This window comes from Lontra canadensis, unplaced genomic scaffold (genome assembly GCF_010015895.1).
Source record: "Lontra canadensis isolate GAN:19392208 unplaced genomic scaffold, GSC_riverotter_1.0 scaffold150, whole genome shotgun sequence".
NCBI lineage: Eukaryota > Metazoa > Chordata > Mammalia > Carnivora > Mustelidae > Lontra > Lontra canadensis.
Window position 1 is genome coordinate 1,461,420 of NW_022631144.1, and position 288,358 is coordinate 1,749,777.

At 37.3% G+C, this 288,358-nt stretch overlaps 4 protein-coding genes across 13 annotated transcripts in view; 2 read left to right on the forward strand and 2 right to left on the reverse strand.

The window, feature by feature from the left end:
- The first annotated feature begins 9,041 nt into the window (after positions 1-9,041).
- DRAM1 (DNA damage regulated autophagy modulator 1) lies at positions 9,042-47,147 on the forward strand. Of its 2 annotated transcripts, XR_004381106.1 has the most exons (8): positions 9,042-9,372; positions 25,204-25,271; positions 26,671-26,813; positions 33,415-33,592; positions 38,584-38,642; positions 43,407-43,499; positions 44,095-44,302; positions 46,828-47,147. XR_004381106.1 is itself a non-coding variant. In XM_032844269.1 (7 exons), the coding sequence occupies exons 1-7, from the start codon at positions 9,242-9,244 to the stop codon at positions 44,137-44,139; spliced, it is 717 nt and encodes a 238-aa protein (XP_032700160.1). In that variant the 5' UTR covers positions 9,042-9,241; the 3' UTR covers positions 44,140-45,721. The 2 variants fall into 2 exon arrangements, 1 of the variants encoding a protein (XP_032700160.1); XM_032844269.1 differs by lacking the exon at positions 46,828-47,147 and having other exon boundaries at positions 44,095-45,721.
- A 17,872-nt stretch (positions 47,148-65,019) lies between these two features.
- Positions 65,020-190,021, reverse strand: WASHC3 (WASH complex subunit 3). Of its 6 annotated transcripts, XR_004381112.1 has the most exons (10): positions 189,857-190,021; positions 189,157-189,255; positions 179,980-180,045; positions 177,740-177,847; positions 174,146-174,256; positions 155,698-155,762; positions 68,704-68,855; positions 67,639-67,722; positions 66,900-66,938; positions 65,020-65,490 (listed from the first exon to the last, which is right to left on the reverse strand). XR_004381112.1 is itself a non-coding variant. In XM_032844329.1 (7 exons), exons 1-7 carry the CDS (start codon positions 189,905-189,907, stop codon positions 137,635-137,637), a joined length of 582 nt encoding a protein of 193 aa, XP_032700220.1. In that variant the 5' UTR covers positions 189,908-190,020; the 3' UTR covers positions 137,480-137,634. The 6 variants fall into 6 exon arrangements, 3 of the variants coding, with proteins under 3 accessions (XP_032700220.1, XP_032700219.1, XP_032700221.1); XR_004381110.1 differs by having other exon boundaries at positions 67,639-68,855; XR_004381111.1 differs by lacking the exon at positions 66,900-66,938 and having other exon boundaries at positions 67,639-68,855.
- Positions 190,022-202,115: 12,094 nt separating this feature from the next.
- Positions 202,116-245,452, reverse strand: NUP37 (nucleoporin 37). 4 transcript variants are annotated; one of them, XM_032844271.1, is made up of 10 exons: positions 245,387-245,452; positions 243,938-244,158; positions 235,627-235,751; positions 231,742-231,814; positions 229,861-229,955; positions 212,862-212,952; positions 205,275-205,456; positions 204,727-204,777; positions 202,779-202,872; positions 202,116-202,382 (listed from the first exon to the last, which is right to left on the reverse strand). In XM_032844271.1, exons 2-10 carry the CDS (start codon positions 244,091-244,093, stop codon positions 202,269-202,271), a joined length of 981 nt encoding a protein of 326 aa, XP_032700162.1. In that variant the 5' UTR covers positions 244,094-244,158; positions 245,387-245,452; the 3' UTR covers positions 202,116-202,268. The 4 variants fall into 4 exon arrangements, with proteins under 4 accessions (XP_032700162.1, XP_032700164.1, XP_032700165.1 ...); XM_032844273.1 differs by lacking the exon at positions 245,387-245,452 and adding an exon at positions 244,779-244,803; XM_032844274.1 differs by lacking the exons at positions 243,938-244,158; positions 245,387-245,452 and adding an exon at positions 240,654-242,697.
- Positions 245,453-256,986: 11,534 nt separating this feature from the next.
- Positions 256,987-288,358, forward strand: part of PARPBP (PARP1 binding protein) — a 50,264-nt gene continuing 18,892 nt past the window's right edge. Inside the window, exons 1-5 of the mRNA XM_032844312.1 lie at positions 256,987-257,158; positions 261,859-261,966; positions 270,780-270,944; positions 272,343-272,497; positions 285,320-285,503. Coding sequence (XP_032700203.1) covers positions 257,081-257,158; positions 261,859-261,966; positions 270,780-270,944; positions 272,343-272,497; positions 285,320-285,503 — 690 coding nt within the window. The 5' untranslated portion in view covers positions 256,987-257,080. The remainder of the gene's footprint in view (positions 257,159-261,858; positions 261,967-270,779; positions 270,945-272,342; positions 272,498-285,319; positions 285,504-288,358) is intronic.

The window sequence follows — 288,358 nt, forward strand, 5'->3', positions numbered from 1 at the left end:
ATTTTTTTTAAATATTTTTATTTATTTATTTGACAGAAAGAGATCACAAGTAGACAGAGAGGCAGGCAGAGAGAGAGAGAGGGAAGCAGGCTCCCTGCTGAGCAGAGAGCCCGATGCGGAACTCGATCCCAGGACCCTGAGATCATGACCTGAGCCGAAGGCAGCGGCTTAACCCACTGAGCCACCCAGGTGCCCCTATTCTAGCCTTTTTAAATCTTGTCTAATTTATGTTAGACTGTCAAGAGAAGAACAGCTGACAAAACCTTCCCCACCCTTCTGTAATATCTTTACTGTGTAGAGAAATGAATTCATGAGATCATTGTAAACATGAACATCAGACCTCAGTTTTTCCATAGATAATGGTCACTAGAGTATGAAATGCACCTCATAATAAACCCCTACATAGTACTGTTGACACAAATAGAGATTTAAGATTAGTTAAACTGAGAAAACCAGATCATATGAGTTCCTATATTTGCAAGTTCATTTAGAAAGTATCGTAAGGGGAAGGGGAAAAAAAAAAACCTCTTAAAATTTACAAGAAATTCTCACTCTCATTGTCAGAATGGAAATTCCCAAATTTCTCAAATGTATTCTCTCTTCTTTATCTCTGGTAGCATAAAAACATCTGCCAGAAAATAGTACGAAACTGAAGAAGTATCTGGTAACATTGCCCAAATGTGTAGTAACTTGTCCTGATCAGTTTATCTTCACAAACAGGTATCACTACCACAAAGGGTTCTGGTTTCTCTCTCATCGAGTAATAAAAATTTTTAAACCTTTGCTGCATCTTTGACTTCTGTACTCAGTAATACAGGATTAATAGGCTTCTTAAGAGATGTGAATATGCTGTTGGTCTGTACCATTGTATAAAGAAAAGATTCTCTAGGTAATATTATTAAACAAGTAGAAAGCATTTATCTGCATATTTTTTCAGTAAACATTTATTAAGCATTTATTTTGTGCCAGTGCTTGGCATGGGAGATGCCAATATGGGAGATTTATTTCCTGCTCATAAAGTTGAGAATCTAGTGGGTAAGCTGACAAGTTAAAATTGTGAACACAAAATAGAATATATAATAGAAGTAACCCAGGATGCTTTGGGATGTACAAGAGTGACACAGAGGTCAGACATTGGGAATATTAGGGAAGACATCCAGAAGCAGGTCATTGCTGAGGTGAATACATTAATCAGATATTCATTAAGCTACCTGTGTCAAACACTGCTCCAGGCCTGGGAATATAGCCGTGAAAAAAGCAGGAAGTCCTGTCCTTGTAGAATTTACATTTTAGGAGAATACCCTGAAGGAACTTTGCCAGATGAACAATCTAAAGAGAAAATGAACAATATATCTTTAAAGGATAATTATGTACAAGTGAGTATAGTTTAAGCACCAGAAAAATCTAGCTCACTTTGTAATCTCGGTTGTGTTGAGAACATGTTGAAATTTCCTGCCTTTGTATACAGAGAGGTAACTGCTTTCCACACGCGGGAACAAGGCCCCAAATCCATTCACCACTCAGGAGTCCCTGCCATAATAAAGACACACACACACAGGGGTGCCTGGGTGGCTCAGTGGGTTAAAGCCTCTGCCTTCCGCTCAGGTCATGATCCCACGTGTCGGGTTCTCTGCTTGCAGGGAGCCTGCTTCCTGCTTTCTCTCTGCCTGCCTCTCTACCCACTTGTGATCTCTGTCTGTCAAATAAATAAAAAAAATATATATATAAAAGACACACACACACACACACACACACACACACACACACACACACACAGGGTGGGCCATTCATACAATGACCAACAACACTCTGTATCATGACATCCCCATGTTGACAATGTCCCTTTGCCAGAAGCAGCAATACAGGGAAGGGATTCTACTTAACCCTTCCCCCAAGAGCGTATTTTAAATTTCTTCCTGATCGTAGAAAGGAGAGAACTTACATATAAGTGCTTTTAAAAGAGGTAGTACACATTAGTATGTATGTCCTTTTTTTCAGAGCTATGATAACATTCACTCAGATAAATTTACTTGACTTTTTCAAAGGACTCTTGGAAGAAGAATGGTGACATGCCACTTGGGTGGAAAGATCCCTGTGACCCTGCCATTCACTGAAAAATATACTATTTTAATTCTAAATGTATTGAATTGTAATAATCTTTATTCACTTTTCTCTTGCGTTTGTTGTTCATACCAATGTTTGTTAATCTCTTACTGCGTCTCTCTGTGAGTCTGGAAATTACATGTAACGTCAACCTGATTTAGTTAGGGAAGGCAAGAGATTCAAGTGAAGTAGATCTACATTCTCGTTAAGGTAATGTGAACTGCTGTAGCAGAAAGATCCAGAAATCATAAATGTTTCAGTTTCTCATCTATATAAAGACCCAAAGGAGAGTTTCTTAACGGTGGTGGTGGAGGGAGAGGTTGGGTGGAGTGCATTGTTTCACAAAGATATTCAGGAACCTAGGTTGATGGTCTCCATTCATAACAAATGGCTTCCAACGTCATCATGGGCACTGGCATCCAGCCAGCTGATGGGGGAAGAGAAAAAGTAGAGAAGACATAGTGGCTTTTTCACCACCTGCACTGGAGAGTGACTCACGTCTTCCACTGGCAAGAACCAGTATGATCCCACCAGGAGGAAATGAAGTCCCTGTCTGGGAAATTCCATCCCAGCAAGACCTCACAATGAAAAAGGAGCAGGAACTTTCATTCTAGGTGAATATCTAATCATTTCAATAATATCATTTATTGCTTTTTAAAAGATTTTATGTATTTATTCGTCAGAGAGAGCAGGAGAGCCAGCAAGCGAGGGAGCACAGGCAGGGGGAGGAGCAGCCTGAGGGAGAAGCAGGCTCCCCGCTGAGCAAGGAGCACTATGCAGGACTTAATCCCAGGACCCTGGGATCGTGACCTGAGCTGAAGGCAGGTGCTTAACTGACCGAGCCACTAAGGCACTCTAAATTACTCTAACTTTAAAAAGCAAATTTATTTTGGAATAATTTGATTTATAGAAAAGTTGCAAAGATGTCATGAATTGGAGATACATGCCCCTGTTGTCCCTAATGGTAATATCTTGCATTAGCATCAGTTAAACTACAGGCTTTGTCCAGACATCCCGTTTTTCCACTAGGTTTCCACTGAGGTTTTCTGTTCTAGGATCCAGTTTGGGATACCGTATTGCATTTAGTCATCACGTCTCCTCTGTCCTCTCTAATGTGTCGGCAGTTTTTCAATCTTTTATTATTTTTCATAACCTTGACACTTCGAAGATACTAATCAGGTATTTTATAGATTGGCCTTTAATTCGTTTTCTTATGATTAGACCACACTGCAGGTATGGGTTTTGGGGGGAAATACCACACAGGTGATGTACCTTCTCATCATATCCTATTATTGTATCTTATTTTATGAATATATAGAGTATCAATTTATTATGGTGATATTAACCTTGATCATCTGATTAACATGGTATCTGCCAGATTTCTCCTCTGTAGAGATACTTTCCCTTCCATACTCTGGGCTTCAAAAGCACATCACTAAGTTCAGTCCACATTCAAGGAGAGGGGATACTGCAACTTTTAGGATGGAGAAATAATTCAAGTTTTTAACTGCCTGTGGATAAAAATACATACAGTAAGCAAAGACATGATGAGAGAAATGGAATAACCAGTGCTAATGTTTATACTCTTTAATCTAGTATTAAAGAGCTGAACAATGACAAGTGACCAAACTGCTGAATTGTGACTTTTTTTTAAGTTGCTTTCACAAGAAATATAGCATATTCCTAGTAAAATAAATGGCCTTAATGTGGTGCCCCAGCTTCTGCTTCAAATAATGATGGACTAGGAAATTCAGACAAATGAAAAGTGTAGGGAAGTATAAAAACATCTTCTTAAAAGCATCAAAGATTTAACCAAATTAGGAGTTTTGGGGCCAAGATCCCCTCAAAGAATAGAAATCCAGAGGAGGGAGCCCAGTTCTGGGATTGTGCTTGCTTAGGGACTTTTGTTAAGTCAGGAGAGGCCACAGAGCAGGGCTTTTAATTACCTTATAGGTTATGGTCAGGACAATGAGTCTTGGAAGTTTGTGGGGCCGAAGGAAGGGTGAACAAGTAACAACCAGTCCTCACACACACCGCAAGTCTGGCTTCAAGGTATCTGGGTGGATAGAAAACCTCAAGCCCTAAGATGGGGTTCAGATAATGCTGAGTAGGAAGTTTCCCTGGTGCGGGCAAGAAGTAAACAAAATACTCCCTGGAGAAAACCGGTATCATTCAAGACCTAAAATAATTTCTAAAAATAACTTTACAAAAAATATATCTAATATTCAACCAGGACAACATATTATAGTGCCTTAAGAACTCCAGGGATGTAAAAACACACTTTAAGAAGGAAACAGAAAGACTGCAGTTTGAGTTTGTAAATTATCATTACCTGGTAGAAGAAATAAGCAAGCCTCTTAAGCAAATTTAGCATATGCAAATCCAGGTTTACAAAAGGGATACATTGTGGGGTAATTTACAAGAGGATTCATTCTAGTATTCCGAAGGTGGTGTATAGAAAAATGAATTTATACTCCGTTTTCTAGGAATATGGTCCATCAAACAACTGGGTACCCAAGATTTAGAGACATCATAAAGGGGATGTGATAACCAATATAGGAAGTATTAGTTGTGGCTACCTATAAGAGAAAACTCCCAAATAATAGTGATTAAGTAAGATGGAAGTTTATTTCTCTTTCACATAAAAGCAGTGCAGAGCTAGACCTTCCAGGGTCACACCTCCACAGCTCCATAATGTCAGGAGACGATGGCATCCATCTTCTGCTCCACTGTTTTCACAGACCTCTCTTCAAGGTCCATGACTGCATATTCCATGATGGCTGCTGGAGTCCAGCCATCCCATTATGTTGCAAGTCAGCTTCCTTTATAAGCATCCTTCTTATACCACATAACATTTATTACATACCATTGGACAGGGTCAAGTCACATGGCCACCCCTGGCTGCAAGGGAAGCTGAGAAATCTAATCCCTTTGTGTAGGGCAGAATGTGTCCATTTCAAAGTGAGGGTTCATTACTAAGGAGAAAAGAAAAAATGGATGCTGCCCTGGGTAGCTAGTGGTCTCTATCATAGTGAAATAAGGGATTGATAACTTTAAAAGGAAGTATGCTAAAATCTCAAGTAGTATTTTCAGAGCTTTTATAGAACATTAAAAATACACAGAGGGGCATCTGGCTGGCTCAGTTGGTAGAGCATGTGACTCTTGATCTTGGGGTCATGAGTTCAAGCCCCACATTGGGCCTAGAGATTATTTATAAATAAACAAATAAATATCTTAAAAAATACATAGAGGTGATATATAATGAAACTGAAACACAGTTTATTAGAAGCAATGAAACTGATACAATACTTTCAAATAATTTAGGATGTTTATGGAATTTAAAATGTTCATATTGGGGGCGCCTGGGTGGCTCAGTAGGTTAAGCCTCTGCCTTCGGTTCAGGTCATGATCTCAGGGACCTGGGATCGAGCCCCACATTGGGCTCTCTGCTCAGCAGGAAGCCTGCTTCCTCCTCTCTCTCTGCCTGCTGCTCTGCCTACTTGTGATCTCTCTCTGTCAAATAAATAAATAAAATCTGAAAAAAAATTAAATGAGGGGCGCCTGGGTGGCTCAGTGGGTTAAGCCGCTGCCTTCGGCTCAGGTCATGATCTCAGGGTTCTGGGATCGAGTCCTGCATGGGGCTCTCTGCTCAGTAGGGAGCCTGCTTCCCTCTCTCTCTCTCTGCCTGCCTCTGTCTACTGTGATCTCTCTCTGTTAAATAAATAAATAAAATCTTAAAAAAATAAAATAAAATAAAAAAATAAAATGTCCATATTGCCCTTTGGCACAGCAATCCCACTCATGGAAATTTACCTAAAGGAAAAAGAAAACACATAAACAACTGAGATGTTAGTAGAATGTTACTTAAAATAGGGCAGTATCTGGACTAACATAACTGTTCAGCACTGGGGGCAGTGAGGTAAATCATAGTTCATTAATTCAATGGATGAATATAGGGTAATGAAAAGCAGTAACTCAAAGATTATAACAACATGGGCTAGATATTTAATACATAAAATAATAAAGAGGGGTGCCTAGGTGGCTCAGTGGGTTAAGTGTCTAACTCCTGATTTTGTTTCAGGTCATGATTTTGGGATCCTGGGATAGAGCTCTGAGTCAGGCCCCAAGCTCTGCTTGTCCCTATGCTCCTGCTCTCTCTCGAATATATTTCAAAAATCTTTTAAAAAATAATAAAGCTACAAATTTGTAATCACAATTTGGTTTTGAATATTTCTATGAGTAAGACTCAAGTGGAAATTAGGAAATTGAGAAAGCTGACTTGTAGGCAGAGAATTATAGATGCTTCTCTATTGTTTTTATATTTAGATAATATTGTTCAATTTTTTGAAAATTTTCATATCCTAATGTATTCATAAATACATAAAAATAAAAGATAACTGCATATATTTTAAGGCCCTTCCTTCTGAAATTCTGGAGTTCTGGAATCCAAAGAGTGAGACAGTTCCTCACAACAGTTAGGGTTACAGGCTTTTGAACCACATAGACCTGGATTCAAACTCTGCATCTTCATTTATTCATTTATGAACCTTATTTCCTCAGCCATAAAAAGGAGATGATACCTAAGCACTGGCATGAACTTTATTTGGATTAGGAAGCATACTGCCTTTAAGTACATGGTGGGCACCAAGGAAGAATGCCTCATCTTCAAAAGGGCAGCCCAACCAGACCCTTATGTTGAGTCAGTGTGGCTTTGACAGAGAAAATCAGGAACTAATTCAAGGGGGGAAGCACAACATAATTCTATGTCAACGAGGCATATTTTGAAGTGACATATTCACGGGTAAGTTTCCTTCACAGGTAAGGTTGTTTTCTAGGACTTCTGCTTTTCTTACCATCATGAACTTTACTGTTCCACAGAGAGGACATTATGTGATCTATGGTATGCAAGGCTTTTAGGAGGGAAAGCATTATGCTTCTCAGTGCTGCTTCACCCCATATGTAGTATACATGGTTAGTTACAGCTATAGAACTATTTTAGTTTTTTAAAAATTTATGTATTTATTTGACAGAGATACAGCGAGAGAGGGAACACAGGCAGGGGGAATGGGAGAGGAAGAAGCAGGCTTCCCGCCGAGCACACAGCCAGATATGGGGCTCGAGATGAGGCTCAATCCCTGGACCCTGAGATCATGACCTGAGCAGACGATTAACGACTGAGCCACCCAGCCACCCTATAGAACTATTTTAAGTACATACATGTGTACAAACTTATTTTAAACAACGAAATACCTATTACCATTATAGCCAGACAACTCCTATTGTGTTTGTGTTAACAGTTATAAGCCAATTGGGTTGCTTAAGGGAATTACATAAGCAACAAAAGGATATGGTAATCAGGTGAGCTCCATTCGATGTTATAATTTCTCTGCTTGGGAAGGTTTTTGAAAACAGATGAATCAGTAGAAGGAAAAAATCAAGAAGGGCATAGGGAAAGGGAAGGAAGACCAGGGAAAAGAGTGGTTTTCAGAATGCAGAAACCAAGGTACAGATGTAAGGTGGATCACCATGGATGACAGCTCTTCTCATTTTTTAAAACCCTTAATATAAAGCCTCTGTTGTATTCCCTATGGAGGTCAGTTGCCACCCCCCACCCCGGTCATAATGATCTATTTGAAATACATATCTGTCCATAGTCCTATAATTCCCTCACTACCAAAAAACAAACAAACAAAAAAAAGTGAACTGAAAAAAATTACCAGGGCTCCTGTTAGATGTCCTCTTTGCCCACCTCTCTATTCTCTACCTTACACTTGAGTGATTTTTCTTGTTCCAGAAACCAAGCAACTCCAGGGTCTGTGCATTTTCTCCCGCTTTTTCCTTGGCCTGGAATACTTGTCTCCCCTTTCTTTGCCTGGTTAGCAATCATTTACTTTCAAAATCTCAAATATCATCTGTCAGGAAAACTTCCTTGATCCTTTTCCTGAGCACTGCCACACCCCCCCCCCCCCCCCCCCCGCCTGCCAACACTTTCACTTTTTAAATTTCTATCTAATATTCCATATAATTTTATTTAATTTTGATATGTCAGTCTTCTGGCCCCATGGTACTATTTAATCTTTGTATCCTGTCCCCTAGCAGGGTTTGCCCACATTCGGTCACCGATGACCCAGTGACTTCCAACACATACCTTGGGCTCAGAAGCTATAACCCATCCCTCAAACTCACCATACTCACAAGCGCCTACAGAACACAAATCCTTTTTGCTGCGTTTGAAATGTATGAGGTTACCGTTACTCCTCTTACGTCACAGTTTCCAGCATGGGCGAACCCTCATCCCTGAGAGGAGAAAGGGAAATCTAATTTCTAGGAAATAACTCGAGGTCTGCTCTAGTGAAAAGCAGAACTGTGAGGCACAAAGGGCCACTGGGCTGGGCTGCAACTCCGTCCCATCTCGACTCCCACCGGCTCCTACACACAGTAGGTTTTCTCGTGGGCATCATCGAGGTGGGTGCCCCGTCCGTGGCCCATGAGTTGGCGAACGTCACCATACACTTCTGTCCGGATCCGTGCAGCAGCAGCGGGATGGGCTGGATGTCGCCACGCCGTGGCCACACTCTCAATCCGCGACGGGCAGCCGGTGGGACCACGGAAGGGAAGCCCCCCGGGGTTCGAGGCCCCATACCCCGGAAACCCACAGGGAAGAAGGAGGGCCCGGGAGGAGCTGTTCGTTTCTCCGGAGTTGCGCAAGAGCCGGGGCGGCCGGGCAGGCTGGGACGCCCCCGGGCACCCCCGCCCGCCCGTGCAGACCCCTGCCGAGTCCGAACCAAAAGCGAAAGGAGCCAGGCGCCGCGTCCCCGCCGCCCCCACTTCGCGTCCGCGGGGAGGTTGCCGCGCGCCTCCAAGCCCGCGGGCCCGCCGCTTTGTGACTTCACTGGTTTCGCAACAAGCCCGGGCGGCCCGCGCCCCACCCACCCCCGGCCGCCAGCCCGCCTGCCTGCCTCGCCTCCCGCCGCCTCGCTCCGCTCTCCGCGCTTCCTTCGGTCCGGGGCCGGGCCTGCCCAGCCGTCGCGGAGCCTCCGGTCCGGCCGCCGCCTGCGGGCCAGCACGTGCGCGACTCCCGCGCCCCGCGTCCCGCGCCCGGGCCCGCAGAGCGTAGCGCCCTCCCGGCGGCCGCGCGATGCTGTGCTTCCTGAGGGGAATGGCCTTCGTGCCCTTCCTCCTGGTGACCTGGTCGTCCGCCGCCTTCATCATCTCCTACGTGGTCGCGGTGCTCTCTGGGCATGTCAACCCCTTCCTCCCCTACATCAGGTGAGGCCCGGCCCGGCAGAGGGGCCTGGGGGCAGAGCTGCCCGCGGGGAGGGAAGGGCCCAGACCCGGTGGCGGGGCTTGTCTTGCAGGGAGAGTCACATCTGACGACGAGGGGAGCGCCCTCCCGCCTGCCAGGACCCATAGGGAGGCAGCGGGTGCAGAGCCAAGAGCGGTTCTGACTTCACCCTGAGCATTGAACACTGAACCCAGTGCCAGCGGGAGGGGCTCAGGATAGACAGTAGAACTTCAGACGGACGGTGGGACAGAATCCTTGGAAGATGCTTCTTGGGCGGTACTGAAACAAGAATGGGGCCTGATGGATGCCATTTTTTGAGTATGTAAGAGGCAGATCCTGGTGTATGCTAAAGCTGCTCACATACTTCGCTTCCACTTCCCAACATCCTCGTGATGGATGTCCGGCTTATTTTTCATGCAAGGAAACGAAGTATGAGGAGTCGTTGAAATTTCATCAGTGTGACACTGATGTCACGGATAATAATGGTGGAAGCAGAATTCACACCCAGTTCCATCCAACCCAAAAGGACACTGTGTCACCTCCAGGTCTTTGGGAGTTAAGCTTAAGCTCTTCTGGAGGGAGATTCCCAGGATCCCTTTGGGTACAGTGCCCTCAGTCAGAGCCCTCAAATTGTCAGTAACTTATGACATATCTTGTGTTGTCATTACACCATTTCTTTTTTCATAAATTTTGGCCTCACCATTCCTGAGGGGTCACTTCATCGGTGCCCAGGAGGTCTCAGTCCTTTTCTAATGGCTTCCAGCTCAGTGACTAGCCCCATGGCAACGGGTGTTCTTTAACCATTAGAACCATCCATCCTTATCCAAGTGCTGTGACCTGCACTGGTTGGTGAGGAAATAATAAAGTTGGTGACAACCAAGGTTTTGTTACCACTTTATGATTATTGAGATTGTAGGGCTTCTCCGTCCTGCAGCCATGCTGAGTGGTGAGCAATGTCCTGTAGTTTGTGGGCAGGGAAGGGGAAAGGAAGCTGAGGCAAGAAGAGACCAGAGTTTGAAGCAAGGAAGAGAGCAGTGCGAAGAACGCAGAGAACCAGTTAATGGTGGTGTTGGTTTTGCCCACTCAAGAGTTGTTCCAGGCATCACGGAGACTTTCCCATCAGACCTTGTGCCCTGCCGAAACCTAGACTTGGTTTCTAGTGGCTCACCTCAGTCTGACATGGGGTTGTCTCGCTTCTTTTGATTCTGAAGCTAATAGATCCTCTTAGATTTGTATAAAAGGGAGAAGTTTCTTTCCCTACAATGCTTTTTATTGAGAAAATAATAGCTGTCCCAGATCTAAAGGTCAGGAACACACGATATTTGATACTCATTGGTAGCGGGAGAGGGTAGAAAGTGTCAGAGGCAGGAGGGCTTGAATTTTTGTGGAGAGGTCTGATGTAGTTGTGATTAATAGCACCACAGGGCGAACTTGAAATGGAAGACACTCAGAAATGGGGAAATGAGCTGAGATGAACCACTGGTGAGATGCTCAAATCACAGAGAGTCCAAAGAATAGGTATTAAATTTAACAAGGAAAGGAAGCCTTTAGGAAAAGCAGAAGTTAAGGAGAAAAAGGCTGGAGATTGTCACCTTCTTGCCAGGAGCCAGCAGCCTATAAACAACACATGTTTTGCTTGCCCACATGTGCTGGGGACTTTTAGGTTGTTTGCTCTCTCTGCCTACTTGAGGAGCTGGAGGATTCCACTGTCTCCGCCCCGCGTAGAAAACCAAGTCACTGAAGCAAAGGAAAGATTTAGATTAAGAACAAGATACCGGGAAGTGATGGTAGTAATGCAAGATTTATCCGTTTGGCCCCAGAAATGTTTGACCTTATCTCCTATAACTCATGTCTGTTGTCATGGCCTCCCCTTCTCCCTTACCACCACTCCCTCCGCTTTCCTCTGACTGCACTGGCCGCCTTCCTGTGTCTTGAGCCTGTCAGAAACACTACCTCCTCATGACCTCTGCCCTGGCTATTCCTCTGCCAGAATGCTCTTCCTCCAGAAATTGTCAGGCTTTCTCCCTGACCACCTCCTCTGTTCAGATATTGGTGAGGCCTGTTGCCCTATTTAAAACTGCTGGCGAGGGCGCCTGGGTGGCTCAGTGGGTTAAGCCGCTGCCTTCGGCTCAGGTCATGATCTCAGGTTCCTGGGATCGAGTCCCGCATCGGGCTCTCTGCTCAGCAGGGAGCCTGCTTCCCTCTCTCTCTCTCTCCCTGCCTCTCTCTCTATTTGTGTTTTCTCTCTCTCAAAAAAAAAAAAAAAAAATTTAAAAAAAAAAAAAAAAAAAAAAAAAAAAAACCTGCTGGCGAGTGCTCTTGATCCCCCGTATCTAGTCTAATTATTCTAATTACTTACCATAGCATCTTCTAACAAATTATATACTTTATCTGTCTTCCTTCACTGGAATATAAGATCCATGAGGGCTTTCAGTATTTATTGAATTAATATTTCTTGGGCACTCATTTTCAATATAGTTATTTTTCCCCCTAGGGCCACATCCTTTGAGGGAAGGCTTGATAAGATCATTGGTCACTGATCAGTGATTTGGATGTATTCAGGATGCTTCCCTTTTTTTTTTTTTAAGATTTTATTTATTTATTTGACAGGCAGAGATCACAAGTAGGCAGAGGCAGGCAGAGAGAGGAAGGGAAGCAGGCTCCCTGCTGTGCAGAGAGCCCAATGCGGGGCTCGATCCCAGGACCCTGGGATCATGACCTGAGCTGAAGGCAGCGGCTTAACCCACTGAGCCACCCAGGCGCCCCAGGATGCTTCCCTTTTATGTGATGACCTTGTTCAACCAATCTGATATTCTGACATTTCTTAATGTTAAACCCTTTATTGTTTTTTTTTTTTAAAACAACGTTGAACACTTTATTTTTTAAAGATTTATTTATTTGGGAGAGAGTGAGAGCACTCACGTGGAAATGGTGGGGTGGGGCACAGGGAGAGAGAATTCCCAAGCAGACTCCCTGCTGAGCAGGGAGCCTCCTCGGCGCTCAGTCCTAGGATTGTGACTTGAGCCAGAATCAAGAGTCAGCCACTTAACCAACTGAGCCACCCAGGTGCCTCCCAAATGTGAACACTTCAAATAAGAGCCACTGCGTTTTATAAGAACCATAATCCTTGGAGGACCTCTTTCCAATGTGACATTCAAACTCAGCTTCCTCATCACATATCTTCTTCAGGATAACATTGTTATCCTGTAGCATATTGACTGACTTCCTATCAAAAATTAAATTAGAGACATGCGATTCAAGCAGCCACTAGATTTAACAAGCTGGAATAGCATAGTGCAATGTTTCTGTATTAGGAAACCATTAATGCCCGTGAGGTTTTCAAAATGAATGACAAGTAAAAGTTAACCTGAAAGGATTATTTTAAGTTTTACAAGGCCACGCCCCCATTCTTGAGTATAATCATAGTTAATTTGTTATAGTTTCTTATAGTCCCTCTGTGACCAAATCTCTGAGGCTATCTTGAATCAGCTTTACTTATCAACTCCTCCCGGCTGATAAGCCACTCCTTTTATATCTTCTTCTTTGGCCTGTGTCTCATGCTTCCAGTATATTCAATGGCCCTTTATTTTTAAAGTTTTGTCAGTTCTGCATCCTGATTGCTTTTTATTAACCTAGTCTCATTTTTTGTGCAAATACTGTTTGCTGGGTAGATTGTGATCTTTGGCCACTCCCATTGTTCCTCCTCATGGCCACAAACCTGCTCAGTGGTTGGTGACAAAAAACTCGGTCACCTAGAATTAAGCCACCTTACAATGGAGACCAAAATGGCGTAGTAAACAAATAAAAGAGGCTGGGTCTTTAACTCCAGAAGTGAATATAAAAATGAGGGAAATAATTTTATCTTTCATTTGGTAAACAAGCATAAAATTTAGGTTAGAATCACAATTAAGTGCTAGTTCCAACCTTGAACAAAATTCATTATAACGAACACATCTTGTAATGAAAAGCAAAATGAAAATACAAAATTCTTACGATAAACAAAAATCTTAAGATCATTCAGGTGTGGATTTTTTAAGGGAAGGAACTTTCCAAGACAGTTTTATGATTGTGTGAAGTCCTTGATTTCACATTTGTCTTGTGAAGGGAGATACGAAGAGGCTCATTTTTGCAGAAATATTATGACTTCACTTTTCCCAATGATCATTCCTAATCTGTGTGTAAGGATATTGATCTTGATTATTGTCTGTTTCTTTCTTTTTTTTTTTTTAAAGATTTTATTTATTTACTTGACAGGGAGAGATCACAAGTAGACAGAGAGGCAGGCAGAGAGAGAGAGAGAGAGAGAGAGAGGGAAGCAGGCTCCCTGCCGAGCAGAGAGCCCGATGCGGGACTCGATCCCAGGACCCTGAGATCATGACCTGAGCCGAAGGCAGCGGCCTAACCCACTGAGCCACCCAGGCGCCCTATTGTCTGTTTCTCACAGAGAATATAAGTTTCATGAGGGTAGAGATTTAGGGTGTGTTCACTGCTGCATCCCTTGCATTTATGACGGTGCCAGACATGTAGTAGTTGCTTAGTAAATATTGGTTGAATGCTAAGATAGTTTATGCCTGATGGGCCTGCTTTCGTTACGTGTTCTGTTAATCTTGTCAGGTTCCCTTCGGTTATTAACTGATTCTGCCAGGGCTCACTGTTCATTAACTTGGGCTGCCATTCCAGCTGTTTTCCAACACCACCTGTCAGCTTCATGAAATTCTGCATGTTTTATGAGATTTGCAGCCTCACTGTGTAGTCTATTCGACTTACATTGTTGGATATTTACATTCTTTGATTATCCATCGTGGTGAATAAAGGAACAACTTTGGAGCAGGTAACTTTGGTTAGAATACAATTCCACCGAGTGCCCTCGCTGTAGGACCTTGGGCAGGTTACTTATTTCTGCTTTTCTATGGGTCAGTGATAGCACATCCCTCAGGAATTATCGTGCGAACTCACTTAGAACTCATTCACACCCTGGTGCAAGAACATAAGTTCTCTGTAAGCATTTGTATTATCAAAGGACCAGTCCACCTTGGTCTGTATAGCTTATATAAGCTAGGCTTAAGTAGGAAAAGATGTTTGGTTGAGGGCTAATTTCATAAGTAATCAGTTTATTTGTGATTATAGCACAAGTTTTCTTTTTAATTTTATTTTTTAAGTAATCTTTACGCCCAAAATGGGACTTGAATTCACAACCCCAAGATCAAGAGTTTCATGCTCTATCCACTGAGCCAGTCAGGTGCCCCATAGTAGAAGTTTTCTTAACCAATCTCAGTCAACTTGCTGGGTTAACTGCTAACCTCATTCTCTCAAAAATACACTGACTGAAGCCCGTGGTCCCTGACAGCCTCTCCCAGCACTGGCCACTCTGGGCTGCTTGCCGTCTTCTCTCACCTGTTTCTTTGTACGCTTATCCAGTGTCAGCTGTGTTTGTTCCCAAATGTGTTTATGCCAGTTGTATTTTTTTTAATTATAATTACGTGATTTAACTCACTGTACATAAACTGTGGGTCTGTGAATGCAAAAAAAGAACTGTAATTTTAAAGAAAACTCTGTTGAATGCTTTGAGAAGATTCAAAAGAGACAGTTGTCAAAAATTGCAGTGTTTATGACAAATGTAAAGACTAACAAAAAGCAATTAAAAAAACTAGAAGGATTCTGCACTCAGATTGCTTCAAAAGTATCTTTAATATTCACTTCCACTTTAAAGAACCCAAAACTCAAAATGAGATCTTTCAAAGTAGATGTGGTTTATATACCAGGGAGACACACAGTGGACTGGTACTGACATAACAGCCTTGGCCCCGTCAACAGGTAGGCAAATGAATGTGCATACATTTATTTGCTTGTTGGTGTATGTAGCCACATAATTTTTCTTTGTATTCACATAATTTTTGATGACTTCTGCCTTAACCAACTTTTTTGATTACTAACTACATTGCATTTCAGGCAATTGTGATTTTTGCTTCCATTTCAACCATAATAGTGGGGTCCAGATATTTATAGCAGCATTGTCAACAATACCCAAACTATGGAAGCAGCCCAAATGTGCATCGACTGATGAATGGATAAAGGAGATGCAGTATATCTACACAATGGAAAATTACTCAGCCATCAAAAAGAATGAAATCTTGCCATTTGCAATGACATAGATGGAGCTGGAGTATATTATGCCAAGTGAAATAAGTCAGTCAGAGAAAGACAAATATACCATATGATCTCACTCATATGTGGCATTTAAGAAAGAAAGCAAATGAATATATGGGAAGGGGAAAAAGAAAAAAAGGAGAGAGGGAAACAAGCCATAAGAAAGTTTTTTTTTTTTAGAAAATGAAGAACTATATTGTAGAAATAAATGGTAAACTTGAACCCAACATCCTAGGAATCCTAGGAATTTCTGATTTCTTTACATGTTCATACAAATTTTACATGTTTATATACTAATACATTTCTACATTTGTATTTACATATATTTTTTATAAAATTGGGTTCACTCCTACATAATATTTTAAGTTTATTTATTTATTTATTGAGGTGTTATGTTAGTTTCAGCTGTATAATATAGTCATTCAATAATTCTGCATATTACTCCCGTGTTCATCAGGTAAGTGTAGTCATCATCTGTCACCAAACATTATTACAATATTATTGACTCTATTCCCTGTGCTGTACTTTTCATGTCTGTGACTTATTTATTTTGTAATTGGAACTTTGTATCTCTTGATCCCCTTATCTATTTTGGATCATACCTTTTTCACTTCTGTTCTGTTACAAATATGCAGTTTTCCAGTAACAATAACTTGTGAAGGTATATTTTATAATTTTAAAATAAAAATAATAATCATAGAGAAAAGGTCAGAAATACAGAAACAGAAAATGCATATTTCAAATCTCAACTTTCTAGAACTATATCCAGTATTATTGGCTTGATTTGCTTAGTTTTGGACTCTATTTACGTACAGTCACTCAATTATATCTAATATATATGAGCAGGGATACAAAGTGCCCAGGGTTCATCAGTACAATCCATATAATACCTCATCCCTCATATAATACCTATCACCTCATATAAGGTATATTCAAGTTTATATGTGAGCATTTTGATAAACATTTTTTATACAATTAAGACCATGTCACATACAGTGTTGATGCTTGCATTTCATCATTTACCCCCATATTATGACAATGTCCCACCATAAGAAACTCTTAATGATAGAGAACAAACTGAGGGTTCGTGGTGGGAGGTTGGGGGGAGAGGGGCTGGATGGGGGATGGGTATAAGGAGGGCACTTGTTCTGATGAGTACTGAGAGTTGTATGTAAGTGATGAATCACTGAATTCTACTCCAGAAGACAGTAATATTGCACTGTATGTTAACCACCTAAAATTAAAGAACACAAACAACCAAAAAACTGTGGGGTCCAGAATAATAACAGATAATGGGGTCTGTGTGTATAAATTCACATATTCTGACATGATGTTAATGACACCTCAGTCTTTACAATGGGTTGATTATTACTTCATAGTATCTCTAAACCACTGTGTCATAAGGATGAAAAGGTGGGCTTTGCCGTCAAAAACTTTTAGCTAGAAAAGTATCATCCTTGAAATGAAAATTTAGAGTTTCCCATTTTCTTCAAAAAAAAAATTATCCCAATTAGTTATCCTAAGAAATGCATAATAAGAAAATTGAAGATCCCAAACTTTCACAGCTCAAAAATTAATTGAGGTGACAGATGCAGTGTTATTTGGTTTCTGAGTCAACTATAAATGTGTGTAATTTCTCTGTTTAAATTTTCTGTTGTCATTGGATTACATAAATTTTTTTTTCAAGAAAAATAAAATTGAGAACGTTTTTCTTCAGTTATTCCTACTTCTAAAAAGACAGAGTATTGCTCAAAAGTCTGACTGTTGCAAGACTGACAGTTTTTAAATATAAGGTCTTAATTTCAACTTAAAAAAAAAAAAAGAGTGCTCTACTCAACAGTCCTCCTTACCTGACAGTAATTGCATTTCAGTCCCTCCGGTATCTGTGTTGTAGACAGAGTTCTTGCCACGGACATCTTACTATGGTTCCAGACGCGAACATGGCTGTAGTTACATAGCACTTCAAACTCACATGGAAATAATATGTTTTCATAAAAAGAAATGTAAAATAGCACAGCAGGGAAGAGTTTCTAAGTTGTGTCCCTTGAAATCAGACAACTCTAGATGGGTTGGCTTTCCCATGTACTATCCCTGTGGCCTTGAGCAAATTACTTTTCTACAACTCCATTTCTTCATCTTTAGGATGAAGATACACTAAGTACTTGCCTTACAAAGTTGTGAAGACCAAGTAAGATGTGCCTGGCTGAGCGTAAGGGCTGAGGAAATGTTAATTTAAAATTTTTTTTTGTAATATTAGCAGTCGCAAGTCCAAGCGGGGTTGGTTTTCTAGAGACCCCTCTCAGAAAACTTTCTAAATCTGCCCTCTTATCACCTCTGGCTTCATTACCACCGTGGCCCCAGCTGCTGTCATCTCTTGACAAACTACTGAAATAGCTTCCTAACGGTCTCTCGTTGGTCCACGCTTGCCTTTCTACAGCCTTTTCACAACATTCTGTAAAAACATCAATCAACTTCGTATCACTTCCCAATGCTTAGCGCTCAACGGCTTCCTATCATCTCAGAATGATATTCAGAGTCCTCACCATGACCCCGGGGCTCCCCTGAACTCCTCTCCCCATCTGTGCGCATATGCGCGTGCACATACACACACAGACACACACTCTCTCTCTATCTTGCTCACTCCTCTCCAGCCACACCTGCTTCCTTACAGTTCCTCTGATATGTTGCCACCTTAAGGCCTTTGACTTTGCTGTTCCTCTGCTTGTAAATTTCCTGGTCCAAATGTTCCTCCTCATCCAGATGTCTGTTCAAGTCCGCTTCCCAGAGTACCCTGTCTCAAGTAGGTGGCTCACCCTTCTCTGAGTCCTGTATCCAACTTACCTTTTCTTCACAGCATTTGTCACGCTGGATTCTTTTTTTATATTGCCCTCCACAGATTAGAAGGTCCATGAAGGAGGGGCTTTTTCAGTGTTACCTGTCGCTACATTCGCCATGCCTAGGTTGTGTTGAAGGCAGTCAGTAACTATGTATTGAGTCAACAGGTCCTTGAATTTTGTGTTAGATATTAAGCTTCTTGAAGACTAGTGAGTTGTCTTTTTGTCTTTGTGTCCCCATCACCTGGCACAGTTTCCAACACTTAACAATTAAGAAAAAAAGTTGTGGGACACCTGGGCAGCTCAGTCAGTTAAGCACCTGACTCTTGATTTTGGCTTGGGTCATGACCTCAGGGTTGGACCTAGCCTGGCATCGGACTCCCTGCTGGGTGTGGAGGCTGCTTGAGATTCTCTCTCTTACTCTGCCCACCAACATGCCACCCCCACCAATTTTTTTTTTCTTTTTGTGAACAAAGAAGGAACTTGGACTAATTGAAAGGGGGGCAATTTGCATATGGGTGGGGTGAGAATGGAGTGAGTTGTTTGCATTTATGAGTAGGGAATTATTTAAGTTTTAAAAAGGTTGATCGGGGCGCCTGGGTGGCTCAGTGGGTTAGGGCCTCTGCCTTCCGCTCAGGTCATGATCCCAGGGTCCTGGGATCGAGCCCCGCATCGGGCTCTCTGCTCCACAGGGAGCCTGCTTCCTCCTCTCTCTCTGCCTGCCTCTCTGCCTACTTGTGATCTCTGTCTGTCAAATAAATAAATAAAATCTTAAAAAAAATAAAAAAGGTTGATATAGCTATATATATGGTGCCTCCCACTTCAGGAGAGTCATCAGCAAATGGAGCTGCCAAAAACTTAGCCCTAATTAAAAGTATCTAATAAAGTATAATGACTTTTTATTATCATACTTCTTCCCTTCAGTTTATTATATGTAAATATTGTGAAGATAAAGGAAATAACAGTCTCCTTTATTTTGGTGCATTTAGTGTCTTCAGGTTCTAATTCCTGATTAATTTTTCCAAGCAATGGGTCCAGGATTTTAGGACAATCCAAAAAAACCTCAGTCTGGGCAAGCAGATAATTTTGCATACTGTCAGCTTGTCAGACCCACCCTCCCCCATAAGCCATGACTCCAGGCTTTGGAATGATGGAATTACTTATATCTAGTGATTTAGAGAACAGCATTCCATCAAGCTTATATTATCATGTAGGTCTTCTTTGCATTGTTTTCATTCCTTTGAGCATCAAATGATTATGCACTGGTGTAAAATCATAAATTAGTATGGAGAAGGATGTTAGACAACTTGGAATTTTCCATGATGAACTTAATTTGTAGAGATGTAAATGCAGGAAATACAGATGTAATTTGATTTCCTAGACCCAATCCAACCCTAGAAACAACTGTCTATGAACAACAGCCTCAACAGCTTCTGAGACACATGCAAATGAAAAATTACTTTCTATCTCTGTTGCAGTTTCCAAGAAGTGTGTTATTTATGAGGAGGCAAGTGACGAGGTAGTGGGGGGGGGGGGGGGGGAGGGGGCGGGGCCAGAACCACGTTTAAGCCATATGGTACAGAATCATGTGGTGGGAGTTGGATGGGGAGACTCTTTTGCAAGGCTGGGAAGCAATTAGTTTCACCTCTTACTCATTCTCCAGTTTCCTGAATAAGCACCCAAGTATAGCTATGCCAACCAAATACTACTACCTCTGCCTTTGCACAATGAGATCATTTAGTTTGAGCTTAAAAAAATAAAAATAAAAAGAATCTATCCACAGCTTCTCTTGGTAGCCCCTGGGTGTTGTGCTCATCTGGAATCCAATGTCAGGCAGAAGATATGATGTGATATTTATTAATGATGTAACATATTAGCTCAGAGACTGAAAGACTTAAAAGAACATTTTAAGGTAAAAGAGCCTTTTCATTTTTATTGATGATAATGGGCAACCACTGCTATTCTTTTTTTTAAAAATTAAAGTATAATTAACATACAGTGTCATACTAGTTTCGGGTGTACAGTATAGCGACTCAACAACTCTTTTTTTTTTTTTAAAGATTTTATTTATTTATTTGACAGAGAGAGATCACAAGTAGGTAGAGAGGCAGGCAGAGAGAGAGAGGGAAGCAGGCTCCCCGTTGAGCAGAGAGCCTGATGCGGGGCTCGATCCCAGGACCCTGAGATCATGACCTGAGCCGAAGGCAGAGGCTTAACCCACTGAGCCACCCAGGCACCCCAGTGACTCAACAATTCTATACATTACTCAGTGCTTATCAAAGAAGTGTACTCTTAATCTATTTCACCCATCCCCCCACTTACCTCCCTTCTGGCAACCACCAATTTCTTCTCTGTATTTAGGAGTCTGGTTTTTTGGTTTGGTTTGTCTCTTTTCTTTATTTGCTTTGTTTCTTAAATTCCACATATGAATGAAATCATATGGAATGTGTCTTTCTATGTCTTATTTATGTCACTTAGCATTATACCTTCTAGGTCCATCTGTGTTGTTGCAAATGGCAAGCTCTCATTCTTTTTAATGGCCGAGTAATATTCACCTGTGTGTGTGTGTGTGTGTGTGTGTGTGTGTGTGTGTGTGTAGCCCATATCTTGTTTATCTGATCAGTAGACACTTGGGTTGCTTCCATATCTTGGCTATTGTAAATAATGCTGCAACAAACATAGGGTGCATATATTTTTTCAAATTAGTGTTTTTGTTTTCTTTGGGTAAGTACCCAGTAATGAAATTACTGGATTGTATGGTAATTCTATTTGTAAGTTTTTGAGGAACCTCCATATTGTTTTCCACAGTGGCTGTACCAGTTTACATTCCCACCAACAGTGCAAGAGGGTTTCCTTTTTTCACTTCCTTACCAACACTTATTTCTTGTCTTTTTAATTCTAGTCATTCTGACAGGTGTGAAGTGATACCTCATTGTAGTTTTGATTTACATTTCCCTGATGATGAGTGATGTTGAATATCTTTTCATGTGTCTATTGGCCATTTGTATGTCTTCCTTGGGAAGCTGTCTATTCATGTCTTCTGCCCATTTTTAATTAGACTATTTTTTTTCTTGGTGTTGAGTTATATAATCTCTCTCTCTCTCTACACACACACACACACACACACATATATATTTGTATTTGTGTTTATATTTATTCTTTATATATTTTGAATTATTAACTACTTATGGGATATATCCCATTCAGTAGGTGGTTTATTGATGTTTTCCTTTCCTGTGCAAAAGCTTTTTATTTGGGAGTAGTCTCAAATGGTTTAATTTTGCTGTGTAAGAACTTCTAAGAAGTGTCACATTTTTATTTGCTGCTTGGAAAATTTTCTTAAATATCCTTGTGCAAGGGGTGCCTGGGTGGCTCAGTCAGTTAGTTAAACATCTGCCTTCAGCTCAGGTCGTGATTCCAGGGTCCTGGTATCCAGCCCCACATTGGGCTTCCTACTCAGCAGTAGGTAACTCTTAAATATTTTGTTGATGGGCAGATAAATTTCATGGTATTTGTGGAGCCAAATAAAAAAAATTTTTAAAAGATGGTTGCATTGAATCCAACAATTGGTTATGAATGCAGTACAGTAATATTTCCCCAAATTTTTGTAGTATAGTCACTGCTTATGTTATAGCCAAGTATAGGAATGTAGGCCCATTGGTACTCATGCACTGAGGGTAGGTGTTGTAGTCTCTAAGCCTGAAAGAAAATCAGATTTATTACAATCATCAGTATTTGTCAAAAATATTTTATAATTCAGTTATGGCATTTGAGGAGTTATGAGGTCTTGCCTGGTTTACACTTTCCTGGTATACCAGAAAGGCATGCTGATCTCTTTTCATTACTGTTGTGGTTCATTGCCATGGTGAGCTGGAGCCAGCTGATAAGTGCGGCTGAGAGACAACTGTGTACATTTCTTCCCAATTCAATGTTCAGCGACATACATGTTGGCAGCTTGAACTTTGACATGTTGGGAGCATTTACACCATGGAAATTGGCCTGTTCTACCAATCAGGCTCCCTCCAGAGCTAGTTGTTAAACATTTAGCAGCCCATCAGTGTTCATTCTCTGCCCCTACCCACAGTCATTCCAACTGCTCTGTTCCTTGCCTTCTTTAGTGCGCACCAGAGGCAGGGAGGCCAGGGAGTCAGATATCTGGAGTATGTTAACTTTTTAAATAACATTTTTATTAGCTTTATTCATGGATTCATGAATTGGGCAGCATCCAGTCTGACAGAAAGGAGCTCTGAGGAACTGTACAAAATGAAAGACTTTTATAGGCAGAAGGGAGCAGGGACAAGGAAGTTGTACTCAGCAAAAAGCCCACTGATTACTGCAAGCTTACTTTCCCTACAGAGGGCAGGGTCCTGTCAGACAGATTACATAACTAATGCTGATCAGATGATTCCTGAATGACTGGTTAAAGGTTCCATTTCCAGGAGAGCTGAAACTGTCGTTAAGTCTCAGTTTGGTGACTTTCCGTTTAGCTTAAGCAACTGCATTTTGGGACTGTTGATTCATCTCTTTAATAATCCCATGACCTTGAACAAATTATGTAACCTCTCTAATACCACTCCCTTCCTTATTAAAATGGGGTTGCAATAAGACCTCAAGGTTGTGAGAGTAAAATGAAATGATGTATGGTAACCACCTAACAGTGTCTGGTATGTAGTAAATGCTCAATAACTGATATTACTAGGTTTGCTAGTACCGAGTCATTCAACAAATACATATGGAATGGCTATTTACAAAGTACTTTTGATTCTGCTTGCATGGTTTTATTTTTATTTTTTATTATTATGTTTTAAGATTTTATTTATTTATTTGAGAGAGAGAGGGAGAGGGAGACAGACAGCCTTAGCAGGGGGAGGGGTAGAGGGAGAAGGACAAGCAGACTCCCGGCTGTGCAGAGGAACCTGAACTGAGTCTAGATCCTGGACCCTGAGACCATGACCTGAGTGGAAGTCAGATGCTTACCAGCCTGAGGCAACCAGGCGCCCTGTATGGTTTTAAGTGTACACATAAAGAAGAATAAAGCACGACCTGAAATTCTGAGCTTGCAGATCACATGTTTGATGTCATGGGACTGTACCTCTGGGCCCTTGACATATGTCCTGCTTTGCTGTCCATGGGCAGATAGTTACAGAGTCTGGTCAACTTATTTCCTGTCAGGGCATCTTCTTCCCTCCAACTACCTACCTATTCCCGTTCCCATAAATATCCTCACCCTTCCATTTCCTTCCTTTATCCACAAATAAGCAAACAATCTCCCTGGCATGTGGCAGGTGCTCTCGGGCCTGTGATCACAAGTACTCTTGCATGACTCACCTGGAAGCTGCCTTTTTATATCCCGAGGCGAAGAACGGAAGGCTTGATTTCTATGTAAGATTTAATCTTTGGGCAAAATTCCTCCCGCGGGTAAAAGCTGTCTCTGCCTTTCTCTTTTTCTGGTTCCTGTCCCCTCCTCTTACCCACATTGTGTTCAGAAAGACATCCCACACATTGTGCAGCCTTTTCCACCTCAACACTTCTTTGGGGAGAAAAATGGTTATTTGTAGGAGAAATGATAACGTGAAATTCGAAGCCCTTCAGATTCTTACAGGTGCAAATGCCACTGACTGAAATAGGAATAGAAGTGTTTGCTGTAAGGGGGAGCCTTAATAACTCTTTATACTCTTCAAATATTAAGTGTGCACAAAGCCAAAAGACTCCTGTTGTGTTCTGCACAATGGGCTTCTCATGGAATTCCTGAGATCATTTGAAGTATGCCTCTTCAACATGATCAGTGTTTCAATACTTAAATTTCAGAGCTGTTTTAAAATGGGGAAACACTTAAGACGGGTATGAATTGTTTCATGTTGAGAACTCTTTGGCCATCAGCTTTAAACTATTGCTTTATGGGAGCAGTGTGATTATGTAAAAATGTAAACCTTGGTATGAATGAGTAGAAAACAGAACACATCAAACACTACTTTCTCATTTAATTAATTTTTTCCCAGCTCATTTAACTAATGAATTGATTAACTGCAACAGAAACATGTCTTGTAGAAACTATTTCTTGTTAAAATACTTTATCACAGTTAATATATCCTTGATAACCTATTGCTTCCATAAAGTTCTACTAGGCATCAACGGTATTGCTCAACTCCCTACCATCCTATTGTCAGCAGTGGAAACTCTTGTGGATAAATCAAATTATTAAAAAAATTAAATTATGTGTCTATGTATATTTAAAATCCAAATAGTTGCTTTTTCAAACTTGATTTTAGACTCTCCCCCCCCCCATAAAATAGTCACATTCAATTCTTTTTCTTTCTTTTAAGGTTTTATTTATTTATTTGACAGAGAGAGAGACACAGTGAGAGAACGAACACAAGCACAGGGGAGTGGGAGAGGGAGAAGCAGGCTTCCCCCATCAGGGAGCCGGATGCAGGGTTGGATCCCAGCACCCTGGGATCATGACCCGAGCCAAAGGCAGAGGCTTTAATCCACTGAGCCACCCAGGCGCCCCCCCATCACACTGAATTCTTAATGAGAATAAACACATCAAGTTTATCGGGCTCTGTCATTTGAGAAACACCACAATCATTCACTTTAAATATTTCCTAGCTTTTTACAATGGAAAGATTTAAATGTAATTTCTCATGGTAGAAAAATGAGTTTAAGATTTTTCAGAGTCAAAATGAAAGTATGTTAGAGCAAAATCAGACCGTCTTTGGAATTCAGAGTGGCTAAACACCCAGAAGAACCATCATATTAAAATTGCCAGATATATGCCTCCCAGGGGTCTGAACAGAATTCCCTTTTAATAATTTGGACATTTCTCTTTGCCAGTGATACAGGAACAACACCTCCAGAGAGTGGGATTTTTGGATTTATGATAAACTTCTCTGCATTTCTTGGTAAGTACACAATAATTATTATAAATAAATGAAAAATTCATAGTCTAAAGTGAAGCAAAATGTGTTGTTTACAGTTTGTATATAATTTTTTGTTATTTTTTTTAGCAGACTTTATTTTTCAAAACAGTTTTATGTTCACAGCAAAATTGAGCAAAAGGTAGAGATCTCTCATATATGCCCTGCCCCCTACCCAGTGTCCCCCCCCCCCCTCAACTATCGTCATCACCCACCAGAGTTGTACATTTGTTACAGCTGATAAGCCTACGCTGACATGTCATCATCACCCAAAGTCCATAGTTTACATTAGGGTTCGCTCTTGGGATGTATAATTTTTTTTAAAGATTTATTTATTTTTTAGAGAGAGAGTGTGTGTGAGCGTGCAGGCACACGAGTGGGAGGAGGGGCAGAGGGATAAACTTACACAAAACCCAGAAGCTAAACAGTAAGGAATTGACAGATTTAGTAGATTAAAAAAATTGAAAACTTCTAAATGATGAAACATGCAAAAACAAAGCTGAAGATGGACCAGAAGAAAATTTGTAATATTTCTAGCAGACAGTAGACAAATGTGAATTATGTGTAAACAAACAACTGCAAATTAAAAACAAATAGACAAACTCAGGAGAGAAATCAGAAAAAAATTAAATGCAGCTTTCAGAAGAAGAAATGCAGATGACCAGCAGACATACTGAAAGTTGCTCAGTCTCACTAACGACCAGAGAAATGCAAATTAAGCCAACAGGTTGCCATTTCTCATTCATTGGATTAGCAATAATTAAAGAGGCAAGGGCATTCAGCAGTTGCTTTCAAACTCTGCTGTGAGAGCATAAATGCTACAATACAGTGTTGGAACAATTTGTAGATACTTCTTGGCATTTTGATTGTGCATAGTTTTTGCTCCAGTAATATTACTTCTAGGAATTTGTCTTCCAGAAGCATTCTGAAAGCGTGCCAAGGACTTGTGTACTCATCATTGAACATTGTTTGTAATAGTAAAAACATAGAGACAGTGTAGGAGTCCAATATTAGGGAAAGGATGAAATGTATACCATGAAGAGACCCCTAAAAACAATGAAGTAGACTTATTTATACTGACATGGTAAGATCTCCATGGTGATTTCCTTTATGTGAAAAAAAGCAAGTCACAGAATACATGCACAGTAGGATTTATGTGAAAAGGATAAAAGGGCAAGTTGGAGTGTGTGTGTGTATGTGTTTGTGTCCATCACAATGAGAAGAGAGTAAGAAGGAGTGAGGAAGGACTGGGTGGGTGAGTGGGAGACTTTGGCAGTTAGGAAATTGAAATACAGACTTTAAAAAAGCAAAGCAAAACTTTCCCTGTGTTTTCGTTCTAAAAGGTCAAATAATAAAAATTCATCAAAGTCCCTTTCTTTTTCAGGGGCAGCCACAATGTACACAAGATACAAAATAGTAGAGAAGCAAAACCAAACCAGCTATTTCAGCACACCTGTTTTTAACTTGGTGTCACTAGTTCTTGGATTGGTGGGATGTATTGGAATGGGCATTGTAGCCAATTTCCAGGTATGTCCTGAGGTGATTTGCGTTCTTGGGGATGATGGAATATGTGTGTCTGGAGGAGAGAAGCAAGAACACAAGAGGAATGCTTGTGCCAGTATCAAGTAGTTGATGCATTTATAAAAGTTGGGATAGTTTGCTTCTTAGAAACAAATCTTTCTCATTTGTAAGTCAGTGCTTACTGGGAGAGGTAGGGTGCATGTTTGCATGGTTATGAGAAAGTGTATTTTGCTCCATGTTCTGGGCTCTGCATTGTTCCATGTTTATTAACATGGTTGATGGGTTGAGAGAGCGACTTCAGTCATTGTTTCATTAAAAGTGTGAAAATATTTGGGGCACCTGTGTGGCTCAGAGGTTTGAGCCTCTGACTCTGGATTTCGGCTCGGGGCATGATCTCAGAGTCCTGAGACTGAGCCTCCATTGGGCTCCATGCTCAGCTCAGTCTCTGTCCCTCTCCCTCTGCTCCTCTCTCCACTTGAGCGCGTGCTCTCTCTCTCTCAGATAAATAAATAAAATTCTTAAAAAAAAAAAAAGTGTGAAAATATTTGTGTGTATGAGCATGTGTGTTTACCAACTCCCAAAACGGCATCGGATCTCTTCCTTTGGCAGGTGAGGATATAGGTAATGGGGGTGAAATTGTTTACTCAGGGTTACCCAACTCATTCATTACAGAGACAAAATAGGGCCCCAGTGGAGCAAATTAGCTTATAAGGTAACTCCTGTGGAATCTGCCAGATAAATTCTTACTGTGTGGTTTTACTTACTGTGTGGTTTTACTTACTGTGCTTATTTTATTCTAACTCGTATTTTATTCTAAATGTGGACACCTGTTCATCCCGAGGTCTCTTTCAGGAAGGCATGGGAATTGTCTTTGGAGAGATTATTCAATATTTTTAAAAATATTTATTGCATTTCACATTTGTACTAGTTATAATAGTCCTTCCCTCCTAGCGCTATTGTGAGGATTCCAGGAGCTGATGCACAGTAACCATCACTAACTGACATACGTGACAGCCACCGTGGCTGTCACCATTACAGGCTAACATTGCGCTGGTCTTGCTCTCTCTACCACTATGGTTTTGTTTCTTTGTTTTTGTTTTTGCTTATTTGTTTTTTAAAGATTTTATTTATTTGTCAGAGAGAGAGAGAACACACAAGCAGTGGGGAGGAGCAGGGGCAGAAGCAGTCTCCCTGCTGAGCAAGGAGCTCACCCGGGACTCGATCCGAGGACCCTGACATTCTGACCCGAGCGGAAGGCCGACGTGACCAGCCGAGCCACTAGGCGTCTCTCTCTCTGCCACTGGTTTTTTTTGTTTGTTTGTTTGTTTGTTTGTTTTTGTGGTAGCACAAAGGGAGTTCCAGCAGGAGGACTTTGGGTTCAGCCCAGGAGGACCCCTGCAACTTTTTTCCCCACCGGAAGCAGGCTGATCTTATGTGTTGCTTATTTTCACAAAAAGGTGTCCGACTTGGCCGCCAGCCAGCTGCTAGAGCATAGGTACTCCGGGTGAAGCCGCAGCTCGGGCACTGCACTTGGTATTGATCCGCGAGGGTAATTACCTTGGGCCTCCACCAGTATCTTCTGCTTTCCATCCAGCTGCTAGTGCTCCTGCCGGTCTGAAGCCTCCTGCATGAAGTCAGGAGAGTCACTGTCAGAAGGGTCTGTCCCACCTGCACATGTGCCCTCATAGAATCGCCTTTTCTGGGGGGCTGCCATCTGTCCCCAGGGGACATAGTACAGGGCTCTGGGAAACTCCGTGCCGTGTTGTGTGGGGTGGCGTGGCAGACACCGTTCCTTAAACTTCACCATTTCTCCAGGACCACCCACAGGGCAGGGATGGTCTCTTGGGTCTCTGCGCTAACGAGTTTTCTTTTTTCTTTTCTCTTTTTTCTTCTTTTCTTTTCTTCAGGGAGAGAGATTGAGTGCAAGCGTGCGGGTGGTGCAAAGGGAGAGGGAGAGAGAAAATCTCAAGCGGGCTCCACGCAAGGCTCAATCCCACGACCCTGAGATCATGACCTGGGCCCAAATCAAGAGTCCCACGCTTAACCAACTGAGCCACCGAGGCACCCCACGAGTTTTAATTTTTGAATGTTATAAGTCCACAATTACTGTCTCCTTGTTAACACTGAAAGGTAGAAAGGGGGAGAGGCAGGTTTGTAGCCTCCCTGGAGCAAGTATACAGAGCTTCAGGGAGGGCACTATGAGAATAGATTTGCTTCTGGCTCCATTCCACTTTCCTACCCTCATTGTGCCTTTATGGTGAAATAAGACAAAGGCTGTAACACATGGGTGCAGGTGACATCGGTCACATGCCAGAGACTCTATATTTTATGATTGCATGCATTTGGTTTTTCATGACAACCAATTTATTGAAAATTTCCTATGGGGCAGAAATTATGAAAACATTTAATGCTTTAACTTCTGTCATCCCAGTAATGACCTTAGAAGTCAGATGATAGTATTTTCCTCATTTGCCAGTGGAGAAATGGAGGCCCAGAGGGCTTCATACTTGCCCAAAATTGCATGAGCACAGAAAGGCAGAAGTGAACTTTGAATCGAAGCCATCTGTCTAGAACCTGTGGGAAAGAGTTAATTTCAATGCCAGAATGGGGAAACCTCTGAAAGAAAAAAATCAAGTACACAATTCACAGTTCTAATACCGGAAAGCATGATGGGAAGGAAAATGGAATTGGAGAGCAAGGGGAAGACGTGGAACGATATAATCGTTAGTAGATGGTGGATATGAATTATTCAGTGGGTAAGAATATATGGTATATGATATCCTCTCACCTTATTCTCCAAATAACTCACAGGATGAGCAGAACAGCTGTCAGCTTTTAAACCAGAAAAGGCAGATGTTATAAAGAACACTTGGAAGTCAGATTCATCAAACTTGTGGTTCTCTTTAAGGATTCTATGAAGTGATTACATCTTAACAAAAACCAGAAATAGGATCTTAAACTTTCCTGAGAGCACAGTGTTTGCCTTGTCATTGTTCCCATAAATAAATCTTTACAACTTCCTTGTTTGATATCCTGTAATTCCTTTTCAGCATGCCCTGAGCAAACCAACTCTGAGCTGTTCTTTTCCCAGGAATTGGATGTGTGCGGCCAAGACCGCTCTGGCTGTCTTGGGGTGGGGAGGGGTGAGAGAGGAGTGGGGGGAAGGGGTGTGAGGGATTGGGGGGGCGGGGGTGGTTCTTGAGTAGGACCAAATTACACTCATCAGATGTTCCAGGAGCTGTCCGTCCTGAGCTGGTTGGGTGGGATGGCTACTTTTTGGTGTGTCCCCACCAACCTTTCTCAATGCTTTACTTTCCTTCAAGAAGTTTTCCAAAGTTTAACCCTTGCAGTACTCTAGGTTTCTTTTTACTATCTTTTAAATTAACAAGAGACTTTTGAAAAAGAGATCCAAAAAGGGTGCTGGGTTTTCATTTCTATCCTCTATCCAAAATTCATGTCTGATCTAAGAATCATTTCCTTTCGAAAAGACATCTATGATGAGAGAGCATGTACAGGGGAAAAGCACAGGCAAATACAACTCCTGCTGACTCAAGAACCTTCTGATCCAATAATGTCAGGGTTAATGTGGGGGCAGTGAATTTGCAGATGGAGATACTAAAGGATATGTTGGATCAGAGGAGATTGAGGAAGCAAATTCCCTGATTGTGCATTTGGAGGAAACAGAGTATATAAATTCAGGATGTTAATTTGCTTAGCATAAAAGAAAAATAGCCTGTGGAAAGCATCAAGAATCTCAGAACGTTATTCCTGAAAATGACTCATTAGCAGAGGAAGCCTTGCCTTTTGTTCCTTTTCCCTTGCCCAAATGTGCCTAACATTCAAAGGGGGGAAAAAGATCTGTGTTTTCATTCTTTTATTTTATTGGTTTAACATTGGTTTTATATTTGGTTTAATGCTGTTGGCTTAGTATTTTTTCCCCCATTTTGCTGAGGTGTCTTTGATATATAAACTTGTGTTAGTCTAAGGTATGTAACATAGTGATTTGATACATGTAGATATTGCAAAATGATCAAAATAAGCTCATTAACGTATATCACCTCTCATAGTTACAGTTTTTTTTTTTCCTGTGATGACAACTTTTAAGATTTACTCTCTTACCAAGTTTCAAATATAAAATATGGCATTGTTAACTGTGGTCACCACACTCTATGTTACATCCTCAGACCTTCTATCTGGAAGCTCAGTCTTTTGATCTTTCCCACATTCTCCATCCCCACCCCTACCTCTCACCTCTGACAACCACTGATCTGTTTTCTGTATCAATAAGTTCAGTTTTTCTTTTTTTTTTTAAGATTCCACATCTAAGTGAGATCATACAGTGTTTGTCTTTTTCTGTCTGACTCACTTCACTTAGCATAATGCCCTCAGCATCCACCTATGTTGTCACAAATGGCAAGATTTTTTTCTTTTTCATGGGTGAATAATAATCTGTGAGTGTGTTTCACATTTTCATTATCCGGTCATCCTTTGACAGAAACTCAGGTTGTTTCTATATCTTACCTATTGTAAATAATGCTGTAGTGAACATGGGGGTGTAGTTGTCTTTCTGAGATAGTGATTTCATTTCCTTTGAATTATTGCTATTTTTCATTGTAGTAAAGTACATATATAACATAAAATTGACATTCTGAGGGGTGCCTGGGGGCTCAGTTGGTTAAGCATCTACCTTCGGCTCAGGGTCCTGGGATCGAGCCCTGTGTGGGCCTCCCTGCTCAGCAGGGATCCTGCTTCTTACCCTTTTCCCTCCCACCCTCAGGCTTACTCTGTCTTGCTCTCTCTCTCTCTCTCTCCAATAAATAAATAATATCTTTTTAATAAATTGGCCATCTTAACCATTTTTAAGTGTACAGTTCAGTGGTTTTTTTTTTTTAACTCCTTAAGTACTTAAAGACATACAAATATTTTAAAGGGCATAGAATGTATTTTATTTCTCATATGTAATTTTCCTAAATCTATATGCCCATGTTAAGTATCCTAGGAATACAGAATCTATACCTAATAAGTGAGCAATTGATATTACATGTTATAGAATGTTAATACAGCCTTATTTTATTATAAATCAAGCAGTGGATTTTCCCCATTGTTGCGAGGTTTGATTCCAGAAATAATTTCCTTAGAAAATAAGTTTGACAGCTTAACAATAACCCATAACCCTCGTGATCTCAGGGTCCTGGGATTGAGCCCCACATCGGGCTCCCTGCTTGGCAGGAGGCCTGCTTCTCTCTCTCCCACTTCCCCTGCTTGTTTCCCTCTCTCGCTCTGTCTGTCTCTGTCAAATAAATAAAATAAGTAAAATCATTAAAAAAAAGAGAAAAGAAGTTTGACCCAGGGTCCTGGGATCAAGCTGGGTGTCTCAGTCAGTTAAGCGTCTGCCTTCAGCTCAGGTCATGATCCGTGGTCCTGGTATTAAGCCCTGCCTCAGGCTCCTTGCTCAGTGGGGACCCTGCTTCTCCCTCTGCCTGCTGCTCCCCCTGTTTGTGTTCTCTTTTCTCTCTCTCTGTCAGATGAATAAGTAAAATCTTACAAAAAAAAAAAAAGAAAAGAAAAGTTTGAAAGGTTGTTTTTTTTTTTTTAATCTTCCTTTCCATGTGGACATTAAAGATTTGATATTTGTGAGCAGATGGAGAACACCTTGGTTCTGGGCAAGCCTGGGTGGCTCAGGTCAAAGAAAATCTGGGAGGGATGGGGTGTGGATAGTGAGTTGGGTTCAGTAAGGGTCTGGGGCCCAAACCAGCGTCTCTTGGACAATACTTTAACTTGTCCCCTTGCAAAGCTCACATTTTCAAGTTCAGGCAGAGACTCCATTGTTCAGTCCAACATCACTGTTACACCAGAAGGTAGGTGTCCATTGCACATTTGGAAGGAGCCTAAAGTGAGCTCTTTGAATGGTCCATCATGAGCATAATTGTGAGCAATACCAGATTCTGAGCCTAGAAGGGGTGGGGTGTAGGGGTGCCTTCTGGTTGAAATGGCTGGTTAGAGGATAGGGGGAACAGGGCGTTGACTTGAATCTGCCTTTGCATGGCAAGAGCAGTGTGTTTACTTAGATTTGTGTGTGCATGTGGGCTGCCTGGGGGAAGACAAAGAGATTATTGAGGAGCAAGGAGCCTGAAAACTCTAAGCCACACTCGGCATGTTCATGGAACCAGTTGTATACTTTCAAATGAAATTCATCATACAATCTTCAGTGCAAAACTGCAAGGCAGAAATTATTATGCCCATTTTACAGGTACAGAAATTGAAGTGATAAACTAAGGTCACAGAGCCCAGTGGCAGAGTGGAAATTTTTTATCCAGTTCTGCCAGACTCCAAAGCCCACGATGCTCAGTTCTCCCACCTCTGAGGCAGACGTCGCTCTGTCCCTGTCCAGTGTGCCCACATTTGCTGTGGAACAACTAAGAGCATTTACTTTAGGGTCTGGAAGGCATTTCTCTTGGTAGTCTTCTGCAGGCAACCACATTTTCCAAGGACAGGTGGGTGCATCTGTGATGACTGGGGCGTTGAGTAGCCCAGCGTGGGTGGGGACGTAGGTCTTGCTGTGTGCAGACTCGTGCAGAGTAACAGCTGTTTGTGACTCTCTCTCCAGGAGTTAGCTGTCCCCGTGGTCCACGATGGCGGCGCCCTTTTGGCTTTTGTCTGCGGTGTGGTCTACACGCTCCTGCAGTCCATCATCTCTTACAAATCATGTCCCCAGTGGAACAGCCTGTCCACGTGCCACGTGCGGTTGGCCATCTCTGCCATTTCCTGTGCAGCCGTGGTCCCCAGTATCCTTTGCATATATGTCAGTGTCTTCACAAGCTTAACCCTCCTCCCACTCCCCCGGAAGATCATGAAAAAAAAAAAGCAAAGGTTAACAGGCGGGTGTCCACATGCTTCAGAAGAACAATTGGGAGAAAAGTATACATTGTTAAGGAAATACCTCAACATTATCTGGTTAGATCAAAACAATCTTTGGGGGGAATGTGTGCGCCAGAAGGATGGAAACTTACTGCAATACTTTAGTCTGTTTACTTTCTTTCCAACAGGGAAAGTTTCATGAGCCATGTGGAAATATTTATTTTTCTTTGTAGTGCTTAGTCAAAGACACCAAATATTGATATTGTACTTAAAGTAACCACCCTGTGAAGTTCCAAGAGCCGGTACTCTGCCCTCATCTGTACGCTGGCGATTCATTAGGTAGTTCAGTTTACTCGTCTGTGTTAAGAGGTTTTAAAAAACTCTATCATTTATTTCTAAGTCATTTGAAATACATTTAGGCTTCTCTTGTTATCACTGATTCCAGTTTCAAAATGAAATCTCATTCCATCTTCTAATTCAACAATGTGAAAATAAAATTTCAATTTTTTGGCTAGGGCGTTTTTGTTTGAAGGAAATGAAAGCTTGATCTTTCTTTCTTTCTAGAGGTATTTAACAGGAAAAAAAAAAAGCTGTGTCTTCAAGATGTGGAAAATTCCCCATCTTTCGCAATACCATCTGCAGTCCTATCAGAGAAAAACTGCAGAGCCATCAAAAGATGGTGATTCCTGTCAGACTGTAGGAAAATAGCAACTATTTTATTAGCAGCAACTTTGTTAGTCTGGATTGGGTTGTGGTATGAAGTGGGCAAGCTTGAGTGAAAATGCACCATGTGCTTCTAAATAGTAAGTTTTGTATTTCTCTTTTAAAACAGAAGCTATACAAAATGTGAAGTCTAAGAATGGTTGTGGGTTTTTTTTTTTTTTCGTCTTAAGGAAGGAAATTTTTAGTTAGAAAATTTCTAAGCGCAGAGGAAGCAAATCCTACTGTTGAGAAATTTAAACAAATATGCGCTCCTTACAAAGATAGTTCATTTGCAGTTTCCTTCTTTATGGTTTGAAAACATTCATGTTTCTCTCCAAATATATCTACTTGAAACTTTGAGCTTGTGTTAGTTGCAAGATTTATAGTATCATTGTTTGAAGTGTTAAAGCCAGTTTCTTGGTGTAGGAAACCTTTTTTTGCTTCCAACTTGAGAGGCACATCTCTAGATGTTAAAATCAGAGGGAATTTTTAGCGAGAATAAGCATTTTAGACCTCAAGTGTTTAACATATAAATAGTTCCCATCTCTAGGCGGTTCTAAGGAGCCACACCAAGGGATAGCTTTCCCAAACAGAAATAGGTCATGTCCCTGTATTAAATTAACTCAAGGGGCCCCTTCGACTCAGGTCATGATCCCAGAATCCGGGGATCGAGCCCCACATCAGGTTCCCTGCTCAGTAGGAGGTCTGCCTCTCCCTCTTCCACTCCTCCTCCTGTGTTCCTCTCTTGTTGTTTTTCTGTCAAATAAATAAATAAATAAATAAGTCTTTAAAAAATAAATAAATTAATTAATTAATCAAACGAATTCATCCACATGAAAAGGTCTTTTGTCCTAAGCATTAGTGTGGTATTTATGCCTCTTTACAAAGATTTCTTAATATCTTTAAACTGCCTTTGTCTCTGCTTACTGCCATAGTTCTATGAAACATTGTCACTTGACTCATGAAGAAACTGAAGCACAGATGAGGTTAGGATCTTGCTTCTAAGCCTTCCCTGTGAGCCTATCCATCTTGCACCTGGCTTCCAAAGCTTTCACAAGCCTTCACAAAATCACTCTCAGCATAAAGCCCAGGTTCCTTTGCTTGAGACACATAGTCTGAGCCTGCCTATTGAGTATTTTTTTAAAAGATTTTATTGATTTACTTATTTTAGAGAGAGAGAGATAATCTAAAGCGGACCCCTTGCTGTGCTTGGAGCCCCATGTGGGACTTGACCTCACGACCCTGAGTTCATGACCTGAGCTGAAACCCAGCTGAACCACCTGAGCCACCCAGGTGCCCCATGAGGCAGCCTATTTTTCTGACCTTATTCTAACATGTTCTCCCCTGGACTTGACCATTTCCTGTTCTCTGCCTTGGCCCATTCTCTTCTACCTGGCTGGATTATCCTCCTCCACCTGGCTTTCCAGAGCTGAGCTGTCCAATACAGTGGCCGCCAGCCACACGAGGCTACTGAACGCCTGAAATGTGGCTGGTCCCCATGGAGATGGGCAGTTAAGTGCAAAAACCACACCGATTTCAAAGATGTAATAAGAAAAGGAGAATGTAGACTATCTCATTACTAGTTCTTTATATTAGTACATGTTGAAATGATAATATTTTTGATATATTGGGTTAGATAAGATATATTCTTTCTTTTCCTTCCTTCCTTCCTTCCTTCCTTTCTTTATTAACCCATAATGTATTATTTGCCCCAGGGGTACAGGTGTGTGAATCATCAGTCTTACACAATTCACAGCACTCACCATAGCACATATCCTCCCCAATGTCCATAACTCAGCCACCCTAACCTTACGCCCCCACCCCCCAGCAACCCTCAGTTTATTTCTTGAGAAATAAAGAGTGTCTTAGATAAGATATATTATTAAAATTAATTTCATTTGGTTCTATTTATTTATTTTTAAGATTTTATTTTATTTATTTATTTATTTAAAGATTTTATTTATTTATTTGACAGCCTGAGTGAGAGTGACAGAGAGCAAGCACAAGCAGGGGGAATGGGCAGGCAGGGGAGAAGCAGGTTTCCTGCTGAGCAAGGAGCAATGCGGGGCTGGATCCCAGGACCCTGAGATCATAACCTGAGTTGAAGGCAGCCGTTTAACCAACTGAGCCACCCAGGTGCCTCAAGATTTTATTTTATTTTTTTTAAAGATTTTTTTTTTTAGGGGCACCTGGGTGGCTCAGTGGCTTTAACCTCTGCCTTCGGCTCAGGTCATGATCTCAGGGTCCTGGGATCGAGCCCCACATGGGGCTCCCTGCTCAGCGGGGATCCTGCTTCCTCCTCTCTCTCTGCCTATCTCTCTGCCTGCTTCTGATCTCTTTCTGTCAAATAAATAATAAGTAAAAATCTAAAAAAAATAGATTTAAAAAAATTATTTATTTGACAGAGAGATCACAAGTAGGCACAGACAGGTGGGGTGGGGGGGGGGGAGGGGACGGGGAAGCAGGCTCCCGGACAAGCAGAGAGCCTGATGTGGGGCTTGATTCCAGGACCCTGAGATCATGACCTGAGCCGAAGGCAGAGGTTAAAGCCACTGAGCCACCCAGGCGCCCCAAGATTTTAAGTAATCTCTACACCCAACATGTGGCCTAACCTGACAACTCTGAGATCAAGTCACACGTTCTACCGACTGTGCCAACCAGGAACCCCTCATTTGGTTCTTTTTAGATTTTCTTTAGTATAACTACTGTAGTAGTTTTTTTTTTTTTTAGAACTTTATTGAATACACCCCAAGGGAGAAGCGGGTAGGGCAGCAGAGGAGAAGCTGTCTGCCTATAGTAGAATATTTTACATTACTCACATGGCTGGCATTAATTTCTGGGGGGACACTGCTCTAGAGAGCTCCTCAAACCTCAGCTTACATTAGGCTCAACTCAGTGAAGCCTCCCTCAAAGCCCATTCCACTCTGAAGTCACGATTTTCCCTGGTCGTCGTCTTGCCCTCCCCCCCGCAGCACGGTATCTGATGCGCAGAAGACAGGACTCTAGAACAAAGAATTAGAGGATTTTAAACTATTAGAAACAGAAATATGGTAATGACACGACCAGAGAATATCTTCTTTTGAGAAACCAAGAAGTGTTAAGAATTGCAAAATATTGGGGGGTACGGAGGGCAGGGAGAAGAGGTGCTGACTCTGAATTCAGAGGAAGTTCTGAACTTGGCACTGACTCAAAGCTTTGAATTCGTAACTGTTTGCAAAAGCATTTTAAAAGCATCTCATCTCTAGCTTTCTCTTTTGCCTTTATAAGCTCCATCAGAATGTCTGTGCAGACAGCACATGGAAGCTTTAGCCTTAGTCCCTGGCACCGTTTGACTGGCCTCTCTGGGTACCCCCTAAGGTCAGAGGTAGGGTGTAGCTCTTTGATTTGTAAACTCTGGGCTGGGAAGGAAGGACTCTGGCTTACACCCAGTGGCTTGATGGAATAAGTCTGTTTTTTAAAGAAAGTAGTTTGAATCTGTAGCTTGTTTTTGTAGAAGAACCTTGGTAGTTTGTGATGCTTTGGTACTTTGAAATGTTAATTTTTCCTTAAAGCTGATGCCTTGAAGATAGGATTCTTAGGGCAAGAGTATTTTTTTCCCCCCAAAACTTTTGTTTAGGGAAAAGAGTATTTTAGGAGAAAAGTCCTCAAAAAGTACCCATCTGTCATTTTGTTTTTTGTTTTTGTTCTTTTTTAAATTAAGATTTTATTTATTTATTAGAGAGAGAGAGACACAGCAAGAAAGGGAACACAAACAGAGGGAGTGGGAGAGGGAGAAGCAGGTTTCCTGGCCAAGCAGGGAGCCTGCCTGATGCAGGGCTCCATCTCAGGAACCTGGGATCATGATCCTAGCCAAAGGCAGACACTTAACAGCTGAGCCACCCGGGCACAACCCCTCCCCCCCCCATCTGTCATTTGGACCAAATTTAACAAGCACAGTGGAGCAAAATGTAGCCACAGATGAAAATTTGGCTATACATAGCTGAAAAGGTATTGATAAGGAATGACTGTATGTCCATATTATAATTTAAATGCTGTCACAATCGAACTTAAGGTTTGAGATTATGAAAAGCCGATGTAACTGGTCTGATTGCAGAAATGTTGGTATTAACATTTTAACACTGTGATGATGATTAGAATAGTCTTAACATTAAAAGACCTGGGTTTTTGTTTTTGCTTTTGTTTTTTTGGACCTTCCTTAACAATTGCCCTTTTTTAGTGATTGCCTGTGCTTCACTAATTTCTATAACAAAGCTGGAGTGGAATCCAAAAGAAAAGGTAAAATTTAACTCATCTTCAATATGATTGTTGAACCTGGTTCCTGGGGATTATTCTCAAAATTATTTTCAAAATTTTGAATTCCTAATTGAATTTCCTCATCAAAAGAGGTCAGACACTTAATAGAAGGGGGCCGATGTGAATTAAAGTGTATGGAGGTCTGAGGAAGCAGTGAGTGTTAAACAGAAAGGGTGAGACCTGCTCCAGCACAGAGGGCACTTTGTTTTAGAATGAACCGGAGAATAAACGTGGTCAGGTCTATCTTCGTGGGCAGGGAGTTTGTGCAAAGTTTTAAGAGGTAGGCAGAGAGGATCCTACTTGATGTAGGTGACCAGGATAAGCTTCTTGAAGGCTTTACACAGGCAAGTATTGAAAAAATATTAGCAGGTAGCTATTAGCAGCAGTGCTGGGATAAAGGGCTGAGGAGAGAGCCTGGAGTTAGGGTGGCAGGGAGAAGGCAGTTTTCTAGTTTAGATTTCAAATCAAGATTCTCCTAGGGGGGTTCAACATCACTTATCATCAGGGAAATGCAGATCAAAACCACAATGAGATAGCACCTCACACCTGTCAGAATGGCTAAAATCAACAACACAAGAAACAAGTGTTGGTGAGGATGTGGAGAAAGGGGACCCTTGTGCACTGTTGGTGGGAATGCAAACTGGTACAGCCACTGTGGAAAACAGTATGGAGGTTCTTCAAAAAGTTAAAAATAGAACTATACGATCCAGTAATCACAGTACTGGGTATTTACCCCCCAAATACAAAAACATTAACTCAAAGAGATACATGCACCCCTATGTTTATTGCAGCATTATTTACAATAGTCAAATGATGGAAGCTGCGCAAGTGTCCATCAGTAGACGAATGGTTAACAATGTGGTATATATATACAATGGCATATTATTCAGCCATAAAATGAATGAAATCTTGCCATTTGCAACAACATGGTTGGAGCTAATGAGTATAATGCTAAGCGAATAAGTCAGAGAAAGACAAAAAATGTATGATTTCATATATATATATATATATATATATAATTTAAGAAACAAAACAAATGGACAAAGGAAAAAGTGAGAAAGAGAGATAGACAAACCAAGAAATAGACTTGTAATTTTATAGAGAACAAACTGATGGTTACCAGAAGGGGCGGTGAGAGAGGAGGTGGGTGAAACAGGTAAAGGGGATGAAGGCGTGCACTTGCTGTGATGAGGGTGATGTATGCAAGTGTTGAATCACTGTATTGTACACCTGAAACTAACATTACACTGTATGTTAATTATACATACATACATACACACTGTATGTTAACTATACATAAACTAATATTACACTCTATGTTAACTATACAGAAATTAAAATAGAAAACTTTAAGAAGAATAAGTAAAAAAAAGATTAGCCTAGGGTGGAAGTAAGAAGGGGAAATATTTAATGGGTGCTGGCAAGTGACAGACACGAGAATGGAAGGACATGAATCAAAGAGGACTTCCAAATTTTATCTTGGGGGAAGCCAAGAATCTGTCCCCATGAGCAGATAGAAGCAGGGTCCCAAACAGGAATAAATGATTCCGTGCAGGGAAGGGGCGTGGGTTTGGTTTTAGAATTGTTGACTCCAAGGCTGTAGTGAAACATGAAGGAGAATGGCCCAGTTGCTTGTGGAACTAGACCAGTGAGGGGATTGGGAACCATCAGAGCACAGGGTAAAGTAGTAATTTCAGCCCTAACGTCAGAACTCCTGGAACTGAATGTTTGGAATTGAGATGGACTCATGCCATGAGGTATGCCCAGTGGTGGCACTTCCAAATGCCATATGGGAAAGGAATGTTGCCCAGGAGAGGAGAGTTGGTGGAAGAACACCAGTTGGTTTTTCAAGGGGCCAGGGTGTCACTGATGTTTTTCAGAAAGCAGTTTCAGTAAAGTATTGGCTTTAGAAGACAATTGCAGGAGGGTAAAGAAATGGTGAGGGGGTGGTTCGTTCATTTAGCTATCAGTGAATGTTTGGAGGTGAGAGGAGGAGGAGATATACCATGGTGGCTAGAGGGCCAGTGGGATCAGGGGATTTTTCACAGCAGGATTCTGGCAAGTGATGGAAGCCTGTGGAAGACTACGGAGAGGGGCACCTGGGTGATCAGTTGGTGGAGACCTGTCTTCAGCTCAAGTCATGATCTCAGGGTCCTGGGATCCAGCCCTGCTTTGGGCTCCCTGCTCAGCGGGGAGTTTGATTCTCTCTCCGCCTCCTCGCCCCTGCTCATGCTCATGCTCTGTCTCTCTGTTTCAAGTAAAACAATAAAATCTTTAAAGAGAGAGAGAGACAGACAGATTCTGAAGAGACTGAAGATGGTGAGAGAGAGAATGATCCAGGCAGAAGTTTTTTAAAAATCGGACAGGGAGACAAACCATGAGAGACTGTGGACTCAGAAACAAACTGAGGGTTTTGGAGGGGACGGGGATGGGGGTTTGGGTGAGCCTGGTCATGGGTATTAAAGAGGGCACGGATTGCACGGAGCACTGGGTGTGGTGCATAAACAATGAATTTTGGAACACTGAAAATAAAACAAAATAAAATGAAAAAAAAAAAAAAGTCCTTTCTGAAAGCAAGACTTCACAGCAGGGCGGCTTTGGGTGTACTTTACAAGTTCAGCCACTGGAGGGAGATCTTCCACCACAAATCAAACCAACCAGGGGCTGGAAAGGATTCCTTGAAGTATATGCCCCAGCCAATTAAAAAATGTTTTCCATTTCATTTTCGACCTTAAAAATGTAAAAAGTACCTCATTTTCTGCTCACTCCATAAATCACCATGCTGCTCGTGTATTATTTTCTTTTCTCAGTGTCAGTGAATGCACATAAAACCCTTTACATTAATTCACTGAATGGAACAAAGGCTTAGGTACTGCCCCAGACTTCTGTGGCATGTTTGGGAGCTTGTGTGGCACATTCCTGTGCATTAACTTACTTGGTAGCGATGGTGAGAATTTTAATATCATTGTCTCATTTCACATAGCAATTTGCGGCATTGCCACAAGTGTAGCAGAAGGGTCTGCACTCCAAGTTCAGTGTGCTTTCATTAAATATGCTCAAGAAATCCTCCCCCAATTCTGTTTCCATTTTTATAAGCCATCTTCACTGTCCAAGGGCAATAAAGGATGAGGTGGATCTCCTGGTAAGGTCACCAAAAGGAGGTAGGGGCCTCGGTTCTCTACCCCCAGTGTAGGCTGGTGTTCTCCCCAGTGTGCATTGGATGAGGGCCGGGACGGATGTAGACACGCAGGAGGAGAGCGAGGAGCAGTGTCTGTGAGAGTTTGATGCACCACAATGAAATGTTCATGGACGAAAACTGGATCAGAGGAAGCACTCGTCACCGTGGAACCAACCTGCAACCTAGCATATTTGCATATTCATGCATGTAACCTATAGCAGAGCAAAAAGTGAAGTAGGAAAAAAATAGGTCACTGTTTGAAATCAGAGAACTGATGACAGTCCACAGGCCTAATCTGGCAGGTGGGCTCAAGTCAGAATGCAGACATGCAGTTTGTACTCAGACAGTTTTATTTTATTGTAGTTGAGGATGTTCCACAGGTGGAACTCACAACTGGGGCTTGAACTCTCAACCCTGAGATCAAGACCTGAGCTGAGATCAAGAGTTGAACACTTAACCGACGGAGCCACCCAGGCGACCTTTGGATGGTGTTTAAAAATGTTTTTTTTTTTTTTTTTAAAGATTTTATTTATTTGTCAGAGAGGGAGAGAGAGCGAGCACAGGCAGGCAGAGGCAGAGGGAGAAGCAGGCTCCCTGCAGAGCAAGGAGCCCGATGCGGGACTCGATCCCAGGACGCTGGGATCATGACCTGAGCCGAAGGCAGCTGCTTAACCAACTGAGCCACCCAGGCGTCCCTAAAAATGCTTTTGAAGTAATTTACCGCCTTTAAAAATCATGCACACGCACAGACTCTTTTTTTTTAATGTCTCAAAGCAACACCAGGGTCATATTTTCCCATTTGGTAAAAATGAAACTGAACTGATGACTGGGTTTGCCATTCTTCCTCTTTCTGCAACTGTCAGTCCATTTATTTTTATTAATTCTCTGGCCTCCATAGGAGGAACCTCCAATTAAAGCCTTCCACTCTTGCTCTGCATTTTCTCATCTTTGCCCCCAATAAGACAGATACCATGTCGATGTCTCCTTAGCCTCTGCTCTGTGGCTGTAAGCAGAACAGTGTTCCGGTAAGACATTTTCTGTAGTAACAGAGAAACACAACAGCCAGTGGTGACAGCCACTCTTCTCTGGGTGCGAGCACTCATTTTAATAAGGCCCCAAAAGCTGACTTGATGTTTTGTTGTTGTTTTGTTTTGTTTTTTGACTTGATGTTTTTTAAGCATGCATTTCAACTTTGGGATTCCTAGCAGTGGGAGAGCAAGTCACGCCTTGAATAGAACATTTTTTCTTCTCTTGAGTCCAAATTTGCCTCCCCATCTCAGCCTTTTTGTGGCCCTTATTCTGCCTTTTTGAAGTGTATAGACTAAGTCTTAAAACCAGAGCGTAAGAGAGCCTCAAGAACGTTTTGGATAATTGTGCTCATGTTCTCATTGGGCAGGTGCCCTGATGTTCCTCCACCTGGCCTGCCTCACTGTGTTTTCTCAAGGGGTTGATTTATGCCCACCCAACGACTTTCCTCTCTGTTCTGACCAGCTTCTTGTTTCAGTACACGCATTACAGGGAATACAGTGTATTTTGGCTAAATTCTGTTTCTTTATTGTTGCTTTTAGGATTACATATATCACGTAGTGAGTGCAATCTGTGAATGGACAGTGGCCTTTGGTTTCATTTTCTACTTCCTAACATTCATCCACGATTTCCAGGTAGGTATTTATCATTCATAGGTTATAAATTAGGGTTAAGAGCATGCCATAGAACGTTAGTTTATTCCCTAAGAAAAGCATCTCTAACTGCTCTCCCAAACAATGAAATTTTCATATGTTCTCTGCCCCCTGGATGAATGATCATAGTCCTATATCCTGGTTATGAGCTTTCTGAGGTGGCCTCGTTTCCTAGTTCCAAATAATAGGAAATACGTCCTCTGAATAAACAAAGTTTATTGTTGAAAACAAAGTTCGTTGTTGAAAAATGTTCTCAAGGCAGAGAGAATGTGGGACCTTATCAGGTTTGACAACAAAGAAAATCATACGTTTTGAAACAAATGAATTTTTAGCAAAAAGTATATAGAAAACCAAGAAAATTCTGTCAGACCCAATTCAAACTCTGCCGAAACCATAGTGAGGGCACATCTGAAGGGTGGGGAGCTCTGTTGCTGGCACCGGTTTACCACCTCCTTCTTCTTTTTTAAAAAATTGTTAGTCATCATGTAGTACATCATTAGTTTTTGATGTGGTATTTGAAGATTCATTGTTTGCATATAAAACCTTCTTTGAAAGCTTTTTCTTCTGTTTTTAATAGAGTGTCACCCTAAGAATATCCACAGAAATCAATGATGATGTTTGAAGAAAGAAGAATGATACCTCACTCAGTGAGAGTCGCAGACAATTTCTGGAAGTGGTAGGGAGGACAGACAGGGTTTCCATGTTGCCCTGAGTGGAATGTATCTGCGGCACGTCCACGACTTGAATTTCTTTAAGAATTCCCAATAGTTGTACTATTTCCGAAGGTATGTTTTCTAGAGAATGTAGAGCATTTATGACATTGTAGCAATGTTTTTATAATTTTCCAAGTAGACACTTTTTTTACATGAACAAATTCATTACGGAAAAGAGAAGGTGTTACAGAAAATGGAGAGCTCTTATTTTTGCACAGATTCTGTTTTGTGTTTTCTTTGTGTGAAAGTGATTTGTGGGAATACACTAAATGAGGAATTCAATAACAAGTAAAATCAGGGCATAGTCATTTTTAAATTTTATTTTTAGAGAATGAACGGTCTAATTTTATATCATGATAGCATTTATAAAGTTTGATTGATAATGATCATAAAGATTTAGTTAACAAATGAACACTAACAAGGATACTCTGATTTTTAAGTGAACTAAGCAAAGTGCTTCTATCAAACGGCCTTACTCTCTCTATGCACATTAACTCTAAGTGAACACAGAAGACCTCAGTTTTTAAATTCCGTCCCCCGTGGGCCTCCCTGCTCACAGTGCCAAAGCCTTTACCCTTGCTGCTAACCTAACTGGCATTCCATAGTGGGCCCAGTTCCAGGTGGGATGAATTCATCAAGACAGATTAGAAAAGCCTTAGAACAACAATAAAATGGAGGCGAGCCCCTGACAAGGAAAACCTCACTGGATTCTGGATTGTTGTCTTTGGTGGATAAGCAAGGAGGGGAAGTATCTCAGGGACCATTTATGGAAGGTAGGATTATGGGAAGGAGAACTTTGGTTAATACTAAACCTCCACAAAAGCCAATCTGTGAAAAGCATTAAAAAGACCATTTGTAAAACCACCCTTTATTGTTACCGGCATAAAATGCTATCTATACATGCAGTCTGACTCAGGAGCTGAAACTCACGTCTCGAGTTCATTACTTGCCACTAAGCCTGTGGAAGAGAACACAGGTCTGAGACAGAGGAGAAAGAGAGGGTGCAGGGTGCAGGCTATTTGCTCCTTCTTTCAATGTGGGTGGCTGGATGTTTGCACACTGTACGAGACAAGAGTCCTTTGTTAAGCAAGACCTACAGACTCCACCTTCTCACCCAAAGCACCCATGACAAAGGAAAAGCTAATGGTTCCAGAGCAAGAAGTGGGCCTTGACATGTTAAGGCTTAGATTTGAAAGCCGAAGAGAAGGCCTTCCTTCGAAGACCCTCCAGACCACAAATCTGCATCCAGCTGAGTAGGTCCAGACCTTGAGGATGAATGCCAAGGGCAGAGCAGCCCACCTAGACAGGCTGGGAGGGACTCTGAGAGTGGTGAGCACATCGTGGCTCCTCAGTAATGGTCTTGAGGGAATGAAGCAGTCAGCCAGCTCTGCAAAGACCAACCGTGTCCCCTGCGTGTTCAGCGGTGAGATCCCCATAACCATGTCTGAGTTTGTTGCAACTTGTAATGCTGTGTCTCCCCATGGTAACACCGGAAGTGAAACGATGTCAAGCATTCCTTATTCTGAAGATGGGGGAGAAGTGTCATTAGCTGTGCTAAGGAACCTGAAGGAGAGTGGATCCACGCTTGGGACTCAGTTCGAACAGACTTTCCCTACCTGTGCTTCTCATGATGCATTGTCATTCCTCATTTCCTTATCTCTCTGCGAGATAGATTCGGAGCTCCTTGAGGACAGAGTATGGGCCTTAATCTTTAACTTTGTAACTCCAGCGTTTACCAGGGCACCTTCTGGTCCATCCCTACTAGAATGAATGAACGAGTCAGTGAACAAAGGAAGGCATGACTAGGGATATTTGTAGTGCTGTAAAATGAGATTTACACTGGTACACTATTTACCAGTTAAGTGATAAATGAATAGTCTGTATCACCCAGTAATGCTGACTTGCTTTGCTTTGTGGACTGTGAACATTTCAGTTGTTTGGGTTTCACCACTCTGTGACAACTCTCCTCAACCTGGACAGTTACCACCGAAATTCTTAGATGGGCTAGACAAAATGGTACACCTGGCTTGGCAAACTGAGAGCGCCAAAAATCACTGCAGACAATCACATTCTGCTGACTCCATGAAACCTCTAAAGCTGGTCTTATCCATATTTCGGTATTATTTCTAATTTCCATGAGCTTGCATTTCCTTGGACCTCATGGCTGACAGTAAAATAAAATGAAGTATTTCTTTATTTTCGTAATTTGTGTCTCAGTTCAATTACAACATGTCGACTAGGTACTACTATGAAGTCTATATATCCAGGAAACAATTCTAGCTCCGCTTGGACCCCATCAAGATAGAGTGTAAATCTTGTTTTCTTCATTCTTGTAGTTCTGCATGTGGGTGCAGTGGTTCATGTTTGTGTAGAGACTCAAACATTAGGGTCAGAAGTTTGCATCAGTCTAGACCCTTAGAGGTGAAGGCACCAGAAATCCACCTTAAAGTGTCAAAGAAGAAAGGGGCCATCTATTGACTCAAGTCCAGGGGTGGAGCTGGCTTCAGGGATAACTGGATCCAAAAGTGGTACCAGAACTTCACTTATTCTCTCCTTCTCCTAGCTCTACTTTCTCTTTCTGTTGGCATCATTCGCAGGCAGGTTTCCCCCAGATGGGCGAGAGATGGCTTCTAGAAGCCCGAGGGCAACAACCTGTCCAGTGGAAAGAGGGGACCTCTGCAGAGTTCGCACAAAAGCCCGTGAGTTGAAGCTCATTGTCTCTGATTGGCTGGCTTGGGTCACGTGCCCATGCTCAGGGAGGTCTGATGCTCTTAGTCAGCCCTGTGTCACGTGTCCCCCTCTGGACCAGGGAGGGGCCAGCGGTGTCTGAAATGCTGGGCTGGTGGTGGGTGAAGTTGTTCCTCAGAAGAAAAGAATGGGAAATGGATCTGGGACAGACGCAGGATGGTAGATAACCAGCCCCCCACCCCTTGCCCGCCCTCCAGGGAAGGCAAGTTAACTTGCTTCAGGGTAAATCAAATGATACTTGCTGACAACCTTTTCAGGTTAAAAGAAGTAAATGTAAACCATTTGGGTAATAAACATGCCTTCAGTTACCTTCGAAGTTATGCTTTTCCCAGCTTGTGTTTTTATTTAGCCCCCGTGTGGTTGGTCGGGCAGTTATCCATCACGTTTTAGATGAGGAAACGGAGAGAGCAGCTCAGGGACGTGCCAGAGGTTCTGCTGCCGCCTGGCAACGGAGTCGGGGCGGGGACTCGTGTTTTCCCAATTGCGAATCAAGTGGGTTTTTTCTTCCTCCCTTCCTCCCTTTCATCCTTCCTTCCCTTTTTGTTTTTCTTTTCTTTTTTCCTTTCTTTTCTCTCTCTCTTTCCTTCTCTTTTCTCTTTTTTTTTTTCTTTCTTCACTAACAGAATTCCACAGAAATTGCATTTCGTAAACCAAATTAAGCACATCAGTGTTGTGCTGTGTTTGGGTTTCCTAACATCCCTTGCATGTGGCATCGTCCCATGTTCCCATTTTTTTACACAGTTGGAGACACACTGGTCTGGTGTTTGGGCCCTGGAATGAGGAAGGAGGAGTGGGAGGGAGATAAGTGGTATCCCATTCTCTCCCACTCCCTGATTCTGGCAGGCCAGTAAGCCCAGCTGTCTCCCCACACACATATTCTTGGTCTGGCTCTGAGTGCCTGGCATTCTCAAGGCCAGAATGTCATGCATTTGCGTCCTGTCTCTTGCATAAGAGAGCAACCACAGCCTTCAGCCCTGGAGGAGAAGCTTCTTGACTCTCCTTGGTCACCCCCAGGAGACTCATCTTCTAAAATGAAGGGCAGCAGGATGCCAGACTCATATTGGGAGTGGCTGCAACTTCCAAAACCAATGCTTAGAAAATGCTAACCGAGGTACCAACAATCTGTTTTGTGGTTTGAGCCGGGGTGCCACGAGATGCCTAGTAAGCCCCAGCTTCGGCAGTCCCTCAGCAAAGAGCAGTGCTCTGTGCCCCACTGTTCCCCAAAGCCGACTTCATGTCTGGACTCCTCAGTTACGTGAGTTGACAGTGTGTCTTTTTAACTTCCATAAACTTGATGAGGATTTCTGATGTATATCCATCAGAACCCTGACTGATGGGATCACCCAAGAGTTCCTCCGATAGACAAATACAGCAACTGCTGGAATCTGCCTCACCACACTGGGATGGAAAGGTAATTTCTAGATAAGTAGGGATTCAGCTGCTCCAGCTCACAGCCCTTACTTTTGGAATAATCTGTTCTTATTTTAAAATTTTTGAATCAGTAATAGTATTCATGGGATTCAAAAATCAAAACAATATAAAAAGGAACTCTGTGAGAAGCCTTTGTATTCTTCCTTTATCTACATTTACTCACTACACATCTCTTTTTACATATACCCACTTTTTATAAAAATACAAGCAGAAACACATTTAAAAATCTTTCCCTTTTAACTTCTACCCCCAAATGTCACATACCGTACTGACATCTTTGAGCCTTCTTTTGACTAAGCAACATGTCTTGGAAATGCTTCCTTATCAATATATAGAGAGCTTCCTCATTTTTTTGTTTGTTCTCTTACATCTGTATAATATTCCATTGTGCACTGTGTCATTGTTTATTTAACAAGTCCTCTATCTGATGAACAATTGTGTGGTTTCCAAACTGCTACAATTGCACACGAATGACCTTGTATATACATCATTTCACACACGTGCAAGGAAATCGGTGGGAGAAATTCCTATAAGCAGGAATGGCTGGGATGGACAGGAACTGTATCTGAAATTTGACAAATACTGTCATTTTGCCTTCAGAACCTTGCTGGCAGAACCTCTCCCTGCCGCTCCCCCTGCTTGTGCGCTCTCTCTCTCTCTTTCTCCCTCTCTGACAAATAAAATCTTTAAAAAAAATTAAAAAATAAATTCATCTTTTCTTGGTGAGTCATTCATTCATCGATAGGCACAGATGTGCATTCCCTGGTAGACGGTGTGGGACAGAGGCAGGCTGACTGTGTCACTGTTCTACAAACATTCTCCTTCTTTGTCCCCCACGTTTTAAAACAGATTTTATTTATTTGAGAGAAAGAGAGAGTGACAGAGAAAGATCACGAGAAGGGGGGAAAGATAGAGGTAGAAGCAGACTCCCCACTGACCAGGGAGGCCGAGGCGGAACTCAATCCCAGGACATGGGATCGAGGATCATGACCTGAGCTGAAGGTAGACGCTCAACCGACTGAGCCACCCAGATGCCCCTTTTCCAGCCCTTTTTATCTAAGCACCGAGGGCAGGGGGTGCAGGGCTCTTTGCTCCCCTCTCTGTGTACAGCAGAACTCCACTGTCTTCTCTCTTCTCCCTCCTGGCTCCTCCTCTTCTTTTAATGGTCAAAACTGTCTCCATCTTACTTGGGTTTTTCATTGTGATTTTGCGCTTTTGTCACTGTCTCTTCTAATCTTATTCCTTTCCTAGTCGCTTTCTCTTTTTGGTGTCTCTTAGAAGGGCTACTACTTCACTTACACTTTCTTCTGGGAACATTTTGCTTTTATAGACTTCAATCCTCAATCTCAATATCCTCTTGCCCCTTTCTGGCCAACTGACCTATGACAGAACACCAAGGGGAATTCACAGATCCTTTGGTCCTCCCTGACTTTGTAGCTTTTTGGTCACTATGGAATGACCCAGTGAGTGGGGGACCAGCAATGCAGGAGCCACGGTGGGGGGGGGGGGTGAGGGGAACTCCTGCTTTGAGAAACTTAAAAAACTTATTTAGAAATAAAAGGTTTTAATTTTGCTTAAATGTACTTTTTATGGCATTTTAAAGATTTTTATTTATTTATTTGACAGAGAGAGAGATCACAAGTAGGCAGAGAGATGGGCAGAGAAAGAGGAGAAGCAGGCTCCCTGCTGAGCAGAAAGCCCAATGCGGAACTTGATCCCAGGACCCTGAGATCATGACCTGAGCCGAAGGCAGAGGCTTTAACCCACTGAGCCCAGGCGTCCCCTTTTATGGCATTTTAAAAATTTATAACCTTTGCCTTCTAGAGCAGTTTAGTATAGAGCTCTCCTCGACAAACAGTGTTCCCCACTCCCTGCGTCCCACCCAGAGTGGGGTTTTCGTTGCAATTGATGGGCCCATACTAACACATCATTACCACCAGTAGTTCATGGATTATATTAGGGTTCACTCTTGGGGTATGGTATGTATTAAATGAATTTGAACAAATGTATAATGTCATGTGGTTTCGCTGTCCTAAAGGTCCATTTGTCATTTTGAAAGAGAAAATCTTATTTGTAATTACCTACAGAGAGGTAGCATAATTGTTTTAGTACCAGGTACTAGGACTCTTGCTTAACCACCAGGGCATTTCTCTATCTGCTTGCATTATCGCTCAGATTCTGTTAACACTGGTTGAGCATCTAACCATATAGAAGGCACCGAGAGAAGGGAATTTCACCACAGTGAGCCCCAGTTTACCACTGAGGAAACTATCAAAGTCAGGTTGTCACCAGGTAGCAAGTGATGGTATTAGGACCCACCCCAGGGCTGTATCTCCTGCAGTCAACCTTTTCCATCAGGATGATGTGATTGTCAACCATTATCATGTGATTATGAATGAATTTGGCAGCTTTTCCAGTCATATAATACAATGCCCTAAGGAGTTAAGTCCCTAAACTGGCTGGTTTAGAAGAATGTGTGAAATGTCTGTGTTGCTTCGAAAGGGCGGATCCTAGTTGAACTCTGCCTTTAAGACTTGGGAGGGAGGGGTAGGTCATGGGAATCAGAAGTAGAAACATGATAGAGAGGGACTTGTATGCCACCCCAATTTTTCATGGGAGTGTGAAATGAACTCCTCCTCTTCCTTTTTGTTTTTAAATTATGTTCAGTTGGCCACTGCATAATACATAATTAGTTCTTGATGCAGTGAACTCTTCTGCATGCATTCACAATCCCTGAGGAAGAGTACATATATGGCCAAGGACTTCTTTGGAGAGTGGAGCTTAAGCGGGGGGCTTTCAGTGTGATTAAGGTTCTGGTGGCTCTGAGGTGTGTTTTCTTAGGATTTTCAACTCATCTTCTGCTTCTGGTTGGTGCAATAATGCAGACTTAGGGTTGTCTTCTATTTGGGAATACCTGCTTTCTACTCCCCAAGGGGGAAGTCAGGATGAGGTCCAGAGGCTGCCCCCAGGCTGGGAAAACACCAGAGGGAATTCATTGGCTTTGGTGTCATATTCCAGCATGGGATAGAGTTCCATGAGTCTCTAACAGTAGCAGGAAGCAGTAACGGTCTCAGGACTTGGGGTCCTGTGTTCCATGTGTCTTGCCCATCAGGCTGACATTAGCACCTCTGAGAGGAATGCCTGGAAGACAAATTTTACCTCCTTGAACAATCCTTTTGCTCAGGGTCAGCCCAGAGTAGCAAGTTCCAGGTACCACCCAAGATATCTGATTTAAGGAGAAGAGTGATGTATTTAGAAAGGGCCAGCGATTTGACAGCTGCTAACATAGCCTTTAACACAGGTATTAAAATGAATACTGAGCTTAGTTCAGTCTGTCATTTCCTCTTAATACTTGAAAAGCCACAGTTTTGTTTGAAAGTTCCCTCAAAAGGCTCTAGTGGATGAATTTATTCTTCTGCTTGACTGCACTTGGAACCCTCAAGTAAGAGCCACCTTGAAATAGAAACTAGGAAAATTCCAGACTTCTCTGGCCAAGAGGAGCAGTAAAGGTATGTTCTGAGGTTTATTAAATAATTAACTAGTTGTTGACATGTTGGGGGAGAGGGAAAAAAAGCTGAGGTGTTGGCAAGTGTGAATAGAGGTTAGTAAGGATGTTGGGTCATGTGGCATATAAAATGAGGTAGAACGTTTTCATGTTCACTGACCTTTGGCTCAGGCCAAACCAAGGAATGTGTTCTTCTCACTCAGTTAGGTCTTTGTGTGGTATATCATTGTTTTTACTGTCTAAATGACTATGGTCAAATGTGATCCAGCAAATCCTAAAGTTCTATTGGTTATTGGGAGCAGACACAGCTATGACTTGAAGGGAAGAAAATGGAGAGAAACAAAACCCAGAACTAATTGACCATTTTGACTTCCCCTCTGTAGTAGGTTTGATTGGAAGATTGGGGAAGGTTTTCTATTAAATTGTTCTGAGACTAACAATTCAGAGCTTCAGAAAGGAAGGATGTTCTCAATTTGGTGAAACCTTTGATCTGTGTCCCCCAAATTTCAGCCATTTGTGTGTCTTCTTTGTAATTTTTGTCCTGCTATTACTGCAATTTACTTAACACTTTTCAATGACTCACTATATGACTTAACTATTTTTATTTTAAGGAGAAAGTTCTCCCACTGCTTCTCCTCCTGGACTGCTCAATGTGATAAATGGTGATAACATCCACTCAAGTCACTAAAGGCAGAAATTTGCGAACCATACCCTGGGCTGCTCACTCTGCTCCTTACTCCACTTCATGTTTTATTAACTTTATCTCCTATGTACAGGGTGAACAGACAGTTCACCCAAACCAGGGTACTTTGGGAGACAAAAGGAATACTATTAGCAATTTTACTTAGAATAAATTGGATCTGTCTGAAGCAAATAGGAATGTGTGGTCAACCCTACATTTCTTAGGTCTTGAATCATCTTCCTTCTCTTCATTTCTACCATTGCTACTTAAGTGCAGGCCTTCATAATCATTTGCTTGTACTAGTGCAGTAGCTCACTATTTCCTTGATTTCAGTCTTGATCATTTAAAACACATTGCACATATACATTTGATATATCACCCTCTTAAAATCCTTCAGTGGTTCCCCAACTTCAGGATAAATTTCAAATTCCTTAGATGGTCTATGAGGCTCTTTATAGATCTGGTTCCTTTTTATTTTTCCAGCCTGTGAACTCATTTATTTATTCATTTGTCAACATTTATTGAGAGTTACACTGAGTTGGCACAGTTTTAGCCTCTGGAATATAACAAGAAATAAAATGGGTTTCTGTTCTCAAGGTATTTACAGTGGAATGGTGAAACAACTAAGGGGATATTACAGTAAAACATGCTATGGTGAAGTACTGCACTCTCTGATCTCATTATTCTAAGTGCAGTTTGGGGGCTAGTAGCATGAGCATCACCCAGAAGCTTGACAGAAATGCAGAATCTTAGGGCCCTGTCCCAAACCCACTAAATTCAAATCTGCATTTTAACAGAATGCCAGAGTGATTGGAATGCACTCCAGTTTGCAAAGCCTGGTCTGTGGGACCCGTGGAAACACCTGGGTCAGATTCCCAGGGACAGTCATGCCTGGAGGGGGACTTGGAGCAGGAGACAGTTTGCTAAATGAAGGCAAGGTGGGAAAAGGCACACAGTGGAGAGATTCTCCTGTGCTGTGACACAGAGAGACAAGAGAGAATATGCTGTTTGGTGGGAATTACAAGTTTTTCAGAATTTGGGGAACATAGGTTGCAGGTGGGAGCCTCAGCTAACTCAGAGATACCCTTACTCAAGGGAAAAAAAAAAAACACAATCAATTTCAGCACCTCTATTTCTTCTTTGAGCCCATCTAGAAACATAGTGATTTAGAAGAAACGATTTGAGTCACAGAGACAGCAGAATAGAGGTTAGCATTAAGCTGGAGAGAGAGGAGAATGGGGAGTTACTGTTTAATGGGTACAGAGTTTCTTTCTTTCTTTCTTTTTTTTTTTTTTTTAAGATTTTGTTTATTTATTTGACAGAGAGGGAGAGATCACAAGTAGGCAGAGAGCCAGGCAGAGAGAGGGGGAAGCAGGCTCCCTGCTGAGCAGAGAGCCCGAAATGGGGCTCAATCCGAGAACCCTGAGATCATGTCCTGAGCTGAAAGCAAAGGCTTAACCTGCTGAGCCACCCGGGCACCCCAGGTACAGAGTTTCTGTTTGACATGATGAAAAAGTTCTGGAAATGGATAATGATAAGTGGTACAACATTGTTACTATACTTAATGCCACTAAATTGTACACTTAAAAATGGTGAAAGTGGCAATTTTTTTATTTTTTAAAGATTTTTATTTATTTATTTGACAGAGAGAGAGAGATCACAAGTAGGCAGAAAGGCCTGCCGAAAGAGAGGGAAGCAGGCTCCCCACCAAGCAGAGAGCCAGACACGTGCCTCGATCCCAGGACCCTGGGATCATGACATGAGCCGAAGACAGAGGCCTAACCCAAAGAGCCACCCAGGCACCCCAGAAAGTGGCAATTTTTATGTCATGTATGTTTTACCACAATTTTTAAAAAGTGAGTACTTTGAGTCAAAGAAGACTTAATTTTCAAGTTCCAGCTTTGCCATATTTTTGCCATGACATTGCAGGCAAATCAGGTAACTTCTTGGGAACTCAAAGTCTTCATTTATAAGAGGACTAATGATACCTGCCTCATGGACTTGTCATGAGGATTCATTAGAGCAATGCCTGTAAAGCACTGGGAGCTTGTTGGATTATCTTTATGCCCATTCAACCTCAAGAAGCATATTCTTAGTACAATGCCAGGGATAGCCAGAACTCTGCATTGCAGCTAGAATTACTCCTTTCCTCTCTCTTTGATGGTGGCAGTGGTTTCCAATTGCCTGGAGAGTGTTATCAAACCCCATTGTCTGGAAATGAAGCAGAAGCATCATTATTCCAGGTGTTCCAATGTGCAGCCAAGGCTGAGAAACTCTGAAGTAGCAGTGGGTCAGAAACTCGAGTGTATATCAGGATCACCTAGAGCATTTGTTAAAATAATTCCGGGGCTCCACCCCCAGAGTTTCAAGTTGAGTAGATACTGACCAGCCCCTTCACTTTATACCATGATCTGTCTACTGGCTCTTCACTTTTGTTTGCAGCCTGTTTCATCCACCCACTACCTAACCTCTTCCAGGTCCATTACTCTATTGATGTTTTTCTTGAAAACATTTGCCAGTAACCTTTCTCATGCCAATGGTCTTGATATTCACCAACCTATTCTGGCTTTAGACACAATTCACCATGTTTCAAAATTCTCCTTTGAATTCCAAGCCATACTCTTTGTGTTTTCTTCTTTCTGTCTCCTTCCCCAACTTAGAAGTAGGGATTCCCATGTGAGACTCCCATCACCATAAGTTTGGGTCCCTATACTTATCCCTTAGAAAGAACAGTCTTTGAAATGAGACAGATATGGGTTCCTACCTTGTACTTGGGAAATTCACTTGAAATCTGAGCCTCATTTTTTCTTTCTGGTGAGTCATGGGTAATGATAATAGTGCCTCCATAATAATACATCCGTGGCACATAACACCCAACTCTTAGTCATTATAGTGGTTCACCTTTAAGAACATGGTAAAATACTGAAGAGAACTCCAGGAGCTGTGGGACTAACCCATGAGATACAGAGGATACAGATACAGGGAAATCAGGATTTCCCAAGAGGTAAGGTAAATCAGGATTTACCAAGGACTTTCCAGGGATCCTGAGAAGACAGGGAGGTGACAGATGGGATTTGACAAAAGGAATGACCAAGAGATTCCCTATGACAACATTAAAATGTGAGACTATGGTCTTGTCTGTGCACAGGAAGGGTGTTATTAATGGTGCTAAGATAGGCTATGAAATGGTCCCAGAGGAAACCCACAAGGGAATTTCAACTCCATCAATGTGGAATTCAGTCCTTTTGGCAAGAAACAAGATGATAAAGAACCTGCTACAATTTGCACCATTTATTATAATTGTGTGCAAAACATGACCGCGGGGTGTTACACAGAGCTCTTGTTACAAGATGAGGTCTCTGAGTGCTGTTTCCGCGGGGTGTTACACAGAGCTCTTGTTACAAGATGAGGTCTCTGAGTGCTGTTTCCAGTCGATGATGTTATTCAGCAGAATAGCTCACATGTTGAAATTTGAAACTCCTTGGGTGAAGAATCCCTCTGCAGGCTGTACCAGATGTTGCTTGTGTGGCTCCCCAAGCACAGAGAGATGAGTTAATCCTTGAATTATTCTGAACTTGCATCAAACTCAGAGGCTTTGATCCAATGAGCCATGGCAATAAAAAACAAGGCTATCAGAAGAGCCGTGGGTGGTAGTCCTGTCTCAGAGAGGAACGGGGCCACTGGCTGACGGCTACATTCCAGAAGGCCTCCAGATGCAGAGAGCCATGAGCAGAAGGCCTCACTTAGTGTGATGTTGTGAAAATCCTGCACTTGAAACACATGTGGTCATAAACAAAAACTTCCTCACCCTTTACAGACCCTGCCGAAGTATCACTCTCTCCAAGCTGTTTCCTTGAATGTTCCAGGCCTCACCGACCTCACTTACCTTCTTTTAGCCTCATCATCCATAGAACACAGCTTGACATTTGGTTATTCTCCAAATACACAGTCTTCTCCCCCTGGTATTTAGCAAGTTCCTAGAAGTCCTAAACCAAGTATATTTTATGTGTCTTTGTACCTCTGAATGCCAAGCACTCTTAAGAGGCATCATGGTCATCTTTTCATCCCCCAAGTCTAGCACAGTATCAAGCATGTATCAGACACTCAGTAAATGAGTAAACAGGTGCTTATTAAATGAATAGAATCAATGAATACCTAAGTGGAGTTGGCATGAAAAAATAAATAAGGTGAGGTGTCACAGGCATTTCTTGTTTTGTTTGCCCAGCATTTCACCTACCTCCCTTCTTCCAGAAGCTTCCTCTCCCTTATCCCCATCTTTGCGGTTCTCACAGGATCTGCCATGTTGTTTCATGACTCTCTGGAGTTTACCTGACTGCAGCAGTTTCAATGATTCCTTTCCTGGGATTTTTCAACTTGGAACTGGAAAGAATGTTAAGAGAGGTGGGTTTTTTTCCCCCTAGTGACCAAAGTTATTAAATGTACTGTTAGGGAGCTATTGGCTCGCATGTTTTTCATCACTTGAAAGCTGATCGCTAGCTAGAACTAAGAATGAAACTAATGAAGAGAGCAAATGGAAGCACAGAGACAAGAGGAATAAGAACCCTGATGCCCTTGAGCTGCTGCTGTCAGTTGTTGCCATGCCCCAGGCACATTCCTGTCTTTGGGTTTCACAGACATCACATTATCCCTTATAACAACCCTCTCCTTTGCTTAAATGAGTTTGATTTAGGTCTCTCTCTCCCTTGTAACCACATAAGCCCTAACTAATACAGAAGTCCCTGCTTAGTGGTAGACACACTCCATAAAAAAGAATGGATGAAAAAATCTCACTGTGCCAAATTATGAGGTTTTACAAACAGGAATTTTTCAAAACTTCCCATTCTTATTTGTGGTTTTGATAGATAGCCCTTTGATCCCTGCCCTCCTACCACGGTCCCCAGGGGTAGCATAGTTCTGAGTATAGAGAGGGCACCTGGTATACATGGCAGGTACAGTTTCTGGTGAGTTGATTCTTCTTTTTTCATTTTCAATGACTTTTTAATCTGTGTGTCTATTGGTTGAGAATCTCAGATGCTTGGGGCTGCAATGCCAGCTGTGTGTGATGGAAGACATTTATAAAACTTTGTAAAAGTGCACATAGAGTGATGGGTTTTGAACAGCCACCATGAACTGAACACAAAAGGATGTCCTCATGAGCAAAGGGAAGGAGTCTTTGAATAGCTCCATGAGACAAGATGGTATGAGAGACTTACTGGTGTCCATATTTTCTGAACTTCAAATTTAGGCACATGTCCCAGTGCATCTGAGGGAAATTTATGGGAACAATGGGACTGCTTATTTGATGTTGGGTCACTGGCTCAGTATCTTTGGTTACCATATTTGTAGAGTTAATCTGTAGCATCAGAACTTCTTTAGACAGGCTGTTCTACTTACTGTCACCTGAATGGCTATGTGTGTTTTATCCTTAGCACATTTTCTCAGTAAACTTCAGGTGCCAGATACCTCTTCCTGCCTTACTTCATCTCCTTCCATTCATATCAAACCTGTCCCCCAAGTCCAGCTATCCTATCTCCTCCAGAAGTGACTGTTCTATCTAACCTGCCACCCATGACATTTTATCATTCATTTTAAGAATGGCAAGGATAGCCTCCTATCCAAACTCCCTTTCCCATGAAAAATATCACTAATAGATATTGGTGCTCCTTCCCTTCAAGGCTGGCAAGAACATCAGAATTCTTCTCAACACAGAATCTGAGGCAGCCAATAGAGGCCCTGGGGTTGGCAATAAAGGCCCTGGGGTTGGCAAGTGGCATGAAACCTAGTTGCTATCTCTGATCGATTCCCTTACATTATTATTTGGAGCTTTTGGATGTGCTGTTTCCTTTCTTCAACTGAGCCGTTAAGTTGGGGACAGGGATAACAACAGCCATATCAATAATTATAACAGTAATAATAGCAAATATTCCTTGAATACTTACATGTGCTGGCCCTTTAATCCTCAATACAATCCTGTGACAGTATTAGTATAATCTGTGTTTTATGGATGGGGAATCTAAATCTTATATGTATTTATTAAATTTATTTTTAAATAAAAATTATATATATTTACAGTATATAACATGATTATTTGGTACACACACATATAGCGAAATGATTACTGCCTTCAAGCTAATTAACATATCTTCTACCCACATAGTTACAATTTTTTGTTATTGCTGTGATGAGAGTACCTAAAATCTATTCTCTTAGCAAATTTCTAGAGTATTCTCTACAGCATTATTAAATATAGTCACCATGCTGTACATTAAGTCTCTATATTTATTCATCTTATATAACTGCAAATTTGTACCATTTGACCAACAGCTCCTCATTTCTTCTACCTCTCATCCCTGGTAACCACCATTCTACTCTTTGCTTCTATGCATTCAACATTTTTATAAATGACCTCATTCAGTTTTTTCTTTCTATGTGTGGCTTATTTCGGTTAGCATAATTTCTTCTGGGTTCATCCATGTTGTTGTAAATGTCTACATCTTCTTTTGAAAGACTGGACAAGGTTCATAAATATATATATATATATATATATATACACACACACACACACATATATATGAACACACACACACACACACTCTCTCACATATACATAACAGTTTCTTAGTCCATTCATCTGTTGATGGACACTTAGATTGTTTCCATATCTTGGGTCTTTTTTTTTAAAAAAAGATTTTATTTATTTATTTGACAGACAGAGATCATAAGTAGACAGAGAGGCAGGCAGAGAGAGAGAGAGAGGAGGAAGCAGGCTCCCCACTGAGCAGAGAGCCCGATGCGGGGCTCGATCCCAGGACCCTGAGATCATGACCTGAGCCGAAGGCAGAGGCCTTAACCCACTGAGCCACCCAGGCGCTCCCCATATTTTGAGTCTTAAAGATAATAAGTAACTTGTCCAAATATACACAGTCTGACTACAGCAGAACCAGAACGTGATGTCTAAAACTTTGCTCTTAACCAATGTGGTGTGTTATGTTGCCCTTCTTTCTATTATCCAACTAACACAAAGCTGTGTGCATAAGTATTTGTTGAATTTAGGTTCTTTGAACATAGGGTTTTTATAAAACAAAAAGTTCTTAACAAGGAATATAGGGAAATTGAACTGAAAATACCAGAAACAAATTCTCGACAAAAAGCTGGAGCATACTTGAAAGAAGCCTACTTCACTTTTCCAGTACCCTTGGCTCAAGGCAGTGCTATTCCGCATTCCGCAAATAAGCACGCTTTAAGCAAACAGAAATGCTAAAGATCAGCTCTAAGGAGAGGGGCTCTCTGGTGAAGAAGCAGCTCTGGGAGCTTGAGAGCCTCCAAGTGGATCCTCACGGGAGCTCTGCTACCACCCAGCCACTGGCACCTCCCTGGGACTCTGTTTCTAAATTTGTAGAATAATTCATTTACACTCGTTTATCACTACCCAAGTGTGTTTCCTAGAATATTGACCCTACAAGAAATTTGTATAAAAAGTAGTTGTTCTGTCAAATGTTAATGGGAAATTGCATTTCCCTTTGGGTGACACATAATCCATATTAAAGGATCTGAGTAGCCCAGCAGAAGGAACCTGCTTATTTAATTTTTACTTAATGGTTATTTAACTCAGCATTTCCCGGCCTCCTCTGGTTTCACATAATAGCTGCTAAAATCGCAGAGCTAATAGGTACTTAGGTAAAAAACAATTGGCTAAATATTTTCTTTCTTTCTTTCTTTCTTTCTTTTAAGGATTTTATTTATTTATTTGACAGAGAGAGACAGTGAGAGAGGGAACACAAGCAGGGGGAGTAGGAGAGGGAGAAGCAGGCTTCCCGCTGAGCAGGAAGCCCAATGCAGGGGGCCTTATCCCAGACCCTGGGTCATGACCCAAGCCGAAGGCAGATGCTTAACGACTGAGCCATCCAAGCACCCCTTCGCTAAATATTTTCTAAAGATCCTCACATCCTATAAATCTCTAAAATACTATTACTTGACTATAAACTGCCATCAGTGAATTAAAGGTGGAATCACAGTTTCAAGTTTTTGAGATTTCTTTGTCCAAAAAGTTGAAAGGTTGTTAAGATGACCTATTCAGGTTTAGCAGTTCATGCTACCCTGTGATTTTCCTGAAGCGGACAATAGGGGGTACTAGTGGATTGCAGTAACGGCCACCCCTCCACAAATGCCGCAAGGGCCAAGTGAAGTTGTAGCAATCAGCCCCAATTCTTTTTCCAGCTGAATGTAAAGCTACTGAGAACCAATTCCTCTCCTTTTTGGGTCTTTCTCTCTCTGTGTCTCTGTCTCTTTCTCTCTCCCCTTTGGAGGAAATATTGGGATTGAATCAGGATAGATAAGACTCTATGTGTGCCCTTTACCTTTAGAGATAGAAATCATATAAAGCAACTCTTTTCAGTTGATTGTATTCATTTTGGGGGCAGTATACTTGACAGTGGAAGTTATTGGACTAAACATGGAGCCTCTGAGTTGATAAAGGAATTATTTCCTTTATCAAATATCTCATTTTAAAATAAAAAGTTATATAGGTGAAGAAAAGAATAAACTTTGTTAGGATGTAAGTTCTTTTTAAGTTATATTTTCTCTCTAAACTTTGGGTGTAATTAAGGCTTATGCAGTAAGACTTTTTAATGATGCGGAAGACTGTAAGAAGCTTTGGGGCAAGATGGAGATACATAACTTTTTCCCATTTTTGTCATTTTCTCATTTTTGTCATTTTCCTGTGAAGTAGAACAAGGCAGGCAGGTCTCGCCAACCCAAGCAAACACAAGAGATTGGAGTGACCTGTTCTAAGATGATATTGTCACTTTTCCTACCTCCTCCCTCATTGTTAACTCCCTGCTTCCCCTTGTGCTTCCCCTACAAGGAGCCCCCCACTTAGGAAAGAAACTTTACATAGACCTAAGAAATGTTTTCTTTAAGAGAAAGTATAAACACGGTGGATTCAGGAGTATAGCGTACAGAAAGGAACAGAGGACTGAGAAATCACTTTTCACCTACAGAAATTCTCTACTTCCTGGCTCGGAGGAATGTTGAGCTTGGTGACTTCAGCATTCACCTCATCTCATCCTTACCTTGTGTACTGGAGAGGGGACCTGATGCTCCAGGCAATGCAGTGACGTGTACCAGCCGGCAGATGCCTGCTCTTCCCGAGGCCTCTTGTTAGACCCCAGTCCCAACACTCCAGGAGATTTCAGGCACTCTTCTCTGCAGGTGACAAGGTGCACAAGCAACGGCCACATTCCACACTGATTCTATATGCTGCATGGAGCATCTTGGTGGAGTGTCTGGTTTGTGACAATCCCATTCTTGCCCCATGAGAGCATGGTGGGGGGCAGGAAATGGCATGTGAGAGGGTGCTGCTGGACCAGCAGGCAAAGCCCAGTTTGATTGATTTCTGACCCATCTCTACCACTCACTTCTCTCAGAAAGATGTTGGGAAGAGCTCAGAAGCTAATTAACCAATTTAAGCTCTTTGGAAATTTTCTGGCACCTGAGAATTCCAGGAAATACTGAATCATAAAGTCCAGAAGAGGAAAAGATTCATGAGAAAAGGGTGAAATGAATATTTATTGAACAACTCCTGTATTGTTGGACATATTTTTTTCAACCTCACAGTCACTCTCAGAGGTATGATCCTCTTTTTATAGAGAGGGGAGGAAGAGGATCCAAGTGGCTGAGGAGGTGGGCCCAAATCACTGAAACCGTAAGTCAGGATTTGTACCCAGGTCTGTGTTCACTGCTCAGAACCATTACACCTTTACTGTTTGCACTCAACTCTTATTTTCTACTAAGGTGAGGCTCAGTCCATATCCTCTATGTGTGAAATATTTTTTTTTCCTTTAACTTTTTCAAATCTGCACAGATAACAATATTCTACAGCCACATTTGTGTCTGCCTTTCACAATCATTAGAGTGAGCAAATTCTTCCTAGCATCTAACTAAAGAGATGAGAGCTACTGGCCTTGCCCTCAGGGAACATGGAAAATGGCTACAATGTTCCGGTTAGCAGCAGCTTCCAGTCCTGCTTCCAAGTTGCTTCTGTTCAAAGAATCTCCAATTCAAAACACATGCACTGTCGTGGATCCTCACCCTTGTCCCAGATGCTCAACTCTTTTTTGGCCCCTTCTAGGGTGAGCCTGAAATATCACTCAGATTCAGGCCCCAGTAACCCGACTGCAATCAAGGTGGATCAAGGCTTTTCCTCTACTCCCATTGTTGAGCTGAGCTCTGATCGGATCCCTTTTTTCGAAGTATGTTAGAAGGCTAACATTTTTTGTGTTAGCTGTCAGGGACCAGAAAACAAAGTTTCTTACACAGGGAATTTGCGGACTTGTTTTGATTCTTTACAAATAGGAAAATAGAGCCTAGGAGCCCCTTCACAAAAATCACGTGTTCAGGGCATGATAGGAATGAGTAGCAATACAACAACTTGCACTTAAGCTTTGTGGAAAATGAAGAGAATTTGGAGTTAGAGACCTGGATGTGAATCCTGTCACAGCTCCTTAGTAGCTATGTGATCTTTGCATGTTAGTAAACTTTTCTAGACTTTCATTTTCTTTGTGGAATGCAAGTAATAATATGTCATTCATAACTATGTTGAAAAGATTCCTGCAAAGTGTTCTATAAACTTTTAAAGATATTATTATTAGCACTATTGCCATTGTTGCAGCACTAAAAAAGCCTATGCCTGATTCAAGAGAAGAATAACCTTCAATCTTGCTACTTTGGGGCATACCTTTATTCTAGATGCTTATTACGTGCCAGGCTTTACATATTTCAAGCCTCATGTATATTAGCTCATTTTTACCTAGAAGGTAGATGCTATTTTTAGCATTCTCATTTAACAGCTGGGGCAAGGAAGTGAAGTGAATTACCTCTGTCTATGAGCTCATAAGGGATAGAACCTAGGCAGTCTAACTCCAGAATCCCGCTCTGAGCACTTTATCAGTTAGGACTCATTCTGGATGTGAGTAGCAGAAACCCAATATAACAGTGGCTTCAAATAGATAGAAGTTTGTTTTTTTCTTATGTATGAGTCTAGAGGTTGAAAATTCAAGACCAAGCTACAGGCTTGTCTCCACAGTGCTTAGGGCTCCAAGCTCCTTTTCTGTTTCAATTCTCCTGATGGGTAGTCTTGTTCCCAACATCCAAAATAGATGCTAAAGCTTTAGCCACTACATTTACATTCCAAGCAGCAGGATGGAGGACAGGATAGGATAGAAAAGGGACAAAACACATGTCACTTATTTTATGGAGGACGGTTCCCAGTTGCGGCCATTTGACATTTCTGCTTGCTTTCCATTGATCACAGTAGCAAGGGGGCTGGAAAATGTAGTTATTATTCTAGATGGCTTTGTGGCCAGTTAAAAACTGGAGGATTTTATTACTGAAAAAAGGGAAGAGGTAGTCAGAGGTTAGATGGATGTATGGAGGAAGAGGAGGAGAAAGGGGAGATAAAGCTGGAGAGGTGGACAGGGGCTGGGTGAGGAAAACTTACTCAGTTCTTCTTAAGTTCCCTGCTGTTCACCACTCTAATATTTGGGTTTATCTCCAATTTCAGCAGGTGAGAAGGGAAGGCAGGGCTATGCGCTGAAAACCACCAGGTATGGCCACTGAATGGCCCTCTGAAGCCTTATAATAGGCATTCATAGAATACAATACAGGTGTCCACCTTGGTGGTGGCCTTGAGGCTGACTGGTTTCAGTCTGAGCTCCATTAGCTCATTAGGTTAAAATGGGGGCAGGTGGCCACTGACTCATGTCTCCAGAGAGTGCCAAGAGAGGAGGTGGGTAAGAGGACACTGAGATAGAACACAGGCTGAGTGGTCCTCGGCTGGCTTCTCTGAACCCCCAGAGAGAGTCTGGATGGCATACACTGGAAAGTAACTTCATGGTTTCCAAACTCTTTCTCTTGAAATGCGCAAAAAGATTGTGGTAGGGATTGCTTTGCTCCCTATTTTGCCAGTGAGGAAAAGGAAGTCAGAATCTTCCCAGGATATTCAGCAGGATGCGGTCTTAGAATGCCAGGTAATTCTTATGTTCAAATTACTTTGAGAAGCACCATGCTCAGGGTGCTGAGTGATATTGAAGGGTCACATCCAGGGTGGCGGATGAACCAGGAAACCATAAACTCCATGATGGTATTGAGTTATGTCTTTCATCATCACACTGTAGGTACTCAGTAATATTTGATGAAAGAATGAATGAAGACAAGTTTAGGTGCTCAGCCTTCTTGGATTCTACTTCTTCTGGTGTCATGGAATAATCCTAGAATGAGCTCACATTTTTCATGCTTAGTGCTGACAGGGTAGGAGATACATGCTATTAAAACCTCCATTTTAGAGATAGAAACTGAAGTTAAATGACTTGCACAAGTTTACATAGATAGTAAGCAACAGAACCAGGATTCAAACTCAGTTATTAAAGAATAACTAGTCCATGTCAGTAGATTTAATCATAGCTCAAATCATTCCCCATGAAATAGAGTCTATTCCATAGATATTTAATATAACAGTTAACCTAATACACAGATGTGAGTCCTGTCACTTGACACCAATGTTACAGAAAAGTTCCACTCTGCTTCATAGACTATTTGCTCATATTGAAGTGCCAAACTAGATTGGCGGAAAGGAACATATATTGGCCTTGAATGTTTACTTTGCTCATGAGCACACATCTGTTTTTGTTAATGGGGATGAGGGCAATCAGAACTAGCTCTCAGAAGCAGACATTCTTGACATGGAATTCTCTCCCAGTCCATGAAGCTTTGTCATCCATCAGGCTGCAGAGCAGGTTGTCAGTTTAGACAGTGGCTGGTTGAAACTAGAAGTTTCTGGACTCTTCAATTCTTTCAAAGGAGGCATTGTTTCTTCAGGGTCTTTAGCTGAAGTTGAATCTTAAGAAGATATGAAATTTTATGATGGAGTAACTACATCAAAAAACTCTGGGTTGCCTTAGAGGAGTAAAACAGCTCTATGGGACGGGGGTGTGGGGGTGTGTCCATCTAACAGCTCTTCTGTTTTCTAGCAACAAATTCTAAGTACAAGAGCTGACCCTTTTCCAGTCTTCCTTCTCAGGCATCCCTCCACCCCCACATCCACTTTTGTATCCACTGTCCCAGCTCAAGCATATGTGAGCAAGGAGAGGTTGCCCACATTGGGGAATGGTTTCCATTTCTTTCCTTTGCTGACATTTTTTATAGAAGACACAACACACAGATTGCACTGGCAAATGTTGCCTCATAACTTGTTTGGCATCAGCAGTCTTTGTGTGTTTTCTTGCAAGTTCCTCATCTGTCTTAGATGCAGGCAATGCCCTTGCACCAACTGACCCCGATAACATAGGAGCACATAGCCCAGTGGGTGGTCAGTTAGTGGGTTTCATGAGGACTTTGTTTTGTCACTCAGCTGCTTTACCTGAAAATGTGTTATAGATAGGATTGTATGCTGCTTGGAGGCAAACGAATGTGACTGGGTTTGGGGTCCACCCCACCACCCCAAATGATGAGAACAGTTGTCAGTTCATTGACTGACAGAACTATGTCCCATGACATCTGGTGGAAATGAAGCTTTTTCAAAGAGCAGGGTATGAAAAAATAGTGGGGATGGGACGTGTGGATATAGAGGGCCTCAATATTAAGTCTGTCCATGAAGTTCATAGTCTGTTTATAGTCTGACTTTGCATTTCTTTTCTAACTCACTAAAATTATTGTGATCTTTTTTCTTGATTACAGAAAAAATATGATGACTTATGGTTCAATACTTCTCTATGTAATTTCTTATACTTTTGACATTTATATTATGCTTCTAACAGTTACATTGTTTGTTTTCTGGGATATCTACACATTCCTTTGGGAAAAGCATTATGTAATATGTACATATAACCTCTTGTCATCCCAGCCACCTTCATCATCTCCCCACCCCCACAGGCCACACAAGTTTTTCAAATTATAACTCTGCCAAATAAAGGGAACTGGAGTTTTGTATCCTGCCTTCTTGTGGTGCTGACAGAATATGATATTGGGCAAGGAACAGGTGCTTAAAGATTTGAGCAGGAGGGGACTTGCACCCACTCCAATCCCTCTGAGATAGATGGACCTGAATTAGGTATGTTTAAATGTAAAAACTGAACAGTAACTTCAAGGCCGTGGGAACCCAGATGGTCCCACCCCTTCATAAAATTTCCCCTGCACCTAGCTTGGAGGGAGATGAGGCACCAGTACAGAGCCCCACCACCTTTGTAATGACCATTTTGGGCTCCAGGTTCCTCACCATCAAGAGAGGGAAAAGAAACTGGAAAAAATACCTGATGTTTAGTTTTCTGCCAGTTTTGTCCTGTGGAACACTGAAGTTGGATTTAATTTAATACAGAAAGATAAGGAAATATTATAACATGCACCGAATGTTATGTAAGAATTATTGACTGTTAACAATATATGTAAGACAAAGTGATCCTCAATTCACAATGAAATTAAAATTTAAATGAGACTTTTCTTTCATTAGATTAACAATGATGCTTTTAAAAGTTCACACTTAGATGCTGAATGAGAGTGAAGAGAAATGGATATGCTTATGTATTTTCATTGTATTTATAAATTAGTATCATCCTTTTGGTTCAAAATTTGGTCATTATTAAGAGGCCTAAATTTTGACAGCAACTCTTCTCTCACCAATCTTTTATGATGAAATAATCAGAAACCTGGGTAAAAATTTATACACAAAGATGTTCATGGCAGTGTTAATTTTAGTTATAATGAATGTGATATAATGAATTAGGTAACAGTGTGATTCTAATGATAAGAAAATGGTTAAATAGATGATGGCACATCCATAAGATTTCATATTGAAGTGGTCAATAAGACTTTTTAAAAATATCATGGCTCTCTCCTGGATGAAATTAGATATAGATATGTTTAAGTCAGCTCTTATGGCATAACACATCACTTTAAAAAGTGGCTTAAAAAGTTCTCAAACTGTGAATTGGCTGGATGGTTCTTCTGGTCTAGGCTGGATGGAGCTTGATGGTTGAGAATTACCTCACTTACCTATGTGGGATAGTGGAAACAGTGGAAGAGCATGGTGCCTCTCTCCATGTGATCTGTCATCCTCTATGTAAATCTTGGGTGGTTCTAAAAGCATTAAGAGAAACAAGTCTCAAAGCACAAGGACGTTTTAAGCCTATACTTACATTATATTTGCTACTGTCCCATTAGCCAAAGTCAGTCATATGGCCAAGGTGAGTCAAGGGGTAGAAAAATAAGGATTAACCTCTTGACTGGAGGGTCTACAAAATATTGTGTCCATTAAAAAAAAATACATGTTGCACCACGTGACTTGATTTGGCTAATAAAATGTGAAAACTTTGGGGACAGAAGCTTTAACAGTCAATGCATGTTTTCCTATTTTCTCTTTTCCTTTTTACACAATAGCCAGATACATTTGAGATGGTAGCTGATCTATTTGGCTTGGTCCCAGAATGATCAAGATAAGCAGAACTGGCATGTCAAATTGCACTGGACATGTGGCTTGAATAAGAAATAAACCTTTGTGGTTGTGATGAGCCCTGGGTGTTATACGTAACTGATGAATCGTTGAACATTACATCAAAAACTAATGATGCACTATATGTTGGCTAACTGAAAATTAAAAAAAAAAGAAAAAATAAACCTTTGTGACTTGAAGCTATGCAAAAAGTTGAGATTTTTTGTTATTGTTACAAAACCTAGCCTATCCAAACTAATACAAAAATTGTGTGGGAATTAATGTGATATTTTAAAAGAATGATTTTTCGTGAGGGAAAATTTTCATTATATAATTCTATATCAACAGGCAGCTTATAAAGCAGGTATATACTTGCATATGTTATGTAATCCTAAATTTGTCAAAACAATCAAAAACACAGACACATAGCCTGGAAGGAAATACATCATAGTGTTAACAATAGAATTACAGGTAATTTTTATACTCTTCTTTCCCATGTTTTCTATTTTATTTATAATCAATGTTTATTATCATGCTAGGTAATTTTTTTTTTCAGTTACTGGTCACTCCTCCCTGTCCATTGTCAGGTGATTAACTGTACCTCCCATGGGAAGATTTCATGTCCTTACCTCACTGGGTGTGACTATGTGATGTACTTTGGCCAATGAAATGTGAGTAAATATGGCATTCATCATGTAGGCAGAAGGTATAAGACTTATTTTAAGGTTTGGCCGGTTCTCCAGGTATGTCCTGTGTAGGGACTGTTCTTCCAGCCTGGGTCCTAAAATGAGAAGATAAAGTAGAGCCCAAGGTATGAGATAATTAAAAAAAATGTGTATTGATCTCTGCCCCAGGTTCCTGGCAAAGAACACCTAAAACTCTTACAATACCCTAAGTGATCAAAGCAGTAGCAGCATCTTTTCTGTCAATATTTGGTCTTTGACCCCCATTCCTGACATGGAGCTCCTAAATCCATTGGAATTTCCTGAGTGACAGCGGTGTCTTTGTTCTATGAGGTGACTCTTGGTTGCAGGCTTGTCACCAGAAAGACCAAGCTATGATTACAAGCTTGGAAGAAGGGAGAGGGACTAGAAATGGAGTTAATGATTGGTCATGCCTAGATGATGAGGCTTCCATAAAAATCTCAAAAGTATGGAGGTTTAAAATGTAGTGATCCAAATGAGATAGAAACTAGAAATACAGTAGAATGCATCAATGAAACTAGAAGCTGATTTTTTGAAAAAATCAATAAGATCGATAAACCATTGACCAAACTAATTCAAAAGAAAAGAGAGAAGACCGAAATTACTAAAATTATGAATGAAAAGGGAGAGATCACAACTAACACCAAGGAAATAGAAACAATCATCAGAAATTATTATCAACAGTTATATGCCAACAAATTAAGCAACCTAGACAAAATGGATGCATTCCTGGAAAACTATAAACTTCCAAAACTGAATCGGGAAGAAGCTGACAACCTGAATAGATCAATACCTAGCAACAAGATTGAAACAGTGATCAAAAACCTCCCAAAAAATAAGAGCCCAGGACCTGATGGAGTTCTACCAAGCTTTCAAAGAAGAAATAATACCTATTCTCCTGAAGCTATTTCAAAAAATTAAGCAGAAGGAAAAATTTCAGACTCTTTTTATGAAGCCAGCAATACCTTGATCCCCAAACCAGGCAAAGACCCCACCAAAAAGGAAAATTTCAGACCAATATCCCTGGTGAATATGGATGCTAAGATTCTCAACAAGATCCTAGCTAATAGGATCCAACAGTACATTAAAAAGATTATCCACCATGACCAGGTGGGATTTATCCCTGGATTGCAAGGGTGGTTCAACATTTGCAAATCAATCAATGTGATAGAACAAATCAATAAGAGAAGAGAGAAGAACCACATGGTCCTCTCAATTGATGCAGAAAAAGCATTTGACACGATACAGCATTTGTTCCTGATTAAAACGCTTCAAAGTATAGGGATAGAGGGAACATTCCTCAACTTCATAAAATCTATCCAGGAAAAACCCACAGCGATTATCATCCTCAATGGGAAAAAGCTGGCAGCCTTCCCTTTGGGATCAGGAACACAACAAGGATGTCCACTCTCACCACTCTTGTCCAACATAGTATTAGAAGTCCTAGCAACAGCAACCAGACAACAAAAAGAAAGAAAAGGTATTCAAATTGGCAATGAAGAAGTCAAACTCTCTCTCTTCGCAGATGACATGTGAAGACTCCACCCCCAAACTACTAGAACTCATACAGCAATTCAGTAATGTGGCAGGATACAAAATCAATGTACAGAAATCAGTTGCTTTCTTATAAACTAACAATGAAAATACAGAAAGGGAAATTAGAGAATTGATTCCATTTACTATAGCACAAAGAACCATAAGATACCTGGGAATAAACCTAACCAAAGAGGTAAAGGATCTGTACTCGAGGAACTACAGAACACTCATGAAAGAAATTGAAGAAGACACAAAAAGATAGAAGACCATTCCATGCTCATCGATCAGAAGAAAAAACATTGTTAAACTGTCTATACTGCCTAGAGCAATCTATACTTTCAATGCCATCCTGATCAAAATTCCACTGGCATTTTTCAAAGAGCTGGAGCAAACAATCCTAAAATTTGTATGGACCAGAAGAGACTCTGAATTGCTAAGGAAATGTTGAAAAAGAAAAACAGAACTGCGGGCATCATGTTGCCTGATTTCAAGATTTACTACAAAGCTGTGATCACCAAGATAGCATGGTACTGGCACAAAAACAGACACACAGACCAGTGGATAAGAGAGAGAGCCCAGATATGGACCCTCAACTCTATGGTCAAATACTCTTCAACAAAGCAGGAAAAATATACAGTGGAAAAAAGACAGTCTCTTCAACAAATGGTGCTGGGAAAATTGGACAGCTATGTATAGAATAATGAAACTCAACCACTCTCTTACACCATACACAAAGATAAACTCAAAATGGATAAAAGACCCCAACATGAGACAGTAATCCATCAGAATCCTAGAGGAGAACATAGGCAGTAAGCTCTTCAACATTGGTCATAGCAAGTTCTTTCAAGATATGTCTCCAAAAGCAAAGGAAACAAAAGTAAAAATGAATTTTTGGGACTTCCATCAAGATCAAAAGCTTCTGCACAACAAAAGCTTTTTTTTGTTGTTGTTGACTGTTTCAACAAAACAAAGAGGCAACCCACGGAATGAGAGAAGATATTCACAAATGACAATACAGACAAAGGGCTGATATCCAGGATCTATGAAGAACTCCTCAACACACACAAAACAGATAATCATATCAAAAGATGGGCAGAAAACATGAACAGACACTTCTCCAATGAAGACATACAAATGGCTAACAGACACATAGGAAAATGTTCATCATGACTGGCCATTGGGAGAGTCAAATCAAAGCCACATCGAGATACCACCTTACACCAGTTGGAATGGCCAAATTAACAAGACAGTAAACAACGTGTGTTGGAGAGGATGTGGAGAAAGGGGAACCCTCTTATACTGTTGTTGGGAATGCAAGTTGGTGCAGCCACTTTGGAAAACAGTGTGGAGATTCCTTAAGAAATTAAAAATAGAGCTTCCCAATGACCCTGCAATTGCACTACTGGGTTTTTACCCCCAAGATACAGATGTAGTGAAAAGAAGGGCCATCTGTATCCCAATGTTCATAGCACCAATGGTCACAGTTACCAAACTGTGGAAAGAATCAAGATGCTCTTCAACGGATGAATGGATAAGGAAGATGTGGTCCATATATACAGTGAATTATGCCTCCATCAGAAAGCATGAATACCCAACTTTTGTATCAACATGGACGGGACTAGAAGAGATTATGCTGAGTGAAATAAGTCAAGCAGAGAGAGTCAAGTATCATATGGTTTCACTTATTTGTGGAGCATAAGGAATAACACGGAGTTCATGGGGAGCTGGAGAGGAGAAGGGAGTTGGGGGAAATTGGAGGGGGAGACGAACCATGAGAGACTGTGAACTCTGAGAAACAATCTGAGGGTTTTGGGGGGGGTATGGCGGATTGGATGAGCCTAGTGGTGGGTATTATGGAGGGCACACATTGCATGGAGCACTGAGTGTGGTGCATAAACAATGCATTCTGGAGCACTGAAAAGAAATTAAAAAAAATAAAGGCCAAAAAAAAAAAAAAGTAGTGATCCAAAGGGGCACATGCACCTGAATGTTTACAGCAATGTGTCCACAATAGCTAAACTATGGAAACAGCCTAGACGTCCATCAACAGCTGAACGGATAAAGAAGATGTGGGGGATACACGCACACACACACACACCATGGAATACTATGCAGCCATTGAAAACCCCCAAATATTGCCATTAGCCTTGATGTGGATGGAACTAGAGGGTATTATGCTAAGTGAAATAAATCAATCAGAGAAACACAATTATCATATAATCTCACTGATATGAGGAATTTGAGAAACAAGACTGAGGATCATAGGGGAAAGGAGGAAAAAATGAAACAAGATGAAACCAGAGAGGGAGACAAACTGTAAGAGATTCTTAATCTCAGGAAACAGACTGAGGATTGCTGGAGGGGAGCGGGGTGGCTGGGTGATGCACACTGGGGAGGGTATATGGTATGGTGAGTGCTGTGAATTGTGTAAGACTGATTAATCACAGACCTGTACCCCTGAAACAAATAATAGATTATATGTTAAAAAAAAAGTATGGGGCTTCAGAGATCTTCTGGATTGGTGAACACTTGGACGACTGGGAGAGTAGCATGCCCAGAGAGAGCATGGAAGCTCCATGCTCCTTCCCTGTACCTTGTTCTATGTGTATCTTCTGAATGTTCACTTGTAACCTTTATCATATCATTTTATAATAAACCAGTAAACAGTAAGGAAAGTGTTTTCCTGAGTTCTGTGAGCTACTCTAGCAAATTAATCAAAACCTGAGGAGGAGATGGTGGGAACCTCTGACCTACAGCTTGTTGGTTAGGACCACAGGTAGCAATCTGGACTTGGGTCAGCGTCTACAGTGGTGTTGGTGGAGGCTGTCTTGTGGGACTGAGCCATTAATCTGTGGGATCTGATGCTGTCTCCAGGTAGATAGTGTCAAAATTGATTTGAATTGTAGGGCACCCAGCTGGTGTCACAGAATTTCCTGGTGCAGGAAGACCCTCACACATCTGGTACCACTGGGTGTGGTAGTGGTGTGAGGATAAAGGGAGACACAGAGCAGGAAGATAAGTTTCTCTTACTCAGATTCCAAATTCTACCTACACACAATATTGCTTTCTCCTTTATCTCCTTTATCTTTCACCTTCCCAGGTTGTTCTAAAACAAACCAGTTCAAGATCCAAAACTGCCCCAGTCCTTTTATAAAAGCTACATCCCCCATTTTCTGGGGATGTACCGGGATTGCCACATTTTGGATCAAGAACAGGTGAGAAAGTAACTCATCTCTTCTTCATACTAAAATATTTTATTATGTGCAGAGCATGTGGCATGATTCAGAAGTCACCAAACAGCACAGAATCCCTGTCATTCCACATTAAAATAGAATTATTTCACCCAAAACCCTACTGGGGGGGTTTCATAAACCATATATAGAGGGGTTGTTTACACACAACATACTCATTCATTCCAAGAAAATGAGACTTTCTTATTTTTCTGTAAACTACCTAATCTTCCTTAGGAGCCCCATTCTGCTGAGTAATAAGGAAACTTACAGTTAAGTATCTCAGTATGCCTTCCGTGACTTCTCCTCCAGAATGCCTGTAAACACATTTGCTTATTGTAGGACTGTGGAGGTGAGCAGGTGGGAGCTCAGATGCATGCTACTCCTTGGATTTTCACTGTCCCATTTTTGAGGAAATTATTTCCCTGTTTACCTGGTTACTCCTTGCTCTACTGGCACATTCTGTGGACATCTGTGGCTAGAATACTCCAGGTCTGCTGTTTCTCAGCTCAGTCAGCGCCTAGAGTCCTGGTTAACTGGCCTCATCTCAGCTTTCGGGGGTGGTCTATTTCTTTGGAGTATGGATGGGATTCCCATTTGATTCCCAGCTCAGGTCGTCTTCCCTACAGACCCCACTTTAGTTACTCTCCACTGAGTTTTCCGGCAGCATCATCAACTACACTCTGTGTCCTTCACAGGGTCCTTACAGGACTTCTGGGTAAACTTCATGCCAGATGAGAGGTGAAGGTACCTTGCCTCATGTGGTAGTTCAGATTGGTAGAGCGGGGCACTCTGTGTCATTCCAATTGCCACCTTTTTGCAGAAGAGGAAAGATACAAGCTAGACTTCCTGCCCTTGGCCTTGGGTGAAGGTCGCAGAAGGAAGTGGGCCATAGTCCAAACATTGGAAATGAGGGCTCTGTGGGCCCCTCAAACAGGAACAAGATTCTCTCCTCCTTCTCCTAGAGCCATGCTTGGGCCATGTTTGGGAGCATATTTCTCATCTGTTTTTCATTTCCCCCACACAGAATGTGGGAGGCCAGGATCACACAACATTCCCTTCTCGTTCCCCAGATGCCTCTGAACTCCCTTCTTTGAATTTTTTGTTCCAATCCATGATGAATTACTTGAATGGCTCCCAGCACACACCAGGCTATTTCATACTTCTGAGCCTTTGCTTGTGCTGTTTTCTCTGCCCAGATTGCCCCTCCAATACCCATCTCTCTTGAAAAACTTCTACTCATCCCCCAAGGCACTGCCCAGGACTCTTCCTCCAACATGCACACTTCCGTCTTGGCAGTTTGCACAATGAACTTCATTAAAGAGATATTTTGTGTCTGTCTTCATCATGAGAACTTAAAGGCACAGAAGCTCAGAGGTCCCATTTCGGGCATCTTTGTTGTCCTGAATGGGTGGCAAAGAAAAATTGTTCAACAAATGTTGTTTCAAATAATTAAATCTTGGTAAAGTGTACATAGTATATCTCTCTGTATTTCTTTTTTATTTTATTTTTTCAGTGTTCCAAGATCTGTTGTTTATGTACCATACCCAGTGCTCCATGCAATACATGCCCTCCTTAATACCTACCACCAGGTTTATCCATCTCCCCAACCCCCCTCCTCTCTAAAACCTTCACTTTGTTTCTTGGAGGCCATACCACCCTGAATGCGCCCAATCTCGTCTGATCTTGGAAGCTAAGCAGGGTTGGGCCTGGTTAGTACTTGGATGGGAGATCTCTCTGTATTTCTTACAACAGTGTGTGAATCTACAAATATCTCAAAAAGATTCAGTTATTAAAAAAAAAAAAAACAAGCTTGATGAGCAGGACCAGTTATTCTCTAAAGCTTCCTGGTTACACAATGGGAAAAGACCAGAGTCCAAAAATCCAAGGTCTTTATGAAATTGTCATTTCTGAATGGGGATGGATGGTTCAAGCTATTAGTAGTCAGGTGCCCTATACTCCACTGGCCCTTAGAACTATCAAGTCATGACAGGCTTTGGGGAAAGGTGAGATACCTGCTAGCACATACAAATTATACCAATTATAAAAGGAGCTCTTTCAGGCAGATGAATGAGGAAAAGTGGACTCCTTTAGGCTTTGTGGGTGGCTATGTGTGAAAGGAAATTATGGCACTGCTTCCTCTGGGTGCTTACACCCACACAAACAGACTAAGAGAGGTGTATAAGCCCAAGTTCAGCATGCCCTCCAGCCTCCAGCTCTGCATTCATGTGTAAGGCCTAATCTGAACACAGCAGTCCCAGCCTGAGTATTTCCCTACATTTGCCATCTCACTTCAAAGGGCTAATGGCCATGTTTCCATTCATTTGGAATGATGGCTCATGTTAGGTATAAATATATTGTGGGTAATGTGAATATTTTCTGTTAACTTTCTTAAATGAATCAATGTGAATAAAGAGTGGATGGTTTATTCTCCACAAAAATTAGTAAATTAGTTCCCTTATTAGTGACTTTATTATTATTATTATTATTATTATATTTATTAGAGACTATAGCCTCATTTTGTGTTTGCTCCTAGTGCAAGTTCTTGTTAGATACAGTCATCTATGGGGACTTCTTTTTTCCCTGAAGAGTGAAAGTGAGGTCCAGGAACGAGTGTGGGCCCCCTTTATGAATGACCCTCCAAGGACTTTGCTAATGTAGGCAGAAGCATGCATCTTAGTTAAGATTATCATCTGTTGCCTAGCATGGGGGTGTAGTGACAGCTTGTCAAAGTCCCTTCTTACATCAAGTATCTATAAATGTACTGCATTTATTATCGCCTTTGATTCTTTTCCAAGAAACTGTTAACTACTTGTGTACAGAGACTTTGTGACTTCACACCTGCATGCTGGCTAATTTCCTGGGGTCTGATGCTGTCATGCCACGGTGGCAAAGAAACACTCCTTATTAGTGATATGCAGAAAGCAAAGTAAAGCTTATTGGGGAAGCTTCCATAAGACGCTGCAGAACCCGTGACTACCTTTGGCTGCCATCATCCAACAGAGAGATATGTGCTTGACTGACCACAGCTGGATGCCCTTGGGATATAGCTCCAAGGAAAGGACCCTGACCTCTACTACTCTATGGATTTATAAGGATGGCAGAGAACATATGGTATACTGGGTGATACAGGAAATTTCCTGGTTGGGGAAACAGTCTTGTTTGAAGACAGAGCCTCTAGAGATTAGCCTCTGGCATCAGCCTGTTCTTCCCTCAAGCTAGCACAGACCTGCTAAGCCAGCATCTTGCTAAACTACCAAGAGGATGGCTAGGATTTGTCTCTCCTCTGGCACCACATAGTTAATTGGGCATTCAGTAAGTATTGGGTTAATAACACTATTATTATTAGGAGGAGGTTCACATTTATTTCATTTAAATTTGTTTTCTTTCCATACACTAGCTATTGTAAGGCCCCTTAGAGGTAGATGAGCTGGGCAGAATCTGGGGAAATTTTCTGTGCCTGCCCTCTTCATAGGGAAGGGAGCTGGCAGATTGACTACAGTGGGTCCTTTTTTGCACCTAGGTTCTTTTTGCACCTAGATCCCTAGGATGGAAACCAAGCAAACTTCTCTCTCTTGCTGGGTAGAAGACATAGCCTCTGAAGAAGCATAGGAGCAGAGGAACAAAATGGAAGCAGTTTTCTTCTCTGCATGGTATCTTGTGCAGAGCAGCCTTCATTGTGCCCAGGAGAACATTGTGACTATTCTGGGAGAGATCTGGTTAGGTATGGTAATCATGCTGTCAGGGCATCATGGCATCATGGCACATGGCAGCCATGTGATAATTGTTGAGTGCTCTTTTGGAGATAAGTGTTTGAAATCAGGGTTGTCCCAAAGGGAAAGACAATCCAGGATCCATCAGAAAGATGGATTTCTTGTGAGCCCTGAAGGTCCCAGCAACCTTGGAAGTTCTAGATCTGCTGTTTTAGGCTCAATATGGAGCAGGATGGGCATCCTGCTGAAACAGAAGGGGCAGAGTGGATGGGAAGAGTCTATATCATAGCATGATATGCTTCCACCGGCCCAGTGACTGGTAGAAGATCTCAGGGATGAAGAGGGGTGTTGCATCTTACGGAGTCTGAGATGTCATGGCTCAGGTAGTGTGAAGGATCCTCACCACAGTGGAGATGGCAACTACCCTCCTGGGGAGGAAGGAGCTACATTACTTTCTATGAGCAGTAGGAGGAACTGTAGATTTAGAAGCAAAGGATGTGGATCTGAGCATTGGGCAACACTTTCTTTTTCTCTCCCTCAAATTGAAGAGTCTCCAGGGTGGGTTAGATCTGCGACTTTCTAGTGATGGTTGGTTCCATGAACTTGCTGTGTCAAGAATGAGGAAATTTACCCTTCATTGCTGAAGGCACTGTGGCTCTCATCTACTACTACTACTACTACTACTACTACTACAACTATTACTGGTTCTTAACCAGGCACTTTGCTAAAAGCTGTACAAAGATTCTTTTTCACTTAACCCTCAACAATAACTCTATGACGTAAGTTCTGTTAATTTAGAATCTGAAGTGAGGCCACATAAATTGTTCAAGATAAAATAGCTTGGAGTGATATAGCCTGGATCAGAACATAGTTCAGTAGGACTCTAGCTTCACTATCACTTTATTATACATATGCCTCAAATGTCTTAACAGCAAGTACTCTATGCAGCCAAGACATCTTCCTTCAGAAAGTGCCATGTGGCAGGAATTGTGTTTATTTTTTTTTAAAGATTTTATTTATTTATTTGACAGAGAGAGACAGCTACAGAGGGAACTCAAGCCGAGGAAGAGGGAGAGGGAGAAGCAGCCTGATGTGGGGCTCTATCCCAGGATCCTGGGATCATGACCTGAGCTGAAGGCAGTCGCTTAATGACTGAGCCACACAGGCACCTCTGGAATTGTGTTTATCCTGTTCACCACTGCAGCCCCAATGCCTTGGCTAGTGTTTGGCCCATAATCAGTACTAGACATATTTGTGGAATGAAAACAGAGATGTGTATGTAGCAGCCTTTGTATGAATCCTCAATCCTGAAGTAAGCTATGAATCATATTCCTATACCAGGTCAAGGGAAGGAAGTCATGGACCATCAGATTATTTGTGCCTTTAATATTTCAATCCAGAACAAGCATTGTTTTATGATCAAAATGAATTATCCTGACATTCTTTCCTATCTTATCAGACTCTTCTTTATTCAAAACGTTGTTGGTACTATTACTTAATACTGGAGCAAGCAATAAATTCCACTGGTCTACAGAGACTGTGGTTGGGTTCCCAGTACCAAAATGATTTTGATTGAGTTGGCATATACCCCTAAACATTCCAAAATCAGTAGTTGGCAGCAGCCAGATTCTGCGAGAAGGAGAAAAAAACAGTGTGCATGTGTGCACACATGCATGCACACACACACACACATCTGGTAGCTTCAAAGCCTCTTACATATTAATAGATTCCTTATGGATTACATGGCTATAATTGTGAAACAGGACAAAGAACTAAAGAGAAACATTAAACAAAACAAATTTTAAATATTCCTTTGAAAATTCAGTTTTTCTGAAGAAAGTAGGGAAAAAAGCCCAACATAATGGAACCCTTAAAAATGTGTGTCAGAAACACAATAGGAAACCAGAATAAATGTCAGAATAAGTGTAGGCAAGGAAGCCGCATGAAGCCAAGTGCAGAGTTCATCTGCACTCCCAACAGCAGGCATAGATGGAGAAAACAACCAGCAGAGTAGAATAGTAAGAGGGGGAATGCCAAGTCATAGTAAGAAGGGGTAAGAGTGGGGGTGCAGTAGGGCGAGGAACTTTCTACAACTCAAAACAACAGACTATTCATATCATATTCCTAAAATCTGTATAACGAAACCTGTTTATATTATCAAATTAATTGTTCAATGTTCAAATTTCAGTGTCTCAGCCAGTGACCCACCCACAATTTCCTTGTTCATAACATTTTCTTTTCTTGGTCCCTTGAAAAAATAACAAATGAGTCTTTCCATTTATAAAGCTGCTCTGAAATGTCTTCTTATGTCATGGTGGCTGGAGGTCATCTTGGGATACAGGATGGTAATGGGGACCCCTGGGCTGGGGAATAGGAGGTCTTGTGATTGTGAAGCAACTTCTGATCCCATTAGCTGATGTTTGACTGACATTTTGGAACAAGATTTTGCAAGGAACTAGGGAAAGGAAAAGAAGGAGCATGGGAAGGAGGCACTTAAAAGATTGAGAAGGCAGGAGTGAGTTGAGTGCTCCCAGATTCGAGGAGGATTTTATTATTGGACCCAGATCTGTTGTGAGCTTTCAGCCAGAATTTCAGAGGCCGGGTTTTAAGAAGCCTAGTATAGGTTTTCTTATCAGTATTGTGCTGACCTTACCAAGGAAACCGGCTCTGTGAGGAAAGATACATTAACTTCTCATTTACAAATCAAGCAGCAATATATACAGGCTTAATGGGGAAGCACTTCTTAGAGGGCTAAAGGTGGTATTTTAGGAAAAATATAAAGGGCAGTACAACTTTACATGCCTGGAAGTTGTTTTTCTGAGAAGTGATACAAACTGGAAATAACTAGTTTCATGAAAGATTTATCTGGATTCCTTGGTGCTAGATTTGTAATAATTTATTAATGGAAGTGAAGGACTTTGGATGATATTCTTAAGTTTTCCTCAGTGTTCCTATCAGAGCCAGAATATTGATTGAGTTGATTAGAATCTGGTTGAATATGTAATTTCTCATTAAAAGCAGAAATTACACTTTTAAAGATCTCAGGAAGCCCCTCTGTCCAAAATGCGTGGGAAGGTAAAAAAAAAAAAAAAGTCCCATAGCCCACTATGAAGCCCACTTACGTTATGTCCTGGTTGTGATACCCTGGGTAGATTAATTTCTCTGAGCCTCCACTCTATGATAAGGATAATAACATCTCCCTAACAAGTTTTCTGTCAAGAGTAAGGGAGAGCATATATACAAACACCTAGCATGGGGCCTGGAATCTAGTAGGTTCCCAATAAATAGTAGTTCCATTTATTTCCTATACCTTCCTTTTCTCCCCTGCCCTCCCCCACCCCTGCACTCTGATTCTTGAACTCTTATAACCAGTGACAGAGCCTTCCTTGCATGATTAAAAATAATAATAATAATGGTAATATCACTAAGCAGTTACCACTAATCTCATTCGATCCTGAAAACAATACCATGAAATTGGTACCATTATTGACTCCATTTTACAGAGGAAGAAATCAAATCTAAGTAAGGTTAAATACTGTTTTAATTATCTATTTATATATAATAAACCACTCAAAACTTAGTGGTTTGAAATAACACCATCTTATTATGTCTCATGATTCTGAGTTGGCCTGGATCAGCTGGGCAGTTCTGCTCCACATGAGGCTGTCTGGTACTACACTCATCTGGAGGTTGGACAGAGCTAGAACATCCAAGATGGCTTGCTCACATGGTGAGCAATTGATATTGGTGTTGGATATCAGTTGACAGTTGAGACTATCCACCAGAGGACATCTGTACTCCTCCATTGTCTCTCCTGGGACAGAAGATACATTCTTAAGAAGGAACCCTTCAAGAGGGAAGAAATGGAAGCTCTCAGTTCTCTTAAGGCCAGGCTCAGAAGTCTTAGAATATCATTTCTTCCATGATCTTTTGGTCAAACCAGTAACTGGCCCAGCAAAATTTAAGAGAAAGGGAAACAAGTTTCACTTCTCAGTGGAGGAGTGGCAGGGGGGAAGGAGTTATGACAGCTATGACTGGAGATTATCTTTCACAAATACTTTGCCCAAAGTCACAGAGCTAGTGAGTGTCACAGTCAATATTTCAACACATCAGTCTGACTTCAGAATCCACGTGCTCAGCCACTAGGTCACACACGTGACAATATACAATTAAATGCCAGTGTCTATGGAGAACACAATAAGTGCAATGTAATTTCAGAGGAAAGATCAGTATAAATTAAGAAAAGAGTACTCCCTTTGTGCCTCTCCCTACAGATAACAAATGTTATTTCTTGAAATGCCACAAAGGTTACATATGCTAAAGTTAAAATAAATTTTTTTTAGATTCTCCCATTTCAAAATTCTGTATACATTCACAGGTTTCTGTTTGTGTGTGTGGTGGGGTGAGGGTAGGGATAGGATGGCTGAGACCCCTGATTACAAATGCTATAAGCACATACTCAGCCTGCCTAGTGGGTAATTCATGCTTGTATGGGGAGGTTCACAGGCCTAGAGTTGGCAGGTGAGGCTCCAATGAGAGGCAGAATTTAGCCTGGCTCTGAATTCTGATTGGGATATGATAAAGGGAAAGACAGAAAGAGGAAAAGGAAAGAGAAAGAGAAGAAAGGGAAAATATGAACAAGAAGACATCGAGTGGGGAATGAGCAGCGAGTAGTAGCTAGGGGGATAGAGGAAGGAAACAGGCTGAAGTACAAAAGGTCTGGATTTGGAAGTGGGAGGGCTGATTAGTAATTTACTTGATGATTGGAACTAAGTTGGCTCCCCATCTTCAGGGTTTCCCAAAGTAGCACTGAGAATCAGACTACAAAGAAAGAAGATCCTCATGAAACTAAGACCCAGCTGCCTTGGCGTAGCTAAAGGCAGATGCCTGGAGTGCCCTGCTGGGGGCTGCTGATCCAGGAACATCTAGGCTCATACCACTGTCTCACTAATTTCATTCGATAGGGGATGGAGGAGCATGAAGCAAACCCAGTCATCATAACCCATCTGACAGCACTCTCCAGAGAGTTTATCAACCTACATCTCTCTTATATTACCTATCTAACAGGATGTCCTGGTGAAGGCAAGGACTTGGGGACTTTTCTGAGTCATTCTGAGCAAACACCATCTTCAGATTATTTTCCTACTAATGTGGTTTCTATCATTTTCATTTGCAAAACCTTCTCTCTTCCTTCACATTTGAAAGAAACCCAGTATTACTATTGTAATTTTTTTTTCATGTAAATTATAAATATTTAGAATTTCTGTCAAAAAAAAAAAAAAAAGAAAAGCAGATGTTTTCCCTTATTCTGGCCCCAAGTAATACCACATTAAAAAAAAAAAAGAGAGAGTATTTTCAAGTCTTGTTAAAAAATATCTCAAGAAAATAAACGTTTGTTGAATGCAAACAAGAACAGAATATGGTGATTTAAATATTAATATAGAATTCAGAGCAAAGGAGTCTGAAGCCCAGAGAGACTGGGTGACCTGTATAGGTTCACAGAGTGAATATGCAGCCAAGTCAAAATCTGAACTTAGTTCTCTCAAGTCCTTGCCTGATGTGCTTTCTATACTTGATGCAGTAGACTGCAAAAGGAACCTATTCTAGCTGCAGACTAATTTTGAAAGCTTCAGAACTGGCATTCCAACCCTAACTGCAATAGAGTTCAGAGATGCCTAAAGAGATTTTAAAGCCAAATACAGCAACTTATGCTTACTTCTTATTTTCACTACCTCTGTAGCATTTGGTGCTTCTGACTGTACCCTCCTTGAATTCTCTCCTGCTCTGGCTGCCATGCTTCAAGCTCATTTCTTTCATCTCTGGTCTATCAGTAGGAGCTCCCTATTCAGAGTTGTTATTCCTTTTACATTTCATTTCTGAACACTTTTTCTTTCTGTTTTATATACCAGTGGGTCTTAGTCAAGGATATGTATGAGAATTTCTTGTATAATCTATTTAGAACTTGGAAGTAGGGGCACCTGGCTGGCTTAGATGGTAGAACATGTGACTCTTGATCTCAGGGTTATGAGTTTGAGCCCATGTTGGGTGTAGAGACTCCTTAAAAATAAAATCACAAAAACCCCCAAAATTAAAAAAAAAAAACCTTGGAAGCATAGTAGCCATAATTTGAAAAATTCCCTCAGATGACTTTGATGGACACCCCTGTAGCAAATAGTTTTTGAAAGATGGCCCCAAAATATTTCCCATCCCACATATCCTTCTGTAATGTGTCCATGCCATTTTCCCCATCCAGAGGTGGAATCTATTTCTCAAGTTCTTGAATGTGGTTAGGTCCGTGACCAATAAAATGTAACAGAAGTAACACTGTGCTAGCTCTAGGCATGGCTCTTACTGATCTGGCAGCTTAAATTCCTCTTATAAGAAGTGTGATCAGATATCCTGAGACCACCATGGTATGAGAAACCCAAGCCATAGGGATCACCTCAAATGATAAGACCTCATGTGTGGAGCTTGGAGGCACCATGCATGAATAAAGAACCATCCTGAAAGTGGATCCTTCCAGGATCAGCCTCTATAGTTAAGATCATGTAGAACAAAACTACCTAGCATATCTAGTCCTTCCTCAAATCCTGACCCACAAAATTGTGAGCAAGATAAGCGGTTGTGTTAAGCTCTGTGTGGTAGTTTATTTCATACTCAGTGATAGGTAAGCCAGACCAATCTCCCCCTTCCCCATACACACACAACCTGTTAAGAACCATTGCTCTGTATACTCATGCCAGTGCCATGAGCTGATAGTTCAGAAATCATCTCACTTTTTTCTTGGTATTTATACAGATAACCTGTTGGCACCTCAAATGCAACAGATACCAAACTAAACACATAATTTTCCTTTCCAAAACTCCTGTTCTTTCTGCTATGAATTGTCCACACTATCTTCCACATCATCTTGGAGTATTTTTTTACTCCTCTCTGTCACCTGGGGCAGCCAATAAGCCACAAAGTCCTTTTGTCCTCTTCTTCCTATCCACTCTGTCATCGTCCTAGTTAACTATCATCTCTCAGCTGCAGTGTGGGTCCTAGTTAACTATCCTTTCTCAGCTGCAGTGTGGTAGTGTCTCCCACACAGTCTCCTTGCCTATCATTTTTTCAATTCATCTTCCACATAAAGATCAGAATGATGTCCCTAAACCATGAGTGGGCACACATTATTTCTGTTCTCCAAAAACAACAATAAGTCCAGAATGTTTACCAAAAAAACTTCACACTTCTCAGTGTGGTAATCAATACCCTTCACTATTGAGCAACAAAGTAAATTCGCCTTTTATACACTACTTCCCTAACTCAGCATAATTCTCAGATACCTGATCTACCAGCTGCCTTTCTAGAACTCTGGGATTTTGGATGGGCTTCTTTTCTCAGTCTGGAACACCTTTCTTTCCTTTCTTCATATGTAGAAATTCTTTGTGTATCTCAAAGCCCAGTTCAATTTTCATGTTCCCCTGGATGAATTTTTGGATTGCTCTTTACCCTAGGGCTGTCACATAGAGATGTGCAGATTGTATACAATGCAGCTCTAAGAAGAGCCATTCACAATGACCACAATGTGAATTGCACTTCCTAGAGTTGTATAGTGCACAACTTATAACAACACATAATTATTTGCACTCCTTCAACATAGTTCTTTATTTTGTTCTCTTAAAAAACACTTCTAAATTACCTGCTATATGCTAGACACTGAATAAAGACCACAAAGATGTGTTATGAGGTCTTGGTCTTGAGAGGCTTAAAGTTAGGGCAGACAGGCATAAAATCAAATATATGCTAAAAACACTTTCACCTCTATTTAATTCTTAATTTAGTCTTCTCAATTTTAGTTGGTTGAGAGCTCAATTTTAGTGCAAAATTCTTAGGGGCAGAAATCATGTCTTATTTATCACAGCCCACAATTAACACTTGGCTGTGCACTATATAGGTTTCAGATAATGGTTATTAGATTACATCAGATGTACCAATTGTAAAAGAGCAACCATTTATTTGCCCTGTACAGGGAACACTGCTAACCCCATAAGACTGGATGGGAAGTGTGCATTTAGGGTGGGACAGAAACTACTGTGTGTTCCCTATACCCTATTTCCTCCTCTTATTAGGCACTCAGCTAGACTGTTCTTCCTCGCTCTCCTTGCAGTTAGGTGTGGCCATATGGCTGAATTCTGGCCAATGGAATGTGAGTAGGAAATGTTATGTATTGAGACCTGGCCTATAAGAACTTTCTGCTTATTCTTCCACACTCTTTTTTCAGCCTGAAGCAGTTGAGGAGATTCTGAAGATCTAGAGCAGGTGGCACTACAAGAAGGAAGGAGCTTGGACCCTTGAGATATTATTTGGGGGATCACTGGCTGATCATTATTGCATGAATGAGAAGCCTTTATTGTGTAAAGCTCAAAGTTTGGGATCACTTGTTATAGCTGTAAGTTTAACTTGCCTAATACAAGAGCGAAGTTTAATGTAACATTCTTAGATTGCTCATGACTACCTATTTTTCAAAAGAGTGTCCAGGAAAGAAGATTTCAAAACCGCATTTATCACCCCCATTTAAGTATGAACTCTTTCAACCCCATGATCAGAAATAATGGCTTTGTTCGATCTCTGACTTTTGTAATCTTCAAAACATATGCAAGTACAAATAATATCAAAGAACTTCTCTTAAAATATACTTCCATAAGCCCAGAGAAAACTCATTGGTGTAGAATTTGAAAGGGTCTAGAGATCCCTACCCCTTGTTAACACAGTGCTTGTGCTCAGTGCTCTGCAGCATGCTGCTATCTACTCAGGCTGTCATGGGATGGGAATCCTCACATTCAGGCCCACTGAGTGCTGGGAAAGAAATAGAGGGGGAATAAGTTTGGCTTTTCCTGGTCCTTTCAAGCCAGTTTGGCACTTGTCATAACTGCATGATTTGTATTCATATGATAACCTTAGCACTTCCTATTTTAATCTTAAATAAATAAATAAATAAATAACTCTGAGAAATGAGGCCACAAAATTGAAGTTCCAATATGTCTTTTTTTTTCCTTTTGTTTACTCAACATACATTTTCTAGCACCTATTATGTTCACAATGCTCTGTGTGTGACTGGGGGTGGGGAAATTGTTCAAACAAATACAATAAAGAGGTCTGCTCCCAGGGACATTTTTAAACTGTTGGTATTTGACAAGGCAAGCAGCTATGTGAAAGACAAGATAGAGTGGAAAGAGCAATGACTTTGATGAGACAGACCCAGTTTCAAATTCTGGCTCCATCAATGACTGTGATTTGAACTTTGCACCACTTATGCATTTAAATTCAGTTCCTCATCTATAATTTTTGAGGATTGTTTAAAGAACTAGAGAATTCCCTAGCAGGATGCAGGGCAAATAGTAGGCCATATATCTTTTTACATAGGGAGACAAGGCACATACACATGTTTAACCAGTTAAATATTTAAGAAATAGCAAATAATTGGCACAAACAAGAAAAATTGGATGAGTGTGGAAGGAAGAAATCACATTGAGATAAAATGGATAAAATAAGTTATTAGTTTTTCTTAATCAAGTCTTTCTTTTAGAACACTTCTCAGTTATAATCTAATGTGGATGATAGATTTAAATGTAAAATTCTCATGCAGGAATTGCCAAAAAAGGTATAAATGGAGAGAGGAATTTTTTTATTTGAGAAGAAAAGTTCCTGTATTGGATAAAGAGATTCATAACAGGTACTGTTGACTCATACATACGCCTGTGTGCGTGTGTGTGTGTGTGTGTATAATAGGCATGCTACATACATGAGGGATAAGCCATAAAATTTTTTCATATGTTCAGGAACAAAGAGTTATGACATAATTCGCAAAATTACAGAAAGCCAATGTTACAAGAGGATCTTTCAATCCAAACTATTCAAATTACAATAGAAGTAATAGCCTCAAGGAGATAAAATGACTTATCTAAGATCACACAAGTAGGAAACTGTTAAATTGGGACTTGAATCTTAATCTCCTAGATTTTTGGCACAATGATCTTACCACTAATTCCTTTCTAGTCAAGGCCAAAGGAGTAATTCCATAATGCCACTGGACAGAGCTTCTTGGCGGTCTTAGTTCAGGAAGTGAAGATTGCCCAGTAAAGACTTCCCAGTACTATGGACAGAGGTCAGGCTTGAATGAAACCTCTATTAAGGATTTCACAAAATAGTTAAAAATACTTAAAATAGACCTCATTTATTGAACACAGTGTGTCAAATGCTTTATATATATAATTTATTTATTCATTCACTTAAATTTTTGTTCATATCTATTATATATCCGGCATCTATACCTTGTGCTAGGATACAGTAGTGAAAAGACATACATGGTTATTGACCTCATAGAACCTCTAGCTTTCCCCACAACAGAAATTCCATCAGATTTGTTTGTTTGCTGCATCCATTTTACAGGTGATGGAACAGGTCTAGTGAATAACAATGATGGCATCCATATATTGACCACTACCCCACACAACACACATCTCTGAGCACTCTCTTGAGTAAATCTGCTCAATAGTTCTATGAAATAAAAAATGGGGCACAAGCAGCTACAGTGACTGGTTCAAGGCCACATAGTTAGTAAGCAATAGATCAAGGACCAGAATCAAGTCTATCTGATACCAGTGTCCATAATTTCAGCCTCCACAATACACTGACCATTGGATTCCTGCTCTTACTTTTTTTTTTTTTTTTTTTTTGCTAAAAGGTAATGCATATGATGTCAAAACTCTGTTAGTGAGGGTAGTATCCAGGAAGCATAAATTATTTTGTCTACAGACAAATTCTGTGTTCCTTGGCAGATGTATACAGATAACAATATTTGCTCAAGCGGTTATCATATGTAGAGTACTGCGCCTGTACACATGATTCCAGTAAAAGCAATAGCATAAGGCTGGCCCTTAGTAGAGCAGGCAAATGGTAAGCAGTAGAAATAAAAAAGTAAGTCTAGAAAAAACCTAGAAATTATTAAGAAGCACGGCTTCTGGTAACAATATTGCTGGATCTACATTTAGACAAAACTATGTTTATATTTTTCTGAGGCTAGGCTTGCTTGATTTAAATATAGAGACATCAAGGATCTACATGAACTTTCACACTCCTATTAGAAAGAGGGCAATTTCCACAGAATTAAATGCTAGCCATAAAGTTTATTGTGTAATAATAATTTGTCCATCTCTTTAAGCCATCCTGTTGCAACGTATAGACATACACCTTGAGACAAACCGTAGACTAGGACAATTTTCAGTTTCACATAAATTCTATTAAAGAAGAATAAAACTGTGAAATTGCTTTCTCCATTCTCTCCACTATATGGATTTCTTTGAGGTTTAATAATATTATAAATAGAGGAGCTTCAAGATGAAATACAAAACAGTGAACAACAATTTAAAAACATTTTGAAGAAGCACGTATTATACCTCAGTGTTGCCAGGCTTTCAACATAAGTTAAGATAGAAAACAGAAAGAGAATTCTCATTTGTTCTATCAAGAAAGTTTAAATATTGGCTCTGTATTAAGCCAACCTTTTGCAGCTGTACACTAGCTCTCAATTATTAAAAAGATTCTTAAATTCCCAGGGAAATAAAAATCAATTTCAGCCATATAAGTCTGTATATAAATCTATTGTGCTTTATTCCAAATATTTTCTCATCAAGGAGTTTGGAACATTTTTTTGAAAGAGAAAGTCTCTAGTTCACCCATTACACCATTACAAATATTTGAATGACTTCCAGTAACTTTGCTTAGAAAATCTCAATGTTTGTGAAATGTGCCAATGACAGCTCAGCAGCAATGTCAATACATTTCATTATTTGGCAAGACAACTATGCATAACAATAGATCAGAATTCTGATTGTCATTTTCATATATTATATTTCACTTTTGTCACAGCACACAGGATGGCTCCTCTTGCCCTCTTGGCAAGATACTCATTTCTGAGCTTATATTAAAAATCTGTTTTATCTGTTAAAGCTTAGAATGAGCTACGTGATTACTGTTTTAATTCCAAATCAATATGTGTAGTCAGGTCTTGAGAGAATTCCAATCACTGTAGCCCTTGTTCATATTTTAGATGGATAATGCTATTGGGTTTTTTTTTCCTTGGGGCTCATTTTATACATTTTATTGGTAGGAATTATAGTCACTGGTATAGTGACTATTGTTCACATAGCTCAAATAATTGATGTGATAATTTTCTGGGTTTTGTAAGAATCTGCAGTAGCACAAATGAAATATACAAATTTGCTAAAGTTTGGAGAAATAGGGTAGAATGGAGCTTCTCAAGATTTAGCATACTCTAGAATCTCTTGGAGAGATTAATAACAGATTTCCTAGGTCCTACAATCAGTGAATCTAATTCAGTAAGTCTGGATGGGTTTGAGATTTTGATTTCTAACAACTTCTGATGTGATGCTGATGTTGTCTTTTCAAGACCATCTTTTGGGGAGCAGTGGAATAGAATGGAATGGCCCATAGTGAAGGTAAAAATCTTGCTTTGTCCTTTACAGATTTGTTGATTTGGAGTAATTTACTTAACGTATTTTTAAGTCTTAGTTTCTTCATCTGCTCAATGGTGAGCTTATAAGGATTAGATAAGTCTGTATGGCACTTGACATAGTGTTGGACAGATACCTGCTATGTGCTCAATAAATGATAGCCATGGTTATTAGCAACAATCCAGTCTCCTTTTCTGGGATTCATCTGGGTAAATATGCAGTGTTTCTGCTTCATATCCTAGTGTATTTGGCAAATTATTCATTAAGTATGTTCAGATTAGGAGTTATCTGATCAGTGAGTTAACAACTGTTCAGAACTTGAATTTCTCAGGTGGGCCCTAAAACACTTAAAAATTTTGCCCCTTGGCCTTCCAACTACCTATCATACTGAAACGTTTCTTCTCAGTCTTTTGGATTTTTTTCATTTATTACTTTATAGTCCGCAGCTCCACAGTTATGTCTTCTTATGAATGATATTTTTAAGAACAACATCACTTTATTTTCAAAATCAAATTCAAGTCTTTGGAGACTAATATCCTTTCTCTCCATGTTTTGCTATTAAGAGGCCTGGTGTTCCGCCAAGATGACATATTAATAAATTTAAGCTTGAGATTTTCATTGTCATGTGAACGTTGAAATTGGCTTTCAATTACACAAAGCAGCCAATTCAACAGGATACATGTATTGGACTTACAACAAACATGTCTGGGAAAAAATTACTTTAAAATCCCTGATTGTGTGGTTGCTTTTAATTTGTTAAAAAGTCATGATCCACCAGTCATACAAGAATCTCAGCCAGTTCAGGCTAAGTTAATTTCGAGAAATACATGACTTTACTTTAGTCAAATGTTAATAAATGTATTTGTCTTGCATTTAATCATTTACTCAGCTGTTAATTAAGCAGTAATTCCCATTTCTGTGGTGGGTGATGGTCTAGAAGCTGGGGAACACACTAACCCCAGCAGAGTTGACAGTCTAGTGAGAAAGGTAAAAGCACAGTTATTAGAACCTCATTTATTATTATTTTTATTTTTTGCTTTTCTTTCTTTTTTAAAAATTAACATGTAATGTATTATTTGTTTCAGGGGTACAGGTCTGTAAATCATCAGTCTTACACAATTCACAGCATTCACCATAGTAGAGCCTCATTTTAAGAGGCTGATAAATCTCTGGTCTTGATCAGATAACAAACTGTAGAAAGTAAGCTCATTGTTTGTGTTCATCTTCAATTACTCATAGAATTTGTTAACCATCACTCAAGGCTTTAGACACATCCACAGCTCTAGATGATGTCTTCTAGAAGTAAGGTCCTCTAGAGCTTCTAACCAAAGCAGAACATACATTTCTGTAATTTCATTTGTAAAATGAACTTAGAGAAAGAAAATCAAGACAGCTTTGTAGTTTGCAAGTAGCTGTTACATAAACTGTCTAGCAAAATGACACAATTGAATAGAGTACCAATCTATACATCAAACTTGAATTTTTTGGCTTTTCAAAGAGGGATTTACATTCAGATGACCTATTTCAGACTGAATGTTTATGTCCTCACCCCCAGCTCTCTACTCTCACTGCATTTATATGTTTAAGGGCTAACCCCAATGTGATGGTACTTGGAGATGGGGCCTTTGGGAGGTAATTAGGGTTAGAGGAAGGCATGTCAGTGGGGTCTTCACAAGGGGATTAGTGTCATATAAGAAGAGACACCAGAAAGCTTGCTTTTTCCATTACCCTATGTGAGGACACAGTAAAAAAGGTGGCTGTCTGCAAGCCAGGAGGAACAAGGTACTCACCAGACATCAAGGTACGCAAGCCATTACCTTGATCTTGGACTTCCCAGCTCTCAGAAATGTGACAATAAATGTCTTTCATTTAAGCCACCCAGTCTATGGTATTTTGTTATGGCAGCCCAAGACAGGACTTTAGAAAGACAGGGATTTATGCAAAACTGTGGAAATACCTCAAATTTATCTCCATTTCCCCAAGCAGGGCCCTCAGTTCATCTACCAGGCCAACTCTTTACCATTGTCTACACAGAGTTTGCTCTTTCTTGACTAGAATTGTCACTCTTTTTGGCCTGTTTTGCTTACCAAAATGCCTTTCCTAAATCTTCCACTTCTGGCTCAGAGGCTCAAAAAATCTTTCCTGATTTGCCCTACTCCTTTATCAGAAATCCTTTATTCCAAAGTTTCACTATACACTTATTTACATCTCACGCTATTGTGTCCTGATGTTGGTTCAAGGATGTAGGTCTTACCTCCTAAACTAGACTCTGAGCATTAAGACAAGACTAGGGTCTAGAATTTTCAAATCTTTTTTGTCCTCCATTGGCCCTTTTAGAGTTTGTGCAAATAGAATGGGAATGAAACTTATTGAATGAAAATTGAACTAAATGCTGAGAGCCAACGCATGTTCTGAGGCAAATGAATCAACAAATGCAAGGAAGTACAATAAAACCCTGGCTCCAGAGCCTGGAAGAGAGTCGTTCTGGATAACTGAATTTAATAGAGGGCTGAGGATTCATTATTTTATACACCAGGAGTTGTAATTATCTTGGATGGAAATATTTCCAACATATTAATCTTCCCTGCCTTCTAAAATAGTGCTCTATAAACATAATCCAGCTTGATGACTTGTCATTAAAAGTAGTAGTATGCTATAACACTGAGAAGTCCTCAGGCACTTCAGAGGTATGTAGAACTGTTTGTCCCTAGTTTAAACGGCTGCAGATTGCTGTTTTTCTTTTTAATTGTTGTTTTGATTTTTAGCTTCTCTGGGTCCTCCCTTGTTGTTGGACTGTCCATTTCACTGAAGCCATGTGACTGACTGTACCATTTCTCTTCCCTGCTCTTAATTTGCTGCTTCTCATCTGACATGAGTTTGGAAATCATGTGGCCAAGCTCACTGTGGTTGTTGTCATGATTTTTATTGTTGGAGATGTGTGTAACTAACAGCAAAGTGCTCTGTGTGAGGGCTTGCTGGGATCTCTATAGCTAAAGTGATAAGAGACAGACTTCTAGCTATTGTGAACTCCTAGTTCAGCTGTTCTGAAGCCTCTTAAATTTACTTTCTATTCTTACTTTTCTAGTCTGGAAATATGTTTTTCAGATATGTATTCAAGTAATCACTGAGTGCTTTTTTTTTCTTTCTTTTTTTTTTTTTTTGCAAGATACCTGGTAGGTGTCCTAGGATGGCCCCCTAAAATAAAAACTCTGTCTTGATCACTATTTTCTGAATTGCACTAGCACCTAGTAGGCACTCAACACATATTTGTTGACTCAATGAAGTGAACTTTATAATCTGAGCAGAGATAAGCTATTCATATAAATATACAAAAAAAACAACAACCAAGCTTACAATGTAAACTGAAGTAAGAGTCATAACAGATAAACGAATAGTGTATGTACATGGACCAAAAGATTTCCTGCTGGAAAATCCAGAGGGACTTCATGGAAGAGGTAGTAGTTTTGACTAGGCCTTGAAGGATGGGGTCATATACTGATCAGCAAGAAGTTAGAAAAGTAAGAAGACAAGAGCAGTACAGACAAAGCCAAGGTACTAGAATGGGAAGGCTGTATATGGGATATGATTAGCACATTTTGGCTGGAGTACATGTAGGGGAGTAGGAGGAAATCACATTATAATGCTATATTGGGGTAAGAGTGTGGATGGGCCTTGAACATCAGGCTAAGGAATTTGGATTTTGTTTATTAGGTGATAGGGAGAAACTGGGGGGTTTTGAGCTGGGAGTGATATCCTTAGAGTCGGGCTTTAGAAGTCTTGGTAAATGTTGGAATTTAGGATTTGAAGGGAAACAGGGCTGGAGGTGATTTCAAGGGTATAGGTGGGAGGAACATGGGCCTGAACTGGGAATAGCAGAAAAGAAATGATTGGCAAGGAGGCTACAGATGCACAATAAGACGACTTGGCAATTTATTTATTGTCTGGAGTGACAGAGAAGGATATGCTGGGTACAACTCTAAGTGATGTCCTTTCCGGAACTCAAAGTGTCCAGAAGAGCAGGTTTAAATAAATGGTGTGGGTTTGACCTGGGACATGCTGAGGCATGACACTGAGTTGTTGTAAAATTGTGAATTGCTATAAAAAAGCATGAATGGAAAACTGCCCTGAAGAGCACTAAAGGGATAACAAATACTTAGAAAATGAGTCCTTATGTGTACTTAGCTCCCCAAAAGGAGTTAAGCGGTTCATGTCTTATTTTAAGTCCCTTCCTGACAAGACCATATTAAAAATACTTCAATTTTACTTTCAAACAGCTTTCAAATGCGGCGTAAAACAACAACAACAACTTCTACTTGTTTTTTCTGAGAGATTACTCTTTAAAAAAAAAAAGATTTATTTATTTTAGATAGAGAACATGGTATGGGGGGGACAAAGGGGGAGAGGGAGAGAATCTCAAGCAGAGTCCCTGCTGAATGCAGAGCCCAGTGTGGGTTTGAACTAATAACCCTGAGATCCTGACATGAGCCGAAACCAAGAGTTGGATGCTTAACCGACTGAGCCACCCAGGTGTGCCGAGAGATTACTCTTTTTTTTTTTTTTAAAGATTTTATTTATTTATTTGAGAGACAGATCACAAGTAGGCAGAGAGGCTGGCAGAGAGAGAGGGGGAAGCAGGCTCCCCACTGAGCCGAGAGCCCAATGGGGGGTTCGATCCCAGGACTCTGAGATCATGACCCGAGCCGAAGGCAGAGGCTTAACCCACTGAGCCACTCATGTGCCCTGAGAGAGATTATTCTTGATAAGACTAGGACATTAATGTTCTATGATGTTTGAATATTATTGGAGTTGCTCATGGATTAGTAGTAGCTCCTCTCTGAAACAAGACAGGTAGCAAGAAAACAAACTGAGAAAGCTTCCCCCAAACAGAAAATGGATCTTGACTTCTATCAGAAACAAGGATGCTTTCAAATTAGCAGACAGCTCTCCAATGGAGTAAGTAGGGAAGCTAAGACACTAACTTGGATTTTCTAGAATGAATGAGTAGAATTTTACATGTAAGCAAGAGGAAAAAGTGCAGCCCAGGCAAAGGAAACTGTATATAACCTTGGTGAGAAAGAAAGATAAGGCATGGTCAAGGGATGGCAAGAAGCCATTTGGCTGGAGCACATGTGGAGAGAGTATGGGGGAGAGGCCATACAATTAAGGAACTAGATGAAAGTGTAGCTTGAGAGATGGATTAGGGCAGGATGGATGGGTGTCATAGGCAACGCTAAAGAGTTTGCAATCTATTAGCAGTGGGAGCCATCTCAAAGGTCTACTAGGGAAACAAGACAATCAGATATGTTTAAGCAAACTCTCTGGTGGATCTGTGGAGAATGACTTGATAATCGGGGGACAGAGGCAGAGATGAGAATGCTAGTGAGGTGATGCTGAAAGCAGATAAGGACCTGAGCAAATGAGCTTTTGAACTAAGCCAATACTCGGCCTATAACAGGCACTGAATGTGTGCTAGTTGATAGGTAGTTCAAGTAGGCAATAGCCTATAGTCTATCATAACTGGCTGAATCTCCTCTTAGATTCAAATCAGCTTCAGCCATAGATTGCTGGGCCAGAGGCTCTGAAGTGTGAAGGGCTTGAAAAGATTAATACTATCGCCAGAAGCCAAGATTCATTTTGGTTTGACGCACAATGTTAATACAGAAGACACAGAGAAGCAGAATACCACCAGCTTCTGGTGGACTTACTTCTGTAGGATGCAGAGCAACCTGAGGTATAATCATTCTGGACAGGAACATGTCAAGTCTTTAGGGGGTCAATGTAGTTTCTAAAAAGACCAAGGGAAAAAAACTGCAAGAGATCTCCATTGAAGAGACCCTATTTCTTTTTTAAATATCGTGAATATTTACTACTCTATAGGGTTGCTCTGTCCAACATGGTAAGCAACTAGCCATGTGTGGCTATTGACTATTTGAACTATAAATGGTCCAGGGGCACCCAGGTGGCTCATTTGGTTAAATGTCTCTCTTTTTTTTAAAATTTATTTATTTTAGAGAGAGAGAGTGCAGGGGGTAGGGCAAAGTGAGGGGGAGAGAGAGAAAGAGAGAAAATCTCAAGCATGTTCTCTGGTAAGTGTAGACCCTGATGCAGGGCCCAATCCCATGACCTTGAGATCATGACCCGAGCTGAAATCAAGAGTCGGACTTAAAACTTAAAAAAGAAAAAAAAAGTAAATAGTTCAAATTCAGATTTGCTGTGAGTATAAAATACACACCAGATTTTGAAAGACTTAGTATGAGAAAAATAATGTAAAATATCTCATTAATAATTTTTGTATGGGTTTTATGTTGAAATAATATTTTATTTAGATTTATTGCATTAAATGAAATATATTATTAAATTCATTTCTTAAATTGTGACTACTAGAAAATTTAAGATAATTTATATAGGTTATATTATTGTTCTGTTGGACAGAATTACTATAGACAGTTCAATGTTATTTATTACTGCAAAAATAAAATAGTTCCTCTCTGATTTTTTGGACCTTTTCCCTTGTAGGGAAGTTGTCAACATATGCACTAGAAAGAAATTCAAAATGTAATAAGAAGATTAATGCATCCTCACTTGTAGTCCAGAACTGTTTATCTGCCTTCCAGTGTTTCTATGGAGATTAGTGCAATGGCAGGCTTGTTTTAATGGCTATGGTTTTCTGTATAATTTGCCTATTGTAAAAACTATTTAGACAAAAAATTTGAAACAATTTGTTATTTTGGGCCATTAAAAAGCAAGATGAAGGGAAGGGGGGAAAGGCCTCATAGTAATAATTTTCCAGCTAGGGTAAATTGTACTCTGATGTGTTTAAATAGACTCAACCTTTCTAAAGAAGAGGTTATTGCAAAATACTCTTCTTCCACAAAGAACTTGGAACCAATATCTCCATTAGAACATCAAATAACAACTGCAAATTCCCCAAACCAGAATATTTGATCACTTTGCTTTCACATTGGTGAATAGCAAGTAACTTCAGAACAGGCATTCTTGGCTTCCAGTGCCCACTGCCCAACTCCCCCAACAGCTCCTGCCTTTTTTTTTTTCTTGTGGGCTAATAGAAATAGTAATTTTGATCATAATGTTCACCTTTAGCTTCATTTGCTCTAATTTTGCAGATCCTTTCTGCTTCACACCAACAGCCCCTCTGATTCTACAAATTTGGTGTGTGTTAGCATCTAAGAGAAGGTGAAATAAGTCTCAAGGATTCGCCACGAAATAGAACTGATCATACAAGGAAAACAAACCTAACTAAGCATCTGAGACATCATGGAAAGTATTTTACAATATTTTGCAAGGCTTTTTGCATTCAGGAAGTTTTATTTAAAATAAAAGTAGCCCCTTTAAAGAAAACAAAACCTTATTCACTGTTTTTGAAGTGTGAGAAAAAAATTTTCAAAAGTTAAATGCTGACTTTGAAATCCGAAAGAATTACAACCTGAAGTGTGTCTGCCACAGGGAGGGTCTGCTGTGCTTCAAAGAAGTTGGGAGCAGTTTAACTATGTATATAGACAGTCTGAGAGTACTTGGTAGAAAGGAATTTTTGGACAGAACAGGCAGTTCTTAAATACCTGTCACCAGCGTTATATAGCAGACCAAGATGGAACTGATTCTCACGTCAAGTCTTTAATATAACACAAATGACTTCATCTGTGCAATTAGTGAACAAGCTGTTCCCACTTGCCTAATAGCTCCAGGAGGAGAAACTTATTTTGACTTTGATTTGTCCCATTTTTCCTGTGTACTGAGTGTTGCAACCTTATGTCGACTAAAATCTCTTGGCCTAATAATTACAGCCAGCATTGAAAAACTCCTTCAAATTATTAGCACAAGCAAGATGAAGGAAAAAGAAATTAAACTAGCCCTTCCATCCCCAAGTTACATCCCCTTCTGCACTTCAGAAGTTCTATGGTCAAAATGTTCTAGCCCTTCACAAAATGAAACTAAATTTCTGGTTAATAAATTAACTTTACAGAATTTTGCTTTGCTAGTACTATCATTGTTTTATTAGCTTGTTTGGACAGTGTATTCCATAAAGTATAAAATAATTAAATTCTTTTTCATAAAGGAAAGAAACTCTAATAAATCTCTTTATTTCCCATTCAGTTTCAACTGTCTAAAGGGAGAAGATATGAGACCAATGTATATGAGAAATACATTGTGACTTGAATATCTCAGTTGGAAGAAAATTTTCAAATATTAATAATTGTGCCCCAGAAAAATCAGAAAATGGATTTTGTGTCTTAACTTTGACTCACCAGTGAGCCTAAATAAGCAGACACATTGTTCTTTCTCATCAAAATCCGAAAAGAAATATCCAAAACACTTTACAAACATATCATTCTTCCAGGCCTAACCTAGCTTGCTAATGACAAACTCTAGGAGTTTGGAGACTGTCAGCAAAGTGGTGCCAACTTCTTCTTCTGATCCAGATTCATTATTCCAAAATGAAAAATGGGTGTAGAACAAGGGCAGCAAGTTGGGAAATGCTCCCATTAAAAGCAGCAATAAGAAGTCACTTATGTTGTGGCTTGTCAAGTGGCATTCTTACTCTACACTACACTGAACTTTAATTTGGGGAAAATTATTTTCACTTAAAAAGATGCTTCCATTTAATTCTACATCTGACTTGTAAAAAAAAATGGGGAAAAATTTTTTTTCTTCTTAGTGCTGGAATAATATATGTAGTTCCACTCTTATCACATCATTCTACTTTTCAAAAGATCAAACGTGCTAATAGGGATGAAAGCAGCCCAGCTATATGGATAATGAAGGAAGCCTAAATGCCTACTATGTGATAATACAGTTATTACTTTGAACTAAATTTACTTTATTCTTCTAAAAGAGGATCTGATTTAGGAGATGATTTCACTCCAGACATTTTTTTAGCACTTAGCCTGGTTGCTTGAAATGGACAGAATCAACATGCCAATACTAGCCATTTCTGAGCATTTTCTATTCTTCAGGTCATAAACTATAGAGTTAGACCAGGGCTAGGCTAAATTATTTTGGCAGATGAGGCATATGAAGCATGTCCTCTAAGGAAAATTTAGATCACAGGATTGGATCACCAGTTGATGGTTACACAACTGATGAGAGATTCTGCTCAAGAAATTATCAGCAGATTAAGGTAACCAGAGGTAACTACAGTCCTGTAGGCCTTGTCCTAGGGTATTTTTTTCCTTTTTCTAAACATTTTAGGAGCAATATGGACATATGTTAACCACACCAAGATGGATATAGTAGAGGACAGTCAATATTTTAGAGGAGAGAGTCAATAATGTTCTTGGTATTTTAGAGAAATGGTTAAAATTTAAATTTTGGAAAGAAGTTCATTGAGAACAATGTTGGGAGGAAACACGACCTCATTTATTAAAAAAAATAGTAAGTGTCTACTATGTGCCAGGCTCTATTCTTGCTGAATTTTAAAGAAGCTCACGTTCTAATTAGATTTAAGTGTCTAAAGACAGGCAGTGAATTTCCACCTATACTCAGGATGGAATATTGAAGACCACATTTATACTCCCCCCTTAAACAACCAAAAAAACCTTGTCAAAATCTATGAAACTTGTTTTGAGACATTGTAAAACAAGAAGTATAGGACATAGATCTCTGAAAAAGGCAGCTTAGAGGGAGCAGTGGGGGACTAAGATAAGCCTGACAAATGCTTCAGCTGGTGCCTGGTGAGCTTCTAGGCCACTGCACAGAGAAGGTTGGACTCAGCAGAGTTTGCTGATCTTGAGTTGCGGAGACAGGGTTCATAGTACAGAAGTGCTAGGGCAGCTAGACTTCAGGGGACAGAGGATACAAGACAGAAGAAAGCTGCAATGATGGAGAGCCCCAGATATCTGTTGAAGGTCCCCTTGAATCTTTAGCTGAATGATATTTGCTGCATGAATTTGAAGAAACTTCCAAGACTGAAGAGAAATCACTGGAAAGGAGTTAGTGGAGCAAACTTTAGGGAACACACAAGGCTGGTAACAGTTTATGTTCCCACTAGCCAGAGTAGAAAGACTTCCTAACATTTAAGGAACTGAGTAGTCTTCAGAAGAGTATTGCCTCAATGGAAGTTCAAATTAGTCCTAGGCTTAGAGGCTATTCTGTACCCACAAAACAGCTTAAGAGAAAGCTTTGGAAATATGGACATGTTTCCAAGTAAGTTTTCTGCATCCTATTGCAAAGTCCAAAAATATTTAAGGATTATAAACATATTCGCTATCCCCAAAATGTTAAACTTACAATGTCTGACATTACATTAAAAATTACCAGGCATGCAAAGAAACAGGAAGATAAGATCTAAAATAAGGGAAAAAATCAATAGAAAGAGACCCAGAAATGACATAGATGATGGAATTAGTAGATAAAAGCACTAAAATACATATTATAAATACATCCCATATGTTCAAGGAGTTAGAAGAAAGCATGAGAATGACAAGGAGAGAAATGAATGATTTCCAAAAAGACCCAAGCCAAATTTCCACAGTTTAAAAGTGAACTAGATGAGGCTGAAATTAATGGCAGATTAGACATGGGTAAGAGAAAATATCAGTGAATTTGAAGACTGCAATGGAAACTAACCAAAATGAAACAGAAAGATTGGAAAAAATGAATAGACCATCAGTGAGCTACATGTAGGATATCCAGCAGCCCAACATATGTGTAATTGGAGTTTCAGGAGGTGAGGAGAGTCAAGTGGAGACAGAAAAAATATTTAAAGAAATACACTTGATAAATTTCAAGATCCAGGGGCTCATTTTAGCTTATTACTACAAACCACTGACTCTGTAGTCCCTTTACATAGAATGCCCTCCTGCTGCTTCTCTACCTTTTCCACCTAACACACATGTTAAGATCAGATCCCACAGCCTCCAAAAAACATTCCCAGTCTCATCCAAGTAATTTCATCCTTTTCTGAATACCGATCCCTTTTTGACCATCAGTTGTTTGACAATTAATCATGAAATGACTGAGGGGAGTTCTTGTATAGTTGTTTCTTTTCTTGGTTCTTTAGTTTTATTCAACTATTTACATGTTTATGTCTTTCCTCCAACCAACCTCTGGATTCTGTCTCTTCTCATCAGAGCATATTTTCTCTATCAATTCTCCTCTTTTCCTATTCAGATATTTACCATCTTTAAAAAACCAAAAAGTTTAACAACTAACTACCCACCCCCAGAATCGTTCTACCCTACTTGATTCCTAGCTGTTCTTTAATCTTTTCTTCTTACCAAACCTCTGAAAAGGTTCTTCTATTTTTCTCACATCCCAACTATACCTGAACCCATTGCTATATGGCTTCACCCTCATCATCCCTGAAATTGTTCTCCTAAAGGTCTACAGTTACCTATTTGCTACAAAGTCCAAAGAATTCTTTTAGTTTTGATCTTAATTTATTCAACAAAATACTTGCTAAGTACCTATTGTGTACCCAGAGCTGGGAATTTGGTGGTAAGAAGTACAAATGCCCTCCCAAAGCTCAGATATGACAGGAAAAGTCAAACAATGAAGTAACAAGGTACAGTGAGTGCTACCTGGCATTTGTTCATGATGGTTCCTCCCTCCCACTTGAAACATTCTTTGATATTGCCTTCTGTGGCACCATCTATTCTGGATCATCCTATAATTCTGACCATGTCTTTGTAGACTTTGTACTGGACTGCTCTTTCTCTGCCTGTCCCATGTTTTTTCTCTGATTCCTTCCTTGGCCTTCTTCCCAATCTATATCTTTTTTTTTTTTTTTGACGTATTTTATTTTTTATAAACATATATTTTTATCCCCAGGGGTACAGGTCTGTGAATCGCCAGGTTTACACACTTCACAGCACTCACCATAGCACATACCCTCCCCAATGTCCATAACCCCACCCCCCCTCACCCAACCCCCCTCCCCCCATCAACCCTCAGTTTGTTTTGTGAAATAAAGAGTCACTTATGGTTTGTCTCCCTCCCAATCCCATCTTGTTTCATTTACTCTTCTCCTACACCCATAACCCCCAATGTTGCATCTCCTCTCCCTAATATCAGGGAGATCATATGATATTTGTCTTTCTCCAATTGACTTATTTCGCTAAGCATGATACCCTCTAGTTCCATCCACGTCGTCGCAAATGGCAAGATTTCATTTCTTTTGATGGCTGCATAGTATTCCATTGCGTATATATACCACCTCTTCTTTATCCATTCATCTGTTGATGGACATCTAGGTTCTTTCCATAGTTTGGCTATTGTAGACATTGCTGCTATAAACAGTCGGGTGCACGTGCCCCTTCGGATCACTACGTTTGTATCCTTAGGGTAAATACCCAGTAGTGCAATTGCTGGGTCATAGGGTAGTTCTATTTTCAACATTTTGAGGAACCTCCATGCTGTTTTCCAGAGTGGTTGCACCAGCTTGCATTCCTACCAACAGTGTAGGAGGGTTCCCCTTTCTCTGCATCCTCGCCAGCATCTGTCATTTCCTGACTTGTTAATTTTAGCCATTCTGACTGGTGTGAGGTGGTATCTCATTGTGGTTTTGATTTGTATTTCCCTGATGCCGAGTGATATGGAGCACTTTTTCATGTGTCTGTTGGCCATCTGGATGTCTTCTTTGCAGAAATGTCTGTTCATGTCCTCTGCCCATTTCTTGATTGGATTATTTGTTCTTTGGGTGTTGAGTTTGCTAACTCCTTTATAGATTTTGGACACTAGCCCTTTATCTGATATGTCGTTTGCAAATATCTTCTCCCATTCTGTCAGTTGTCTTTTGGTTTTGTTAACTGTTTCCTTTGCTCTGCAAAGCTTTTGATCTTGATAAAATCCCAATAGTTCATTTTTGCCCTTGCTTCCCTTGCCTTTGGCAACGTTCCTAGGAAGATGTTGCTGCGGCTGAGGTCGAAGAGGTTGCTGCCTGTGTTCTCCTCAAGGATTTTGATGGATTCCTTTCTCACATTGAGGTCCTTCATCCATTTTGAGTCTATTTTCGTGTGTGGTGTAAGGAAATGGTCCAATTTCATTTTTCTGCATGTGGCTGTCCAATTTTCCCAACACCATTTATTGAAGAGGCTGTCTTTTTTCCATTGGATATACTTTCCTGCTTTGTTGAAGATTAGTTGGCCATAGAGTTGAGGGTCTATTTCTGGGCTCTCTATTCTGTTCCATTGATCTATGTGTCTGTTTTTATGCCAGTACCATGCTGTCTTGATGATGACAGCTTTGTAATAGAGCTTGAAGTCCGGAATTGTGATGCCACCGACTTTGGCTTTCTTTTTCAATATTCCTTTGGCTATTCGAGGTCTTTTCTGGTTCCATATGAATTTTAGGATTATTTGTTCCATTTCTTTGAAAAAAATGGATGGTACTTTGATAGGAATTGCATTAAATGTGTAGATTGCTTTAGGTAGCATAGACATTTTCACAATATTTGTTCTTCCAATCCAGGAGCATGGAACATTTTTCCATTTCTTTGTGTCTTCCTCAATTTCTTTCATGAGTACTTTATAGTTTTCTGTGTATAGATTCTTAGCCTCTTTGGTTAGGTTTATTCCTAGGTATCTTATAGTTTTGGGTGCAATTGTAAATGGGATGGACTCCTTAATTTATCTTTCTTCTGTTTTGTTGTTGGTGTAGAGAAATGCAACTGATTTCTGTGCATTGATTTTATATACTGACACTTTACTGAATTCCTGTACAAGTTCTAGCAGTTTTGGAGTGGTCTTTTGGGTTTTCCACATATAGTATCATATCATCTGCAAAGAGTGATAGGTTGACTTCTTCTTTGATGATTTGGATGCCTTTAATTTCCTTTTGTTGTCTGATTGCTGAGGCTAGGACTTCTAGTACTATGTTGAATAGCAGTGGTGATAATGGACATCCCTGCCATGTTCCTGACCTTAGCGGAAAATCTTTCAGTTTTTCTCCGTTGAGAATGATATTTGCGGTGGGTTTTTCATAGATGGCATTGATAATATTGAGGTATGTGCCCTCTATCCCTAACTTTGAAGAGTTTTGATCAGGAAGGGATGCTGTACTTTGTCAAATGCTTTTTCAGCATCTATTGAGAGTATCGTATGGTTCTTGTTCTTTCTTTTATAATGTGTTGTATCACATTGATTGATTCACGGATGTTGAACCAAACTTGCAGCCCTGGAATAAATCCCACTTGGTCGTGGTGAATAATCCTTTTAATGTACTGTTGAATCCTATTGGCTAGTATTTTGGTGGGAATTTTTGCATTTGTGTTCATCAAGGATATTGGTCTGTAGTTCTCTTTTTTGATGGGATCCTTGTCTGGTTTTGGGATCAAGGTGATGCTGGCCTCATAAAATGAGTTTGGAAGTTTTCCTTCCATTTCTTTTTTTTTTTTGGAACAGTTTCAGGAGAATAGGAATTAGTTCTTCTTTAAATGTTTGGTAGAATTCCCCCCGGGAAGCCATCTGGCCCTGAGCTTTTGTTTGTTTGGAGATTTTTGATGACTGTTTCAATCTCCTTACTGGTTATGGGTCTGTTCAGGCTTTCTATTTCTTCCTGGTTCAGTTATGGTAGTTTATATGTCTCTAGGAATGCATCCATTTCTTCCAGATTGTCAAATTTGTTGGTGTAGAGTTGCTCATAGTATGTTCTTGTAATTGTCTGTATTCCTTTGGTGTTAGTTTTGATCTCTCCTCTTTCCTTCGTGATTTTATTTATTTGGGTCCTTTCTCTTTTCTTTTTGATAAGTCTGGCCAGGGGTTTATCAATCTTGTTAATTCTTTCAAAGAACCAGCTCCTAGTTTCGTTGATTTGTTCTATTGTTTTTTTTTGTTTCTATTTCATTGATTTCTGCTCTGATTTTTATGATTTCTCTTCTCCTGCTGGGTTTAAGGTTTCTTTCTTGTTCTTTCTCCAGCTCCTTTAGGTGTAGGGTTAGGTTGTGTACTTGAGACCTTTCTTGTTTCTTGAGAAAGGCTTGTACCACTATATATTTTCCTCTCAGGACTGCCTTTGTTGTGTCCCACAGATTTTGAACTGTTGTGTTTTCATTATCATTTGTTTCCATGAATTTTTTCAATTCTTCTTTAATTTCCTGCTTGACCCATTCATTCTTTAGAAGGATGCTGTTTAGTCTCCATGTATTTGGGTTCTTTCCAAATTTCCTCTTGTGATTGAGTTCTAGCTTCAGAGCATTGTGGTCCTAAATATGCAGGGAATGATCCTAATCTTTTGATATCAGTTGAGACCTGATTTAGGACCCAGGATGTGATCTATTCTGGAGAATGTTCCATGTGCACTAGAGAAGAATGTGTATTCTGTTGCTTTGGGATGAAATGTTCTGAATATATCTGTGATGTCCATCTGGCCCAGTGTGTCATTTAAGGCCTTGATTTCCTTGTTGATCTTTTGCTTGGATGATCTGTCCATTTCAGTGAGGGGAGTGTTAAAGTCCCCTACGATTATTGTATTATTGTCGATGTGTTTCTTTGGTTTTGTTATTAATTGGTTTATATAGTTGGCTGCATCCATGTTAGGGGCATAGATATTTAAAATTGTTAGATCTTCTTGTTGGACAGATCCTTTGAGTATGATATAGTGTCCTTCCTCATCTCTTATTATAGTCTTTGGCTTAAAATCTTTAATTGATCTGATAAAAGGATTGCCACTCCTGCTTTCTTCTGATGTCCATTAGCATGGTAAATTCTTTTCCACCCCCTCACTTTAAATCTGGAGGTGTCTTCCGGTTTAAGATGAGTTTCTTGTAGGCAACATATAGATGGGTTTTGTTTTTTTATCCATTCTGATACCCTGTGTCTTTTCATTGGGGCATTTAGCCCATTCACATTCAGGGTAAGTATTGAGAGAAATGAATTTAGTGCCATTGTATTGCCTGTAAGGTGACTGTTATTGTATATTGTCTCTGTTCCTTTCTGATCTACTACTTTTAGATAGTCCTCTCTTTGCTTAGAGGACCCCTTTCAATATTTCCTGTAGAGCTGGTTTGGTGTTTGCAAATTCTTTCAGTTTTTGTTTGTCCTGGAAGCCTTTAATCTCTCCTTCTATTTTCAATGATAGCCTAGCTGGATAGAGTATTCTTGGCTGCATGTTTTTCTGGTTTAGTGCTCTGAATATATCATGCCAGCTCTTTCTGGCCTGCCAGGTCTCTGTGGATAAGTCTGCTGCCAATCTAATATTTTTCCATTGTATGTTACAGACTTCTTTTCCCGGGCTGCTTTCAGGATTTTCTCTTTGTCACTAAGACTCGTAAATTTTACTATTAGGTGACGGGATGTGGACCTATTCTTATTGATTTTGAGGGGGGTTCTCTGAACCTCCTGGATTTTGATGCTTGTTCCCTTTGCCATATTGGGGAAATTCTCTCCAATAATTCTCTCCAATATACCTTCTGCTCCCCTCTCTCTTTCTTCTTCTTCTGGAATCCCAATTATTCTAATGTTGTTTCGTCTTATGGTGTCACTTATCTCTTGAATTCTCCCTTCGTGGTCCAGTAGCTGTTTGTCCCTCTTTTGCTCAGCTTCTTTATTCTCTGTCATTTGGTCTTCTATATCTCTAATTCTATCTTCTGTCTCATTTATCCTAGCAGTGAGAGCCTCCATTTTTAATTGCACCTCATTAATAGCTTTTTTTATTTCAACTTGGTTAGATTCTAGTTCTTTTATTTCTCCAGAAAGGGCTTTTATATCTCCCAAGAGGGTTTCTCTAATATCTTCCATGCCTTTTTCAAGCCTGGCTAGAACCTTGAGAATCGTCATTCTGAACTCTAGATCTGAAATATTACCAATGTCTGTATTGATTAGGTCCCTAGCCTTTGGTACTGCCTCTTGTTCTTTTTTTTGTGGTGAATTTTTCCGCCTTGTCATTTTGTCCAGCTAAGAGTATATGAAGGAGCAAGTAAAATACTAACAGGGTGGCAACAACCCCAGGAAAATATGCTTTAACCAAATCAGAAGAAATCCCAAATCATGAAAGGGGATTAAAAGAGGTCCAGAAAAAAAAAAAAAGAAAGAAACAATTAAAAAAAGAAAATGAATAAAGAAAGAATATAAAAAAGAAATATATATATATATATATACATATATATATATATATATATGTATATATATATTAGATAAACTAGCTAAAAAACGTTAAAAAAGAAAAGGGTAAAAGTTAAAATAAAATTTGGCAGAAGAGGAGAACAAAAATTGAAAAAGAAAAAAAATTAAATTAACTGCAAGGCTAAAGAATAATGGGGAGAAAGCCATGAGTTCTGTGCTTTGCTTTCTCCTCCTCCATAATTCCGCTGCTCTCCTTGGTATTGAAACTGCACTCCTTGGTAGGTGAACTTGGTCCTGGCTGGATTCCTTGTTGATCTTCTGGGGGAGGGGCCTGTTGTAGTGCTTCTCAAGTGTCTTTGCCCCAGGCAGAATTGCACCGCTTTTACCAGGGGCCGGGCTGAGTAATCCGCTCCGGTTTGCTTTCGGGAGCTTTTGTTCCCTGAGCGCTTTCCGTAGAGTTCTGGAGGACGGGAATCAAGATGGCGGCCTCCCAGTCTCTGGCCCGGAGGAGCTGAGAGCCCGGGGCCCCACTCCTCAGTGCGCCCTCAGAGAACAGCGCCCAATTACTCCCTTCACCCTGGCCTCGGCCACGCTCTGAGCTGACCGAGCCTGTGACCGGTTCAAGGTAACCCCGAGCTTAGAGCTCACTCCTCGGCTCTGTCTCTGTAGCCAGCTTCCCCGTTCTAATACCTGTAAGCTCTGCGACACTCAGACACCCCCGATCCTTCTGTGACCCTGCGGGACCTGAGGCCACACTGACCCCGCGTGGGCTTCACCCCGGTTAAGCCTCTGGAGCGATGTCCCTCAGCGGAACAGACTTTTAAAAGTCCTGATTTTGTGCTCTGTTGCTCCGCCACTTGCTGGGAGCAGGCCCCTCCCCCCCGCGGTCTATCTTCCCATCGCTTTGGATTCACTTTTCCAAGTCCGCCAGTCCTACCTTTCAGAAAGTGGTTGATTTTCTGTTTCTAGAATTGATGTTCTTCTCTTCGATCTCCCGTTGGTTTTGTAGGTGTTTGCAATCTTTAGATAAGCTATCTAGCTGATCTCCTGCTACCTGAAGTAGTCTCAGCCTGCTAGTTCTCCGCCATCTTGACTCCTCTCTCCCCCAATCTATATCTTGTTTCCTTCATGATCTCTTACATGTCCATGATTTCATCTACCTACTATAGACTGATACTTTTATTTTTTTAATTTTAAAAGATTTTATTTATTTGACAGAGAGAAACAGTGAGGGAGGGAACACAAGCTGGGTGAGTAGGGAGAGGAGAAGCTAGCTTCCTGCTGAATGGGGAGCCCCATGTGGGGCTTGATCCCAGGACCCTGAGATCATGACCCAAGCCAAAGGCAGAAACTTAATAACAGCCACCCAGGTGCCCCTAGGCTGATACTTTTAAATCTATATTTTCAGCCAAGATTTTTCTCCAAAGTTCCAGACTTTCTCTACCTATTTAATTGCTTCACTTGGATGTCCACAAGTACTCCAAAGTAAACAGTCTAAATGTAATTATTATTTACCCTAAGCCTGTTCTCTGCACTCCTTAATTTAGTAAGAGGTATACCAGTCATCATTCATAGACTTAAACCTTGGCATCATCTTTGATTTCTCTCTCCTTTGAACCTCACACCCAACTGGTTGTCAAATCTTATTGTTTCTAAGCATTTCTCAAAGGGTTTTCTCTCTATCCCCATAGCCAGTGCCTTAATTCAGTGTTACTTCTATTTTGGATCCAGTAGTTATACCTCCTTGCTTCTGGTCTTGGTTTCTTTCAATCAAATCCAGGCAGCAAAAAAGTGAACTTTCTGAAGGAGAATGCAATTATGTCACTTCCATGTTTAATACCTTTTGATAGTGCTCCATAGACTTTCAGGTAAAAGTCAAGTTCTACACCCTGGGCCCCAATGCCTCAACTTGCCAGCCTCATCTTTCACCTCATACTGAATTACTCAGTTCTCTGGATGCCCTATAGCATCTCATACATCCTAGTATTTACACATGTTGCTCTTTCTGCTGGATCTTGCCAACTTCTACTAATGTCTCTTCATGGCCCCTCTCTAAAATTCGGTTCTGACACTGCTACATCTTTACAGCTTCTCTGACATTCTCCTTCTCCAATCTAAGATCAGATGTCCTTTCTCAGTATATCCATAAAATATTCCACATATATTCTTTGTGGAGTATTCATTTGGATTTTTTAAAAGATTTTATTTATTTGAAAGAGATAGAGAAAGCAAGCAAGAGAAAGAGCATGAGCATGGGGAGGTGCAGTGGGGGAGGGAGAAGCAGACTCCATTAAGCAAGGAGCCTGATGTGGGACTTGATCCAAGGACTCTGGAATTATGACTTGAGCAGAAGGCAGATGGTTGACTGACTGAGCCATCCAGGCACCCCTTCATCTGGATACTCTTTAAAAAAATTATCTGTTTATGTCTTTCCCATCATTATATTATAAATTCCTCCCTACCCTCTCTACTATCTATCCTCCTTACTTGCTTAATTTTTTTATTAAGCACTTATTATCTGGTAGACAATATATCTTCTTTGTCCTTCTCCCACAAAATGAATGCAAGCTACATAAAGGTGATTACCTTTATCTATTTCATTCACTGTAATATCCTTCATACCTAGAACAATACATAGCACATAGTAACAACTCAGTAGTTATTTGTTATACAAACAAATAAATCCTTGTCCTGAGCATTTATAGCAGTATCCAGAACATGGTATTGGTTGTTACACTCTACAGCAACCTTATTTGCTCATCTGGCACTCTACAAGGGTATTGGATTCCTAACAAAGGTCTCATAAGAACAATATTTCATAGTTAGGTTCATATGTTCTTGCATGATTTTGAAAGTTTTTTAAATTATTATAAAATATGCATAACAAAATTAAACATTTAATAATTTTTAAAGTGTATAGTTTAGTGGCATTAGTTACAGTCACACACTGTTGTGCAAGCATCACCATTATCCATCTCTAAAACTTTTTCATCTTCCTCAATTAAAACTCTGTACGTATTAAATAATAACTCCTTATTCTTCCCTACCACTTCCCATAACCAGTGGATATGGGAACTGCCATTCTACTTTCTGACTCTATAAATTTGACTACTCTAGTTACCTCATACAAGTGGAACCATACCATATTTGTCCTTTCGTATCTGGCTTATTTCATTTATCATAATATCTTCAAGGTTCACCCATATTGTAGTAGTATCCTAATTTGCTTCCTTTTTAAGGTTGAATAATATTCAATTGTACTTATATGCTACATTTTGTTTATCTATTCATCCATGGGTGGGCATTTGTGTTGGTTCCACCTTTGGGCTATTGTGAACAATGCTGTTGAGTCTTTGCTTTCACTTCATTTGGGTATATTCCCAGAAGTGGAACTGTTTGTTCATATGGCAAATTCTATGCTTATTTTTTCCCAAACTGCAGCTGTACAGTTTTACATTCCCACCAGGAATGTGCAAGAATTCAAATTTCTCCACCTCTTCACTACACTTGTTATTTTCTCTTGTTCTATTAGGTTTTATAACAGCCATCTTAATGGGTATGAATCATATATCACTGTGGTTTTGCTTTCTTTTCCTTAAAGATTAGTGATGTTGGGCATCTTTTTATGTGCCTATTGGCCATTTGTGTATCTTCTCTGGAGAAATACCTATTCAAGTCTTATGCCCACTTTTTATTGGGTTGCTGTTTGTTTTGTTGAGTTTTAGGATTAGCAGTTTGACCGTATGTCTATATTTGAAGTTCAGTTTGGGTATAAAATATTTAGTTCACATTTTCTTTCTTTGGGTATCTTAAATATGTTATTCTATTGTCTTTCAGCATAAACTATTACTATCAAAAATTTGTTGACATTCTAATGTTATTTCATTAAGAAGTAATTTGGTCTTTTTAATTTTTTAATCTAGAAAGGGATTTTATTATTGTCCATTATGTTTGGTAAAATATATCTTGATGTTAGCCCTGCCCCTACATTATCCTGTGAACCTACCACCACCAATATGCCCTTGGTGGAGTCCATCCAAAATCGTGCCACAAATGTGGCAGTGTACACCACTCCAAAGTGTTTACTGACCTATGGAGGGGGGACGATAACCACACACACCAGTCTGACTGCAGTTCCAGGGATGGGGGCAGACATCTGGTGTGACTGCAGGCCCCACCCACCAATGAAACCTCAGGAGACAACACATGGACAGGGCTCTACAGTTATGTGCTGCCACAGCTCTGGCAAATGGCTGATTTGACTCAACTTAGGCTCAAGGTGGCACCCAACTGGCATACCAGTAACACAGGTACCAAATTCTGCCCACAACAGGCAAAGAGAGCCATTGCAGATGACTGGGCTGAAGGCAAACATGGCTAAGCCACAACAGTAGGGTGCACATAACACTCATATGAGATACCCCTGAAGCATCATGTTCTGGTGAACATGGGACATTGCACTGCAGGGCACTATGGGTCTTCTTCTTCATAAGGGCACTACTTTTAAGAGCAAGAGACACAGCCAATTTTTCTAATACATACAAACAGACATAGAGAGTTAGACAAAATGAGGAGACAGAGGAATATGTCCCAAATGAAAGAACAGGACAAAATCGTGGCAAAAGAGCTAAATGAAATGGAGGCAAGTATATGCCTGGTAGAGAATTTAAAGTGATAGTAATAAAAATACTCACTGAACTGGAGAAAAAAGTGGAGCACCTCAGTGAGACTCTCAACAAAGAGAGAGAAAACATTAAAAAGAACCAACCAGAAATGAAAAACCTGAAAACAACTTAAAAACACACTAGAGGGAATAAACAGTAGATTAAAGGAAGCAGAAGAACAGATCAGTGACTTGGAGGACAGAGTAATGGAAAGCAATCAAGCTGAACAGGAGAGAGAAAAATGCACTAAAAAATGAAATGATTAAGGAACTCAGTGACACCATCAAGCATAATAACATTTGCATTACAGGGATCCGAGATAGAGAAGACAGAGAAAAGAGGGGAGTAAATTTATTTGAAGAAACAGTAGCTCAAAACTTCTTGTATCTGAGGAAGGAAACAGAAATCTAAATCTGAGAGGCACAGAGAGCTCCCAAGAAAATCAAACACCAAGTTTGTATTTAAAAGGGCAAAAGGTAGTGATGAAAAGAATTTTAAAGAGAGCAAGTGAAAAGACAACAGTTACACACAAGGGAAACCCCAAAAGGTTATCAGCTGATTTTTCAGCAGAAACTTAGTAGGCCAGAAGAAAGTGGCATGATATAATTAAAATGCTGAAAGAAAAAAAAAAAAAAACTCTGCAGCCCAGAATACTCTATCCAGCAGGGCTATTATTCAGAATAAGAGAGATTAAAGAGTTTCCCACACAAGCAAAATTTAACGGAATTAATTACCACTAAACCAGCCTTAAAAGAAATGTTAAAGGAGACTCTTTGAGTGGAAAAGAAAGATCATAAGCAGGAGTAAGAAAAGTAGGAAGCACAAAAGCAATAAAATTAGTATATCTATAATAATAAGTCAAGGGATTCACACAATAAAAGGATGTGAAGTATGATACCATATATATAAAATGTGAGGGATGGGAGAGAGGAATAAAACATTAGTGCTTTTAGAATGTGTTCAAATGTCAGTGGCCATGAACTTTAATAAAGACTGCTTGATGTATATATAAACCACAAATCAAAAACTGGTAATAAATATGCAAAAAGTAAAGAGAAAGGTATCCAAGTCTATTCCTAAAGAAAGCCAGCAAACAATGTGAGAGGAATGAGAAAGGAACAAAGAACTACAGAAACAACAATAAAACAAGTAACATAGGGGCGCCTGGGTGGCTCAGTGGGTTAAAGCCTCTACCTTTGGCTCAGGTCATGATCCCAGGGTCCTGGGATCGAGCCCTGCATCGGGCTCTCTGCACAGCAGGGAGCCTGTTTCCTCCTCTCTCTTTCTGCCTGCCTCTCTGCCTACTTGTGATCTTTGTCTGTCAAATAAATAAATAAATAATATTAAAAAAAAACAAGTAACATAATGGCAATAAGTACATACCTACCAACAATTACTTTGAATGTAAATGGAACAAATGCTCCAATTAAAGGACATAGGGTGGTGGAATAGATAAAAAAGCAAGACCGATTTATATGCTGCCTACAATAGACTCATTTCAGACCAAACATACATGCAGACTGAAAGTAAAGGGGTGGAAAAACATTTATCATACAAATGGAAATGAAAAACATGCCAGGGTAACAATTCTTACATCAGACAAAATAGACTTTAAAACAAAGACTGTAATAAGAGACAAAGAAGGACACTACATAATCATAAAGGGAACAACCCCACAGAAGATATATTTAATAATAGTTGGGGACTTTAACACCCCATTTATATCAATGTATAGATCATCCAAACAGAAAATCAACAAGAAAACAATAGCTTTGAATGACACACTGGACCAGAATGATCTAGCAGATATATTCAGAACATTCTATCCTGAAACAGCAGAATACATTCTTTTCACACGCATATGAATATTCTCCAGAATAGCTCACATTTTAGGCCACAAAACAAGACTCAACAAATTAAAAAAGACTGAAGTCATACCATGAACTTTTCCAAATGCAATGGTATGAAACTAGAAATCAACCACAAGAAAAAATCTGGAAAGAACATGAATACACGGAGGTTAAATAACATGCTAATAAACAACATATGGGTCAGCTAAGATATCAAGGAGGAAATAAAAAAAGATATATGGAGATAAATAAAAATGAAAACATGGTAATCCAAAATCATGGGGTTGCAGCAAAAGCTGTTCTAAGAGGGAAGTTTATAGGAATAAGGCCTACTTCACGAAGCAAGAAAAATCTCAAATGAACCACTTAACCTTACACCTAAAGGAACTAGAAAAAGAATTAACAAAACCAAAAACCAGTTGAAGGAAGGAAATAATAAAAATTAGAGTAGGAATAAACAAAACAGGAAAAAAACAACAACAACAAAACAGATCAATGAAACCAGGAACTGGATCTTTGAAAAGATCAACAAAATTGATAAATCTTTAGCCATATTCATCCAAAAGAGACAGAGAGAGAACTCAAAATCAGAAATGAAAGAGGAGAAATAACAACTGACACCATAGAAATACAAAGGGTTATAAGAGAAAATTACAAAAAATTATATGCCAACAAATTAGACAAACTAGGTGAAATGGATAAATTCCTAGAAACATGTAACCTCCCAAAACTGAATCAGGAAGAACTAGAAGGTGTCTTCACAGGTGAATTCTACCAAACATTTAAAGAAGAGTTAATACCTTTCTTCTCAAACTATTTAAAAAAATAGAAGAGGAAGGAAAGCTTCCAAATTCATTCTAGGAGGTTGGCAGTATTCTGATACCAAAGTACTACAAAAAAGAACTACAAACAAATATCTCTAATGAACACAGATGCAAGAATTCTCAACAAAATATTAGCAAACAGAATCCAACAACAGATTAAAAAAACTACTCACATGATCAAACGCAATTTATTCCTGGCATGCGAGGGTGGGTCACTATTCACAAATCAATCAACATGATACACCACATCAACAAGAAAAATGACAAAACCCTCAACAAAGTAGGTTTAGAGGAAATATACTTCAATGTAATAAAGGCCAGGTATGACAAATCCACAGCTAACATCATAATCAATGGTGAAATTGAGAGCTTTCCCCGTAAGGTCAGGAACAGGACAAGAATGTCCACTATCAGCACTTTTATTTAATATAATACTGGAATTCCTAGCCACAGGAATCAGACAACAAAAAGAAATACAAGGCATCCAAATTGGTAAGGAAGGAGTAAAACTTTCATTAGTCGCAGATGACATGCACATAGAAAACCCTAAAAATTCCACCAAAAAATTACTAGAACTGATAAATGAATTCAGTAAGTTCACAGGATACAAAATCAATATACAGAAATCTGTTTCTTTCTACATACTAATAATGAAGTAGCAGAAAGTGAAATTATGAAAACAGTCTTATTTACAGTTGCACCAAAAATAATAAAATGCCTAGGAATAAATTAACCAAGGAAGTGAACGACTGGTACTCTAAAAACTACAAAACACTGATAAAAGAAACTGAAGATGATGCATACAAAAGGAAAGATAGTCCATGCTTATGGATTGGGAGAACAAATACTGTTAAAATGTCCATATTACCCAAAGCAATGTAAAGATTTAAAGGGATCCCTATCAAAATATGCACAGCATATTTCACAGAATTGGAACAAATAATCCTAAAATTTGTATGGGAACCACAAAAGAACCTAAATATCCAAGGCAACCTTGAAAAAGAAGAACAAACCTAGAGGCTTCACAGTCCCAGATTTTAAGATATACTACAAAGTAACAGTGACCAAAACAGTACAGTACTGGCACAAAAGTAGACATAGACATCAATAGAACAGATGAGAGAGTCCAGAAATAAACCCCTGATTATGTGGCTAATTAATCTTTGACAAATGAGGCAAGTATGTGTAATGGGGAAAAAGCTTTTTAACACATAGTGTTGGTAAAATAGGACAGCTACATGCAAAAGAATGTGACTGGACCATTTTCTTATACTATATAGAAAAATAAACTCAAAATGGACTAAAGACCTAAATGTGAGACCTGAAACCATAAAAATTTTTGAAGAAGGAAGGCAATAATTTCTCTAACAGTGTTACAGTGACATTTTTCTAGATATGTCTCCTAAGGGAATCAAAGCTAAAATAAACTACTGGGAGTATATGAATATTAAAATTTTCTGCACAGCAAAGGACACAACGAAACTAAAGATGATCTACTGAAGGGAGAAGATATTTGCAAATGGCACATTTGAAAAAGGGTTAGTGTCCAACATATATAAAGAACTTACATAACTCAACATCAAAAAGCAGATAATCTAATAAAAAATGGGCAGAAGACTTGAATAGACATTTCTCCAAAGATGTACAGATGGCCAACAGATACAAGAAAAGATGCTTAACGTCACTCATCATCAGGGAAATGCAAATCAAAACCATAATGAGAGATCATGTCACACCTGTCAGAATGGCTAGAATTAAAACACAAGAAACAAGTGTTGGGAAGGATGTGGGAAAAAAGGAACACTCTTGCACTGTTGTTAGGAATGCAAACTGGTGCAGCCACTGTGGAAAACAGTATGAAGTTTGCTCAAAACATAAAATACAGGATTACCATATTATCCAGTAATTCCATTACTGGGTACTCACCCAAATAATATGAAAACCCTAATTCAAAGAAATATGCACCCCTGTGTTTATCACAGCATTATTTATAATAGCCAAATTATGGAAGCAGTCCAAGTGTTGATTGATAGATAAATGGATAAAGAAAATGGAATATATATATATTACATTATATATATTTATATACATTATATATACACACATATATGAATATATTTTAAAATATATATTTATATATAAATATATTTATATTGACATATATAAAGTATATTTGATATATAAAAGTTTAATATACATTTAATGTATTTATACATATACATATATATTCCATTATATAAATATATATAGATTATATATAATCCATTAAAAATAAAATCTTAAAAAGGAATAAAAAACCAAGAAGTATCATCACCTGTACAAGGACACTCCAAGACTGAGAAAGATAGCTGTTTTATCTAATATATAGTAATAAGCACAGAGTCAAGCAAAATGAGAAAACAGAGAAATATGCTTCAAATGAAAGAACAACACAAAGCTGAAAAAATACCTTAATAATATGGAGATAAGTGTGGTGCCGGGGTGGCTCGGTTGGTTAAGTGTTTGCCTTTGGCTCAGGTCATGACCCAGGATCCTGGGATTGAGCCCTGCATCAGGCTCCCTGCCCAGAAGACAGTCTGCTTCTCCCTCTCCCTCTGCAGCTCCCTCCTGCTTGTGCTCTGTGTGTCTCTCCCTTTCTGTGTCTCTCCCTTTCTGTGTCTCTCTTTATCAAATAAATAAAAATTTAAAAAATAATATGGAGATAAGTAACCTACCTGATAAAGAATTCAAAATCATGGTTGCAATTATGCTCACCAAACTTGGGAGCAGGATGTGTCAACATAGCAAGAACTTCAATAAAGAGACAGAAAATATAAGAAAGTACCAAATATTAGCCACAGAGCTGAAGAATGCAATAAACTGAAAAATACACTAGAGGGATTTAACAGCAGATTAGATGAAGTATAACAGATCAGTGAACTGAAAGAAAAAGCAATAGAACTTACCAACACAGAGCAACAACATAAAAAAGAATTAAAAATTAAGATAACTTAAAGGACCTGACAATATCAAGCAGAATAACTTTTGCATTATAGGTGTCCCAAGGAAGAAAAGAGAGATAAAAGTGTAGAAAACTTATTTGAAAAGATAATGGCTGAAAGATTATCTAACTTAGGCAAGGAAGCAAATATCCAGGACCAGGAAGCCCCAGAGTGTTCAAAAATTAATGAATCTAAAGGAAGCCACACCAATACACATTATAATTAGTATGTCAAAAGTTAAAGAGAATATCTTTATCTTCTCTTGTTACTTCTCTTGTTGCTTTTGTTGAACTTCTGTTTTTTAAAGGCAATAAGATAATAAACTGTTTCATACAAGGGAAACCCCATCAGGCTATCAGCAGATTTCTCAGCAGAATTTTGCAAGCCAGAAGGGTGTGGCATGACATATTCAACGTGGTAAAAGAAAAAACCTTCCAACCCAAAATACCATACCTGGTAAGGTTATCATTCACATTTGAAGAAGAGATAAGGAGTTTTCCAGGCAAAATCTAAAAGAGTTCATCACTACTAAGCCAGTCTTATGAGAAATATTAAAGGAATTTTGTTAAGCTGAAAAGAAATGGAACCAAGTAATAACAATAAAATACATAAAAGTAAAATTCTCATTGGAAAATTAAATATATAGGAAGAGGAGGATTAATCATTTATAAAGACACTAAGAAAGTTAAAGTACAAAAGTATTTAATTTGATGAAAACTATAATAATTAGTTAAGGGAATATATAATATAAAACATAAAAATGACATCAGAAATATAAAACATGAGAGTGTATAAAAATGTAGTTTTGGAATGTGTTTAAATGTATGTTGCTATGAACTTAAAATAGACTACTATGTGTGGGATGATATATATGAACCTCATTGTAACCACAAAGAAAAAAAATCTTGTAGTAAATACAGTAAGTACACACAAAAACATGAGAAAGGAATCTAAATATAGCACACTAAAGAAAGTCATTAAATGACACATTAGACCAGATAGACTAATACAGAACACTTCATCCAAAACAGCAGAATACACGCTCGTGTACACATGGAATAATTCCCAAGATAGATCACATGTTCGGCCACAAAACAAGTCTCAGTAAATTCAAGAAGAGTGAAATAATATCAAGTATTTTTTCTAACCACAATGGTATGATACTAGAAATCAATTACAAGAAGAAAGTTAAAAATACCTGGAAATTAAATAATACACTACTGAACAACCACTGGATCATGGTAGAAAACAAAGGAGAAATTAAAAATACTTAGACACAAGTGAAAACATAAATGTGACATATCAAAATCTATGGGATGCAGCAAAAGCAATTCTAAGAGGGAAGTTGATATCAATATAGACCTACCTCAAGAAAGAAAAAACATGCCGATTTAATTTTACACCTAAAGGAACTAGAAAAAGAAGTACGAAGCCCAAAGGGGGGAAATTTAAAAAAAGAGAGTGGGAAAAAAATGAAATAGAAACTAAAAATAAAATAGAAAAGATCACCAAAACTAAGAGCTGGTTCTTTGAAAAGATAAAACTGACAAACCTTTAGCTAGACTCACCAAGAAAAAAAGAGGATTCAAATAAATAAAAAATGAAAGTTACAATTGATACCAAGGACATGAATCATGAGCATACAATTATCAACCAAGAAACTGAAAAGATATTCTGCACTCATGGAAGAATTAATATTGTTAAATATCTGACCTAAAGCAATCTATAGATTCAATACAATCCCTATGAAAATTCTAGCGAAAATTTTGTATAGCAATGGAACAAATAATTCTAAAATTTATATGAAACAACAAAGGATCTCTAATAGCCAAAACAATATTGAGAAAGAACAAAGCTGGGGGTATCATACTGCCTGATTTCAAACTATACTACAAAGCCATACTAATAAAAATAGTATAGTATTCGCATAAAACAGACACATAGATTAATGGAACAGAATAGAGAGCACAGAAATAAACCCCTGCATATATAGTCAATTAGGTTATGACAAAGGATTCAAGGATACACAATGGGAAAAGGATAGACTCTGCAGTAAATGGTGCTGGGAAAACTGGACAGCTATATGCCAAAGAATGAAACTGGACTGCTATATTACACCATACACAAAAATTAACTTAGAATAGATTAAAAACTTGAATGTAAGACCCAAAACCATGAAATACCTCGAAGAGAACATTAGGCAGTAAATTCCTTGATATTGGTCTTAGTGATGTTTCTTGGATCTGACTCAAAAGGCAATCAAACAAAAGCAAAAATAAACAAATGGGACTACATCAAACTAAAAAGTTCTGCGCAGCAAAGGAAACCATCAACACAATGAAAAGACAATGTACTGAGTGGGAGAAAATATTTCAAATCATATATCCAATAAGGAGTTAATATACAAAATATATAAAGATTTAGTAACTCAATAGCAAAAAAAAAAAAAACCCAAAACCAAAAAAACACCTGATTAAAAAATGAGCAGAGGATCTGAATAGGTATTTTTCCAAAGAAGACATATAGATGGCTAACAGGCATGTGAAAAGATACTCAACATCACTAAGCATTAGGTAAATGCAATTGAAAAATACAATAAGATATCATCTTATACCTGTCAGCATAGCTATTATCAAGAAGACAAGAAATAACAAATGTTGGCTAGGATGTAGAGAAAAGAGTAAAAAGTGTTTCCTAATTCACTGCTGGGAATATGAATTGGTACAGCCACTATGGAAAACAGTATGGAGGTTCCTTAAAAAATTAAAAAAATAGAGCTACATATGATCCAGCAATTCCACTACTGGGTATCTATCCAAAGAAAATGGAAACAGTAATTCAAAAAGATATATGCACCCCTATATTCACTGTAGCATTTACAATAACCAAGATATCGAAGCAACCTCTGTCTAGTGACAGATGAGTAGATAAAAAGGTTGTGGTATATTATTCAGCCATAAAAAAATGAAATCTTGGGGCACCTGGGAGGCTCAGTCAATTAAGCACCTGCCTTCAGCTCAGGTCATGATCCCGAGGTCCTGGGATGGAGCCCTGTATTGGACTACCTGCTCGGCGGGAAGTCTGCTTCTCCCTCTGCCCCTCCCCCTGACAATGCTCACTCTCTTGCTAATAAATAAATGAGATCTTTTTAAAAAAATGTAAAAAAAATGGAATCTTTGCATCTGCAGCAACATGGATGGACCTTTTGGGGATAATGTTAAATGAATTAGTCAGACAAAAACAAATGCCCCATGAATTCCCTCATCTGTGGAATTTAAGACAAATAAAACAAACCCAAACCCAGAATCATTGATACAGAACAGATTGGTGGTTGGCAGAGTGTAGAGGGGGCAAAATGGGTGAAGGGTATTAAAAATTGCAAACTTTCAATTATAAAATAAATACGTCATGGGGACATAATGTACAGCATATGGAATATAGTCAGTAATACCATATTAACTTTGTAAGGTGATAGGTGATAAATAGATTTTATTATAGTGACAATTTTACAATGTTAACAAATATTAACACTACTTGTGCACCTGAAACTAATATACTATGGCATACCAATTTTACCTCATTAAATTTAAAAATATTTCAGCCATTCTTGGGCGCCTGGGTGGTTCAATGGGTTAAGCCTCTGCCTTTGGCTCAGGTCATGATCTCAGGGTCCTGGGATTGAGTCCCTCATCAGGCTCTCTGCTCAGCAGAGCACCTGCTTTCCCCTCTCTCTCTGCCTACTTGTGATCTCTCTCTCTGTCAAATAAATAAATAAAATCTTTTAAAAAAATTTAAAAAAATAAAAAATTTTCAGCCATTCTAATAGGTACTGTGAGATATAATAAAACAGTGTTTTGTTGTGGTTTTAATTTTCATTTTCCTAAAGACTAATGTTGTGCATCTTTGTTGTTGTTAATAGATTTGTATTTTATTTTTTTTCAATTCAAGTTAGTTACCATATAGTATATTATTAATTTTGGGGCAGAATTTAGTGATTCATCAGTTGCATATAATATCCAGCAGTCATTACATCAAGTGCCTTCCTTAATGCCCACCACCCATTACCCTATCCCCTCTCCCACCTCCCCTCCAGCAACCCACAGTTTGTTTTCTATAGTTCAGAGTCTCTCAAGATTTGTCTTCCTGTTTTTAACCTTTTTAAATTTTTCCTTCCCTTCCCCTATTTCACCAGTTTGTTTCTTAAATTCCACATCTGAGTGAAATCATATGGTGTTTGTCTTTTTGACTAACTTGTTTCACTTAGCATAATACACTCTAGTTCCATCCATGTTGTTGCAAGTGCCAAGATTTCATTCTTTTTGATGGCTAATATTTCATTGTATATATATGCATAAAATGGAATGTTCCTTATTTTATTTGTTTCTTTGAGAGAGAGCAGGAAACACAGTCAGGGAGAGGGGCAGAGGGAGAAACAGGCTCCCACTGAGCAGAGAACTGATGCAGAGTTCAATTCCAGGACTCCAAGATCACAACCTGAGCCGAAGGCAGGTGCTTAATAGACTGAACCAACCAGTAACTCCACCACTTCTTTATACATTCATCTGTCAATGGACATCTGAGCTTTTTCTGTAGGTTGGCTATTGTGGACATTGCTGCTATAAATAATTGGCGTGCATATGTCCCTTTGAATCACTATTTTTGTATCCTTTGAATAAATACCCAGTAGTGCAATTGCTGTATCATAGGGTAGTTGTATTTCTAACATTTTGAGGAACCTCCACACATTGTTTTCCAGAATGGCTTCACCAGTTTGCATCCCCACCAACAATTTATGTGCATCTTTTCCATATGTTTGTTATCTGTTACCTTTCTCAGTCAAGTATATATCAAATCTTTTGTCCATCTTTTTAGTTGGATTTTTTACTAATGAATTTTGGGAGTTCTTTATATATTTTAGAAACAAGTCTTTTATCAGATGTACAATTTGTATGTTTTCTCCCAGTTTATAGTGTGATTTTTTTTATTCTCTTAAGGGTATCTTTCAAAGAGAAGTTTTTAATTTTGCTGTTCCAATTTATTAGTCTGGTTTTTATGAATCATGCTTTTGGTACTTCATCTAAGAAATCTTTGCCTGAAGTCGTAAAGACTTTCTCCTATGTATTTTTTCTTTTTCTAGAGAGTTTATAGTCATGGAACTTGTTTGCTCTTCCCAGTATGAAGAGCCCTTATTATTTGCAGCAGGAAGTGGAAGCATTCACCACAGCTCTAGCTCCAGGGGCTGGACAAACATCCACTCTGTCATTGCCCTGTTGGGCTTTACATTTAAAGTCTCTTTCTTTCTTACTTTTTTTTTTTTAGTTTTGGAAGAAGAGTTCAGTAATTCATCAGTTGCATGTAATACCCACTGCTCATTTCATCAAGTGCCCTCCCTAATGCCCATCACCCAATTACCCCATCCCTCCATCCATCTTCCCTCCAGTAACCCTGTTTGTTTCCTATGGTTACAAGTCTTTTATGGTTTGTCTCCCTCTCTGATTTTGTCTGATTTTTTCCTTTCCTCTCTTCCCTTCTCTTCCCTTATGATCCTCTGTCCTGTTTCTTAACTGCACCTAGAGCTACCCTATGACCCAGCAATTACACTACTAGATATTTACCCGAAGGATACAAATGTAGTGATTCGAAGGGTTACCTGCACCCCAATGTTTACAGCAGCAATGTCCACAACAGCCAAAATATGGCAAGAGCCCATATGTCCTTCAACAGAATAATGGATAAAGAAGATGTGGTATATATACACAATGGAATATAACTTAGCCATTAAAAATGAAATCTTACATTTGCAATCACATGGGTAGAACTAGAGGGTATTATGCTAAGTGAAATAAGTCAACCAGAGAAAGAAAATTATCATATTATTTCATTTTATTTTTGTATAAGGTTTTGAATGGATTAAAGTTCTTTTAAAAATATGGATATCCAGGTGCCCCTGGGTGGCTCAGTGAGTTGAAGCCTCTGCCTTCAGCTCAGGTCATGATCCCGAGGTCCTGGGATCGAGCCCCATGTTGGGCTCTCTGCTCAGCGGGGAGCCTGCTTCCTCCTCTCTCTCTGCCTGCCTATCTTCCTACTTGTGATCTCTATCAGTCAAATAAATAAATCTTTTTTAAAAAATATGGATATCCAGGGGCACCTGGGTGGCTCAGTGGGTTAAGCCTCTGCCTTCAGTTCAGGTCATGATCTCAGGGTCCTGGGATTGAGCCCCGCATCAGGCTCCCTGCTCCCAGACCCGCTGAGCGGAGAGCCCACTTCTCCCTCTCTCTCTGCCTGCCTCTCTGCCTACTTGTGATCTCTCTATCAAATAAATAAAACCTTTAAAAAATATGGATATCCAGGGGTGCCTGGGTGGCTCAGTCGTTAAGCATCTGCCTTCGGCTCATGTCATGATCTCAGGGTCCTGGTATCAAGCCCCGCATCAGGCTCCCTGCTCCGCAGGGGGCCTGCTTCTCCCTTTCCCACTTCCCCTGCTTATGTTCCTTCTCTTGCTGTGTCTCTGTCAAATAAATAAATAAAATCTTTTTAAAAATATGGATATCCAATTGTTCCATTCTGCCCTTTCGTCACTAAATTGCCTTTGCATCTTTGTTAGAAATTAGTACCATATATGTGTTGGTCTAATTCTGGACTGTGTTCTGTTCCATTGATATACTGTCTTTACACCAATACCAGACTTTCTCAATTACTGTGGGTTATAATAACTCTTGAAATCAAGTGGTCTTAGTCTTCCAACTTAGTTCTTTTACTGTTCGGGTATTCTAGGTTCTTTGCATTTCCATGTGAATTTTAAAATCATTTGGTTAATTTCCATTTTAAAAAAGTCTTTGGGGATCTTTATTGGATTGCATTTAATCTATAGCCCAATTTGGTAATTTTTAAATAAGATTTTTAATAAGATAGAGTCTTCCAACACATAGATACAGTAAATCATACTCCATTTATCTAGGTCTTCCTTAATTTCTCTCAGCACTGTTCTATAGTTTTTGGTTTTGTTAGATTTGTTAGATTTGGTTTTTGTTAGATTTATCCCCAAGGATTTCATAGTTTTTGATGCTATTGTAAATGGCAATTTTAACTGCTTGTTGTTAGTATATAAAAATACAACTGATTATTGTATATTGATTTTGTATCCTCCAACCTTGTAAACTTGTTAGCTCTAGCTTTTTTAATAGATTCAAATTGATTTTTATATAGTTAATAATGCTGTCTTCAGGTAAAGATAGTTTTTCCTTATAATCTGTATGACTTTTATTTCTTTTCTTGCCTTATTTTATTGGCTATTATCTCCAGTAGGATGTTGAATAGAGCTGATAATAGTGGACATTGTTGTTATAGGAGAAAAGTATTCAGATTTTTACCATTAGGTATGATTTTAGCTGTAGGTTTTTAGGCCTTTGTTTTTAATCAGATAGAGGAAGTTCATTTCTATTTAGTTCATTGAGAATGGATGTTGTTTTTTGTCAAATGCATTTTCTGTGCCTACTGAGATGATCATGTGTTTTTTCTTTTAGTTTGTTAATATGATAACTTAGATTGATTTTTGAGTTAATCTAACCTTGGATTCCTGGGATAAACTCCACTTGGATATGAACTATTATTTAAAAATGGATGTTCTGGGGTGTTTCCATAATTTGGCTATTGTAGATAATGCTGTTATAAACATCAGGGTGTATGTAGCCCTTCGAATTACTATTTTTGTATTCTTTGGGTAAATACCTAGTAGTGCAATTGCTGGATCATAGGGTAGTTCTATTTTTAACAATTTGAGGAAACTACATACTGTTTTCCATAGTGGCTGCACCAGTTTGCATTCCCACCAACAGTGCAAGAGGGTTCCCCTTTCTCCACAACCTCACTAACACTTACTGTTTCTTGTGTTGTTGATTTTAGCCATTCTGATACGTATGAGGTGATATCTCATTGTAGTTCTGATTTGCATTTCCCTGATGATGAGTGATGCTGAGAATCTTTTCATGTGTTTGTTGGCCATCTATATGTCTTCTTTGGAAAATTCTATTCATGTCTTCTATTTTTCAACTGATTATTCATTTTTGGGTGTTGAGTTTATAAGTTCTTTATATATTCTGGATTCTAACCCTTCATTGGATGTATCATTTGCAAATATCCTCTCCCATTCCATAGGTTTCCTTTCAGTTTTGTAGATTTTTTCTTCTGTGGTGTAGAAGCCTTTTATTTTGATGAAGTCTCAGTAGTTTTTTTGCTTTTATTTCCTTTGCTGCAGGAGTCATATCTAGTAATAAGCTGCTACTGCTGATGTCCAAGTTACTGTGTTCTCTAGGATTTTTATGGTTTCAGCTCTCATATTTATGTTCTTAATCCATTTTGAATTTACTTTTGGATATGCTGTTAAGACAGTGGTCTAGTTTTCCCAGTACCGTTTGCTGAAGAGACTGTCTTTCTCACTGGATATTCTTTCCTGTTTTGTTGAAGATTAATTAACCATATGGTTGTGGGCTCATTTCTGAGTTTTCTATTCTGTTCTATTGATCTATGTGTCAAATATTTTTGTTCCAGTATCATACTGTCTTGATCACTACAACTCTGTAATATGAAGTCCAAAATTGTTTGCTTCAGCTTTGCTTTTCTTTTTCAAGGTTGCTTTGGCCATTTCAGATCCTTTGTTGTTCCATACAAATTTTAGGATCTTTTTTTCTAGCTCTGTGAAAAATGCTGTTGGAATTTTCATAGGGATTGCATTAAATGTGTAGATTGCTTTGGGTACTATAGGCATTTTAATAATATTTGTTCTTCCAATCCATGATGAATGGAGAAAGAAGATGTGTGTGTGTGTGTAGTATATGCATGTATATATGTATTGTGTATAAATATATGTGTCTGTATATACATACACACACAATGGGATACTGCTCAGCCATAAACATGAATGAAATCTGCTATTTGCGATGACATTGATAGAGTTAAGAGAGTAGTATGCTGAGCAAAATAAGTCAGTTGGAGAAAGACAAATACTACAGGATTTCACTTACGTGTGGAATTTAAGAAACAAAACAAATGAGCAAAGGGGAAAAAAGAGAGTGAGGCAAACCAAGAAACAAGACTTTTAACTACAAAGAACAAACTGATGGGTTCCCAAAATGGAGGTGGGTGGGAGATGGGTTAAATAGGTGATAGGGATTAAGGAGTCCACTTTTTGTGATGAGCACTAGGTGTTTTACAGAAGTACTGAATTACTATATTGTACACCTGAAACTAATATAACAGTATATTATAATGAACTATATGTTCATTAACTGGAATTTAAAAAAAAAAAAACTTCAGGGGCGCTTGGGTGGCTCAGTGGGTTAAAGCCTCTGCCTTGATCCCAGGGGATCAAGCCCCACATCGGGCTCTCACCTCAGCAGGGAGCCTGCTTCCTCCTCTCTCTCTCTCTGCCTGCCTCTCTGCCTACTTGTGATCTCTGTCTGCCAAATAAATAAATAAAATCTTTAAAAAAAAACAAAAACAAAAACTTCAAAAAAACATTATTTCATTCTCATCTCTAAGGAAGAAAAATACGTGTTTTTAGTATACCTTACATTTACAGAATAATTGAGCAAATAGTACAGAAATTCGATATATATACTCCACTCCCCTCATTCCAGTTTCCCCCATTATTAACAAATTGCATTAGTGTGATGCATTTGTTATAATTAATGGACATTTTTTTTTTTACAATTAAGGAACTAATACTGATACATTATTATTAACTAGTCCATAGTTCACATTAAGGTTCACTCTTTGTGTTGTACAGTTCTATGGGTTTTGACAAATGAATAATGATATGTATCCATCACATTATACTTTCATATAGAATAGTTTAATTACCTTTAGAATATCCTGTGCTTCACCTATTCATTCTACCTTCACTCCCCTTACATCCTTACTGATTTTTTTTTTTTACTATCTCTGTAGCTTTGGCTTTTCTAAAATGTCATGTAATTGGAATCATACAATATTCAGACTTTTCACTTACCAATATACTTTCAAGTTCCTCTGAATCTTTTCGTGACTTGATAACACATTTCCTCTCATTACTGAGTAATATTCCATTGTAAGGATGTATTAGAATTTGTTTATTCATTCACATACTGAAAGACATCTTGGTTGTTTCTAGTTTAGAGAATTATGAATAATATTAACATTCATGAATAGGTTTTTGTGTGGATATAAGTTTCCAATCCAAATGGATAAATACCTAGGAGTGTGAGTAGTATATGGTAAAACTATATTTAGCTTTAAGAAATTACCAAACTGTTTTTCGAAGTGGTCCCACAATTTTCATTTCCATAAGCTATAAAGGAGTTTTAGTGTTGCTTTGCAGCCTTTCCAGCATCTAGTTATTACCAGGATTTTGGATTTTAGTCATTCTACTAGGTAAATGGCATAATCTCATTGTTTTATTTCCCTAATGATACATGACCAACTTGTCATATTTCTAGTGAATATGTATGTATTCATTTGTGTATCTTCTATGGTATTAAATTTGCTAAGAAAATTTTAAGAACATCTACCTCTGTTTTTGTAATGAATATCAGTCTATAGTTTTATTATAGTGTCTGTTTGATTTTGGCATCAGATTAATATTGGTCTGATAGAATGACTCAGAAAGTAGTTCCCCCTTTTTAATTTTCTGGAATAGTTTGTGTATAATTGACATTATTTCTTCCTTATGCATGGTAGGATTTTGGTATTATTTCTTCCTTAAATGTTAGGTAGGATTCACCAATGAAGTCACGTGGGTGTCCAGTTTTATTTATGGGAATGTTTTTAGCTATATATTCAACTTCTTTAGTAGATGTAAGGCTGTTCAGATTACTTTTTTAGGAGTGATTTTTGATGGTTTGTTTCTTTTATGGAATTATGTTATAGATTTTTTATCCTTGAGGCTTTTTGACTTTGCTATCTACGTATTCTGTGTTTATACTGGCCATTTAAAAACTATACTGCCAGCTTCTTAGAATTTTCTAAGGTTTGACTTGGAAAACTAGAATTACAGTTTAGTAAAGCATAAACCAGTATGGTTAAGATATCCCCATGAAAATGTAGAAGTAATTCTACTTGATTGCCACATGGCCGCATATTATAATACAAGTGAAAAAATGGAGACTGATGTTAGAATATACTTAAATATAAAAAATTTCACAACTCCACTTTGCAGATTACAATGTAAACTTTTAATAAGATTACTAAAAATTTAAGTATTTTGCTTTTATACAGATAACCAAAAGCATTAATATTTAATATTTAAGATAAGGATATTACTGATACAGTATTTTTGTTTATATAACTAAACTTCTTTTCTTTCTTATATTTCCTGGGAGAATCCTTCAACCCCTCTGCGTTTCAGTTCATTCATTTGTAAAAAAGAGGCAATTAGACTAGACATTTGCTAAGATTTCTTCTAGATTTAAAAATATTATTCCAATACTTAGAATTTACTTAAAAAAATTTGTAAAGTTAACTATGAAGTGCTTAATTCTGAAGTATTTTAATCTACTCATATCAATTTGAACATAAGTATACACTGATAACTAATAAATGATTTATAGATATTATAAAATGAATTTTTCCCAAGTTTATTTACTTGTAAGCTGCCAATATAAAGTAATACTGTCTTGGGAAGAGAGAAAATGGAGTCACAAAATCTTTACACCTCATGTTCCAAAGGAAGATAAGTGTCTCTTGTTTAAGATTTCTATTCAGAATCCAAGTCAGAGTGGCACTCACTTTAGTGTCAGTGCTTTTATTATTCATCTTCCTAAGGAGAAAGGTAAAAGCAAAAGTTTTTGAAAAGATACTTTGGCACCATTGCAAGAGCAATGTTACAAAGTAACAATGTTACAAATTAACATAGTCCTGTACAAAATTGTGAGAATTTAAGTTTTTCATGGATCCTGGAAATTAAGCTTGTGTTTGTGAAGAACTTGATCAGAACAAAAGAGTTTCACTGAATGTTACGTTGTCTGGGCACTCTTTAAGAGCACACGGACATAATTTATTATCTAACAGGAGCCACGCTCCGGTTCAGATATAAAACTTTCACAGAAAAACTCTGCAGGGTATGTGTAAAAGGAAACATTTAAAAATTGTATTGTAATTACAACAGACTATAAAGATACAGATTTAGTCATTGTTTATCCTTTGCTCATTCTTGGAAGATTTTAAAAAAACTAAAATTTATAATGAAAAAGTTCTGGAAATCTTGTGTGGCTTACCATCCAATTTTCTTTATATCCAAGACAAAAATTACAGATTTTAAATAAAGGTAAGTTCAGGTCAATGTGGTGCTTAAGAAGCAGCTTTGTCTGTAGTGGAAGCTTCTGGTAGTGCCCTACAATGCATCCCCCAGTCCCACCTTGGATGTTAGCCACAGCTGTAGTGGATTTCTATATTCAATCTCAGACTCACTTTTTGGTGATAGCAACTCACCTCCAATGAATGTCCCATTTCTCCACTTTCTGACAAAGTGTCCTTTCCAAGGCCATGGAGCCACCAAGGTGCATAGGCAATTATATCCCAGAAATGTAGAGGAGTAAAGCCCTCAATCAATGGGTCCAGGGTTAGTGGACAGATGATCCGGCCTCTAGTCCTTCTGGTGGACAATTCTGGGAAAAACCTCTTCATTTTTGTTTTGTTTTGTTTGTACTTTCTTTTTTATTTGTTTTATAAGATAAAAACTATTTTTGTTTAATATAAAAGAATACATTTTGATTGTAGAAAGTGTTTGAGAACAGATTTCCTAAAACATCCTTCTCAGAAAAAAAAACTTTATCAAAGATATAGAGGATCTGAACTAAATTTTTATGCACCTGTTCATTTCTAAGGAGATGGTAGTCTTGGAATCAAGTCCCAAGCACTCACAGTAGAAATCTTTGTAATATATCCTTGTATCATATTTTCTTCCCTGTCTCATTTTTCCTGATCTCTCATTCCTGCCTCCTGGGATTAATTCACAAATAAACTTCTTGTGCCTGAGTGTTTGCCTTGAGATCTGTTTTTAGGAGGAATACAACATAGGACTTTGGTATGACAGTGGAAAGGAGATTCTTAGGATAGGTTTCCAGAACTTGGTCCCCTATCCTATTTTAAGAATAAACAGGATGATGGAAATCTCTGGTGTACATTACAACTCATAAGAATCTCACCTGTGATAGAATGGGACAAGAAGCCATGAATTATCCACTAGCTCTGTCACTAGAATGGTTTGGGGGCAAAGAATTGTGCAATTGACTAGTATTTGTTAATTGTCTGGGGAACCTAGAAAAAAAGAAGTAAAAGACTCAGATCTACCAACTGTCATCTTAGGGCACCCTAAAAGGCCACTTCTGCAGTATTTAAAGAGACCTTTATCTCCTCAGCTGTAGGAGAGCTGTGGTGAAAATCAGGCCCAGAGTTGAAGGATGGCAGACCTGCAAAGAAGATGATACGTGCAGCCTCTACAAGTCTGCTTTGTTAAAGTCACAGCCCTGATACCGAAGGAGAGGGACAGACTTGAGATGAAAAAATCTGGGTGGATGTGCTTGAGCAGCTTGAACATCATGCCAGCCAAAGCAGTCTTTTCTCCTTTACTTGAGGAGCAGCCTTGCCTTAGTGTTCACTAAGAAGGCCATTTAGTGTTCACTTGAAATGGATGCCTTCCATGTACAATAACCCCTACCACCTCAGGATTTAACTTAACTTCCCCATTGCCTTGAGAATAATGTCAAGTTTCAGCTGAGAGAGAAAACATAGTGCTTGATCAGGGAAGAAAGAGCCTATTTACTGAAAGAATTTTAGGAACTGGCTAACAAGCACTGGCAGAAATCTGGAGAACATGTGTGGGAGGAGATCCTGAACGTGTCGCACCAGAGTGAGCAGAATATAAGGCTGGATAGAGGAGAGTTTATGGACATGAGAGCACTCTCTCATGACTCAAGAGCAACACCCTGGCAATGGAGCTCTTGCTAATAGGCTGTTGGGATAACTTCATGAAATTTGGTCATGATGGCCTACAGTAAGTGAGATGGAGATACTGAAATTGCCCATAAAGTACTGAGAAAGAGCTCAGTGGCTGAGGGGTGGGAATGTTAGAATGGATTTCTTGTGCTGAGAGAGACAACCCACTACTTTCCCAGAAGGATCTAGAGAATTCTCTTTACTAAGGAAATAAAGAATATCACTAATGAAGCTGGCACCAACATCTCTGAGAAAAGTCAGGGTAGCTACATTCTGTAGACCAGAATTCACAGGAGGGGATATGATACCACAGAATTGGACTCTCTAGTATTAACTGAGATGGTAGGATTCCATAATGGCAGGAAGCAGGTGGTGATATTCAACCATCAGTGGCAAAGTAGCAACAAGCCGAAGCGGCAATCTATATTCCCTAGTAAGCAGGGATCTGTGATGGTGACTAATATACCATGGTGTACCTCATGCTCAAGGTAGAAGGTAGTAGCCTAGAGTGTAGCTTTAATTGCAAAATCCCAAAAAAGCATGGACTGGTGAGAAGGCTGATGTCAGCTGCAATAAAGGAGAAGTGTTTTCCTTTAATTATTATCTCATTATGTCCATGCATCGAAAAGGAGGCCAAAGCCCTTTGAAAAATGCCACCTTGGGGCACCTGGGCAGCTGGTTGGGTAGCTGACTCTTATTTCGGCTCAGGTCATAATCTTGGGGTTGTGGGATCAAGCCCCATGTCAGGCTCTGTGCTCAGTGTAGAGTCTCTGCTTCTCCGTCTCCCTCTGCTCCTTGCTGCCTGCCCCCACCCTGCTCTCTCTCTCATAAATGAATAAATAAATAAAATCTTTTAAAAAAAGAAAAATGCTACCTTTTCCACTACAAGTATATATAAAAAGAAATTTCCTCAGTCTTTCTCTAAAGAACCACAAGTTATTTGTCAAAGTAACTGTACAATGGATAAAGGGGAAATACTTAATTCTTTTAAATGTTGGATAGAGGACCAAATTGACTTGATATCAAGTATCTGTCACCATCTTCCCTCAGTTAGAGTGGGGTGTTATGGACACCAGGTAACAAATAAAAGTCTGGGCTCCAGTCCATCTTATAGTACTTTCAACTGGATGAGGTAGGTCCCTGTGGCTATTTCCCTAGTTTCTGAGTACATACTTGGGATATTCTTAACAGCTTCACATCAATTCCCTGACCTATGGAATAAAATCCATTATGGTAGGGAGAATCAAGTAGAAATCCCTAAAACTATACCTGCCACCCTGCCAAGATAGTAAACCAGAAAAAATATCGCATTCTGAGTGGAATAGCAGAGATTAGTACCATCTTCAAACACTTAAAGGATGCAAGGGTGATGCCTTATGCATTCACATGTATCACCCTGCTGAATCACAAGGACCACAGTAAAAGACAAAGGACTATCATAAACTTAACCAAGTAATCATGCCGATCATGGCTCCTATGCCAGATACGATACCTCTCTTGGAACTTATGAACACAGCCTCTGGCATGGTATATGACTGTTAATCTGGAAAACTTTTTTTCAATCATTAAGAACATTGAAAGTGTTTATATATACATAGGAAGGATAGCAATGTATTCTAACCTACTGTCATAGGGTTATGTTAATTCTACTCTCTCACTAGGTAGTCTGCAGGAATTTTGTTCATCCTGATATTCCACAAAACCTCATGCTGGTAACTTGTATTGGTAAATTAGGCTAAAGATTTAGTGAAGAGGAAATGGAAAGGACCCTTGGTGCCCTATAAGATAGAAGATACAAGACACAGGCTAGAAGATAGAAGATTCAGATCCTTGCAGATTTTAGGGGTCCAATGGTCCAAAGGATGCTGGGACATCCCCTCCAGGGTAAAGGACAAATTACTCAGCCATCAGAAAGGATGGATAACTACCATTTGCGCTGACATGGATGGGACTGGAGGGTATTATGCTAAGAGAAGTAAGCCAAGCAGAGAAAGACAATTATCATATGGTTTCACTCATAGGTGGAACATAAGGAAGAGCACAGAGGACTATAGGGGAAGGGAAGGAAAACTGAATTGGAAGAAATCAGAGAGGGAGACAACCCATGAGAGACTCTGGACTCCAGGAAACTGAGGGTTAAAGAAGGGAGGGTGGAGTGGGGAACGGGGGTAACTGGATGATAGGTATTAAGGAGGGCATGGGCCGTGATGAGCACTGGGTGTTATACACAACTAATGAATCGCTGAACACTACATTAAAAACTAATGATGTATTATATGTTGGCTAACTGAACATAGACCCCCCCCCCAAAAAAAAAAAAGGACAAGTTACTGAACTTGCACCCTCTACCATTAATTAAGAAAGAGGTATAGCATGTTGGTGGCTTTGGCTTTTGAAAGTCGAATACTGCTCTCACCCATTTGTGGGGAGACTTGGAAGGCTGATAGTTTCAAATAGAGTCCAGAGCAGAGAGGCCTGTGCTCCAGGTACAGGCTGTGACATAAGCTGCCCTGCTGCTCAGCTGATTACATGACAGATTATCCACTGATACTACAGATACCTGAGGTAGGACACTGTGTAGCATCTCTGGCAAGTTCTAATAGCATAGATCTTAAGTTTGGAGCAAAGTCATGCCTTCTCATTATTTGAAAAGCAACTCCTGCCATGCCTCTGGTATTCATCAGAAATTAAAAATCTGATGTCAAGTGATTAACTGGAGCTGCCCATCATACAATGGGTATTATCAGATTCACCAAATCGTAAGGTCAGATAGCAGATAGTCACAGTAGTAATCCATCGTTCGATGGAAATGATGCATTTGGAACCAAGCCTGAGTTAGTCCAGAGGGCATGTGTAAATTGCATGGACAGGTAGCCTAGATTCCCCCTACCATTTACCTCTCTTGCACTAATGCATCTCCTTCAACCTGTTGCTAAGATCTCATGGGAAATTCCCTATGATCAGATGTATCAGTTATTTACTGCTACAGTAATGCCATAAAATAATCAAAAAATCTTTATGAGAATCAACAATGAACATTTATTATTCATACATCTAAGGGCAGCTGGGAATAGGGTAGGCATATATTCTGGTCTTGGCTGGGATTGCTCACATTTTAAGCTTGGCTGCGGGGTGACTGGAATAACTTAGCTCTGCTCCACATATCTTCCACTTTTCATCAAACTATCCCAGTCATTCTTATGTCAATGGCAGAGGTGCAAGAGAAAGCAAGACCAATCATCCAAGTATTTTTCAAGCCTCTGCTTGGATCATATTGGTCCAACATTCTATTGGTCCAAAGCAAAACCACATGGCTAAGTTCAGAGTCAAAAGGTGAGGCAGAATGCTCCACCCAGAGTAGGAAGGCAACGAAAAATTATATGGGAAAAGGCATGGAGAGAGGGAGAGGTGAGGAACTGAAGCACTTTTTAAAAATATTAACATGCCAGGTGACAGAGAAGGAAAAAGTAGGCCTTGCTCATGGATGGACCAGCTTGCTCTGTGGGTGTGAGCCAACAATGGCTGGCTTCTACACTACTGTCTCTCTCAGAAGAAGTGATAGAGATCAGTGGTGAGGGAAAAATCTTCCTGATGGACAGAGCTTCACACAGTACACTTGGTCATCCGTGCTGACAAAAGACATGGCTTGAGTTAAGAATAAAAAACTGGTTTTGATTATGGCAAAATGTGCAGATTTTTGCATCATGGAATGTCAGTGAGAGAACATTCACATGAGAAAGCAGAGATCAGGCACACAGGATGATTCCAATAGATTTCAGCCTGTCTTTTCCGTAACCACTCCAGGCTTGCACAACAAACCCATGAATAGAGAGTATTCATGATGACAGAGTTAGAGGCTAGGCATGGGATGGGCCCAATAGCTTGGGTTTTTTCTCATTAAGGACGATCTAGTTACTACTACTATTGAAAAGTGATCTGTAAAAAGCAAAGACCAATGATTTGGTACTATCCCTTTACTGAAATCAACTAGCTACTTGGTAACAAGTTGTGTGCATTAATTTCCTTCCACCCCAGAGGAGGAAGTAATTCAGTCCATAGTAATCAATTTGTACTCTTAATATAGGCTTGCCCTCCTTTCCAGCAGTACCTCTGCCACCATTACTATCTTAGAATCTAGAATGCCTATTACCAACACAGTATCCTGCATTACGTTGCCTTAGACCAAGGAACTATTTTATAGCAACTTAACATGAATGATTAGATCAATGAACCTACACATACAGTATTATCCAGAAGCAGTTAATCTAGAACAATGGCCAGTTTAGGCATCAGCTCAGGTATAACATCCTGTAGGATTAAGGTCCTATTTTCCAGGACATGATACATGCAGTATACCAATGGCCAGTATATGATGCCATGTCCCCAAATGCAAGGTGCAGGAACCAAGAGGATAGAAATAGGATTGGCCTTTCTTACCACCATTCCCAGTGAGCTACTTGTAGAATGTTTCCCATTCCTACTACCTTAAGCTTTGTTGGATTGGAGGTCCTGTGTCCTGACAGGGTAAAGGGAAGAAGCTGGCACACTTCCACCAGGAGGCACTGTAAGGATTCCACAAAACTGAAGCTACAGCTGCCACCTGGTCCTGTTGGGCTGCTCATGTCTATGGGACAACAGGCAAGAAAGGGGAATTAATATGTTGGTTAACAAGAAAAGCTAGGAATGTGACTACAAAATGAAACAGCAAGGCTGCCGGAACTCAGGTGATTCACTGGGGGCATGTCTTTGGTGCTTCCAAGGCTGGTGAGAACAGCAAACAAACAACTATGATAACCATAGACTTAAAAAGGGCAAAGTAATCAAGACCCTAGATCCCTGAAGGGATGAAGATCTGGTTCACTCTAGCAGTCAACCAAACTAGACCAGTTGAATTTCTGGCAGAGAGCAAAGAAAACTTCAAATGGGGGGGGGGGTGGAGGAAGGAGATAATGAATATATTTTGGCCTTGGGTTCAGTAATAACAGGAACTATAGCTTGTCTAATCTTTCTCGGTAGTCTTTTTATAGAATGTGGCTGAGCACCACCTTGAAGACTCGATGATGGAGTGGATTTAACATGGGACTCAAGCAGTTCTGCATAGGCAAGAACTACTGAGCAGGTGAACACCTCTTTTGCCAAACATCACATCCTCTTATCAACTTCTGCTATTAGCCACAACTGCACTTCACAGTTCTGAGCTCAGACTTGTCCTTTTTTTTGCTAGTGAAATTCCATCACAAGTGTGAGCCATACATCTTTTTCTTTTCTGTTCCAAGTCCTTTTTCAATGTTGGGAAAGCCCACCTTCCTACACAAAAGTACAGCCCGGGAGTATGGGGTGAGTCAATGCTCCTGGAGGCAGCTTTCAACTAATGGGGGATGGAAACTAGTTAATAATTATCCTATCTATATATTAGGTGGGCATTTATGGGAGGCATTTTGAAAGCTCCTCAGGTCTTAGAGTCCAAAATGGCAACTTTAATAATATACTTTTGTAAAGGTATTCTTCCTCTTGCTCTTTCTGTTCTCTCACTTCTGCATCCTGTGATTACCTCACAAATGACATACTTAAACCCAAGTCCTTTTCTCAGGGTCTGCTTTCAGGTGGGCCAAACCATTAATCAAATGCATTTATGTATCTTTTCATGTAAGTATTTTAGACATTTTCTGCACTGTGAGTAGAGGTGAGGTGAGGAGAGGAGAGCATTTTTAATATTTTTTTTTTGTTTAGGCAATAAAAGAGTTGATCACATGATGCTTACTCACTCTGAAACACATTGAAACTACCTTTAATTCAATTTCTACCTGATAATATTCTAAGAATATCTGACACTTTAATAGTATAGGAACCAATGGACAAGTGATGAAAAGCTCTATATGCTAATAAATATGACCAATAAATTCCAAATTCATATTTTCTATGACATATAAGCTTCAAGTTGTCACAGAAAATTTAAATCTGGTATTAGTCTCTGCCAAAAACTTCCTTAGCCACTCTTACAATACAAATGCACATAATACTTTTCATGTTAAAATAGTCACAGAAATTGAATAACTCACTTAGTCAAATTCACCTTTTTTGCATTGAGTCTATTTTTTAAAAATTTTAATATATTTTATTTTTATTATTTTTTTTAAATTGCAACTTTTAATTTTTTTAATAAACATATAATGTATTTTTAATCCCCAGGAGTACAGGTCTGTGAATCGCCAGGTTTACACATTTCACAGAAACACTGAGTCTATTTTTGATTGGCAACTCACATTGGGTTCATTTTCAATGCTCACCGCATCCCCGAAATAGCCCATCTTAGTATTTGTAGCACTTATAGGACTTTATGTAAGTTATTCTATTTTTCAGTCACAGCCCTGTGTTTTGTAACAAGACATAATGCCAGGTTATAAGTTCTTTCTTTCTTTATTTTAACATAGAGGAAGTTTGGTGGTGGATATATGGTCATTTGATGTTTTTATGACTAAAAGTTCAAGGTCAGGTTCTCTTTCTAATAAAATGTAAATGTATACCTACACATGTATATGTAACTGTTATCAAAATTAAGCTTAGTCACTAAAAGAAGATTCACTGTCTGAACTTTCTTCTGTAATTTTTTCACCTTCACCATCAGGCACTGGAGCATCTGGCCTTCTGAAAGAGAAGGGAACAATTTTTGAAGGTTTTACCAGTTGAAAAATGAGTTTGCTACCTGTAAATTTGGTTCATTGCTGCTAGAATATTGCTGCTAATAAATCTGCCAAGTCTGTGTCCTTAACTGAGAGAGTCTCCTGCTCTCCACAGCATGCTTCTCTTTGGCTTCTCCAGCACGTGTTTTCTCTTGCCAGTCCTTACAAAACATGCTACTTCAGCACTTTCTGCTTCTCATTTCCATGGAGACCCAATTACAGACAGAGATGCGATGTGGAGGGGCAGACATGCCCAGTGCTACATCTCTGTGGCCTCCAAGAGTACAGGAGGTACAGAGAAAGGAAAGCTAGAAATGGGAAGAAAAGAACATCTTCATGTCCCAGGAAAGCTGCAGAAAGGAATTTAAAAATGGAAGAGAGTGAAAAGAATGGCTATTAAGAAACAAACAATATAGAAATTTTGCAGGGTAGAAGAGGGCCTGGTAAAAGAAATTTCTTAGTGTTTGTTGAATATTTTCACTTATACTTTATCTTCATTGAATGAATATAAAAAGTATGAGTTGGCAAAAATGTCTCAAAGGTTCCCTAGGCACAACAAGGAGATACGAAAATGATTAAACTCCAAATTTGCAGGGATAGATTATAATAAATCAAATGAAATTTTAATGGTGTTATCAAAATAGTCAACTAGATAGGCTCTATAGTGTTTGTTAGTAAATCATCTAATCTATGGTAATACTATCATTAAGCAAGTAAAGTATACTTCTGGGGAATTTAAGAGGGAAACGAAAAATGATATAGCTGTTCTATCTTAATAACCGAAAACTACCAGACTCTCTGATTTTTACCCAAGAATTAGGACACCAACCAATAAAACTCTTCTTTGCCACAAATATAATTACTATTACTCAATATAAAAAAAAGTACAATCTACCATATTTACATTAGTTATTAAAAATTATGGCTGATTTTTGGCTTATGTTTTTTAATATTATATCTGTCATGCTACAAAACAGAGAAATGCTGGCATTGCTCCCAGCAATGGATCAAACATAAACCCATTCGCTCTGCTGTACAATTTAAGATTATGACTGAGAGGGAGTCACATGTACTCAATACAGTAAACTTTAAAGCTGGAAACAGGATGTCTAAGTTTTGACTGATATTCCATCTGCCTAAAATACTAACACAAGACCACAGTCTTCAATGCTCTCCATAGAAACAAGAACTCTAGAGTAGTGGGCATGGATACTGGACATATTTTCCAAATAAATTTCTCTTTGCTATACAGGTGATTTCTCACTGTGTTTACTTTGCTAAAAAGGGAAAAAATTACCAGAGGTAATTATTTGAGTACTACATCAAATTATATCTATGGCAGCTCAAACAAATAAAACAATGTATACAATGTCTCCAAAATAAATGATACTTAAGGCCAAAAGCAGCTTAAGCCTAGGAGGAGCTGAAATAATACACTTAATTTATGTGTGTAGCCATTTTTAAATACATGTGATCATCACAGCTGTAGACTATAGTAGTTAAGAACACAGATTCTGTAGTCAGACTGCTTGGATTCAAATCCCAGTCTTGCTACATATTTGCGCAACTTTGGGGAAGCTAGGTAACCACTCTGGATCCAACTAATTGACTGGATTGTTATAATGATTAAAGTGAATTATTATACGTAAAGTATATCAAATAATATTTGGCACATAGTAATAAATAAATGCTATCTTGTATCATCATCATCAACATCATCACCATCATGATTATCATCATCACATACCCACCATTTTGCCAGGAACTGTGTTACGTGCTGGAGATACAAAAATGAATGAAAAATCTGCCTGCCCTGAATAAGCTGATATTTTAGGGGGATATTTTAGAGGAAGACAGAAATGCAAATTATTATTATATAGTGTGATATACATGAATACAGATGTAGTAACTATGCTTATGTGAAAAGAAAAAAGTAACTCGCTTTATGAGGTTTGGTCAAAAAAGATTCCAGAGAAGTGGATATATTTGTGAAGGGTATTAGGATATGAGCAGGAGTTCCCCAGAAACAGAAAAGATGGGAATAAGTGGGGATGACAGGGTTCTGAATAAAGAAAAAAAAACGAGAATTCATGTTGCATTTGGGAATTGTAAGTCATTTGGGAGCCACAATATAAGGTAATTTTTGTTAAAATTTGGTGACATTAGACCATTTGGCAGGAGCAATAGGTATGAGAATTTCCTTCCTTTTTAAGGATGAATAATATTCCTTTGTATGCACATACTATATTTTGTTTATCCATTCACCTCTGGGTGGGCATTTGGGTTGCTTCCACCTTTGGTCCACTATGAATAATGCTACTTGAACCTGGTATACAAATACATGCTTGAGTCCCTGCTTTCACTTCTTTTGGGTATATACCCAGAAGTGGAATTGCTCTACCATATAATAATTCTATGCTTAATTTCTTGAGGAACTGCAATATTGTTTTCCATAGTAGCTATATTATTTTACATTCCCACCAACAGAGCACGAGGGCTCCACTTTCTTTGTATCTTTGGCAATACTTGTTATTGTTTGTCTTCATTCATTTAAAAATAAATTTTAGGCTACTTTGACTTGGAATTGCTAGAAAGACAAAAGAAAAAGCACATACTCGTCCTCTTTGGATATAGAAAAGAGCAAAATTTCAAGATATCAGAATCAAAGAGGTAATGTATATGAAAATATTTTGTAAGTTAAAAAGCTTTACAGAAAAGTTCATAATAAAGCTTAAAACAACACCATCATTTCCAGACTGGATAATCATATTCAGGGGGACAGAATTTTGGCTTTTTATGTTATGATCAGAATTGCTCTTGCTTGATCCTGTATATATGACCTGTTTTTCATGCAAAGAAGTTTTTTAAAAAGATTTTTTTTCCATTAATTTGAGAGACAGAGTGCAAGCAAGAGAGCATGATAAATGGCTGGGGTCAGAGGGAGAGGTAGATGCAGACTCCCTGTTGAGCAGGGAGCCCCAACATGGGGCTCAATCCCAGGAACCTGCAATCATCACCTGAGACAGAGTTGTTTAAGCAACTGAGCCACCCAGGTGCCCTCATGCAAAGAAGTTTTAAAGATATGTCTGAAAAAGTTTCTATCTTAAAGTACTGGGCTAAAGTTTAGTTTCTCAAAACTTAGTGGATTCATTATTAAAATGTGAAGATGAGGACTTTGTAACAGTTTCTCAGTGTCCTAAATATATGAGTATCACTAAAAAAGAGTTAACCAGCAAAATGCAGAAACACATATAAAGTCAGAGTACAAGGTGCTTGGGTGGTTCAGTCATTAAGGGTTTGCTTTCAGCTCAGGTCATGATCCCAAGATCCTGGGATGAAGCCCCACATAGGGCTCGAGGCTCAGCAGGAAGCCTACTTCTCCCCCACCCTCTCCCCCTGCTTGTGTCCCTCTCTCGCTGTGTCTCTGTCAAATAAATAAATAAAATCTTTTAAAAATAAATTTAAAAAGTCAGAGTACATTCACGATGTATCATGTACATTTTTAAAAAATCTCAATCTTTAGTGGTTACACAATAAAAAACACTATTTTGGTATCTAGATTTTTAATAATCATACTTATATAATTTGTGGCACCAAGATTATCCACAAAAGTCTTTTTTTTAAAAAAAGAGATTTTATTTATATATTTGACACAGAGAGTGCACAAACAAGGGGAGTGGCAGGCAGAGGGAGAGGGAGAAGCAGGCTCCCTGCTGAGCAAGGAGCCTGATATGAAGGCTAGATCCCAGAACCTGGGATCGTGACCTGAGCCTAAGGCAGCGGCTTAACCAAATGAGCCACCTAGGTGCCCCATATAAAAGTCTTAATAAAAGCAAAATTTTTAAAACTTTAACTTTAAACTCATTACTTAGTCTAAGTATCTTTTAAAATAAGTGTTTCAACTACTTATTAAAGTTACTAAGGCTGACTTCAACAAAAAATGAGCCAAAATTCAGAAAGGAAAGGAGAAGGAAGAACTAAATATACACCAATCATTACACAGATGCTGTGTGCTTGTTCTTTTTGATACTCACCTTTCTCCCATTTAGGTCAATCAAATAAGGAGTTCAACCACAATTCCTGCTGCCCCCATTCTTTCCCTGTACCCTTCCTTGTTTCAGTCACATAAACCAGGATTGGCCAGTCATTAAGCATTTCTTCCCCTGGGAAGAGAGACTGATTCAAGGGAGGGTACATGACCCAATCAGGGCTAATCAGAATGTTTCCCTAGAAATGAGCTATGATATTCCACACTTGATGTCATTCAATTAGCAAATCTAACAATATTAAAGCCTTCATAAGTGCTAATTCCTTGGCTTCAAGGAGCAAGATCAATTACATTGGAAGAGAAGTGAATTATTATGCCAAGGAGTAAAGTTGGAATGAGGTGCTAGGAAAGTGAGAACACCAGCCAGCCAGACACAAGCACAGATGACACTAAACTTCTAGATCCTGTCCTACTTGGACTTTTTAGCTATGTGAATCAGTAACTTCCCTTTCTGAGCTAGTTTGAGTTGGTTTCTGCAATTCTGAACATGAAAAGAGTCCTAAACTACAAATATCATTGGTTTAATTTGTTTTCATTAAAGAGATATTTATATTTGTGTTTAAAACCACAGTCACTTTAGAAAAGGACATAAAAAACATATATAAACATATTTTGGAAAAACATTTATGTAGATAGTTTAAAAATATTTTTCATTTTCTTTAAATTTAAAACCATTAAATTTAAGGCAGATTAAGTGACAAAAGCACTGCTAGTAAAAATATTGCTGAGTAAATTATGGGGAGAGAGTACAGTAGTTATCATCACTTGAAAAGTTATCACTTTTCAATATTGACTACAGTGCACATAAACTTAAAATGTCACATGATCCTGTTGTCACATGATCCTATTGTCAATTGTCAGAACACTGATCCTGTTCTGTCATAGCTCTATGCAAGGGCAACACGTGGTCTTACAAGAAAGAGCAAAACACTAAATTCCTGGGCCAAGACTGTACTGACTATAAATAAAAAGACTTCTGGGGTGGTTATAAAAATGACAATTTAGACTTTGATTCTATAGTAACTAGTAAGACTTATTTCAGCATTACATTTATTCAAACTATACGCACTTTGGTCTTTTCCCTTCTGAATGCCCATCAACACAGGTATATCCTGTCTTTTGTTGTGTTACACAGCAAACAATGTCATACCTAATACTATATATTAGAAGGAAAGAAAGAAAAAAAAGAAAGAAAGATTGATTGATCTCCCGGAAAAGACTGGTTTTTGCTATTTATCTTGGGGTCCTTTACTTCCCAGCTGCTCCCTTATCTTTTGCTCACTAGTCATTGGCAGACCACAACGCTTTTTAATACCATCTCTTTAATATTTCTATTATTTCTCTCTCCTGTGATCAAAGTCTCCAACTCTGGACCAATAATTTGATATTGTTTTTTTTCTGTCCTGTGCTTAGCCAGTCTGCCAGCCAGTGGTTGAGAAGTGGCAATCACACTGAATGGGACTCCAGGTCAGTAAGAATTAAAAAATGGAAGCAGAAAAACTAACTTTGGAATTGTTCAGTTAGGAAATTGAAGTCTATCCTATCCCCAACCAGCCAAAGCCCAAACTTTAATCCATTATGTTGTTGAATAGCAGGAGGGAGACAAAGATGACTGGCAGATAAGGAATTCCTTTAGAGGGTGGGACATCCCTTCAATATAATTAACAGAAAGTTTTCTTGGTTTCTAGTATCCTTTTGGTTACCACTAATAAACCCCATCTTGTGAAAATGATAAGTAGGCTGAGGTGGTTACTTTTATTTCTGGCAACCATAACTGTGATCATTCCACAGTCTGCGAGGAAGGTATAAATGTCTTCTGAATAAATATCCTCAGAACAAATGCCAACTGAGCTGGTTCAGTTCAAAGTCTGCACAATAGCTTGACTCAATTACATGCTTTCATCAGCCAAATCAATATACTACACCCACTTTTATCAATGGATACATCATCCAAACAGAAAATTTATAAGGAACCATCAGCCTTAAATGACACATTAGGCCAGATGGACTTAATTGATATAAAGAACACTCCACCCAAAAGCAGCAGAATATCCATGCTTCTCAAGTGTACATGAATAGATCACATATCAGGGCATAAAAATAATCTCAATAAATTCAAGAAGACCGAAATCTTATCAAGCATCCTCTCCACTCACAATAGTATGAAAGTAGAATCACTTACAAAAATCACTGGAAAAACTATAAAAATGTAGAGATTAAAAACATGCTACTGAACAACCCAGACACAAAAGAAAACAGAAATATGACACACCAAAATCTATAGGATGTAGCAAAAGCAATTCGAAGAGGGATGATCATAGCAATACAGGCCTACCACAAGAAAAAAACTAACAAAAATCTCAAATAAACCATCTACCTTCTCACCTAAAAGAACTAAAAAAAAAAAAGCAGAAGTGAAACTCAAAGTCAGTAGAAGGAAGGAAATATTAAAGATCAGAATGGAACTAAAAGTATAAATTGACAATAGAAAAGATCAATGAAATTAAGAACTGGTTTTCTGAAAAGATAAGTAATTTGCAAGACTTGAGCTAGACTAACAGAGACCTGGCTCTAATAGAATCAGAAAGGGAAGACGAGAAGTTACAACTGACATCACAAAAATAGGATCACAAGACACTACTATGAAAAATTACCAAAAAATTGGACAACCTAGAAGAAATGAATAAATTCCCAGAAATATGCAATCTTCCAAGACTGAAGAAATAGAAAATCTAAATAAACCAATTACTAGAAAGAAGACTGAATCAGTAATCAAAACTTCCCAACAAAGTCCAGGACTAGACAGCTTTACTCATGGTTATTTCTACCAAACATCCAAAGATTTAACACCTATCCTTCTCAAACTCTTTAAAAAAAAAAAAAAATCTGAAAAGGAGGCAATGCTTCCAAACTTATTTTAGGAGGCTGGCCTTACCCTAATATCAAAAGCAAACAAGGACACCACACACACATGCAGACATACATACATTACAGGCTAACATGCACTGATGAAAACAGATGCAAAGATCTTCAACAAAATAATAACACACTGAATTCAATAATACATCAAAAGGATCATGATCAGGGATCATGATGACCAGGGATGCAAGAATGGTTCAATATCCACAAATAAATCAATGTGATAGGCCATACTAACAAAATGAAGGACAAAAATCATACAATCATCTCAATAAATGCATAAAAAGCATGTGGCAAAAATTAACAACCACTTATGATAAAAACTATGAACAAAGTAGGTACAGGTGGAACACATGTCAACATAACAAGGGCGATATATAACAAACCCACAGCTAACATCAGTCAATACTGAAAACCTGAAAGCTCTTCCTCTAAAATTAGGAATAAGACAAGGATACCCACTATCCACACTTTTATTCAAGATAGTATTGAAAGTCTAGCCACAACAATTAGGCCAGAAAAAAAAAAAAAAGGCATCAAACTATAAAGAAACTGATGAGCACTAGGTGCTATACTTAACTAATGAATCACTGAACACTACATCAAAAACTAATTATGTACTATACAGTGGCTACCTGAACATAGTAATAAAAAAAAACCTGTCACTATTTGCAGATAACATGATACTATACATAGAAAACTCAAACAATAGCTCCAATAAAAACCTGTTAGAACTAATAAATGAACTCAGTAAAGTAGTTGGATACAAAATCAACATATGGCAATTTGTGGTATTTCTATAATCTAATAATTATCAGAAAGAGAAATTAGGAAAACAATCCTATTCACAATTTTATCAAAAAGAATAAAATACCGAGAAATAACTTTAAAGAGGTGAAACTTTTAAGGAGGTGAAAGACCTGTATACTGAAAACTGTAAGATACTGATGAAAAAAATTAAAGAAGACACAAATAAATGGAAAGATATCCCATGCTTATGGATTGGAAGAATTAATATTATTAAAATGTCCATACTACCCAAAGCATTCTACAGATTCAATCCAATTCCAATGGCCTTTGAGAAAAAATAATTCTAAAATTTGTAGGGAACCAAACCCTAATAGCTAAAGCAATCTTGAGAAAGAACAAAGCTAAAAGTATCATGCTCCAATTTCAAACCATGCACAAAGCTATAATAATAAAAACAGTATCACAGAGATCGAAGGGACAGAACTGACAGCCCAGAACTAAACCCATACACATATATGGACAATCAATTTATGAGAAAGGAGTGAAGAATATACAAAGGAGAAAAGATAGTCTCTTCAGTAAATATGTTGAAAATAACTGGACAACCACATGCAAAAGAATGAAACTAGGCCACTAGGTTATACCACAAAAAATTAACTCAAAGTGGCTTGAAGACTTGAATGTAAGACCTGAAACCATAAAATTCTTAGAAGGAAACATGCAATAAGATGCTTGATATTGGTCTTAGTGATATTTTTATGGATCTCACTCCAAAAATAAGGAAAACAAAAGTAAAAATAAATGGGATTACATCAAACTAAAAATCTCCTGCACAGCCAAAGAAACCATCATTAAAATGAAAAGGCAACTAACTGAATGGGAGAAGATTTTTGCAAATCATATATCCAACAAGGGATTAATACCTAAAATTCATAAAACCCAACAGCAAAATAACAAATAACCTGATTAAAAAATGGGCAAAGGATCTGAAGAGACAGTTTCCCAAAAAAGACATACAGATGACCAATAGGTACATGAAAAGATCTTCAACATCACTAATTATTAGAGAAATGCAAATCAAAACCACAATGAGTTATCATCTCCCACTGGATAGAATGAGTATTACTGAAAGACAAGAAATAACAAGTGTTGGTTAGGATGTAGAGCAAAGGTAACCCTCATATACTCTTGGTGGGAATGCAACTTGGCATAGCCACTGTGGAAAACAGTATGGAGATTCCTTAAAAAATTAAGAATAGAACTATTTGACTTCTGGTTATTTATTTATTTTTAAGATTTTATTTATTTATTTGAGAGAGAGAGCACAAGCAGAGAGGAGGGGGAAAGGCAGAAAAGTAGGCTCCCTACTGAGCAAGGAGTCCATGTGGGGCTCGATCCTAGGCCCCTGGGATCATGACTGGACCCAAAGGCAGACACTTAACAGTCTGAGCCACCCAGCTGCCTCTGACTTCTGGGCATTTATCCAAAGAATACAAAAATGCTGATTTGCAAAGATATTTGCACCCCAATGTTCATGAAGTATTATATACAATAATCAAGAAATGGAAACAACCTAAATGTCCATCATTGGATGGAAAGTTAAAGAAGTTGTGGTATATATATATACATATATGTATATATATACAATAAGGAGGTTGGAGAGGTATGTCAGAGTGATTCAGTCTCTGCAGAGAGTGGAAGGTGTCTTCTAGAAGCTGCGAGTGGACACCTTCTCCCTGAGGGTCTCTAGAAATAATGTGGACTTGCTGACACCTTGATTTTGGCCTGGAGAGACCCAGTGTAGATCTTGAAATAAAATTTGGTGACTTCGGATTGTTCAGAAGCGTTTCAGGGTGCACCTTGCCTGGATTGTGGTTGATATATTCAGCTACACATCCCCTCAATCACCTCTCACCAAAATGACTAGGAGGAGGAACACACAATGGAGGAAAAAATCAGAGACTGTGCCCTCTCCATTAGAACTATTGCATATGGACATAAACAGTATGTCAGTGAGGGAATTCAGGGTAACAATTATTCAGGCAATGGCTAGGTTGGAAAAAACCATTAGTGACAACATGGAATCTCTAAGGGCAGAAGTGAAAGCTACCCAGGAAGAAGTTAAAAATGCTATCAATAAGATACAGTCTAATCTAAATACTCTAAGAGCTAGGGTAACCGAAGCATTAGACAGAATTAGTGATCTAGAGGACAAACTCATCGAGAAAAAGGATCAGAAGGAGGCATGGAAGAAACAGCTTAGAAACCATGAGAACAGAATTAGGGAAATAGATGATGCCAAGAAACGTTCCAATGTCAGAATTATTGGGATTCCTGACGGGGAGGAGAAAGAAAGAAGACTAGAAAATACAGTTGAACAAATTCTTGATTAGAGTTTTCCCCGTTTGGGGAATGGAACAAGCATTCATGTCCTGGAGGCAGAAAGAACAGCCCCCCAAGATCAAGGAATCTAGAAAGACCCTGAAACATTTGATTGTGAGACTGATGAATCATAATTTTAGACAAGAGCTCCTGAGGGCAGCTGGGGGAAGAGATTCCTTACGTACAGAGGAAGGTCCATCAGAGTAACGGCAGACCTGTCCACAGAAACCTGGCAAGCCAGAAAGGGCTAGCAAGACATATTCAGGACACTAAATGAGAAGAACATGCAGCCAAGAATACTTTATCCAGCAAGGCTGACATTCAAAATGGATGGTGAGATAAAGAGCTTCCAAGACTGGCAAGGTTTAAAAGAGTATGTGACCACCAAGCCGGCACTACAAGAAATATTAAGGGGGGGGTTCTGTTAAAGAAGAAAGAACCCAAGAGTAACACAGAAAAGAAATTTACAGAGACAATCTATAGAAACAAGTACTTTACAGGCAACATGATGTCAATAAAAACGTATCTTTCAATAATTACTCTTAACGTGAACAGCCTAAATGCTCCCATAAAATGACACAGGGTTGCAGAATGGATAAAACGACAGGACCCATCCATATGCCGTCTACAAGAGACCCATTTGGAACCTAAAGATACATCCAGACTGAAAGTGAAGGGATGGAGAAGCATCTCTCATGCCAATGGGCCTCAAAAGAAAGCTGGTGTAGTGATTCTCATATCAGATAAATTAGATTTTAAACTAAAGACTGTAGTCAGAGATAAATAAGGACACTACATCATTCGTAAAGGGTCTATCCAACAAGAAGATCTAACTATTATAAATATTTATGCCCCCAAAAAGGGAGCAGTTAACTACATAAGACATCTGTTAATCAAGATAAAGAGTCATATTGATATGAATACATTAATAGTAGGGGATCTTAACATGCCACTTTCAGTAATAGATCACCCAAACAGAAAATCAATAAAGAAACAAGAGCACTGAATGACACATTGGACCAGATGGACCTCATAGATATATATACAGAACATTCCACCCTAAAACGACAGAATACTTATTCTTCTCAAGCACACATGGAACTTTTTCCAGAATAGACTACATACTTGGTCACAAATCAGCGCTCAACCAATACCAAAAGATTGAGATGATTCCCTGCATATTCTCAGACCACAATGTTTTGAAACTGGAACTCAACCACAAGAAAAAGTATGCAAGGAATTCAAACACTTGGAAGCTAAAGACCACCCTGCTTAAGAATGTTTGGATCCACCAGAAAATCAAAGAAGAACTTAAACAATTCATGGAAACCAATGAGAATGAAGACACATCAGTACCAAAACTATGGGATATGGCAAAGACGGTCCAAAGGGGGAAATACATAGCCATCCAAGCCTCCCTCAAAAAAAAAATAGAAAAATCCAGAATACACCAGGTCTCTTTACACCTTAAAGAACTGGAGAATCAACAACAAATTAAGCCAACCCTACACACAGGAAGGGAAATAATATTAGAGCAGAGATCTATGAGATAGAAACTAGAGATAGAGTAAAACACATCAATGAAACTAGAAGCTGGTTTTTTGAAAGAATAAGATTGATAACCCAACTGGCCAAACTAATCCAAAAGAAAAGAGAGAACCCAAATTAATAAAATTATGAATGAAAAGGAAGAAATCATGACTAACACCAAGGAAATAGAAACAATCAACAGAAATTATTATCAACAGTTATATGCCAATAAGTTAAGCAACCTAGACGAAATGGATGCACTCCTGGAAACCTATAAACTTCCAAAACTGAATCAGGAAGAAACTGACAACCTGAGTAGAGCAATACCTAGTAACGAGATTGAAGAAATGATCAAAACCTCTTAAAAAACAAGAGCTGACGAACTGACGGATTCCCTGGAGAATTTTACCCAACATTCAAAGAAGAAATAATACCTATTATCCTGAAGCTGTTTCAAAAAATAGAAACAGAAGGAAAACTGCCAGACTCGTTTTATGAAGCCAGCATTACCTTGATCCCCAAACCAGGCAAAGACCCAACCAAAAAGGAGAATTTCAGACCAATATCCCTGATGAATATGGATGCTAAGATTCTCAACAAGATCCTAGCTAACAGGATCCAACAGTACATTAAAAAGATTGTCCACCATGACCATGTGGGTTTTATCCATGGGATGCAAGGGTGGTTCAACATTCGCAAATCAATCAATGTGATAGAACAAATCAGTAAGAGGAGAAGAGCCACATGGTCCTCTCAATTGATGCAGAAAAAGCATTTGACAAGATATAGCATCCACGCCTGACTAAAACGCTTCAAAGTATAGGGAAAGAGGGAACATTCCTCAACTTCATAAAATCTATCTATGAAAAACCCACAGCAATTATCATCCTCAATGGGAAAAAGCTGACAGCCTTCCCTTTGAGATCAGGAACACAAGGATGTCCACTCTCACCACTGTTGTTCAATATAGTACTAGAAGTCCTAGCAACTGTAATCAGACAACAAAAAGAAATAAAAGGTATTCAAATTGGCAATGAAGAAGTCAAACTTTCTCTCTTTGCAGATGACATGATACTCTATATGGAAAACCCAAAAGACTCCACCCCCAAGTACTAGAACTCATACAGCCCTTCAGTAATGTGGCAGGATACAAAATCAATGTACAGAAATCAGTTGCTTTCTGATACACTAACAATGAAAATACAAAAAGGGAAATTAGAGGATCGATTCCATTTATTATAGCACTAAGAACCATAAGATATCTGGGAATAAACCTAAACAAAGAGGTAAAGGATCTGTACTTGAGGAACTACAGAACACTCATGAAAGAAATTGAAGAAGACACAAAAGATGGAAGAGCATTCCATGTTCATGGATCGGAAGGATAAACATTGTTAAAATGTCTATACTGCCTAGAGCAATCTATACTTTCAATGCCATCCTGATCAAAATTCCACCAGTATTTTTCAACGAGCTGGAACAAACATTCCTAAAATTTGTGTGGAACCCAAATTGTTAAGGAAATGTTGAAAAAGAGAAACAAAACTGGGGACATCACGTTGCCTGATTTCAAGCTTTACTACAAAGCTATGATCACCAAGACAGCATGGTACTGGCACAAAAACAGACAAATAGACCAGTGAAACAGAGTAGAGAGCCCAGATATAGACCCTCAACTCTATGTTCAAATAATCTTTGACAAAGCAGGGAAAAGTATACAGTGGAAAAAAGACAGTCTCTTCAATAAATGGTGCTGGGGAAATTGGACAGCTATGTATAGAAGAATGAAACTCGACCATTCTCTTACACCATATACAAAGATAAACTCGAAATGGATAAAAGACCTCAACGTGAGGCAGTAATATATCAAAATCATACAGGAGAACATAGGCAGTAACCTCTTCAACACTGGCTACAGCAATTTCTTCCAAGACATGTCCCCAAAGGCAAAGGAAACAAAAGTTAACATGAACTTTTAGGACTTCATCAAGATCAAAAGTTTCTGCACAGCAAAGGAAACAGTCAACAAAACAAAGAGGTAACCCACAGAATGGGAGAAGATATTCGCAAATGACACTACAGACAACGGGCTGATATCCAAGATCTATAAAAAACTCCTCAAACTGAACACACAGATAATCACGTCAAAAAATGGGCAGAAGACATGAACAAAGACTTCCCCAAAGAAGACATACAAATGGCTAACAGACACAAGAAAAAATGTTCATCATCATTAGCCATCAGGGAGAATCAAATCAAAACCACACTGAGATACCACCTTACAGCAGTAAGAATGTCCAAAACCAACAAGACAGTAAACAACATGTGTTGGAGAGGATGTGCAGAAAGGGGAACCCTTTTACACTGTTGGGGAGAATGCAAGTTGATGCAGCCAATTTGCAAAACAGTGTGGAGATTCCTTAAGAATCTTCCTTAAAAATAGAGTTAACCTATCACCCTGCAATTGCACTACTGGGTATTTACCCCAAAGATACAGATGTAGTGAAAAGAAGGGCCATCTGTATCCCAATGTTCATAGCAGCAATGTTGCTGCTTTCCAAACTGTGGAAGGAGCCAAGATGCCCTTCAACAGACGAATGGATAAAGAAGATGTGGTCCATACATACAGTGGAGAATTATGCCTCCATCAGAAAGGATGAATACCCAACTTTTGTGTCAACATGGACGGAACTGGAGGAGATTATGCTGAGTGAAATAAGTCGAGCAGAGAGAGTCAATTATCATGTGGTTTCACTTACTTGTGGAGCATAAGGAATAACACAGAGGACATTGGGAGATGGAGAGAAGAAGAAGAAGTGAGTTGGGGGAAATCGGAGGGGAGACAAACTATGAGAGACTGTGGACTCTGAGAAACAAACTGAGGGTTTTGGAGGGTAAAGGGGTGGGGGATTCGTTGAGCCTGGTGGTGGGTATTATGGAGGACACGTACTGCATGGAGCCCTGGGTGAGGTGCATAAACAATGAATTTTGGAACACACAAAAAAATAAAATTAAAAAAAAAACTAAGACATTCTAAAGCAGTATGGGGAGCAATTAATAGCTCAGGCTGACTAGAAAATAGAATGAATAAAAGAGAATCTGCTAGCCTATATATCCTAGAATAGTAAAAGTAGTAACTACTAGGTAATAATAGTAACTATAATTCTGGGACATAAAAGTATACAACAACAAAAAGACAAAACAGGATAAGGGAGAAACTTTTTTTCCTATTAAAAAAATTAGGCATTGATTAAAAGAATTTACCTGTTCTATAGTTCTGGATATAAAACTAGAACAGATTAATCTTAAAGACTTCTATTTTGTTTTCCCTTAAACTCTTTAAAGTATGATGATGACAAAGGTACTCTTTCTACATGTCTTTATTTCATTGGCATTGGAAACTAATTTTTACAAGCTAAACAGGAATAATTCTTGGTTATATAACTACTACTGTTATTTTCAAAAACTTGGGACTTTTAAAAACAATTAAATGATCACTTAGTAACAAATTTTATTTGGTAACTATCAGGTCTTTTCTTCAGTTTCATAGACTTTCTAAAATTCAATGATAGTCATTTTTCTAGGAAAATAGCCAGGTTTAAACTGTTTTAGTTTAAAATTTTGTCTCTTAGCTTCCAAATTTTTAAACACACAAGTCAATCAAAGAATGTATTTGTGACTAGTCTTTACTTTTATATTAATTTTAGTTTTGCTTTTTGCTCCATGCAGACAGTTCTAGACTATTTCCTCTAACAGTTGTACAAGTCTATATTACTGCCTAAGGCTAATAAAATAAGAGTGTACTTTATACTTTAAAGGAAAAACAAAACAATGCTTACTGAAAGTTCTCAGCTAAAATTCTAAATAAAAGTATACTCTTCCCTCAGATGGCACATCTTCTTCTCTTTCATCATCTCAGCCTTTTCTTCCAAAGTGAGGTTCCTTAGTTTTCTGTAAACATGATTCCCCAAATCCACAATTCCTCTTTAAAGAGGCGGCTGATTTCACTTGTCATATCTAGCTAAATGCTGAAACTGGTTTTCTAGTAGTCGTGGTGATAGGTTATAGTGAGTCACCCCCACTCCAACCCTTGTGACCGATGGCATGTACTTATGAGGTAATGGGTCAGAATTCAGGCTCCAGGCTGTGGTTAAGGAGCAGCTTTTCTGTAAGACAACGTTAACTATTACTGGAATTCTACCCCAAAACTTGGCACCACCTTGCAACTGAATGTTTCTTAACATTTACAGACAATGATGGGTTCTCAAACTTGTTAAATGAGATATATCAAGGAAGTACTGGGGGTACTAGGGGTTCTCCCCCTTGGTAGTCATCCATGGACATCCCCCCATGGTGACCTAAATGAAGTCTTGATGTATATGAAATTAGTCAGGCCAATAAGAGCGGGGGAAGGGAATTCCAAGGAGAGAAAAAAATTCAAAGACACCAAAAGGGAATAGGTGAATGATATATTGAGAGAACTGCAAGTAGTCTGCTACAGCTGCAGGAGATAGTAATGTATGGAAGAGTGCAAGAAATGAAAGAGAGTCTGGATCTTGATGATAAACACATCTATATGCAATTCTAAGATGTTAGAATATGTGTCAAAGGCAACTGAGAGTCACAGAAAGTTCTGAAACAAGAATGAAGTGTGAATAGATCTACTAAAACTTTAGTGACAGACTGAAAGAAAATAAGGAAACCAATTAGGAGCTATTTTAATAATTTAGGTAAGATATGATGAGGGCTTGAACTAAATAGCAATGGGCATGGAGTCCTGTGGTCAGCTGTGACATATATGAAAAACAAAAAAAATCATAGTGACTGACAAGTAAGGGACAGGGAAGCAGATAGAATCAAGGATGATTTTCAAGTTTGTGGTGTGGGTAGCTGACTGAAGTAAAAGATTATGAAGTAGGTTTAGTCTAGGCAGAGGATGAAATGAAGCCAGTAGGGGGTAAAGAGATTGGATATCCAACATATGCCGATGCTTACTGGACTGTTAGTTTTCCATTACATTTTCTCTAGGGAGAAAAATCATCATTTTAAAGGTCATTTTAGCTCTCTGTTATTATAGAAGGTCTACTGTGTATTTCCAGAAGCAAAAAAGAGGTCATGGTCAGTGTTAAATATATTTATGACATATATTCCAATGAATACCAAAATGGATTGGACCCGTATGTTCAATTCACATTAAAATATATGTCACAATCCATCTGCTTTTAAAGTGTGTGTGTCAGAAACAATTTCCAGAACAAACGCCAAATATCCTGGAGATTCCTGAGTTCAAATTACCAATATGTGTCCCTGTACTTAAACTGTTTGCTACCTGGATATATACTAAATGTAGATACATGTTTGAAATCTGTCCTTAGACTTTTAAAAAATTCTTAAATATTGTTTTTAAAAGATAAAATATGAGAAAAAGACTGTTTTATGGTGTTTCACCTCCAAAATGCACACATTTTCTTGAAGGGCTGGGAGCCAAGAAAAATTTCAAAGTATATTGCTAGTATAGTACGAATGTCTGGATAACATAACTAAATATATCAGGGTGAACTAAAGCCCCAAACTGGACTCTTTACATGTATCTAGATACTTGAAAAACAGACTAGCTCTGAATAATCCATTAAGATATATTTTATCCAGAATGAGCTATGTAGCCAGGTTTGCTTGGATGGAATAAATTATTGTCAAATTTCTGAGCCACAATTTGTCAGCATTTCTCAAAAAAAATTTTTTTTTTATAAAATTCACACAAACAGATATTTAGTTTCATAATAAGTATTAATGTGGACCTAGAGTGGCTTTATCCTTTTTATTTCTCAATCTGGTTCAACTTAGATTATGGTAGAGTAAATTTCCTATACACTGGTCTTAAAAAATGAATGAATGAATGAAAGAAAGGAGGAAAGAAAGAAAGAAAGAGAATGAAACAAAAGAACAAGAGGAAGGGATGGAGGGAAAGAGAATAGAAAAGAATAGAATAAAAAAGAAAAGAAAAAGGTGGCATGAAAGAAAACAAAAACTTCTTGTGGACACTTCTGTGTGCAGCTAAACTGTCATCAAATTCCATCTCTTCTGGATGTATGGATTCATCAACAATCTATTGAAAATGCTTCTACAATGTGCAATGGCTGGTTTTAGGAACATAGGATGGATTTTTCATTTTTGTAACATTAACAGAGACACTATTTATGAAAGTGGTTTCCTCAACCATAAAACACTGTATAGTAGAAAAAAACAGAGCTTGGAGATTTTTATTATAACTGATAAATTTAACATCTTGGCATAATATTAGAAGAATTACTTACTCAAGAAGATCTGGGTCTAGTCCTTCTGATATCATTTTGTTTCTTATTGCCATCACTGGAACACCCTAAGCAAAGGACATAAGATAATCAATGATTAAAAATGCTTTCTTCATAAAAACCGATAAATAGAACAATGAAGGAGAATTGAGAGGCCAGATATAACCCCAAATACAGATGGCAAACTAATGTTTGACAAGGGAGCCAAGAATGGAGAAAATAAAGTCTCTTCAATTAATGATGCTGGGAAATTGGATAGTCACATGTAAAAGGAAACCTGATCCCTAACTTACACCGCTTACAAAAATTAACTCAAAATGGATTAGAGACATAAATGTAAAACCTGAAACCATGAAACTCCTAAAAGAAAACATAGGAAAAAAGCTCTTTGATATGGGATTTGATAATGATCTTATGAAAATTACACCTAAGGCACAAGTAACAAATTACAAAATAAGTGAGACTATATCAAACTAAAAAGCTTCTGTTCAGCAAAAGAAACCACTGACAAAGTGAAAACAAATACGGAATGGGAAAAAATATTGACAAACAATTTATCTGATAAGAGGTTAGTATCCAAAATATACAAAGAACTCAGGCAACTTGATAGCAAAAAACTCAAATTATGCAATTTAAAAATGGGCAAAGGACCTAAATAGGCATTTTTCCAAAGATATATGAATGACCATTAGGTACACAAAAAGATGCTCAACATCCCTAGTTAATAGAGAAATGCAACAAATAATGAGATATCACCTCATGCCTATTAAAATGGCCATCATTAAAAAGATAGAGATAACAGATGCTGGCATGGATGTGAGCAAGGGAACCTTGTGCACTATTGGTGGGATTGTAAACTGGTAAAGCCACTACAGAAAATAGTATGAAGATTCCTCAAAAAATTAAAACAGAACTACCATATGATCCAGCATATATTAAACAATTGCTGGCTAATATATTCAAAAGAAATGAATATACTAACTCAAAAAGATATCTGTAGGTCCATTTTTGTAGCAGCATTGTTTGTAATAGTCAAAACATGGAAACAACCTAAGTGTCCATTAGTGGATGAATGGAGAAAGAAGTTGTGGTATATATACACACAATGGAATATTATTCAGCCATAAAAAAGAGACAATCTTACTATTTATGACAACATGGATGCACCTTGACGGCATTATGCTAAACACACAAAGACAAATACTTTATGATTTTATTCTACGTTGGTTCCAAAAACAAAAGCAAACCACCAAACTCATAGAAAAAGAGACCAGATTTGTGGTAAACAGAGGCAAGGATGGGAGTGGGTGGGGGGAAGGAGAGGGAACTGTATAGAAGGTGGTCAAAAGGAGAAACTTCCAGTTATAAGATAAACAAGTAGTAGGGATGTAATGTACAACATAATGACTACAGCTAACACTGCTGTATAATATATAGGAAACTTGTTTAGAGAGTAGATCCTAAGAATTTTCATCACAAGGAGAATTTTTTTCTTTTCTTCTCACTATATCTTTATGAGATGATGGATGTTAACGAAACCTATTGTAATCATTTTACAATATAGGTAAATCAAATCATCATGCTGTATGCCTTAAACTTATACAGTGATGTATTTCAATTATTTCTCAATAAAACAAAAAAAAATTAAATGAATAGAAGCTAAAATAAAAAGCCCCCTTTATAGCCTCTCCACATACCCGTTAAAACAAGACCTTTTAGATGGCTCATATTTGAAATAGCTCTTCTGATGTGGTATATATATACAATGGAATACTATGCAGATATCAAAAGAAATGAAATCTTGCCATTTGCGACGACGTGGATGGAACTAGAGGGTATTATGCTTAGCGAAATAAGTCAATCGGAGAAAGACAACTATCATATGATCTCCCTGATATGAGGAAGTCGAGAAGCAACATGGAGGGTTCGGGGATAGGAAAAGAATAAATGAAACAAGATGGGATCAGGAGGGAGACAAACCATAAGAGACTCTTAATCTCACAAAACAAACTGAGGGTTGCCAAGGGTAGGGGGGGTAGGGAGAGGGTGGTTGGGTTATGGATATTGGGGAGGGTATGTGCTATGATGAGTGCTGTGATGTGGGTAAACCTGGCGATTCACAGACCTGTACCCCTGGGGCTAATAATACATTATATGTTAATTTAAAAAAAAAGTAAAAAAAAAAAATAGCTCTTCTTTTGCTTTTATATTAGTATGTATGGAGTGCTTAAATAATCTAATAAGGTACACATTTTAACTGACTTAATGGAATCAGTGCTATCTAATATCATACAAGCCCAAATTAAATCATTTAATCATTTGAGCCTATCCATTACTAATTCTGCTGTAAACAAGTCAGATATCACATTCTCACTTTTCTTATACTTCCAAAAAAAAATAAAAGTTGATAACTCAAAACGATTAAAACCTTGGCTGGGATGTACAATAAAATACTTAACAAGATGAGTAAATGTCTTTCCAAATAAAGATTTCAGAGCTTTCCATTCTTAAGTATAGCTATGTTAATGTTCTTTTCATAACAAATGGTCCAATTCCATTTGGACACGAAGGTCAAATAAAATTCAAGAATTCTCCTGGGATTGTATTGTACATCTTGTCTACCCCAATATAAACACTAAGTAATGACAATGCTAGTAGTTTACAAGTCACAAAAACATTGAGAACATGTGAATCTCAAAATTCAGAATAAGGACATCAAAACAATAAGAAAAAGACATGTCAGAAATAAATACATATTCCTTGAAAAGATGGCTGATTTGATGATAAACAGTTACTGAAAGCTCACTTGTAAAGCTCTACGGGAAGATGCAATCAAGTCTGCCAATTCCTGCTCTTCGTATCATTCCAAAAGATGAGGAAACCACTATTATGTGTTAAATCTGAAAACCTGCAATACATCACTTTCAAAAGTGGAATCACTGTACTTTAAAAGGCTCTTCACATGGTTAGGACCCTCTCTGTCATATCTCTTCATCCCATGTGGCAGAAGGGGTAAGCTGAGCCTGAGCCCACATGGGAAAAAGCTCAATCACCGCTCCACTGGTGCTGCATATTCTTCCCTTCAGGCCCTCAATGTCATTAGCCACTGTATGATATTCAGTTCAGAGAGATGGACACTTACCGGCATCCTAAATGTTAGATGTGCTGTCCCTCTCTCCCTCAAAATAAAAAAGACTCAAAGTAATGTACACTTAAATGCATCCTAAATGTTAGATGAAAATAAATAGCACCATTGTAGAATTCTCTTCAAAGCCATACTTCTGAAAACAATACTGTTTCATGGTGTAAACTTCAAGAAATTCTAAAAAGTGAAATATGGTAGGTTTGGAAGACAAAAAAGGTGGAAGATAAAAACTTCTGTCAGCTTATGAAGTTTAAGGATAAAAAAAAAAAAGGCTGTTACTTGCTTAGGGGCATCCAATATGAACAGACACTTATATTTGGAACCAAAAAGCATGAAATTAAAACTTGTACAACTTTTAAAATATATTTCCTGGAACTAAGACTTGAGAAAAAGATTTTTCTCTTTAGTACAAAATGTACTTAATGATTACTTCATAATAAAATGCATTTAATTTTAATGGTAGAAGAGAAAGCTGACACTTGAAAGATAAGGTTGGGAATTTAACTTGATAATTAAAACTTAGCCATTACTTAACTATTTAGTGTAACAAGGAAAGTTAGGACTGTAGAACATTTCATAAAAAACACTAAAGGGCAAGAAGAGATGTGAAAAAGAGCAGAGTTTTATATTCTACTTCTTTAAAAAGACCTCTCAGTTTCTGTTAACTATGGTCTGATGGTATAAGGTCTTTCTACAAACTCAACTATGTGATTTATTTATTATACTTTAGCATAATCCACAGGATATCATTGGAAAGGTCATACTAATAAGTTACAAAGCCGAGAAAACAGAAGGGAGGAGAAATGAAGTTGAAAAAAACATTTCCTAAAATATAGCAAAGAAAGTGTGTATGAGGAGGGAGTGAAGGGAAGCAGTGGGTAGGGAGTAATGGGGAAAGGGAATTTGGTAGAATTAGATAAACTCCCTATTTTAACAAATCTCATAAAGCTTGATACAAAAATAATTTGGCCTGTGTTCCAAAGGATGGATTCCAAAGGGATTTGCTGCTATGTTTCCAGTGGTGTTGCTTAGAAAATCTGTTGTTTTGATATATTCTTCCGTAGGGGTTAAGGAACAGAGTCGGGTTTGTTAAACATCAAAAAGAAGTGTCCAGTTTCCGATTTCCAAGAGAAAAAGCTACTGGTGGTCTAAGTTGGACATGAGAGACCTCAAAACTGAAGTCTACTGAACTGTGGGATTATTCTTGGCAAGTGATAATGGTAGTTTGTCCAACATAAGTAATGAAGAAGAAAGAAGGCAGCCATAAGTTTGATGTTCCAAAAAATCACGTCTGTATTTGCGTCACTGGAGAAAGTGTGTAAAGAAGCCACACTAATGAAATTATGATGGCAACACTAACAGTTACTAGTTTCTTGTATCACAAAAACTGAAGGCTGCCAGTATTTACATTTATTATGATAATGGAGGACAAGCTACTGAATTCTTTTCCTGAATTCTTTCCTGAGGTTTTAGATTAGAAAGGGGGAGAAAAAAAAACAAAAAAAAACAAAAAACCCTTACTCAATCTAATAGAGATAAAGGACTTTTCTAAAGTAACAAAAAATGCTCCTCATACTTTAGTTTCTCCTCTCAGTTTATAGCTTGAATCACAACAACTGAGTTATGAAAGATGCAAAATATTAAGTTTTTTCCCCCTTACTTAGGGCAACAATTGAAAAAAAAATATATTGAGTTGACAGGTGAAGAGTACTTTTTTTACTTGCAGGGAGAGGGAATGAGTAGGAGGTGAGGAGATGCCATGGGTTGGAAAAAAGGCAACCAGTCCTCTAATCAGGTTGTTTACCTAAATTTTAACTTAGTGAAATTGACTCAACCATTTCTTTGCTTTCTGATTGTCAACAGTGCTATCCTAAAAATATCTATACTGCCTTTTATGAAATATATTAAATAGAGTGCTATGATTAGAATACAATCTTCAGGGGAAATATCCTATATAAGAGATACTGAATGTTTACAGAGCAAATCCTACTACAAAAGCAAACACATGCTCAACGATCTCCTTCTGGAAGTTTTCCATGATGGGGTACAAAATTAATTTAAATAAGTCTCTTAATCACTGTAAAATGAATATGGCTATCTAAAAAAAGGGAAGCTTTAATCCTAATGAGTTATATAGATTTAGAAAACGTTAGACTCTGATATTAACTCCAATACTGTTGCCATGAAGGATCACTGATTTGAAGTTAAATATGCCAGGGAAAAAAAAGAGGTTCACATATCCTGACTACTGCTATGTGGTTTACATGGAGCAAACAGTAAATTTTCCCTTTTTCAATGATTACCTTAAGACATAAGTTTTACAGTCTTTCACTGAGTGCCCATCAGATATCTTTAAAGATGAAGGAACAAATCACTGTAAAATGGACAAAATGACACTGGTCATGACTAGGACCTCAGGAAACTGGTAAAGTACATTCATAAAAATAAACACATTAGCCAATACCCCATATTCCTTTTAGGAATGGGAACTAAAGTTAACTTAAATGTCTATCAATAAAAACCTTTAAAGAAATTATTTCAAAAGGTGAAGGATCTATTGTTACGAGTCAGTTCAAACTAGAGCCACATCAATTTCTCCATGTGATTGATTTTTCCCCTGGATATTCTTGCAACATGATAAATCTTAGGTGTAATGGTCATGGTGCATTGTGTGTTTTCTCTGCATTTTGTTGCTATTTAAGTATTTGTTGATTTAAGAGTAATTTGGTGCTGTGGAGGGTCCATTTTCTTCCCTTCATTATAATGTACAAATAATATCTAAAATTTAAAGACTTGCTTTGATAGGCTAATTAATGCTACACCACCATTATGAATACTTCAGCTAAATTACAGCTTTGCTATACCACATTTTCACTCAAAGGATATTTGTTCTTTGAAATATGTATTCATTAAAATTTCCCAAATTTAATTATATTTCTACTTTCCAGGAATAAAAACTTAAAAACAATTTCTATTACAAATTATTTTGGAATTCACTGCCAAAATTAAAAGTGTAATAAGTTCAGAGGGCCTTCTGTTCAGTTTTTGAAAATGTATTACTGTATGTACCTATTCAAGGAGAATTAAAGAAGTATCTCCAAATATGGCAATAAAAGCTATAAAGAATAAAATTCTTAGTAATTATAAAGATGATTCTACCGATTGAAACCACAAAAGTTACTTTTGAGCTAATTTTCCAATAGTGATAATGTGTTTGAACTGGTGTCATGAGTGTTATTCAATGCCCTTAGCAATCCATAGCTACCCATTGAAAGATAGATACAAAAAAAAAGAAAGATAGATACCAGTATTAGCCATTCCACGTGGCTATAGAACTACAAAGAATGGCCCTGAATCTGATAGCAGTGTGTCATCTGCATATGATCTAACCAACTAACTGAATAAAAGTCATTTGTAAACTTGGGCTAGGAAACCAAGAAGAAAAGTTGGGATGGTCTCTTATATTATGAAAAACTATGGTAAGATGTACATAAATCTGGAGATATTTTTTTAAATTGTAGTATTAAGATGTAAATATATTCAAGTAGGGAAATAATTTTCATTAATATTTCTCAATAAAATTTAATATTTTGAAATCTACTTCCTTTTAAAAAATAGTTAACATATTAGCTTTTTTTTCTAAACTGTAAAACAATCCTTAGCAAAAAATTAACTTATAAATGAAATATTGTATCTTACATCACTATGATCCATTCAAGAGAAAATATCTTCCATACCAGGACTGTCTTCCCCATTGTGAATGTTTATGCTCTCAGATCCTTGTCAAATATGGTGCTTATGTTGACGGTCTCTAAAACCACGAAGATACTTCTCTGCCACTTGAGATAAGTCCACTTCCTTATTACAGTTCATTTGCTTCTCTGATCTTTTACTTTTTTTCCCATAGGTAAACCATAACCTTAGACAAATTTACAATTAAGGTGAGAATCACAATATTTCTGAAAAAAGTAAATCTGAGTAAGTAACTACTTAATTTATACCACTATTATTTCCTCCTCACAACTTTGGAAAACTTTTTTGTGAGGTCCCTTATTTCTTGCAGAGTGATTAGTAGCAAAGAAGATAAAAGGGCGCTGAGAAATCAGAGTTGGGTGACTAAAAAAATTATAGATGGGGGGGGGGTGCCTGCGTGGCTCAGTCATTAAGCATCTGCCTTCGGCTCAGGGGATGATCCCAGGGTCCTGGGATCGAGCCCGGGCATCGGTTGGAAATCTGCTTCTCCCTCTCTTACTCACCCTGCTTGTGTTCCCTCTCTTGCTGTGTCTCTCTCTGTCAAATAAATAAAATCTTTTAAACATTTTAAAAAAGTTATAGATGGATCAGAGTAAAAGAACTATACCACACATTTCAGCAAGTATAAAAATTGTCATTGTTAGTATGTATCTTCAAAAGCTTCCCTAAGAAACTTAATAGTAAAGTACTATTCTTTTTGTCACAACTTCTACTAAAGAGATACAGAGCTGTTTAAATGAGTTAGAATGAAAGATATGAAGTCTAAAGTTAAAAATATTATTCTGCTAAATGCTCCTGTTTTTGTTGGTTCCCATTTTATATATCATTTAAAGGAGATTCCTATGAAATTTAAAACTACCTTAAGCTTATCCTCCAAATGTTCCCTCCTCTGTGTTTGCTTAACTCCTTTTTCTTTCTTTTGTGGGGAGAGGCATACAGAGGTATGGTATTACAGTGAATTTAAGGCAGATGAAGTAAATTTTATTGGTACTCCAGAAAATAAACTGAAATAAAGAAGTAAATGTTTTGGCTTAAAAGGATTGTTTCAGAGAGGCCATCCTATGTAAATTATTTTAGTTATGAAACCAAAGATAAGAAAATATGACATGGCGAGTAAATTCCTAAAGAAATATATTCTTCTCATACATACTTTCATACTTAGGAAAAACTGATTTGACAAATTTATCATCCAAAATTATTACCTTATTAATTATTTTTAAAAGGTTATTTGTATTCTCAAGTATCTTATGTTCCATTTACTCCTTTTAAAGTGTTTTTAATTTTTAATTATCTGATATATTACTAAAAAAAAAAATATTCAAGTCTACAGCAGCCAGATATCCTTCTATAAGTCTGAGACCGACTTCTGTGTACACCAGCTTGTTGGTATGTGACTATTCTTTGTTGGTTGGTATGTGACTATTTTTTGTTGGTATGTGACTCTTCTTTAGATATGATTGAGGATTCTAAATGGTACTATAATTCACAGTTCAAAATTATTTTTCCAGAGACTATAAATACCATAAATAGAAATATGTGTGGGAATGAGCACTGGGTGTTATACACAAGTAATGAGTCATTGAACACTACCCCAAATATTTATGATAAACTCTATGCTGGCTACCTGAACATAATAAAAAAATAAGTAAAATAAAAAAGAAAACTACAATGAAAAATATGTGGTATCAGCAGTAAAATATTCTAAGCTATATATTTATGGCAAAGCAGCATTAGCAAAGAATATATGGGGAATAGATAAAGTAGGTTCATAGAATATTACCAAATGACAACCACCTAACTTAGCAGCACCTGCCCACTACATTTTTTTCCTTTGGTACTCTAAGGAAAATGAGAAATCAGGAAAACAAACATATCAGGGAAAGCAAGAAATTTAAAACCTGAACTTAGCAATATTATTGTTTACTGTTCCCTAACATATATAAGTAAAAGAGCAAATAAACAAAAGGGCAAATACACCGTTTAAAATTAATACAGGGTCTCTGAACCCCCTAACTTTCCAGGCAACTTGGGGAAGGTTCAAAAGGGAGCCAAAATATTAAAAAATCCTAAGTGATTTTGAAATCTCTGAAAAAAAATTGGATATTTTAACAAAAATCTACAATCTTCTTGAGAAAGTGAAACACTTTCCAGTAAAATTGGTGGGGCGCCTGGGTGGCTCAGTGGGTTAAGCCTCTGCCTTCGGCTCGGGTCACGGTCTCGGGGTCCTGGGATCAAGCCCCGCATTGGGCTCTCTGCTCGGCGGGTAGCCTGCTTCCTCCTCTCTGCCTGCCTCTCTGTCTACTTGTGATCTCTCTCTCTCTGTCAAATAAATAAATAAATAATCTTTAAAAAAATAAAAAATTGGCATGATAATTTTTCAGACATGATTTCCTTAGAGGCTAAGTTCACTGACTTTAGCAGAGAATTAGTAATTTTTCCCCCCCTTGGGTGACAAATACAACAAAGTTACCTATTTCTAGGTTTTCCAGATACTCAGGCTATGGAAAAGCACAGATAATACAATTGGTGGCTAACTGACATAGTTTTCTGCCTTTGGAGAAATCTCTACCCAATCCTTTTTGCATTTGATGTAAGAACGAATATAGTTGAAGGAGGATAACTGTGGTCTCTTGAGTTCCATTTACCTCAATTCAAAGTTATTATTCTGCTAAGCTTTGCCTTTTTCTTTTAGTTATAGTTAGTTTAGTCTGGCTGACCATTTAGTTGATGGGAAAGACAGAATATTTGCCTTTTGAACTGGCAAAGTTGGCTGAATAATGCAATTAATTAAATGGGAAAAAGTTCACTTGTATCTTTTCTTTATCCATCTTTATCCACATTCACATGTGTAGAAAATTGATCATTACACATGCAGCTTTTAACTTCAATGCACAATGTGGCGTTAAAACACCACAGAAAGTTTTCCACAGCACCCTGACCATTATGTATTAAAAAAAATACTGACCTTGATACTGAACAGTAAACTTTAGGTATTATAGAGCAAACTACCCACATGTTAATATTATAATACAGAGTCAAAAAACAATGAAAAAAGAGATATCATGTAGTTAAACTAAATCTGTACCAGTGTCTTTCATAATTCTAACTACATATGAACCAGCTTCTGACTACACTGACTACACTGTTGATCAATGATGAGGAGCCTACCCTGGCACTCTCCAGACATGGGAAGTCACACTAGGGTCATATCCCAAACAAGGTTTTAAAGTCCTTAACTACTTTTACAAAAACTATACCTAATCTAAAGAGTACTCTACTTGTACTCTTGATTATTTTTCAGGTCTAAGGTGCGTAACTTCCTGAAGAACATCTTTAATAATCAGTCAGAGATTCTTCATCCTTAGGTAATGGAAGTCACATTTCCACAAGCCAACATCCACTGCTGGCAACAGATGCATCAGAACCACCAAAACCAAGGAGATTATTCAATTCACATTTTAAGCCCGCCAAAGAAAATAGAGCTTTAAAAAAGTCCAAGTGTCAGAGAGACTGTTTTGGCAAATATGGTTTCAAAAAATACAAGTCATTAGGCTTAATGTAGAAGTCGACTTTCCCAATGCAGAGTTTATTACTGGCAAAGGATTCACCAAGCTCTGCCAGTAAAAAGGGGAGAACTATTGGAAAAGTGATCTATGTACACAATTCCAGTTAAGTTATAAAAGCAGTATGTAATTTAGGAAAGGCTTGTGCTGCACTATTATGACAACAAATGTTAAATCAGAATCAATTATCTGCCACATTTGGAACACAACACTACTACTGAAAAATCTTGTGTAAAACTTGCTTAAAAAGGAAAAAAATACCAGAAAATGCCAGCAGGTGTTCCAGGATTGTTCATTATAATGAGATCCAAATTTGGGGATCAATTAATATAGATCATAAACCTAGAGGGAACTTCAGATCTCATTTTATATATGAGGGAACTGAAGCCTTGAGAGGTGACATGACCCGACCATGGTCACACAGAACTATATGACAAAGTTAAGAAACTATACCATGTTGAGTCCATTTGATGCTTACATTGACCCACTTGAAAAAGGACATGTTGGAGAGGAGAAGGGAGTTGGGGGAAATCGGAGGGTGAGACAAACCATGAGAGACTGTGGACTCTGAGAAACAGTCTGAGGGTTTTGGAGGGGATGGGAATGGGAGGTTGGGTGAGCCTGGTGGTGGGTATTATGAAGGGCACATACTGCATGGAGCACTGGATGTGGTGCATAAACAATGAATTCTGGTACACTGAAAAGAAATTTAAAAAATAAATAAATTATTTTTTATTAAAAAAAAAAAAAGAAACTATACCATGTTGGATCCTAGAAATAGACTAAAGATCTAGGTGTACTCCTAGGTATTCAAATTATGTCATAGATAACAACTAGTTTTTGGAAATGTAATTTAGTCTTATAACTCAGAGAGCGCAGTAATGTAGGAGTGACAGAAAAAGGTAATGGAGACCAAAAAGCAAGGTCCTGTTTATTCCTCTGTGAACTGGTTACTTGTGACACTTGAAAGATTCTGCTGGCTTCTGTTCAAAGAAGTTTATAATAATTAAGCAGTTTTAATTGCCTAGTTTATTTTTACTTTTTATTTTGAAAATTTTATTTAAATTTTGTTAGTTAACATACAGTGCAATATTGGTTTCTGGAGTAGAATTCAGTGATCCATCACTTACGTACAACAACCAGTGCTCATTACAACCAGTGCCTTCCTTAAATACCCATCCCCCACCTAGCCCATCCCCCACCCCCCCCACCAACCCTCAGTTTATTCTCTATCATTAAGAGTCACTTATGGCTTGTTTTCCCTCTCTCCTTTTTTTCTTTTCCCTCCTCCCATATGCTCATCTGTTTTCTTTCTTTAATTCCACAGGAATTTCAGAAACAAGACAGAGGATCATAGGCAAAGGGAGGGGAAAATGAAACAAGATGAAACCAGAGAGGGAAACAAACCATAAGAGACTCTTAATCTCAGGTTGCTGGAGGGGAGGGCTGTGGGAGGGATGAAGTGGCTTGGTGGTAAACACTGGGGAGGGTATGTGCTATGGTAAGTGCTATGAATTGTGTTAAGACTGATGAATTAGACCTGTACCCCTGAAACAAATATTACACTGTATGTTAATAATAAATAAATAAATAAATAAATAAATAAATAAAAATAAATTCCACATATGAGTAAGATCATATGGTATTTGTTTTTCCCTGACTGATTTATTTTACTTGGCATAATATACTCTAGCTCTATTCACATCATTGCAAATGAAATGCCTAGTTTTTAAAACAGATTTGCAGGTATGTGGCAAGTGAAGCAAGGCAAATACCAAAGCAGCACGTTCTAAGAGATAGCTGGGACTCAGGGAAAGGAAGTTTGCATGGCAGCTTAGAAAGAAAGCCAAAAAAAGACTAGCTTATCCTGACATCTAGGAAGCCTGAAAATTAAAAAAAAAAAAAATTTGTAGGGGCACATGGGTCGCTTGGTAGGTTAAGAGTCTGCCTTCACTCAAGTCCTGATCTCAGGGTCCTGGAATCCAGCCCTGCGTTAAGCCCCATGTAAGGGCTCTCTGCTCAGTTGGCAGTCTGCTTCTCCTTCTTCCTCTCCCTCTGTGCACTCTCTTGCTCTCACTCATCTCAAATAAATAAATAAAATCTTTAAGAAAAAAACTGTATTTGTAATTTGTAGGACTTTTTATGTTTCTCTATCTGAAGTGAGTGATCGCTACATGGATAGCCAGCAGGTTTTAAGCTTTTGCACTAGTGAAGATGGGTTTGAGAAATACTTGTCTATTCCCTTAGACAGAATGAAATGGTTCTAGACAATAATTCAGGAAAGAAGCAAAAGAATGGATTACAAGAGGATTGAGGGCCTATTAAGTATTAAGACAGTGAGTGGAAGACTCTTACACTTTGGAAAAGATAAGAAACAACGTAAGTGGAATTATAGGTATAAGACTCTGCTTATGGAGAAGCAACTCATATTTTTAAATGCCAAAAACATAAAGGCAATTAAAAATGAAAGAAATCCTATTATTGTCCTTAAGAGGAAGGAGAACTTATGGCATTGTTAATTTCCTTTTGAGGGTATAGAAATGGTTATTTGGGGAATTTTAGGAGATTTTTATACTGTTAGTATATAGTGTTTTTTTCAGGAAGACAGGTATTTTTGAGACCACTCTACCTTTTCTTTTGTTAATACAAATAATTCCCTACATTCCAGATTGTAGGCTTCAGCTTTTATAACATGTAGCAATGTGTACGACGGATGACAAACTACTCATGATCATACCAATAACTGAAGGACAACCCTGGTCTTTCTCTACATTAGTAACTAAAACTAATTTTTTTAGAGGCGGGGAAGGGTAGCAGGAGAGGGAGAGAGAGAATCTTAAAAAGGTTCCACGCCCAGTGAGGAGCCTGACATGGGGCTTGATCTCACAATCCTGAGACCAGGACATGAGCCAAAATCGAGAGTGAGATAATTAACTGACTGAGCCACCCAGGCACCCCAAAACTAAATTTTTAGTAGTGGGCAAACAAGAGAAACCTTAGCCATCCTCTAAGGTTGAGAAAAACTGGGCATTTTAATAAAAATCTACAATTTCATTGGGAAAGTGAAGCTTTCTATTATAGATAAGGCAATTTCTAATGAAGCTATGAAGCTACTCTCTTGAATTAGCTGGGGTAGGCTCCTTTATATAGTGCATGGTCAAACTTGATTTTCTTTCTAATCCCTCTGAATCCTGTAAGTATTCAGTCACACTCAAGGAAGTAAACTACCTCAGCAGAATGAATTGATTAGAAGACTAAACAGAAAATAGGAAGGCAATTTACTATCCTGAAGTGTAGAGATACAATGCCATCCAGATTCTTCCCGCATCATTGACAGAAACTGAATGAATCAATGATACAGATTAAATTGGGCCTTAAATGACTCTTACTGCTGTGAGGCATTTTCTAGAGCAGGGTGGTATTGTCATCTGTTTTTCCAGTTAAAATTATAGTTTCGTAAAGATACGGATATAGGAAACACAACTAGCTATGCATATGCTGCTGAAGAACCATGTTGGGTAACGACTTATGACACTAAAATGATTATACTCCCAGAAAAATGTTAAATAGTTCAGAAGAACCAAAAGATTATGTTTAACAAGACCCACACAGTTATGATCAAGGGGCTTTAAACTCAAATCAAAGAATAAAAATAATCTTCAGTTAAAACTGCAAGACTATGAGTAACAATAATATAGGGAAAAAAGAGTGGAAGAACTAGCAGGTAATTATTAAGAGGAGAAATACAAACAAATAGAAAACAAATCCAACAGCCTAAAAAAAGGCATGTTGTTTATAGAGTGCAAGCCTGCAATATCAAAATAAGTAAATCTCAGGGACTGTTAATACTTAGTGGAAAGGAATTCATCAGTGGGAGCTGGCATTTGAAAGGAATGTCTTACAATATTTTACAACAGAAGGTGGAAGATACCTATAAATGAATTTATACAAACACACACACACACACACACGGAGATTCTTGAACATGAACATAAACAATGGAACCCCTCCAACTCCCTGGCCAAGTGAGGCTAAAAGAAGTCAACAGTTGTATTATCAAGTGGAGTTTGGTCACCTGACCAGATGGATAATTTAGATCAGGCTTTCATAAAACATGTAGAAGGATATGCAAACAAGTAGAAGGATAATATCAGCCATGATGGGGACATTAGCTATTCACATGTACTGGTGGCTTAATTTTGCTCAAATTAGAGCATCTGATAAATTCTTGTTATGTGGCTAAAAACTTCATCCTCTACAGATAAAGGATGTAAGGAAGAGAACTGATTTAATAATTTCACACATAAATTTAAACAAAAACAAAACTGAATGATGTCAAACATGTAACTACATTTGTGGTTGGATATTCTGACAGGGACTCATGATATTCTTAGGAAGCAGAAAAAATAGTGGACTTATATATGACTTAATGACCATATCCCAAGAACAATGACTGGCAGATTTATATCAACCTTGAGGGTCTGAGACCTCTAGTTGGTCTATTCTTGATCTGGTCCCACAAAACATTTAAAATCAGTGACTTGAAGAAACAGTAATATATGTATATGTTTCCAGGTGACACAAAGCTGGGAAGGAGAGTTAATATGCAGGACAAAATAGTACATACAGCAAGTATTGATTGAGCACCTTTTATGGGTAAGATGTCAAAGTGAATGCAATGATGAGTCAAGATAAAATACTTCCTCTCAAGGGCGCTTGGGTGGCTCAGTGGGTTAAAGCCTCTGCCTTTGCTCGGGTCATGATCCAAGGGTTCTGGGATAGAGCCCCACATTGGGCTCTCTGCTCAGCAGGGCTCCCTCCCTCTCAATCTCTCTGCCTGCCTCTGCCTACTTGTGATCTCTGTCAAATAAATAAATAAAATCTTAAAAAAAAAAAAAAAACTTCCTCTCAGGTTCCTTTTCAACAGGGGCAATAAAAATATGTATAAATGATCAAAAAACAAGATATGATATGATAAGTTCCATAAAAAAACTTAAGTGGTTGGACAGATCACTGAAGGGAGATATTACTCCTAGCTTTAAGTGTTGGTGGATTCAGAAGGAAGTATCCATCAGAACATGTCAAGTGAGTAGAATTTGGATATGTAGTAATGAAGATAAGGGGATTCTAGATTCAAAGGTGGAAAACTATGGAACTAATATTGAGAAGGGTTTGTGGTTTTGTCTGAAGAATGAAATGCAGGATTGGGAGCAAAAGGAAACAAAAGTTGGGCAAGAAGATTCTGGGATTCAGGTTGGCACAATAAACTGAAAACAATAAAATTAAATTAAACTTGGATGAACTTGCAGTTTTAGGATGGCAGTATAAAGATTTGCTTCCCTTATTCTTCTTGAAAATTACCCTCAAACAATTAGGCAAAAAGAAATAAAACACAAACACTAATTTTAATGACTAAGAGGAATATATGAAGCATTACACATGGAAATTAAAAGCAGATAAAAGAGTGATTGATGACTTAGCAGAGCAAAGGAAGGCCAAGTCCATGTGTCAGAAGAGGGGATACCACAAGCAGCACTTCCAGAACCTTGGAACTGTTTAGGAATTAGAAACACACACACCAAGGGCAAAAGAGAGGCAAAGGACTGAAATGAGGAAAATTGGGCTAAAAACAGGAAAAGTCTGAGGCAGAAGAAATTGAACCCCTACTCATACTCAGTGACACCAAGCAAAAGGACAGACTGAAGCTAAGTGCCAAGCAATGCCACAGAATGACAGTTAAAAACAAAAACAAGAGCTATTATTTCTTAATATTTTAAAATAAAAAATATTTTAATGTTATATATAGTATAAAATATTTTTAAGAGCTATACATACGCCCAGCTCCAAGTCCTAACTTTAGAGATTCTTACTTAGTATAGTGGGAATCAGTAACATGTTTTGATAATGTTTCTTAGTCTGAAAACCACTGAGCTGGTGTAAAGAAATCTATTCCCACAACTTATCAAAAGATAAAATGGCATAGAGGAAAATGTAGGTATTTTCATTTATAGGTAAATACTATTTGCCAAGTATTGTTCTAGGAATTGTACAGTACACAAAAAATTCTCTACCTTCACAGAGTCTGTATTTTAGTAACTGAAAAGACACAAAGTATGTAAAATAGATTGTATTTTATATCTTATTGGCCAGTTACATGAAGAAAAAACAGCAGGGAAGGGGAAAAAGGAATGTGGTCAGAGAGAAGGTAATATTTGAGTAAAAATCTGAAAAAAGTAGGGGAACCAACCATCAAGATAAGGTACCTGGGAAAAAGTGTTTCAAGCAGAATAGCTGAGGTAAAGGGCTGAGACAGGAGATTGTCTATATGTTTATTCAAGGAACATCAAACCAGCCAGGAGAGCTGGAGGAGAGTGAATGAAGATAAGAGATCAAGGGTAACAGGGGATCTAAATTGTATAGGATCTCATAGGCTTGTGAAGAATTTTGGCTTTTATTCCTAGTGAGATGGTAAGCCCTAGGATTAGAAAAGTGAGTCATTTACACACACACACACACACACATACACACACGATATACTTATGAATCTGAAAAACAATGGAATTTGTCTAGGTAATTAATAACAAAAAGAAAAATGTTCAGTCATATCTGGGAACATTATCTGACTAAATAAATCTAGACATTTCCTAATATAGTACCTTAAAGTGAGTGTACAATAAATATTTGTGGAATAAATGGACAGTAAATTTATACTAAAAAGGAAAATGAGTGTTTTTGAAGTTCTTAGAAAGTCAGAAGCACTGTATTAAGAATACAACAATTATCCTAAGATGTAGTCTTTTAACAAAGATTCTAGGCATTCTTGTAGATATCATCAAGTAGATATTTCTATTTCCTACTTTACATATGTTCAGCAAGAAAAGACTAAATAAAAAGTCTTCCAGAATCATTTTAAAACTTTTCCTCTTCTGTTTGAAAGAGTAAGACAGTTTTTAACAGTCCATATTTTAAGCTTAGCAGAGCCTCACTGGGTTCTAGATTTAAAAATTTATTATAGTTCATGCACAAACTAATCCTACTTTATTCTTACAAAAGAACATTATATATTTTCATCTCAAAGTCTGATTTATTTTTTTCCAAAGCCTAGAACCCAGGGTTTTGGCTATCAATGAAGAATTATGCAAGTGACAAATTCATTTTTTCTGACAGCTAGGGAAAGTGAATGTACTTTCTTCTTCCCAATGTCACTTCTGTTGCTTCTAAATGAACCAATCCACTCTTTCTGCCACACACTATTTGTTTTTAAATTATTGGGTGATAAATAATGTCATGGACAGCAAAACAAAACTGCCTCTTCTTTAATATTAGTACTTCTTTTGCTTGACAGAATTTGAAAAATACATAGTTTTTTTAATTAACCAAAAAATGATGAAGAGCTAGCTCCTTCAACCTCTGCAATAGGACTTTCTACTGAAATAAAATTAACTTCTGCTGTTACAGGCAATTGTAGATACTTTTGGTATCAGAACATGTAATGATACCTCAGAAAAAAAAAAAAAGAATTCTGAAGTCATATAGTACTAAAAGATCTACCTTAAATGGCTAAGAAACTTAAATTCTCTTCTATGACGAAACCAGAGAGATGAAATTCAGAATTAACATACACAAAACCCATTACTTGTACTAGCATATAGGAATTAAGTTAAAGTCATATGATTTAAGAAACAGTCCACTTCCATTCCTGTTATGTCTAAGATTTGCTGATAATTTTATGTAAAGCAAAAAAATTTACATAAATTTATATTAAACTACGTTAATTTGAAGTGGTGAGCTCAATTTTAACTAGAAGGATCTGACCTCTGTTTACTTTTTATCAGGGTATTAATTAAACATAGGAAAGAAGTGAAAGAGTAGAAAACTTGGTCACTCACTTTAGCAGTTTTCTCAGATAGGAAAAATAACAATGAAACCTCTAGGGTTAAGAATTTCAAATGAGGCTGCTAGAGAGAGAAGACAGACCAAATCAGCTTACCACTTGAACCATTTTGAGATATCTGGCATATCTTGGATCCTTGGCTACAGTTAAGATATTTTCTGGTGTTACTTCACTTTCCTGTGGTCCAGAGTCTTGTAAACTGTTCTGCTGTAGAGAGTATTGGGTGTAAATCTTTAGACAATTCATAGAAGGGGTCCATTATGTTACTTAAAAAGGGGTGTATCTTGTTATAATTCTAAAACAATCAATATCAGAAAAAAAATCTTATTTCTAAATTTAAATACCAATAATTTAATTATGGGATATATGTTTCCAAATATTTACAAATACTTAAATATGATTTCAGAGGAAGTTCCATTTAATTTCAACTTATATTATTCCTTAAAAAATGCAAATATATTCATGGCATTAAAAAATACTAGAATTCTACTTCAGTTGTCCCCAGAGTGCCAATATAAAACATGAATTATAGATGGACATATTATTTTCATAAAACTTTTAATAAAGCTAATGAAACCATTTGATTTGCCAATGGTTCAACTCTAGCAGATAGCAAATTGATTTTCTAGGTAACTCCCATCTATACAATTGAATTCCTCATTTATTACATAATTTTACTCCAAGTATATATGGCTATTCTATCATCTTAGAAAGCACTGCATGGAGAATCTGTGGAAGAGAAGCCCATTTTTCCAAACAAAATTATCTAGTTTTGTATCTTTCAGCTACTGATGGAACTATGAATGTTAATCCACTTACAATAAAGAATACTGGGGAATGGTCTTTTTGGATAAAAATGCTTTTATCATATAGGCAGTTCTCACTTTGCATAGTATTGTGTTAAATGAATAAATGTTTCTCCCATTATATAACACTAAGAATACAAAACTGAGCGTGTGTGTGTATGTGTGTGTGTATATATATATATATATATATATATTTATACATATATATATAATTCATCTTAAAAATACATGAATACAAAAAATCCAAAACATTTAATTAAATAAAAAATTCAAACAAGACCCAAGTATGTTTTTAAAAAAAATTATGGACAATAAACTCATACAATAGTACAATGGAACAAATGAGAATTAATTACACATAGGATCAACGAATTTCAAAACAGCCTTAACTTTGCCTAATAACCAAGATCTCAACAAGGTTTAATTATGTCAGCCCTTACACCTTTGCTATTTGAATGACCCGTTAAATCCTCTATCATCTCTCAACTGTCCTTCATTTTATTCTCAATCTCAATCTGCACAATTGGATGTTCTATTGTGAGTAATGATAAGATCTGAACCATGAAATTAAAGTTGCAGAAAAATCAGTATGCAGAAAAATCAGTATGCAGAATCCAAGACTTGGGTCTTTGACTCGTATAGATTAGAGACTGAAATGAATGAGTGATTAAAAAAATACATGATTATGCTTTATCAGATGAGTGAGTTTGTAATGCCCGTGGAAATTCTGTGTTAAGTAGTACTTAAGTCCATCTCAAAATATTTTACATAAAAAATAACAATAACAATGGAGAAGAAATAAGAAGTTGATTTGAATATGAACATGCTGAACTGGTGTTTTATCAAGCTACTCAACATGCAACTTGACCACAATTTTTTAAACCCGGGAAGCCAACAAATCTTCATAAATTGTCCAAATGAATTAATATATATATTTTTAAATATAATTAACAAAATATACCAGATTATTCTGAATTTTAGAAAATTTAGCTGTGATTATTCGTAACCAATTTTTTGAGACCTTAAATAAGAAGGACCAACACAATCACATAAGTTTTAAAATACATATTATAGACGGCATTCATAATAACACCTGAAAAAATTAATATTCAAAATTAGATACCACCACTTAAACATATGATGGCTAATACCCACCAAAGAATAACTGCAAGATAGAGTGAAAACATTTTCTTAATGTTTTTATACATGCCTGTTTTAGAAAAAGCACAGTCCATATTTAATTAAAAGGACCTTGTGAGGTTAAACTTCTCTAAAACACCTGGATTTTTTTCTTGTATATTATATATATTTCAGTGGCCATGATAATACAATTTGCTATATTAATTAAATGGATATTAAATTTTCTAATATCTAATTGTTAAGTAAATGGTCATCTATTTTATTCCCCCAAAACATATAACTAAATTTATGGCTCCTCCCATGGCCTTGTACCATGTGTGTTCAATATATTTAATGAATTCAACATAGGTGCTGGAGACAGTGTAGCACAGCAGGTGAGAGCTAGGACTCTTGGCATTGGATTGCCTGGGTTAAAATTCGAGCTCTTACACTTGTTCTTTTGACCTTCGGTAAGTAACTCAACCTCTATGCGTATCATTTCATACATCAGTGAAGTAGCAGTGATAATATAGTATTTACTTCATTGGGCTGTTGTGATAATTAAATGAGTTAATTTCTGAAAAGCACTTAGAAGAATCGCTTCAGAGGTAAACAGTTAAGCACGCTCTGCACGTTAGTCGTTATCATCACAGCCAACATAATCATAACCTAGAAAATATCCTGTGAGAAGAATCTTCAGGTACAAATGCAGAATCTCATATGGCTAAGAAGTCAATTTGTTCAGTAAAACTAGACAGACCACTATCTTAGTGATTATTTTATTTTGAATTTTAATACCTCACTGAGATACACTAGAGACTATCTATTCTGCAACAATAAGAATTTTTATTTGTTGAAATAAAAAGTAATATAATATTTAAATGATTGCAGGGCATAAATGAACATTAAGACATAAAATCCAAATATAAAGTGTGGCCCTTACCAGCATGCTGATTTGAACAAATCAACTCCAAAACCACACTTTTTAGATACTTGATATTTCTAGATCAGTATCTCTCAAATTTCAAGAGCCTATGAGTCACCCAACGATCTTATGAGAATATAGATTGTGATTCAGTAGGTCTGGGATGGAGCCTGAGGTTCTTTGTTTCTGACAAGGCCCCCAGGTGATGCCAACAGTTCTGGTACCTGGAGTAATCTTTGAGTAACGAGGGGTTAGATGACACTTGGGAATTATTGCTAATTATATTGTGTACGATAAAAACATTGTGGTTATAAAGGAAAATGCCCGAACTTTTCAGAGATGCTCAAGGAATTACACAGCAGTGAAATGCTATGATGCCTGAGATTCACTTTAGCAGGTGATTAAAAAAAAAAATAGATGAAGCAAATGTAAGAAAATTTTTACCAGAGAATCTGGGTAATGGACATTTAATTATTAATTGTAATATTCTACTTTTGTGTGTGTTTGAAGGTCTTTATAATAAGACATTTTAAAAGTATCCTTATAAAAATGTAGGAAAAATGTCCATAGTGAACTTGAAGAGCACTGTTATGTTCAAGATTTCTCTTAGTCCTATTTTATAGTTTCTCTTTTACAGGCAAAGAAAATATTAACTTCAGGGAGTTCTTCAAAATAACCATAAAACAGTTAACTTTTTTCAAACTTCCTTTTCTATTTCAAGGTTTTAAAATGTTACTATTCAAAGTTTTACATCTTTAACTTCCTTCAAACCTGCTGCTAGGCTTGTCTGGTTTAACCAAGAAGACCTACTCATGCTTCCTGGAACTTTTAAATACTTACTTGTGATTTCTCTGAAGCGGTTTCAGAATGTGATTCTTTTGTGACATCAGTGACACTTACAGGTGATACTTCAAATGTCACATCATCTAGGCCTGGGATAGATGACAACTGAGAAAAGAAAATTAATGTTGGCATTTGAAGATATTATTAGCTGCTTAGTTTATATTTATATTATTTTATAATATAAACATATAAATATTTAGAATATTTATTCTTCATTACGAGTAAATATTTTATTATATTTATATATTTATATCATTTTATATTATATTATTTATATTAGATGCTTAGTTACTATTAGCTGTAAGTTTCTAAGTGTGTGCATTTTTGATAGCTACCTTAAGTTTTTAAGCCTATAGAAATAGGGTATATAAAATCTCATCTTTGGTGTCTGAATTCCCCATGCTATAAACTACTTAAAAGTGAAAGGTATTCACAAATAAAATATTTTCAAATAATTTCTCATAAATCTAACTTCACTCATAACCATTCTTTCCCTAGGAATTATTTTAAAAAATATAAGGAATCCTAGTATAAGAAATAAAAGCATGGGTTTTGGAGTCAGACTGTGTAAGGTTAAGTCACAAGCTATGTGACTGTCTGTAAATCTCCTTAATATCAATTTTCTCCCCTGGAAAGTGGAGATAAGAAAACTTAACTCACAAAGTTGTAAGAAAATTTTTATTAAACATATTTTGTAGAAAAAAAGTCCTTTGCAGCACATTTTAAGTTTGTTATCTGGGAACTGACATAACTTCTGTCATCACATTTTAATGTCTGACATAGCTCATTATTTTTTTCTTTCTTTAAACATTTACCACTAAATGTTACTAAAATATGTTATTTTTTCATAGACAAAAGATGGGCATGCTGTCAAGTGGTTATGTATTTCAGGTTGGATTTGCTGGATCCAAGCAAACACTCTTTTCAGATTTCATTCTGATATCAGTGATAGACATTTGTCAGATGTTTGGCTAACTTTAGGAATTAATTTTATGGCTATGGAAATAATTAAGGCTAATTGGTCCATACAATATCTTAACTTGTGACTACGGACTCTAACTCAAGAATTCCCCAAACATTAAAATAAGGCACATACTCATAATGAAGAATAATGAAGAGAAAAAAAAAACAATGGTAGTAAGATCTGAAGCAGCAATACTCATTGAGAACCACTGACTGCTGACAGTACTTAGCACAGTGCCCCGGCCCAAATAGTTCCAAGTAGGTATGGCTGCTAGGAGATTATGTTCAACATGGTCAAGGCCAGGTACCCTAAATTTCCAAGCTACAGAAATGTTTTGAGAGAAATGTAGTGGCTGAAGTCCACAAGATATAGAAAGCACAAACTAGACATTCTGATCCTTATGCTAAAGCTTTAGCCATTTTACTTTCTCATAAATATTCAAAATATATTTTTAGATTAATTTTTTATAAAAGGGAAAGTCACAAGAATATACTATTATATAATTATACTAAGTATTATCTTATAATCAGGGAAAACACTGAACTGTAAGCTTTAAAATCAAAACTTTATTTTTGCTAGTTATATTGTGTAATTTATTTTTTTTTTCTTTTTTTTAAAGATTTTATTTATTCATCTGACAGAGATCACAAGTAGGCAGAGAGGCAGGCAGAGAGAGAGAGGGGGAAGCAGGCTCCCCACTGAGCAGAGAGCCCGATGCGGGGCTCAATCCCAGGACCCTGGAATCATGACCAAAGCCGAAGGCAGAGGCTTTAACCCACTGAGCCATCCAGGCACCCAAAATATTATGTAATTTCTGACATCAAAATTGGTACTCTTCATTAGCATTCAATATATTTACAAATAGAAAATAGCTGATATTTTCTCCAAATTTTGCTCTGGAGCAAAATTTGAAGTTTTATGTAATTTTTACTGTGTTATCAAATGATTACTATAATTGTGAATTTTCCATCAAATGAAGTGAACGACAGAACATCCCGATTTGTTAACATGTTACTCACATGCTTTTGACTAGAATAATGAAAGAAATTTCAATTCATGTGTACATTTAAACAAACTCAGTTAACGGTTCACAATGAGTATCATTTTCTTTGTAATTATAATGAATTAAGAACAAACAAAAAAACACTACACCACCTCACAGATGCAGAAGCTAAATTGAATTCATTCCCAAATGCAATTAAAGTTAAGTATGACTGAGAAAGTGGTATATGTGGAGCAAAGTTTATACTATAAGTTATTCAGAAATACAAACCTTTGCATCCAAAATATTGAGAGTTGTTTCAATTTGCTGGATACGAAGAGAAAGGTCTGCCAGTTTCTGGAAAAGAAAGATTTGAACATAAGAATAAAGTCTGATTGAAATGAACTCTTAACAGGATAACAAAGGGCAGATTTGAAAAAAAAAAAACACAAAAAACTATGGTTTAAGTATTAGTCATTTTCTAATACAGTATTCTCTTATTTACATGAGTAGGAATGGGAGCTCAAGGATTCTGTTATCTTCATTAACATGTTTCATAGCTACTTTATAAAAACTATATTCACAGATAAGCAAAAATTACCTTATCAGCCTTAACAAAGTCATTATGACATCCATAATCAGTCACCGGGACCAGAATGTAAACTTCTTCCAGAACAGAGATTTTTGTTCACTGTTATAGACCCCATGCCCAGAACAGTACCTAAAACTTAATAGGAGTCTAATAATTATTTGTTGATGAATGAAGGAACTCTTCATATAAAACAAGAATAAAAATTAGCTCAACACAGCCTGGAACAAGATCCGTCTTTTTAAGTTATTTAAACAAGTTTTGCAATTAGCATACATAATTAGTCCCAAATTTAAATTTTTTAAGTTTGAAAATTAAAGAAGATGAAATTAGAAGATGAGTCAGTTCAGGTTGGAAAGAAATAAAACAAAGAGAAAAAAATCAGAGTACTAAAAAGCAAAAGGAATTAACCTACCATCAAAATCCAAGATAAAACAGAACCAAAAGCTTACCATGCTCTAGTTATTCTGTACAATTAAATTACCCGTACGTGTGTGTACTATTTACAGCCACACAAATAAAAGTAACATCATAAAATATGATCCACAAGAGCATTTACTTAAAACTTTCTAATCCTAAACATTATTATACTCTGTAATACAGTCCAAGAGCAGTTGGCACATTTACCAGTTGGCAGATGTGTGGCACTGTGACTGCTTTCTGGGGTATTATCAAGATCCTGACTAACTCCTAAGCAGAATTTTAACACCCCCAAGAAATGGTCATTTGAGGGCACCCGGATGGCTCAGTTGGTTAAGCAAATGCCTTGGGCTCAGGTTATGGTCCTGGAGTCCCAGGATGGAGTCCCACATCCAGCTCCCAGCCCCATGGGGAGTCTGCTTCTCCCTCTGACCTTCTCCCCTTCTCATGGTCTCTCTCACTCTCTCTCTCTCAACTAAATAAATAAAATCTTAAAAAAAAAAAGAAAAAAAAATGGTCATTTGCGCACATTTAGAGGGGAAAAAAACGAAGGCAGCCACAGTGGAGTTAGAGCTTTTAAGATGAGCACCCTGGTATCTACAAAGCTATAATTAAGAAATAAAACATTAGAACCTAGTTTAAAAAAAAATGTTTATTTATTTGAGAGAGAGAGAGAGCGCACAAGTGGGAGGGGCAGGGAAGGAGGAGAGAGAATCTCAGGCACAATCTGTGCCCAGTGCAGAGCCCAACTTGGGTCTGGATCTCATGACCCTGAGATCACGACCTGAGCCAAAACCAAAAGTCAGAGGTTCAACCGAATGTGCCACCCAGGTCCCCTAACATCTAGGCTTAAATGGCACTCAAGGATAAGTTTAACTTTGAGCTCTAGCATTTGCTCACATAAGGCTTTAATGTAAACATAAATACAGGTTTATAAATCATTGTATGAATGAATTCCTCTCCAAATTATAAGTGTGTTCTTGGAAATCATGGAAATTAAACTTTTGCAAATTTCATCAGTTTTTTAATTCATTACAGAAGCTTAATAATTGCAGAAATCCTACAATAAGTTAATTTATAAAGTGAGATAATTTCTAGCTTATCTAAAACTACTTGTATTGGTTGGATTAAAATAAACAGAAAAATATGAATTAAAATTAATATTTGTTTAGATATATTTATATAAATGTACTTTTTTTATTTAGAGAGTAAGTGTCCTTGAAGGGGGTGAAAGGGGAGTGACAAAGGGAGAGGGACAGGCTCCACACTCAGTAAGGAGCCCAAAGCATGACCCTGAGATCATGACCCAAGCCAAAATCAAGAATCAAATGCTTAAATGACTGAGCCACACAGGCGCTCCTATATAAGTAAGTGTACTTTTAAGCAATAATCACCATTATTATAAACATTTGAGCATTTACCTTACTATGCTACACTGTGTATGCAACATATCATTTGAAATCTCACACCAAATGTATAAAGCAGGAACTGTTATCATGCCAATTTTAAAGAGAGAAAACTGAGTTTTTATGCAAGTAAAATAATCTGAACTCAAACATTCCAACTCCAGATACCATTTTTGAAAGAATTTTAAACTGTTTGAAAGAATTATACCTTGTTAAAACATGATGCCATAGACTGGGTGATGACAATGTGTCAATATAGATTGTAACAAATGTACCATACTGGTGGGGGATGTTGATAGGAAAAGCTGTGCTCTGTGAACTCAGGGATGCAAGGAGTATATGGGGAACTCAACACTTTCTGCTTAGTTTTGCTGTGAACCTCAAACTATTTTTTTTTAATTTTAATTTTAATTTTTTTAGCTTTTTATTGTGTTATGTTAATCACCATAAAATACATCATTAGTTTTTGATGCAGTGTTCCAATATTCATTGTTTATATACAATACTCAGTGTAAACTTTTCCAAAAAAGTTTATTAACTAAAAAAAAAAAAACCCAAACCCCAAAATCAAAAACAAAACAAAAAAACCTCAAAACATAATTTAAAAAACCAAGATGGAAAATTCCCAGGCAATGCATAAATAGAATTTTTGTTAATGAAAGCTAAGAAGTCATCAATCCAGTTCTCCCAAAGACTAATATGCTACTGTGTAAAAAAAAAGGAATCAAATTATTCTGATATAATTTCCTAAAATAGATGCTGTTTATCTGGAAGTATTTAAAAAATTTTTCAGGGTTAGATGATAAAACTAAATTGTCCTTGAATGGATACTCAAATACACATGATAGGTTAAGGATTTTAATATAAGACTTGGTAAACAAGCAAATAAAGATGAAAATATTTATTTGGAAAACTACTTGTTGATAAGGAAGACTAAAGAGGCTTGGAAAAAAAAGGTTATACTTTCTAGAGCAGTAATTCCTAGTTCTTTTGGAAACAGATTTTTTTAGAATATCACCCTTTTGCTTTGACACTCACTTTACCCATTCTCACCTATGATTATCAAAACCTAACCAAAATAAAATGACTTTTCTAAATAAAACAAGATCACATGAAAGATTTATTCATGCAAGACATTAACAATGATCTAAACATCAATATATTTTAATTTATAATAACTTATTTCAATATCTTTGATATCTAATCTAATAATAACTGTAATAGTGAAATATAAGGAAGTTACTAATTTAATATAAAAAGATCTATGATTTCTGCTGGCAAGAATCTCTCCTGTAATTTTTTTGATTAAATACTTTTATAAGATTTTAATTAATTAATTAATTAATTAATAGCATGTGAGTAGGGGCAGGGACAGAGGGAAAGGGAAAGAGAATCTCAAGCAGACTCCATGCTGTGTGTATAGCCCAACATGGGGCTGGATCCCACCACTTCGGAGATCACGACCTGACTGCAAACCAAGAGTTAGACCCTTATTTGACTGAGCAACCCAGGCGCCCCTTTGTTGACTAAATTTAAAGAAAATGTGAGGGGCGCCTGGGTGGTTCAGTGGGTTAAAGTCTCTGCCTTCGGCTCAGGTCATGATCCTCTGGGATCGAGTCCCACATTGGGTTCTCTGCTCCGCAGGGAGCCTGCTTCCCACCCCCCCTCTGCCTACTTGTGATCTCTGTCAAATAAATAAATAAAACCTTTAAAAAACAAAGAAAGAAATTGTGAACCTGAAATCAGAGGTAAGTAAAAATAAATATAGAGGTTTTTTTCCCTGTCCAAGTTCATATACCCCAAGCTTACAACCAGGATATAATTGATTTTCTCAAAATCAGATCAACAAAAGGCTTTTCCTCCTGGCTAGGGAAGATTTTTGTTGTGGATATATCATATTATTTTATTATCCATAAAGGTATTATCCATCTTTTCTAAGGCTGGATCTTGAGTCTAAAATATTAAACATGTTAAATATGTTAATCTGGATTCTATAATTTAATACTCTAATATAGGACATATTACTGTATCACAATTTTGAGGTCCTTGAAGTATATAATCAGTATCTTTTGCAATCCCTCACATTTTATTTTATGCATTTAAAAATATTAATTTCATTTCACTGGACTGCCAAAGGGTCCATGGCAAAATTAAGAACCACTGCATTTCTTCTTTTTTCTTTAAGATTTAATTTTTTTATTTATTTGAGAGAGAAAGAGAGAGAGCACGTGTTATATGAGGGACAAAAGGAGAGAAACTCAGACTCTGGGCTGAGCAAGAAGCAAGGAGCTGGATTCCATGACCTGGAGAACATGACCCAAGCCGACAGCAGACACTTAACTGACTGAGCCACCCAGGAGCCCCAAGAACCTCTGCTTTTCAAAGATAATTCAGCATAATGAATATTTTTGAGTCTGTTCCCATGTAATTATTGACATTACATACATAAATATATATATTTTTAGAAAGCCATTGTCACTTGACAAAAGTGTACCTGGCTTCATTTTTGGGTTGTTGAAGTTCATTTCTGAGATTTTTATGCCTCCTGCATTTTCCTTCCAAAACTCCAAACCACTCAACCTTGGCTCTATTGACATTTTGGGCTGGATAATTCTTCATTGTAAGGGGCTTCCTGTGCTCTGCAGGATATTTAGTAGAATCTCTGACTTCTACCCCCACTAAAAACACCTCTAGATATTGCCAAATCTTCCTCGGTTGAGAACCACTGGCTAAAGTGTAGATGATTATGGATATAAGAAACATGATCAATGATAGTAACTGTAAAGTTACTTGAAAGTTCTAGCAGAAAGACAATTGAAAGGTAACAAGTCTTTCCCATCCACTTAACCATCCGCTTATCTTTGCTAAGGATTCAACAGACGAATGGATAAAGATATGGTCCATATATACAATGGAATATTATGCCTCCATCAGAAAGGATGAATATCCAACTTTTCTATCAACATGGATGGGACTGGAAGAGATTAAGCTGAGTAAATTAAGTCAAGCAGAGAGAGTCAATTATCATATGGTTTCACTTACTTGTGAAGCACAAGGAATAATGGAGGATACTGGGAGATGGAGAAGAGAAGTGAGTTGGGGGAAATCGGAGGGGGAGACAAACCATGAGAGAATGTGGACTCTGAGAAACAAACTGAGGGTTTTGGAGGGTAAAGGGGTGGGGGATTCGGTGAGCCTGGTGGTGGGTATTAAGGAGAGCATGTATTGCATGGAGCACTGGGTGAGGTACATAAACAATGAATTTTGGAACACTTAAAAAATAAATTAAATTAAAAAGAAAAAAGCAAACCTGAAATATCTTGGTTTGGGACAATAAGGGAATTTGCAAAGTACCTGAAGTTTGCCAGATAAGCTGAAAATTTCTTGATTTATCACCCACCTATTTCTAAGGTGGTGCGTTTTATTAAAGTGAAAAAGAAGATGAAAGGAAGAAATATGGAGTTAATAGTTGAACATGGAAACAAAAATAAAATACTGTGGCTTTTCAGGTTTGTAAAATACCCAGTTTGCAGAAACATTTTAAAACAATGGATCCCTTGGTATATCACACTGGGTTGAATATGTTTTATAAGCCAGAAAGGGATGCAACTGATGGTTTTATTAAGCTTCATCTGACACTTAAGCCCAGCAGTTGTGAAAGTTATAAAACCAGTTATAAAAGTTGTAGCAGTAAATATAGTTTTAAGCAAGATTATTTGGCTGAAGGTTAAGTCCAATGGTGTGCTTAAAAACTGGATGCAGATGATAAGCACGATAAAATTTTTTAGGTTATATGAGTATTCTCAGTAATTTTTCCTATTTTTAAAGAATTTAGAAAAAAGAAATAGTTTGGATTATTTTTTTAATTTTTAATTAAAAAAATTATTTTTTTCTTTTCAGCGTAACAGTATTCATTATTTTTGCACCACACCCAGTGCTCCATGCAATACATGCCCTCCCTAATACTTAAAAAATGATTAAAAACTCCATATTCTAGGGTTACAAGTCAGAGTCAAAATAACACATGTGATTGCCCTGTTTATAGAATACCTTTCACTTCAAAATTCATTATAAGGTTAAATTTCTGCTCAGTTTTATCTGCGATATGCACAGAACTTGCATTGCACTCCTCATTCCATTCCATTTTAAATTTGCACACCCAATGGAATACCGTAAGATTTTTCTGATTAGGGCCAGAATAGAAATGCTAACTGGGGATTTGTGAAGGAAGAACTTTGTAACTTGGGTCTGATTCAACTACTTTCCTTTCTCTGTCTTCCAACCTTTCTTCTTACCCTGGTTCCAGTCATCAGAAGAGTTACAAAGTACCCTGGTATTTTTTAAAAAAGTTAAATTCTTCACTTTTCTTTTTATTAGAGAACTCTAAAACTAGTATTAGTGATGAAGAAAGAGCCCTAACCATTTGCTTCAAATTTACTTCCAGGTTGAGTTTAGCTGTGACTAAAGTTGTTATAATTTGGGTTTGGTTCAAACCAGATTATGGGAAAAACAAAAAACAAAACAAAACAAAAAAACCCCAGGTTTTTTCTTTTCCCCCAATTCACTTCCAATTTTTAAAAAATAACATCTGAGTTTCCTTTTTTGTTGAGGGAGACATAGTCATTTTGGCTTCTGTTTAAGGCGGCTTTAACTAAACAAGGACCAATGAGTCTAATAGGTGCTATTAACAAACAACAACCCATTTTGAAAAATCACTTTGATCTTAATTCAAAGAGAAAAAAAGGGCACTTGATGTTTGAATACATATATTATATCCTTGGGATTTATCATATCAAAAAAAAAAAACACCAAATGGAACATGGCATACCAAAGAAGAGAATACAAATCTAAAAAATAAATTCTGAAATAGCTCATTACAGTCTCTTATTTGAAAATGATGTAAACATGCCTCTCACCCAGATCAGAAGGTGCAATATAAGAGAAGAGTGAATCCTTTCTGGTTTTTCCTGTTATTAGGTGTGAGTGTGTGAGTGTGGGAAAGTAAGAATAGTGACTACAACCATAAATACCATACACACAAATATATGTTGATTGAATAAAGACTAAGCAAATAATTTAAATCTTTCTACATTTCAACTTCTGTATTTCTAAAAAATAGAAAATTGGACCTCTCTCAAAGGGTTGGTCTGTGATAACTGAATACATGTAGAACACTTAGCACAAGGCCTAGCACAGAGTAAGCACACAATAAATACTACTGTCATCACACCAAGCAAACAGTCTACAATTGACATAAATACCCAAACTGCTAAAATATGAATTGTAAATAATGAGTTAGGGTCAACCCTAGACTACCATTCATTAAGGATAAAAAGGCAATAAATTACCTTTAAACTTCAAGGGTTTTTGGTCAAGAAACTTCTCTCTAGGATTCAGGAAGAGCTAGGGAATAGTGATACATTCAAAACAGTTGAGGGAAAGTTGAGAGAGAAACAGAGGGGGGTTAAAGAGTGAATCATGTGGCTTGGATAATGCATAAGCAATCATTAAAAAACAAAGGATTATTGTTATATTTGATCTAGTCTCCAGTAAATAGCACTCACTTCCCAGGCAGCGTAAATTATTAAGCACGGCAAAGGTGAGGGGCTACCCCTGCCTCAGGGCAGCTTACCAGAGTTGCTTTCATAGGTGTGTTTGCTGGTTACTGTTTAATTTTTTTTTTTTTTTTAAATCTGGTGATAAGGAGTATGGAGATGGAGTATTTGCTCTTTTCTGCTAACAATCCTTGAACTGATTCTCTCCACCCTATCTACCCTGGTATAAAAACTGAAGGACTAAATCCAGTAATCCTTGGTTTACCGCTCTTTAGTCAGTCAATTCTATATCCCATTTAGAGAGGCCTTGGTATGAGATAAAACCCATGGAAGCAAGCACCTAGCTCTGGGCCTGTTAGATGAAATATAATGAACTGAGTACCTTACTTTATCAATTATCGTATCATATTTCACTTTCTTTTGTTTCAGTGAGAAGGCAGAAGAGATTTGGACTAGAGACTGCGAATTGGACAAAAATAACAGATGTTATACAATAAAAATATTTTCCTGTCTCCATACAATTTTTGTTAATAACAATACACCTAACAAAAACTACTTGCTGAACCTATACCTTATAAGTAAAACAGAATGAATTAAATACTGTTTTAATTCATTCACCTGTGAATGATCTTATTTTATTCCTTTTCCTCCTTTCTTATACCCAATTTCAACTCATGATTCTATTTCTTCCCTATTCTCTTTTCTTTTTAAGAAAAAAAACAAAACAAAACAGGGGTTGCTGAATCTGGTACCCAATCCTTAAGTAGTCATTTGCTGAAAGTATTTTTATTATTTTCATAATGATATTTGATACTAAAGTTATGTTTCCAGGCTACTTCCCAAACCACCTTTTGGATCAAGGAATGTTAAATAATTTTTTTTAAAGATGTTCTTTTTTTCTCTTCCTTCCTTCCTCTCTTCCTTCCTCCCAATCTCCCTCTCTCCCTCCTCTCCCTTTCTTTTTCTTCCTTTCTTTCTTAGAGAGAAAGAGAGAGAGCGAGCAGGGGGAGTGGCAAAGGGAGAAGTAGACTCTTACTGAGCAGGAAGCCCAATGTGGGGGTGGATCCCCAGGATCCTGATCTGAGCCAAAGGCAGACACTTAACTGACTGAACCACCTAGACGCCCCAATAATTTTAATATAAACTGAAAACAATGTGTACTTAGAAATGTAAGACATTGGGGTAAAAGAAATAAGATTTCAAAGTAAAGAAATGGTTTTGACTGTGAAATCTTGGAATTCCTTTTACTCTCTTTAGTCCCATAAGCCTTAGTGAACTATCTCACAAAGGCCTCTTAAAAATTAATTCAGCAGAGGTGGAATGCAAGATTGATGATACAGAATCAGAGAGGATATAAGGTATGTTAACACAATAACTGGGTGACAAGAGGTGATGGTACATGAATATACAGACTGTAATTTTTGGTTTACTCATTTGCCACTTTTTAAAAGTGCAAGATGATTTCTAGACTCTTCATTAAGCCAGTATCCAGACCTACCTCCTCACAAACTGTAGAAAAGCGGTTGAGGAACTGTACAGTGTGCACCACAAACTGGTTTAGAAATGCCACCGTTCTTTTCTGTTGAATAGCTGGCACCTGTGTTATGTAAAAACAAACACGATTTTCACAGGACGAAGTACACCGTGCAAACCCCTTGACATCAATTTTATATATGTACATCCATCTATCTATTTATCTATGTGTCCCTATGTTATAGGAGTTACTGGAAGTACTATGAATAGTCACTAACTTGTTTTTCTAAACTGTGGGGGTCGGGTGTCCGATGAGGACAGAAGTTGCGAAGTTTGAGAAAGGGCGTTGGATTCACAAGTGGGAACTTTAGCAGGTAAAGGCAACACACATAAACACACACACAAAAAAAACCTTGGGGACTAAATAAAAGACGTGGGGTTAGAGGTCACAACCTGCCTCTGCCGCCATCGTGTAAAACGTGCGTAGAGCGACTCTGAACACGGGAAGCAAAGGCTGTGAAAGGCACACCACCCCCTTAGACGGATCAAGAGGGAACCCTCTTTAAGGCGAACTGCGGGACTCTACCCCCTCGAGAGCGGGACCAGAGAGGCCCGGGGCCAGGGACAGACTTGGATATGGAGAGATGGGGTGTCCCTGGGGACCGAGCGTCCTTTCCTCAATCTCCTCCCAGGTTGCCTAATATCAACTCGGTTTTTTTACAAACCTTGGTCAGGTCTATGCCTGACCCCATGAGAGGAAGCCCGTCCTCATCCATCTCCTCAGCGGGCGGGGGACTCAAGGCTCACGCACAAACCCCTCCCAGACGGGGCCCGCCCAACCCGGTAATAATGTTCAAACACCTCCCCCTAGTCCCCGCCTCCGACGCACTTCCCACCGGAAGGAAACTCCTCCGCTCGCCAATCACTCGGGTGCTCCCGTAGAACCCGCCTCTTTACACGGCATTCTGGGATTGGTAGTTCAAATCTGGATTGTGACGTCAGACGCAGGGGCGCGGGGCGGTGCGAGGCTCCGGTTTTAGCAGTAAAGTCATAAAAAGGGAGCAAAACAACAACAAAAAGAAAACACTAAGTCTGGTTGAGGTTATCCCTGCTTACCCCACTCTGTTATATAAATAGCTAACTAATTCGTTAATTAAAAAAAATACACATTTTGAAAACCTAAGTGCTGGATACTCTCCTAGTTCCTTTGAGGAATACAAAAATTGAATTTGCTGCACTGGGAGAGGTTTATGCCCTGAAGGAGGGGACAAAACTTGTTTCCTAAGGACTTAAAAACATGAAATAAAACGTCAGATGCTACAAGTGTGGCAAACGCCGATGGAAACGACACCCATTTAGATCATCAAAAAGATGGGAATTCATGGAAAGATTTCAAGCAGAAGCATGATGGGAGCGACTGAAGAGCTTTAAGGAGGGAAGTGTCATGCTCTGAATTGTAGTTGAGGACAGTCGTTCTGTTTGGCATAAAATAATGAGAGTGACATGAGGGTAGCAGGCAAGCCCGGAAAAGTTACATAGCTGTAACAGTCACGTTTTACTCCACTCTCCTTTACATTTAAACATCCATCTAGTTGTAGGTCTTCTAGCTTCCTACAGCTTTTCAATCTATCTGTAATTTTCCATCTTTATGGCCACATCTCAAGTTCTAACATTGTCCAATGTTACTGCAATAGCCTCTTCCTGCCTCCATCTTTGGTCTCTCCAGCCTACACATTTTATCTGTATAGTGACTATTTACAAAGACAAATCTGATTGTTACCCAGGATATACTTTTGTTTCTCTTTTCCCTCAGTTTAATGTGCTCACAAGGCCCTCTGCATGGGTCTTGCTCACCTTTCTAACCTCACTTCTCACTGTCTTCACCATTTAACACCCCCCAAATGTCTTTACCTTTACATTCTTGAAACCAGGAATTGCTGTGGGGCTTAAACATATTGTGTCCTTTGCCTGGAACAATCTCCTTTGTTCTCCGACCACCACCGCTGCCTGCCTAACTCCTACTTATGTTCCTTTATCCTTGGTTTTCCAAGTTTGAAGACAGTGTGATTGGATGTCATTTTCTTTTTAACCTTCTTGAAATTTGCTGAACTTCTCAGATCTCTGGTTTGATGTTTTCAATAAAATTTTGAAAGATTTCTTGGGCATTAATTTTTTCAAAACAATGTTTTTTCGGTCACATTTTTTTTCCTGGGACTCCAAGATGCATGTATGTTAGATCACTTGATATTGTCTACAGTTCATTGATGCCCTGCTCATTTTTTTCTCCCTGCGTTTCAGATCAGATAATTCTTATCAACCTATCTTAAGCTCACTGATACTTTGTTTTCTAGTGTTCAGTTTATTATGAAACTACTCATCCAATGAATTTTGATTTTAGATTTTTCAGTTCTAAGATGTCTGTTTTTAGGAGTTTCCATTTTTCTCCTAAAATTCCCTGCACCCTTCTTTCCCTGTGTGTTTGTATGTGTGTGTATACACATTTCCCTGTGTGTATATATATATATATACACACACACACATTTCCCTGTGTGTGTATATACGTATATATAATATATAAAAATATATATTTCCCTGTATATGTATATGTATGCATATACGTATATAGTATACAAATATATACACACACACATAGATATATAAATATATATTTTTTTCTTTTTTTAAGAGAGAGAGAGAGAGAGGAGAGAGGGTCAGAGGGAGAATTCTAAAGCAGACTTCATGCCCAGCACAGAGCCCGATGTGAGGCTTGATCTCACAACACTGAGATCATGATAGGAGCCAAAATCAAAGAGACAGATGCTTAACCAACTGAGCCACTAAGAGGTCCCTTTCTGTATATATATATATATATATATATATATATATTTTAAAGATTTTATTTATTTATTTGACAGAGAGATCACAAGTAGACAGAGAGGCAGGCGGAGAGAGAGGAGGGAACAGGCTCCCTGCTGAGCAGAGAGCCCGACGCGGGACTCGATCCCAGGACCCTGAGATCATGAACCGAGCCGAAGGCAGCGGCTTAACCCCCTTTCTGTATATTTTTAAAAACAAATTTATAATTATTACTTTCAAGTTCTTATCTAATGATTCCAATATCTGTTCACCTATTGCATCTGCTTCTATTGGCTTTTTCTTGATTATGGGTTATGGTTCCTCCATTTGGGGATGTTACACATTTTTTTTTTCCTGGTCATTGTGAAAAAAAAAAAAAAAGGAACAGTGAAAATTAAGTGAGGAACTGAGCCTTCAGATTCCTTCACAAATTAAGTTGAACTGGTGCTGGGCTATAGTTTTAATTAGATTGAATTCATTTGCAATTAGCCCAACTCCCGACCTCCTGCAAAGGATTGAGTTCTTTGATCTTTTCAATGTTTGAGTTGGAGGGGAGTGGTCTATGGTAGCAGAATATTTTGGTTCATCTTTGTATTCAACTTCAGCAAGGCCCTGGAATCTAAGCCCATGAGAATGTGCAAGACTTCGAGTATTCTATTTACCAAAAGTAGTTCCTCTACTGCTGGCTTTTCTTAGCAATCTTAGGGGTAGGATATAGGCCTATGTGATTTATTTTTGTGACTGGAGTCCTTTCAGGCCAAGTCTGTCCCACCAGTTTATACTGTTGGCAAAAAAAAATCCTAGCTGCTTTCTTCTTGACTCTGTAAAGTTCCCCAGAGTGTCACAGGCTTGCTCATCCACCTACTCGTACCTAGACCATACCCTTCTCCCTGAGTATGGTAATGTCACAGCTCTCTACTCACTTATGTCCCTCTAGACCTAGACATCTTGACAGAATTTAGTTCCTTAAGGTCTTATTTCATCTACTGCTTTCCAACAGCCCATGGAAAAGCACGATTTTTATTTTATCTGGTCACTTATTATTACCACATTTGTGAGAGGCTTTCTCTCATCTTTCTACATCCTAACTAGTAGCAGAAATCTTATCATCCTATCTATAGAGCAGCTTTCCCGTTCCACCAACACTGGACCAACTGTCCCTCTGAATAATATGCTTCCATAGTAACTTCTCCATTACTTTATCGCAGCACATTTTATACACTTGCCTGAATGCCCTACTAGACTATTAATTCAGGGCAGAGATTCTGACTGACTTAAAGCCTTAAGTAAGTATCTGTCGAATGACATTTGGGACCAATGACCCTTGTGCTTCCATATCTTTCTTGATCTTCCATGAATCATTGATTTAGGCAGAACCTATGATTCCGGGTGAACTCAGTCACTCAGCTACACTTGAGCAGAGTCCCCAACTGGCCAGCTTAACTTTTCTCTTCAGAGCCAGGAGAGGCTCCCAGCGGGAGGAAAAAAAACAAAAAAAAACAAAAAAAACCAAAACAGACAGTCGCTTCATGGTTATGTATGTTATCTATAAGTACCAGGCATGCATAGATACAGTATAGAATTAAACATGAACAACTTCTCAGTTGCCCAGTTGACAAATTTTTTTTCAAAGTAGTTTGGTTTCTTTAAAAAAAACAAAACAAAACACACACGCGCGCACACACACACACACACACACACACACGAAATGCTAGTTGTGATTTCTAGTTAACAGAAAGAAGTGTAGCAGTTTATGTCTGCCTTCTGGGATCCTTGATGATTACCGTTCATCAGTCAGCCATAGCTCCTGACAGCAGTGCCATTCATAGTTTAAAAACTGAATTTCCAGGACTACTAAAGACAATTTATAGCTAGAAGTCTTGGCCAACTGCCAGAAATCCTCTCAGGTATGTAGTCCTTCCTCCAGGCTTTGACTGGAAATGATTACCAGATTTCATTTACTGTAGTCAATTTTGAAGGCAAAACAATAGATTGTAATGAATACTGATTTCAAAGGGCAGAGACCATATATATTACCCACATATATCCATTCAATAAAAAATCTTAAGAATGTTTCAACAGTTAACTTTGTTTTCATAGCAGATTACTAGAAAATAACTTATTTAATTTTATCAGGGATAAGTTCTTAGGTAGGCAAACAATGAGAATTGGGTTCTTCTTTTTCTTTTTTTTTTGTTTTTGTTTTTGTTTTAAAGATTTTTAAAATTTATTTAAGACAGAGAGTGATAGTGAGAGAGAGAACACAAGCACGGAGGAGTTGGAGAGGGAGAAGCAGGCTCCTGATAAGCAAGGAGCCCGATATGGGGCTCAGGGTTGAATCCCAGGACGCTGCAATCATGAATTGAGCCCAACGCAGATGCCTAATGGCTGAGCCACCCAGAGGCCCCCTCCCATTTTTCTTTTGTATTTCTTCCTGCTCTGCTTCAGGATAAACAGAGGGATGTGGTGTTTCTTCATAGGAGTGGGAAAATAAAATTAAATGTCCCCTATTTACCCCCTCTGCCCTGTTCCTGATGAGTGATACAAATTATCTATTGGAACTTGGCTAAATGAAGGAATTCTAGCCTACAGATTTCATTTGTGTTAAGAATTCAATGTTTGGCTACTTCTGTTAATAATTTGGCCTCTTCAAACTTTCAGACTCAGAGTGTTAGGCTCTAGGCTTATATCCAATATGCAGGACCCTGGATTCTTGTCTGGAAAGCTGACTACCTTAAGAGATCTAATGATAGTTAGAGGGTTCCCAGTAAAACAGCACATAGCCTAGCGATGATCCTGCTTTCTCTGAGGGGACTTGGTGGTGGGGGGGAAGCTCTCACTGTTGCATTTGTAACTACCAGTTTTAATTTATGGAGGTGACTAAGTGATGACAGAGAGCAATGCTATTGAGAGTTTCTTACATTTCCCAAGAGAAGGGGGGCACACCATGCCACACAGGGTCTCAGGAAAAACCTCAGGAAAAACAGGTTTTGGTAAGGAGGCAGACAGAGGCAGGAGCTGGGGGAAGGTGTATGCCAGAGTCTTTATTGGGGTGTCTGTGGGAAAGGCAAGGTAGGGCAGGGGAAATAGTTTGAAGACTGGCTAGTGTGAATGATTGTGGTGAGCTTTGAGACACAGGAGCTGCCCCTAGCTTTGTGTACCTAGCCTTGAGTTGATATAGGACAGGGGAAGTATTGACTTGGTGTATGAAAGTTAGATAAGGAGGTAGTTGGGGTTTCACTATTTTTAGGAATTAGCTAGTCATGGAAAGACAGTTTCTCAGGATCTATAAGGCCACAAATGTTAGAGCTTTAAGAATACAGAAAATGAAAAAATATATAGTTAGTACATTTGGCCTTGTGATGAATGGATGCTAAGAAGACAAATACAGAATCTAAGAAAACAGTAAGAGTACACACCTTTCAGTATGTGGATTTTAGGTAACAGTTTCAGCAGGGCAGCTCGCTCCTGAGTCTAGAGTCTCATTCTATATCTAAAGTGATCAGAGGGGAAGGAGAAGCAAGCTAGGGGGAGGGTTTTGGAAGGGGTGTGTCTAATTACTACTCATCCACACTATCAACCAAACCTATTGTTTTAGTAACCCCTGAAGCACTGTACCCTCTCTTCAGAGGAACTGATACCCCCAAAATTCGAAGTGTCTTAACTTTCCTGCCTTAGATGACACTTCTCTTCTTTCAATTATTCATTACTCATTGATACCTAGCCATGCTATCATTATCTTATTGAGACCATGTGACATTACCAATCTCTAATTTCTTTGAGACCTGAGGCTTTTTCCATTTCTTTATATTGGCTTACTTAATCTAAGAGCCATGCACATGTTAGCTAACATCTGCTTATTTTTAAGTTAAGAATTTATTATATAAGTGAAATATTTATCATGGAAAACTTAAAGAAAAAAGCATAGGAGGAAAAATGTCACCCACAGTCACTCTTCTTAGAAGTTACAATTTTGTATTACCAAGGTCTTTTATCTTGAATTTATTAAGTCAGATTTTTGTCCTCATTGGTGGGGGTATAAATGAATAAACCTCAGTCATGAGTCTTTGCTTAGCTTTGTACACCTTTTATAGCCCTCTGTCCTCTTCATAGAATAACCCTCTCCATTTATTTAAAAAAAAAAAAAAAGCAGCCGATGATGGCACTATCAGCTGCTTCTAATTAACCTCCCCTGGCTCTTTCAGTAAATGACTCAGCACCTGGACTTCTTAAAGCAGTCAGGTTATTTTGAATCACAACCACATAAAATCACTTAACACTACTCTGGAAGTTCAACATCAACATTTCTTCTTGTAGTCTTATTTCTAGAGTCCAAAATGATCATGTTAGAACTTCTGCTATTATCCTTTAAAAAATGACTGGGCCAGAAGGTATGAGCCAGTCAGTCTAGGAAAGTGGTTCACAATATTTTCCAGTATGAGAAGCCTTTTTTTAATAGAAAAAAATTTTGAGGAACTCCAGATGATTGTGGCTGGTTATTTAGTATCCATTGAGTGAATAGATACACACTGTTGAGTATTTAAAATAGAAATATTAATTGGAAATGAGTGAACTATACTGGGAAATCCATCTTAAAATCCCAAATTTTCATTTAAAATAGCATTTTACTCCCTTTTATTTTCTAGACTAGGTTCTCTTAGTTTTTATACAATACATCCTACCTTAGAAAGTCTTGCCTCTTATATATCACAAAGGTAGGATTTGTTATTTTGGCTTTTATTTGAATTCCAGGGCTAAACCTGGGGGTCACATAATAGACATCAAGATGACAAGCACACCTTGATGTATCTGGGACCTTCTTAATCCTTTTCAAGATTCCTAAATGAGATCTTCAAAAGCCACTCTTGCTGAATTGGAGAAGGATTCACTGGCAGGCTCATTCCTCCCACTACCTGTTAATATTCTGGGGGAGGAAGAGGCTGTTGGCAAAACACTTGAAATCAACATATGCTAGAATTGTGTGGGCAAGTTTGATTTTGGGGGCTGTTTATATTATCTCAAGAACTCAGGAGGTCATGGCTTCAAAGGTAAAAGAGGATTTTGATAGTGGTAACATGAATATAATATTGAGAAACCCTTGCAATAATTCCATACTCTTCCATTTGCCATCAATATGTTGGGAAGCAAGAACCCAGGACTTTGTAAAGATTATATACACTTATGAACATAATCATAGTTATTGTGGCAGGTGCGTGGAATAATGGGGAACACACTATGTCAAAAACATTGATAGAATCTAGAAATACTCCATGGACTTGGGGTCTAATGTATTTTTGGGTAAGTCCAAGATGGAGTGAGACTTCTAAGCAGCTATGTATATGACCAGGTCCTATACTGGCCCAAAATAAAGCGCCAGGGAAATCTTACTTGAGTTCTATAGATCTACAGATTTCTCCTAGGTACAGGCAATTGGGAGAGATATGACACATTAGCTGTTCACAATAGATTGTGGCACCATTGTCCAACTCCCATGAGAATCAGCGCTACATAACATTTGGCAAACAAAATATTTTAAATTCCAGAGTCTAATCCTTAATGAAAAAAAAAAAAAACCCAAAAAACAAAACAAACCCACATTTTTCTGTGGTCTGAAAACCAAATGAGCTATTATACAATAATTACTATAAAGTATACTGAGTTTTTTTTATCTGTAATGAACACCTGGATTTCATTAGTATCAGTGGAAGAAAGAATTAGCAATTAACCAAAGAAACATTAAATAAGAAAAGATGGCAGAAGTTCTTTAAAAGATAGCTTCTATTGGTCTGGTTTAAGCTAATGTTCACTAACAAAATAATTTCTTACAGTTATAGTTTAAATGAAAATGAACCAAAATGAACTAATTTATTTAGACAGACTCCACCTTCTTTATCACGATGGTGTAATTTATGACTAGTTGCCTCTGGATTAGTGGTTACTTGTCTGGGGCTTATTTCCTTTATACACTGTCTCAAAAATAGAGATTTCCTAAACCAGCATTAGAAAGCTCTTGAGATGGTTGCAGAGATTAACTGTAATTTTGGCCAGAGTCTAATCTTGTCTGAATTTGGCTCAGTAATAGGACAACAGCTGTGTTTATAAGAAAGATCAAAGTTTTGTGTTTAACCACCATTAGAAGCAAAGATACCAGCAGCATTTATTGTCTTTTACTATAAAGAAAGGAAACAGGCATTCTATTCAATCTAGCACTAAAAATGCAGTTGGTAGAAATGCTTATTTCATACATCCTTAAATCTATTGGATTACTCGAAGTGTTCGCAAAGACTGAGAAACCTGGTGGCCTCTCCTTTTACTTACCATTGTTCATATGGATTTTATAAGCTTACATAAGTGCTACAAGTTCCAAGGTAAGAGTATTCTGTTAAAAATTAGTTGAGAAGGCAAATAGCAATATAACAAACACATAATTTAAACAGAAACAAGCCAATTCAAAGAAATTTCCAGGCAAACGTAACTTGATCCTACATAGAGGCAACAATTGTTTTTACTAAGGTAGTTCAAAGAACAGCTGAAAAAGTCAGAAAGGAGATTCGGTGCTTTTGATTTCCCATGAAGTCTGTATCCATGCATGCAAAAGAAATTGGTTATGTTGCATCTGAGTAATGGATATGTCATCAAATGCATATTTGTTTTTCCTTTTGTGAAATGAGATCTTCAAAGCTGATATCTTAATTATTTTGTTGTGTTACTGTGCTTAGTTAACAAATGGTTGCTATAAATTAAAGTCATGTTAATAACAACAAAACTTCTACCTATGTTTTAAAAGGCATATTTCTTTAAATGTATAATTAGAAACGAATGTTAGCTGTTTTGAAATTTTTTCCCAATGCCTGTTAAAATAAATGTTTTTGAATCAGCAAGGTGTTAGATTAAAGAAACAGAGTGTTCTCTCCTGTCCCTGTTACTGAGCACACCGACAGCTTGATAAAGATCTATTGGAACAGAATGTTGCTTCTGAGGACTTGACTATGCTCTCATGAGGAATATGTGGAAATGGACCATCATAATGGTGATTTTACTTTGCACATTTTATTTGACTCAAAACTGAGGCTATTATTGGTATCATATAAAGTTGAGTTGAGTTTAACTTTCTGAGCTACAGAAAAACATGGGGAATAATCTGGAGCAAATACTTGTTTGCTCCTCAGAAATCAGTCTTGGGCACAATACTTTCTCATAACTTTCCCAATCAGCATTTCTGGGATAATATCAGATTTTGGACAATTACAAAAAACCAGACACAAATGTGCAAACCAGATTTCAATTTCTTCTTCACTGACATGAGATTTAAAACAGCAACAGAAACATTTCTAGGTCAGTGTCAATATGCAGTCACAAATTACCAAAGAAACAAATTGGAGTGCATGGGTGTGTGATTTTGTGTTTTGGCATGGGAGAGACATTGAAATATTCACAGTGTACAAGCCAAATCATAAAAATAAAATGGGACTTATGATCCCATCATTTTGAAAGAGTAGGATTTGGTTCTGACATCTTGCAGATTTGTGATATCCTGACTTTTGCTTCAACAATCCTAAATAATACGAGTTTTAGAACATAACTTTTTTTTCCTTTCCACAATGTTTGTAAGTGAAGCAATCCTCAGATAAACTTATTTTCAACAGAAGAAAAACCCTCTTAGCCATACACAAACACAGAAAAACTAAAACTAACTGGGATACATACACATACACAAAAGCAGAACTCATGTTATTTATCAGGGATTAGAAGTTATGACCAATGAAAACTCCCCATTAAACACTGCCTCCTGTGTTAGTCTAATTTAGTTTACTAAGAACAAAGTTTTTTAAAGAAAGAGTATCATTACACCATTTAAAGTAATTGAACACAGTCAAGTTTAACAAATGCTTACTCAGGATAACATGAATACTGCTCCTGAAGCTAAGAGGTAAAAATATTCCTCTCATTTCTTGAGACTTTAGTGTCATCATAGTCATCATATTAATTTACAAGTGAAACAACCATTTTGTCTTCTTAAGGATAACACTTTCTGCCTCTCCTTGGCAGGAATCCATAAATTTGGTACTTATACAAGCACCATGGGTTATCTTTTCCCAGGACAGTGGTCTTACTGGGTTAATTTCTTCAGATAACTTATATTTGGATAAGTTCTCATTCCAAAGAACCCATTTCCTAAACACCCCTACCTTTTCACTCTTCAACCTTAATCATAACCCACCCAATTCCTAAGTCAACTTTCCTAAGTATAAGACAATTTTCAAATACACTGGCTCAATCTGTCATCCCAATATGCATTCCTTATTTTTGGGACACATCCTGAAATGATCAATCTTGACAAATTCTTTTATCTCTCCTGATGCTTTTACAGTTTTCTGTCCCATCACAATCACAGAGATTGTTAAAAGGAAGTATGTCCAAATTCCCTGCCCTTTGCCTTTTTGAGTTCCGATCTGCTTATGAAGGGGTAAAGGAAACTATTTCTTGTATTTGGTAATAATATTTTATTGTATCAAATAAACTAACTTGGAAATTGCTTATGCTATTCAATCTTTTCATCTTACTTTAATCATGTTTAACAGTTTATACCAAATATCTACATGATTACAAAATTTCATTGCACTAAAAAAAATTACCTGCAACATTTCTCTTAAAGCTCATTTTCTTGATTCTATAAGATACATATTATTAGACATCTTATGAATAAAACACTTGATTAAAAAACATTCATTGGCATTCTTAATTAAAAATAACACGAAATTCCTCAAAATTAGGAAATGTACACCTCTGAAATAAATTAATAATACCTACAAATCCCTGAACTGTGAGGCAGATATTTTAGGTGTTTTTATTCACAGTAATTTAAGCCTCACGATAACTCCATGAGACAGTGATTCCTATTTTCATTTTATGTGAGGAAATGCAGTTGCAGAGGGCATTAATCCGCAAGGACACAGAGTTTGTAGGAACTAATTTTCCTCTATACTTGGCTGACAAACAGAACCATAATCTTTTACTCTTCTGAACACATCATGATGTGTCACAGAAACACTATATGGCTGCCCTGCATAATGCTAACTTCAATGGTCTTGAGAGGGAATACAGTTCTATTGCCACTAGGTGCCATCTCAAAAATATTTCAGTTTCTTGGTAAAAATGGTAAAGATTCATAAAAGGCAAAGGCTGTCGAGATTAAATTATAATTCATTTTCAAGGTAAGCTTTATCCCATACACCATAAAGAACTTCTAAAAATATTGAGATGTCGAGTCAAAAGAAATTGGCAGGGGCACCTGGGTGGCTCAGTTGGTTAAGCATCTGCCTTTGGATTGGGTCATGATCCTAGGGTTCTGGGATCGAGCTCTATGTCAGGCTCTCTGCTCAGCAGGGAGTCTGCTTCTCCCCCTCCCTCTGCTGCTCTGCCTACTTGTGCTCTCCCTGTCAAATAAATACATAAAATAAAAAGATTTAAAAATAAAGCAAAAACAAAAGAAATTGGCATATAGTAAACAGGGTTGAGTAAATCAGTCACATTTCTAAGAAACTGAAAATCAATTTTTTAAAAAAGTTTTTATTTATTTATTTGTCAGAGAGAGCATGAGCAGGGGGAGTGGCAGGCAGAAGGAGAAGCAGGCTCCCTGCTGAGCATGGAGTCCTGTGTGGGACTCAATCTCAGGACCCTAGAATCATGACCTGAGCAGAAGGCAGATCATTAACTGACTGAGCCACCCAGGCATCCCTAAAAATCATTCTTTATATTAAATTGAATAATAATCACTTATAATTACTAAGGAAGTTGTATGACACTTACACATACAGAATGCTAACAAAAATGGATATACCCACACATATACACTGAACCACTTCCAGAGTAACATTGAAAGGAAAGACCTTTTCTTACTTTTGTAAATGTCTGTGTCTCTGAGAATTAGGAAAACAGCATATATTTGAAGTATAGAGGACATGATATACTTTGGGTAATCCTGTGATAAAATCACAAATATATATGTTTCCCTAGTTATCTCTTTTCTAGAGCTGCTGAGTTAATTATAGTCTCAAAAGATGATTTAAAAAAATGTGTATGTGTTATGTATGTATATATACACACATAAAGAACAGAGTAGGCAAATGATTTTTCAAACCATTAATATTTTATTTAACAGAAACAACAATTGGGACACTTCTAGAGTTTACAGTGTATTTGTTACAAAAATAAGAAATTCTCCAAAATATGTATTAAAAATACAAAGTTTATGGATCTAAGGTACACAGAAAATTTGTTTTACATTTCAGTCACCCAAAACAACAGCTTGTGGTCTCCTCCAATTGCACACAGTGGGAGAGTTCTATGCCAGGAAAGGCCAGATCCGACGGCTACAGAACCAATGAGGACAGGCTACAAAATATGTGAAGAATTTAAGAAACTTATTAAATCACCAAAGTTAATAAAGTAAAAACTACCCCTCAAAAATAGGAAATGCATTGATAAACTGTCTTTAGTTAACATAAAGGAAACAGAATTAAAAATATGCTCCTTCATAGGTGAAATACACATTATTTGCTTGTAGCTGGCTAGAATGAAGGATACAAATAATCTAAGAATAACTGCTTTAGCTTAGACTTAAACATTTTTGTAGCCTAAACCACCAAAAATGCTTTCTCTTTCCAATTTAAGCAGATAAGACATTCACAAATGTCTTCAGTTACACATTACAAATTTGGGGGCTATGATTAAAAAAAGTAGAAAACATGAATTTAAAAACACATATACCACAAACCAACTCCAAATTACCTGAGGGTGTCCTAAATGATGAATTTGAAACTGGCTTGCAATTTTGCCAGGATAACCAGTGGTTGCAAACAAGTTCTCATTAATTGTGGACCACCTAAGAAAAGACAAAAACACTCATAGTACCCTAGAGATAACTATGAACTTTTCTAAAACTATTTTTTTTAAAGATTTTATTTATTTATTTGACAGAGATCACAAGTAGGCAGAGAGGCAGGCAGAGAGTGAGGAAGGGAAGCAGACTCCCTGCTGAGCAGAGACCCCCCCCAACCAATGTGGGGTTATCCCAGGATCCTGGGACCATGATCTGAGCCAAAAACAGAGGTTTTAACCCACTGAGCCACCCAGACACCCCTCTAAAACCATTTCCTTTTGCACAAACCCAATAATTTTATAAGTTTAAATTGTTAATACAATTTTATAATTTGACTGGAAATTTCTGCTAAGTTGGCTATAAATATTTTCTCATTTTGTGAATATTAAATGCTTACCATGTGCCACTTGGTTAAGTTCCAAAGTTACACAAAGTTAGCAGTTCCTTTCTTAAAACCAAAGGAGACAGTGTGGTGGGGATATAAACAAGGCATCAGATAAAGTATTTCACAGTGCAATACATTAAAAAATTAATATCCTTATTGACATTTGCTAGAAAAATTAGTTAAAAATTCATGTATTTAAACACCTAGAATATTTATATATCTGATTACTTAAGTTTCAAGATATCCTAGACATTGAAATATAGTAAGTTAATGAATCAAAAAGTGTTAATATAGCTCCAGCAACATGTCTAGCAGTATAAGTGGAGTGGGGAAGATACATGAAAAAAGAAAGGATTTGTTGACCAAAAAAAAAAAAAAAAGCTAAAGTCTAATTAATATTTTTATTTGGGCAGACATTACTAGTTGCTGTCCAATAGCCTTTCTGCCCTTCTTCCATGCTAACTGAATCCCAACTACATTCCAACAGTGTGACTGACCAGAAGGGGATGATATGTACTGATAGCAATCCCTAATAAAAGAGGATTGCTCCTTCTTTTCCTCTTTGGACAAGCTTATATGCGGCTATGACGCCTGGAACTCTGGTAGTCATCTTGTGATTGTGAAGCAACAAGACGGAAGCTGCCACTGGGGACACAGAGGGAAAGGGCTGAACTCCTGTTGGCACTGATGAGCTACTGAGCCAGTCCTGAGACTGCCTCCTTCAGAAGCCATCACGTCTCTGTTATGTGCTCAAATTTTTTAAATCGGAGTGCATCTTACAATCTATGGCATCTTACATTTTAATGAATATATATATTTTTAATGTGTACAAAAAATGATGTTGTCCCCAAGTCCTATAATTTTATTGGGGGTATTTTAGATTTGATGAAATACAGCATATAAGAAATACACTACTTGTTTTAGTCTTGGTTAGAAAGGTTTCATGTTACTTCAAGTTAAAAGCACCCTAATGACTACATTGTACAATGAAATACTAGGCAAAGGTCAATGAGAAAGAACAAGGTAGACATGTATATTAATTTTAGTAGGAAAAAAGTCACAGATACATAATACAGTGTGTTCTCATTTAAAGCACAACAATGACATTTATATGTATAAACGTGGGCCCACCTGCATTTTACAACTTCATCAAAACAAAATATAAGGAAGCATATACTCCAGATTGTTGGAGTGGTATTTGTTGAATGGTAATGTGTTTTGTATTTTATAAAATTCTTCAAAGAAAATACTGGAAAGTGAATCACTCCCTTACCCAGACCAAAAGACAAAAGCAAAAGACTTAGTTAGGAAAGCAAAACAACCATTTATAAAACAATCAGAAAACAAACGCCAAAATATCCCCAACACCTCAGTGCAAAGGAGAGGATTGGGAAAGTATGGTGACATAGCATGTGACAAAGTAACCAAATTAAAAAAAATTAAATATAACTTGAACAAAAATGTTACATTACCTGAATAAGCAGGCTTGATCCATGTGGACAGGTCTCTTATCTTGAGGATAACTGAAAGGTAACATAATGTATTTTATGAATTTGTGTGCTGGTCTCAAATAGAGGAAATTAAATTAAGGTTTTAATGGCATTTTCTCTTTAAAGGACACAAGGCCCAATGTACTTAAACTGTCACAAAATTCTAAATAAGCATTGGATTAGCATAGATGAAATACAGAGATAGAGACATAGAGACAGACATGATTTAGAACTGTTACAGAACACCATCATTCAAGTCAATGTTTTTCTTCTTCCTTTTTTTAATGTAAATAAACATTGCTCAACGATTTTTTTCTTTGTGTTGTTCTTCCTGGGTTACTCTCAAAGTAAATCTGCAAAGCATGGGCATCTCTCTCTCTTATGTAAAAACCCATAGCTCTGGTCCTTTTGCAAGATAGACTTGTTTCTGCTCTATAGTGAGGCTCAGGTATACAAGAATGGCTCCATGAATCAGTCAGCAATAGTGACTGACTTTTTGGGTATGCAACAGACAGCTGTTAAGGAAGTACCTGGATCGAGTAATATCCCAAATTAACCAATCATTTCCTGCAACAGCTCCAACTTTGAAGGTATTTTTTAAGCACCAATGGGCTGACATTAATGGCATCTGTTCTGATTCAAGAGATAAAATAGCCTGTTGAGTCAAAAGATCATAAAACCGGATTGTTCCATTCTTCTCTGCAACCATCAGCTGTAAGACAGGACAGAAAAAATTCACCTAATTCACTAGCCAAATCTGAGGCAGAAATTCAATATTACATATAATATGTAAACATCAGCATATATTACAAATGGGACATCAAGTGCAAATGAAATAGGAGAGGCCTATGTAAAAATCTCTGTCAAATATTAAAAAACTCAGAGAAAACTGGTGAAAGAAAGACCCAGGAAAGTTGAGTACAATTTTAAATGATGATGTATGGTTACTAGGAAAAAGTAAGTCCAAAGAATCATTCTGGGGAAAGTTACAGCTTTAAGTTATGTTGTCTAGAAAGGATAGCTAAGTGTGTATTTCTCAACAGAGCTATATTATGTGTTACACATCCTTATGTGATGTGAGATTGTTTCCAGAACGGAAGGAAGCATGGCGTTAGGAGCACAGACTGACCAGGGGAGCAACGCTGCTTCCTTCACTTAAAAGCTAAATGGTCAAATTACAATCTTCGATTGGCAGCTTTCTCCTTTCTAAAATGTGTATGTGAGGATAAGAATAGCTACAGCATTGTTGTGGTGATTAAATGAGTATTATAGGGGGATGCCTGGGTGAGCATGTGACTCTTGATCTCGGGGTTGTGAGTTCAAGCCCCATAAGTTAGGTTTAGAGATCATCACTTAAAAAAAATAAAATCTTAAAAAAGTAATACATGTAAAGCACCCAGTACTATGCTTGTCACAAAGTAGCCACTCACTCAGTAAACAGTACTCTTCAATATTTCCTTTATTCTAAAATACTAATGATTTAAGATGTTGAATAATGAACTTGTCTGCTTCCTTCCTTCCCTGATCCCTCTCTTCTTCCTTCCCTTCCTATCTAAGAAATATATTTTTTTTAAGATTTTATTTATTTATTTGACAGATGACAAGTAGTCAGAGAGGCAGGCAGAGTGAGAGAGGAGGAAGGAGGCTCCCTGTTGAGCTTAGAGCCCGATGCGGGGCTCGATCCCAGGACCCTGGGATCATGACCTGAGCTGAAGACAGAGGCTTAACCCACTGAGCCACCCAGGCACCCCTCTAAGAAATATTTTATCAATGTAAAAATAATTATAAGATAAATTTCCATTTTATAAAATATTAACATGTGAAAAAATTCATTCCTTAGACTCAAAGAAGCAAGGCATTAGGATACCTATTTGTGGGAGTTAAGGTAAAGAGATTGCTATGAATAGATATGTAGCTGTTGCCCAAATAAAATAGCTTAAAGACTCCCTACATTTTCTGTAAAGTTCTTACTTTTACAGCATGTTCTTGTAATTCTGATTATATTACAGTGCAAACATTCCTGAAGGTGTGAAGTACCAGTGGTGGCCTGGAAAGAATGAGAGACTTAGTGTCAATAACCCCAGTTTCTACTAATCTTTTGAGTGACCTAGAGTTTGCTTTTTTCCTATCTGTGAAACGCGGGATAATTACACCAGCCTCAAGATGTTTCCATACAGCTATAATGTGATACTGTACATTAACAGTATTTTCCTAAACCCATAAAACACCATTAAAGTATTGTTACTACTTCTAGTAAGACAGATCATGTCTGGCATGGGACTACAGGCAGTCATTCTATTATTCATCATCTAAGAGACCTTTACCGAGCATCTACCTCCACCTTCCCCCACTGCCCACACACAGAGTTGAGTCTTATTATTCATGGTTGGTAGAGCCTATTAAGTTGCTATGAACGAGGAATTGGTGAATACTGAACATTGATCCTAGGGGAAATAAAGTGTTTGGTTCTTGTGAGTCTCTGGGCATATCATTTTTTGTCAACTGACCAATGCATAATCTGGTTTTATGTATGTTTCAAGATACCATATTTCATATATACTGATTCATTAACATAGTGAGAACTCAGAGCCGTGGTGCCCAGGTGGTACAGTAAGTTAAGTGCCTGACTCTTGGTTTTGGCTCAGGTCTGATCTCAGGTTCTTGAGATCAAGCACTGCATCAGGCTCTGCACTCAGTGTGGACTGTGCTTGAGTTCCTCTTTTTCCCTATGACCCTCCCTGCCCTCTCTAAAATACAATGAACAAATCTTAAATAAAACAAAACAAAACCCAAAACCCAAACCTCACAGTCAACAGCACTATAGCTCATGCTTGAATAAAGCTTATCTAACACCATACTATTTTCTCCATAAAGCACATCACTGCCTTCTGGCACTTAGGAACCCTAGACTGCACTTTAGCACTTATGCTTTATGCTTGGGGGACCATTTTACATGGTGAAATCACTAACAAAAAGCACAAAAATGTGCACAAAAATAGACCACAAATAGGACACTTCTTTAGAGTATGAGAGCTAAAACAAGAAGGCAGAGCGCTGGCCTCATTCAGCCTTAGCTGGAAATGTGCACATTAGTCGACTCAAATTTCTTATTGCTCTGAGCATGTTGCAACTGTGAAATGCCATGAGTACTGATTTTGGGGTTATAAATAAATTTCAGTGAGTAGATGAACTTGCAGATACAGAATCTGTGAATAATGAAGATGAATTATATACAATACATAGTATTTATGCAAAATACTATGCTAATTTCAACAGAAGTCAAAAGTAAAAGATGATCTTTGATATAAAGAAATTTCCCATCTAGAGAAGAAAATTAGGGGAAAAAAACTGACCATAGAATATAAATAGAATATGGGTAGTCTTTCCAATTATGGGATTCTTAATAGAAAAGGTAGAATTTAAAACTATTCTCTAATAGGCAGAATGTTAAAATAATACTAATTCTACTACCAACAACATCAGGTCAGTGACTTATACAACAAAAATAAATGCAACACTGAGCTTTATATGCCCTGCCTTACTGAATCCTCATAACCACTGTATGAAAAAATTACTGTCATTAATCCCATTTTTCAGAAGAGGAGACTGAGGCACAGAGTGACAAAGGTAACTTGTTGAAGTCTCACTGCTAGTCTGTGGCAGAGCCTGCAACTGCACTCATCAATAAAACTGGAGCTAATAACAGTACCTATTTCATAGTATGGTATGAGTTAATATATGTAAAGCACTTAGAACAGTCTTAGCACGGAACAGGCTCAAAAAAAAAAACAACATTTGTTATTATTATAGGTTGAAGTCAGATTGAAAACTCAGTTCTTAGTTATTTATCTTTTTTAAACTGTGCTCAATTGTAATGATAGATTTTTTTTATTTTTTATTTTTTTGGTTGAAAGGAGATAGAGTAAAAAAGTTAAGTAAGTTTGAGAACTGCTAGAGCTAAAAAATTTACAGGGGAACTTTTCCTTTAGGACTTCTCAGAACTATAAACAGAGTATGCACTGAATTTTCAGAGGGAATATATCTTTTGTAGCACAGAACACTAGTACTTGAATCAGAGTAAGCTCAAATCTTTGACTGTGTGGCCCTGGACAAATGACTTAGTAACTTTTCGGTGTTTCAGGTTTTCTTATCTATAAAATGGACAGAAAAATGTTACCAACCACAGAGTGTTTTGAGAGAATTACATTAGAACACATGTAAAATACTCAGCATAGTTCCTGGCACTCAGACAGCATTCAACAAGTGTTCGTTATTATACCCCATTTGATTTAGCAGCAATCCACTCCCTTAGAGTCAGAGACTCAGATCTGATTCCATGACATCCTCAACTCTTGGTTCTATTATTACTACCTGGTAAAATCCTAGTTCCAACTGTGGTCAATTAGATTTAAGATCTTAATTTCTTGGGGTGCCAGTGTTATCAGTTGGTTATGCGGCTGCCGTTGGCTGAGGTCATGATCCCAGGGTCCTGGGATTGAGTCCCATATCAGGCTCCCAACTCAGGTGGGAGCTTGTTCCTCTGCCTGTTCTCCCTGCTCACTCACTCTATCTTTCTCTCTCTGACAAATAAGTAAATAAAATCCTCAAAAAAAGAAGTAAATTCTCGAGATCTTTTGACTTTGTATCTTTTATTAACTATCAAATGCTAGTATTTGCTTTTTGCTTTCCAGATTATGTGTGTAGTTCACACCTCATATGATTTTCATTAGAATTCTATGAGACAGATAGTCATGGACCCATCTCTCTCTTCTCTAGCTGCCTCATTTTTATCCAGGCTAAGCAAAATAGAACAAAAATTCTTGGCTTGACTGGATACATCAGATTACAGAGAGCCACCAGATCGGTTAGTAGTAATAAGTGTTAATAATGACAAGAAACTAAAATTGATCAAGTGCTTATTATGTGCTAGGTTCTCTTTAAGGACGTTTAAGAGTTCACTCACTTAGTCTTCATGAGTTTCCATTTTACAAGAAGAAGAGGTAAAGGCAGTGATTGAGAGAGCTTTTGCAACTTGCCTGAAAACACATAGCTTGTAAGAGGTGGATCTGCGACATGACTCCAGACAGTTATCTCAAGAGGCCATACTTTTTTTTTTTTTAATATGTTTACTTATTTATTTGAGAGAGACACAGTGAGAGAGAGAGGACACAAGTAGGGGGAGTGGGAGAGGGAGAAGCAGGCTTCCCACTGAGCCCGATGTGGGGCTCGATCCCAGGACCCCAGAATCATGACCTGAGCCAAAGGCAGATGCTTAATGACTGAGCCACCGAGACACCCCAAGAGGCCATACTCTTAATCACTTCTGTGTTGCCTTTCTGTATTTTAGGTTTTTCATGATGAAACCGGTATTTTAACGTTAGTTTAACTAAAGTATGCAAGAAAAATCCAAGAGTGGAGAGCCAAAACTTTTGAAATAGGTAAGCCCTGGCAGGAGTTACTTGTGGGAACAGAAAGGTGAAGAATGCCCCTTAATGACAAAGAAATGTGTTCTAGTAATATGTTCCTAAGGAAGGAAAAGTTAAAAACCTGGAAAAGTTTGCATACATGGAGTGAAGACATCAAAAGAGATTTCAGGATTTTGAGTGTATGTGACCTACAGCATGGACTTCTAAACATTCTGAAGTCATGGAAACAATAAAAAAGGGAGGTGGGGTGGGATGGAGTTTTAATGATAGAAGAAAAACAGAAATTAACTTAAAGCATATGGAGGAAAGGGATCTGAATCACAAGCATTAAGATTCAAGTTTTGGTATAGAAGTTGTAAGAAAAGTTCTCATTTCTCATCTAGGTCACAGATTTTAAAAAGCAGCCCATTTGGATGTCAAATACATAAAGACAAAGAGCAGGTTAATGGCTGCTGGTGGTGGTGGGCAGAGCTCGGTATAGGTTTTCTTTCGGAGTTCATGAAAATATTCTAAAATTAAATACTAGTACTGTTTGCACTCTGAATATACTATAAAATACTGAACTGTAGACTTTAAAAGGGTGGATTTATAGCATATTACCTATATCTCAATAAAGTCATTAGAAAAAGAAACAAAAAAAAAAAGTAGCTTATCTGGGGTATTTGGGTGGTTCAGTCAGTTAAGCTTCCAATTCTAGATTTTAGCTCAGGTCATGATTTCAGGGTTGGGAGACAGCCCCATGTCAGGCTCCAGGCCCAGCATGGATTTTCTCTCTCTGGGGCACCTGGGTGGCTCAGTCAGTTAAGTGTCTGCCTTTGGCTCAGGTCATGATCCTGGAGTCTCAGGATCAAGCCCCAGATTGGTCTCCCTGCTCAGCAGGGAGCCTGCTTTTCTGTCTGACCCTCACCCCTGCTTGTGTTCTCTCTCTCTTAAATAAAATCTTAAAAAAAAAAAAAAAAAAGATTCTCTCTCTCCCTCTCCCACTGCCCTTCCTGCTCTCTCTAGAAAAAGAAAAAGGTAGTCTATTGTATTTATACATGGTGATATTAACATTTGGTTAGAATCCCTGTTATACTTCATGTAGACTCACCGCTACAGGGGGGAAATCTTGCCTAAAATAAAATATAGGACCTGGCTTCAAAAACATTACTTACACATGGAACAATCCCTACATATGTAATATGAATAAATTGGAAAATTTTACTCATGCACATATATAGAGTGTCCAGTTCTACTGAAGATAGATCCAACATGCCTGAAACAAATTTTCATGGTATCCTAAAGTTCAGAAAACATACTTACATAGTCTGGAACATCTCAGCTCAGGATTACCTCCTCTGTGAAGGCTATCAGCAGATCTGATTACTTCTTTCTTAGATAACTGATCTACTTACTAGATTTTTTTTATTCCAACACTTAAAACACTTAAAATCTGTATTGCTGTATTTACAGGTTTTTCTTTCTTATAAGCCCATCATTGTGTAACATAAGGGCAGGTGCTTTATTCATTTTTTTACCCTCTCTTACACCTAAAGGGCACAGTGTTGGTAAAAACTACATCTTCCAACAATTCACGAATACATGTAAAAGAAGTGTTGGCAAAGGAGAAAGAAAAAGGGAAGATATATGCAGAGATGCTCAGGAGGACTAGAATAATGAATCTTTAAAGATCAAGTGAACAGGGTTTCAAGACAGAAGTGACAGAAATGGGTTTTCTGTAAAATGAGGGTCATCATAGCTGCTATCTCATAAGGTTGCCATGAGGATTAAGTGAGCTAATATAAAAAGTTGACAACGGGCCAAGTATATTTAGTATTATATAAGCGTTTGCTATAATTAAATCAAGCTTATCTTTTTGTACAAGTATGAGGACGGAAAAGAGTCTATGGAGAAGCACAAAGACATTAGAAAGCTATAAAAGCAAGATGCCTAGGGAACTGGCATGAGATCTACACAGCTAAAGAATTAACTTTAACAAGATGAATATGGTAACTTCTTTTTTTTTTAAAATTTTTTAAAATTTTAATTTATTTTTTAAATTTCTTTTCAGTGTTCCAGAATTGTTTATGCACCACACCTACTGCGACATGCAATACGTGCCCTCCACAATACCCACCTCCATGGAACACAGTAACTTCTTAGCTTCTAGGGAAAGATCAAATAGAGTGATGCCAAAGAGCAGATACTGGCAGATGAGAGAACTCTTGTTGAATGAGTCCTATCCTCTCAATGAAATAAGAATTAAGGTCAATTGATATTAACTTCTAGTGTACTTTTAGAATTTTAGAAAGCTCTACTCTCAATAGGAGTTGAATACCACTGCAGCCAGCTCAAATTTGTCAGTGATACTTTCTGTTTACGTATTATGGCTTCAAGCATGGATTTCAACTTTTTTTTTTAATGAATACTGCTACTAGATAGACTGGGCATCTGTTTTTAGATTGCAATCTTCCAAAGGGCAGGAAAAATGTACTCCAAAAAATGTCATTTATGGATGATGGTTGTAAAATAAAAACTTAATTATACAGAGATTTTAAGGTTACAGAATTCTACAGTAGTCCGATGCATTTATGACAATTAGAGTCTCTGAGGTGGAAAAAGTAATTGATTTTTCTCCTCTATATATGCATGTATTATACCTGTATATGTCTTCTCAGCTTAATAAAAGAAAACTAAGTTATAAATACCAACCTTAAAAGTTTCCTCAGGATGCCAGCACACACTCATTCCAGGGGAATGAAGAACAAAATGAGCTGTCTGCATTCCTTCCAAGTTCCAAATCCTAATAAAAGAATAGAATACAATGTTAAATATTTTTGCTATATCACTACTAAAATAAAAATGACACTCCCATGAATTAATTCAAAGCTATTAACTAGAGATTATACTATATAGATATTTATACCTAAAGTATATGTTTAAAAAAAACTGAAAGCAGTATGAAGAAGTTTTAACATACTCAGTCATGGAAAAACAATCACATACATTTTCTAATTTAACACTGTAACACAGTAACCAAATTAAACTATTCATATAATCTTTATTTTGTGGGCAGAATCTTGAAGTTTCTAGTTCACTAAATAGGTTGCCTTCCTACTTCAGTAGTCATTTCAATAACAGTTTCTTCCAGGGGTGCTTAGCACCCCCTCCCCCCAATACTCCCATTTTCCAAAATAATGTATAAAGAAGCTAGTATGAGGTGATGTGACGTGAATTTAGGGAGATAATTTCCATACTTGTTTAATTCCTTCTGCTTTTGGCTTTCCATGCCAGGGGCTGCTTCTTATCGTATACCTTCTCTGATCTGGCTCACTTCCCCAATTCTGCTTATTAAAGGTGCCTTGACTGAAAGCCACCAGAGTAAAGGTTGGCTGAAGGAATAGATACCTGGTTCTTCCTACTCTTCTTTTCCTCCTCACACTTACAAATCCATGGTAACAAGGACGATGCTACTCGCTGACATGGCTTTCTATCTCAGTTTCTTTCCCAACCTCATAGCAGAGATCAAGACTTAGAAATCTCAATAATAGCACTTTACTGTGAGAAGTGCTACTCCCCATCCAGACTGCTAGTTGTCCAGCTCATCCTTCACATTCAGCCAGTTATATCTCACAGATATAGGTACAGAGTGTGGCAGGGTTAGCATGGCAGGAGGCAGAAGTGCTGAGTGGTTGGCAAAGTACCCACAGAATTCTGGTCTTTAAGAATTTAAATTAAGAATTAAAACAGCTCATCAAAATGCCTTAGACCTTTTCTTCTAGGGTTTATAGTTTATATCCCATTAGGGACCACAAAATAATTTCAACAAACTTAAGGAATATACATTTGAAGTTTAGGGAAAGATTTACTTCAACAACAATAGACATATGTATTGAACATTGCTGTTATTCTGTGCCAAAGCATATTATTTGAAATTTTTTCTCTCTTGTAGAAATTATAGGATCTTCAGTCATGAAATATTATAGTCACATAGAAACAAACACAAATGTGTTTCAAAATGATTATCTATTTGATTAAATAGTTTAGAAGCATATTCTTTTTCTCTTGCCAAATCAACACTTTTCATCTATATTTACTATACAAGGGAAACAATTATAATTTAATTGAAGAGGGAATCACATTTGCCAATGGTTTGTGCAATTGTGTTTCACTCCCCACAATGAACAAGATTATTAATTATGGCAACTGAATATTTCTTTCTTCTCTGTTGCCTCTTGCATAATAAAGTGCTGGGCTAGCATATATTTTACCACTATTGAAATAGTAGGAATGTCTTGCAAATTCAGTGAGTCTCACGGGGGAATGGTTTAAAGGCTCCATTCTTTTGAACTTTTTCATCATTTTTTTCCTTTCAAATGAAGAAAACCAAAGAGGTAGAAATTATGAATAAGGACATTCTACGAAAATAGGCCAATTAATTAAGTGTATTTTAATTTGGTCCAATGAACCAAATTTTAGTCTAATTTTTAAATAGTATTTTATCCTGACAGAAACTGATGCTTAAAAAAAAAAAAACAAAAACCTGACTTAAAAATGAGGAGGGTGATCCAGATTACTTTATAGGACTAGGATAAAGTGATTTATGGTTTATATTTATGTGCTTATTAAATAATTCTCAGTGGTTGCATAATCTAAGCACTAAGTATGCAAAATACAACAAATTGGGCTGAAATGAGTTATAACTAAATAAGCTACAGATGGTATACTTTAAGTTGTTAAGTCTTATTTCCCTTTTTGATTGATTCCATAATTCTTCTCAAATCCCTTTGTAGAGCTCCACTCATTTTTCTGTCATTACTTCATGGCTCATCTAGTTAATATTAGTTCCATCAGATAAAATCACATTCTTTTATTTTTTGATACTTTTTTTTGCAGTTCACCATACATAGTAAAAACACACAAATCTTAAGCACACAGCTCAGAGAATATAGCACTCAATTAAGAAACAGTATTTCCAGAACTCCAAAAGTCATCCTGGGCTTCCTTCTGATCTTTGCTCTCTCACAAAAAGCACCTACTATCCTGACTTCTCACAAAATTGTGTACTTTTGCCTGGTTTGAACATCATAAAATGGAATCATGTAGTATGTATTTTCTTGGTCTGGCACCTATCACTTATCATTAGATTTTGTGAGATTTACTAACATTGTTGCATGTTATTATACTCTGTTCACTCTTTGCTGTAGATAGTATTCCATTAATTAAATACACTGTAATGTATTTACCTACTGTACTGTTGACACTTAGGCTGTTTCCAGTTTTGGTCATTGTTAATAATGCTGCTGTAAATCTTCTTGTATGTTTCTTAGTGAATATACTCACATCCCCCCACCCCCAACACACAAATACACACACCCCTGCTGGGTATATATACCTACGCACGGAATTGATGGATTATAGCTTACAAATATGTTGAACTCCAGCAGGTATTGTCAAATAGCTTTCTAGACTGGCCATACCTTATTTTTTCCTCTCATACTTCTTTTAATTACCAACGGAAAAAACCTACACTTTCTCTGACAAATTTACGATAAAAACAATCTTAAAACAATCATTTGGCAAAATGTGCAACTTTTCAGTTGGTCTTACTTGTAAGGCAGATTTTTCAAATCTTCCCCTTTTTCTTGCATATTATGTTATTTTCACGTATCCATGTATGGATTAATTTGCACAAATTTTAAGATGTAGTGAATACAATATGTAGTCAAAGCTCTTAACTGACTTCCTTCTCTATAGAATTGACAGGAACAAGGCTATTTTCTAATAGGTTCACATGTACATTTGTTGTAGACTTACAAAGAGGGAAGATGGCTTTTTTTTTTTTTTTTTTTTTTGCTTAGTAAACCATTGTATGGGGTGTAAACCCATGCCTATTTATTAGTATAATTACACAACTAGTATTATGTAAGCTGATAGAATGTGAATGTGAAAGCTATTTCAATGAAACTAAGTTGATGGCAACTAACTAAAGGTAAATTTCTAACTTAAAAATGCTCTTAAATTAGGAAGGTGTGTCAGTTACAAAAGATTAAGCAATCAAAGTAAAAAGTCTAGATATGTTTTCACTATAGACACTACCATGGGTGTGATTCATGCAAAAAAAAAAGTCCAGTGCTAATCATCAAACCCATAAATTATGGAAAAATAGATATCTTAGCTTAAAATCTAAAAATTGGCAATTAGCAATTGATAAATTTTCATCCATATGTTGTGTACTAAAATAAGGTAGGTAGACAATCTCTTAAAATGATTTCCTAAATTAATTCATATTTTTTGAGACTAGATTAGCTTAATTAATTACATTTTAATTCCGATGTAGTTAATATACAGTAATATATTAGTTTCAGGTGTACAATATAGTGATTTAACAGTTCCATATATTACTCAGTGCTCAGCAAGGTAAGTGTACTCTCAATCCCCTTTACCTAGTTCATACATCCCCTGATATATCTCACCTCTAGTAATTATCAGTTTGTTCTCTGTAGTTAAGAGTCTGATTCTTGATTTGTCTCTCTCATTTTTTACCCCCTTGATTTGTTTCTTAAATTCCATGAGTGACATCATATGGTATTCACCTTTCTGACTTACTTCGCTTAGCACTATATTCTCTAGCTCTAAGTACTATATATATATTATATATATTATACATATACACATATACAAACACACACCACACCTTCTTTATCCTTTCATCTATTGATGGACACTTGGCCTGCTTCCATAGTTTGGCTATTATAAATAATGTTTCAGTAAACACGAGGGTGCATGTATCTTTTCACATTAGTGCTTTTGCATTCTTTGGGTAAATACCCAGTAGTGGGATTCCTGGGTTGTAGGACAGTTCTATTTCTAATTTTTTGAGGAACCTCCATACTGTCTTCCACAGTGGCTGCAGCAGTTTGCAGTCCTACTCACAGTGCATGAGGGTTCCTTTTCCCCCACATCCTTGCCAACACTTCTTGTTTCTTGAGTTATTTTAGCCATTCTGAAAGGTGTGAGGTGTTATCTCACTATGGTTTTGATTTACATTTCCTTGATGAGTGATGCTGAGCATCTCATCTTGTGTCTGTGGCCCACCTGTATGTCTTCTCTCAAGAAATGTCTCTTCATGTCTTCTGCCCATTTTTTTTTTTTTTTTTTTTTTTGGTGTTGAGTTGTATAAGTTCTTTATATATTTTGGATACTAACCCTTTATCAGATGTGTCATTTGCAAATATCTTCTCCCATTCAGTAGGTTGTCTTTTAGTTTTGTGGTTGAGTTTACTGACTTTTTGATTATTTAACAAACTGTAGGTCTAGACCATATCAGATGAGAGTTTCTAATGTAACAGAAAACAAATTAATACATTTGAAAATTCATATTAATATTTTCAAATTAATTGCTAATAAATTTGTTTATAATGAGTAAAGCTACTTAAAGTTAGTTACTACCACAGCAGCATACTTTTCAACGAAGAAGTATGTCACAAAAAAAGAAAAGCTGTTAGGATTCATAACCTTCTTTTTTTTTTTTTTAAAGATTTTATTTATTTATTTGACAGAGATCACAAGTAGGCAGAGAGGCAGGCAGAGAGAGAGAGAGAGAAAGCAGGCTCCCCACTGAGCAGAGAGCCTGATGCGGGGCTCGATCCCAGGACCCTGGGATCATGACCTGAGCCGAAGGCAGAGGCTTTAACCCATTGAGCCACCCAGGCGCCCCTCATAACCTTCTTAATAGATGTACTCAAACACATGGAAAGGTAATAGACTATAAAAGTTTAAAAACACAACATTATTAAATTAAACTATCTTGACCAAAAATCAGGAGCTATTTGAAATACACTGTGTACCTATTTAAATGTTTACAAGGGAAATTTTAAAGAAAAAGCTTTTAAGGTAAAATTAGTTTATTGACATATTAAGAAGTCAATACTATAGATTAAATCAAAGAGCACTGTAATACAGATAGCATCCATCTTCAAGTAAAATAAATGACAACTCTGACCCAATTTGACTATAATTATAACAAATGCCTCCAGCCCTCCCAACTCTATGGTCCTAAGTTGAACTCTTATTAGATTTAAGCTGTAAAATTTACAGACAGAGAGCTATCCAGATCTAACATTGTGAATTACACATTACTTTTGGTAGTTTATTGTTGAAATTATTGTCTCCTTTCAGGCTGAGTGCTTTTCAGCAGGACATTAAGTATCCCTACCATATGGTATTTAAATGTAATTGTCCAATTTAATCAATAAAAAGGTCCCATAAATTGGGTGTTGGCATATCGGAGATATCCTAGATATTCTCAAGGGTCTTTTAAATTGACAATTAATAGAGGGAGATATTTCCTCTGAGAATTTGAAAGGAAATTTCTTGGGTAATACTCTGTTCTTTTTATTTGTTCTCCATTTTTTATTGGCATCTCATTGTTAAGAAGTTTATTGTAGAAGGAAATTTCTGCTACCAAATGTTTCTGACAGTAGAGACAAAAGGAATGGGTGACATTAAATGACACATCTGTATCCATTTGGCCTTCTCTAACCAGTAAAGCCAAAAAAATACTAACTGTAATCTTTCTAAAAGACTTGCCTGGATCACATGAGTTGTTACTGATTAATTAAATATGAGAGCAAGAAAAAAAAGGAGGAGCTATTTTACAGTGTTTCTGAGTGCAAGAAAGGGACTTCCAATATTCTTAGACAACAAACCCCTTTTTCATTGAATTTTGTGATAACAAAATGAAGATTTTCCCTTCCCATTTCCAAGTGATTGATCACTAAGTTATTCATCACCACAGGGATAATTCGAAAAAAGGGAAAACAGTATATTTCCTTAATAAATGAATGTAGAATTAGGAAGAAGTGAAACCAAATTACAAAGCAATTTAGTGTTAAAATTTCTGGTTTTAGGTGCAAAAGGAATTCAGAGGTGGGAAACCACATTACTGAAGGCACAAATCTAGGGATTTGATGGGCAAATCTTGACAGGGGTTATAATAGGTTAGTGTGGTGAATAAATAAACTTTGTCAGCTGGGCAAAAGCCTTTGACAAAATGCCATGATAATATAAAATAAGAATTTTGTATAGGGTACTTTCAGTATGTGTCAGTATTTCAAATATATTGAGAAAAAATATTGAGAAATAAGATTAGACTAATTTTGGTTTTTCTTTTTAAATGCTAGAGACTACTAAGCAAGTAATATTAATATACTACTATTAATGATAAAAGAAATGGATTACCAGAAGTTTTATTGACTTGAGTGTAAGAAGAATTATTAAGGATGAAAATGAGAGATAATTGCATTTGCTTATTATTTGATCCTTCAAAAACAAAAAATGAGTCAAAAATAGAGTTAATACTCAAAGTTTGTGTGTATTTTAGAGGGGAGACAAAGGTGGCCTGTTTCAAACATAACACTAACAAACCAACTATAACATACATAAAATAATCTACTATTGTAAATCTTCACAAAACCTTAGAGGTGTTAAAAAAATCTTACAAGCTCACATGTTGTTCCTTCATTTCGTTTTCTTGAAATTATAAACAAATTCAGCAGAAACTACAAGTTTATCATCACAGAGGTGAGAAACTAGCTGAGGCTGCCCCAGTGGAGAATTAAATCTTAACTTACATAGACATAGATTTTTGAAGGACAGGAATTGTGAGAAATTTTGCCACATTTAAAAATAAACCTCAAATTTAAACTCTCAATGGCAAAGAAATACCATATGGTAGTTTTCAAACAGATCATATATAATGATTTCATCTTCAAGGAATTCAGAGTAAAAGGACCTTTCCTTTAACTAACATAAACACCACTAATACTATCCAGGAAATATTAGCATTTCATTATTTCCAAGAAAGATTTCGATATATTTTAGAACCTAAAATTTGACTATTCTGTTGTAAATGAGGGAAAGTAGTCCTCATTAGTGACATAAATGGACTTTCAAAACAAACCTGAAAAACGTTTATGGATCTGATTCTCATTTATACAATTCACTTACTGCAACCACACGAGGGCCACTAAAACAAGCTTAAATTACTGCAATCATTGATACAGTAATATGTTTTATGAAATACTGGTTTTGTATTTTATCTACAATGGGACATGAGAGAGAACAAAGAGTTGAATATTAGAGTGGTGTGACCAGTACACAATCATATAAAAGTTCAGAAAGTCTTGCATAACTTTATTGTAATCTTGCATTAACATACTGCATTGAATTAAAAAAGGTCTGCAAATGTGACCAACAGATTTTAGTATAACTTTCTGATAGTTCTTATAAAGACATAGAATCTTTATGTTCCATTCATTAGAGGTAAATTATTACCAAACCCAACACAAACTTTATTTATTCCATTCTTAAAGCTCTTGTGAAAACTGTGCAATAATTGATCTTGATTCAAAATGTTACAAAAATTACAGGGAATTTTAGAAGACAAGCAGAGAACTTTATTATAATAAAGAATATAAATTCTCCTGATTTCACTTTGTACCTGGAATTATTTAGGCACAGTTTATTTGCTCCTGAATAGGGATTAACCTCCCAAGGAATGCTTCATTGAAGGTTCTCAGTTCCCTTCTTTGTTTCCTGCAAGGATTATTTCTATTTATTTATTTATACGGTTTTATTGATTTATTTATTTAATTTATTGACAGAGAGAGGGAGGGAACACAAGTTGGGGGAATGGGAGAGGGAGAAGCAGGCTTCCTGCTGAGCAGAGAGACCCACGTGGGGCTCGATCCCAGGACCCTGGGATAACCTGAGCTGAAGGCAGACACTTAATGACTGAGCCACCCAGATGCCCCGCAAGGACCATTTTTAAATAGATCAAGGACTATTTTTAAATAGCTCATGTATTTTGTGATCCCATTTAGGGTGGGGATGGGGTAGGAAACCAACTTAGTTATGGATTTTGAAGACTCTCAAATGTACATGAACAATGATAATCTAGGATACAAAGAAGACATTTGATGAACATTCTTTTTCCTCTTGTACAATTTTTCAAAAAACAGTACAATTGGCTTAGTGATTATCTTAGGTAATTTGGTATTCCCTTATCCAGTGATTTGGTTGTATTCCTAAAAAAAAAAAAAAAATCTTATTTTTTATATGCTACCCCTCTTCCATTCTTTTTAAAAATGATGACAGCTAGAACATGACAGCTACTAATATCCCATGTTTTATAGACAAAATGAATAGCACATTACATGTTTCTATTATTTTAGTCTTAAACTAAGAATTCCTGGTTTCTAGAAGCCAATTTTCCTTCACCATAAATTTTATCTAATATTTAAAAAGACTATTGGGGGGGGTGGAGGAGGAAAGGGATTTACTTCTGACATCCTTTGTAGTTACAGTGAGTACTGGGTCTTCTATTTCTTTTGTATCCCCCAAAGTACTAAATGTTGGCTATACTAAACGTGTTTAATAAATACTTGTTGATCTGACTTGTTCTTACAGAACGGTACTGTTTTTAATATACAAGAACATCTGTTATTTGGCACTGACTGGGAATAAGATGTTCTGTATTAGTGAGTTTTTAAAATAATAAGCTTAACCCATTAAGTACTTAACTATCATTTTTATCTTCTTTTGAAAGTATGGAATAATTAATTTTCTAAATGAATATGCACTTATTTACTTCTCAAATATTATATTAATTTTAACCTTCTTTTAATAATGCTGGGTCATAATTATGAACACCAGTATTGTCATTTCTCTGTGCATGGCATATACACATACAAATATATACATACACATGTATTTGAATATGGTGGACAGGATGAAGGACCACAAAGGAAACGGTATCAAACATGAGGCTGAATGGCTAGCAATGCCATGATTTACCTGGGTATTTTTCTTAAACATATCTGTCAGATGCTTTGTTTGGTGGTGAGACGATGCTGTGATAGGTACAGAGTGGCAATGATTCCTTCACCCAGTCACTGAGTACCTGCCACAAGGGCATCCTTCTAGATGCTGTGATGACTCTAAGGCAATAAAACAAGGCTGACACTGAAAAATACCTTATTAGTGCAAAGGCCAGAGCAGTCTCCTCTAGAATAATTTTCCTTATCCTCTACAAAAGTCTGTTTCTCTTTACTCTTCTTTGTCTATAAACTGGGCTAACGAAGTATAAAGAAGGAACATGACATCTTCATTTCAAGAACTGGTACTAGAATGTTTTAGCAAAGGTATCTTTCAAAAATTATAAATTCTTCACAAGCAGAAGGTAACACTTCTGCAGGCATGACTCTAACTACAATTCTATCCATTTTATTAAATCCCTACATAATAATTGATTTTGATCAGAACACAGATGTAATCTGAACATTTTTCTTTTCAATAATAAAAAAAGACTAAAACTTCATGAGTGTTAAAGTAGAAACAGCATAATGTAGTTAAGCTAGGTTGCCTGGAATTCCCCTCTATATAAAAGGAATAACAAGAAAACCTACCATATAAGGTTTCTGAGGATTAAATGGATTGATTCATTAAATGAGAATGAAATTTAGAAATACCTCAAAAGGTGGGGGTATTTCAAGATAGAAGATACAGTTTTTGCAAATTTTTTTAGTATCCCATCTCATGGCACAACAGTTAATTATTCTGATACTATCCATATAAAAACTGACTGATTTGCAAGACAATTATCCTTCCTTAGTTTTTCAACTTGACATTCTATAATTTGTCTTGTGTTATTTCTACTTTGAAATATTATTTGCCTCTTTCACTTTTTTTTTATTACTAATGATGTGAGTTTTATTTTAATAACTGAAGCTTTACTCAGGGCTATGACACTGCAGCACTCCAGATGGCACTATTTACATTGTACTTTAGGCAAACCATATCCCTGGAACTGTGCATTGGCAGCCCTGCCTCTGCCTTACGTTTTCCTGTCATCTTATTTTTCTCATATTCAACTTTATTTATTGTAAAGAGGGACAAAGACTATCTCACTTGTCTTCTTACATAGTCCTAAGTATATACACACTGCAACAGTACTCTATAACAATTTGTTTTCTTTTTATAGAAATGTATAATACAATTAAGGCACTAAATATTTTTGATGATTTTATACTTTGATAGCTTATATTTTCATGAGTTTCATTTAAGACTGTATAGCTGGCACTGTAAAATATTTATTTTAAAAGGGGGGATATTGCGGCTGATAATGAACTGCTAACTTATGAGAACTCGATTTTCTTACAAACTTGCATAATCACAGAATACTAAAACTACATGGAAGCTTAGATAAAATTTATCATCTTCTATAATAATATTTCAGAGTATGAGTAGCACCTCAGTTCACAGTTTGAATTAATGAAGTTATATCAAAGAATACAGAGAAGAAAGAGCTAAAATATTTTTAGATGTGAATACCATCTTCTTAGGATACACCTGAAAATCGTCACTCAGGCAGGTGAATGCAGGTACTAGGGCCAGACTGCCTGATATGCCGGTTCCTCGACTTAACAGCAGATATGTCCCTTGCCACAAATTACTTAGCCTCTTAGTATCCCCATTATATAAAATGAGCATAAAATAGTACCTATCTCAGAGTTGTTGTAAAAATTAATTGAATTTACATAGGTAAGGTAATTAGAGTGGTGGTTAACATACAGTAAAGCACAATAAAATATTTAGTAATACTTTGGCTATTACTATTGTAATTCATTTATACAAAATAAAATAGCTTTGTCAGTCTTGGAGAAGCCTGAAATGGTGCTGAAATGATTATTTACAGGCTTAAAAATGTCAGTGATTCCCCCTCCCCTTCCTCTACTCTTTCCCCTACTGTCCCATAGAAAGAAAGAAAAAAAATAAGTCAGTGAAGACCAAGTACCTAGCACAGCGCCTGGCACACAGTAGATGTTTATTTACTGACTGAATGAGTCTATAGATTAATTTATTCTCAATACATTTATTTGTTCTTTATAACAAGAGATAAACAAGTGACAACTTTTTATTCCCTAGACTGACATACTAGTATAAGTAAGAACTACCTTTACTGTCTGATTTAGAATTTGGCCATTTCAATAAACTACATAATTCTTTTTTTTTAATTTTCAGCATAACAGTATTCATTATTTTTGCAACACAACCAGTGCTCCATGCAATCCGTGCCCTCTCTAATACCCACCACCTGGTTCCCCCAACCTCCCACCCCCCGCTGCTTCAAACCCCTCAGATTGTTTTTCAGAGTCCATAGTCTCTCATGGTTCACCTCCCCTTCCAATCTCCCTCAACTCCCTTCTCATAATTCTTATAAACCTGTTCAGGAGATAGATTGATTAGAAATGATGTCCCTAAGACCATAAATCTAGCTAATTATAATACTCTGTCTCTCTGAAACGACAAGTTAAACATTAGAAAATACATATATTTTAAATGTACATATTTTAAAACATATTTATTTTAAAAATTATTTTAAGTTGGCACTTAGAGAAATATTTCTTCTGCTCTTTATAGTACAAAATGTTGAGAATCTATATTGTAGTCCTGCTCCTATTGTATAGTCTCTTTTGTTATATATGTGATAATGTAATATTCCTTTGTACAGACTATAGTATTTTATATAATAAAGCTTAGTATTTAAAAATTTTTGACATTTTATTCACTTATTTTATTTTATTCCCCATTTTAACCAATAATTCAGGGCCACTTAGTACATTCCCAATGTTATGGAACCATCACACTCTCCAGTTCCAGAACATTTTGATTATCCCAAAAGGGAACACTGTACCCATTGAGCAGTTTCTATTCCCTTCCACCCCTACTGTTCCTGGAAACCACTAATCTGTTTTTTGTCTCTATGGATTTCTTTATTCTGGAGATTTTATATAAATGGAATCAGAGAATATTTTATGTCTACTTTCTTTCACCTAGCATAAAGTTTCATCAATGTTGTAGCATGTATCTATACTTCATTCCCTTTTATAGCTGAATAGTATTTCAAAATATGGATATACCACATTTTGTTTATCTAGCCATTTGTTCTTGGACATTTGGATTTTTTCTACCTTTTGGCTATTATGAAGAGTGCTGCTAGGAATATTCCTTTGTACATTTGTTTGAAGACCTGTTTTAATTCTTTTGAATATTTACCTTGGAACAGAATTGCTGGGTCATGTTTAACTGTTTGAGGAAATGACTAAAATGTTTCCAGTGTCTATACCATTTTACATTCCCACCAGCAGAGAATGAGGGTTCTAATTTCTTCACAGTTTTCCCAACACTTGTTACTTTCTATTTTTGTTTGTTCTTTTCTATCCTTGTGAGTGTGAAGCAATATTTCATTGTGGGTTTTTTTTTTTTAATTTTATTTATTTGAGAGAGCGCGAGCAAGCGAGCGAGCACATGAGAGGGGAGAAGGTCGAAGGAGAAGGAGACTCCCTGTGGGGCTCGGAGCCCGACGTGGGACTCAATCCCAGGACTCTGGGATCATGACCTGAGCCGAAGGCAAGTTGCTTAACCAACTGAGTCACCCAGGCACCCCTATTTCATTGTGCTTTTGATTTGTATCTCCTTAATGTCTAATGACACTCAGCATCTTTTCACGTGCTTGTTGGTTAGCTTGTATCTTTTTTGGAGAATTGTCTATTCAAGACATTTGTCTGTTTTGTCTTTATTGAAGCATAATTAGCATATAGTGTTGTTTTAATTTTAGGTGTACAATATAATGACCCAACAATTCTATCTGGGTTGTCTTTTGTTTGTCTTTTTAATGTTCAATTGTAAGAGTTCTTCATATATTTTGGTTGAGACCCTTATGTTATGATTTGCAAATATCTTCTCCCATTCTGTGAGTTGTCTTTTTGCTCTTTGACAGTGTCCTCTGATGCCCAAAGTTTTAAATTTTGATGAAGTCCAATTTATATCTAGTTTGTTGTTGTTATATTCACCTTTGGTGTCATTTCTAAGAAATCAGTGCCAGATCAAAGGTCATAAAGATTTGCCCCATGTTATCTTCTAAGAGCTTTCTAATTTTAAATAGATATTGTTGAGGATTTTTTCATCAATATTTGTAAGGGATGTTGGTTTGCAGATCTCTTGTGATGCCTTTGGTATCAAGATAATGCTGGCATCATTGAATGACTTAGAAAATATTCCCTATTTTATTATCTAGAAGTATTTGAGAGACTGGTGTTGATTCTTCTTTAAATGTTTGGTAGAATTCACAAATAAGGCATCTTGTCCTGGGCTTGCTTTGTTGGGAAGTTTTTGATTATTGACTTAATCTCTTTGTTATAGATCTATTCAGATATTCTCACTTTTTCTTGAATTTTGTGTTTCTGGGAATTTGCCATTTCATGTAGGTGAACTTGCTGGTGTGTAACTGTTCATAATACTCTCTTAAAATCTTTTTATTTCTGTAAGGTTGGTAGTAATGTCCCACTTTTTCTGATTTTACTAATTGGAGTATTCTGTCTAGCCAAAGGTTTGCTAATTCTGTTATATCTTTTCCAAGAACCAACTTTTGGTGTCATCAGTTCTCCATTATTTTCTATTTTATCTCTGCTATAATCTTTATTTTCCTTCTTCTGCTACCTTTGGGTTTCCTTTTTTCTTTTTCTAGCTCCTTTGAGGTGTAAACTGAAGTTACTGATTCAAGTTCTTTCTTCTCTTTTTCCTTCTTTTTCAATGTAGGTATTTACAGACATAATTTCCCTCTGAGCACTGTTTTGCTACATCCTATCAATTTTGTTGTTTATTCACTTTTAGTCACCTCAGAGTACTTTTTAAAAAAAATATGTCTTTTTTTTTTTTTTTTTTGGTTCTCAAAGAATTTATTTATTTATTTAATAGAAAGAGAAAAATCACAAGTAGGCAGAGAGGCAGGCATAGAGAGAGGGGGAAGCGGACTTCCTGCTGAGCAGAGAGCCTGATGTGGGGCTTGATCCCAGGACCCTGAGATCATGACCTGAGTCAAAGGCACAGGCTTACCCCACTGAGCCACCCAGGTGCCCCCTCAGAGTACTTTCTAATTTCCCTTATGATTTCTTCTTCTTTGACTATTTATAGGTTGATATTTAATTTCCACATATTTGTAGATTTTTCAATTTTTCTCTGTTACTGACTTCTAGTTTATTCCACTGCGGTCAAAGAAGGTACTCTGCATGATTTTAATCTGTTAAAATTTATTTAGATTTATTTTTAGGCTTAACATACAGTTTATTCTGGAGAATGTTTCATGTGCACTTGAGAAGAATGTACATTCTGCTGATGCTGAAAGTGTTTTGTATACATGTTAGGTGTAGTAATTTATAATGTTATTCAAATCCACTAGTTCCTTATTGACCTTCAGTCTAGTTACTCTACTAAGCATGTATTTTTTTAAGCATGGTATTACCTGCATATAAAGCTACTCCCAAGATGAAACAGGCTCTGCTTATAATTGGACAAGGATTTTATTTGTCCAAGTGAACAAGTGAAACATGCAGATCCAAACTAATCGGTAGGATTTCTTTAGTATAGTGATAGGAATGATTCCTAGGATATAAATAGCTATTTCCATTGCTCAAACTGTAGCTGCCATTTGGATAGTGTCTTTATTAGTAACTTGGCAATTCTATATTTTAAATTAATGAAGACAGTTGTACTGAAATGTTTTTCTCCTGTAATCCTATCAGAAGTCCTTCTTTCCTTTGTTACTATGAGAGTATATGATACCTACTACTCTTCCTTAAACTTCTTGATTTATGCTATTTCTTTTAAGTCTTATTTATACTGCTTTGGCCCAAAAGGTTTGACTTTAATGGCCAATCAGAACTGTCCTTTATTTCTGATTGGTGAACTAAGCTGATGAATTCTAAATTTACCTCCCCAGCTACTGCTAAAATTATGTTATCAACCCCTATATCTCAGTGGCTTACAAAAATAAGCATAAATTTCTTGCTCATGAGTCTGTGGGAAGCTCTATTTCAAAACGCCAGATGGGTCCATATTTGTTCCATTTGTTTCTCACTGTGGAATAATGAGAAACCAGTAGCTATCTAGACAAGCTCATCTTATAGAAGACAGAGGACAGTAAGTCAAGACAAACAGGTAAATCATTTAAATATCTGCTTGCATCACAGCTGCTAACATTGTATCAGCCTAAGCAAGTCACACAGCTAAGCCCAATGGTGTGGGAAAATCTCCTCCATCCTTGTGAAAGGGGGAGGGAGAGTAAGTATTTGCTGAACAATAACATCATCAACCACAGTCTAGCAAAATAAGGCAATTAGGGGCAACACAGTATGTTTTTTAAAAAAGTTATGTTTATTTAAAGGACTTACTTTGAAGTTAAGCCTTTCTCCTTTTTAGAGTAATATTGTTCTTACTTTCATAAAATGATGGTAATAATAGAAGGCAGTAGACCTTTTAAAATTCTTATTACTTGACAAAATAAAAAATTGGCAACCTTCTGTCAGTCCCAAAATTTTAGGACAATTTTACTACACTACAAAAACCCAAAACTCTACTACAAGAAAAAAAGTAATCACAGACCACTGAATGTAATCCCAGATCTCTGGCTATTGTTCACTATTCAGAGGCTGTTCCTTGGCTTTCAAAGGCACTCATTTTCACCCTTCTCAGGTTTCATTATTCCAAATGCTTGTGATTAGGAAAGTCCAGGAGTTAGAAAACGAAAATGTCATTATTTATATCTAGTGATCTAATCTAACTTTTTACTTTAAAAATGGTCCCATTTACTCTTCAGGTCTCTATATAAACTTGGTTTTGTAACACTTGAGGCCCTAAAATCTTAATGGCATGTAAATCTTTCATGTCCTTGACATGAAAATTTTAACAGGCAGTACATAAAGAATAATGGCCTATGACTCTACAACTTTAAAAAGATGAGCTATTATGATTAAAATTTAAAAAGTACCCAGTGGCTTTACTTCCAGTGTGAAAGGACACATATTTAATGGTTTTATATATATATATAAATATATATATACACAAATATTTATGAATACTAATGATTTTGTCATAGTCTTACCAAACATTAAAATTATATAAAATAGCAGAGCTGTGTTTTTTCCCCCCCTCATAGTACTGTTAAAGCAAGTGAAGCAATTGGCATGCTTATAGAATTCCATTTCACTCCTAACTCCTCAGCTTATTTCCACCTCCTACTCTTGCTGTCATCTTGTTGTTTACTTGTGATATTCTCTAGCTTTAAGCAATATTAAAAAATGTCATAGCTATCTCATCCATTCCAAACTAGGGATGGAGTTGAAGAATAGGATATTGAAATGCATTATATCTGCAGAAAGCCTTATATAGAGACTTCCAAATTAGTCAAAACAGGAAATTTCCTATGAGTCCTACTTTAGCAAATGAGATTTGCAATTCATTTATAAACATTAACTTATCAGAAAGGATCTGTAAAATAACTTCATAATATGGTAGTTGCCTTTTATCATCTTACTGCTCTTACCCAATATTGGAGAATTTGACACAATACATATTTAAATTTCATAAATATACAAATCTACAGTAAGAGGCAGAGAGGGAAGTTTCCATTAACTGGAATTCACCAGTTTTGAAACTCATGTTTGTGCCATGCTTAAATTTAAATAAAGTATGCATCTTTTACATCTTACAGAGTATATACAGAAGCTAAATTTTCTGTAATTTTTATAATGTAATTCTCATTAAAATAGGATGAAAATTGAAAAATGTGGTTTTAACATAAATAACATACCTGCAGGTATGATCATCACTCACACTTGCAATTTCTTGGCCTTCTTTGGGATCAAACACCAAACCATTAATGAAATCTGAATGGCCCTCTAAAACCTGACATCAGGGGAAAAGGTAGTAAGAATACAGAAAAAAAAATCTACAAAATTTCTACCTAATATTTTTACTTCACTGCCTTAAAAGCTTTCACTGCATGCTTCCCTTCTCTATAAATATTTCTTAAGCAATCTGCTATTTTTAAGGCATGATTTATACACCCACTTTTTCTGGAAGGTTTATCTTGGAAAGAAGCTGATCATTCAACACACGCTATTAGCTTGATCTTTCTTTTCTAGTATGCATTTCTTATAAAAACACACACACACTTTTTTACAGTACCTGTCCTCATCTTACCTCCTCTCTTACTTGTTACATAAAGCTTAAATAAAAATTAAAGCTAGAATAAATTTCTAGGGGCACTGCACTGAGATAGAACCCCAAGTCATACCTACTGCTCTGCACACTAACTACTTAATAAACAGTATGGGTTTCACCTTATGCGGTCTTTATTTACTTCCTCTATGTAACTGCTAGCACTGGAGACAAAGTATTAGAAGTCCATAATCACAACAACCCAGAAATTCATTTTCGTTTTGTGGTGAGAACATTAAAGATCTACTCTCTTAGCAACTTCAAGTATATAACCCATACTATTAACTACACATATTATGCCGCACATTCGGTTTGCAGAACTTATTTACCTTATAACTGGAAGTTTGGTACTCTTTGACCAACATCTCCCCATCTCCCCCAGCAACAACCATTTTACTCTCTGTTTCTATGAGTTTGGCTTTTTAAAAATCCACCTATAAGTGAGATCATACAGTATTTGTCTTTCTCTTATTTTACAGGGTTATTTATTATACTAATAGAAAACACATATATAGAACTTACTATGTACAAAACATTGTTCTATCTGTTTTGTATGAATTAGCTCAATCAATGCTCATAACCTTATGAGACAGATGCTATTATTATGCTCATTTTATAGATAAGGAACTGAGCACAAAGAAATTAGGAACTTGACCAGTCATACTGTTATTAACATGATAGAATTAGGCAGTCTGGACCCTGTGTCTGTGCTCTTAAGCGCTTTATAATCCCACCTTACCCTACATGCTGCACTGATCATTGGTTCTCTCGAAGTTTGACTCTCAACTCTGTGTGTGTTCATGTCTATTATACTCTTACTATACCCAAATGTGAATTTCTAAATCCCCCTCATTTGCTGTGCCTACCTAATATTTTAATAAATGATATCAGATTTATAATCTGTAGTCCTTACTATAGCCAAAAATAGAGTAAATGAGATCCTGAATTATATACTTTAAAGATGAAAATTAAACATTTTATTATTTTTAAAGATTTTATTTATTTATTTGACAGAGAGAGACACTGTGAGAAAGGGAACACAAGCAAGTGGAGGGGGAGAGGGAGAAGCAGGATCCCCGCTGAGCAGAGAGCCCAATGTGGGGCTTGATCCCAGGACCCTGGGATCATGACCCGAGCCGAAGGTAGGCGCTTAACGATTGTGCCACCCAGGCACCCCTTAAACATCATTTCAAACTGAGATAAATCCAAGTAAAAAGGCAAAAATAATGTTTTAAGGGGTGCCTGGGTGGCTCAGTGGGTTAAGTCTCTGCCTTTGGCTCAGGTCATGATCTCAGGGTCCTAGGATGGAGCCCTGCATCAGGCTCTCTGCTCAGCAGGGAGCCTGCTTCCCCCTCTCTCTCTGCCTGCCTCTCTGCCTACTTGTGATCTCTGTCTGTCAAATAAATAAATAAAATATTGAAAAAAATAATGTTTTAAAATAAAGAGTTATGAAATATACTTGTCAACATACCTTATATTCGTTTTTATCTTGAAGATCTGAAGTAAATAATCTTATTTTCATATCAGCAGCTGAAGTACAAAATCTGGAAGTGAAAAAACAAAAACCAACACAAATCTATGACTAGAGCTACAAGCAGAAACAACGATGAATCTGATAAGTGAACAAAGCAAGACAAAAAAAGGATATTATTATTCCATTTGTATGAATGTTCATAAGTAGGAAAAAATAAACTTTATTGTTTTAGGGATGCATACATAGCTGATAAAACTATTTAAAAAAGAAAGAAAATAACTGTCACAATAATCATGAGCTTAATTATCTTTAAGGGTAAGGGAGAAAGATGATTTGGGAGGGGCACAGTGGGGACCTTGGGTGCTAGGAATGTTCTATTTCTTGACCTGGGTGATCATTACAGGTGTTTGTTTTACAACAAACTGTGTATGTACTTTTTTTTGCACTTTTTGGCATGTATGCTGTATTTCATAACACAAATAAAAGGTAAGAAAAACTAAAAAGCAAAGCTTATCTACCTAATTCTTCTCCTTTGAATTTTTCCTATTATTATTTTGGATATTCATATTTTCACATCCAGAGGAAACTCTAGAACAGACTTGCTACAACAACATTACTAATGTGAGATCTCCTAATGTAGATCTCCTCATACTTATGTCATAAGAAATCATTTAAAAATCTCTCTTCAAAATATCATTTCTAAAATAGAAAAAGATTACTTTAGAAGGTTTCTAAAAGAAATATCCCAAGCAAAAGGTTTATAAAGTATTAGTAGAAGAGTAAGGCCAAGTTCAGTAAAAACATCAGGACTTACAGGGGTTAAAGATTATTTACTTAAAAAAAATTAATGAAATAATCTTATTAAAAGAAAAAAACACATAGACACACACACACAACTTTATGGCAACTTTATGTTTTTCCACTTTTCTCCAAACTTTGCTGCTTGAGTTTATACATGGTAAGTATATTTACACCATCCTTTAATTAAACCATAAAGCCTCAGAGAATAGAAGTAAGGTGAAGTATTACTTTCCAGCAAGTGTGAAGAAAAGCAAGTGGGGATGAACAGAGGGAGAGAGCAGAACGGAAGGCAACTAAATACTAAAGATAAAACACTAGGAATGGGTTCTTTCTAGCTGTAAGTTAAGCTAATGATAAGACAGACACCAAGTTATACCTTAGTCATCTTTTTTTTTTTTTAAGATTTTATTTATTTGAGAGAGAATGAGAGGGAGCATGAGAAGTGGAGGGTCAGAGGGAGAAACAGACTCCCTGCTGAGCAGGGAGCCTGATGCAGACTCGATCCTGGGACTCCAGGATCATCACCAGAGCTGAAGGTAGTTGCTTAACCATCTAAGCCACCCAGGAGCCCCATGAGTCATCTTAATACGTATTATACTTTATATATGTGTGTGTGTGTGTGTATATGTATATACACACACACACACACATACATATATAATATAATGTATTTCTTATTTTACTTTTTCTTATTTTACTTTACATATATACGTATGTAAAGTAAAATAAGAAATAGATTATATATATATATGTAAAGTAAGATAAGAAATACAAATATAGTTTAATCACAATTGTGTGAAGTTATTTATGAAAAAATAGGATACTGGGTGTAGAAATGGCCTTTAAAAATATTTTGTATATTCTAAATTTGATACAGTAAATGTGTAATGTTTTATAATAAAATGTTTGATTTATTTAAAAACAAAACTGTGCCTCTGCCTGCCACTCTGTCTGCCTATGCTCGCTGGCTCTCTCTCTCTGACAAATAAATAAATAAAATCTTCAAAAAAAAAAAAAAAATAAAAAGGGATGCCTGGGTGGCTCAGTTGGTTAAGCAGCTGCCTTCCGCTCAGGTCATGATCCCAGCGTCCTGGGATCGAGTCCCACATCGGGATCCTTGTTCTGTGGGGAGCCTGCTTCTCCCTCTGCCTCTGCCTGCCACTCTGTCTGCCTATGCTCGCTCGCTCTCTCTCTGACAAATAAATAAATAAAATCTTTAAAAAAAATAAAAAAATAAAAACAAAACTGTGCAGTCAGCTTGCTCTAAAAATATTGTCTTTAAAATTGATGGCTGGTTAATATTCTGAATTCATCATATATATTTGCAGAAAAAAATCCGAAGCTGCTTATCAGACAACATCAACAAAAAAGATGAAACAGTAAGAGCATATGTCATTTTATGATGTTAAAGTAGGACAGGAAAACAGGCATCAAGCAGAACCATGGAGGAAGATGGTTTGTCTAGCTTTCAAAATCTGCTAAAAAATGCAGAAACTAACTGACTCTTGTTTAACTCCAGATTTTGAGAACACTTTCTTTTAATATAAAAGGAAATGAACAGCAAACTGGCTATTAACAATGATATATGTATATTAACAAGTGCTGTTGTATGGATTATTTAAAATTTGGTTAGCTAAAATCTGTACAGCTTCTAGAAGAAAACAGAACATATTCACAATCTTGCTGTAGGCAAATATTCTTTAGATAGGAAATAGAATCCATACGAAAAAGTGCTCAAAATCATGAGTCATCAGGGAAATGTAATTGTGGTTCCAAAAATAATGGTTAAAATAAAGACTGACAACAATAAAAGCTGAAGAGCTGGTAGAGCAAGTTGAACATCTCTAGATTAACTGGTGGGGATATAAAACAGTAGAACCACTATGGAAACTGGTACTTTCTTAAAATGTTAAAAAAAAAAACACCCTCTGAGTTAGAGTTCTGCTCCTAAGAATAAGGAAACCATGTATCTACTAAGAGCTATATATACAGGGGTGCTCATAGCAACTTTAGTCATAGCAGCTGAAAACTGGAAACTGGTGTCTACTTAGAGGAGAATGGATAAACAAACAGTGGTATTTATACCATGTAATGGAATACTTCTCAAAAATAAAAAGAATCACTGGTAGTTATAACATGAATAAATCTCAAAAACAACCAACGAGGCACAAAAGTATATTCTGTATGATTCCACTTATATGAAGTTCTAGAATAGGCAAAATTAACTTCTGAAAATTAGATTAATGGTTGCTTTGGCAGAAGATGGGGTACAAGGATTGACTGGGAAGGAGTACTAAGAAACTTTTGAAGTGATGGAAATGCTATGTATTATCAGTACATGGGTTATACAAGTGTATGCACGGCAACACTGATCAAATGATACCCTCAGAAGTTGAGAATTTCACTATATGTGAATTATCCCTCAATTAAAAAAAATTAGGTTAGTTCATTAAGAGCTAACTAATGATTGCTATATTGTTTACTAAAAAAAGGCATATCTTTTAGATTTGGAATCTGTGGAAGCAAGGTTAGTGTTTCGTAACAAACATTAAACAATCTGACACATATTGCCTTTGTGAAGAAGGCCTCAGCAGGTACTGTCAAGATTTTTCTCAAAAAGGAATTGTTCTTTTCAATGCTTTCATAAAAACTGAAGCCCAAGGATTAGAATTATAGTTTTATGTACTGTTAAACAAGAAAATGTGACACTGGTCTCTGTGTAGCAGTAAGGTTCATTAATGACTCAATCAAATCTACTTATTTTAACAGTTATACTTTCAATAAGTGGTAAACTCAGTGAAGAATCTGTGAAGACTTCAAATAATTCAGATGAAACTCAAGTAAAGAGCTTTGTAGTCAGGCCCCAACACATATTCAAGGCATCACTACCATGTTGCATATTTAAATCACGAATTCAGATAGTAAGACTAAATTAAGAAATAATGGCCAATGTTAAAATATCTAATATCTGAAATTGGGAAAAATGGAAATGGAGGAAAAAAAGGCCTTATCATCAAAGGCTTCAGATCACTTAAAACAAAGGACATTAATAAATACTACACTTAATAGTTTTAAACTTACTTGATTACTGGAGGCAATGAATCAAGTCTAGTTTCTGGGCTCCACGCTATGCCATCGACCCTGACTCCATGCTGAAATGTTCGTAGTGTTTTATATTGAATTCCTTCAATGTCTGCTTCTTCCTCCTAAGCATATACAGTAAATGTTTGAAGAAGTTATGAAAACAAACACTATAACATTCTGATTTTACCATAATGAAGAAGTTATCAGGAGGCCATATATATTCTTTTGAGAAAGTTCAAAAACAGATTAGATATAGAGATTTAACTGGTTAGCTGAGCAACACTGACAACAAAAATAGCTAAAACTGTCTAAGTCTCGAGGAAAACTCTATAGGACAACTAAAAACAAACAGTAAATATATTATTTTTTTACATAGCATTATATATAGCACTATACATATGTAAGATGTTACAAATTGTTCATCTAATATTGTTATGGACTATGAATAGTGAATATGTTAATACAATCTGGTTAATTTAGTCTTTTGGATACAAGATTCTGGTTTAGATATTTAAAGTCAGCTTATTTACCTGCTTTGGTACTACTAAAGTAATTTCAGTTTATATTCACGTGAAGATGAGGAAAAAATGAATTTTGAAGTATTTAGGTTTGGAAATAGGGATAATCACCTGAAAAAGTTTCCCATTGTAAAAATAATGTAACGCAGCTATCTTAAGTACTTCTGTCCATATCCAAAAACTAACAGGTTCAGTTTGCAGGAAAAAAAGGACAAAGTTTAGTGCCTGCACAAGGAAGGATGATTGGAGACTTCTGCAAAGATCCAGGTCCTTTAAAGGGGAAGTAGGGAAAAAAAACCCAAACCAAAAGTGCCACGCAAAATATCTACCATGGGTGAGGCTAAGAGAGAAAAGCCACTTACGAGAAATCTCTACCATTAGCTGGCTGTAATATGAGTCTGTGGCTTGAATTCATATTAACTACGTGCTCCAGAAAATGACAATTGATTTCAAAATGGTCATATGTTGGTAGTGGCCCAGAGCACCTGACAGACAAAGGCAAATTCTCTTTGGATGAACTACCTCTACCCAGGTCTCAAAAAGTTACCACAGATATAGTTCAATCAAATATGATCTTACACAAATGTACTCAAACATGTGAAAACAAAGAACCACAAACACAAGTATGAGTAAGCAATAAGAGATGACCAAGAATGATTAGGCAGCTTTAAAAAAAAAACCAAATAAAACATTTAGATTAAAATATCGTAAGAAAAAAAAATGCTTAGAGCAACTGGAATACAGACTTTAAAAAATTACTCAGAATGCAGAAAAGAGAAGAAAAAAAAAAAAGTTAAAAGGGATTCAGTGAGAAGTTCCACTATATATCTCATTTGGGTTGCAGAGGAGTAAATAGAGGGAATGAGAGAAGAGGCAATATTTGAAGATGAAGAGATAACAGCAAAGGGTCCTCCATACTTGATGACAGGCACCAATACATATATTTAGATAGAACAATATGTCCCAGACAGCTTAAATAAAATCCACAGGCAGATACAACATAGTGCAACTTCAGAATACACATACAAACTCTCATGATATAAATTTGTGTGTATGTGTACATACAGACTGAGGGAGGGGAGGGGGAAGGGAGGGAAAAGAAACCAGGACGAGGATGGGGCTTTTAGCAACAGCAACCAGAAAGAAAAGACAGGTTTCCTATATAAGAGATTTCCTATAAAAGAATTAGAACCATAGACTTCTTGGCACATAGCTTCTTGAAACAACAAATGCATGAAGATAATGGAACAAGATCTTCAAAACAATGACAGAAAAGGCTTTAGGACTATACACACAACCATACTGTTTTTCAAGAATGAAGTTGTATTAAATATATTTTCAGAAAAACAAAAACCAAGATTTAAGCATCAGCAAACCCTCACTAAAAGATCTCCTAGAGCAGAGAATGGCAAACTATGGCTGGGCCAAATTTGGTCTATGCGTTGGCTTTGTATGGTCCACGAACTGAGAATTTATATATATATATATATATATATATACACATATACATATGTATATATATACATATACACACACACATATATTTTTTAAAGATTTATTTATTTGAGAGAGAGCGCGCGCGCACACAAGTGGGGCGGGGGGCGGGGGGAGGGAGAAGCAGGCTCCCTGCTGAGCAGGGAGCCCAGTACAGGGCTTGATCCCAGGACTCTGGGATCATGACCTGGGCTGAAGGCAGGCGCTTAACTGAAAGAGCCACCCAGGTACCCCATTTTTGTATTTTTAAGGAGTTGTAGAAAACAAAGAACAATTTGCAACAGGTACTGTAAGTGGCTGGAAAAACCTAAAATATTCACTATCTGGCCCTTTACATAAAGAACTTAGTAATAAACTTTCTCTCGTAGTAAAGGGTGTACTTTATTACACCCTTTACTATAAAATGACCCCAGAAGGAAGGCCTGAGATTTAAGGAACAGTGAGTAAAAAAACCAAAGGCAAACAGATGGGTTAATCTAAACAAATATTAGCCCTGTAACACATAATTTGTGGCTTAAAATGAAAAGAAAAACAACAGGACTAAAATATGACAGTGATATAAGTCTGGAGGGGGTGATAGTTCAAGAGTCAAAGATCCTTATTTTGTTCATGAAGAAGTTAAAGATTTTTTTTTTAAAAGATTTTATTTATTTGTCAGAGAGAGAGCGCGAGAGCGCAGCAGGGGGAGCAACAGGCAGAGGGAGAGGGGGAAAGCAGGCTTATTGAGCAGGGAGCTGGATGCAGAGCTTGATCTCGGGACACTGGGATCATGATCTGAGCAGAAGTTAGATGCTTAAGGACTGAGCCACCCAGGCACCCAAATATATTAATTTCGACTTTGTCTAATTAAGTATGCATGGTAAAGTGTCTTTGGTAACCATTAAAAGAGGAGAAACAGCATGCAAAACCTCCAAATTATCAGGGAAGAAAACAATGAAAGGAGGAGGTAACAAAACACAAACAGAAGACAAAAGAATATGCACACTGGCAATGTTTTCAAGGGTAAAAAATTAAAAATAAACCAAATAGCCAATAGAAGAAAAGATAGGTTAATTATGCTATATGTGCAAAATATACCATACAACAATGGAAACAAATGAATTTTGACATGGAGTATCCTAACAAATACAATGTTAATAGCAACACATGGTAGAAGAAAATAATACAGAATAATTTCATTGATAAAATTTGAAACATGAAAGCCAATATACTCCTTTGCAAGACCTACATATATGGTAACTCTATAAAGTAAAAACAAAGTAAAACAACACAAAATTTCAGGCATGGTTACCACTTGAAGGTGAGAAGGAAAGGCAGTAAGGGAAGAACACCCAGAGGGCTTCAGAAGAATTACTAATGTTCTATTTCTTTAGCTGGGTAGTAGGCATCCAGGAATCTATTTTATTGTTATTTATACCTTATATAGATAACATATATTTTAAAATACTTTTTATAGGCTTGAAAATACTAAGTTTAAAAACTGTTGTTATTTAAATCAATGCCCCAACTGGATCTAGAGACTGCAGCAAAATTTTTCATGACAAATTTTTCCAAGGACTCCTCTGTATTAAGTGATACAATTATCTTTTTATAAGTTCATAGAATTATAAAATAACACCAGGGGAAAAATCCAGAGCAGGTGAAACTTACTTAAGGGATACATATGTCTACATAGATAGGATATTATCTGAAGGCCTGTTCTAAGAATTTCATTCATCCTGAATCTAAATGCAAGGTTTAAGTGAATCCTGTTGAATGTGTTGATTTTTCCAGGATAAAATGTCTTTGGGATCCTAGCAAAGCCATTTCACAAATACATTCCACATGGTTTTCTCTACATAATTCTAATGCCCCTTGAAAAATAACTTTAAATTTCAGACAAACTTGAGTTAACAGCATAAGTTTTTCCATAAATGAAAATAGGAAATAGAAATGTACTTATCAAAGAAAGAAAAACACTGTCAAGTTTTGTTACTTCATAATCTGTGTGTATAATAACTGTATAGCTAACAGCCAGATATGCCAAGGCAGCAACCACTAAGCAATTTTAAAATCAGGTTAAGAGCCTAATCATAGCTGACTTCATAGTTTGGGTTACATCTATTTTTCCACACTGGACAAATCAATCTTCTAAAAATGAAGTTTTTACCATCAAAACACAGATTACTTTGCTACTGTAACAACAGTATTGACAATTAGGTACTATAATTTTTTACCCAAAGTATATATAGAGTTATTGGATGGCCACGGAGATAAAGAAATCCCAGGGATAGTATAGCTTGCGCTTTATGTATTACCAGTGAAACCTTTTTTCCTGGCAGCAATGCCTGCCACGGAGCCAACTAAAAGGCCAGGGTGTGTGTGTGGTATAGGCAGAGACAAATGCTATTTTGGGTTTAGTTTGGGGTGTAGGCAGTATTGTATAGGCAGGAAATTAAGATCCTGTGGAAAACTTGCTGCAATACAAATCATTATAGAAGGCTCTGGTTTGCTTGAGGTTGGGACAAAGCCAGGTTGATGAAAGGGCTCTTGTAAGGGTTTGAAATTGGCAGGCCCTCCCACCATACCCAGTTAAGGCCAAAGACAGAATTTTAGTCAGATGAGACTGTAAAGTTTACCTAGTCCACGTCTTTCACCTCACACTTGAATTTGTATAACATCTGGAGAGAGTTTGCATAACCCTTCTCTGAATATTCTCAGTGACAGGGAACTAGCTACTTCTTGGGGGAGCTTATTCAACTCAAGTTAGAACTGGAATTAGAATTGAAGTTCTAATTCAAAGAGCTCTCTTTAACATTAAAACCAAATCTGTTTTCATGTAAATTCTACTAATTGCTCCAAATTCTGCTCCCTGGAACCATATAGATGAAATCTATTTCAGCGAAGACAAGTATTTGGCCACAGCTGATCTTAGGTGAACACATTCAAAGAAGATTCAGTGTCAGTCTTAAAGCACTATAAGCCATAACTTCACCAAAGACAGAACTGATGAATAACACAAAATATATTTACCATTCTGAGTCTAATCCCTCTTTCACATGGCAGTTTTAAACATTTTAATACCATTCTGAAATTTCTTCAAAAACGTTATCTCATTTGCATCATAACATACACTGCTGAGAAATGAAGTAAAGATTAAAGAATATAGAGCTATGCTGTCCAATATGGCAGCCACTAGCCACATGGGGTTATTAAGTACTCGAAATATAGCTAGTTCAAACCGTGTATACTTTATAGAGTACAAAATCCACACCAGATTTAAGACTTAGTTTAAAAAGTATATAAAATATCTCATTAATTTTTTATGTTGGTTACACATGAAATATTTTGGATATGCTGGGTAAAACAATACATTAAAATTAATTTCATCTGATTTTTGCTTCTTATAATGTGGTTACTACAACACTTAAATTTATATTTGTGGCTCACACTGTATTTCTATTGCACAGCACCGAATTAACTCCTTTTGGCAGTTTAATCATTGCACTGTTTCATAGTGAACATCCAGGTGACTAAAAAATGTTAAGTCACAATTGTCCCTTTTAGATTCAGCAGTCTATCATTTTAAGACTTTATTGAATTTTAGCTTGTTCAACTTGGCACATTAAACCAATCTATTAAATACTTAAATTCTAAGCACAGTGTCTGGCATACAACAGGTGCTCAATAAATACTTGTTAAGTGGAGTTTATCATTCAAAGCATTAGGTATTCTTCTCAGCTTCACGTTCTACATAAATTCAATGTGCTTGCTTAAATCAAATGTTCTCGAAATTCAAGTCCCCAATTCGTTATTGGTGATCCTTTGAATAGACTTTGAAACTTTCATGTTCCCTCTACCCTTTGCACATAGGACTTCTTATAAGTTTTCCTACTGCATGGTTTTACACTTAAACATCTTGAGGTCAGGGTCCTTGCTTTTTTAACATAGGTATTACCAGTTCTGTTTTGCACTTAATACTTGACAAATACATGACACCAATTAATAGTACAAGATTCAGCTCAAATTTCCAACATATTCAAAAGAACACCATAAGATTCTGAAAAATGCTTTGTTGAAATTTAAATATACTGTATTGACAGTGTTTTCCTGAGTCTTAGAATGAGGATTGCCTTTCCAACAGGCATGTGGAAAACTTTCAATTCAATTTACCTTTACTTAGTTTTCTCAGACAAGAGGCATGAAATTGGATGCTATGGAACTTGAAGTTTCTAACGTGAGAGAATAGAAACAACGCTTAATAGCGTTTAATTAGATAACAAAATAACTTTAAAGGGAAATGATAATATATTATGAATCCTCAAGGGCAAATTATTGGGACCCGAATCTCCTCCAGAACTGTTAGAATTATGGCTTCAATCTATCTGAATACCAGCATCAAAGGAAAAGGGGTTTATAAAATGGGGTCTACAGCTTGTTTTTTCATTTACTAGTCATATAAATCCCTGAACTTCTTTGACGTACAATGGAAACTCTGGACAGGGACAGTTGCTTAATTTTATTGCCAGTACTTGGCACAGAAACTTGCCAAGTTAATAAAATTCAATTCTTCCTTTAGGTAGTTTGGCTGTAAGACCTAGATTGCCAATCTGACAGGTCTGAGGATCAACAAGGACAATGCGCAAGACATGACAGAGCAATACAAATGTTTTTTGCTAGTTCTTTCTTCTCCATCGTCTTTTTCTCTCTCTGCCACTCATCACCTTTTTTTTTCCTGATTTTTTTTTCTCCCTTCTTGACTTTCTCATTTCTTATCTGAACATAAATTAGAGATAAAACATCTTTTCAGTATTTTTTTAAATACAATTCTGTATTCAGTTCTTAATTTTAAAAGTAATGAAAACTTAGTTTCACCTGTAGGGAGCTCCTTTATTCTTTTGTGGGTTAGTAACCTGCACCAGAAAAATGGTTTTACCATCAGTCTTTTTCAAGAGTGTATTATATTATTTCTCCTAATCATGTGGACTTTTTATGATCCTAACTAAGTAGTCTAGCTAAAATCAGGCCATGGGTCACTTGGCCTGAAAGCTAGCAATTTCTGCCCCAATCCTGAGACAATGTGGGAAAATGTAAGAGCTCTTGTATTGTATTCAGACACCAAAAAAATGAAGCCTTTAATTCATACTCTTTCCTTAGCACAAATATGCATGCAGTCTAACTTTGTATAACTTTATTTAATGCACTGTAAAATGCTAAACTGCATTTATGATGCCAAAACAGTATACTGAAATAAAATACTGCCTCCTGAGTAAAACAGTAAATAATAATGTTTATAATAGTACTTTAGTGGTAAAGTTACTTTAAATCTTTGAAAACTGACCAATGCCAAATTACCTCACCAATTAATCTTAATTTGAGAAATATTGTTTTAGGAATAATATTCTGGTAAACAAATTATTAGCCAACATTTCTAAGGGTTGAATTCACATTGTTTAGACTCTTTCACATGTGTAACTGGCTTTCCCGTAAGAAAACATCGTATGTGCTCACCACAATGCAATCTTGCTTTGGTGATTAAATATGAGCCGGTGCTGGGGGGCAACACTGACCAGATTAGTGACAGTTTAAAAAAAAAAAAAAAATGTGCCAGATGCCTTCTAGGAATGTCACATGACCTACTAACTACATTCTCACAAAACCCTATTAAGTATTATTTTCCTCATTTTTATAGAAGGGAGGTCAAGTACCTGCTCAGGGTCATATAGTTATTAAGAGGTAAAGCCAGGCAGAAGTAAAAACCCAAGGATTTTGGCTCCAGAGTTCATTGTCTTAATGACTATGCTAAACTGCCTGTTCAATTAATAGGGTCCCATACTGTGTATACACTGGATGTATGCTTTAGATGTACAAAAAGCGTGAGAGCATACTAATACAGAAGCTGAATATCACGACAGCTGTAAAATCTCCTGGAGGATCGTTCTTTAGGCTTGTTTCCTATGTCAAAGTGGAATGTAGAAAAACTGGGTTAAGTAATTACTTAGGTCTCATTTGAGACCTAGTTTTCTCTGTACATACCAAATGTTCAGTTAGCCACAACCTTCAATTACCAGAATATTTCATTTCCAAACACAAGGCAAAAAGAGAAGCCTCATAGTGTTTTTCTTCACTACCTATTTAATGTATGCACAAATCTCAGGCATATATTACTGGAAATATCTTCCTCTGTAGTTCTTCATGTAATTTTTTCTCTTACATTCAAGCTCAATATGTTTTCCAAGTTTACCCAGTTTGCCAAAGTTTGTTTTTTTAACCAGTGAAATAGCTTCACTGTCATTCACTGAATTTTGTACACTAACCTGAAATGTACACATGCCAACCACCACATAATTACCACCACCATATGCAATTAGGTTTCCTGGATCCCCACTGTCAAAGGGATTAAATTCTACCACATGCACATAATCTTCACAATCCACAGTGTAGGCAGCATTTCTTGTGGCATCTTGCTTCATCTTGTATGTCAATACTTGAGCAGTTGTAAAAATAAAATAGCCTTCTACTGGATGAGGTCACGAAACTGTGGATTACAGCACAGACATAGTTAGATAGAAACCATCAAAGTGTCAGTCACTTTCAGCAAATGAATCAAAATAAGGACATGGTATTTCAGATGCCACAGACAGCTACAAAAAAACCCAAACCACGTACTTCTTTAAATACTTCATGAATAATACCTGCAGAATAAATCATCATATCCTGTTTAGATTAACAAAAAGATAGTGAGAACTTGAAGATAGAATCAGTTTAGTAGTGAATATATTCATAAAAAATTAATGATAGTTAACATTTACATAGCACTGCTTGCAGGTGCCATGTTAAGGATTTTACTGACACTGTGACACCTAATACTTGCAAACCTAAGAGGAGGCAAATGGTTCCCATTTTACAGAAGAAGAAATCGAGGCTTTAATAGGTTAGTTAGCTGCCAAGCTCATAGAGGAGACAGCATTTGAAATACTTTACTAGGTGCTGGACACCAGTGCTAGAGAAGAAAAACAGGCCTCCGCCGCGAAGATCACAATATCCGTTAACAGTTACGATTCTCTGTGAAAAGCACAATAAGACCCGGAGAAAGAGTGCCAAAATGTGTGATATAAAAATGATATTCGTAAAATCAGGCACAAAACTTCCACCAACCTGTTATGGCCTGATGTGCACTCTGGAAGTAGCATTCCCAGAGACTTAGGGATCTAAAGAGGTCTCCCCCCCCCTTAATTGGATGCAGTTGTCCTGAGAATAGCTGGACTCAGTAACGAACTCATCAAGACCTGGTTAAGTATTTGCGGAGAATCAGAGGAATCCCACCTCAGGGAGCCTATAAACTAGTAACCCTACGAGTGGGAACCCAGGACTGGACATTTGTTAAGGGTGAGAGCAGGTGGATGCCCATAGAGGCACAGCGATGTGGGAAGTGGAAAAGATTCGAGATCAGGAAACTCGGTCCCCTTATCGCTTGTTAAACTGTGCCCAGTCTCACTACATTTTCAGGGTTTCACTGTACGGCGAGCTGGACCTGCCCTCTAAAACTGAAGAGCGGAACAGGGAGGAAACAACTGAACTACCCGCAAAAAGCTCCAACGTCTCTCCCAGACAGGCAAGTCCCGTGAGCCCCGCTACCACCTCCCGAAGCCCGAGGTCAGAGGGAAAACGACTCGGGAGAGAAGGAACTCGCAAGAATAGGATGGGAGCGCTGGGCGGCCAGTTGCAAACCCGCCCGAACCCTCAGGTTCAGGAGCGATACGCACCAATTTGTCGGAAACTGGCCAGAGGGAAGCTGGTCTCCTCCCCAGCCTGCCCCGGCGCGCGCCGACTCTGCTTCCGGGTCAGAGGGCGGAAGCAGCGATTGGTTCCCGAGCCTTCCCGCGATATTTAAAATAGAACTCGCGACGGACTCTTTTAACAGCTTTGAAACTACAGCCCGGCAGGACAATTTTTCAGTTCAGTCTGAACCTGCCAGGTCTATCCCGAGTCAGGTGAGTCTCATGGCTTCCTTGCCCGCCTGTCACACTTTAATTTGTGATTCAGGCCGAGAGATTTTTCAGTGACCTCTAAGTGACTGTTAATAGTGGCTTTGCTCTGGAACCCGGTTGGGTTTGGGGATGTTGAAGAATTCACATTATCTAGTGATGAATGGAACTAGAAGGTCCTGTGGGATCATCTGCAGATTGGACGCCTGGGGGCTCGAAGAGGCCTACTTAGGTTGATTAGGTTGGCAGGAGACCGGGGTTCTAGTTCCAAGACGTGCTCAGACTCCAGTTCCATTACTTCGCCCTCTCCCTGTTATATTCTCCCAAAGAAAATTTAGGATCTGCACTCCGACGGTGATGGCACCACAGACTGCCCCCTCCTTTTTAAAATTAAGTGAATGGCACTAGGTGGATTTTTACTTGTGTCTCATAGTTTTATGAGGTAAGATATCTTAACTTTTATATTTGAGGAAATTTATGTTCATCAGAGACTTTAAAGGAGATACATCTTATAAATTGGGGAACCAGGATGTGGGCCCTGAAAGTCTGACTCAGAAATTCTTTTACCATCTCACATTGTCTCCCCAGTGATAATTTTCCTGCCTCACAGTTTTTGCCCCGGTGCAATTTGGAATCCAGTTTGTTTGTTTGTTTTTTAAACAAGTATTTATTATCCCTGCCACCTTCTACTGTTTTCGTGTAGTGTAGCCTGACATTCAGAGTGCTTGCATTCCTTATCTCTTTGATTTCTCATAACTGGCTGGAAGGTATTATTCCTGTTTTCTGTGTGATTATACCTTCACCTAGGCAGCCAGTTATAATGCTTATTGCCTAGGCTTATATAGTCAGCTAGCTGCTGAAAGAGCTGAGACTAGACCAGATTTGGCAAACTAGGGCACGACTTGCTTCTGTGCAGCTAGTTCCTGAGCTAAGAATAGATTTTACATTTTGAATAGTTGAAACAAAAACAAAAGAATAATATTTTGTGACATGTGAAAATTATATGAAAGTTAATTTCAGTTTCTAAAGTTTTGTTGAAGCACAGCTATGCTCCTATGTTTATGTATTGTCTGTGGCTATTTTCACACAGCAAGGTCAAGTTGAATAGTTTTGACAGAGACTGTATGCCTTGCAATCCTTAAATATTTACTATTTGGCCTTCCAACAAGTGTGCTGATCCTTGGAAGAGACTGTTGGCTTTTTTTTTTTTTTTAAGCTTTCATTTATTTTTATGAGAGAGAGAGAATGAGAAGTGGGGAGGGGCAGAGGGAAAGAGAGACAGAGAAGCAGGAAGTCCGGTGATGCATGGCTTGATCCCAGAACCCTGAGATAAGACCTTAGCCACCCAGGCACCCTGAGACTTTTGTCTTTTATATGTGTCAGACACTGTGCTAAAAGCTTGTATTTATGTGATTTATTTTTCACAAAATCCTGTGAGATAAGAACAATTGTTATTTTCATTTTCAGTACAAGGAAGCTGAGGCAGGGGAAGTGGCATAACTTGGTATAGATCTCACAGCTAGTAAGTGGTACAGCCAGGATTCAGAACAGTGTAATTCTTGACTAGTTTTCATTTTTAGCAATCTGAACTCATATTTTAATTTTTTAAAAAGTTTTATTTATTTATTTATTTAGAGAGAAAAAGAGAGAGTGGGTGCACATGCAAGCATGGAAGAGGGCAGAGGAGAAAGGAGAGAGAGAATATCAAGTCAGATTATGTGCTTTGGAGTGCTGGATGGGGCTGGATCTCAGGACCCTGAGATCATGACCGGAGCTGAAATCAAGAGTGGGTCGTTTAACTGACCAAGCCACTCATGTGCTCCAGAACTCTCAATACTTGTAAATAGTACCCTGAATAATTTAGTACTAAAGATTTATTTCAGGCAAACTGATATCACTGAAGCATTACTTCTTCACTTTTTTTGCTTTTAAGAAAGGATGGTGAAATTTGATGAGAAATACAAGGTTTAGCTATTTACTAGTATTTGTATATATGTAGATATTTATAGTTTTTTACTTGCTGATGCAACTATGAATTACTGCTTTGTTAAATGTTATATGCCCATTTTCCTGATTGTATAAACCTGAAATACAGAATAAATATTTGGGATTCTATTTATACCACATGAAAAAGAAAAAAAGATAACAGAAGGAGTTAATAAATGGAATGTGTACAGTAAAATATACCCCAAATAAGACAATGGTATATGAATATCTTGGAGACTAGCATACTTAAAAGAAAGTAGGAAAAAAAAAAAACCACCTTTTAGCAACCGTGTTTGTAAGCTCAGAGAAAAGAATTGCTTCCTTATATAGCTTGAGTATGTAAAACATTAGAACTACATCTGATTATTTTGAAAGACTTTCATCTGTCAGTAGAAATTATGTAATAAGGTGATTTAAGCATCTTGGGTTTAAGTCCGTTTTGCCATTTGCTACGTGAGTTTCATGGGGTGTCGCATTCTTCAGATGTAAAATGAGGATAATAATGGACCTTCCTCATAAGACTCTGTTCAGAGATTGAATGAGGTATTAAATATTAAGCTTTTATTTATTTGTTTATTTATTTATAAAATTACCAAATAAATTATTACTTGTTTCAGGGGTATAGGTCTGTGATTCATCAGTCTTACACAATTCACAGCACTCACCATAGCACATACCCTCCCCAAAGTCCATCACCCAGCCGCCCCATCCCTCTCACCCCCTCCCTTCCAGCAACTCTTCAGTTTGATTCCTGCAATGATGAGTCTCATATGGTTTGTCTCCCTCTCTGGTTTCATCTTGTTTCATTTTTTCCCTTCCCTTCCCCTATGATCCTCTGTCATGTTTCTCAAATTCCTCGTATCAGTGAGATCATATGATAACTGTCTTTTTTGATTGACTTGTTTCGCTTAGCATAATACCCTCTAGTTCCATCCACGTGACTACAAATGGCAAGATTTCAGTTTTTTGATGGCTGCATAATATTCCATTGTATCTAGATATACCAAATATTCTTTATCCATTCATCTTTTGATGGACAGTTAGGGCTTTCCATAGTTTGGCTATTGTGGACATTGTGGCTATAAACATTCAAGTGCTCATGCCCCTTCAGATCAGTGCATTTGTATCCTTAGGGTAAATACCCAGTAGTGTAATTGCTGAGTCATAGGGTAGCTCTGTTTTCAGCTTTTTGAAGAACCTCCATACTGTTTTCCAGACTGCCTGAACCAGCTTGCATTCCCACCAAAAAATGTAGGAGGGTTGCCCTTTCTATATGTCCTCCCCAACACCTGTTATTTCCTGACATGTAATTTTAGCCATTCTGACTGGTGTGAGGTGGTATCTCATTTAGGTTTTGATTTGCATTTCCCTGATGCCGAAGTGATGTTGAGGACGTTTTAATGTTCTAAATATTAAGCTTTTGAAAAATTTCTGGCACCAAAGGAACTCCTAAATATTAGATATTGTACTGGTTATCTATTGCTGTGTAACAAACCACCCGAAAACTTAGTGGAGTTATTATTTTATTTGATCTTTTAAAAATAACTTTTAATTTTTAAATTTTTAAGAATAATTTTTATATTAACATACAATATATTGTTTGTAAAGGGGTACAGCTCTGTACCCTGTACTCTGTAAGACTGATTCAGCAGTCTTACACAATTCAGTGCTCACCATAGCACATACCCTCCCCAGTGTCCATCATCCAGCTACCCCTTCACTTCTACCTCTTTCCACTCCAGAAACTTCTGTTTGTTTCCTGAGATTAAGAGTATTTTATGGTTTGTCTCCCTCTCTGGTTTCATCCTGCTTCAATTTTTCCTCTCTTCCCTCATGATCCTCTGCCTTGTTTCTCAAATTCCTCATATCAGTGAGATCATATGATAATTGTCTTTCTCTGATTGACTTATTTCCCTTAGCATAATACCTTCTATTTCCATCCACGTCATTGAAAATGGCAAGATTTCATTTTTTGATGGCTGCGTAATATTCCATTGTATTTAGATATACCACTTCTTCTTTATCCATTCATTGCAGATGGACATCTGGGCTTTTTCCATAGTTTGGCTATTGTGGACATTGCTGCTATAAACATTCAAGTGCACATGCCCCTTCGGATCACTACATTTGACTCTTTTAGGGAAATACCCAGTAGTGCAATTGCTGGGTCTCAGGGTAGCTCTTCTTTTAACTTCTTAGGGAACCTTCATACTGTTTTCTAGAGTGGCTGCACCTGCTTGCATTCCCACCAACAGTGTAGGAGGCTTCCCCATTCTCTGCATCTTCGCCAACATCTGTCATTTACTAGCTTGTTAATTTTAGACATTCTGATTGGTATGAGGAGGTATCTCACTGAGGTTTTGATTTGTTATTTCCCTGATGCCAAGTGATATGGAGCACTTTTTCATGTGTCTGTTGTCCATTTGGATGTCTTCTTTGCCAAAACGTCTGTTCATGTCTTCTGCCCATTTCTTTTTTTTTTCTTTTTGTATTTCCTTCCAGTATTTTAATGTGAGGATAGCGTTAAAAGCATAATGATAATAAACCAACACAAACAACAAAAAGAGAATGGGGTGCATAAACAATGAATTTTGGATCACTGAAAAAATAAAAAATAAAAAAACAGAGACCAAAAATGTGTGTAGGCATTATTCAAGAGTGAGTTAAAATTCTTTTTATTTTTTTTTTCAGTGTTCCAAGATTGTTTATGCACCCCATTCTCTTTTTGTTGTTTGTGTTGGTTTATTATCATTATGCTTTTAACGCTATCCTCACATTAAAATACTGGAAGGAAATACAAAAAGAAAAAAAAAGAAATGGGCAGAAGACATGAACAGACGTTTGGCAAAGAAGACATCCAAGTGGCCAACAGACACATGAAAAAGTGCTCCATATCACTTGGCATCAGGGAAATAACAAATCAAAACCTCAGTGAGATACCTCCTCATACCAGTCAGAATGTCTAAAATTAACAAGCTAGTAAATGACAGATGTTGGCAAGGATGCAGAGAAAGGGGAACCCTCCTACACTGTTGGTGGGAATGCAAGCTGGTGCAGCCACTCTGGAAAACAGTATGAAGGTTCCTCAAGAAGTTAAAAGTAGAGCTACCCAGGGTGACTGGGTGGCTCAGTGGGTTAAGCCTCTGCCTTCGGCTCAGGTCCTGATCCCAGGGTCTTGGGATTGAGCCCCGCATCGGGCTCTCTGCTTAGCATGGGGCCTGTTTCTCCCTCCCCCTCTGCCTGCTTCTCTGCCTACCTTTGATCTCTCTTTTTTTCTGTCAAGTAAATAAAATCTTAAAAAAAAAAATAGAGCTACCCTGAGACCCAGCGATTGCACTACTGAGTATTTCCTGAAGGATGTAAATGTAGTGATCCAAAGGGGCACATGCTCTCGAATGTTTATAGCAGCAATGTCCACAATAGTCAAACTATGGAAAAAGCCCAGATGTCCATCTGCAATGAATGGATAAAGAAGAAGTGGTATATCTAGATACAATGGAATATTATGAAGCCATCAAAAAATGAAATCTTGCCATTTTCAATGACGTGGATGGAAGTAGAGGGTATTATGCTAATGGAAATAAATCAATCAGAGAAAGACAATTACGTGATCTCACTCATGTGCGATTTAAGAAATGAAACAGAGGATTATAGGGGAAGGGAGGGAAAAATAAAACAGGACAAAATCAGAGAGGGAGACAGACCATGAGAAACTTTTAATCATAGGAAACAAACCTGAGGGTTGCTGGAGGGGAGGGTGACAAAGGGATGGGATAACTGGTGATGGGCTGTAAGGATAGCACGTGATGTAATGATCACTGAATGTTACATAAGACTGATGAATCACTGACCTCTACCTCTGAAACTAATAATCACTATATGGTAACTGAATTTAAATAAAAAAAAAAGAATAAAAATAAAACCTAAATGAAGATTATCCAGAGAGGTAATCATAGTACCAGGGCTACTTCAGAAATCTCTTCACTGGCAAGTATCTTCATCATCATCTTTTTGCTGGACAGATTTCTTTCTAGTGGACATATCAAGACTGTTGACCTTTAGAACCTTTGATTTTGGCAGGGTAGGCGGGGTGGGGGTTTTGATCCTACTTTCCATCTTTCTTATGCTTAGCTTTGTTTCCTAACCTTTATGCTCAGCGTTCATAAAAACCAGCTTCTTTAGTGCCAGGGAATAGTAGTTACCTGGAAAATACAGGTCTCACCATTTGCTTATTGGCACTTGCTCATTGTTTTTGACCTTTTGTAATTTCCCTTTTCTTCTGAACAATTCAGTCATGTTTAAAAAAGTTTTCTACTTTTCGGGCGCCTGGGTGGCTCAGTGGGTTAAGCCGCTGCCTTCGGCTCAGGTCATGATCTCAGGGTCCTGGGATTGAGTCCCGCATCGGGCTCTCTGCTCAGCAGGGAACCTGCTTCTCTCTCTCTCTCTCTCTCTCTCTCTCTCTGCCTGCCTGCCTCTCTGTCTACTTGTGATCTCTCTCTGTCAAATCAATAAATTAAAAAAAATCTTTAAAAAAAAAAAAGTTTTCTACTTTCTCTTGTAGTTTTAGGTATTTCATGCCAGGAGGGGTTTCTCTGCATATCCAGCCAGGCAGATAGCCTTGTTAATATGTCTGTTTTAAAATTATAACAGATGGTATACATTCTTTCTGTATCTTGTTTTTATTATCCAACATTGTTTTCAAGACCTCTTTAGGTACTGATAGACAGAAAAGTTGATCTAATTTATTCATTTTAACAATCATCCTTTATATGACTGGTATACTTTACTCATTGATACACCTTTGGGTCATTTGCATTTTTTTGGTATTATAAACAATTCTTCATTGAAATGAGATGTCTGTGCATGAGAGTTTCTCTAGGCCCTATACACATGGGGTCATATGACAGATACATTTTTAATTTGACTTGATGTTACCAAATTTGTCTTCAACTTGGTTATTAGAATTTACATTATGTCAACAGTATAGGAGAGTATACTCCTGTACTCTCAGGAGAAATATAAGAAAGAATAAGAAATATAAGAAAGAATATACTTTCTTATATTTCTCCATATTAGATGTTATCTAAGAACAAGAAAAGAGAAAAGAGGGTATTTCATTTTAATTTTTCTATTATTAGAGCATTTAAACATCTTTTAAGATGCTTATTTGACTCTTTAGGTATCCTCTTTATTGTTTGCTCATTCATATCCTTTGCTTATTTTACTGTTGAGTTATTCTTATCTCTTTTTTACTCTTTAAAAGAATTCTACATGTACTTTGTAACACTCTTTTCGATAACTTCTGATGTGTTCTATTTTACTTACCTTCTCTGGATATACTTCCTTTACATTGTTTTACCAGAATTTATATGCCAATCTTAGTCTCAATCTTAAATACCATTGTTCACTCAGTCAGTGAAACTAGACACCCAAAGGTCATTGTACAGTTTCTTTATTTTGCTCTCCATTGCAATCCATATTCAAGTCTTTCCAATTTTATTGCCTGAGCATTAAAAAAAAAAACAACCAAAAAAACCCCCCAAAAAACTCTCCTTTGGTAACCTGAAGAAATGGTACCCCAAGATAATTAATAGATTCTGAGGATATTATATCAATGGAATAGACTAGCTAAAGGTTAAACTTTGGCGATCATTCACTTGAAAATGAGAAGAGAGAAATTGAGGCAATTATTAAGAATCATTATTGTACAGTAATTGAGAGCTATTGTTTTGGAATTAAGCAGACCATGTTCATATCACCTACTGTTTGTTTATGAATAATTTTTGAAACATAAATATATCAAAAAGGTAAGTGAAATATACCCTGAAGAAAATTTAGTTTTCATGTAAAAATTTTGATATGTTGAAATACTCAGTTCAAGATATTTTTTCTTTTGGGTTTGTCTGTGTAGCACACACTTAGGATCTCTTTCTACTTGTTAATTTTCTACTTGCTAATTCACTTAGTTCACTGTGAAAGTTCAGACTCTGGGTGGGAGAAAAGAGGAGAGGTGAATTGCAACTGAGCTTATCACAGTTGGTGTATGTGTGTGCACATGTGCAGTAGGGATGCGGGGCTGCAGTTCTGATTGACTCTCAGTCTCCATGTGGAGTTAGCTCAGGCATCCCCAGCTGTGTGCAGACTTACATGTCACTCAGCAGTGTGAAATAACATACACATATTCCTGCAAGTACATTCATAAATAGTAAATGGTAATAAAAAGTTGGGGTTTGTTGTATATATACTTCACCTATATTTTCACTCTGAGCTCTATTTAGGTTTTTAATTCTCTGAAGTTTGAGAACACGAGTCTCTAAAGTATGATCCTCCCAGCTGAATTTGACTACAATAAAACTTGTGAATACCTGGTAGAGTTGTTAGTCTGTCTACTGGCATGTTTGTTTTCTTAGCTGTTCTAATGGGGATAAAGAAAAGGTAATTAAAATAATCTTTGAGTTTTAGGTTTTGGGCATGGTTTCTGAGGGGAAGTCTTTTCGCTGAAATTAGATGACCTCTAGGAGTTTTATACTGCTAAAGATTTAATTTATAGATTCTTTGAGGACTACATGGCAAATATATATGACTTTTATTATTAAGCTGCAAATAGCGTTTTAGCTTTTCCTTTCCTTAGAATTGACTTCGTAGTTTGACTCCGTCTGGCAATTACATTATAAATGCTATTTTTCATGAACTTAAATAGCCTTAAGAACGTTACAAATGTTCCATTGGATGAAACAAAGATATTAATTTTATAACTTCATGGAAAGCTACAGCCTGTGGTTGACTGTCAGATTTGAAAATGACCTAACTTTGACATAATCAATAAGAAGAAACAGTTTTTACAATTGTATTACATTTATCTAATACCTGCCTAACAAACAGTTATTTTACTTTGAATGAGAAAAGAGAAAGAATGACATTTTTTGATCACTTGCCATTCATCAGGTGTTATTTAATCTGTTTAATCTCATTTTATAACCAAGGAAAAGTATTCACAGGATTTTCAGTATTTTACTCATGGTCACATAGCCAATTAATACTCTTAAGCAGACCTCCTAGCTTTTCTGTTTTGATAACAATAAAAATTCCAGTTAGTTAAAAATATGAAGTTTATTTAAGTTTTTGAGTAATTATAAAAATAACTTCAGCAAAATATACAAAGTACAAGTGCTCTGAAAAAATGTAACTTCGTTTTTTTTCTCATTTTATTCTTATGAAATACAATCCTTCTTATGTCCATCAGAGAATTAAAGCATTGACCATCTTGAACTTCCTTCAGATATTAGCCAGCTGGCATGTTTTCCTAGCAAAACATTTTCTGATTTGACCACAAGCTCTCTAAATCAGTTGTTACTGGTTTGAATAATAGAATATGCTGTCATGGTGGGCACCTGATCATGAAAACTGATATCTGGAGTACATTTTTATTTGGATTTAAAATGTTTTTACAATCCCAGTATAAACACTGTTAATCTAGTCAAAACCTTTTCTCACAAGATCAAGAGCTTGCCTGGTTTTACTTTAACTAGTTATAGTCAACCGAATAAGACTGGATTGTACATTTATGTTAGGCAAAATTTTAATTTATTTTTCATATGAAGGATGTCATATCAAAACAGTTTTAGGAATTTTTTGAGGTAAGACAAATTAGTTTTGAAACTCTAAATAGCTGGATTTGTTTAACTTAAATACCATTTGGAAATTTTATTGTGTAATTTTTGTGGGATTGGGAAGTAAAGTGTACAGTTTTTGATGCAATGCTGCGAAATTACAAATCTTACATTTGGGTTATGGATTCAAGATTTGAGAGTTACTGTTTTTTTTTTTGTTGTTGTTTTTTCATTGAATTAATTTCATGAAATATAATTAATTTTTATAATTTTGATATAATAGGTCCCTCCAAGGAGAGTAAGGATAATTTTCTTTGTCTCCATGAGGATGAGTAAAAAGTTAATAATTTTTAAGGCAGTTTGGACATAATTGTCTTAAATTTAGATAGTAACTAGAAAATGTAGCTGATTTTTGTAAAAGAAATGTAGATTTAAAAGAGTCAGTTAAGTAGAAAGTTTATTTTTCAGCTCTTTTTTTTTAAGATTTTATTTATTTATTTGAGAGAGTGAGATAGCATAAGCAAAGTGAGTGGCAGAGGGAGAAGGAGAAGCAGGCTCCCTGCTGAACAGGGAGCCAGACATGGGGTTCCATCCCAAGACCCTAGGATCTGAGCCAAAGGCAGACGCTTAACTGACTGAGTCACCCAGGCGCCCCTATTTGACTCTGTTTGATTCTTTTTATTATTCTTCATTGGCTAAAGATGATGTTACAATTTTAGTTCCAGTGAATTATAGTTCCATTTAAATATCCACCCATCTTTCAGTGCAAATGATGGAAAGATCTTGGTGTTATCAGAAACTACTAACATATTAAGGGAACTTAATTGTGGAAAAAAGCAACGTAATACATTTCACAAAATTACATATGAATACTTAAAAATATTTGTTATTCATGCTGTATTGGAAAGGAGTAGTTAGAATTTTTTACTGAATTAGTGCTGGCATTTTTTTAGGAGGGCACTATTATTAATATCTGGGAGCAGAATGCAATCAATTAAAAAAAAAACCTTCAGCATGTCTACTGACTAATATATCATGTTGATATTGAAGAAGAGAAAAAAAGAACAATTTTACCTCAATAGGAACATCCAACAGCTTATAGAAAGAAACTGTGACTTTTTAACACTTGTTTATAGTTTGGTGTGTCCATGAGCAGGGAAGAATCAAAATTCTCCGACCCAAGGTTTTAGCACTGCTATTTTGCTTTTTCTGGAACAATAATGAAATAAAATGTGATTTTTAAAATTAGTTTTTATGATCATGTCTTAAGACTAACAGTTGGAAGTGTGGTATGTGGTAATTCACTATGGCATTGAAAGTTTTGATTAAGAGATTAAAAATACATTAGAAGAGCTAAAAGGAGCTAAATATTAACAGAATCAAATTTTTCCCCAATTAATAGTGCTTAAGAACAGATCACTCCCCACCCATTCCCTGAATGTGAGAAGAAATTTAGTGAAGAAAGACTAGATATTTGCTAATTTTGTCATGCCCAAACTTGCCATAGTTGTTTATATTTTACAAAACCATCAAAATCCTTTTCTATCTGGTTTAAAAATTATTCCATAGCTGAACTTGGATGTTCTCTACAAATCCACAAGAATTCAATGTACACTTTTCTATAACAAAATTCAATTTGTATTTCCCTTCTCAATTACAAATTAATGATTATTCTGGCACCCAAATTTATCTTTTCATTTTTGGTATTGTCTCTTTTCAGCACAGTGGAGAATTTACAGTTTCCCTCAGTGATGTCTTATTGACCTGGAAATACTTTCTACATGAGAAGTTGAACCTACCATTTGAAAATACAGAAGTGATTGACCATTATGAGGACATTAGGAGGACTTATGATGATTTCTTAAAGAATAGTAATATGGTAGATCTGATTGATGTTTATAAAAAATGTAGTGTTTTGATTTCTAGTTGTGAAAATAATGCCAACATATCCCCTGTAAGTATTTTTTAAAATAATTCTGTCTTAAATGAAAATTTGGCTAGATTTATTTTTATTTTAAACTATGGTATCAACATTTATAGTAACTTGATAGTGCTTTTGCTTTTCAGATCATGTTAGAAATGGAAAATTTAGCTACCTGAAAGTTAGCTATTACTGGAAAGAAATATTTCAGTGGTAAATTTTGCTGAAATTCTGTGATTTGGTTGAAATATAAGAACAGCTTCTTACCAGATCAAAAAATTTTAACAGATCAGTCCCAAAAGTATGATTTCTTTTTGAATTCATGCCAAGGATTGCTTTTATATTTTACTTTCTTGTTTTAATGTATATATGTTCATTTGGCATATGTTATATAAATGATTGCTATGACTCTTTCTATGGATTAGTAATATTAATTACTGAGATGGGGTATCATTTTGTGACGATAGTATGATACAGTAAACATGGGGTAATAAATATACTGTTCCTGTTTTTTTTGCATACACATATTCATTGCTTTATTTTTTAATTGAATATAAATTTTAAAACTAATGGGATGCCATCCTTCATAGTTTGGTTTTATCTACATTAGAATTAATAAACTGCTTTAGAATATATTTGGATGTATCTATTTTAAAGTGTTGAAGTGTATTTATCTTAACATTACTGAGTACCAATAAAGTAGTAATTAAATAGTGGTAATAACTAAATAATTATAGATATAGTTAGAAGAAATGTTTATTATATTTTCTAAGATGTTAGAATATTTTATAAATATTTGTATCTGAAACTTGGGAATCATGTTTTGGCTCCTTGTAATAGAAACCTCTATACTAACAGTGGTTTAAGAAAAGGAAGTTTATTTCACTGTTTTATAAAAGGAGTCTTAAGCATATGGGACTGATGTGATGGCTCTGTGGTTATCAGATACCTAGGATTTTTCTGTCATTCTGCTTATCCATCTTAGTTCTTGACCTCTACCCTCAAGATCATTTGTGGTCCAAGTTAGCTGTTGGAACTCCAGATTCCATATCAGCGTTCCTTGCATCAGGAAGTAGTAAGGGAGCACAGCACTCTCCTTTCATTTTTTAAAGAGGCATAGCTCTTTTGCTTCCATATCCTTGCGCAAAGCTTAGTCACATGGCCACACCAAGATGTTAGGGAAGATGGAGAATATAGTCCTTTTTTTTTCTGGGTAACATGCCAGAATAAAAACAAAATCTCTGTTACTGATGAAGAAGGGGAGAGTGGATATTGGCAGGCAGTTTGCGGTCTTGGCCTACTGGGCTATAGCCCTTTCCCCTGTTGTAACTTTTTTTTTTTTTTTAAGATTTTATTTATTTATTTGAGAGAGAGAGCTAGAGAGAGCATGAGTTGGGGCGGAGGGGCGGAAGGGGAGAGAGAAGCAGGCTCCCCGCTGAGCATGTAGCCCAACACAGGGCTCAACAAGGGCTCGACTTGGGGTTTAGTCTCAGGACCCCGGGATCATGATCTGAACCAAAGGCAGATGCTTAACTGACTGAGCCACCCAGGTGCCCCCTGTCGTAACTTTCTGAGACACACATACATAACCACACTATGGTAAAGATACTTGTGAGGGAAGATTGTTTTTCTTCATTCCTCCCTACCTATGTTTTATTTGCTTGCAGAGATTATTTTTGACTATTTTTCATATAGTTAATTTAGAGAGGCTAATCAAACACAAGTATTGTATTGTAGGAACAACAAAGAGAATTTTTTGATAAGCCAGTAAGAGTATAATCTGCCTGAGGTTTTTGGGCACATTGTTTTCACCTTATCCTTTGTTGCTGTCTAAATTTTCTATAAGATTTTTTTTTTATTTGAAAGATTTTTATGTTTATTTGAGAGAGAGTAAGAGGGAGAGAGAGAGAGAGAGCGAGCATGAGAGCGGGGAGGGTCAGAGGGAGAAGAAGACTCCCTGCTAAGCAGGGAGCCCAATGCAGGGCTCAATCCTGGGACTCCAGGATCATGACCTGAGCTGAAAGGCAGTCACTTTTCAGCTTTTTGAGCCACCCAGGCACCCCTGTCTAATAAATCTTCTAATAAGCCTCTTCATTTAAGTGTATCAACTGTAGTATGAGATACACAGCTTTACCTTGGAGAGAGTTCTGTGCCTCCAAACATCAACATGTTCTGCAGAATTTCAGGAGTGGAGTGGAAGCTGTTGAGATGATAGCATGTGAAGTTGAAATCTTTCTACACTTAAAATGGAAGATTTGATCTCTGACTCTTATTTGCTCTAGGGAAATTTCCAATGAAGAAAAACTGAGCAGAAAAACAGATACTTAAATTGATTTCCTCAAAAATGTGTTAAAATAACCCTAATTTATGCTGAAAGTGTCCTTAAAAAAGATTTATTAGAGAGAGAGAGTGGGGAGGGGCAGAGGGAGAGACTCTTCAAGCAGACCCCCTACTGAGCGCTGAGTCCAATGAGGGTTTGATAACACAACCCGTGAAACCATTACCTGAGCTGATACCAAGAGTGGGATGCTTAGCTGATTAAACCACTCAAGTGCTCCTAAAAGTGTCTTTAAAGATACATATGCTTATGTATCTTTGTTTCTTATTTATAGTAGCCTAAATAAGGCAGAAATTACAAGGAATCAAGATAAAGGTAAGACAGGGATATTCTGGGAACATGATAACTTGAACAAGTTATTTCATACATTATAATTGTATTTCATACAATTATAGATGTATGAATACATATAAGTGTATTTCATACATTATAATTCCTCTCCTGGGGAACATGCATGCAGGGCCTGTGGACATCTGGGAACATATAAGACCTCAATTTCTAAAAGTCCAAGTTGAGACAATTGGTACAGAATTTGCTTTCTCATGAATTGAACAATTATCTGAGGGATACTGGAGACCTGGGTTGAGGAGAAGAAATGGTAGATTTCAAGAACTTAGCAGCCCTCAGAAATCTGGGAACTTTCTGGGGAAGGTCAACAAATACCCTCTGTGAGTGTGCCAGGATTCTTTGACTTAGGAAGCCAAGAAGTAGCTGAATGGATGGGTATACTGTTGGTGATCCTTGAGAGACCACAAAAAGACTTTCCCTTGGCTTAAGGAGGTGACTGGCATCCTGTTTATTTTTCCATTGATGCTTTGTAAACAGAGACATTTTCTACTTCTATTACTTGTAAAATTGTCCTCACTTCAGGTACCTCAACAGTCAGGGCCTTAGCCTCTGAAGAAAAGCAACAGCCACTTAATGAGTCCCAGCACCTGCAGAAAGATGAGTTAACTCAGAGCACATGTGACCAACAGAATAGCGCTCTTGGTGAATGACAATTTGAATCCGTAAAAGTAGTTAAGTACTCAAGGAAATTCAAGGATACACCTAAACATTAAGACTTTCTAGATTTAAAAAAGAAGAAAAAAAAGTCTTCCCAGTGCAACAGATGGATTCAGGCACAAATCAGAGTTCTGAAAGTCAAATACAATAAATATTTAAAGCAGAGGGGCAGCTGGGTGGCTCATTTAGGCATCTGCCTTCAGCTCAGGGCATGATCCTGGGGTTCTGGGATTGAGTCCCATGTCGGGTTCCCTGCTCAGCAGGGAGCTTGCTTCTCCCTCTCCCTGCTGCTTGTGATCTCTCTCACTCTGTCTCTTTCTCTCTCAAATAAAATCTTTTAAAAAAAACAATCTTTAAAAATATATATTTAAGGCACAGAGAGAAAAATATGAAGATGAAGTAATTATGAAGGAAAAGTTAAGAAACTTGGAGGTTGGAGCTGGAGGATTTAACATAACAAATGATAGGAATTCCAGAGGAGAAAAAGGATGAGATGCAGAAGAGGTCATGATTAAATAAAATATTCTAACCACATTTGTTATAATAAAATTTCCCTGAGTCTGTTAGTTAAGTGTTTATGAAGTTCCAGGCTGTATTGAAGAGAAAAGACACATACCTAAGCATATCCTGGTAAAGTTTCCAAACTCTACAGGATAAAGATAAATATTATAAGTTTCCTGGTGGAAAGAACAAGTCATTTAAAAAGAACAACAATGAAATAGCACGTCCTGAAAGAAGAGGACAGTGACCTAAGAATCTCATCCTCAACAAGATATCACTTACCAGCTAAGTTAAAGGAAGGATTGCAAAAATTTGAAGAATGTCATCTTCATACTTCAAGTGAAGAATTTGCCCATTCAAAGACTGTAATAATTAAACAGATGAATTGGAGAGCAGGTACCTATCCAAGAGAAGATGGTAGTGAGCAATGAAACTTGGAGGGTATGTGTGTCTAGTTAAAATGGTAAGAGTGGACTGGGAACATGTGTGCTATGGAAGCCTATACTTAATGGAAGGCTTATACTAAAGGAAATTCTGATATTAGTTTAAAATTAAAATGACTAAATATTGTAGTTTTTGGGGGGGTAAGTAACTGGCATTATCACTTTTATTTTATTTTAGATTCATTTATTTATTTATTTGACAGAGATCACAAGTAGGCAGAGAGGCAGACAGAGGAGGAGGCAGGCTCCCTGCTGAGCAGAGAGCCAGATGAGGGGGTCCCAGGACCCTGGGATCATGACCTGAGCCGAAGGAAGAGGCTTTAACCCACTGAGCCCCTATCACTTTTAAATAATGATAGAGAAATGGGTTATTATGTACAGCTTGGTGTGAAAAATTTTAATAGTTGTCATAGCACCTTATTAGTAACCTCCTTTGTTTTCTACAGAGTCAGCTACGCGATTTTCTTTCTGGGAGACAGTGTGTAGTAACTGATGAAACCGATCTTTATGTACCAACATCACCAATGAGTAAACACAACCAGGATAATGAAAAGGTACTGAAAAATTGTGAGTAAATTAAAGCAGGATCTGATCCTCTTCAAATCACCATGAATTTGTACATCACAGTTATTTTTTCTCATTTTTAGAAGTTTTTAATTTGTTTAATTTGTTTAAATAAAGCTGTATTTGCAAAGAGTAATGCATTAGAGACTGCTGAGAACCTAGCAGTCAGTGCCTTCCTGGTTTTGGGACAACATAACAGGCACTATGCAAAAACAAATATCACTCATCAGTCTTTGAAAAGTAGTTAGAAGGTCTAAGTTGCCAGAGTTATTTGAATCTTTGTATTTGGCAAATTTCGCTTATGGTTTTAAATGAATGATTCTTGGGAGGTTATGTACAATTGAAAATTCTATTCCGTCACCTTTGAAGTAGATAACTGATGCATCACAAATTGTGATAATAGAGTTTGTTGTGCAAATAAACCATAGAAAACAAACCACAGGTTTGGTCTAATATAATTTACCTTAAGTTAAATGCTATGCTAGGTACCTAATTAAATATAGTAACCCCTTAATAACCGTGGGGTTTATGTTTATGGAATTTTCTATGGTAAATAAAATCACTATTGACAAGATAAAAATTTGAGTATTGGAAAAAGCAGTAAAATTGCATTCAACATATCAAAATCTATCTTCTTTATTCAGTTTGACAATCACCTTCTTCATTTTTAAGGAAACATTGCTAAGGCAGATTCTCCCATAAGTCCCATGCCACAAAGATCACATTTTAAGAAATATATTTGTCACTGCCCTCAAATAAATACCTGTGCACCTACTTCCTAGACTTACTAACATGCTTGAACATCTGCATTTAATATTTTTTTTTTGCCGTATTTGAAAGTTAAGTTTCTGACATCATGGTATTTAATCCTAAACTTCTTTAGCATATCATTTCCCAAAGATAGAAGCATTAACATAATACCATTATCATATATAAGAAAACTTAATTTTCCCTAATATCACTTACTGTCTTCCCTATTTAGATTTCTCCATTTGTCCTCCAAATGGTTTTATATCTCTTTAGATTTTTAATCTAGGAGAATTCCCCTCAGTCTTTTTCTCTTCTTATTTATGTGTTTAAGTTCTCCTGGAATTATTTATTTTGTTCTTCTATTTCCAGTAAACTGGAAGTTTTATGCAATAGCTTGCTTAGATTCAAGTTTAGTACTTCATAACTGATGGTATCGTATTAAGAGACACAAACTCAAGTTGTCCCAAATTGCCGGATCTCTCTAGGATAAAGATGTAGTTTTCCCTTTGCTGTGAACAGAAATCTGTGGGGGTGACACTGTGTAAATATGCTGTTTTGCAGCAACTTTTCACCCAGTGGTTTTACACATATGTTCATGATCCTTGTCTGAATCAGTTATTTCTTTAGTGTTTGCAAAATGGTGAGTTTCTAACTCTGTCATGTCTTTACATTAATTAGCTGCCATTTCTCAGTAAAGCAGAGCTTGATAAGATAAAGCTATTTAGGGAAATAGTTCCCTAGGAATGGCAGAGTCACGACTTAATACTTTCTCTCTCTCTCTTTTTTTTAAAGATTTTATTTATTTATTTGACAGACAGAGATCTAAGTAAGTGGAGAGGCAGGCAGAGAGAGGAGAAAGCAGGCTTCCCGCTGAGCAGACAGCCCGACGTGGGGCTGGATCCCAGGACCCTGGGATCATGACCTGAGCAGAAGGCAGAGGCTTTAAGTCACTGAGCCACCCAGGTGCCCCAATTCTTTCTCTTTCATTACCAGTTTAGGAGCTGGGATAATAGTTATTTATAAAATAGGATGCAAATTACATCTTTTTCTGTTTATCTTTGTCCTTATGCATGTATTTATTGCTGTGGACTCATGAATTTTTATTCAGTTTTAAAATTAATTACAGTCATTAACCTTTGATGCTAAAATGGAGGAATTCTGTTCAAGCTTCTGTGTCTTTTTTACATGCCCTATTAGACTTCTGAGCACTTCCCTTTTTTCTGGTATAATAAAATATTCCAAGTCCATCTTAGAATGTTTTCTGCCCGGATGTGATTCCCTTCAGTTGTTTGTAACTATTTTCTCTTAGTTGAAGTTAATTTTTCACTTCCATTATTTTTTTCCTCTGGTGCCAAATATTGATAAAATGTTTACCAAATGTCTGGTCTTTTCTCATTGGTACTTAAGAGATGCATTCATATATCAAGAGAGTATATCACTTACAAATCTCTTCTCTCTGATTTATATTACAGGCTCTATAGGGAGGAAGCATTAATTGTTATTGTATCCTTACGAGAAATGAATGAATTTGTATGTGTAAAATACCTAGGTGTTTATAATTTTGGCTTACAGTTATAAAATGTTATCATAAATGGATATCCATGAAAAAAGAGTATAGCATATAGAAACTAATGGGTCTTCATTGCAAGCATATAGTTTTCTCATTTAAAAAAAAAACAGTGATAGTTTCATTGTGTTAATCCTCTACTTTTATCTCTTGCCTCTTTGGATTGTTTTTTAAGAGTATTATACCTACTAGTTAGCTGATAGATTAGATTTTATGAGGACTGTTAAAGTAGCAGTCATCCTCTCAACTATTTTTTTGTTACTTGCAGACTTCTAATTTTTCTTTTTGCAAAGTATTTTTGGAAGGCAATATATTTCTATTAAAATTCCAAAGGGACTTTTTGGGCTGAAGTCTTGCATAGATATATTTTGATCACAAAATGTACCTTACTAATGCCACACCAGAGTCATCAAATAGATGAATGGCATGAGTTTGAGAAACAACATTTTTGTTTCCTTATTTTATTTTTCCTAAAGTACTAAACTGCTTTAGAAATTCTGAAGAAAAGAAGGGAAAAATGGAATAAAAGCCCTAAAAGAAAATCATCAGTTAAATAAAAATTTCTACTGCTATATTAGTTTTAGCTCAACTCTTTTTTTTTTTTTTTTTTTTTGCTTGTTTGGTCATTTTATGTTAAGAATTTATGTGTTTGGCAAAGAAAGTAAAAAAATAGCGGTATAAATTATTAATCTCAATCTAAAAAAACTGACATTCTTCAAATTGAGATTGAATATCTACATTTCAGTAATAATTAATGGATAGGAAAAGAAACTTGGAATTGCCAGAAAGCTTAAATAAAATTGTTCAACTTCTAAACAAACATTGCAAATACTTTGTGGTATGGACTGAATCAGTTTATTAAATAAATAAACAGAACATTATCTTTATTTTTGGTATCTTGGTAAAAGCTTCAATCTTGCGGATTTTTTCAATTAGGCCCTTGCTTCTGGATATCATAACTGTATTTATGTGGAATGCTTTTCCAGAGAGCTTCTTTAAAACACACTTGCAAATACAAGAGCAGGGAAACCATAACTGCCATGTTATATGACCATAATGATGGGGATAGATTTCCAGTTGCAGCCATGAGTTAAAAGAAACACTCTTAACTGTGGGGACTCCAAGATGTTTTTCCCTGATGTTTGTCTAGCATCATAGATCAGAAGGGCAGAATTTGCTAGCCTTAAAGAGCAAGTTGTAGATGGGGTTTAAGGGAAATAGTAAGGATCATTGATACCCAGTAAGGATCAGATATATACATTTTGGTAAATTCTCATTATTTTTGGACAGCAAAAGCACAGTAAAATAGGGATTCAATGAAATTAAGTGTAGAAAGAGTAAAAAAGTTTCTGATTACAATGTGAATGTCGTTTTTTTTCTTCCTTTTGATTTTTCATGAAATGAGTTACTCTTTTGAAACATGAAGGGTTAAGAAAAAGAGGAGATTCATATGTTTTAGACTATTGTACTGCGAAGTTAAAATGGAAACTTCTGTATTATAGATTCACACGAAGTATTATGATTTACACTGAAAGTAAAGATAAAAAGACCGTTGAAATCTAAGTGGAAAATTATATAATGCCTTAAGTTATAAAATTTTAGGGTGGATCTTAAAGATGATTTTGGTTTAGTTGTAACTTGAAGTAATTTTCTTTTTAAGGCAATGTAATACAAATACGTGAGTGCTTAATAGATCCCAAATAAATTTTTTTAATTAAATTTTTTAAAGATTTTTTTAAATTTATTTATTTGTCAGAGAGAGAGAGGGAGAGAGAGCGAGCACAGGCAGACAGAATGGCAGGCAGAGGCAGAGGGAGAAGCAGGCTCCCTGCCGAGCAAGGAGCCTGATGCCGGGATCATGACCTGAGCCGAAGGCAGCTGCTTAACCAACTGAGCCACCCAGGCGTCCCCTGAAATAAATTTTTACCAATAGTTTTCATTCTGAAATTTCTAAAAGAGCCAAGTACATGTATTAAGTTTTTTTTCATTTATCATTGAACAAAACTAATTGAGAACCTATTAACAAAAATGGATTGATTACATACTATAATGCCAGTCATTCTTTTAGGCCCTAAGGGAACACCATTTGCTCTCCTGGAACTCATGAAGTAGTAGAAAGATTAAGAAAATACACAGCATCAGAAACCATTAAGATCTATGCAGGGAATTATAATTGCCTGATAGGCTTAGGTGTAAGAGGGTAATAAGAAAGGGAGTACATGAATTACTCTCTGCAAATTACCTCTCTGCAAAGGTAACATTTGTCTCATATTTTTAATATTTAAGAAAAAAACTTTAGAGGATTAATATTTAAGTTTTTTTTTTTAATCAATTTTGCTTAAATTTCAAGTCCATATTTAAGGTAACCTTTTCCTATAAAATAAAGTTTTTTTAAGTTGACCCTGACTGCCTCCCGTATTTCAAGAATTGTTTTTATTGAGAAATTTAAATAATCCAAAAGCATGTTACCTTTATTTTTTAATTTTTTAAAAAGATTTTACTTATTTATTTGACAGAGGGAAAGAGACAGCCAGAGAAGGAACACAAGCAGGGGGAGTGGGAGAGGGAGAAATAGGATCCCTGTGGAGCAGGGAGCCTGATGCTGGGCTGGATTCCCAGGACCCGGGGATCATGACCTGAGCCGAAGATGAATGCTTAACTGAGCTACCCATGCGCCCCAAGCCTTTAAAAGTGCTTGTAATACGTCTATGAACTTGAGACTTTATTAATAATTGTCTCAGAGACTTCCTAATAATTTATAATTTTTATTGCTACCTTTTAAATCTCTCTTTAATGCTTTCTAAAATGTAGTTAAACAATATGAAAACATTTTAATTTTAATTAGGAAAATATTTTCTTAGAATTATAGATGATAAATTATGGGGTCTTTGGCTAAGTTGTCAGTCACTGAAGGACTTACTGAATTTCAAGTTTTGAGAATGAATTGAGTTTAGAATTTGTGGAGTCCATTTTTTTTTCATTAAATTATTTCTAAATTTGTTGTTTTTTTATTACTGTGTTCAATTAGCCAGCATATAATACATCATTAGTTTTTGATGTAGTGCTCATTTTTCTAAGGAAATAGGCAAGGAGAGTATTTCAGGTAAATAGCATGGGATCAACACTTAAGAATTAGATACAACAAGATTTCAGATCAAGAAAATGGGGTGGAAGTAGTTAAGAAGGTGATGAGAATTCCATTAAAATAATTTAATTTTGATGAAATCCAGTTTATCAATTTTTTCCTATTACAGATTGTGCTTTTGATGTCACGTGTAATAACTCTGCCTAATTCCAAGTCATAAGGATTTTTTCTTACGTTTTCTTCTTAAAGTTTTACAGTTTTATATATTGTACATTTAGACCTATAATCGGCTTTAAGTTTTATAAAAAGTGTGAGGTTGGGGCATCTGGGTGTCTCAGTCAGTTAAGTGTCTGACTTCAGCTCGGGGTTCTGGGTCAGGGTTCAGTCAGGTTCAGTCAGGGTTCTGGGATTTATCCCCACATTGGGCTCCCCACTTAGTGGGCAATCTGCTTGTCTCTCTGTCCCTCTCCCTGCTCATGCTCCCTCTTTCTCTCAAATAAATAAGTAAAATCTTAAAAAAAAAAAAAAAAAAAAGAAAAAAGTGTGAGGTTTCGGTGAGTTTCATTTGTTTCACATATTGCTGACCAGTTGTTCCCACACTAACTATTGAAAAGAGTGTCCTTTCTTCATTGTTGCTTTTGCACCTATGTAAAAAATCAAATGGCTGTTTCTGTTAGGTCTATTTGTGGACTCTGTTCTGTTTCATTGATATGAGTGTCCCTTCATAAATGCTGTATTATTTTGACTAAACAGTAATATTTAAGATCATTTTCAGCCTATTTAATACATTGTTCCAGTGTCTTCTGGCTTTTTGATGATTTGTTATTACCATTATTCTTTAGTATGTTGTGTGTCATTTTGTTCTTGTTACTCTCAAGATTTTTTCTCATCTTTGGCTGTCAGAATTTAATTATAGAACAGGAATGATATTCTTTGTATTTTTCCTACTTGAGTAGCTTCTTAGATCTATAAAGTAATGTTTTCCATCAAATTTGGGATGTTTTTGGCCATAATTTCATGAAATACTTTTTTCTGCTTATTTCACTCTTCTGCAGGGATTCTAAATACATGTCCCACAGAGCTCTTTGGTTTTATTTTTCTTTCCTTTTTTCTTCTTTTGTTTTTCTGGTTTGATAATTTCTATTTATATATTTGTAAGTTCACTTATACTTTCTTCCACTTTCTCCAAGTTGTTGTTGAGCCCATTTAGCAAATATTGTTTTGGTCTTTATACTTTTCATTTCTAGAATTTACTTTCTTTATAATGTCCACTTTTCTGTTGTCATTTCCCCTGTTAATTTATTGAACATTTTTTGGTTTGAGTTCTTTGTATATATTTATAGCAGCAACTTCAGAGTTTTGTCTGCTAAATCTAGTATCTAGGTCCACTTGGTGTTAATTTTTATTGACTGCTTTTTATCCTGAGAGGAGGTAACACTTTTTTTTTGAACTGTCTTGTAATTTTTAGATAAAAATGACATTACAGATATTATTTTATAGTGATTCTGGGTTTTGTCATGTTCTTCTGAAGACAATTGAGTTTTTATTCCAGTGGCAGTTTTCTTGCCTGGATTTCAACTTCATATTTTGTCTCCTTGGTATGAAGCTTTTTGGATATCTATTCTTATGGTTTTCCTTTGCTGGTTTTTTTTTTTTTTTTTTTTTTAGGTTGGCTTTTGTATGCCTTTCTTCTGCCTGCCAAACATGGCAGTAAACCAAGGATTTGGGAAAGTATGGAGCTCATTCTTTCCATGGATTCTTTTTTCCTGGGATTTTCCTGTGTTTTCCAGTTGTTCTGACAAATTTTGGCTCTGTACTCTTAACACTTCAAGCCTGTCCAGCTTCAGCTTTCTGTGACTTAAGCTACACACAGTTGAGGAATGTACTCATTTAGCAAACCTTCCAACTCATAGCTGTAGTTCCTTGTAGCTCAGTCTTTCTTGAATGTATTTCTTTCTTATTTCTGCCTGTGTTTTTGATGGACCTGCGGAGTCTCCCCCATGCTTGTGTAGTTTTGCTGTCAGCTATGGATTATGGCTCTTTATGCTCTCAATTATGTCCAAGATTTTCCCCTTTAAATTTCTAGCTGCTTTCCCAGCCCTGTATTCTGAGGGCACCATTACAGTCACTTCTATCTGCCATAGCTGTAGTCATGAAATTTGAGTCAGTAAACCACAAACTTAATTCATGCTTTTTTTTTTTTTTTTTTTTAAGTAGGCTCCATGCCCAGCATGGAGCCCAGAGTGGGGCTTGAACTCATGACCCTGAGATCATGACCTAAGCTGCGATCAGAAGTTGGATGTCAGTTGACTGAACCACCCAGACACGCCTAATTCATTCCCTTCTTATTGCAGTTCTGCTAAAATTAAATATTCCTCCAGCTCCTATCTACCTTCTAGATACTTTCCATTGTCTTTAAATAGTATTTAAGATTTTTTTATTTACTATTTTATGTTTGTTTTCTGTGAGGTTCATATGATCACTCACTTCTCCACAGGAAGTTTAGGACCTTGAATAACCACAAACTTGCTATTCTTAACCCTTCTTGTTGCAGTTCTTTTAAAATAAAATTCTCCTCTAGCTTGGGTCTGCTTTGTGTATACTTTCCAGTATAGTTAGTTTTTGAAATTTTACTAATATTTTATTGTTACCTGTGGGAGTTCACAGTATCACTTGCTCAATACTAGAATTTGCAAGACCCTAAATAGCTATAAGTAGGTAATTTTAAGAATAAGATCATTGAATGCCTTGGTTTGTAAAATGCCCTTGACCATAAAAGACAAGTATAGAATATATGAAAGAACCATGTCAACATCAACTACTTGTTATTTTCTTTTTTTCTTTGTTGTTGTTGTTGTTGTTATTTTCTTAATACTTGCTTGAATTTCTTCATTGTAAGACTTAACTTGGTTATTTGGTATTGTCAAAGTCAGCATCTAATAATTTCCGCCAAATTTAACCATTTAAATTCAGCCCTTATCTCCAGCTCTGTGTAGGTATAGGACCAAATAGTGCCAGTCAGCCTATTCCCTAAGCTTTAAGAGACTTCATTTCTCCTTGTTATTTAGTGACAAATGTGTACAAGGGCATGAGATTCAGCCTTATTAGAAATTCAGACTTTGGACTTTATCCTTTATATCATTTTTAAGAGGTATTTTTCAATAATTATGATTGTTGTTATTTGCTCATACTTACTTACTAGTGGCACATATGTTTCATGAGCAGGGATAAGTTAATTGTCCAACTCAATCTTTTGTTGTATGGTAGTCTTCTCTTTTCCCATAGAGTTGAGTGAGATATTGCTATTGAATAGTCATAAGTATTTTTACTGTATATGAAGAAAAGATTATTGATTTAGAATAACTTCAATAAAGAAAACAATATTTTTTGTACAGGTGCAGTTACTAGCAAGAAAAATTATCTATTCATATTTAAGCCTGCTTGTGAATTCAAAGAATGACCTGGCTCTGGCTCATGTTCTCAATATTCCTGATAGAGGACTTGGAAGAGAAGCCTTCACTGATTTGAAACATGCCGCTCAAGAGAAAAAGTTGTCTATCTTTTTGGTATGGACATGTTACATTTTCAGTATGTTTTAAAGACTTATGAACAGTAGGTATATGTACCTTAATATAGAATTCTTTTAGCTATGATAAAACAACTTTTAAACTCTGAATATATGCTCTTCTCTTGTATTTGAAAACCTATGGTATTGTTATTTATTACCATATTCTTCAAATTTGATAAGAGAAAATTTCTCTAAAGCAATGTTTTCCGACATGTGTTCTATAGAGTGGTATCTCTGTTAAGTTCTCCTTGGATAAATATTTCCAAAGGCAAAAGTCCCTGTTAAGTGCTCCTTGAATAAGATGTTTCCAAGGGCAAACAGTTTGGAAATAGTACCTTTATTGGAAATATTACCTTTATTGTAGATATGTAATGCATATTTGTATATCAAAAGCTCTGAGAAGTCTTACCATTAAGAAATCTGCTTAAGTTAACCTTGTTACTTAATGTGTTGTTTCCTACGTTATTTAACCTTGGAACTTTCTAACAAATTACTGAAATTTCATAGAATTTAGGATACACTTTAAAGTATTTCATCTTTGTTGGAGATACTCTTAAGTATAGCCATCCTATATGTTTTTTTGTCATGGTAAGGCAAGGCCTTTTGAACTATACATGATCAAATAATCCTAAAATGTGAAAGCTAGATAGGGCTTTGTTCTTATTTAGTCTAAATGTTGAGCTTATAAATAAAGAAGATAAAGCTTGGAAGAGTTGAATTAATTGCCTACCCTTGAATAAATCAACACAGCTGACCCTGAAAAACCCTTTGTTTCATATTAAAAATTCCAATTTAATCTATATGAGAATATAGATTGTAGTATACAATCTAGTATATGTAGTATACTACATAGTATAATGTAGTATACATACACTAATATTTTATAATCAGTGATACACTCTTATGAATGTATTCTTTTTTTTTTTTAAGATTTTATTTATTTATTTATTTGTCAGAGAGAAAGAGAGAGAGAGGGGGCACACAAGCAGGCAGAGAGGCAGGCAGAGGCAGAGAGAGAAGCAGGCTCCCCGCAGAGCAGAGATCCTGATGCGGGACTCAATCCCAGGACCCTGGGATCATGACCTGAGCCGAAGGTAGCGGCTTAACCCACTGAGCCACCCAGGTGTCCCTATGAATGTATTCTTATGCCCTTAGTTTGTCACCTTACTTGGCTTCTCAGTTTCCACTCTCATTGCCATCACCCTTTTTGGCCTGAATTTTGCATGGCATCTGTTTGTTTAATTATTTGCTTCTGAATCAAAGTGACATGAATCATAAAAAGTACTTACTTTACCTGTATACCCAGAAATAATATAAATGTGCCCAGTTTCATAAAGTTTTATTTTTAACGTACTAAATGATTAAACATAACTGAATCATTTATTTTAATTCATAGGTGGCCACATCATTTATTAGAACACTGGAGCTTGGAGGGAAGGGATATGCACCATCACCATCTGATCCTTTAAGGGCACATGTAAAAGGACTGTCTAATTTTATTAACTTCATTGACAATTTAGATGAGATTCTTGGAGAAGTACCAAATCCAAGGTAATGACTTTTCATAAATTGCAAATGTGTGTTATTAATCTGTCTTTAAAATTTTACAGGATCAGATGTAGATTTGACTATATGAGCTATTGATATGACTAAACATCAACTGTAAGGAAAGAAACAATATCTAGATGAATAAATTATAATCTCATGACTTTTCTCCCTATTTCTGCCTATCTTTGATTCTAAAATTTTTGCCAAAGTCAAATGGCACGTTCACATGAAATTTGACTAGAGAAGAGGGCTATTTGTCTTTATCTGGAAGAAATAGATTTTGGAGGACTGGATGTGACTGAATAGATAATTTCTTTAAAATTTGTAGTTAGTACTAAAGGAAACCTATACCTATTCAGAATGAGGAAATTGACAAAGATAAGATAAAATCTATATTCTACTTCTTGCTACTTTTTTTTCCATTTTCTTGGGTGTAAATCTCTGGTTTATCTGAAATTTGTTTTTATATGATGTTAGAAATAAGAGATTCTTTCTTATCTGATAAACTTCCATTTATAATGTACACATATTGGATGATGAGTAATTTTGTGATTAATTTTGGGGGTGCAGAAATGAGCTGTGTATGTTAGCAGTCATGGTAGATCATTGCTATTTGGTTGGTATGCTAAAGCATACGAAAGGGTTGGTATTTACTGAACACTTTTTAATGTGTCAGGCTCTTTATGGGGATTATCATTTGATCATTACAACAACCTTACATTATAGGTACTATATAAATACCCAATTTATAGAGGAAGAAAGTGGAGTTCTGAGACTTAAGTGATTTACCTCAAGTCACATTGCTATTTAAGTAGCAGAACTGGGATCTGAACTCAGTTCTGAACTTGGAACCCATTCTCTTAATCACTGTATCTTATTTCATGAAATCTCTTTTCATTTTAAGATTCAAAGAAGAATTTGTTTCTCAGGATTTTATTCTGATTTGCATCCTCTGTCTTTATGGATATCCATTACAAGAAAGTAAATTTGGAAGAGGGTTTTGAATATGCTTTATAGCCAATATCAGTGGCATCTTCTGAACTTTCAAATAATGTATTGGCTGGCTATTTCTTCTAAGATAACGGATAATTTTTAAAAACATTTTATTTTTAGCAAAGCAAATATAGGTATATTTGGTTAAAGTCAAATAGTAAAAAAGCCCTCCACAGATTGTCTTTAATTTTTTTTGTGTGTTTGTTTTTATATTTACCTCATTTAAATGAAATTTTAATGCAACTATTTGTTGATTTTTTCCATTTGAGATATTAAATTCCCACCCTGGAAGATGGTGATTTGCTACTCACTCACCAACCTCCCAGCCACCCCTTGTCTGTCTTCTCCATCCTGTCATACACACAGAACTTCTCTTCTTTCATCCTTCTAATATACCACAATTTCAGTTTAAGTTAGATTTTAGAATTTATATTATTATGACTCTGTAAATACTGCCTATCCCTAAGCTATGTGATATGCTGTAATTATACTTCCTTTCTTGTACAAATTTTTGTGTTTTTCCTAGACTTAATAATTATCTATTTTTCTCTTTTGCTTTACTTCCTATATATTTATCATCAATTCTTTTTTGAGCTTTCCAACAAAACCATACATATTCTTCTTATTAGATCATCTGTCAATTCTGGTTTTTGCCCTTGAAGGCATTCCCTCTAGAGAGCCCTCTATCTTCTTCACTGAGTGTGCACTTTTGCTTATTCAGCCTGTTTCACAGTGGTAATGGTGAAGCTTCATTACCTTGTGAATTTTCTTTGCCTCTGCATTATTTTTTGGATCTTGTCACTTTATTTTTAGCTGGTAAATCCCTTATTTTACTCATATGGCTTTCTGAGAATAATAGGAGACAAATACCTTTATCGTATTCTCACATTTGGTTGTATGTGATCTTATGCCATGTTTTATTTATTTAAGATTGTTATGTTTATTTCTAAGATTATTTTTATCTGCTTCCTGGAGGTTCTTTATTTAAGTTGAATGTTTTTGTTTGTTTTGCTCTCTTTCATGTTAGAGGTATTTCTAAAATGCGTGGTGATTCTGAATAGTCCTTTTATCATATTTAAGAATGAAACCATAGAAAGCTGATTAGTAGCTGTATACAGTGGATTTCATTATAGCGTGGTAGCCATTTGGCTCTTTTGTTGGGGATTCTGCAATGTCGGTAACTATAGGTCTTTTCTTTGGGACTTACCCCAAAGTTTCCAGAGTGGCATCCTTCAGTCCCTTTTGGAAAGCTGTAAGTCTAGCTAATAATGTGCTGGAATTTGAGGTAGGATAGGGGTTCATATTGAGTCTCCCACTTTAGTATGTAGACTTTTACTTAATCACTCTATTTTTAGTCCCTGCTGCCTCAAGGTCCAGAGCCGATCTGGTAGATTCTTCAGAGTAGTCTTGCTTCCCATGCTTAGGAGAGAGAAGTGCACTGGCCTGACTGCTCAGAATAGGAGAGGTGATTTTAGGTGTCTAAATGCTTCTGATGTAAAATGTCAACCAGCTTGCTTGTTTGCAGCCCCGTCTTTATTGTAGCCTTCAGTATTGAATTCGATTTCTGAGAATTTCTGGAGTTGCTTCTTATTGGTGTCTCTTTCAGCAGTTACTTGTGTTTTAGGTTTCTTTGTTCTGAGTAGTCAGCTACTACATGTTCATCTGCTTTTCATTTTTCCATGCTTTCATTATATGTCTCTGCTGTCATCTGTTATTGTCTCCTCTAACATTCTCTTTCTTTCTTTCTTTTTAAAAAAGATTTTATTTATTTATTTGACACAGAGAGAGAGAGAGAGAGAGGGAGAGACATAGAGAAGGAATACAACTAGGGGGAGTGGAAGAGGGAGAATCAGGCTTCCCGATGAGCAGAGAGCCTGATGCGGGGCTCGATTCCAGGACCTTGGGATCATGACCTGAGCCAAAGGCAGACACTTAATGATTGAGCCACCCAGGTGTCCCAACATTCTCTTTCTTTGTGGATTTTAAAACATTTGTCTTTTTGTCATTTTTAGTGCAATTTTAGGAGGGAGCAGATAAAAATGTATATATTCAATCCAATGTAGTTTGTTATATTTACATTCCTGAGGAATTTCTGGTTGGGATAAATTATCTATAGGATAGAAGTACATTTTAGGGGCATCTAAGATGAGAGAATAGACTTAAATTCTTTAACTTATCAGTGAGTTATTTTGGATATCCTCTCTTGTCACAGTAAGTAATTACTCTATGTTCTAGGGAAAACACTAAAGAAGTAGATGTCTAAATAGTGGATATGTTTATGTGGGTGTCTATTTAAATAGTCCACCTGAACAATTTTTGTTTCTTTTTTTTCTCCTTATTTCATCTTTATTGTGATTTTTGTATCTATTAAGTATATATTCATTTCATAATTTTAAAAAAGTTATTAAAAGCTAAAAACATATATCCTACTTATACAACAATAGAAGGATATACAGAGAAAAGGGCAGTTGACCCAGTTTGTGGAAGCCAGGGATAAAAGTGTCAGGAATGCTCACCTGGGTGGCTTTTCAGTTCAGCTTAATCTTGAAGTATGAACTTGAAGAAGTTAGGTAGATATGGAGAATGGGTATGAAATGAAATCTAGATGCGGAGAAGGGAGGATATTTCCTGCAGTGGGGATACTATGGCTAACCTATTGGGACATTGTTTTATTGGTTATTCATTTTGTCTTAGAGTTTCAACTTCTAGTACTTTTGTCACAGTGTATAAAGATTGTAAGAAAAAAGCAATAAAACAATTTCCCTGTTTTTGTCAATTCCTTCTTTCTTTTATAGCTGAGATTCTTGAAAAAAGTTATCCTTTCCATTTCTGAATTTCTAATTATTTAATATATATTTCTCCCCAGGCTATAAAGTCTATGACTGTTTTATTGGTTTTCTGCACCAATATTCCCTAGTCCTAGCACAGTTTCTGGCACAGAGTAGACATTTATTTATTTACTTGTCTGTTTTTAACTGACTCACAGTAATTCACTTTTCCACTCTATTGAAGCTATTCTACCAAAGAACACTTGTGATCTAGTTGGTGTAGAATTTTTGGTCTCTGTTGTGTCCTTAAATTTGATCATTTTCTTTCTTAGAACTCTTTTTCCCTGTGCTTCTGAGATTTCAGTCTCTTATTTTCTACCTATGTCTGAGACTGCATATATGCAAATTCTAAATCTATATTTCAGTGAGATTCAAACCTCTTTCCTGAGTTTCAAAAATATATCTTCAACTATATGTTGTGATCTCAAAGGCAACAAAAACTTAACATGTTCCAAACCAAATCGTCTTTTCCTGCAGACCTGCTTCTTCTCCTAAAGTGCCCAACTTGATGAAGCCTCTCCTCCTCCAGCTACATAATCGGAAATCTGAAACATATCCTAAACTCTCATTTCTCCTTTTACTGTCCCTTCAGTCACCAAGATGCATGAATTCTATTTTTTTCTAAAAAAATATTATTTATTTTTTATTATATTTATTTACTTATTTGAGAGACAGAGAGAGCATGAGAGAGGAGAAGACCAGAGGGAGAAGCTTACTCCCCGTGGAGCTGGGAGCCCGATGTGGGACTTGATTCCAGTACTCCAGGATCATGACCTGAGCTGAAGGCAGTTGCTTAACCAACTGAGCCACCCAGGCACCCCCATGAATTCTTCTTAACATTTTGATACTCTTTCTTCTCATTCTCTAGTCTTATAGCTCCTCTTGTTTCCATATTTTAATGGAAAGTTTGTTTTCAGACTTTTATCCTTTCTTGCTTAAACTTCTTCACTTCTATCGGAGTTGTTCTTTCTGCCTTCAATCTTGAGTTGCCCCATCCTGTTGTCCTTACTGCTGCCAGAGGTCTTTCTAAAACAACAAATGTTACTTCCGTGAATAAAATCCTTCAATGACTTTATATTAGGTATAGGCTAAGACCCCAGAAGCCTTAGTATGATATAGAAATCCTATGCGCTCTAATTCCTGCCTGTATCTTGCTCTGGCCTCTATTTCTCAACCTCAAAACTTAGAGATAAAAATGTGTTTAACTCTTATAACTGATTATCATAGGCTGGAGGTGGTAGGGAATCACAATAATCTTTGAATCAAAAAGAAGATGGAGAATAGATAGGGAAGAAATGAAAGAAGAACAGATTCTCACACTTCCCTCCCCATTGGCAAATTTTCATCAAGCCATTTTAGCAGTAATTTGGTTGTATTTCTACATTCTGCCAGTAGGTGCCACCGTAAAATGCATACTATATTTTCCTGAAAAATATCTTAAAGTAGGGGTTTCAGGTTACATAAATTAGTTAGTTCTCTGTTGTTCAAATGTTTAAAATTGTGTATTTCAAGTTTATGACAACTTTTTAATATACACTTAAATTATATTCATTGGACTAAATATTATACATTTATAGAATGTCAAATCTACTTGAAATTATCCAATCCAAATCTTATTGTTACATTTTTCTCATTTAAAAATATTCTAGGGAAGCCTGGGTAGCTCAGTAGGTTAAGCATTTGCCTTCGGCTTGGGTCATGATCCCAGTGTCCTGGGATCCAACCCCACATCGGGCTCCCTGCTTAACAGGGAGTCTGCTTCTCCCTCTTCCTCTGTGTGTGCTCTCTCTCTTTCCTTTTCAAATAAATAAATAAATCTTTAAAAAAATATCCTAGAAACATTTTTATATATCTCATGGAGGACTTTTAATCATACTTAATTTTTATTTTAATTTTTTAATTTTTTTATAAACATATAATGTATTATTAGCCCCAGGGATACAGGTCTGTGAATCACCAGGTTTACACACTTCACAGCACTTACCATAGCACATACCCTCCCCAATATCCATAACCCCACCACCCTCTCCCAACCCCCCTCCCCCAGCAACCTTCAGTTTGTTTTGTGAGATTAAGAGTCTCTTACGGTTTGTCTCCCTCCTGATCCCATCTTGTTTCATTTATTCTTTTCCTACTCCCAAACCCCCCACATTGCATCTCCACTTCCTCATATCAGGGAGATCATATGATAGTTGTCTTTATCCGATTGACTTATTTTGCTAAGCATAATACCCTCTAGTTCCTTCCACGTCGTCCCAAATGGTAAGATTTCATTTCTTTTGATGGCTGCATAGTATTCCATTGTATATATATACTACATCTTCTTTATCCGTTCATCTGTTGATGGACATCTAGGTTCTTTCCAAAGTTTGGCTATCGTGGACATTGCTGCTATAAACATTCGGATGCACATGCCCCTTCAGATCACTACGTTTGTATCTTTAGGGTAAATACCCAGTAGTGCAATTGCTGGGTCATAGGGTAGCTCTATTTTCAACTTTTTGAGGATCCTCCATGCTGTTTTCCAGAGTGGTTGCATCAGCTTACATTCCCACCAACAGTGTTGGAGGGTTCCCCTTTCTCCACATCCTCACCAGCATCTGTCATTTCCTGACTTGTTAATTTTAGCCATTCTGACTGGTGTGAGGTGGTATCTCATTGTGGTTTTGATTTGTATTTCCCTGATGCTGAGTGATATGGAGCATTTTTTCATGTGTCTGTTGGCCATCTGGATGTCTTCTTTGCAGAAATGTCTGTTCATGTCCTCTGCCCATTTCTTGATTGGATTATTTGTTCTTTGGGTGTTGAGTTTGCTAAGCTCTTTATAGATTTTGGATACTAGCCCTTTATTTGATATCATTTGCAAATATCTTCTCCCATTCTGTCAGTTGTCTTTTGGTTTTGTTAACTGTTTCCTTTGCTGTGCAAAAAGCTTTTGATCTTGATAAAATCCCAATAGTTCATTTTTGCCCTTGCTTCCCTTGCCTTTGGTGATGTTCCTAGGAAGAAGTTGCTGCAGCTGAGGTCGAAGAGGTTGCTGCCTGTGTTCTCCTCAAGGATTTTGATGGATTCCTTTCTCACATTGAGGTCCTTCATCCATTTTGAGTCTATTTTCGTGTGTGGTGTAAGGAGATGATCCAATTTCATTTTTTTGCATGTGGCTGTCCAATTTTCCCAACACCATTTATTGAAGAGGCTGTCTTTTTTCCATTGGACATTCTTTCCTGCTTTGTCGAAGATTAGTTGACCATAGAGGTGAGGGTCTATTTCTGGGCTCTCTATTCTGTTCTGTTGATCTATTTGTCTGTTTTTATGTCAGTACCATACTGTGTTGATGATGACAGCTTTGTAATAGAGCTTGAAGTCCGGAATTGTGATGCCACCAACTTTGGCTTTCTTTTTCAATACTCCTTTGGCTATTCGATGTCTTTTCTGGTTCCATATAAATTTTAGGATTATTTGTTCCATTTCTTTGAAAAAAATGGATGGTACTTTGATAGGGATTGCATTAAATGTGTAGATTGCTTTAGGTAGCATAGAGATTTTCACGGTATTTGTTTTTCCAATCCAGGAGCATGGAACATTTTTCCATTTCTTTGTGTCTTCCTCAATTTCTTTCATGAATACTTTATAGTTTTCTGAGTATAGAGATTTTGCCTCTTTGGTTAGGTTTATTCTTAAGTATCTTATGGTTTTGGAGCAATTATAAGTGGGATTGACTCCTTAATTTCTCTTTCTTCTGTCTTGTTGTTGGTGTAAAGAAATGCAACTGATTTCTGTGCATTGATTTTATATCCTGACACTTATCGAATTCCTGTACACGTTCTAGCAGTTTTGGAGTGGATTCTTTTGGGTTTTCCCCGTATAATATCATATCATCTGCAAAGAGTGATAGTTTGACTTCTTCTTTGCCAATTTGGGTGCCTTTAATTTCTTTTTGTTGTCTGATTGCTGAGGCTAGGACTTCTAATACCATGTTGAATAGCAGTGGTGATAATGGACATCCCTGCCCTGTTCCTGACCTTAGTGGAAAAGCTTTCAGTTTTTCTCCATTGAGAATGATATTTGTGGTGGGTTTTTCATAGATGGCTTTGATAATATTGAGGTATGTGCCCTCTATCCTTACACTTTGAAGAATTTTGATCAGGAAGGGATGCTGTACTTTGTCAAACGCTTTTTCGGCATCTATTGAGAGTATCATATGGTTCTTGTTCATACTTAATTTTTCAAGATATGTTTTAGCAAATGGTTATCTAATTCTTGAAGATGGTAGGGGAAAGCCAATCCATATAATAAAGATATTCAGTAATTACACAGAAGTATTACCAATCATTTGTATTATTGCTTATTGCTCTCTTTCAGTCACTACACTTTAATACAAACTTAGAGATTTTTTAAAAAGATTTTATTTATTTATCCGACAGAAAGAGAGAGAGCACAAGCAGGGGGAGCTGCAGAGGGAGAAGGAGAAGCAGACTCCCCACTGAGTGCGAGCTTGATGGGGGGGCTGGATCCAAGGACCCTGGGATCATGATCTGAGCCAAGGGCAGATGCTTAACCAACTGCACCACCCAGGTGCCCCCAGGCTTGGGATTTAATTATGTTTTTCCTCACTAGCTTTATTTCTCTCTTTCTGCCCCAGGGCTCTACTGTGATACATTTGGTAGTCCGGAGCTGCTGTTTACCTCTTTTTCACCTAAAGTCTTCCATTAATGTTGATCCAGAGTACTCATAATTTATCTTCTGAGATGCTTCCTGAATAACCCCCTTTTCCCTTACCCACCCACTCAAACTTCCTCTATACCTTCAGTATCTCACTTACTCACGTGATCAGTTGTAACCTCTTAAAGAAAAATATTTTATTCATCGTATCCCAGTGCCTAGCACAAATGTCCTAGTATCATTTGAGTTAAAACTTAAGAGATTCCAGGTTCTAGAAGCAGGAGTCTGGATTATGCCACCATGTTGCTGAGCAGATATTTGAAGAGCTAATATTTGACTTTAGTAGTTAATGTATGGGATTACACTAGTCATTGTACTGGTGTTTGAGGTTTTTTTCCAAGGGTCAAAATGTTGAGTTTGGCAAATATCTGAAACACAAATCTTACATATTTTTTCCTAATATAATTCATTCAGGGAATCATATCATCTTTAATATTTAGTATATTTGTACTTATAGAAGGAATGAGAAAAGGAGGCAAAGGTGACTTTTACCTAATATCATTGAAAGCATTTTTTTGTTCTTGCAATTGGCATTATAACACTCTTCCATATTTTATTATCCTTTTTAGTCTTTTCCAAAACTCTTCCATTAGATTACTTTGCAGATAAAGTTTATAGTATCATGTTTTCATTTTGGCTTCATTTCATCCAATTACTTTCTGTGCTTTTGATTGAAATTTGATTGAAATATATATATGCAAATATGCATATATATATATGCATTTTCTTTTTCTGTTTTTTTATATATATAAAATATATATAAATATATTTAAATATATATATATATATATATATGTATAAGAATTCCCTTGAAAATTTTTTCCCTTGAAAATTAAGGGAAAAAAACATAGAAAAAGAAAATGTCTGTATATATATACATATATATGAATTCTTAAGAGTTTACTCAGACTTCTGATTACCAATATATGGCAGATTAGGTCCCCTGGTTGACCCTTACACTGCAAATAGTTAATAATACTGGATAGCATAGTTTTAAAATACTTCTTAAATGCATTGATGAGTAGGCATATGTAATGAAAATATAGGCCAAAAACTAGGAGAGGGAAGAAAGCCAGAGAGGGAAGGCAAGAAGGGAAGTGAGCTTTTATTTTGAGAGTATTTGGTGATTTGGAAGGTCTGTTCTTAGAGTCACTAAGTCTGAGAGTGCAAAGGCAAAGCCTAGGGACTGTCTAACGTGAGAAGTCTATTGAATATACCCACTCCATAGGGCGGCCCACTCTATGTAAAATGAGCCAAGAATAAGGGCTTAACCTGATAAAGGGTTTCTACATTTGGTGTTAAAGTGTTTTATCATTCTATTTAAGATTGAGAATAAGAGTGTTTGATCTTATCATTTCTTTTCTGCGTGATATCAGATGTAATAAGGCAAGAAAAAAACAGGAGATACCACAATTGAAAAGGAAGAAATAAAGTTCTGTTTGATGATAATATGATTGTATATGTAGAAAACTCCCGGAATATAAAGGCAAATTATTAATATTAACAGTAGTGTTTAACAGTGTTGTTGGACACAAGGTCAATAAACAACAAGCAATCGTATTTCTTTGCTATCACCAAATAGAAATTAAAAAAAAAAAGAGCTTCAAGAATATAAAATACATAAAATAAATCTAATAAAAGTCATAGGAATTCCTTCCCCTCAGAAAGTTCAGACTCAAGGTGAAATTCTCTACTTGCCCTCTCCCATCCAGATCAAAGTGCTATCAGAGATTTTTGTCTTCAGGAAAATCCATTCATTCTGTTTGCCTCCCACTTAACAGCTCCCAACTTTCCACTCTAGTTCTTGTTTTTTCCTTTTTTTGGGGAGAGATTAGAGATTTCCCCCTATTGCTGCCAAATCTGGTGAGATATTCCCCCAGAGTATTTGTGGAAAGGCCCTAGGTACTTTTGTATTGCAAATAATAATATAGTAATTGTAAAATATGTATCTTTGTCTTACTGTTAAAAACTTTAGATTTTTGGGTGTGATAGTGGTCATTTATTTAACAAATGTAGCAATCATTTCTTCTGTGCTAAGTATAAACTGGTAGTATAAAGATTGGTAAATATAGGGACGCCTGGGTGGCTCGGTTGAGCGGCTGCCTTCGGCTCAGGTCATGATCGCAGCGTCCTGGGATCGAGTCCCACATCGGGCTCCTTGCTCGGCAGGGAGCCTGCTTCTCCCTCTGCCTCTGCCTGCCTCTCTGTCTGCCTGTGCTCGCTCGCTCACTCTCCCTCTGTCTCTGACAAATAAATAAATAAAATCTTTAAAAAAAAAAAAAAAGATTGGTAAATATATTGTTACTTTCTCAAGGAGCTTTTTCTTCTCTTTCTTTAATTTCTTTTTAATCTTTTTAATTTGTTTTAGTGCAAAAAGGTGATTTTATTATAGCATCGGGACAGGAACCGTGGGCAGAAAGAACTGCCCTGGGATTGTGAGGAGTGAATGATTATACATTTTTTAATTAGTGGTGGTTATGGATAGTGCAAATCTCTAAGGAATTTGAAAGCAAGCCTTTCAGGACTTTAAGGGGACTAACTGCTGGTAAGATAAGGTTACTTTTAGTCTTTAATAAAACTTTTAGTTAAGGTACTAAGGTGGCGTGAGTACCTTGAGGAAGGTCACACTCTGCATGTTTTAGGTATCAGAGGGCTGCTAACTGTAAGGAGATTTAATTTAATTTCTCTTGCCTCTATTTACCTCATCATTTTCCCCCCTGAACAACGTTGACCCTTAAATCTTTAAGGTTGTTGAAGGCTGAAGGTCTCATTTTCTGTAGCTTCTTCCTGCTGAATAGAGGCTTAGAGATATCCCTACCTATGGTTCAAGGTTGGTCAGCTGAGAATTTAATAGGAGTTAGGAAAGGCTAAGGCAGCTGTTTTTAGAATTGATAACATACGGGAGTCTCCTTAAGTTTCATTTCTTTTCTTTTCCCCTTCCTTTTCCTTTTCTTTTTTTCCCTCTTTTTTAATTAAATGTTTTTCCAGCTTATGTAGCTGTCAGAATCACCTGCAGTATTTTTAAAACAGTGCAACTGTTCAGTACCCTTCTCTACAGTTTGTGATTCAATAGGGTGGAATCAGAGTTGATATTTTAAACAAATGCTGAATATGATTCTGATAATCAGGCAAATTTGGGAAACACTGGTCTAGTCATACATTGGAACAGGTATTTGAATGTCAACAATCATATTTGCAATGTTAGAAAACCTGTCTTCTTCCTGAAAACATAGAACCTGGCAATAGGGCAGTGCAGATAGAAACTGTACTTCATAATTTCCTATATGTTAGTATATAAGTCACAGAAAGGTAAATAGCATACTCAACATAAAAGATGGGAGAGGTGGGGGGAGGAGACTGTTATTTTGTGCTTAGGCAGTCTGACTTTATGGCTAGGCCATACCACCTTCTCATTCAGCACTGCATAGCCTTTCCAGGGATACCTCTAGGGATGGAGATCTCCTGATTTTAAAAAAAGAGCCCTTTTCTATTGTTGGACACCTCTAATTTCTTCCTTGCAATAGATCAAACTCCTTCTTCCTATATATTTCTCACATTTTTTAGGTCAGACTTCTAGAGCAGGAACTGCAACCTAAATTCATTCAGGTTCAGGTTTAATATAAAGAAATAATTGATTTCAGGTTTTTTAAAACCTGAGTCTGTTGGACATAGTTGGTCTAGTCTTTGATTTGCTTTAGATCAATATTAACTACCTTAATTTCCCCTTCCATATAATAACAGTTCTCATATTAGAAGGCAATGTCATGTTTACAGGTCAGTCCTCACCACCTCCTTCCCAGCCCAGAACACTGTGTTCTTGGACAAGCTATTTAACCTTTTTGAGACTCAATTTTCTCATCTGTGATTTAAGGATATTAATACTTATTGAAATGATTTTAAGATTAAAGTAATGTGGGATTCTAGGTATTCAATGAGAGATAGGGTTTCTGTTTCCTTGTATCTAAAGGTACATATTTTAAGTATATTATGTGTGTATAACTGTACCTGAAACTTACTATATATCATCTATAACTAAAATATTTCCTATCAGCTTTCAAATCAGGGACGAAGTAACTTTGTTGAAATGACTTGCTTTAAGAAAAACTTTTTAATTTTGTTGCTCATGGTTCTTATCCTTTTTTTAAATGTGTTAGTTTGATTTGTAAGATCAAAGTCATATTTTTTTGAAGTGTTGATTAACTTTGAGAAGTTTATTTTCAAGCTTATAAGCATATTGTCATTTCTAATACTATTATAAAGGGGATCTTATTTCTATTTTCAGCATTGCAGGGGGTCGGATACTCTCCGTGATAAAGATGCAGCTGATTAAAGGCCAAAACAGCAGGGATCCTTTTTGTAAAGCAGTAGAGGAAGTCACTCAGGATTTGGATTTGAGGATTAAAAATATTATCAATTCTCAACAAGGAGATGTAGTTGTTAGTACCACTGACATTAGTCCTGCACGGGTAATGAGCTTTTTATTTTTCATTATCCTTCTATACAAAACATTATCGCTTCTACTTGTTATAAAAATGTTTTACTATTGCTACTTAAGTCAGAAGAATGTTTTTCCTGTGTTCTGAGATATTGAAAATTTAAAGTTTCTCAATAGGATTATGTAGGATTATGTTCGACTTGAAATAAATCATAACATCTTTGGGCCATATTGTCTCTATTTGTTAAAGCAGCATGTTGGATAATCTTCAGTATCCCTTGTAGCACTAGAAGTTTATAATTCTTGATGGATATTAAAATGTCTTATAATATTTTTCAATAATTATTCTTATGAAACCATTATTTTGCCATTTATTCAAATATAAAATAAAAGCAAGGTTTCTGTGGTTCTGGCCCCAGTCCTAGGTACTCTGTAGAATAACAGAAATGGTTTCTAATCAGTTTATTTTTATTTAATAGAATTTTTTCATCTTTATGATGTGGTGTTTTCTACCTCTATTACCAGTCTACAGCAAACATCAGGATTTTTTACTATACTTAGAAATCTTTTAACCATATATTCCCAGAATGTTTACCTCTTGTCATTTTTTGGTGCAAACTTGTATAGTATAATAACTATAGTATTATAGGAGAAATTGGCTACCATCTTTTTTAGCTCTAAAAAGGAATTTGGGGGTATGTGTGACAATCCATTTGTTACAGTTTAATTCAAGGAACAAAAGCCCCTTTTCCTTAGGTGTGATTGTGATAATCAGTGTATGAAGAAAGACTTTTGCTTATGTTTTATTATTCATCTATTATTATTATACATCTATTTTATTTATTATTATCTGACTGTTCATCTATTTTCATAGTCATGTGGGGCCATTTTTAGTTATTTTTCTGTAACAATGCATGTTTTCAGATTAATTGGAAGGTAGGACATAGGGGAGATCCCGGGTTGTTTAACCCACTGAGCCACCCAGGCGCCCTGAGATTCTGGGTTGTTGCCCCATATGTTTCATGTGTGTTAATGCTTCCTGTGACTAGCTTGGCTCAAATGACAACCAGGTTATTACTATAAGTCTAAATCAGAAACTGTCATAGCTTAGGTAATTAAGAGCACCAGTCTCTGCCGTTTTCTGTCACAAGAAATAAAGATACAGACAACCTGGTTCTTAATTTTACGTTTTCAACCAAATCAGAAATCTTTGAGGGAAAAATACTATCTAATAATTCTCAGTAAGTTAATATTAAACAATATGGACTGTTTCTTTGGTGCTGATGAAAAAATATATATTAAGCACATAGTCATTACTATTGTGATAAGCACATATAATGTGATAAGAGTCATTATTGTGATAAGCAGTTTGTTAAAATTCCAGTGTAGCTCTACAGTACAGTTTGGTCAAGCCCAGTAGAGAAAGGAGGCCCCAAGACCATATTGATAAAAGCTGAGGAAAATGGTACAGTTACAACAGATGTTCCAGAAAGGGCAACTTTGATACTTAGGCACAATGTCTAACATATTGTATGGGTGTACTATCATTCTATCATTACCCGTTTTTTACTAGTGATTTAACTGAAGCACAGTGAGGTTAAGGAACTTTCTCAGAATTATAAGCTATGTAACTACAGGTAAGTTGGTATCAAACCCAGCCAGAAATATTTTCAGAGTTTGTGCTTACATGTGTCTGCATATAATATTATATTATCATCTATTTTCCCATATTCTGTCTGGTCATTAAGTTTTTGTGGCTCTGCTCTTAACCAGCTTTTTCTTTATCTGCACTGCTACTATTTTAGTTCACTGTGACTACCTTCTTCTTTTCCAACCTGGGCTACTACAATCTCTTAATTTGTGGTCTTGTTTCCAGACTTAATAACATTCTTACCCTGGAATATATTTTATGCATTGTTGTCATTTTTTTATAATCTAAATAGGATCATTTATGTCCTTGATTAATAAAGGAAAAGATTTTAACTCCTTTAACAGATTGATTTACAATTTCTTTGCCAGATTTATAGAGCTTTCCCAGATTCATCTCATATAACAACTTACCCTGTTCTTCAGCCATATCATGTTAACCTGGTCCTTAAAAGTGCCGTGTTCCCTCCCACCCCTTTGTGTCTCCTCCTCCCTGAAGCCATCCTTGATTCCAGAGTAAATTGATCAGTACCTTTGTGTGCTCCTATTGTACCATGTATACATTCTGTTGGAAATAGCACTTAGTACTTTACAATGCAGTTGTTGGTTACTTACTTATTTTATCAAGGAGACTATGGTTTACTTGAGGCAGTGGTGTTTTTTTTTGTAGTCTTAGCTTCAGACACTTTGCTTAGGATTTGGTATGTACTTATCAATGGATTACTGAATAAATGAATATCAACTTGTTTTTAATTTTTGCATTTGAATAGATTTTTAAAAAAGATTTTATTTATTTATTAGAGAGAGAAGGGGAGAGAGAGCATGAACTGGGAGAGAGGCAGCTGGAGAGGAAGAGGCAGGCTTCCTGCAGAGCAGGGAGCCTGTGGGGCTCAATCCCAGGACCCTGGGAGCCTGTGGGGCTCAATTCCCAGGACCCTGGGATCATAACCCAAGCCAAAGCCTAACCAACTGAGCCATCCAGGTGCCCCACATTTGAATAGATCTTTACAACCATCTGTGAGGTTGGTATTCACAGAACCCCATCTCACTTTGGTATAACAAAGAAAAAGATAACACAGGGAGGCTAGGTCATGAAGCTAGCTAGGGACGCATAACTAGATAGTTACTAGATTTTCTGACTTAAAGCTGTATGTTATTTTAACCAGAACCAATATCTTCCCGTGATGATACTATTCTCTCTCTCTCTCTCTCTCCCTTTTTTTTTTTTTTTTTGTTCTT

Excerpts from the sequence above, each read along its gene's own strand:
- DRAM1 (XM_032844269.1), top strand. The coding sequence starts at position 9,242 with ATGCTGTGCTTCCTGAGGGGAATGGCCTTCGTGCCCTTCCTCCTGGTG. Across the intron at positions 26,814-33,414 it reads GCATTGTAGCCAATTTCCAG|GAGTTAGCTGTCCCCGTGGT; the intron begins GTATGTCCTGAG and ends CTCTCTCTCCAG. Across the intron at positions 33,593-38,583 it reads CTGTGCAGCCGTGGTCCCCA|TGATTGCCTGTGCTTCACTA; the intron begins GTATCCTTTGCA and ends GCCCTTTTTTAG.
- WASHC3 (XM_032844328.1), bottom strand. The coding sequence starts at position 189,907 with ATGGATGAGGACGGGCTTCCTCTCATGGGGTCAGGCATAGACCTGACC. Across the intron at positions 177,848-179,979 it reads TCAATATTTTGGATGCAAAG|TTGTCATCTATCCCAGGCCT; the intron begins GTTTGTATTTCT and ends TTCTTTTCTCAG. Across the intron at positions 174,257-177,739 it reads CCGCTTCAGAGAAATCACAA|CAGAACAGTTTACAAGACTC; the intron begins GTAAGTATTTAA and ends TACTCTCTACAG.
- NUP37 (XM_032844270.1), bottom strand. The coding sequence starts at position 236,525 with ATGGTAGAGATTTCTCGTAAGTGGCTTTTCTCTCTTAGCCTCACCCAT. Across the intron at positions 235,752-236,258 it reads ACAATGGGAAACTTTTTCAG|GAGGAAGAAGCAGACATTGA; the intron begins GTGATTATCCCT and ends GTATATGCTTAG. Across the intron at positions 212,953-229,860 it reads AGTGATGATCATACCTGCAG|GATTTGGAACTTGGAAGGAA; the intron begins GTATGTTATTTA and ends TTCTTTTATTAG.